We start from the raw sequence: 287,881 nt of genomic DNA, 5'->3' as shown, positions 1-287,881 counted from the left end.
TAACTATGTTGGTTGTTGTCCTTCATTCTTGAAGAGGCCCAAAATGACATCACCATTGCAAAGTGAAATTTCAGTGTGTCCGACTGTGGCTGATCAGACCAATACAAGCTCAGAAGGCTGTACCACAGGTTGGGCACAGATAGTCGGTATGAATATTTGGGGAGAATATCCCAAATTTGCACATCCTGTGTTTACTTTGTGCTGTCTCAATTCTGCCTTGCTCAAAGAGCACAGCACCTTTTCTTATGTGGGCACACCATGCTGAGCAGTCCTGTGCGATACCTCCTATGCCGCACAGTCAAATCCAAAGTTCTTGAGAGTGTCCTTGTATCCTTTCTTCTGGCCACCATGTGATCGCCTACCCCATGCAAGTTCTCCATAAAATAGTCTTTTTGGGAAAGCATACATTTTGCATTCCATCAACGTGGCCAGCCCATCAGAGTTGTGCTCCCTGAAGCATAGTTTCAATACTTGGCAGTTCAGCTCGAGCAAGGACTTCAGTGTCTGGTACCTTATCCTGCCAGGTGATCTTCAGAATCTTCCTAAGACAGTTCAAATGGAAGTGATTCAGTTTCCTGACATGGTGCTGGTAGACTGTCCATGTTTCACAAGCATATAACAATGAGGTCAGCACAACAGCTCTGTAGACCTTCAGTTTGGTAGTCAGTCTAATACCTTTTCTCTCCCAAACCTTTCTTCAGAGCCTCCCAAACACTGAGCTAACTCTGGCAATGCGTGCATCAACCTCATTGTCAATGTGTACATCCCTGGAAAGTACACTACCAAGGTAAGTGAACTTATCCACAGCATTCAAAACTTCTCCATTTGTTGTAACTGATGGTTCTACATATGGATGGTGTGGTGGTGGCTGATGGAGCACCTGTGTTTTTTTGGTGTTAATTATTAGGCCAGCATTAGCACAGGCAGCAGAGAATTGATCCATACTTTGTTGTATCTCAACTTCAGAGGCTACGCTGAGTGCACAATCATCTGCAAACAGAAAATCGTGCACCAATATTCCCTCCACTTTGGTCTTGGCTTGTAACCTTTTCAAATTGAAGAACTTACCATCAGTATGGTAGTTGACCTTGATATTGTGTTCGTCTTCATTGAAAGCATTTGACAACATTGCTGAAAACATCATGCTTAAAAGCATGGGATTAAGCACACAGCCCTGTTTCGCTCCATTGGTGAGTGGGAAGGCATGAGAGTTTTGTCCATTATTCAGAACCTGGGCAAACATGCCATCATGAAATTGACAAATAATATTGATGAACTTCTCCGTGCAACCAAATTTTGAGGGGGATCTCTCTCTTAGTCATTGCTGGCAAAATTCTTGCTAGAGTCATCCTTAATAGGCTGATCCTTCACCTGGAAGATAGGCATATACCTGAGAGCCAGTGTAGCTTCAGAAAGGGCCAAGGAGCAGTAGATATGGTGTTTGCTGCCTGACAGCTCCAAGAGAAATGCCAGGAGCTGAACAGAAGTCTGTATGCAACATTTGTGGATCTGACCAAGGCCTTTGACACTGTTAGTCTTGAGGGCTTATGAAAAATTATGTCAAAATTTGGTAACTATTTATGTATGTAATGGTCAGACAGTTGGATCTGCCTATTGATCTCTGATATATATGTGTTGCTTATGGTCAGACAATTAGAAGGTGTCTGTTGGTCTTTATTTTTCTGTTGGTGAATATAATTAAAGAAGATTGTTTTCCTTTAGAAAAGCAGAACCTGTGCTAGCAAACTATCTGAATGTGTGAGGGTACTTGTTGAAACACAGAAAGGAGAGATAATCCAGAAGGGTGAGGTGATAAACTGGGTCAAAACTGGTAAAGAGATTAAGAAGGATTAAGGAGTGAGAGAAGATCATTACATCTGGCAATTCATACGTCACTGGTAACTTTGGATAGGTTTGTTTCAGTCATGTGATGAGATTGGAAGTCAGACTGAAAAAGGTTTAGAAGAGAATAAAGGAGAAGAAATGGAGACCCTGAATGAAGACAGCTTTCTCAAGTTTAGCTGAGAATGAGAAGAACATAGAAAGATGACTAGTAGATAGAGTTGTATAAAGGTATGAGTTTTTAAGCCAATAGCTAGGGAGAGATTGAAGATTAAGAATTGAGTGGAGATGATAGTGGGGACCATCTGCTGGAGGAGAAGGGGAAATGGGACAATTTTTTGCCTTGGCAAGGAAAAAGACTGCCTCTTCATGTGAGGGGAGTAATGGTGAAGGAGATAGTGGGGGACAATGTTTGAGTGATGTGAGATGAGGAAGGTGGAAAAGAAGAAGCTCTCAGGAGATGGCCTTAAATTTTTACTGAATTGTGAGATCAAGTCCTTAACTGAGAGGGGGAGAAAATCAATCCCAAAATCAGATTTTAAATAAATCCAAACATTCTTTTTCTAGAATGAAAGATGATGTTCTCAACTTCTTACTTTTTAAAAAATCATCAAGAAAAAAATACCCCAGGAAAATCTTTAGAAATGAGCTTTAAAAAACACTGGGGAGAATGTAATTAGGAAGTTATATCAGCTGCTACAATTCCGAATCTAGGGTTTTTGTTGAGGGTAGTAGGAGTGAAGAAAAGTTTTGAAACGGTTTCTGGCAGCACGTACGTAGACAGCAAGTGTAGAGAAGAACAATTGTCAAGTATTAATGGGAGACTAGCTCACAATATGTACATTTGTTGTAGGTGAAATCAGCATGATTTTGTTATTTTTCTAGTAAGAAAATAGACTTAGGAAAATTAGTTGCTGATAGTTGTTTGGAGATAAGGATTAGGATGGTTGGAAGAGTGAAAGGTCTCCAGAGGATGCTTCTAGGATAAGAGGCAGTACATGGAGTTAAGAAATAGATGAAGGCAAGGGAAGACAGAGAGGAAGACAACTTGGAGAAGTGTAACCTGGGGCTCAAACCTAAGCATTTGCATAAGACTGTTCTCATCAGTGAAAGAAAGATTGCTCAATGCCCTTCACTTACGTGGAGTAGATTTGGTGAGATCCTGGGAGTTTTCGTGCTTCTGGTTTCCAACTTTTAAGAAGTGTCACATGCAATTCCAGGTTCTGTTCCAGAAAGACTCCAGGAAGAAACTGAGCTTTCTCACTTCTAGTGGAAGAGTTTATTTACTTTGTATTTCTCTAGTATATTTTCATCTCTGATTTCTGTGTGCAATTTGCTCAGATAAATGACTTGTTATTTAATATTTGTGATGGTCTTTGTGTAACTGACCTTTGGTGGATAGAGCGTCAAGTGCTTGGATAGAGCTTGGGGTATTTCCTTCTGATTAAGAGAGAGTGACCAGGAAAAGTGGCTTCAGCTTAAAAATTATTTCACCAAGACTAACAGTGTTTAGGGGACCAGACAGATAACATTCTAGTCTGGCATCTCTTCTATGAAAAGAGCAATGCAAATCAGACTTGCTGTTCCAACTTTGTGTCCTTCTTTTGACTGAAATCAAAATCTCTCTTGGAAGAGGGGTAGATGAGATTCCAGTGATATTGATAGATTCCTCCCTGCAAGCTATATTTGGACAGATCTATATGGATATATATATATATATATATATATATATATATATATATATATATATATATATATATAACCTAGATGGAAAGCATATACCTTACACTAAGTATGGGTCAAAGGGACTAGAAGTCATGATAAGGGTGAAAGTCAGAGTAAAGGTGAAGAGTAGGTTTAGAATAAGTTAGTAGGTTAGAAGTTTATGGTCAGAGACTGTAAAATCAAACGTACACATTTTAGGAGGTGTACAATTCCATGAGTAACTTCATTATTCTGCTGGCGTGTAGTTAAGTGGAATGAAGAAGGGTGAGGAGATGAGGAGTCATTTTCAGAGAGGTTGTCAACATGAATGCTGAGGTCCCTGATGATGACTTGGAGAGGAAGCTTGTGAAACTGATACTAACGTCATTGAAAAAGACAAAATACTTGAGGAAGTCAAGGATGACAGCTGCAAGGTTGAGAAGATTGCATGATCCTTGAAAGAATATGGTTTGCTGCAGGATACTGGTAGAGAAACAAGCTAAGAGAGGCAGTGAAGGTCAAGAAATGTACTGGTTTTGTCTTTACCTGGCCAATGATTAATCACCCCAGGCAGGGATTTGGCGGCTGTGTAATTTTTTTCTCTTAGAAGGGGGGCGCCGTGTTATAACTTAATAATAATAAGCCTCATATAAACCAAAATATTTCTAGCAGGACATTTTCTGATCACAAAGAATTAGAAACAAAGTAGATGCCCATTGATTGAATGGCTAAAGAAATTGTAGCACAGGAATGTAATAGAATATTACTGTGCTGTAAGAAATGACAAATATGAACACAGAGAAGCATGGAAAGATCTAAATGAACTGACAGAAAGTGCAATAAGCAGAGTTTAGAAAAACAATATTCACAGTGATTACAATAATGTAAGTAAAAAGAGCAAGCCGAAACAATCAGGATGGTATGTTGCAAAATTAGAATGAATAAGTGTGGCTCCAAAATAAGGAAGAGATAGCATAAAGCACTCTCCTCCTGTTCCTTTGCAGAGCTGGGAGGTGTACAAGTGCAGTACCTTGCACATGCTTTCAGACTTTTGACGTATTGCTCAGTTTGCTAATTTTTTTGCCCTTAAAATTATTTGTTATCTTAGCTGGTTCTCTAGGAACAAGGAGGAGGAGAGGTATTGGGAGAAATTCTGGTGATATAAAAAAACCAAAAGAAAGCCATGAAAAATATTATTGAAAACAATAGTAGTAAGCAGTTAAGGAACAATCCATCTGTAAGCAAACGTCTTTCTGAGCTGCCTTGGACAGAAAATAGCATTAGCTTCTTTCCCTGAGCTCTACCTTTTCCTGTGGAAAGGAGTGATCAAGGGGGAAAAAACACCCATAAGGTCATGAGGTTAATGGAGAAACAAGGTGTGAGTTAGTTCCCCTTTAAAAGGAAGAAGTGGGGGGGTGAGGAAAAGCCCTCTCCATTTGCCCTCACCGAATGCCCTCTCGGTTGTGAGGGGTGCAAGCGAGTAGAGTTGTTGCTCAGTTTTCAATGCCCATGGTCTGTAACAGGAGCAAAATCATCACAGAGGAAAGGATTAGGGAACCAGTGGCAACCAGAAACCCCTCAATCCTCCCCTGCTTATGCCCTTTCTCTCCTCTTCACCTTGAACAAGTAAGATGTATGATCAAACTCCTCCAAGAAACTTCCAAAAATCAGTCCCCAAAATTCAAATTCAGAAATGTTGTGAAGCTGGTAAGCTCTGATAGCTTTTATTTTGCGACTCTCATCTCCCCATTGGCGATCTCAAGGCAGGTCCTATATTAACAATGAAAACTATCCAAACACTGTAATTGGTTGCTTCTGGAGGGAGGTTCCACCTTGCCCAAAGTCTTTTTCTGTCTGCTTTTGAGATTTATGCCCATCTTCTTCCTTACCAGTTTTTGAGTTTGGGGCCACATAGAGCACAGCTTGGCCATGTGGCTGCTGCTGCCTTGGTACTTGTTAAACCTTCGACCCCCTTCTCACAAAAAGCCTGGACTACGGAAACAGAAAGCTGAGCAATGGGTACAGCAAAGGAAATTGCCTAAATTAAATTCCTAACGCCCCCGTAGTATGTCAGCGTAAGTATAAGGTATGTGCTGCCCCCTTCACCTTTAACAAAATAACTCTTTTTAAAATCCAAAAAGAAACATTTAAGTTAACATACTCATAATTACCCCCACTGGTTACTCCTTCTAGGCATGTTTCATCTAGATAAGCTTAAAAGGTCCTGAGGCACTATCTGAGCTATGTCCACCTGAAATAAAGCTCCAACCCCTCCCTTTACCAATAACTATACCCTTCTCGAAATTGTATACAAATCCATGGTTTTGTTCACTGGTCAGCCAGCTTTAGTCAGACTGACTTGCTAGTGGGATGGGGGAGCCCACCTGACTGCCCAAGAGGAGCCATGATCTGGTAGCCATAAAGGGGTGATGGACAGCTCCTGGGGGACAGTTTCTGGCAGGCAACTCCATCAGTCTTGCACAACACTGGCTCTAGGCATTTATACCAGCCTGTACAACAAATACCATGTATTGTGCATCACTCCTAACTGGACCCAGGTTATTCCTGGTACTTCACAGCAAGTTTTGACATATTCTAGGTGGCATTGTCTGTGACCCAAACCAGTGATCAAAGGAGTTGATGCCAGAGATCCCAGCATCAATGGAGGACAGAATGGGAGCTCAATTGGACAAGTGGTTGCTGTGAAACCTTTGCAGTTGGTGAGAAGCCAGGATGACCATCTACCTTCTAGCACTTTGACTCCTTTTCTTTCTGACTTAGAGAGATGACCCAGGTGGTTCCTGGAAGCTCTTTTCTTGATTTTCCCCTTAGCCTTCTCAGTATACCATGGCAAATCTGGTCATCATAGTGGGACTCAATGCCCCACTATTTATCTAGGCTTGTCTTGCTCATTCCAACCTGTTTTCACACCAGCAGGTCTAAGTTCTCAGGGGGAGCTCTCTACCATACATTTCATTTCTACTCTCTTAGGGTTCTGGTAACCGTGTTGAGGAGAAATTCAGTTCTTCCCCTACCCCCCATCCAATGCACTTTCTATCTACAAAACAAGGTATTCACAAATATATTATCACATCCACCAAGTGAGTAATATTTATACAAACAATAATGACATTTTTATATCTCAAATATGTATTTAACAATAAAGCAAAAGAAATATTATAAATACTAATATATTAAAACAAATGCACAAATAATATAAAACATCACAATTCACATGTAAACTTGGATGACCCCCTACCACTAACGCACTTAAAAGGGTGAAGAGTGGGCATTCAGCTATGGCACCATCATGGGGAAGCAGAGGAGGGCAGGAAACTCAAGTGCTTGGAGTAACTCACAAGTCTGGCCTGCAGACTGATGTCGTGCTCCATTCAAGAACACCTGCTCTCCATGAAATGGCTTCTCTGTTCACTTCTTGACTGTGGATCCTCACTATTCTTCAGTTAAAGAAATTCTTTTCTCCTTCCTGCAGTATTTGTAAGCTCTTTCAAGTAACTGTCATCCATAAGCGGACATTTGGAAAGTTAGCTGTAAACAGAAATAGCAAATCTAAGCTATAGAACTGCAATGCTCATCAAACTGACTATTTCCATGGAACCAGTTGATTCACCTGGATGCTGTTGTGTCCAATCAGAATTGAGCTCAGATGACACTGAAATGAAATACCTATCAAGAGCTCTTAGACAACACAATAAATTCTCTCTTTTTGACCAATTAGGAATCACTTAGCTGAAGCTATCAGTTGATTGCTTTCTATAGCCACAGCTCTAGAACAATAGCTTTTTCAATTCCCATGCCCTGCCTCATGTGTTTCTAATTCTTTCTATGATTAAGATTTTACTTAAAGTAACAACACCCCAAATTTCCCCTTTCAAATTTATAGTCCTTTTAAAAACATACCTCAATCTCCAAATGTTTATGTGATTTCTCATTTTTTTGTATATACTCTTTAGTCATAGAACACACTTATGCAAATTAAATGACATGTTTTGTAGGTCCGAAGTTTTTAACATGGTCATCCATCTCTTTGGGGCCTATGAAGTTGTTTCTTTACATTCATGTTTCTCTGTATTAAAGAAAAAGATCTTTCTTTGTCTTCATTAAATCGTTCACCACACACGTAAAGCATCATTCTACATTTTTCACAAAGAAATTTGTAGAAAGTTATGTTTCTTCATATTAGCAGTGTATATTTTATCTTTAGGTTTTTAAATTAAAATGTATTAATTTATCCTTTCTCCCTTCTCCCATCTTCCCCCCCCCTCTTCCTCTCTTTACCTGTCTTTCCCTCTCTCGCTTCCTCCTCCTTTCCCCTCTTCTACTCCTCCTCCCCCAGCATTGAAAAAGAAAGAAAAACAAAACACCTGTTACAAACATGTAAAGTTAAGCAAAACAAATCAAAATAATAGCTAGCATTTGTATCACACCTATGATGCCCCAGGCACTGTGCTAGGCACTTTGCAAATATCTAATTTGATCCTTACCACAACCCTGGCAATTGGGGTATCTCACTCAAAATGAGAATGCTATAAGACCTTAGCCTGAAAGAGCCAGGTCTCACCTTGCACTCTGGGCCATCTCCAGACATCCTGATGAATATCAGGCCACTGTATCCAGATGGCTCAGGAGAAGAAAGTGAGGTTGGTGACCTTGCACAGCCCTCCCTCACTCACATCAAAGTCAACTGCAAGTCATGTCATCATCTTGATGTCATGGTCCTCTTCAATAGTGAAAGACAAACAGAACAATCTTCTATTTACAATTGAGGAAATTTAGGCAAACAGATCAAATGACTTGCCCAGGGTTGCAAAGCTAGTAAGCTATCTAAGGCTGTATTTAAATTCAGGTTTTCCTGACTCCAGGAGTCATTGCCTTGGTCATAGTTCCTAAGTCTTTCAATATTGTTCATTTGTTTTTGTGTTGTTGTTTGAACTCCTCTTGTGATTCTGTCCGGTTTACTTTGCATCAGTTCATGCAGGTCTTCCCGAATTGTTCTGAAACCATTCCTGTAAGACAGATAATGCTGACACACAGGAAAGCTGCTAGCACAGGTTCTCTGTTGAACAGCTTCAGAGGGGTTAATAATCTTACTTTATTCTAGTCTAGTCTTCTCACAAGAAGGTTGCTGATAATGGGAGCACCAACTCCTACAGCATTCCCTAATCACCCTTCTGGCAGGGACCACTGAGATGGAGGGGACCTACACCTACATCTCATTGGGGTCAATCGAGACAAGCACAACTTGGGTGGTCCCCTAAGTTCCCCCAAGCCTCATTGGGGGTCAGTTGAGGCAAATGCCTCAAGCCTTGATGGGGGCCAATCAAGGCACACACAGCATTCCAGCTTGTACACTCAAACCTAAGCATTCCCCACTCTCTGACCATGCCCAACTGCTTTATAGGGCAACAAAGAAGACATCTTGCCAACAACAGCCTTACAAGTTTATATTACCTCATCCCTGTATCTCACTACGCAGTCACATTGGATATTTACAATTTAAGCACAAATGTTTATGTTATTTATAATTATATAACATTGAGCAAGTGTGGTGGAGATGTTTTGAACCACAACCATGAGAACTCATATCTAATACCTGAGAATAAGAGATTGTTATGACTGTGAATCCTGGGAACTAAACTAAAACAAATAACAAAAATTCATCTTACTTACAATCCCCTTCATCATTTCTTAAAGCATAATAATGTTCCACCACATTCATGCGCCATAACTTGTTTAGACATTTCCCTCTTGATGGAAGGTATTGATGTTTCCGATTATATGCCACTGCAAGAACAGCTATGAATATTGTTATACATCTTCAGTTAGAGTTTGTTTTGCTTCCCTCCCTAAATTACTCTTTCTTTTTCCCTTCTCTCCCTTCTTCCCTTTCCCTCTTGTTACCCTGTTCATTGAAATGCTTTTCTGTGTCAGCTGAGAAATTCAGCAACTTTACCCCCAGCTAGCATCCACAGTCAATACAAAACTTCCCTTTCAGGGAAAAAAGCAAAGGCTTCTTTGAAAACAGTTTCTTTGGCACACTTTCTAAAATATTCCTTCATGAAATACAAATATTATATCCACAAACAATTGCTATTTATCTTGGATAACTTTTTCAAAAACTACCAGCAAAACCCACATAAGAATGTCTTCCTATGTTGTAGTAAAATAAATAAAAGATTCTTGCTCTTTGAAGGGCCCTTAATGGAGGGTGATGCCATATGCGTGCCAGGAACTGATTTTGCCTTTGACTACTAGGTGTGTGGAAGATGATATTATTGAGCTAGCTCCATTAAGTACCTTTTGATTGGTAAAACTACATACTCTGAGTTGTTACTTTTCTGCTTAAGTTACTGTTACCCAGCTTTTCTTAATTCCCACAGCCCACTATCAAAGATATCATGCTCCTCTCAGTCTCTGCTGTTTTTTCTTTGCCTCTTTCTTTCTGTCTCTTTCCTGTCTTTCTTTTTTCTGTCTCTGTCTGTCTATCTGTCTTTCTCTCTCTCTCTCTCTCTCTCTCTCTCTCTCTCTCTCTCTCTCTCACACACACACACACACACACACACACACACACACACACACAAACACACACACGCACACATACACACATGATAGAATGCTGGACCTGAAGCCAGGAAGACCTGAATTCAAATCCTGCCACAGATACTTTCTAGCTTTGTGACCCTAGGAAAGTCATTTAACTTATCTCAGCCTTAGTTTCTTCAACTGTAAAATGGGGATAATAGCACCTACCTCACCTGGGTAATAAACGTAATGCACTTTGCAAACCTTAAAGTGTTATAGTAATACTAGTTGTCATGAATCCTTCAATACCTGACCTGTTCCTATCTTCCCAGTCTCCTTATTTCTTATTCCCTATCATATACTGTATGATCCAGTGGTTCCATCCTCCTAGTTGTTAACACTTCCATCTCCCACTCTGCATTTTCCTTAACTGTCCCCCCCCCCCCCTTCTCTGCCTCCTGACTTCCCTGGCTTTCTTCAAGTCTCACTCCACCTTCCACAAGAAGCCTTCTCCAGTCCTCCCTAACCTTGGTGCCTTCCCTCTGAGACTACCTCTGATTTATCCTTTAGATATCCTGTCTGTACAAAGTCTTTTTTACAGGTTGTCTCCCCCATTAAACTCTGAGTTCCTTGAGAGATGGAACTGTTTTTGCCTTTCTTTGTATTTCTGCTACTTAAACACTGTGTCCGGCAGAATACATGTTTAATAAATGATTGCTGACTTGGCTTGTCTATCATTATTATTATTACTACCTATCTTCCAAGCTAGCAGTAATAGGGCAGCTTAGGCCTTGAGTGCTGCAGGGATGATTGGGCTGCTGAATCCGGCTCTACTGTGGCTACCTGCACTAGCATAAAAGGTCTTCTCAGTGACACCTAGACTTATATAGCCTTAGAATAAGCTTCACTTCATTTTCCAACTAAAAATCTCTTATGTAGTCATTTCCTACACCTCTTATTTGGTGCGTCTGTTCATTGATTGGCTTCTATATCAAGCTAAAACACTGGGATGTTCCAGCCTTTCTTTTAATACCATCCTTTCCATAATCTGACAAAACTTGACAAATAACAAGACTGTAGTTCTAGTCTTGATCTTCCAGCCCACGTCTCCTGAAGATCAATCTTCCTAAGGAACAGTTCTGACCATGTCAGTTCCCCTGCTCTTGAAGTTTTATTTGGATGCCACAGGAAGACCAAACATCTTATCCTGAAATTTAAGGCCCTCCACAAACAACCTTTCCATTTCATCTCATGCTATTCTCTTTTGTGTTCTCCAAACATGTCAGGGGCTTTTGACCATATTATTCTCTTAATCTTAAAATGTTCTCCCCCACCATCTTAGTTCATTGAAACCACACTCATATCAGTCAAGGTTGTTTCAATGTCAGTTAGTTAATAAGCATGTATTTTGTGCTTAAAATGTGTCCCAAACTGTGCTGTATACTGGGGAAATTTTATTGTTGTTCATTCATTTCCAACTCTTTGTGACCCTATTTGGGGTGTTCTTGGCAAAGATACTGGAGTGGTTCACCTTTCCTTCTCTAGCTCATCTTATAGATAAGGTAACTGTGGCCAAACAGGGTTAAATGACCTGCCCAGGGTCACACATCTAGGAGTGCCTGAGGTCATCTTCCTGACTCCAGGTCCAGCTCTCTATCTACTTTTACCTCCTAGCTGGCCCTGGGAAAACAAAGAAAGGCAAAAGACAGTCCCTGACCTCAAGGTGCTTACAGTTTAATACAATGGCTTCTCCTTGATTTTACCTTTCCTATTCTTCCCAGTGATTTCTTCATCCCTAGAATTCTAACAGTACTTTTTTTCATTTCTTTGATGCATTTTTCTCATTCTATTTTGAACTATATATACATTTTGTTTCAGTGTCTTATCTTTTATATTAAAGAGTTCCAGTTTCTTCATGAAACATATAAATACTAATATTCAATACTCATACTACCTACCTCAAAGGGTATTGCCAGGAAGTGCTATATAAACCCTAAAGTACTATACACACGGTGTTCCAAAAATCCTGTTGAAGTTTTAAGTTATTTAAACTTTTGGAGCCCTCTGTATAGACGTCACTAATGATCACAGCTGTTGTAGGAAATTCCTCATGGATCTCCAATTCATCCTTTCTTTAGAGGTCGCTCAGAGTGTAATATACAGAGGGCTAGACCACTTTCTGGCTATGTGATCCTGAGCAAGTCACTTAACTTCCGTCAACCTCAACTGTAATATATCCCCATATATAAATCGAGGATAATAATAGCACCTACCTCCCAAGACTGTTGTGAGGACCAAATGAAGACGTATTTAAGGTGTTTGCAAACCTTAACATACTTCATAATTGCTAGTTATTATTATATATCTTTATGCCACCCCCAGCACCTAGCACATAGTAGGCACTCAAAGATTTGTTGAATGAATGAATAACTGACGAAGGAGTCAACTGAATGATAAGAATGAAGGTGATTTATAAGTATGTGAAATAGATAATAATTGTTAATATCCCACTTATATAGGGTGTTTTTTGCTTTCCAAAGTTCTTTAATATTCAATAGAAAGCCTCCTTTTTTTCATGACTCATATACATACAAGAACATATTTTTAGCATTTTAAAAGATATTTGCAGTTTGCTAAATGGCCTTTACTATCATTTCTTACTCTTCTTCTCCAAGACTCTTTAGTGCCACCCATGACTAGGAAGCTATCTCATTACAGTAATTGTTACCATATGATCATAGAGTTAGAGCTAGAAAGGACTTTAGAGGACCTCCAGTGCAATCTCCTAATTTTACAGAGAGGTTGAATGACTTACCTAAAGACACATAGCTAGCTAGCAACAGAATTGGGGATTGAACCTAGGCCCTAGGACTCCTGGGCAGCTAGAGTTCTCTGGACCCAGAGTCAGAGAGACCCAAGTTCAAATCTGGCCTCAGACACTTACTAGCTGTGTGTGTTTGCCTCAGTTTCCTTATCTGTAAAATGAGCTGGAAAGGGAAATGGCAAACCACTGCAAATCTTTGTCAAGAAAACTTCAAAATGGGTCATAAAAAGTAGGACATGACTGAACCACATCAATAAATGTTGTTTTCAGTTGTGTTTGACTCTTTGTGACCTCATTAGGAGTTTTCTTGGCAAAAATACTGGAGTGGTTTGCCATTTCCTTCTCCAGCTCATTTTACAGATGAGGAACTGGGTCAAGCATGGTTAAGTGACTTGCCCGGGGTCACACATCTAGTAAGTGTCTGAGGCTGGATTCGAATTGGAAAGATGAGTCTTCCTGATCCCAGGCTTGGTCTCTATGAGCTTTAGCACCATGCAACTTGCCATAAAAATGACTAAGAAACAACCTCCTTAGACTCTTAATTTGGTGTTTCCCACACTGCACCATGCTTAGTCTTTTAGTTGCTTCCTTATGTTTTCAAATATTTTTCTTTTGCTCTGTACATTATGTCACTCACTCTCTTATAAAATGATGTCTGGCCAAGACTAGCAAGGTAGCTCATTTCCCTATTGCAATTGTGATCCTCTCTAAATTCTCAATACTCTTTTCTTAGTTGCTGCTTATATTACTACCTATACCCTGGGGGTCATGTCCAGTGAATAGTGCAACTGGAGGGTCTTGATTTCTGCTGGGTTGCCTGTAAAAATCTGTCCATGAATGTTAATCATTCTATTTCCATGGCCCATTTGCTCAGGCAGATGGGGTTTTTACACACTCAGATTTTAAATTTGCATCTTTGGGAGCAAGCAGCCTTTTCATCTACGACATTTTCACATCTCATTCGACTCCTCAACATACTGGTAAAATGTGGTCTAGACCCTGGATTTCGACTCTGTGGGTTACTCAGAGTGGTTTGCAATCTTCCACCGTGTATTATGGGCAGCTAGGTGATGCTGCGGATAGAGTGCTGGACCTGGGAGTCAGGAAGACTCATCTTCCCAAATTCAAATCTGGCCTCAGACAACAGCTTTTGTCTCTTTATTCATATGAATATGCAGCTAAGTTAACGAGTCTTTCTGAAGAGGAACAAATATTAAACAGATAATAGACAGAGGGATAGAAAGATATAGAGACAAGGCATCTATTAAGTGCTTACTAGCAATAAAAATAACTTACATTTACATAGTTCCCTGTAACAATTCAGTGAGACATGGAGTGAAAAAACTATTATCCTCTTTTTATAGACTAGGATATTTCAGTTCAGAGAGATTAAGCGATTTGCCCCCAGTCACATAGGTAGTATCAAAGCAGGGACTCTGCCTTCAAATTTATTGTTCTTTCCTATTTGCTATTAATAATGGTAATTTATATTTAAATTACGTTTATATTTAAATTACAAAGCACTTTTCCTTACAGCCTTGCATGGTAAATAGGGATAGTGCTAGCAGTGCAACTAGAGATAATTTTTTAAAATATGCTTTTAAGATTTGAGACCACTATACTAGGCCATATGATAAGTGAACATGTTAGAGAGAGCCCATATTTTTATACTAGAATTTAAATTTTGCCATTTTAGAAGCAATCAGCAACAATGATGATTTCTTCATACTCCAGCACTGTTTCTGAAGGACACTATTGAACAATTATCACTCTGTGACTTTTTTCCATAATGACCTAACTTCTTGTAAATTTTTCTGGCTTCTCCATGAAGACCCTGGCTCTTCCGTTCCAGCTTTCCTTTTTAATCTGTCATCTTTGGCTTGGTCTATTTCCCTCAGTCAGAGCTGAAACTAACGCAGAACAAATGAGGCTTTGTCACAGGGTCACATATGGTGGGAAGAGAGAATATGGGCTGCACACATGACAGTTACCACTTTGAAGGCAACTGACATCTCTATATCTTGTCTTTCTTTCTTCTTTCCTTCCTTCCTTCCTGGCAATTAGGGTTAAGTGACTTGCCCAGGATCATATAGCTAGTAAATGTCAAGTGTCTGAGGCTGAATTTGAACTAAGGTCCTCCTGATTCCAGGGCCAGTGTACTATGTACTGTGCCTCCTAGCTGCCCCTATTCTCTTTTCTTTAAAAAAAGAGTTTTATTGTGCATTGTTTTTACATTATAGGCATTTATATATTATTCCCATTTTGTGAGAGGTCTCATAACAAAATAAAATAGTTAAATAAAATTAATATTACAGCGACCTTATCTGAAAATGCATGCATCATGATTCCACATGTAGAACGCTGCCCCATCCCCCTCATTAAAATAAAAACAAAAATCTATTTTCCTCTCACAGCAACTCCACTGAGGAAAAAATGAATTTCTTGTCACTGCCCTGTGGAACTCTGAGTAGCCTACAGTATATGTAGGGTGCCCCACATATACCTGCAACAAGACTGTGTTCTGTGATACCACATCCCCATCCTGTTGAATTCTTTTCTGTGCTATCATGTTTACCCCATCACCTGTTGGATGCTCCTTAGATTACCATCCCCCCATCCTCTGCACCACCAAGCTGTCCCACCCCCAAAAAATGTTTGCCCCAAGAAAAATTTGGATTCTACCCTGAGTATTCCTTTCTGAACAATTTGGTTTGTATCAGATTTCCATTTTTACTCATTCTTTCAAATTTAATGTTTCCCTATGAATAATTTCACCTGATCTCTCATTGATACCTTCAGTCTATACAACCTTCATAGAGTAATTCCTTACGTGGCCTTGGCTTTGGTCACAGCGACTGGCCACTAACTCTGTATTATTATTATTTTTTAGTTTGTTTCATTGGTGTCTTTTGTCTTGGCACCACAGTCATTTCTGCAAAAAACAAAAAAAGCACCTTTTTTTCCTCCAGACTGAACCTTCCCTTGTAATAATAAAGAATAATCATGGTTAACCTTACGGAGTTTATTCTAAGAAAGACAAAATTAGACTGCATGCACATGTTTGTTTCTCTCAAAGCCTGTGAACACACATATAGAGATATGCATAGGAGTTCACTGGGAAAATGAGCTCAAAGAAAGGATAGCTGAAGAGAACTTTATATCCTCAGAGCAATTCCCCACTCCCCTCCTGACTCAGCATGCCTGTGTCAGCCAAAATTATAGTCTCCATATATGTCAGCCATAAACATGTGCATAAAACATGAATGTCATAACAGGACATAACAGTCTCCATAAAATAACAGGATAAGAGGAATACCATTATTCAAGATAGTGTCTGGTTCAAGGTGCCTGGTCCTTATCAGTTATAAACAGAAGAGTAAGCCTCATTAGCTTCATCTGGCCTTGTAGCTGCTGACACAGAAAGGGGCAATTTCGGGGTGACTCAGAGAGCACGCAAAACATTATGTTAAGTTAAGCTCAGAGTGGGCCAAAAATGTGTTTCTCCTGATCGGCCAATCCAGATTTTAGGCCTTTCTTAGGTGAGGGGGGGATCAAGATGGTTTAGGGGGAAGGAGGCCCCAAGTTGGTTTACATCATTATGCAAAGACAGCTGATAATGTGTCCAGCATTCTGCATTGTTACCCACTTCTCTCCCATATTATCTTTTCCAAGACTTTCATTGCTTTTTTCCAGTATTCAAATTTCAAATTCCTTTTAGTGAGCTTTCAGTTTACATTTATAGAAAGGATTGTACCCAGTGGAGTATATGCAGAGCTGCCCCGACTTCTTTTGGCTATCTACTTGTGCAGACTCAACCCTGAAGGACTCAGGAACTTTTGAATGATGAAACCATCCTTTTACTGGTTCCTTAAAATTATAATAATGGCAGGAAAGGAGAAGCATCAGTTTAAAAGGAAAGATATCTTCTGGCTTGATCTCTCCCCTTCCAACTCTGGAACATGTGTTAAAGAGTACTCTGTCCCTGGGTGGTCAATCATTCAATCAATAAACATTTATCAAGTGCCTAATACGTGCCAGAAACTGTACTAATTTCTGAGATTACAAAAAAAAAAAGCAAAAGATGAGTCCCTGTGCATGATGGGTTGGTTACCTGCTAGCTTGTTGATTGCTGATGGCAGCTAGAGCTAGACCCGCTGAAAGTCTCAACCCTGAGATCTTTAGCTACCTTTTCTGCTTTGTGCTTCTTTTCTGGAGTATAGATAACCAAATAGAGAGCCTGAGGGACTATTTCAGCCCTGAAGGCAACTTTGTGAGTTTGAAAAGTCCAGAAATCCTGGGTACTTTGGCTGGACCTAACTGGTGGCAAAGGGACCTCCTTCATCTAAAATGATGTCCACTTCTAGAGGGAAGGAACTGAACTCTATCTTTGGTTTTCTAGAAGTCATGAACCTGGAAAGAAATGTTTGGTCGGTGCAGAACTGAGGTGAGATGTAAAATGTCTAGCAATCCATCAGCTTTGTTCTGATAATTTTAAATCTCAAATGCTTGGGAAAGTATAACAGTAGTTGTAAATTACCGTATCCTGTTTTAGTCTCTTTCAATGAATTCTTGTAAGAGCCTTTTGTGTTTAGCATTTCTTTTGTGAGAGGAAATAAATAGCTGTCCTATATCATTTCATATTGAACATTGAGGGCCCTTCTACTCTCTACCTTGGGAAAATTCTAGATCTGAGCTAAAACTAACTAATTTTCTCCAGGGCTTTAAGTGAGACCAGTGGAAGTATAAATAAAGAACCTAATTATTAGACCTGCTGATGAGGGTAGGGTCAAGAAGGGACTCAGAATGTTTGTCCTCTCCTCTCCTAAGGTGCTCTGTACCCACCTATGTGATGAGTAGTTTCTTTCTTAGACCTTTACTGAAAAGCTCTTTACATATAATTCCTTTGTGCTATAGACTAGAGTATTGTAGTGGAAAGTACACTAGTTTTGGAGTCAGAAGTCCTAGGTTTGAATCCCACCTCTTATATTTACTACCTGTATGACACTGGACAAATCCCTTAACCTCCCTGGACCTCAGTGTTCTTATCTGTAAAATGAGAGGTTTGGATTAGACAGTCTTTGAGGTTGCTTCCAGTTCTACATCTTTGATCCTATAATTTTGTGATGCCTTGACCATCCAGGCTTTTTAAAATCTTGCACAATGTCACCCAAGACTTTGATGATAGTCTCATGATTGACCATTATATGAGTATACGTGTGAGGTCTACGTTCAGTCCAAGGATGCCATGGGAGAAGAAAGAAGGAAAAAGCATTTATAGAGCACCTACTATTGCGAGGTACTCTGCTAAGCACTTTTTACACAAATTGTCTCATCTGATCCTCACGAAGTAGATGTTGTCATCATTCCTATTTTATAATTGAGGAAAGTGAGGCAGAAAGAATTTAAGTGATTTGTTCACATAGCCAGTAAATATCTGAGGCTAGATTTGAACTCAGGTCTTCCCTACTCTGGTCTCAGTGTTTTGTTTACTGTGTCAGCAGTTATGCTGGAATAATCTGTGGGCCTGTTGCTACCTCTACTGATACCCTGGTGACCATGGACATCGGTTTCCTCTAGACTGTAAGCTCTTCAAGAACCGAGATTATTTCATTCTTCTGTATTTGCATCCCTAGCACTTAACAGAGTGCCTGGCATGCAGCAGGCACTTAATAAATCTTTGTTGATTGACTGGTTTTCTTAGGGACTTGTCCTTTCCTAAAGACATCATAGTATCCTGCTCATCGTGGACAGTGTCATGAAGATATTGTACTTCATATATGCTTCAGTCTCCACTATTGCCAAATTATACACTTAATTCTTACAGATGGCTTCTAACTACATGTCTTGTTATCAGCTTATCTCTAACCATGAATACTAGTTCATCCAGTATTTTTAATATACTATTTTATTCCCATACAAGTCAGGACCCTAGTTCATTTCATATTGTTGAATATACTTTTTTACTATTCCATAAATCAGGTTTGATTTATTTCTTCATTGTTCATCATCAGATGAGCAGACTGGATGCATTGTCCAAACCTTGAGCTATATCTTCATTATTATACTTTTTGCCACTATGATAATTGGGTCATTTTATTATCCACCGCTGAATTTACTATAATATTACTGACTGCTACTATCAGAACACCCTTTTACATACCTGAATAATAGTTTCACATGAAATCCTACTTCTCTCCTCTAATACATTAGGTTGTGGTTTTGATTATAGATATATATATCTCAGGAAACTAGAAATTACCCAGATTAATCTCTAGGTCATCCTGCAAGAAGCTAAGATTTATAAAAACAAGTTGTTGATTGGCACCAAATCTTCTGGAAACATCTATAGGTAGGGAACCATGTATAGTTCTCTACCTATAATCTTTACTCTGATTAAAACTCCTAGAATCAAAAAGAACCCTATTATAAGGCTCTCCTTAGTAACCTAGCTGATGAACTTCATGATCCTCCATCTGTATATATCCACTGTTCTATGAGGCAAAACTGTACTTCATTCATGGCCCAAACTCAATTCCTTTTTCTATTCCAGTCCTGATCTCAAAAGGAAAGAGGGGTTCATGGGTTATTTTTAAACCTTGGGTGCAAGTTGGGGAATCCACTAAGGACAAAGCAACAGGAAACACTGCTAGTCAAAAGACTAAGTTAGGTACCAGCAGACACCTGCCATGTTGCTGGTTTGATAAAAGTGATTAGTTGTTGGTTACTTTCTAGAAAACTTGGGTCTTAAAAGTGTATCCTAAGACAAAGAGATTGAAGGGATTTGCCTGGCACTATACTTTATTTCCTGTGTGACATTTTGCAAGTAATTTTACCTCTTGGGGCCTCAGTTTCGTCATATATAAAATGATGGGATTAGACTTCACTAGATGATTTCTAAGGCTCATTTCAGATCTATTATTCTTTAATCGTATGATTGTTTTAACCTGTTGAAAAGCTTCTGTTCAAGGACAGTAGTGCCTTGCCCTGTACTATGCAGAAGAGATTCCAAATTGAACCAAATCCTCTGCCTTGCTATTTTATTTAATGCACTCTGGATACTAGTTTGAAGAGTTGTTTAAAAGACTTTTTATGGAATTTATCTAACTTGTCAGGCCCAATGACTCATCTATAGAGTAATACCCATAAAACTTCAATTAAAGTTCACAGGAAATGATTGAAAAATTTTTGTGGTTAAGCCATTTTTAAGTTGTGACTCTCTGTGACCCCATTTGGGGTTTTCTTGGCAAAGATATGGGAGTGGTTTGCTATTTTCTTCTCCAGTTCATTTTACCGATGAGGAACTGAGGCAAACAGGGATAAGTGACTTGTTCAGAGTCACGCAACTAGTAAGTACCTGAGACCAGATCTGAACTCAGGAAGAGTCATCTAGACTCTAGGCCTGGCAGTTTATCCACTGCGCCACTTAGCTGTTCCACAACTGAGAAATACTCTTTCATGAAACCTTAAATAAATTAGATTGAAGGTCTGGCAGAAGGGAATGAATAAGCTTCCGATCATTGACAATACAGAAGCTTTAATGCATGTGCCAATTATGTGAAACATAAACTTAATGCTTTTGGCCTAAAGATAAGATTCTAGCCTATTGAATGACTGCTCTAGTGATGAATGAATCGGTAGCCAAGAGCTACATGTACCTACATCTGAAACTGAATCAACCTGCGTTGTATCAAATTACAAAGAAATGGTCATTTCCAAGAATGAAAGCCTCCCACTAACTGAGCATTTGACATGACCACGGAAAAAAGAAATGGCGTTGGCTTGGGTCATAAATGTTTTAGGGGAAAAGCTAAGATAGTCCCCAAAGAACAGGGAAGTTTACGAGCTGAAAAGTCAACATTTTAAAATTGATTGTGCAAAGGTCAGTTAACACAATCTATAAAGGTCAGGTAGCAAATCCTATGATTTTACTCTGCAAATTTGGTCTTCTTTTGTCAAACCAGAAAAAGTGCAATATTTTTTCTACATACTATGTCATCTGATTTTGATTGTATAGCTTTGGGCCAGCCCGTGAGCAAGGAAGCTGGGTAAATATATGTCATTATCTACCACTTTAATAGTGATATTTTTGGAGGAGTTTTGGATCAAAGGTAAAAGAGGGGAAGTAGGGGAGGGAGAGAGATAGAAAGACAGACAGAGGGAAATACCATTCTCCTACTCCATTCTTTCCACCTTATGTAGAACTAATCAAACATAAATATCCTACCAAAGCTAAATATTCCTATGTCCTATAAGTAAATATACTATACCATGTGTAGAAAAAATAACAACAAAATTTACCAACTCAGAAAGCCTTGAGAGCTAATTAGGATCAAGATTATTGACTTAGAATTGGGAGAGGTTATCTAATCCAAATCTCAAATTTTAAAGAAAAGAAACTAAGGCCTATAGAGACTGTGACTTGCCTACCGGTAATGAATGCAAGAACAGGTTTTGAACCCATGGCCTCTGCCTCCAAATCCATTAATTTTTCCACTCTACAATACTGCCTCTTAAGAGCTTAGGAGACTCAAAGGAATTGCCATGCTTACTTTGGAAACACATACAGAAAATATTCTCTCATCTGGGGAAAAGAACCCAAAATGACATAGCAGGATCATTCCTGTAGAGAGTGGACTGCCTGCCTTTCTACTGACAATGGACACTTCTATCTTAGGTTTTTTTGTTTTGCTCTAATGAAAAAACAAACAAACAAAACATTTTCATGTAGAGTTATTTGAGATATCTGTTAGTGTACATTACTAGTAAGTATATTACCCAAATGAACAAACATGACCAACCTTTTGATAAATTTCTACCTACTCTTCATTTGGGATATGAAGACAAAGAAGAAAAAAATGAAGGAATTAGAAAATAAAGTGAGGCTATTTAACTAGGGTAGTAGCAGGACAAGGCATCTAGGTGGTACAGTGGATAGAATACCAGGCTTAGAGTCAAGAATACTCTTCTTTGTGAGTTCAAATCTGGCCTCAGACATTTTCTAGCGTGGTGACCCTGGGCAAGTCACTTAACCCAGTTTGCCTCAGTTTCATCATATGTTAAATGAGCTGGGGAAAGAAATGGTCAACCACTCTGCCAAGAAAACCCCAAATGGGGCCATGAAGAGTCAGCTATGACTGAGCAGCAACAATTGCAAGGACAAAACTTTCAAGCTCTGGCTCTTGTTAAGTACTATTTTTTCCACCGACTATAGGCTAGTAAAGAATGAATTATTGAAGGAATGATCATATTTCAAAATTCGATTCAACAAATACTTCAGGTGTTACCTGAGTTGAGCATTGAAGGAGGATAAAAGATTCTGAAAAGTGAAAGTGAGGAGAGAGTCCTTTCCAGCTATGGGAGATGGATCATTTGTATGAGTGCAAACAGAAGATAGAATGTTGCTTTGGGGGAACTGCTAGCAGGTCAGTTTGGCTGAAACACAGAATATATGAACGTGAATAATGTAAAATAAGCCCTAAGGGTATATTGGACAGAGGTTGTGAAGGTCTTAAACACTGGCCCAAGGAATTTTTATTTTTATCTAGTGCAGGACTAGGACTCATAGATAGATTTCAGGGGGTCCATGGACTTAGAAATTCAAAATTTTGGCAATTATATCTCAATATATTTGATTTCCTTCATAATGCTATGCTTTTTATTTTCTGCATTTAAAGACATTCTGAGAAGGAATTAGTTCAGGGACTTGACCAGAATGCCAAAGGGGTCTAGAATGCAATAAATCTTAAGAATCTCTGGCCTACAGACAATAGGAGCCATTGAATATTTTTGAGGAGGGAAGTAACATAATCAAAACTGTACATTGGGGATGTTATTTGGCAACCAGGTAAAAGAAGGATGGATTGGATTGGGGAAAAACTGGAACTAGGTGACCAATTAATCTAGGCAAGAAATGTAAGAGCCTGAATAAGGGGGAGATTAGCTGTACGAAAGATGCTGAATGCAAGAAGCAGAAGCAGACTCAGTACTTGGCAAGCGATTGGATGTGGGAAATGAGAAAGAAGGAAGATTCAAGGTAAATAATAGTTAGCATTTATATAGCACTTGGATTTAATTCTCACGACAACCCCAGGAGATAGGTACTATTATCTTTATTTTACAGATGGGGAAACTGAGACTTAGCAGATTAAGTGACTCGTCCAGGGTCACATAGCTAGGAAGTGTCTGAGGCAGCATCTGAAATCAGGTCTTCCTGATTCCACGTTAGGGTGACTGGGAAAATGGAGAAGCTTTCAACAAATATAGAGAAGTCTGGAAAAGAGGGAAGTTTAAGAGTAAAGATGAGTTCAGTTTGAGACATGTTGAACTTCTGGTGCCAACAGGACATCCAAGGTGTCTAATAGGCAACTGAAGATATGAGGATGGAATTCTGGGGTGATATTTGGGCTGTATATACAGATTTGGTCATCTGAGTAAAGATAAAATTTGAACCAATGGGAGCTAATGGGATCAAAGCAAGTGTAGAAGGAGAAGAGGCCCCAGGACAGAACCTTGGGACCGTGATAGATGATTTATTGGGCCCCTCTTTTATCCCAATCAGTATCAATCAACTTGATATGATTCCATAGGAGAGGTGTTTATAATTTCTGTATATTATAAATTCTGTATATTAGGCCCCAGAGCTATAAACTGCAGATTATAAGTAAATCAAAGGAAGCTAACTAGAGGGCCTACATCCTTGTTTTTCCTTGTTACACTGACCAAGTCCATAATAGTAGAGGTGACTCAATGACACTGAAAGTTCCCTAGATATTTTTGTTGCCCCTTTATCTCTTATTGTCCCTCTATCACCCAATATGTGGAGATGGCCATGAACATTTGGCCAATAAGTGACCCTATTTGCTGGCCTGTGGCCTGCCTTTCTACTAGCCCATTGACCCATGGAGATGTTTTCACATCGGTTTATCAGCCCAGCCCAAGGCATGGTAGGACCTCCTAAAATGTTAAGATAGGTCTGTCAAGGTCTGCTTATCAGTTCATTTTTCAAACAATGGGATTCTGTATTTTGTGTAGACGCCCCTGGAGGATCAAGGCCAAGATCTATCAACCAAGAAGACGGTATTTTTGGTGCTTCTTCTGTATCATCAGGGTATCAAACACTCTAAAAGTAAGGCACTAGGGGAAGAGGGCATCTCAGATGGTGAGGGAGATCTGAGGACCACTTCATTAGAGGGGACCATGGACCCTTTAATAAACTGCTAGTGACTTGGAGCTCTGTTTCAGTTTCTTTTATTGTAGGTTGGACAATTTTGGACTCCACAGGAGACACCCACATTTCAAGCTCAAGAGATGTATTATGATCCAGCAGAGGTGACTGAAAAGGTGTGGTCAAATAGGTTGAAAGGACATGAGAAAAGGCTGGTGTCATGAAGTCAAGGTAAGAGAAAATGTCCTCTAGGAGGAAGTGCCTGACAATATAAAAAACAACTGAAAGGTGAAAGCAGCTAAGGCTTGAGAAAAGTCCAGAAGATTTTATTACTGGTGACCTTTAAAACAGTTTCAATAAGGTGGTAGGGATACAAACCAGATTTTAAGAGATTAAGATGTTAAAGGTGATGAGGAAGTAGAAGCAACAAATGTAGAAGATTTTCTAAGAGTTTAGAGAGGGAAAGGGTTTAGTTTTTTAAGAGTTTAGCAGGGAAAGGAAAGAGGGAGGCAGGGTGATCACTTGAAAGGATTGCAGGATCAAGCAAAGACTTTTCAGGATAGGGGAGCGGTGAATATGTTTGTAGGGATCAAGGAAAGAGCCAATCCTTAGGGAAAGATTAGAGATGAGAGAGGGGGAGAGCAATCCTGGAGTAAGTTTACAGAAGAAATGGGAGAGTGTGGGACCAATGTCACAAGTAGGGGAGTTGGCCTTGGCAAGGAGGAGGACCACCTCACCCTGAAATCAAACCTCACCTCTTTCCATTTCTCCTTGACTCATCTTTGTATGTACTGACACCATTTTGCTTGGTTAGACTTGCTTCCCTTCAGTTCCTTTGTCTCCCCTCCCCCCAATATAAGAACCACAGTGTTGCCATGCCACCATGATGCTGCTGTACCCTCTAAAGGCCATGCCTTGGGGGAGCTAACTCATTTGCTGTGGAATTTCTATCCTGTAGTAGTGATGCTCTAATATATGAGAACTCATCATATTTGGTCCTGGGCCTAAGATGATACTTCTCCCAGGCATCTTCCTGCCCCACTGAGAGTCTCACACCTTCTACCCCAACCCTTCATCTCCACCTCTTACACTGGAAACAGAATTCAAATTCACACTTCTACTGTTTCTGGAAAATGCATGTTTATCGAACTGCCCAAAGGCTCCATTCACACTTTGTGATTTCCCAGATGAAAATATTCTTTCCTAGTCACGATTTTCCTATATGTGCTATCTTCCCTTACTAGAATGGAAGCTCCTTAGAGAAAGAAAATGTCTGACTCTTGTACTTTTATCCTCAGCACTTAGCAGGGTGTCTGCCTAGAATAGGGCAAGTACTTAATTAAGTGCTCATTTGTTCCTTCATTATAAAGTGATCATCATTTCTCTAGGGATAGTCCAAAGCTTCAGAACTCTTGGTAAATTTAGGTGTGAAAGCACTCTTCCTTCCATAAAGATGCAATGGGAAGAGAGCTGATTAGGGAGTCATAGAACTTAGGTTCACATTACAACTCTGACATTCATAACCTATGTGACCTCGGGTAAGACACTTAATACCTCTGGGCTTTGGTTTTCTTGTCTGTGCAGATGAGTCCTAGATCTCCGAACCTTTCCTGGGGCATTTACTGTAGTTTCTAGAGCAGGGGCATTGGGGTTGGCAACCTGCAAGATGCTACACTTATATTTTAAGGAACTAGGGTACACTTAGAATAGAAAGGCCATTCCAATATAGTGACTTTTTCAATGGCTTCTGCTTTTCTCATTTGTTCCCAAGAGAACCTTTCCTACAAGGTCACTTTCAGGAGGAAAAAAAAGCATGAGGTACTCAAGATCCAGAAACCAGTCTTTATTTGGTAATCTTTTTTTTTATAGGTGTTATTTTTCCCTAAAAGAACAGCAGTTCTATATACACTAAATGTGAATATTTCCCAAAACAGGAATTTAGATTTTAAACCAGCCACACAAAATTTTAGAAGTCCATTAACTGAGACTAACAAATAAATTTTGCCTCCCATTTCAATAACTTTTTATGCACTTTTAAGAGGGAAAAGTATCTGTTGGAAGTCTCAATCTATTACAACAGGCAAGCCTTGGGTTCTTTTAGACAAATAAGTAAGTTTTGCTCAGGGCGTCTTAAAGGTGAAAGCTATTATTCAATATTACGTGGGCAAGACCAGGACAGATTGATCATACAGTCTTCTGAATTAAAGGGCTCAAGGGTCCTTTTTGGATTCAATTCAGTAAACATTTATTACTCAGAAACATTATTTATTCTGTGCAAAGCTCTGTACTAGACTCTAGAGATACAAAGGAAAAAAAAAATATTTCCTGCCTTGAAGGAACTTGCTGGGTTTTTTTGGAGGGATACAGCATATACAGATCAGTTAAATATAAGATAATTTGAGGATGAAGAGAGCACACACTGAGGAGATCAATACAAGCTTTGATTAGGAGAAGGCACTTTATCTGTGCCTTGAAAAAAACTAAGGTTTTTAAGAGGTAGATTTGATGAAGGAGTGTATTCCAGGCATGGATGGCAGACATCCTCTACAAAGCTGCTGAGATGATGAATGGAATATTTTTTTCAAGGGGTAGTTAATAAGCCAGGGTGATGAGAACACAGTTTATGAAACAGAATAATGTGCAATAAGGCTGAAGAGGTAGGTTGGAGGGGGAGGGGGAGCAGGGTCAAGGTCAAGGAGGTAAAGGAGGCTGGTTAAGGAGCTTGCATTTTATCTTTGAAGACATCAGAAACTAGTGGAAGTTTTGAGTAAGGCTAATAAGGTTAAACCTGTGCATTAAGAGACATACATATTCCAGTGATTAGGCTTCTGCAATAGATTGGATATGGAGGTAAGAGATAATATGCAAAAAATGGCATTGAGTCTGGGAGTCTAAGGGGCTGGCAGGATGCTGTTGCCCTCTATGAAGAGGTTCCCAAACTTATTTGGCCTACCCCTTTGGCCTCTTTAAAAAAAAGTTACTCAATCGACCCTGCCCAAATCTACTTTCTTTAACCTTTTAATGTCTTTTTTTTCAAATTTGTGTCATTTCAAAAATATATAAAAAATATTTTTAATGATGCACTTTAAATTTAATAATTTATTGTAAATTTGTGGTTTTCTTCCTGCATTCAAATTTTGATGATGCAGGAACTACTATGGAAATACGCAGGAAATACTATGTAACTACGTACTATCATATTATAAAGAGGTCATTCAACATACATACTCCTGCCAGTACATGCTGCACTTCCAGACAATGCGTGACAGGTTTGTCTACCAACACTTGCTTGTTAAGACCTGTTGGCAGACTTGACCACTGATAGGCCATAACTTGCCTTGTGTTTATTTGGAAAATAATGTAATCACTCTAACGTTAACTCTATTACATAACAGATGAAACATGTATGCATGTTTTTTCAAAATTTTATTATCTTCTCTTCTGTCCTTATGCTTCCACCACCCCCTTACTTTTGTTCAATGCCCCCAGTTGCACCCAAGGTGACTACTGCCTGCCCCATCATTCCATCGCGCTCCCCCCCCCCCACCCCAGAGTGATATTGCCCACGTTCAGAACCTGTGCCAGTAACAGGCAAGGTGGGGGGGGGGGCGGCGGGGAATGGTTTAGGGGGAAAGATAATGAGTTCAATTTTGAACTTAGTGAGTTTAAGATGTCTATTGGATATCCAGTGTAAGATGTCAAAAGGCAATTGGAGATGTGAGATTGGAGGTCAGCAAGGAGGTGGAGGCAGGATAGGTACGTTTGAGAATCATTAGCATACAGAAAATAATTAAGTCCATGGGAGCTGATGACTATCATCAAGTGAAGTATTATAGATGAGGAAGAGGCCCCCAGATAGAACCTGGTTCTACCCCATGGTTAGAAGGAAAAGATAATACAGAAAAAGGAGGTAGGGGGTGGGTGAGAGGTTTTACAGTCCAGAGAGTCAGGAACAGGGTCCAGAGGAGAATGAAGGCAGGCTGGCCTTTCTCAAAATGGAGAACTCCAGGAAGAATTCACCAATGGGAGAAGATCAAACCACTGGGATGGTAGATTCTTCCAGGGTGAGGAGGCCCCAGGCACTGTTGATGTTCTAAGATGAGTCAGCACTTAAGAATGCATGGTTTGGAAGTCCAAAAAATCAGGAACAGGGCTAGGAAGAGAATGAAGGCAGGTGAGCCTCCCACAAAATGTGAGGGAAAATTCAAAAACAACTCTGAAGTTGTAAACCTGAAGAACTGAAAGGATTGGTACCATTTTCAGAAACAGGGCTGTTTAGATGAAAGGTCAGTTTCAGGGAAAGAAATGAGATGCCCATGGGTCATCTAAGAGTAGACTTCTTTAACTGGAGCAACGTTTGTTTCTTGAAGCCTGGGCTAGTTCTTCCTTAAAGGAGTACTCAGACAGATAGGAAGAGGACGAAAAAAAAGCCTTATTATTGTGGCTGACAGAAAGACAGTATACAGGAAGAAGGGGCAGACAAGAGGATCAAAGCTTAGAGAGACCCAGTAGGATTAACGGTAAGAAAAGACTATCAAATCCAGTAGTTAAGGGATTGGAGAGAGCAGTCTGATAGGGCAGTTTCACCTCAGTAGTCAAGTTTGAAGCCAAATTGCAAGGACTGGTAAATGATGCTAAGTAAGAAATAGAAACAAGTATAAATTATTTTTTCATAGGAGATTGTCTGTGAAAAGAAGATGAAGTATAGGATGATAGATTAAGGAAATGCTAGGGTCAAATGATGAGGTATTTTTGTTTGTTTTGTAAGATGTAGGGAGACCTAAATATGTTTGTAGGGAAAGGGAGTAAGCCAGTAGATAAGGAGAAACTAGAGAAGAGACAAAGAAAATAAATGGAAAGACCAAGCTTTCAAAGAGGATGGCAAAGAAGGAGGTCAAGGGCACAAAAAGAGGGGTTAGCCTTGGCAAGGGAAAAAGACACTTCTTCCTGAGAGGCCATAGCAAAGGACTTGAAAATAGGGGACTTTATTTTGATGCTCCAAACACAGACCAACCTTGAAGGCTGCTATTGTTGTTTAGTTGTTTCAGTCATGTGCAACCCTCATGACCCCATTGGGGTTTTGTTGGCAAAGACACTGGATTGGTTTATAATTACCATCTGCATTTCATTGTCCAGATAAGAAACTGAGGCAAACAGGTTAAGTGACTTGCTCAAGGTCACACAGCTAGTGTCTGTCTTGAAGGGTAGAATAGTATGAAATAGGGAGTTCATGGCAGATGTCTTCAGTGTTCTCTATATGTAGCTCTTTTATCATGATATGAGCGGTGAATAAAAAAAAAACTTTTCCTAGTCTGTTACCCTTTATCTGGCCTCCTCCTCCTTTCATAGTCCTGACCTTACAGTCAACTATGCTGTGTCCTCTACCCTTAAATTCCTTGCCCACTTGTTCCATTCACCAGTTCCTTTCCACTCTCCCTCCCAGAGCTGCCACACACCTCTATTTTTACAGCATGTATCACACCCTGGACAGGGTGATTTTCTCCTGAGGGAAATAGAGAAAGTAGTAGTATAGGGGTCCAGGAGAGGGTTAGCAACTGTGAGGAGTATGGTAGAGAGTGACTCAATAATGAATAAAACAATTGTCATGAAGCATCAAGGGTCCACTGGAGATGAAACAACATCAATTGACAGTGAATCCAGTTGGCCTATATCCATTTTTTAGTAGCACATGTCCTTGGACAGAAAGTTAGCCTGAGGGCCCCAACCACAAAACTTTGGAACCAGGTGAGGAAGGATAAAGCTGAAGGGGGTAATGAGTTAAAAGAGGTGCCCAACTGGACATGAGAGAGTTTGTGGAATGGTGCTTGGCTACTGTGAACTTGTACATTCTTCCCTTCTTCTTGGCAAGCAAGAGAACAGATGTGCACTTAAGTGAGGTTGAGGATGTGAGAAAACAACTGTGTGATTGAGGAATGAAGGCAGGTCATCTGGACAATGTTTTATCCAAATTGTTGAGCCCAACCCAATTAACAAGAAAGAGAACAGAAAAGCCCTTAGTTCCTAAGTATTGGGTGGATAATAACATTTCTGGATGTTTTATTGTGAATGGGAAAACCTCAGGGTGTAAACCTTACAACCTCCTTGTGGGAGTGCCTTGGGAGGGACTAAAGTCCTGAGTTTTTAGGTTAGTTGCTAAAAGTGAGTTTTAGCCTCATCTCAGGGAGGACTGAACAGCCTAGGTGCATCAATGCATTTCTCAAAATTCACTTTTAATATTACTGTTAAAGATACATGTGTGTAGTCTCTCAACTAAAATGTTTCAGGGGCAGGATGGGGCAGGGGAGTTTAGACAAGATGGAGACTGAGCTGTGATAAATGAATAAATCCATGCTGAAGGCTTGCCACCCACAAAAGCCATACAGTTAAGAAGAGAGAGGCAGCCAAATCTCAGAGTCCAAGAGAGTTGGTAGCTAACCAGAGTGTGATCTCTGATGTTTCTGGTGTTTGGGAGTGATTGTCAACTAGATAATTGATAGATTCAGGCATGACTCCACAGTGTCATGAGGACGGTGACACATACTTAAGACTAGAGAAGGTATATGGCAACTTGGAGATGGAGTATGTAAAGGTATGCATGGTGATGGAAGAAATGGGCAGAGGGATTCAAAGACAGAATCTAGAAGCATGGCTGGTGATGAAACACTATGCTGACCTTTTCCAATCAACCAACAAGCATTTATTAAGGCCCTACTATGTGCTCAGCACTGTACTAACCAATGGGATACAAAAAAATGGTCCTGACCTTGAGAGAGGGCATAGGGGAGACACATGTAAATAAACAGTAAAAAGCAAAATACCAGGAGTTAGATGTGTCAGCTTAAGAGAGGAAAGTTCTAACTGCTAGAGGAACCAGGAAAGACCTCTTACAGATGGTGGAATTTGAGTCAAATCTTGAAGTAAGCCAGGGAATTGAAGAAGCAGAGATGAGGAGGGAGCACTGTCAGTGCTCTGCATGGAGGACAGTCAATGACAAAGTCAGAAGACTTTGTCAGAGCACAAAGTCTTAGAGACAGGAGATGGAGCATCATATTCAAGGAATAATGGGTAGGCCAGTATATATCAGAGCCATAGAATTTGTTGAGGGAAATAAAGAATAACATTGAAAAGGTAAGAAGTTCAGTGAGATAAAAATTCAGCACAATTTAGGAAAGGACCATCTCACTGAATTAGTCCACACTTAGCATTCTGTAGGGATGCAAGCATCAGGAAACAAAGGAAATGTTGTGGTGCTAGCCAGGGTGTCTTCCATTCAAAGCCTGAACTTCTACTCTTCCCTGTGTGATTGAGGAATGACCTCTGAATCTGTGTTTCCCTTTCCCTCCTTCATCTGTAAAGGGAGTGAGGCAGTTGGGCTAAATGACCCCTAAATTCTCTTCAAGTCTCCCCTCCTACAAACTACTGTCTCCCCTTTTCTTGTAAACTCAAGAAAAGTCGATATCACCCCTTCACCTCTTCACTCTGCAAAAAATAAGGGCAGGGGGGAATCTATCCCAAAGCTCCCACATTTCCTTAATTTTCCTATTAAATATTTCATTTTCCTCCCTCACAGCTGATTGACATTTTCTCTCCGTGCAGTAAGGTTTTAAAACCCTGGCTTTGAAATCTTGGAGTTGATCAACTCTTGGGGCCCAAAAAAGTGTAGTTCTGAGATAATGACTATCGTGCCATACTCAGGTTTATTTTCTACCTACAACTGATATAGTGATGAGACCTGGATCCCCAAAAGGAAAAGATGTCCTTGAAAGCAACCTAGTCCCTGAATTTTCCCATACATTTCAGCAGCCCAGATTGGTCGTGCTTCCCCCCCACGCAATGCACTTGGCCCACCCCAGTCCACCTAGCTCACCTGATTAACTGACTTGACATTCCTTTCACTGTGGTACTAGGTGCCACCCCAAATTACTTGTATATACTACCATTCCTTAATCCCACCTAGATCATGCCTAATTGATACAGTTGTTGCACTTGGCACATCTTTGACAATTTACCACTCCTTAATCCCCCATTTCCTTTCACTGTCCCTTTTTTATATAAGCATTAGTCTCACCCCGGTTAAGTTACTGGTTCACTAGGAATGCCAGTTGCTTCTATTGGCCTTCGGAAAAACTTTGCCACTTGACTGGAAGTTGGATTGAGTGTTTGAACTCATTCCAGGTGGGTGCCGCCCTGTAGCCTGACATTTCAGGGTTCCCAGCAATCCCAAAGCTCATCACTACCTCAGTGTGAGATCCCTGAGATGCTGCTAGCTGCTAGGTGGTAAAAAGCTTTGACAGATGGAGAATCTGATAAAGGGAGATAACCCCCAGACTCACAGCCTTAGGTACCTTCGCATGGCACCATACCCAGAATTGCAGTTTGCCTGAACAAGCCTCCTCTCCTAGGTCTGTGTTTGTTTAGAAAACAACTTAAGACAATAGGAACATCTTATCTTCTCCATCAGTGCCTATGGGTTTGACTCTTTCTGATTGAACTATAAACTTGTTTTTATCTGTAAGTCTAGGATTTTACTAGTCTTTCAAACAAAGAGGGTGGAGGAGGATGGGGAGGAAAATGCCACCCCCAGGCTTGGTAGGCAAAAAGCACTGGAGTTAGAAAAATAAGGTAGAAACTTCACCTACAGGCTCCATTATTGGCACCCAGTGCAGTTGTGTGACACATTCAAGTTCAATCCATAACTCTTAAGTCTCCAGTCTGTGAGAGGCAGATGAACACATGGAATGACCTCTAGACTTGATTGCTGTCTCTGATTCTTATTAATTGTGTGGTAATTGCTACTTAAACTCTGAATCTCAAGTTTCTCATCTGTAAAATGGGAGTCATCATACCTATATCCTTGCCTCACAGAATGTTAGTAATGTTCAAATGAAATAAGGTATGGAAAATATTATATATAAAGGCATCAGTTATTCAGTACTGGTCAATGAAGGCTCAGTCTTGCTCAGAGCCTGCTTCCAGAAGCCTGATGACCTGGAATTGGTGGGCAATTGTGCGTGCGTGTGTGTGTGTGTGTGTGTGTGATCTACTTCAGAGTATGTTCAGGTATGCTAGCACCTTCCCTCTCAAATTGCCTTCAATAAATAAATACATGGATATTATGTGTGTGTAGATGTGTAGAATATGTATATACACATATATGTATATATGTGCATATATATGTAGGCACATAGTTTTTTTTTTCTTATGATGTCAAACCTCCCCCCCATTAGAAGGTGAACATTTTGAAGGATTGTTGTCTCCTTTCTGTGCATCCCCAGTGCTAAGCCATTATCTGGTACTCAGAAGGTATTTAATAAATGCTTGTTGACTTGACTTTGATTGTTTTTAGTTGGAGAATCATATGTTGAAGAAATAGCCTTTTGATTGGCTTCTGAGTCAGAGCCTAACATGCCTGCAAAAGACCCAAACTACTAAGCCTTGTTCTTTTTCCTGCCTGACTGTGTTCATGGGAGGAGGCAGGGAAGGCCATAATCTTCTAATATGGGAGAGAGAGCCAGTGCCAGTGACCTACTCTCCCCACTTGGATGGACATGAAGCCATGAGCTTTTCCTGGTTTCATCTGTCCCTGTTGTGTTTCTTTTTTTCCAGCCTTATGTGAAGGTGTATTAGAGATGGCATAGATGAAGCTTTGCCCTTGTGAACCTGGAAAGGTGAGGAGAGCATCAGAGGTCCAGGGATCTGAGAAAGTTGATTCATTAAGGACCCCTGTTCCAATCAGCATCAATTAATTTGATATGATTCTATAGGTGATTATAAGTTCTGTATATTTGGCCTTAGAGCTGTGAGCTACAGATTGAAAGTTCACTTGCTTAATTATAGAAAGTTAACTAGAGGCTCTCCAGCCTTGTTTTTCCATGTCATGGTGAGCAATCCTAGTGTGACAGAGGTGACAACTGCATGGAAAATCCCCCAATTTATTTTTGTGCCTCCAGACAATTCTCTCTTGTCCAACATGAGGAGGTGACCATCTTATGACGACTTAGTCAGTGGAGATACCCCATACTTCACCCAGTCTGTGACCCCTGTGCTAATATGTCATTTTTGGCCCTCAAGAGCAAGGTCTATCAACCAGTGAGATTCTGTATTTTGTTATGCCTCTTTTGCGTATTTGGGCAAGAATAAGCAATGTATTTTAGAAGTCACATAAGAATATAGTTTGTTATAGAAGGACCCTGTAATAGGCCTCAGACTTTAATGTAATGTTCGTTACTTGTTTGCCAGCTGTGGAGCTCCCTTGCACAACCATAGAAATGCTGACAAAGATGTCTCCATCTTGTTTGGTTCAAATCCCATGACCAAACCAAACATGAGTGGTGGCAGGGTATGGAAAATCACCCCAATATCCTCTTGGAACATATAGGCTCCTGCCTAACCTAAGGAGAAGCCCATCTGTCTTGTTACCACCTAGTCAGTAGAGATATTTCCTGCTTTGCCCAAGCTGTAACCCTGCTGATATATTGTTTTGCTTATTTTAGCCTATGCATCATATGTCAACCAGTGGAATTATTCTGTATATGGTATAGCTGTTTTTGGATATTTAGATTTCTAACCCTATAAAAATAGGGCCCTGGAAGGAGGGGTTATTTCAGATCATGAGGAAGATCTGAGGTCCACTTCATTAGAGGAGACCACAGAGCCTTTAATAAAGTGCCATTGGCTCAGAGCTTTGCCTCAGTCTCTTTTATTATAGGTTGGACAATTTTTATCCCCACAAACTGGACAATGCCTAGGTTTGGGGGCAGTTGAGTCCAATAAAAATCAAAGTCCCTAGCAACCTGTTTGACGGAACCTAGTAGTGGCTTGAAGGCAGCCAAGAGGGAGCTACTCATTCATTCACTGGGAAGTGAACTTGGTTGGTGAATGCTTTGCAGCAACTTCTTTAAGATTGAACCCACTTTCTAGGGACTGAGGTGGTCCAGGGCAGAGTAGCAGTTTTCAAAGGGTGACCCAAGAGATCAGAATGATTTTTATAAGAATACAAAGATGTTATTTCTTTTCCAGTATCATTCTCTCACAAGTGTACAGTGGTTTTCTAGAAGCTACATGACCTAAGAATGAAAGATTTAGCCAAAAGCATGACAACTAAGTCAATACCTCATCTGCAGAATTTTCCTTTTATCTTAAAAATGGATGAATCTACAGACATGGCTGGACTGTTTCTGCTTATATTTGGCTGGAATCAGTACCAACTCATCATTAAAAAGATCTTTTGTGTGAATGTTTGGCAACAAACACATATGGTGTTGAAATATCCAAAATGTTGAATAACAATTTTTAATCTCATGGTTTATCCTGGAGCAACTGTGTTGACATTTGTGCTGCTGATGCAAAAGCAATGATGGGTAAAACTGCTGGCACCTTAGCATGAATCAAGACCCCAAGGCACCAATGATAGTAGAAGTAATTGTGTTCTTCCCTGCGATGTGCTTGCAGTGAAAGAAAAAAGCAGGTTTTACAGAAGAATGTCCTTGATGTAGCAAGAAAAGTTATTAATTTTTAAAAAGCTTGACCCTTGTATATATACATGTATACTTATAAATATACATATGTATATATATATGTATATATATCTTTAAAAAATCTGTACAACAAAATGGGAAATACACATAAAGCATTTCTGCCTACCAAAGTATAATCTGCATGCTGAAGTATAATGTGTTGAAAAAGCACTTACTTGTTCGAGCTGTGAGCTAAACTAGCTACTTTTTTCATGTAATCTAAGTTTTGCCTGAAAGAAACACTGACAGATAAACTAGAATAATTCAGACTTGGATATTTGGCAGACCTTTTCTTGAAAATGAATAAAATGAGTCTGTCATAGGTTAAAATTTGAGCTTTCAAGCAGAAATTAGAATTTTGGAAAACTTGTTATCCGCCACTGTGAACCTGACAGCTTCCCAATATTTAATGACTTTTCTGATGAGATCAGTAGTGATATTAATGAATGTGATTTTTTTATATTGTATGATGAAATGTGACAACATTTGGAAGAATTGCCTAACTCAGTGAACCAGTATTTTCCAAATGACTAAAGACATGACATTACAAAATCATGCATGTGTAAAAGATCCATTCAAAATACAAGGTAGAGATTTTAATTTAACAGAGTACAAAAAGTTCATTGATATGGTTTCAGATTCCTCATTGCAACTAACAATTTTAAGAGTACCGTCTATCTAGTTTTGGTGTAAATCAAAGAAGATCTACAGTTATCTAAAAAGACTATTAAAATGCACCTCCCTTATCCAAATACATATCTCTTTGAGGCTGGATTTTCTTTATATACTTCAACCAGAGCAACATATTTTAACAGAGAGTGAGAGTCAGGATAAGGACACCTGGAATATATAAAGATTACAAATTAGTATGTGCAATGCACTGTGCTAGTCACTAGCACTAGAAAATATATCCATTCTCATGCCTTCTCTACCATAGTATAGGACTCACTGGGGGCAGCTAGGTGGTGCAGTGGATAGAGCACCAGTCAGGAGGACCTGAGTTCAAATCTCACCTCAGACACTTGACACTCACTAGCTGTGTGACCTTGGGCAAATCACTTAACCCCAATTGCCTCATCCTGGGTCATTTCCAGTCATCCTGATGACTATCTGGTCACCGGGTTCAGATGGCTCTGGAGGAGAAGTGAGGCTGGTGACCTGCACAGCCCTCCCTCACTCCAAACAAAGTCAAGTGCAAGTCATATCATCATTTCTCTGATGGCATGGTCTTCTTCAGCAACAAAGGACGAATACACACATAGGGCTCACTACCACCTGCTTGTATTATTACAGTAGCCTCTTGATAAGTCTTTCCCACCTATTCTCTGGACTCTATCTGTGCTCTTGCAGTTTCTGGGGCTATAATCCATTCTTTGAGGATTCTTAGATTTGTCTAACTCTTACATAGATCTTGTTATATAAGTTCTCTGTTCCAAAACCTCCTATTGCACCAAATAAAGTTAAGACTCTTCAGTTTGACATTTAAGGCCTAGAACCCTAGAACGTAGAGTCACCTTGCCTTTACAGAACTGTCTCATAATACTCTCCCTCCCCAGGCTTACTACTCAAATCAAACTGGTCTATTTGCCATCTCCCCCACATGTCCCTTACTTTGTTACATCCGTGACTTTAAATACATTCTTCCCTAACCCTAGAAGGTCTTCTTCTATTTTTATCTTTTTTTGTTGTTGAAATCCTGGCCATTTTTTCCATCCTAACACAAAAGCTACCTTTAGGAAGCTTTTTCTTTCCAAATAGTAATAATTCCCTTCCCCCCCGCAAAAGAAAGACTCACTATTTTGCTTCTTTATTGTGTATTTTCGATTATTTTGGATTATTTGTAGTTGTTTGTACATCATGTTAATCTGTAGACCTTCTCAGAGCAGAGATTGATTCTTTTCTATACTTGTTGTCTTTTCCCTTGCCTAGCAGAGTTCTCTTCACATTATAAGTGCTGAATAAATGAGTGCTGGATTGCTTAAATTAATTATTCAGTATGCATTTTCTGAATCTGAACCATGCTTGTAATTTTCTAGCAAAAATACTCAGTCTCTGAAGACCAAAGGATGAAACATCCTTCTACCTCTCAGCAAAGTAGTGGAGGCCCATGAGGGCCGAATGTTGTCTACATCATTTAGTAGGCACTGTATTGGGCATTTTTGCTTAACTCTTTTTCTTTGTTATAACAAGAGAGGAAGACAAAGGAGCACTCAACCACTTGGTAATGCAATGACTCGTGGCTTTGACATCATTTTCTTGGTGTCTCAGACTGTCCCAATTGGCCACTGAATGCAGGGAGTGTCTACAGTACACAGAGCCCGGGCTAGTGGGCCCCGACCAGCTGGGCAGCCTCAATACCTGCAACTTCTCTTTTCCTTCAGACTCTTCATTTGAATGGTAACTTCCCCCAAGGTCACAGTGGGTTGAGGTGAAGAAAGTAAAATTGTTGTTGTACGGTGAAGGGAAGTATTTCCAGAAACAAAAGACATCGATAAAATTTATTTCAAAAAACAAAACAAAACAAAATGTTTGCCCTCCTCCCATACCCCTGCCAACTATACTACAGCTATGAATAATACTTCAGTGTGGGGCTCCAACTCAAGGACTTTGCTGCCAGGCCTTTGATCAATGATTTACTACAGCAGTGTGTCTCCTGTAGATCAGGTTCCTATTGGAGAGTTCTGCTAATTTACATGAGATCTCTTCTAGGGGCATTCTTGTGTGAGCAGAGTCATTGGGAAGGCAATGTTAATGATCAAACAGTCTTGTCTCAGACGGAACAATCTGAGATCTACCTTTATCTTTAAAGAGACTGAAGTAGATCCAGACTGGGCAGCTTGGTGGCACAGTGAGTCAGGAAGTCAGGAAGTGACCTGGAGTCAGGAAGACTCATCTTCCTGAGTTCAAATCTGGCCTCAGATATTTCTTTGCTGTATAACCCTCTGCAAGTCACTTAACTCTGCTTGCCTTAGTTTCCTCATCTGCAAATTGAGCTGCAGAAGGAAATGGCAGACTACTCCAGCATCTTTGCAGGAAAACTCCAAAGGGAGTAACAAAGAAAAAAAATGATCATAGGCTAAAAAAGGTAAACTCAAGGCAAGGCCAACACAGATCAAAGTTCCTCAGGAATATGGGAATCAAGGGGACAGTTTGGTGGTGCAATGGGTAGAGCACCGGCCCTGGAGTCAGGAGGATCTGAGATCAAATGTGACCTTAAACTTTTGACATTTACTAGCTTTGTGACTGAGCAAGAAGGTTAATCCTCCATTGTCTAGCCAAAAAAAAAAAAAAAAAGAAGAAGGAATATAGAATTCAGTAACAAGAGATGGGACGTATAATTGGAGTCTAAAAATAGAAGAATTAGTATAGAGTCAAGGAGAACTTGATACAAAAGAATAGATAGATGTGTGGAAAAGAGGAATCCTTTTTTCCTCCATACAAATCAGAGTAGCTGTAATCAATCAAATCCTCATCTAAGCCATTATTGCTTATAAAACAGAAATGGAAACAAGTTGAAAGGACAGGAAAACTTTGGATTTAAGATATGTTCTCTCTGCAACAAGAGAGGAAGAGAAAGGAGCACTCAACCACTTGGTAATGCAATGACTTGTGGCTTTAACATCATTTTCTTGGTGTCTCAGACTGTCCCAATTGGCCACTGAATGCAGGGAGTGTCTATAGTACACAGAGCCCGGGCTAGTGGGCCCCCACCAGCTGGGCAGCCTCAACACCTGCAACTTCTCCTTTCCTTCAGACTCTTCATTTGAATGGTAACTTCCCCCAAGGTCACAGTGGGTTGAGGTGAAGAAAGTAAAATTGTTATTGTAGTTCAGTTGTATCTGGATCTTGTGACCCGATTTGGGATCTTCATGGCAAAGATCCCCCATGAAGCTTTCTGATTCCCTTAGATGTCAGTGCCTTTTGCTTAAGAAATACCTTGTATCTCTTTTGTATCTATGTTGCATACGGCTATATACATTTGTATTTGTTGTTGTTCATTCGTTCAAACTCTTTGTGACCTCATTTGGGCTTTCTTTGGCAAGGATCCTGAAGGGGTTTGCCATTTCCTCCTCCAGCTCATTTTACAGATGAGGAAACTGAGACAAACAGGGATTAAGTGACTTGCCTGAGGTCACACAGCTAGGGTATCTGAGGCTGGATTTGGACTGGGGTCTTCCTGACTCCAGGCCTGGAACCATCCACTTCACCATTAACTGCTCTTAGTAGAATTAATAGTCAAGACCTGACTACATCTTCTGAAACTACTTGCCTTCCATCTGCATTCACATTCGTACTTTTTTCTCTTCCTTGAATGGCACATCCAGAGCCTTTTTTCTTCATCTTTGTGTTCTGGTAAACATTTAGCCACCTCTAGGCAAGGGGAAACAGCTCCGAGTCTCTAAGCTTCAGTCCATTCCTTTGTTCTCCTGGAATGCATGGTCAGGTGCTAGGGACTGTGCCACAAGAAATTTTCCCCCCATTGCTATATAGCAAGCAGGGAAATACATTTGTCTCTATTGTCTCATTGTATCCTATAAATGTTGGTATTTTGTATTATTATTGTAACTGTCCTTGATAATTTTTTTATACTATTTTTGTAATTTCATCTTGGACTTGGTCGTATAAAGCATGTCATTTTTTTTTAGGGCTGCATCTTTTGATTTCCCTTTTTTGATTGTTATTTTAACTGTATGATGGTCAAAAAATCATATTCTAAATTTTGGGTTTTTTCATTTATAAGATTTTTATACTATGGAATGAGAATAAATTTTATAAATATTCCATCCATATTTAAATAAAAAACAAAACTGTTCTTGTAAACCCTTTCAATAGTCATCAAATGTCTCAAGTCTAATTTTTCTAGGCTTCTGTTGAATTAATGATAATAATGACTATAGCTAGCATTTATATAATGTTTTAAGGTTTGCAGAGGACTTTAGAAACATTACCTCATTTTGTCCTCACAGCAATCCTGGAACATAGATGCTATTATTGTCCTCATTTTACTCATGAAACAGTCTGAGACAAGTCAAGTGACTTGCCCATAAGTATCTGAGGCAAATCTGAACTCAGAACTTCTGACTCCTAGTCTAACATTTTATCCACTGCACCACCTGGCTGCAGTAGTGTAGCATATCTCTTTGACTTACTATGTGCTGAAAGTGAAGATTTTATATGATATCATGAAAGTAATAAGAAGCCACCAATGTTTATTGAGTTGGGGGAAGGGGGGAAAGATGTGGTGGCATAACTGGACCTGCATTTTAGGAAAATCTCTTTAATAACCAAATGGAGGAAGGACTGGAGTGAGGAGAGACTTGTGGCAGGCAGATTCACTTGCAGGCTATTACAGTAGTCTAGGTATGAGCAGATAAGGGTCTGTACTAGAGTGGTTGAAGTATCTGAGGAGAGGAGAAAGATTATATGAGAGATGTTACTAAGTGAGAAATGATAGAACTTGACAACTGATTGGATATGGGAGGTGAGAGCTAGTGAGGAATCAAGGATTATACCAAGGTTGTGAACCTGGGTGTCTGGAGAATGTTGGCACCCTCCACAGTAACAGCAAATTTAGAAATAAAGGAAAGTTTGAGGGGAAAGACAATGAATTCAGTTTTAGACTTGTTGAGTTTGTAATGCCTGTAGGATATCTGGTTCAAGATGTCTAATAGGCAGTTAGAGATGTGAAACTGGAGGTTGAGAGTGAGGTTAGGGCTAGACAAGTGTATCTAAGAGTCATTTGCAAAGAAATGACAGTTGAAAATAGGGGAACTGATGTGGTCACTAAGTGAAATAGAGAGGGAGAAGAGAAGAGGGTCTAGTAAAGCATCTTGGAACACAACCACAGTTAGCAGGTGTTATGTGGATGAAGATCCAGCAAAGGAGACGAAAAACTGTCAAACAAGTAGGAAGCAGTAGGAAGAGGAAACAGTGTCACAAAAACCTGGAGAGAAGAGAGTGTCAAGGAGAAGAGGGTGATGGACAGTGTCAAAGACTACAGAGAAATCAAGGATGAGAATTGGTTGTTCATTAAACTTGGCAATTAAGACATTACCAGTAACTTTGGAGGGAACATGCAGTTCCATGATGAAGTCAGAAGGCGGATTGCTGAGAGTTAAGAAGAGAATGAAAAACAAACAAAGTGGAGACAGCATTTATAAGAAGGCTTTCTCTGGGAGTTTAGCCACAGGAGGGAGGAGAGATATAAGGCATTAGCCAGTGAGTATAGATGGATCCAGGAAGGATGTTTTGAAGATGGAGGCCTCAGAGACATGTTTGTAGGTAGCAGGGAGGATGTCAATAGACATGGAGTGAATGCAAATTAATGAGATACTGAGGATGGTTGAGGCTGTTACTGCTGGGGTTTTTATGATGGAATGAGATCACTTTCAACTCTGCTAAGATTAACCCATTCCTCTCTCTATCGATTCCATTTTTGTCACCCGTTTACCTAGCTTATTTTGCAGTGCTATTTGGCACCTCTGTGCTCTGAACATAGTTCACTTTTTTAAAAAATGTGAACAGTATTTTATTTTTTCCAATTACATGTAAAGATAGTTTTAATAATTTAGTTTTCTATTTGATTTTAAGTTCCAAATTTTCTTCCTTCCTCCCACCCCTCCCCAAGATGGCAAACAATCTGATATGTTATACACAAGCAATCATGTTAAACATATTTCCACATGACTTACTTATTTTTTAAATTCTCCTTTTCCTTTACTTTAATTGAAAGTTCTCCTTCAAGGATAATAGCTCTTAAAATACTTTTTAATGCAGGTCACTTGTTCTTTCCTTCCCTGCAATTCACAGGGTCAAGAGGAGAGCTTGGTATATTCCAAGCTTCCCAGATGATTCTGTGACTTGTCTCCTTCAAAGTTCATGAAATTGAATTGTCCTATGTCATTCATGTCATGTTATCTCCCCACCCCCAATTTATTCTCTACTTTCTTCATAGACTTCAGTACCTAACTGACTGTGTTTGCATAATAGGCTGTCTCAGAAGTAGTAAGTTTCCCATCACTAAGGGTTGTCAAGTGGAGCCTACTCACTTTCCAAAGAGGCTATAGAAAGAATTTCTCTTAAGTTATAGACTGGAGTTGATGACCCATGATTTTCCTTCCAGTTCTGAAATTATGTGATTCATTTTCCACCCCACCCTCTGGAATCATCTTTGGGGATTACTTATTCACATTGAAGTTTTCTCTGTTTTACTGTTACTTCTCATCTCAGCAAATGAAACTGTACCAATTTTAAGGCACTGACCTCTGAAATTTTACTTTCTGACCACAATCTCCAGTCTTTCTACTTCTCTCACTCTCATGAACAAACCTCAATTATTTTACCATGTGTTCCCTCTTATTTCTCATTCTCCCTGTCTATGTCTATCATTTTATCTTTACTTACTTTTCTATCCAGTCTTGAACCCAAGGTGAGTCACTTTAATGATTTGCTAGCAGCTATCTCAGATCCCATCACCTTGTCATCCTCCACTCACCCAATCTCTCTGACTTTCCACAATTTCCACTCACCTAATCCTCAATCCATATGTAACTTCCACTATCAGATTTTTCAGTATTCTTTATCTCTGTAAAGTCACAAGTCACTAGTTTTATCCTCTAGAAATATATAGTGTTTAACACCAGAAAAGTCGTTATTGCTTTAATCTGTCTTTTCCTGTCACTAAGGACAGCATCTCTTGTAGGAATCTCTGCCTGACTTTGGATCAGAACTTACTATTTAATTTCACTTACTAAACTCAATACCTATTTAGAGGCAAACTTTCAAAAATTTTTGGGTTTGGAATCACCTCATTTCCAGTTCAAAAGCTACTTTTTGTTGTTGTTGTTGTTCAGTTGTTTCCAACTCTTCATGACTCCATTTGGGATTTTCTTGGCAAAGATACTGGAATGGTTTTGCCATTTTCTTTTCCAGTTCATTTTTACAGATGAGGAAATTGAGGCATACCGGATTAAGTGACTTGTTCAAGGGTCACACAACTAGTAAGTTTCTGAGGTGGGATTTGAACTCAGATCTTTCTGACTCCAGGCCCTGAACTTTACCACCTAGCTCCAATGAAGATGAGTAGAAGAGGGTAGAAGAAGTGAGAAGAGTATGAGAAGTAGAAGAGACTTGGCAACAAAACTAAACTGAGAGTAAGTTTTGAGGTTCTTTCCCCGTCTGGCTACATTCCTGGTCTTTCATATACATATTTTAGTGGTTGGCAAATTTTTCTAGGCTTTCAGCCCATCTAGCCCCATCCTTTTCTTGCCTCATCCTCTTTGTCCTACTTCATCATGACCAGCTCTAGTTTCTTCACAGGGTCAAATTCCCTTGGCAAAAATTCAGTTTCCCACAAATCACTGAGAACTAAAGATCTTAGTGATCCTTATGATTAAGCTCCACTAAAGTGTTCTCAGATAATTGGTATCTACTTGCTCTCTTATCTTTGTTCTACTGATTTCAGGTATGAAGACTTCTCCCCTTGTACTCAATAATCCCATCATGATTTTCACCCTATCCTAATACTAACACCTTATGTATCTCTAAGAGAGCTAGTCCTAATATTTCCCAACATTTTAATCTATTCATTTAATAAAATAGACCCTTACCTATTTCCCTCACTCTCTGGATCCTAACACCTCCCAGCAGTCTGTCATGGTGGTTTCTGTGGTGTCTTTTATCCCACTAATGATGATACCCAGGATTACAGTTGTTTTTCCCAACATATAGGCCAGGCACAGCAATGCAATTCCCAGCTTGAAACTTGGGTCCAAAGAGTCAAAATCCCAATAGTACAGATTCCACTTTGCCCCTCATATCATAGCCCCATTCCTTACTGTGTGTCTTGGCACCTGAACTGCAGAAACTAGGCTGAAAGAAAAGTTAATCTCATGATAGTCAGGCATAAGAAAATAAGTTAGCTGAAACTCCTTAATCTCCCCAATTTTCCAGAGATCAAATTCAGAGAACAAATGAGTTCTCAGTTTTCCTCATTTTAAACCAACCATGTTGGAATTTCCTGAAAGTTGTTTGCTTTCTCCAGTGGTTTTTAAAATTTTTTTATTTTTAATTTATGGAAATGCTTACTTTAAGCATTTCCATAACATAGTATAATAAAAAAAGATGATTACACATGAAACTGCAAATCTATTGTGTACAACTTGCTATTCCTTTTAAGTATTTGATAATTATATAATTTATCCTTCCCTTCCCCTCCCCTCCCAAGGAGGGCTATCGTTAGACACAAGTATGTATGTATATACATACATATATGTGTGTACGTATATATATATATATATATGTACATATATATATGAAATCATTCTCTGCATACATACATTTATTTTTTCAGTTCTTTCTCAGGATACAGATAGCATCTTTCTTTATATGTCCTTTATTGTTAATTTGGGTATTTATAATAGACAAAATAACTCATTCACTCAAAGTCTTAAAACAATATTGCTCTTACTGTGTACCATGTTCTCTTGATCTCTTGCTCCTACTCATTTCACTCTTCATTATTCCGTCCAAGTTTTTTCACATTTTTCCTGAAATCAACAAGCTCTTCATTTCTTGTAGCATGGCAGTATTCCATCACAATCATATAGAGCATCTTGTTCAGTCATTCCTCAGTGGAGGGTTTACTTATTCCCTCATATAGAGTCAGAAGCAGATGTGTGATCAGCTGTTACAAGGGGATCCCAGACATGACAGGAAGACTGTAGGACCTTCAGAGCGGGAGAGGAGCAGGATAGCAGTCTTCAAGTATTTAAAGAGCTTTCATGTTGAAGAGAGAGCAGATTTATTCTGCTTGGCCCAAAAAGAACAGGACTAGGAGTAATGAGGAGAAGTTACCTAAAAGAAAATTTAGGTTTGCTAGCAGGAAAAACTTGCTAACACTCTGAGGTATACAGAAGTGGAATGGGTAACCTTCAGAGGCAACCAGCTCTTTATCCTTAGAGGTCTTCAGGCTAGATCAGCGGTGGAAAACCTGCAGCCCCACATGTGGCCCTCTAGGTCCTTAAGTGTGGCCTTTTGACTGAATCCAGACAAAGGGCAGCACTTGAGGGCCTAGAGGGCCACATATGGCCTCGAGGCCGCAGGTTCCTCACCCCTGGACTAGATGATGCTTGTTTGGGAGGTATGTGAGAATTTTTGTTCAGGTACAGGCTGGGGCCTAGCTGGCTTCCGATTCTTCTCACCTCTGAAATTCTGTGCCCTTTGTGCCTTCCCACTGTAATTATTTTCTGCATACATAGCTGTTAGCATGCTGTCTCCACCATTATCCTTGACAGCAAAGACTGTTATTATTTTGCTTTTCTTTGTAGCCCCAGCCCTCAGCACAGTACCAGGCACATTGAAGGCATTTAACAAATGCCAGTTGACCTAACTGACCAATTCATTGTGGTCTGACAGCTAATTAGTTTCAGAGCCAGGAATAGGCCTGAGTCACTTGACTCCAAAGCTCACTACCTTCACTGATGGCTAAAGATAAAACCCAGGTCAGGTTGGGGGAGAGTAAAAGTTTAACCAGGATACTACTATTATCTTAATTTTACAGATGAAAAAACTGAGACTGAGGGAAGTTGAGAGACTCCCAGGTCACATTGCTATTAAGCTACTGAGGAGGGATTTGTACTCCTAATTCCAAAACCCAGCACTCTCTCCATTATATGCCATACTGCTTCTTCATGATAGTTTCTCAAAGGTTTTACATTTAGACATACCAATATGTACATAATTAAACAAGGTACATAGCACATTTATCTCAACACACACATACAAACACAAAGACACACATATAAATTTAACAGTGACCATAACATCCAGCTCTTACACTCGAACTAACCTCCTACTATCTTCAAAAGAGAACTCGCATATCCTTAGGAAGTCATGCTTCTCCCTCTTGGAGGGAGTTCAACACTTTGGAAAATGTCTCCTCTGATGGGATATGGTATCCAGAATGCTCCTGCCTGCCACAAAGATGTGAAGCCTTGTAATCAGGGCATATCCAGTCTCCAGGTTGTAACTGAGGACAATTCCTTTCTCTAAGGACTCATCCTTCACTTTCTCTTTTAGGTTTCTTTTGTGGCCCACTTAACTCCTGCCTACCTGAGTAGCCGGGGATTTGACTGAAGGATGCAGTTCCTTCACTCTCTTGCAGATGAGGTGCACCATACTTACACGGTATAAAAGTTAGTCTTGTATTTCTAGGAGGACCAATCCCTTGCTCTTCTTTTCATGTCTCTCCAATTTGAGAGGTTCCCAAGGCCTTCTTAACTCAATACTCCACTTGGTTTTGCCATATCTAATCTGATTTTTTTTAAGCCCAAATCACTCAAATTGTCATTGATTGGCCAATCTGTCCAGCCCCAAACCTACTTGGTCATTGTTTGGACCCAATTGGCTCTGAATCAATATAAATACCAATTGTTTCAGTTTTGGCCAGAAACCATGAGTATTTTTCCCTCCCAGATCAATTTTTTAAAAAATTAGGTAAAGTGGCCATTCTCAGCCTTATTTCTTACTAAGCCTTAATTACTGAATGGACATTGCCTCAGTCGAAGTGAGACCTGTTAAAAACCTTAGCTTGAAAAAGCCAAGGTCCCTCATTGTATCCTGCGCCATCTCCAGTTGTCCTGATCTATATCTGGCTACTAGGCCTAGATGACTGCAAAGGAGAAAGTGAGGCTGGTGACTCTGCACAGACCTTCCTCACTTAAATCCAATTGACTTGCATGTCATGATGTTACTTCCCTGATGTCATGGTCTTCTTAGAGAATGAAGAATTAGACAAACAGAAACAATAGGCTATCTTCTCAGGCTAGGGGTTGGGCTTCATTTCTCAGGGGAAATCTAGCACTTATTTCCTTTCCTATTCCTTTGCTAAGACCTGCGCTCTGCAAATCTGAAAGTGCTATGCATAGCTATGATAGCATAGCTACCATTATCATCATCAGATATTCTCTAGGAGCTCCCTCAGGAAGAACTTAATAACTTAAGTCATCAAAGACCCAGAATGTTCCACGTTGTCTCTGAAAGTACTCTCCTGTGAGTTGCAGAATGGGAATAAAAAATCTTTGCTTCTTCTGTATCTATTAAAAGTATGATTTCCAGGATCTGTAGTGAATTGACACAAATATAAGACCAAGAGTTATTCTCCAGTAGATAAATGGGCAAAGAATATCTTATCTTGGCAAAAGCTGATTATCCTTGATTGTTTTTCTGTATTATAAGGTAGAACATGGAGGATAGTGACAGTGGTAGGGCAGGAAGGGCATATAAGGACATAATTATAATAATTAATTTATTAAATAATTTATATTTTATTTTAATATTATTAAATAACTTATTAAATTATAATAATGAACACAAATTAGAGTTTATTTGTTTTTAAGGCTCCTTCACGTCTAACTTTTCTTAGTGCCCTAGGCTTTCCTCCTTGATCAGCTAGGTTTCACAGAGACTTTGAATAAGCAACAGAACTTATAAACTGCCATAACTATGATATTAGCCTGTCAAAACAAACAAACAGGCTTGTGTCTCATGCTTCTTTTGGAAGTTTCTTCCTCTCATGACTGGTAGTCAGATTGTAATGGCTGATATTCCCCTGTGGATGCTGGTTCTGTGGAAAATGCTTAAAGGAATTCTATCAAGCTCTAGATGAGAATAGGCCTTTGGATGTTGACATTTACTGATATCCATCTCAGTCTACCTCATTCACAGGTTCTAGCAAGGTGACTGAACTGTGTATGTGTGATTCATGTGTGTATACCCTTATCAAAATCTTATATATGTAAATTTTACAGATAGAGCCACACCTCCCTTCTAGTTCACTCTCCTACTAAATTTTTTTTCAGATTTTGGGGTTTGTTTTTGTGAACAGCTTATTTATGTAACACAAATAGAACAGTAAAATAAACCTTAATATGGTATAATTACAATGACCAGTCTCATTTCTAGAGGAAAGATAGAGAAATGCACCCTCTCTTCCTTTCCTTAGAGGTGTGTGTGTATGTGGGGAATTATGGCTGCAGAATATGACATTGATTGTTGGATTTGGTTGCTTTGAAGAGTTGTTTTTGTTTAACAGTTTTTCTTTGTTAAAAGGCAAGACTCACTGGGTTAGGTAGGGTACATTTCTGGAAAACAAAACAAAACTGTGATATAAAAACCAAAGATGTTTGCTATTCAGTTGTGTCTTACTCTTCATGACCCCATTTGGGGTTTTCTTAGCAAAGATACTGGAATGACTTACTTTTTTCCATCTGCAAATCATTTTCTAGTTGAGAAACTGAGGCAAACAGGGTGAAATGACTTGCCCAGGGTCACACAGCTAGTAAGTGTTTGAGGCCAGATTTGAACTCATGGAGATGAATCTTCCTGCCTCCACTATACATTGCCACCTGTCCTCAGAGAACCATTAGCTCCTGCAATACACTTTTCTATTTCCTTCTGCAATTTCACAGTATATGAAATAATCTTGCACCAAATTTCTTTTTCTTCATATACGAGTCTTCCTCCTAGCTGTTTGCAATTTTTTCCACTGAAATTGTTCTTTGACAATCATGTGCCTTGGGGTTTGAAATGTTTTTGTTGTTTTGTCTTTGTAGCAATGTTCTTATGGATTCTCTCCACTAACGTTAGTCTATATTCAAAAGCCCTTAGTAATTTTATTTTATTATTACCTACATTATTGTATTCAGGCTTTGTTTTTTTTAAGTTTGTAATCTTTTGGCAAACATCATCCTGAAGTTATCTCTGTGCATCCTATCTTCAAGGTCAGATACTTTGGCTTATGTAGAATTCATGCATTTAAAAAAAAATGTCCTTTGTTTGTCTTCTTCCAGGTCAGTATTTTTGCTTTCTAAGCTATTAATCTCCCTTTTACTTTTTAAAAGATATTCTCCATCGTGGATTCATTTTTTTCCTAATCTCTTGATTGAATTATAAAATTATGCATTCAGAGCTCCAAGTCCTGACAAATTCATTCCTCATTTTTTCCTTTATGAACTTCACGTCTCTTTGGAATCATCCTGTAGTTTCTTGTTGTTCATGCCATCTTGGGCGTCCCTAAGATCCTGTATTCTATCAGGCATTGGTTCACTTTCTTCTGTATTAGTTTCATTTGCTGCTTCCTTCTTTCTGGTTTTACGATTCTCTGTTGATTTATCAACTTTGGCCATCAAGCTTTTCAGTGTTTTACTTTGGAATTATTGATGTTTCAGTTTTGGTTTTACTTCTACTCAATTTCTGGCCCTTTCCCCTTTGCTGGTGGGCAGACTTTCAAGGTTGACCTGCAAGGCTATCTCAGCATACTCATGTTGGGGAAATATAGGATGGCCTTGGTCCTCACCCTGAGTACTTCCTGATGGGACAGGCTTGACCCCAACTGGGTCAAGGTTTTGTACTTAGCCTTCAGACTTTGTGCTATCTCCTTAGCGGCTTCCCAGAATCCTCAGCTGGCCAAACACTCTTACAAAAACTAAGCCCCAAAGTAAAACCTCACCCTCAGAGTATTTATACCATTTTTTAGAGCCAGTGCCTCGTTAACAAAAGCTGTGACTGCTCCTACAAATCTTCCCTAATCAGACTCCCCTCAATGGGCAGGTCCATTAATGGATGGAGAAGATCTTTAATCACATTAAAATAATTACCAATACAAATACATATACTATTTCTAGTTAAAGAAATTCTTGTTTTGGTACTTTACTCCTTGAATGACTCTTGATTGATAAGGGCAAGATTCAATCAGAGGCACTTGATTATATTAAAACAAAAGCAGCAAAGGATCCTATTTTGATTGCCATTACATGGGGTCACAAAGAGTCTGGTACAACTGAAATAACTAAAAAGTCATTTATTTCTTTTAAATTTTGAAGACTCTACTACAATCATGCTCCAATGTTTCCAAGGTAGATTCTCAAAGGCTATTTTACCTCACTGAAAATTTAAAATTGTTTAGAGGCAGCTCCAGCATACCACAGGTTAAAAACTGAAATGCACTTTACAAATATTATCTCATTTTGTTATCACAACAACCTTGGGAAACAGGTGGCCCACTATACTTAAGGGACTCCAATAGATTTCATTTATTCATCCTGATCTTTCCACCACTCCATTTTGTAATTCTAGAACCATAATCCAATCAACACTATCATTGCTACTGAAAGAATAGGCGGCAACCTTCTCCCTCAATGCCTCTACTCACCATCTCCATATCTTTTAAAACTAAAACACCTATTCCTTGCCACCACTCTCCAATGTGTCATCTCACTTATTAGAATATAAGCTTCTGGAGGCCAAGGTTTATCTCTACTTTTGTATTTGGATCCCTAGTGTTTAGCATATAATAAATGCTTAATGCTTTTAAATTTGTTTATTCAAAGGCTAGAGCAGCAGAACACATGCTGTAAAAGGTTCTCTGAAGGTAGAAAGGTTTCAAATAAAGACATGGTAATATCTGGTATCTGCAATCAGGGGATCATTCTAGATAAGTTTGGAATGCTAATATTAGAGGGTTAGTCACTGGATAAATTTTTCAGCTACAATTCTTGATCAACAAAAACAAAAAAAAACCCAACCCAATATCTAATGATACATAGATTGCTTGGAAGATCCTTAAGGTAGTTTTGAAATAGTTGGAACTCCAATGGATCTGTAATAATAACTGCCAGAGCATTTACAAAGCACTTTAAACAGAGGTATGCTGGTAAATGCTTAACAACCAGAAGAAAAAAATGTAAACAGGGCACACTTCTAGGTTTAATCTGCATTATTAGCATTTTATCCATCACTTAAAAATCTAGACAATCAACAAAACAACAAATCAGTCCTCTGTTTTATTAGCATTCATTGATTTCTAAGATGTAAATGCTCACAATGGAATTTCAAAATTGGTTGGAGTGAACTACACTACACTACAGGTTAAGGTTTGAAAAGCACTTTCCTAATATTATCTCATTTTATTGTCATAACTACTTTGGGAGACAGATGCTATTATAATCCCCATTTTACATACGAGAAACTGAGGTTGAGGTTAAGTGACTTGCCCAGGGTCACACTGTTAACTCAGACTGGATTTGAATATAGGTCTTCCTGATTTGAGGTCCATTGTGTTCTATCCACTTTGCCACCTAACTTGCCTAAATTCTATGAACTCATCAATTTGGTTAATTCCCTCTAATGATAAAGACTGAAATTCATCATCTCACTCCTTTTCCCCATTCAATCCTTTATGTCCACCCTTAAAACTGCCATGCGATCCAATCAATGTGCTAGGAACCATCCTTATGTTCTCTTGATATTGCATGAATTCTAATGAACCATATAGGCTTTCCCATGGTTACCCCTTGCTCTTGCCATATGATTGGTCCATCCCTTTTTCCAATTATATTATTTTGTTGATGACATCTTTTAGATCAGAGGTGTCAAAAAGAGTGGCACCTTTGCACCCTTAACTAGATTAAAATGTAATTGGGAACTATTTAACAAAATAAATATACAATAAAACATAGATGTTAATATGTGGTTTTCTAAATCAATATGCAACCTTTAGGGACCCTTATCTAGGGTCCCACCTCTTTCTATATAAGTTTGACATCACTGCTTTGCATTGAAGTATTCTCAGCAAATTGAAGAAGGTTCTCATTTCCTTTTACCTCCTTCAAATTAAAGAATGCTTATGTGAGAACTGCCTTTTATAATGGCCTTTCCCAACCATACAATTAACAACACCAGCAACTTCTACGCATTGTCCTCTGAAAGTGGATAGCAATATATTAATTTATTTTAATGAAAACATAACACAAAAGTCATTCAAAACAAAGACATAATCAGTAGTTTAAAGGCATACCAAGAAGGCCAGTGATCATCTATCAGCTTGCAGCTCCCCTCCAACCTGTTCCCCCTGAAAATGGTGTAGGAGAGCAACAGCTGAAGTGTAAACTCTATTCCTGAAAGATTTCCCCTGGCAAAGTCCAGTGTATAAAGCAGTCTTTTGCTTCCAGCTTATTCATTTAGATCTTCAGAATCTTTTTTCTGACATCACTGGTTACAACTTGGATGGTCTCTCTCCGTTTGGTCACAGTTTTTTCTTTAACAGGAAAAATAATATTTTTCCCTTTGGCAAAGTTGGTCCCCTTAAATGTGACACAGGTATAACTTCGAACAAGCACAAATTACAGAAGAAAAAATACCATTTTCTTATCTAAATATATACTATTATTTCTGTAGTAAGAATTTTAATTTAAAAAAAAAAGTAGCAATCCAAAGTACCCATGGGATGCCAACACAGACTTCAATCAAATGTTACTGAGGAGGCTGGCTTTTGTCATAGTGGGAACACATTCTCCTGATCACAGTAAAATGGCCTAAAATGACATAATGGAATACAAAATGATCTGACTTCCTCTAAAGAAAAATAACTGTGGCTTCTGTTCTCCTTCTGAGTAGGTTCCAGCTTCAGAAATGATGCAACATTCTAACAGGGGGAACCAGTTACCAAAGAACCTGTAATATTTCCTCTCAAGGTGGTTGGTCAAGTTCCTTTTCCTTCAACTTGGTCTCAAGCTAGTTCCCTGACGTGAAACCTCCATGGTCTGACAACAATTCTGGAAAACTCAGGTGTGGGTATCTGAAATCCTAATTGCATCACACTAAAAGAATGAGGTTCTACAATTCTCTAGAATCCCTACAACTCCTAGTACTTTGGTAACTTCCTTGATCAGTTTTCAGGGCCTTAGAATCTTTTCCTTGTGGATGAATGCCCAGTTACTTGTTTTGTTTTATTAAAAAGGTGAATGGAAACAAAATCTGTACTGTTTTATATTCCTATATCTAGCACCACCTGACAAAGCTATTTTATCCTGGCTCAAGGTAAAGCTCTGCTAGACAGAGTACAATCTACTCTCTGGGATGCTCTTATTAAAAAGGCATAGAAGGAATCAGAGAAAGGTGTAGTGATTAGGTCTGATACCACAGAGAGTTCAAGCAGCACTTAAAGAATTCATTCCTTTTCAAACCCCACAGACATATAAAAGTGCATTGTCTTCCCCATACACACAGAGAAGAAATCCATGCTTCAGTAAAGTTGAGATTTTCTTCATTTCACATCTGCTCTCCAGCAAATACCCAGGCTAGCATCACAACTCCTTGCTTAGTGGGTAAATATAAAAGAACCAAGGACATAGAAAACCTAGAATTTGTAATGGAGAAAGCACAATTTCACAGACTTTTTTTTTCAATGAAGCAGACACCATTCAGTATCTCAAGCCTTGCTCTATCTTTTGCTGAAGACATTATAAAATATCCGTAATCTATAGACTACAGAAAACCAAAGATACCACTACTGCAGAACCAATATCTGCCCTCAATTCTGTCAGCCTGGGTTTGGTGAAAAGAGAGCCAGATACCTAGTTATTGTTAAGTGTGTATATGCTATAAAGAACATGGAATTTGTCTATGTCTCACTGTGGCACTGTTATAAATCAGAAATAATTACTTCTTGGGGGTGTGTGCTTTGTCACAAACACAGGAACAAGAGCATTAGGTTTTTTTCTTTATATTTCAGCATGCTTTGGATATCTGTGTAGCCATAACAAGTCTTAGATAAAATCACGGCCCAATTATTATTCTATAATATATCAATAGTTGAAATTTGTAGAATGAAAAAAGTCACAGGTGCCCAACTCACAGGTACTCAACCAGTTCATGCTCATTACTTGGAAACCAGCTTCTTCTGTGGCCAATATTTCATCTTGGGTGGTCAATATGTTCATCGTCATCTTAGAGCTAATCCTTGATAACTGTGACTTGATAAAGACCAGATCTTTAAGTAATAAAAAGCTTCCTTTCCAAACTAAAAGTCATTAATTAAACCTTCGTTCTTGTCGTGACTCTCTTGAATCCCGAGTCATGGAGGGTCAAAGATACCAGCTTGATTGTATTGGAATTTCACTTTGGTTTAAGGTTCTTTCTCTAAGCCTCAGCTCTAGGCATTCTAAAGTAAGTGGATATGTTTTAAGCTCAAACTTGTTAGCAAACATATTTGGGGAGTCATATAGCCATTTTAAGTCACCGTTTCCATAGATACAAATGTCACGTACGTAGTGACCTGCAAATGAAGAGAAAACAAGAAAAAAAGAGTTAAAAAACCGAAACATTTGTTTTCAAAGTATGGAGGGTGTGCTTTTGATCTGTAGAAGCATATTTTTTTTGTTCCTTGACACTTTGTGCCTAGCATTGGCTAAGGTATTATGCAAATACAAGATAAGTATGACATAATTTATCTCGATGGGGATCTTGCAATAATTCAATAAGCCAGAATATGTCTAATGGCATTTGAATGATGCTCATTTTAAGTACCTAAGAATATAGAGAGGATAGAAATCACTAGACTAAGATGTCCAGCAAAACTGAATGAAGTGATGATCTTAAAGTATAGGTAGCGTCTGGCTACATGGAAAGGGCAATGGGGAATGACATTACCAAAAACCAGAGAGAATAATATATATGGTGTTATAGGGCAAAAAATTAGGATTTAATAACTGGAAGGAACTTGAAATAATGCATAATTTAATGTTATATAAATGTCAGCTACTACTGTTGTTCTTATAGGTCATCCGGTCTAATTTGCAGGGAAAAAAAATTAAGCTCAGAGTGAGTGATTTATCCAAGGTTACATAACTAGTGCATATTAGAATTTCTGGAGGATTGTAGTTGTGTAGAATAGTACTGGGAAAAGCAAGCTGAGTTTAACTTGTAAAAGACCTTAAATGCCACACTAAGAAACCTAGATTTTATTCTGTAGGTAATAGAGAGCCATTGAAGGTTTTTGAGCAAGAGAATTTTGGGAAAGTGATATTTTCAGAAGGTGAGTTTATCAGGGCTATGCAGCTGGGAAAGACTGAGAATTTCATTACAATAATCAAGGCTGGAAATAATAAGGGCAAAGTTGGATGTATCAAGAATGGAAAGCGAAGAATAGATTTAAGAACAATTATGAAGGAAAAGACGTGGTGATCAATTTGATATCTTGGGGATAAGGGAATGCTATAATCATAAGGTTTCATGTCTTGATGCCCAGGAAAATGGTAGCAGATGAATGGTTAAATCAAGAAGGAAGGTTATTTTGGAAAGACAATGAGTTTAATTTTAGACTTTTGAGTTTGAGGTAACAGGTATATGCAAAGAGAAATGTTCCATAAGGCAGAGTTCAGGAGAGAAAGGGCTGGGTAAATGGATATGGAAGTTATATAGACCAAAGCCATAGTTAAAGGCATAAATTCTGCAAAGGGTAGCATATAAGGAGAAAAGAACATAGACCAAAAGTAGTCCTAGAGATTACTCACAATAAGGATGAAAAATGAGGAACTAGCAAAAGGGACAAGGAAGGCACAGCTGGAGAGAAACCAACAGAGAAGAAAATCTCAATGAGGGAATGATCAGAGGTGTCAAATGCTACAGAGGGGTTAAGGAGAAGGAATACTGAGAAAAAGATATTCGATTTGGGCAACTGAGAAGTAAATGGGAATGTATATTCAGTAGAGTAATGGGTACTGAAGTTAGATTTCAGAGGAATTAAGTTAGCTGTGGACAAAGGAAGCAGTAAGAACATGTTTTAGGAGTGTGGTGGTAAATGAGAAGAAAAAAAAGATGACAGCTTGAAGAGTGGTTGAGTAATTAGGTTGTTAATAATTAGGACACCTGAGCAGACTTGAAGGCAGAGGGGAGGGGGCCTTCAGAGGGGAGAAACTAGATGCTAGAAATAGAAGGGTCAAGATTCCAGAGTGGATGAGGGGAGATGTGATTGGGATAATGGATCCTTGCTAGCCTTAGGAAGGAAGAGGGTACATCTGTAAAACCTGAGAGGGTGAAGCTCTCCCCACACCAGTGCATGCTCCACACTTGCCAAAGTGATTTTCCTCAAACACCAGTCTGAATTACTCACCTACTCAGTAGCTCCCTATGCTTACAGGATTATATATAAATTCTCTTGTTTTTCTTTTAAAGCTCAGTCACAACCTGGACCCCAACCAAGCCTCACTGGACATCATACCACTTCCTGCAGTTGAGGCAAACTGGCCTTTTCTGTGTTTTGCATACAAGATGCTCTGTGTGCTTCCTTGGGCCTTTGCACCAGTAGCTGTCCCCCAGGTCTTGAAGGCAATGGCTTCTCAAACCTCTTGCTTCAGAGAATCCCTTCTGCTTCCTTTGAGCAAAAGGAAACCCAAAGCGTGATCTACCACCTTAAGCCTTTTCTGGTCGCTTCAACTGCTAGAGCTGTCCCTCCCCAACTACCCTGCACATAACTAATTTTTATTTTGTCATGTCTTCATATTTTTTTCTGTAAACATTTATATATATTCACTGGTTGTGTCTTCCATTAGAATGTATGCTCCTTTCAAGTGGAGACTGTTTCATTCATTGAGGCAGCTGGTGACACCGTGGATAGAGTGCCAGGCTTAGAGACAGGATAGACCTGAGTTCGAATGCAGCCTCCGACATGTATTAACTGTGTGACTCTGGGCAAGGCACTTTCTTCGATTTGCTTCAGTTTCTCCAACTGTAAAATAGGAATTCTAATAGTAGCTACTTGCCAGGGTGGTTGTAAGGATCAAGTGAGCTAATATTTGTAAAGTACGATGCCCGAAGCCTGACACATAGTAAGTGCTGTATAAGTGTCAGCTATGATTATCCTTACTAATTGTGCTTGTAGCCCTAGCACCTAGCATAATACTGTCATTTTTCTGTTGCATCCTACATTTTGTGACCCCTTTTGGGGATATGCTTGGCAAAGATATGGAGGTGGTCTGCCATTTTCTTTTCTAGATTATTTTACAGAAGATAGCTATATAATAAATACTTGTTTATTGCCTGGAGAAATACACCGAGGAAACAAGAAAAAGTATGAAAGGAGCTGCTGAGCAGGGATGAGATCTCATTTGAAGGTAATAGCCCAGCTCTGAATGGGTTTGTTGATTTTTATCCAGAAACACATTGTGGTCAGGAAGCTGCCTTGGCCAAAAGTCGCGGCAACCTAGAGGGTGGATAAGAGCAATAATAAAGAGGCTGACCACTGTGCTCCAGGCTATGTAGAGAGTCAAACAGATTTAAAAGTGAGTTATGACAAAATTGAGTTATTATATGACTCAATATAAAAGTGAGTTATATATTCTTTGCCTCAGTTTCTTCATCTGTAAAATGAGCTGGCAAAAGAAATGGCAAACCACTCTAGTACCTCTGCCAAGAAAATCCCAAAAGGAGTCATGAAAAGTAAGACACAACTGAAATGATTAAACAACAGCAGGCAGCCCTAGGAAGCAAGGAGCAGGCAGTGTTTTCTGTTTTCTCTTTGAGTTCAAGGTTGAAAGAGAAGATAAGACTTCTATGACAGAGAGTAGAGAGTTACTCTGTGTCTATAGGGGACGGTCAGTTCTTGTGAGAAAAAAGTGAGGGTCAAGCTGTGGTTTTCCACAATCTAGGAGAGTTCCTCAGGGTTCAAGGGAAATGGCAGTTAGGGGGCTGCTAGCAGATGAGACTGAGTGGAGATATGGCTGGTTTGGAATGCGTAAGAATGTGGTGGAGAGGAGAGAGAAGAAAAGGGAGAGGATAGGGCAGGGAGAGGGAATTAGCAGGTATGAATAACAAGAATAAGGAAACTAAATTGGGAGGCAAAATAGAGGCCATCTTTCTACTTGAGGAAATTAAAGAGTAAATATGGAGAATATTAGAAAGAACATACACACACACACGCGCGCACACACACACACACACACACACACACACACACACACACACACACACCAGTCCAAGATTAATATTCTGAACAGAATAGCAACGATACTCCCTCTCAGGTTGGTTATGTAACTAACTTCATTTGGGTTGGTTATGTAACTTCATTAGGGCTGGTTATGTAACTTCTTCATTATTCCTAATTCCCAAACTTCCCCTTTCCCAAGGCCATAAACAAAGTTAGTTCCACGGAAACCGGTGTCACAGGCATCATATCATCCTGTGCCAAGAGGCTTACACAGGCATCTTTCAAAGCACATATTCTATTCTAAAGGTCCACAAAGGAAGTGACTGAAGGGAGGTGAGTTCCTGTTGCTTAAGAGGAACAAAGAAAAGTCGTTAATAAGTATGGAGAAGGGCTTTTTGATTGGCTAAATCAAGGAGTGTGGTGGAAAAAAAAGGAACTGGATCTCTTATTCTGCCCTCCACCCACACCCAATCCTAACCACTATCTATAACCTACAGAGGACAAGAGAGGAAGAAAAAGAACGGCAAAATGAATTATGTATCTAAGAAGCAAGCAACTCATTAATTGTAGTCATCAGTAGCCTTACACATCCAAGGAGAAGAATGACCTAAAGCAGTATCTTGCTAGGACTTCAAGACCTTTAGAGACTGTCTTTTCAAAGTATGAGTTAGAGTGATGAATGGTTTGGTCCAAAGGCATTGACTGGTAACTCAGTTCTCCTCCTGTGCTTTATGCTGCAAATTCCATCTGTGCAAATATATCAAAAGACGTACTTTGCGCACGTATAAAATGTCTCTATAATAATCAATTATGTCTCTTTTATATTTATATATTTCATTATATACATATACAACATAAATATAATTACACAAATATATAACATATATGTATTCTATCTTACATGTTAGATACTACCTACATACTGTATTATTAAATGTCTCTATTATAACCAATCAACCCATCAAGGAATCAATATGCATTTATTGAATGCCAACAGTGTGAGGCAATGGGCCCCGTTACAGGGTCACAAAGACAAGAGTGAAACAGTACTTGTCCTTAATGAGTCACACTCTAGTGGAGAAGACAACATGCACATAGATGGGTATATACTAAATAGAGACAAAGGCCTTTAGAGGAGAAGACATTAGGCATCAGAGGTTTTGTGTAGAGTGTGGTGTTTGAGATGAGTCTTCCAGTAAACTGAAGGCTCCAAAAGGCAGGACTGAGTTATTCTAAGCATGAGGCAGTGAGATAGAAGATGCAATGTTGTACATGAGGAACAGTGGGAAGACTACTTTTGCTGGACCATAGGGTGTGTGAAGGCAATAATGTGTAGTAATTGGAAAAATAGGGTAGTGCTATTTTGTGAAGGGTTTTAATGCCAAATAAAGAAACTTCTATTTGAATTTCTTAAGTAATAGATAGCTACTGTAGTTTGCTAAGTAGGAGAACCAGACCTGCGTCTTATGAAAATCACTTTGGTAGTTAGCTAGGTGGAGGATGGAATGGAGAGGGGAGAGATTTGAGGGAGGGAAACAATTAAGGAGACTGTTGCAGTAATCTAGATGAGAGGTGATGAGGGCCTAAATTAAGATGGTAGCCTTGTGAGTAGAAAGGGTTGGATGAAAGAAGTGTTGAAGAGGTAGAAATGATAAGATCTGAATTAAATGTCTATGTGGGGTGGATGAGGAATATGAGGGTGAGGTTGACTGAGATGGGGAACTTGGGGAACTGGATGTGTTCATCCTTTGTTGCTGAAGAAGACTATGCCATCAGAGAAATGATGATATGACTTGCACTTGACTTTGTTTTGAGTGAGGGAGGGCTGTGCAGGTCACCAGCCTCACTTCTCCTCCAGAGCCATTTGAATCCAGTCACCAGATATTCATCAGGATGACTGGAGATGACCCAGAATGAGGCAATTGGGGTTAAGTGACTTGCCCAAGGTCACACAGCTAATGAGTGTCAAGTGTCTGAGGTAAGATTTGAACTCAGGTCCTCCTGACTCCTGCACTGGTGCTCTATCCACTGCACCACCTAGCTGCCCCAGGTAACTGTAAGGATTGTGGTGAAGAAGGAGCCCTCAAAAGAAATAAGAAAGTTTAGGAGAGAGATGGAATTGAGGATGAGGATAATGAGTTCTACTGGAAACATTCTGAGTTTGAGACATCTAATGAGAAAATGCAGTAAAGATGAAACAAAGGGCATTACCATGACAACCTCCATGTTCACTTTCCATGTCGCGCCACTTTATAGCTCTGAGGTTTCCTTCCCAGGATGCATTTGGCATGGATCCAGGAACACCTATAATGTGAATAAAGGAGAAAAATCAGAAATAAGAGACATAGAAAAAAAGAGAGTTGAAGATTAGCATCAGGCTACAAAAAAATTGAACCTGCTTCTTTACATTCATCATTAACCAAAATATTAATGTTTCACTGAGGACCAGAAGAAAAAATAAACTATAGTACAAGGTTCCAAACTTTCATTTTTGCCATCTGTGAAATTAGGGATGATACTTGGAATATTTAGGTCAAAGGGATATGAGGAAGAAAATATTTTTCAAACCTTAAAAATTTCATTATTTTAAAGCTATAGATCCTGCCCTCAAGGTATTTACCACCTGGAAGATATAATACATGCACAAAAGGAAAAATGATACAAGGCAGAACGTGGTAAGTGAAAAGAAAAGGTACAGATACTGCTATGAGAAATCTGAAGAGGGTACAATAACTGAGGCACAGAAGTTAAATGTCACGACTAGAACCCATATCTTCTAAGACTCAAAGCCTTTCCTCTGTCACTGTTTCTATGGTGCTGTTATTTGTGTGTTAGCCTTAACCAAATATATACCACAATATAATCAAAACCATTCCCCAATAGCTAAGTGGTTAAAGAATGTAAACAAATAGTTCTCAAAAGAACAGCCAGCTATTAACAACAAGAAGAAAGAATACTCCAAATGACTAATAATAAGAGAAATGTAAATCCGAACAACCTTGAAGTTTCCCTCCACACCTTGCAAACTGGCAAAGATGACAAAAGATGGGAATAGTCAATGTTGATGGAGTTATGGGAAGAAAAATAGACACGGGGGTGCAATGTTGGTAGAGCTACAGACCAGTACAACTGCTTTGGAGGTCAATTTGAAAAAAAAAATTAAAGTGCCCATGCCCTTTGACCCACAGATTCCGTTACGAGACTTATACCCCAAGGAAGCCATTTATAAGAAGAAAGTCTCCAGATTCCCTGAAATATTTATAATAGCACTTTCTGCGAGAGCAAAGAATTGAAAACAAAAGTAGATGCCCACTGACTGGGGGAATGGCTGAATAAACTGCAGTATGTAAATGTAGTGGAATATTATTGTTCTGTGAGAAATGATAGATATGATTAATATGGAGGCACGTAAAATTCTACTGAAGTAGGATGAAATAAGCAAAGCTAAGAAAGCAATATACACAGCTACAAAGTAAAGAACCACACGCACACACATCAAGATTGAATGTTGCAGAATTAATGCTCCTAACCCACCCTTTTGCAGGAGAGAGGTAGAAGGTGCACAAATGTGGCACACTGCACCTATTTTCAGACTTTTTCAATGTATTGGTCAACTGATCCTGATTTTTCCCCTTTTTTGTTTTAAAAAACATACCACTTTCAGAGTACACTTGCTAAAAACAAACTCAAGAACTATATAATCAAAATTACAAAAAAACCTTTTTATACCAATAAAATGATTCAAATAATTGGAGAAATATTGATTGTTCATGGGTGGGCAGGGTCAATATAATAAAAATGTCAATATTGTCTAAACCAAAATTTTTTTTACTGAATTAGATATCAAAGGAACTAATGAAAAAATGTAAAGGAAGGAGTTTTAACAGTACCAGATCTTAAACTATATTATAAACAGTAGTTATCAAAAGTATCTGGTACTTGCTAAGAAACAGAAAGATAGATCAGTGGAATTGAGTAGACACACAATTCACAGCAGTAAATAAACACTATAACCTTTGTATTTGACAAGTGTAAAGACTGAAGATTTTGGGATAAGAATTCATTATTTGGTAAAAAAAAAATTGTTGGAAAAACTGGAAAGCAGTATGGCAGAAACTGAACACAGACCAATATCTTACACCATTTACCAAGATAAGGTCAAAATGGATACATAACCTAGATATAAAGAGATTTTACAAGAAGATTAGAAGAACATAGAACTGATTACTTATCAGACTTCTGGATAGGCAAAGAATTTATGACTAGAAACAGACAGAGAGCAAAGTCAGGTGTAAATGGATAATTTCAATTACATTAAAAAGTTTTTGTATAAGTATAACAAATGCAGCTAAGATCAGAAGGAAAGCAGAAAATTGGGGAATTTTTTTATAGAAAGTTTCTCAGATAAAGATCTCACATCTCAAATATGTAAAGAACTTTGTCATATCTGTAAGAATAGAAGTCATTCCCCAATTAATAAATAGTTAAAGGATATGAACAGGCAGTTTTCTGATGAAAAAACTAAAACAATTCATAGTCATATAAAAATGCTCTAAATAATTATTGATTAGAGAAATACAAATTAAAACAACCTTGAGATATCATTTTATACCTGTCAGATTGGCTAGGAAATGATTGAAGAGGAAAGCAACAATGTTGAAGGGGATATAGAAAAGTAGGATGCTAATTCATCATTGGTGGAAATGATCCAATCATTTTGGAGAACAATCTGGAATTAGTCCCAAAGAGTTATTAAGCTACCTGTATCTTTAGACTCAGCAATATCACTATTTGGTCTATTTCCATAGATGTTTAGACAAAAAGGAAAAGAACCTGTGTGTTCTAAAACGTTCATAGCAGCTCTTTTTGTGGTGGCAAAGAACTGGAAATTGCAAGGATGCCCTTCAGTTGGGGAATGGCTGAACAAGTCACGGTATATGATTGTGATGGAAGTCGACTGTACTATGAGAAATGATGAGCTCAATTATTTTAGAAAAGCGTTGAAAGACTTGCAAGAATGAGCAGAACCCAGAGAACTTTGTATACAGTAACAGCAATATTATTTTAAGAATGACTGAGTGAATAAGCTATCTTGACTATTATCACTATACAAAATAACTATAAAAGACGTAGCAAGAAAGACATCCGCATCCAGAGAAAGAGTGATAAGTGCAAGTATGTATAGAAAAGTTTTATGCGTGCTGTGCTTCAGTCTATCGGTTGTGTCGTGACCCCATTTGGGGTTTTCTTGGTAAAGGTACTGAAGTGGTTTGCTATTCCTTCTCCAGCTCATTTTACAGATGAGGAAACTGAGGCAAACTGGGTTAAGTGACTTGCCCAGGGTCACACAGTTAGTGTCTGAGGCCATCCTTGAGACTCTTGACCTAGCACTCTAGCCACTGTGATGCTAGTTGTATCAATTTTGTATTTACCTTGTATAAATTTTGTACCTACTTACAGGGACTGTTTCTTTTTTATCTTTTAATTCCTAATGCCTACCACATTGCTTAATACATGCTTAACTGACTGATCAAAGACCAAGAGGATATTGGGGAGACATTACTTTGTGAAACCGGCCCTTTCCAACAAACTGTCCTTACAAACTGTTCGTGTAACAGATCATTCCCCCCCACTGATTCTAGGGACTCATTGTAGTATAACAAAGAGAGACTGCTTACAAAGAAAATAGCGTTCAGGTTTTGTACAGGACACCACATATACATATGGGTGGCTAGGTGACATAATATGGAGTGCTCGACTTGGAGACAGGAAGATTCGTCTTTGTGAATTCAAATCTGGCCTCACACACTTACTAGCTAAGTTATCCTGGGCGAGTCGCTTAACACTCTTTGCCTTAGTTTCTCAACTGTAAAGTGAAGCTGGAGAAGGAAGTAGCAAATTCCCTTAGTATATTTGCCAAGAAAATCCCAAACAGGGTCATGAAAGAGCCCGGTACAACTTAAATAACTGAACAACCACAAAAACAGAAACTTCCTTCACAGGACTCTGATGAGGAAGGCATTTTGAAATCCTTAAATTCTTTCAAAATGGAAGGTATTACTGTGACTGACAAAGAGGAGGCCAGTTGAAGTAATCTTTCAAGGAAATTGTGTTTCTTGGAGATAGTCCAAGCTCAGCCTATTGCAGTGGAAAGAAATCTGCGTGCTTGAGAAAGTCACCAGATATACAAGCATTTCCCATATTACACATACTATGTGAGGTGATAAAAAAATGAAAGTCTCTCCTCTTGAAGAATTGCACATGTTCTGTTGGGTGTGTACAGTGAGCCTGCATGTGTCTCTGTGTGTGTGGGTATGTGCCATGATTATCTGGGGCATTGATAAGTTAATAACAAGTCACCTGGAGGAAAGAAAGAAGGAGCGCTAACAACAGAGGGGATTAGGAAAGGCTTCACGGAGAACTGTAATGGGTGGAATCTAAGATGAACCTTGAAGGGAGTGTCAAAGAAATAATCAAATGATCCTCATCAGCAAGTTGGTTGATGGGAGGAAGAAGTCTTCCAAGATGGAGACAAAAAGACGGGCTGCCTTAATAACGTGAAAACATGGAACTCTCTGATCTCTGCCAGAGGAAACTCAGGGATTAAGAGAATATAGAAACAGATTAGGACCTTAGAAGCCATCAAGTCTGATCTCCTCCTTTCATAAATGAGAAAACTGAGGCACAAGGAGGTTAAGGTTGAACACAGCTAGTAAATTTGTGAGGCAGAATTTGAATACAAGTCATCCTGGCTTCCTCCAAGATTCTGGCCTTCTAGGTTCCAGTTAGACCACTATCAATGCTGATGGGATATAAAATAAATGCATAGCTTTAAATGTATATAAATAAACTCATGCCCTGTCACAGACCTAATGAAGTAATGGGCACTAAAATGCCAGCTAATCGAAGCAGCCCCTGTAGGCAAGGCTGTACTTTTGAAAGATCTAGCTAGGAATGGCAGAGAAGATCCAAGGAGAAACCAACATTTCCCAAGCAGTAGTGCTATAAACAATCTGTCAGAATGTTTAACTACTGTGTTTCTCAGTAAACCAAGATAGGCTTTTCCCCTGGGCCTTCTTTTCTCTATATAGACATACTCTTTTGGTGACCTCATTAGTTCCCATGCTTCATAGCTTAGTTCACTGAGAATTTTCTTTGCAGATCACCTGTGGATCTATATATCCAACCTTAGTATCTCTTCTGGGTTCAAGTCACCAACAGACTACTGGGCATTTAATCATTTCAAACTCTACAGGCATTTCAAACTCAATGTGTCAAAAACACAACATGCTCTCTTCCCTACAGCCAATCCTTGTTAACTCTTCTGGTTCTGTCAGGGGGTTCCATCATCTTTTTAGTCACTGAGATTTACAACCCCCAGAATCTTCTTCTACTATCACTCTTCCCCAATTTCACACTGAATCGGTTTTGCCACATCTTATTGATTCTACTGTCACACCTCCTACATTCATACCCTTCTCTCTATTCATGTGGACACTCCTTTAGTTCAGAGTTTCATCACCTCTTGCCTGGAGTATTTTAACAGTCTCTCCCTTCTCCAAATCCATCCTCCACGCAGCTGGCAAATTAAAATTCCTAAAAGCTCCAATCTTGCCCATGTTACTCACTACCCTGCTCAATAAGCTCTCCTTTTGCTCGATCAACTCCTTCATTCTCCATATAAAGCCCTTCACACCTGGGTTCCAGACTACCTTCCCAGGATTCTTGAACTTTGCTATGCTCCACACATTCTACATTCCAGATAAGCTGCCTTACTTCTTTTCTCACTTATCCACAACATTCCATCTATTGTCCCTATCCATGCTTTTGCATAATAAGGTATCTTCCATGTGTGGAATATACTTTTTCCTACATGCGAGATAAGGATCAAGATTCTAGATCTTCTGGATGCTAAGCCTACTAGTTTATTGTTCTATATCTAGAAGCTTGGCATTACTCCAAAGGGTGATGGGTAGGTCGGATGATGTCCTGAAAGGGTATGAGAGAACTTTCAGTTTTCAGGCTAAATGAAATGCTTGCCTGCAGCCAAGAAAAATGTATGAATAACTTACATGCTTACGTAAATTGCAATAATCAATTTATTCATTAATATTCTACCTTTCTCTTCAAACATCCTGAAGGCTTAGTGAGAAACCTTTGAACAGCATTTAAACCATGAAACTGTACTGAGTTTTCTTCCTTATGACCATAAAGCAGTAAAGAACAATGATTAATCAAGCAATTAAAGATGTGCATCTCCAGAAAAATAAAGAGAGAGAACTTCAATCAATATAGATCTGGGACTAAATTTGAGGCTTTTGGTCCAGGAGTTCCCCTTTATTTTTCCTGATACTATGACAGTTGTTCATAACGCAATAAAAATCAGATTATCTTTATCTGCAGACAAAACCTATTATAAAAAATCTCATCAAACAGCAAGATTTAAAGGGAGCAGGAAACTCTCTAGGATACATAATGCTGGTTTACCAGGCTGCGATGAGGTCAGAGGAAGAGGAGAAAGCAGAGAAAGGTTAAATTCCCCAGATCCCAAAGCAGCAGTAAATTTTTGTCCACACCCTTTGTTGATCCAGATAACTGATTGTAACTCAGGACTCCAAAGTTTTCTCCTAACTTAAATCCCTTTCCTCTTCTTGAGTAAATTTTTTAACCTTGTGGACGGAAGGCACTGTCCATAAAACAATGGATCTAGTCACTGCAAGGTTTTCTTAGTAACCCCAGGAAAATGCAAGCTCTTTGAGGTGTGGACTTTGTCCTTTTGTCTTTGTGAACATAGGGCCCAGCAAAGTACCTGGTATGTCGTTGAGTTTTTGTTTGTTTGTTTTTTTAAAAGCTGAACTGAATTAAATATTTGGCAACACAAATGACTACAAAAAACATTTTTCCCCCTTAGAAGAACAATATTATTATTAGTTACTTGGCATCAAAAAAATTACAGGATGTCATAGAAGTAAAACAGCTACAAACTCCTATAATAATTTCAAATAGCAGTTCTGTTCCAAGTCCTAAAAATGTGGCAGAAATTCATTCATTTCGATTATACAAAGAGGCTCAAAGTGCTATCACAAATACACACACTTACTTTTTTTCAAATAACATATTAATTATTTTAAACTTTAACTATTTTTTTTTTGTTTTTGAATTTTAAAAACATTTTGATGATAGTTTGAATGGCCCTGATCCCTCGGAAAAAGTAGTCAGATCAGTTTAAAATGAAGGCTTCCTTTTTCTCTTAATAAATTTCACTATAACAAACAGGGCATTCAAAATCCTTAACTGATTTAGAGCCAGACACAAATTCGGGATCATTCTTTTGAAAGCGGATAGAACGGCATCTAAGCATGTGCACACCCATCATTCTTTGGATTCTGGTCCCCCTGCTCCTTTTCTTTGTTCCCCACATCAAAAACAGGCTTTGCCTAGGACCTGGAGCCATCCTATCTAAGGACGTGGATCCCTATTGAGACTAGACCAAGGTTCTTAATCTGGTTTCTGAATTTTGTTCTTTTTTGTTTGTATATTGGAATAACTGGTTTTCTCTGTTATCCTATGTATTTTATTTTGGACATTTAAAACCATTTTTCTGAAAAGGGGTCCATAGGCATTACCAGGCTGCCCCAGTGGTCCAGGATACGGAGAATAAGAATCTCTTGGGTTAGACTATATACCCTGAACCTTTCCTTCAGTCTCTTCTTTCTCTATCCCGGGATGGACAAGTGCTCTCCTCCAGTTCTTTCTGAAGTCCCAACACTGCCAGAAATCATCCTCAAAAGCTTTCTTTTTTATTGCTATGCCACAATTAGAGGAAGTGCTTGGGACTTTTTCACTCTACTTCTAAAGCAAAGGGAGAATGCTGTCCTTTCCTAGGTAGATTACCCAAACTTAGTAGAATTTCCATTGTTTTGGACCTCGGATAAACAAAAAAAAATAAAGCTAACTGATGACTTTTAAAGTCCCTCTAGGCTCTAAATATATGATTCTAAAATTATTATCAAATAGGGAAAGAAAGGAAGTCATTTAGAGGAAAAAATGGTCCTAGGATGTGAGAGAGAAATGGGAACAAAGGCATGGAACCCTAAATGTTGGGGAGCCAGATACAGAATTTTTGCTTTTTATCATGTATGTGAGTATATATATGTATGTATGTGATAATGATTAAACTATACATGATATCAGGGAAATTGGAAATAAGAAAGAAAAGAAACAAGAAAAAATTGGATATTACACATATATAAAAAGTAATACTTATTGCAGTACGGATTGATTACTGTTTATATAATATCAGTACCAAAATCACCACAAGGCAGTACAGCGGGACTTGGGTCCAAAGCCTCCCAACAGCGTGACCCTTGGGCAAGTCACTCAGCTTCTTAGAGCTTATCTCAGTGTCCTCACCTGTAAAATGACAGGATTGGGCTTCATGGCCCCAGAGGTTCCTTCTGTTTCTACATCCACGATCCTGAGTCAGATTAATTTTTGTGTTTTTCAGGGTTGAGACTGGTAGAATCTAAACTCCCTCAAAGTAGAATTGCTTTCATCTTTGTCTCTCCAGTGCCTAGCCCAAGGGAGGTCCCTAATAAATGGTTGTTGAAATATAGTGGAAGTCAGATAGACCTTCAGAGTGATGTATTTCTTGAGCACTGTCATAAGGTCAGAACTTTAAATGATTAGAGGGAGGTAGGATCACATCTCTCCATTCCAGCTTTTGTGGCTGGAAAAATCTGGTGAGACTGAAGGATGTTTTATTTCTAATGTGAATTTATTCTGAACTCAAATGATCAGAACCCCTAAAGGAGCAGATGATGTCTGGCCTGGCTCAACAAGACCATGAGCCAGCACTGACCCTCATTACCTAGGAAGCTTGGCCAATGCCAACAATGTTCCTTGTCAAATATGCCTTATGACTCACTGCCAAGATTATATCACTGGCATCCAGTGCCATCTACCAAAATGTCAAGTCTAATTTTTTTTTTTCTGAGGAGTGAATCTGGTTTTTCAGGAAGACAGCTCTGCAGAATGAGGGTTTTTAAGAAACAAGTCAGTGTCACAGAAAGGAGAAACTAAAGAGCAGATGTTTCTTGGGTAATGCTGAGTGACCTCCATGGGTCTGACAAATTCAGCTTTTTTGAAACCAAATTCCTCTCATAACATCAGGTTTTGTGCCTCCTGGCCTCACTGGCTGCTCTTCTTGCCCCTTTCCCAAGTGAAAATCAGATATAAATCCTGGGGCATGTCTCTGGATAGGCTATATTTTCAGGGGCCAAGAAATTTCTTCCTGCTCATGCCTGTTTTCAGAAAGGGAGTCAGTTTCAAAAAGTCCAAGTGTCTTTGTGATACTAAGTCCCAACATCCAAGAACTTGTTTTTAAAATTATGGCAGCTGTCTGCTAGTGTGTGTGTGTGTGTGTGTGTGTGTGTTACAATTCCAAATACAAAGACACATATATGCGCTAGGGAAGTATATGAAATGGCATGAAGTCATCAGGAATGGGAGGTAGGGGGTGGGAAGAGAAAGACAGTTTGCCTATAGCTTCAGATAAGAAGTTGTGACTTTCCACTGCATACTTGGGAAATAGACCTGGAATCTGGAGATCTAGGTTTGAATCCTGCCTCTTGACATTTGCCAGTTGTGTGACCCTGGGTAAGTAACCTCAGAGTTGCTGGTGCTCTTGAATTCATAAATAAACATTTAGTTGTTAAATGCAAAAAAAAGGGGGGACAATTAGCATTAAAAAATAAAAGGAATTTAAGTCTGATTTTTTGTTTTGGTTTTTTTTTCAGTCTGCAAGTGCCTGGAATAACTCAGGCCTGTGTCCAAATCAATGATAAACAATTGAGAAGTCCATACTATATAAGGCCAAAGACCTGCAAAACAGAATGAAAGGGGAGAGAGGAAAGACCGGCTCTCACGAAAGCTAGAGTGGAGACATGTGATTTGCTATGTTATCAAGAATGGAGCCCCAAAGTAAATACCACATGTTTTTATCCAGGGTTTCTTGCATCTGATCTCACATGAAGAAAGTGGTTGTGTTCTGAGACTAAATTCAATCTAGGATCTCGTGCAAAGAAGAAGGATCATATGAGTACAGAGTCAGGGCTGGGAGGGACCTCAGAATTCATTTAATCCATTTTCCTAATTTTATAGATGAGGAAACGTTAAGTGTAAGGAGAGACATGCCCAAGGTAGTGTCAAAGGTGGGATTTGGCCCCAGTGCTCTTGGCCCTGTTAATATGTTTTGTCCTTGACAGGTCTGACATGAAGTGGTCCTTCCCCACTTAAGTCTCTTTGGAGTGACCTATATGTACACCCTCCCTATCAAGGTCAGCTACACAAGTCTCCCATAGATTCCTAATCCTGCTTGGCAACAATAAAAGAAGATGTAACATTGGAGGAGACCTAGAAATAGAAGCAGAAAAGGCAGATTTGCGAGCTCCTGATCAGAAGTCTAGAATGCACCAAAGGTTCCCTATTTTTTGGTGACTATCTTTGTAATATGGTGAATAGGGATGGAGAAAGTGGAACAATATTCAAATGCTCAACTATATATAGGATGTGTTCTTAACTTGAGGAATGTGAACTTGTTTATTATCTTTAAAATATATTTAAAAATTAAAAAAAACTATTTCAATATACTTGGTTTCTCTTGTAATCCTATGAGGCAGCTAGGTGGTGCAATTGAAAGAGTACCAGGCCTGGAGTCAGGAAGACCTGAGTTCAAATCCAACCTCAGACTGTGAGGCCTTAGGAAAGTCACTTAGCCTCTTTAGCATTAGTTTCCTCTTCTGTAAAAGGTATATGATAATATCCCTGACCTGAAACAGGTTTTGTGAGGATCAAATGAGATAATAATTGCCAAGTGTGTGGTACATGGTAAGTACCATATAAATGTAGGCTATTATCAGTATTGATTTTATTTTATGCATCTAAAAACATTATTCTGAGGAGTCCACAACCTTCATCATCCTGCCAAAGGGGACTTCCACATAAAGAAGGCTAAGAACTCCTCCTCTTCAATGTAAAATTTAGCCAGCCAACAAAGAGACCAAGGAGACAGGTGAGTCACACCAATATCTTCACTTTACTGGTCATCATCCTCTGAACATGTTTTAGTTTGTCACTATCCTCAGTTCTGAAAACAATACTTCAGATGTGGTCTCACCATTGTTAGTGTTTAGTCACTTTTAATCTGACTCTTCATGACCCAATTTGGGACTTTTTTTGGCAAATATGCTGGAGAGTCATTTCCTTCTGCAGCTCATTTTACGGGTGAGGAAACTGAGGCCAACCAGGGTTAAGTGACTTGCCCAGGATCACACAGAAAAGTAAGAATCTGAGAGTTACATTTGAACTGAGGAAGTTGTTGACTGTCCTTCCTTCTTGAAGATCATGACATCAGGAAGGTGATGCCATGACTTGCAAGTGAATTGGATTTAAATGAGGCAGGTCTGTTCAAAGTCAGCCTCACTCTCTCCTCTGGAGTCGACTGGGTCCAGAGACAATATATAGATTAGGATGACTAGAGATGGCCCTGCTGATCTGAGGAAGAGTAGTCTCCTGATCCCAGGCCCTATACTTTATCCACTGAGCCACCTAGCTGCCCTAGCAGAGTCTGACCATAGCAGAGTACAACGGGGCTATAACCTTGGTCAAGTCAATAAACCTCCATGAACAGAAGGAAGTGGACAAGATGTGTTACTAAGTTTCTGTCAAGCTCTAAGCAGACTAATGCACAAAACACTGGACTTGGAGTTAGGGTAGACCTGAGTTCAGATCTTTATTAGCTGTGTGACCCTGGGCAAGTCACTTAATTTCCCTTAGCCCTCAGTTTCCTCATCCATAAAATGGGAATAATCATAATGGCACCCACCTCCCAGGGATGTAGTAAGAATCAAATGTCATTAATGGGTGTAAAACACTTAGAACAGTACTTGGCATATAGTGGGTACGCTTTTCTTCCTAGCAGTACAAGCCAAGATGGTTTTACCTTGTACCCTTGAGAATAGGAATTTTTCTTTCTATGGGCCTAGTGGAGTCTCTAGCACATAGTAGGCACTAAATAAAAGCTTGCTGATTGATCTGAACTGCTCTGTCACACAGCTGGCTCACATCAATACAGTACAATAGTTTTCCAATCATTTTCCCATGATCAGTCGCCTTATTACACCTCCCCCTTCCCTACTCATATAGCTGATTTTTTGGGAGCTTGACTGAACCTGAGCCAGCAAATCTTGAAAGTGGCCTTTGTGCTACAAAAAGGATCTCTGCACTTAATGATTACACAAATCTGGTTAGTAAGGAGAACATTGAGGATGCCTCCTCTTTGTTCACACTGACACTCTCCTTATTAAAAGAGGGAGCCTGACTTGCAGCTGATTGTTCTGGAAAAGGAGTTGAGTAAGGGGCAGGAAGCCTGAGGGGTTTTTTTTGAGGAAAAAGGAGAGGGTAGGGAGATTAGAGGAACCCATCAAACAATGCCAAACTTTCTAAACACTAAAGCCCATCCATACTCTCACTCTGATCAAAAATAAAGTGATCTAAGAATTAACACAATACTCTTCAACCCCATTGTGGGTTGAGGCCACAAGTGACAAAGTTTGGGGTTTTCATTTTATACTTCTAGGCTAACTTCATTATAACGGGTTTTACTATACAGGATCCATTAGAGGCACAATATTGCTTAGAGAATTATTTTATATAGATAAATGATACTGATTAGAAAACTGACTGATCAAAATTACAAATACAAAATTATTGCTGATCAACAATGGTGATTAAAACTAAAATATACTGCTAAAAAGTTATAATATTTCATTTAAGGTAAATTATTTATACTGGTTATTACATGGTTGTAGGGATTCCTATTACACCCAACAGCTGTATATTTCACAGACACATACTTTACTGAGATCTGGTAGTATTTTCATAGACCAAAGAGTTTGGTTTAGTTTGATCTATCAAATCATATTCCAGTTTTCCCTTAGCCATTTTTTCTACTGGCTTTGTTATGCCAAGAGACAGAAATCAATCTGGTGTATATACACACGATAAAGACAAATATGCTGGAAATCTAACTAAGTGTCATCCAGAAGTGCTTATCAGGGCTATAGGTATTCTTTGATCACTGGAATAAATCTGTGGCCCAATTACCTTGGAAAATAAACAACTTATTCCCTTGTGAGAGAGCAACATAAACAGAGCCAAATTACTACTTACTGAGGGAGGTCCGGATTTTAAAGCATGGATCTTTTGCATATACCAGGCTCACATGCACATGTATACTTTAAAGACATATTTTTTGTTGTTGTTGTTTCGTTGTTTCACTTGTGTCTGACTTTTTGTAACCCCATTTGGCAAAGATACTGGAGTGGTTTGCCATTTCCTCTTCCAGTTCATTTTACAGATGAGGAAACTAAGGCAAACTGGCTAACATGACTTGCCCAGGGTCACCCAGATAGTAAGTGTCTGAGGCCAGATTTTAATTTGGGAAGATGAGTTTCCCTGACTTCAGGCCTGGCCCTCTATCCACTGTGTACCAAGCTACCCCCAAAATCCTTTCAGTGGTATGTACAGGAAGTAGCACCCCCAGGGATGACATTTTTACCTTTAAATCCTTTCAAATGCTAGATTATTTCCTTGTGGTTTTCAACCTTCAAGTGTTGATGAGGACTGAAGTTCAGAGTTTACAAAATCTTACTATGAAAATGGCAAAAAAAAAAAGTCTCCCAAACTTCATTATTTTAATTCCTTGAGGAAGAAAGAAAAACTCAATCCCTTTTCAAGGAAAACATACTATTCACTCAACTTCTAATTTAATTCATTTGAAAAATTTTGATTCTATTTTAATTTTTTTGTCATTATCCAAAACCTAAATTAGATAAGTTTTTAAAACACTTATGTTTTGTTTTAGCATCTTGTTCATTCCATACCTAACCATCAAATTAAGTAATGATTGTCTTTCCTTACAATGTGTTTTCTGGACAAGATGTTTGGTATAAGCCCAACCCAGACCAGTTGACCCCTGACTCAGTAAAGGTGCTCCATGTGGTCAGTTGCCTCTGTACCAAGTGCAGACTAGCAGACAACCTGGCCCTGTCAAGTCATTTATTAGATCTTTTACTCCTCCTCCCTTCTGCCTCTTGGGATCTTGGGATCCCTGGCTTCCTTCAAGTTTTGGCTCAAACACAACATTAAGTATGAGGCTGTTCCTCGTCCTCCTAGATGATAACACCTTCCAACACTACCCATTGCTAAAATGTTACCTGGTATTTACTTCGCATATGTTTATATGTAACTATCTACATGCAGGTTGCCTGCTACTGAACACAACTTCTTAAAGCATTACTTTGCTTTTGTCCTTGTGACTCCCATGCCTAGAACTATGCATGGCACATAGTAGGCACTTAACAAACACTTGTTGATTTGACTGGTGAAATCACAAGATTTGGTTGGTCCTATTCTATCGTTAAAAGTTAGAGGAATCCCAGACAAGAGTTAGAAGGGACCTCAGAGGACATATTCTCCTACCCATATTACAGCATGTATCCCCCCTTTACATTTTCCCCAACAAGTGATCATCCAGTCTTTGCTTGAAGACCTCCAGCAAGGTGGAACCTACTATGTCAAAGTGATCCATTCCAATTTTGTACAGTTCTCACTGAGAAGTTTTCCTTTATACCAAACTTGAATCTGCCACTGTGACCCACTGACTGAGTTTGACTTACTGTGGCAAACGTCTGTAACTATGGGGGCGCAAAGTGGGGTAGCAGGGGTGGGATGGGGGGACTGCAACGAGGAGACAATCAAGTGGGGGGAGGTCCTAGGAGTGGGGCATTTTGGTTAAAAAATTCACTAAAATAAATAAGGTATACAACTCATGTGTCATGTTACCCAGCACCCAACATAACAGGTAAAGAATTTAATGTCAGTGACACACATTTTATGGTTAATGAAGATGGAAAAATGACAAACCACAATTTGTCTCTAAAGCCAAGCAAAACAAGTCTCTTCCACAAACAAAACTATTTCACAAGCACTTTATTTCCTCCTTTACTTATTGACACCTTTTGCTCATTTCCAGGTAAACTCCTCTTGCCCCACCTTCTCCAAAACCTTTTATTATAAATGAACCTTCATTTGTAAAAAGAAAAAAAGTTAAGCAAAATCTATGAAGCACCCTTCCACATTAATAGTGCTTACAGCATCCCACAACCAGAGACACCGCTTCAAAGAAAGATATGCTTCCTCGTTTCCAGAAGGAAGGCTGGCCAGTAGGAGTTCACAGTTAGCATTTTCACTTTGTTGTCCTTTCCATTTACCTTGCTGTGCATAGCTGATAAAGCACTGGACCTGGAGTCAAGAAACCCCAAATTCAAATCTAGCCTTACTCTTACTAATTATTGGGTGACCTGGGCAAGTCATTTAACCTGTTTGACTCCATAAAATGGGAGTAATAATAGCACCTATCTCCTGGGTTGTTTTGAGATAAAAGAGATAATACTTAAAAAGAGAGAGAAGGGGAAGGAAGAAAAAAGGGAGGGAGGGAGGGAGGAGAGAGAAAGAGAGAGATGATATTTATGAAGAGCTTTGTAAACCTTAAAATGCTATATAAATGCTATCTAGGTATTATGCTTTTTTCTGATTCTGACTATTTCATTGTGCATCATTTCATATGTTTTTCAATATATTTTTCCTGAATTCTTCACATTTGTACTTCTTACACAGCACAATAATATTCCATTACATTCATCTATCACAATTTCACAAATCACACAATTTAGATATGAAGGGATCTCAGTAATAATCTACCCCATACCCCAAAGAAATCCTCACTATAACTTATTTAGCAGGGGACCAACTAGTCTCTGTTTGAAGATGGATGTCTGAAGCCAAGGTTTCCTCCCCCTTCATCACTTCCAAGTTAGGCTGGTTCTTTTATTAAAAAAAAAATGAAAGAAGCTGCTTCAAGACTTGACTGGCCCCAGGGAAGAAGGTTTAAGCCTCTTCTCTTTTCTTTTTTAAAATTTTTATTTATTTATTTTTTAGGCTTAAGCCCCTTAACCAATTTACACAGCTTCATGGTGGTTTCAGGACATAGACTTCTAGCTCCCCAAATCCAATGGCTTCTTCTCAGCCTTCTTGATCTCTCTGCAGGCTCTGGCACTTTCAATCATTCTCTTTTCCTTGATACTCTTCTGTCCACATTTTCGTGACATGACTCTCTCCTAATTCTTCCTCCTGGGTCCACTCCTTCTCAGTCTTCTTTCCTGGATCTTCATCCATGCCCATTAACCGTGGGTATTATATGCATGCTATCTCCCCCAATTAGACTATGAACTATCAGAGAGCAGTGGCTGTTGCTACCTTTTTTAGTATCCCCCAGAGCTTAGCAGTCTGCTGGGTGCCTAATAAATGCTTGTTAACTTGACTTTATCCACTCTTCAGGATTTGCAGAGGTCACTGTGTGGAAGAGGTTGCAATAAGCCATTCTGTTTCCTCCTGCACCTTTTGCTTGTGATTTGATCCTAGGAGATTATGACTCAGAACCAGCTGCCATCACTTAAGGCAGGGATTCCGAAGCTTTTTTATGTTAGGACTTCTTGGCAGTCTCATGAGGCCTATGGATCCCTTCTCAGAAAAACATCCTTAAATATGTAAAAGTAAACATACAGGATTAAAAAGGGAACCAAAGATACTGACACCAGGTTACTACCCCCTGGTTTAAAAGCCACTGACTATTACTGCCTTCTGCTTCCCCAAGTTTATCTCACATGACTCCTCCCTGCATAAAAAATGCGCCTGCCAAACTGGATTATCTGTTTATCATCCCTTGTGCACGTCCTACTCATGTTATTCTCAGTGCCTAAAATATCCTCCCCTTCTCTTTACCATCCTTTTGAAATCATAGCTATCTTTCAGGGTCTATCTTAAATTCCATTTCCTAATTCATCACTGATTTTGTGCTAGAGGTGTGCTTGAGTTTTCTAGTTTAACTTCTTCTCATTTTACAGATGGGGAACCTGAGAGACTCTGAGAAATTAAGATCCCACAAGATCCCAGAAGCGGCAAACATAAGAACCAAGACTTGAATAAAGATCTCTAACTCAAAACTGGTGTTTTTTTTCCTTCTATACTATGAGACAATAACTACTCTGATCTTCCATATAAGAATTAGTCTTTTGCTTCCTGGAAAGAGCAAAGTTCTTGGTGCCTAGTTTATGTTCATATCACTCAATTCTCTTTTGCATTATGATTACTGTATACATCTTGAATAATACTGGGTGTCAGTGTATTAGTACATTCCTTCTGACTAAAAGCTCCATCAAGTCAGCGTGTATGTCTTAATTATCATCTTATATCCAAACAACAGGAGGTCTTTTGCATATAGTAGGCAGTTAAATGGGAAGCTAGGTGCTGCAGTGCATAGAGTGCCAGGCCTGGAGTCAGGAAGATGCATATTTCTGAGTTCAAATCTGGTCTCAGACACTAGCTGGGTGACCCTGAACAAGTCCCTTAACACTGTTTGCCTCAGTCCCTCATCTGTAAAATGAGCTGGAGAAGGAAACGTTAAACCACTCTGGTATCTTTGCCAAGAAAACCTCAAATGGGGTCACAAAGAACTGAAAAAATTACTGAACATAAGCAATTGAATGAATTATAAACTGTTCAGCAAATTTTTGGAGAAATTGTAGAGAAAAAAATTAATTTAATTCCATTGGATAGTTCTGACCCACGATAATTAAATTCAGGGACAAAATACTTCAATATATAAAGTATATTGAATAGAATAACATCTTGGAACCCAATTCAAATACTACTAAAGTTGCTATTAAAGAATTACTATTTTGTTCATTCACTCACTCAAGAACCATTTACTAAGCATTTTCTATATGTAAAGCATTGTAAGGCAAAGACCAATTTTAAAAGAAATACTTTGGTGAGCAAGTACATAAATAATAGCTCACATTTATATAACATTTAAGGTTTGTCAAGTGCGTTATACATATTTCCTTTGATCTTTACCAAAACCCTCTGAAGTAGGTACTTCAATAATTCCATTTTGAAGATGCAGAAACTGAGGCTAAGAGAAATTAAAATAACTTGTCCAATGTCACTTAGTTGCTAATTGTCTGAGATTGGATTAAATTCAGGCCTTTGTCACCCAAAGTTCAGCTCTTTATCCTGTGCACTCATTACTGCATATATGAATAAGATGTGACTAACAATGAATACAAAAGATTCAGAGAAGAATAGGAAGAGAGTCTTACAGAAGCAATTTGGGGAAACATTTGTCCCTTGTGTCTAGCACGGGAAATAGATTCTTTGTCAGCTTCCTGGTGACAATTTTAAAGAATAAACCCAGATTGATCAATATTGCTGCCACCAACTGAGGGAATTTATATATATTCCCTCAATATAATATATATGTATATATATACATATATACATATATATTATATTGAGGGAATTTTTGCTACTAAAATGACCAATCAGTATTTTGAAAGCAACCAAACGAAGTGATGCACTCACTCCTCTTTCTGCGTTGATTGATGACTATCCCATCAGGAGACATCCACAGCCATGGCCCCAATTCTCTGTCATCCACCAAAAATACTATTCCTTTACTTTCCCCATGTGATACACTATCATCTTTGCTCTGATCTGCTTGCCTGGGTCTCCCACTAAAGTGTAGACCAGAAATGGGTGAATAAAAATAGCCCAAATTTAGCTGACAATTTAGTCACTTTATACAACTTTGTGAGATGTACAATACAGTAGTAGTATCTTTGCCTCTGTTTCACAGATGTGAAAGTGAGATTGAGTAACTTCCCTAGTCACCAAGTATGTGACTAGAGAGGAGAGGGCAGGGAATAGAGAGTTGGGGAAAAGATGGGCAGCCTCTGACTTAAGCTCATCTGACTCTAAATCTAGTGTTCTCTCCAAAGCAATTTCATAAACGCTGGACAGGGAGGGAGGATATCAGAAAGGTGAAGACTGTACTCCAAGCCATGGACCCTTAGCCACCAATATTCCAGTGACCCCAAAAAACTGGAAGTCCATCCCTTCTCCTTGATGAAGGAGAAAAGGATTCAAACAATTGCCCAGGAAATGAATTGTACTTGTAAAATCCAAATCTCTTGTTGTTCCATCACGTTTGTTCTTCATAGATTTATTTAAACCAGGAGTTGTGGAAAAACTTTTTTTTTTGGTAAAGGTCCCCTTCCTGCCTTTGCAGTCTGGTGAAATGTATGGATCCCTTATCAGAAGAATCTTTTTAAATATTACAAATAAAATATGTAGTATTACAAAGCAAACCATTTATATTGAAATATAGCTACCAAAATGCTAAAACAAACAAGTTAATGAACTAGGTTAAGAATTTTTATTAATAAAAAAGAACAGTTACATGCTTTTGAAAAAACAATTCCCCAAAGAAAAGGGTTGTATTTTCATTGGTCATTGTATAGCTGGGTTTTCTTGAAGACTCTGTGGGTTACATGTACTTTCAGAGGTAGGCTACCCTTGGGCATGTTCTTGCATTAGCATAGCCACCTGCAGGTTAGCTGACTGGGATGAGGAATGGCTCACAGACACATCCTTGGGGGAAAGCAATCTAAGGCCCCTGGTCACAGATACTGAAAGAAAGGGAGAGCCAACTAATCATGACCCGGAGAGGCAGAATGAAAAGAAATGCAGAGGGTCCCACAGAGTTCCTTTCTGCATTACTCTTGTGAACAGCAGAACATGTATCTCATTTTCCCTCATCTAGGAAGAGAAACTCTAGGTAGGAAATAAAAAAAAAATACTTCTATACTCCCAAAAAATATGAATCATTGAGTATAAAGGGATACAACTGTTGGTACTTACTTTATCAAAATAATAAGTAGCTCATTCTGAATGTATTAAAGTCTCTCTAAAAAGGAAAACTATTGCCCTATTTGAAGTACAGAGAAGACACTATTTATTATACATAAAGAAAATATTAGGTGTAGAATATGTATTGTTTCCTGGAAAACAAAGTCCTATAAGTAAGACTGAAAATTTATAGTAGGTCTTTCAAGATCTCCATGTACAGGCTGCCATAGCCCCCTTCTTAACAAATGAGTATGTCTTGCACCATAGCTTGCCAGCGCCAAAATAATTTATATCCTTTTAGTTCTAACACATTTTAATGCAATTAAAGGTACATATACTATTTTATCAAATTTAGCATGTATGACATGAAGGTCAACATGGTATAGTGGAAAGAGCATGTGACTTAGCAGAGAAAGATGGTGGCGTAGTGGGTAGAGCATTGGGCCCAGAGCTCACTCTGGCGGTCAGACATTTATGAGTTGAGTGACCCCAAATCACTTGGGCAATTAGGTGGTGGAATGGATGGAGTGCTGGGCTTGGAGTCAGGAGGATACCAGCTGTGAGACCCTGGGCGTGTCAATTTACCCTCTTTGGCTCAATTTTGTCTGTAAAATGAGCTGAAGAAGGAAGGAAATAGCAAACCACTCCAGTTTTTCTCTTTTTTTTTTTAACCAAAAATCCCCTAATAAATAGGGTCACAAAGAGTCGGACATGACTAATAGACCAAAAAACAAAAAAGACAAGTCACTTAGCCTCAATTTCCTTAATTGTAAAATAGGGACAATAATAAAACCTACCTCTCAGGGTTATTTTGAGGATCAAATCAGATAATAACCGTAAAAAACACTTAGCATAGCTCTTGATACCTAGTAGTAGGAGCTATATAAATGCTTATTCCCTTCCTTTTCCCCTCCTTCTTTCAGGATGTCTGGATTCCAATACTGTCTTTAATACTTACGGCATTAGCTGTGGGGGCAAGTCATTTAAATTTTCTATGCCTCAGTTTCTTCTTCTATAAAATAAGGATAATAATACTGGTATTTCCTATCTCACAGGACTATTGTGATCAGAGGCAAAAATATATGTAAAAAAGGTTTTTAAGCTTTAAAATATTCTATGTATGTCAGTATAATGCTTTATGATTCATAAAGGTAAAAAGGTCTTACTAAGTTTGTCCTAATAATAAACTTGGAACAATAAGCACCCTGAAAAGGATGGCCATTAGGAGAAATACCTTTGGCACTACTTAGTTAACACAACATACTCTTTGAAAAAGAATGTACTAGATCCAGCCATAGCCAGGTTGGATTGGGCCAAGCCCCCATTACCATTCTGCTGTGTACTCATACCTTTTTCCTTACATAATGTTTCCATTCAATGGGTATTATATCTTGTGAAACGTTTCTGATTTTGCTCATTTCTTAACCATTCCTTTTTTTTCATCTATCCAGTACTGTGCTGCTTCCAACACGCCATGCTGCAGTCTCTTCCCCTCCCCCCTCCCCAAAACTCTCTTTCATGCTGGACTATGGAGTATGTCATAAATTTCTGCCACATGAAGCTACCAACTATATCGGTGAAGTCATTACAGAGAAATGCAACGTAGGCCCAGAATCCAGAGTCAGCAGTGGGAAACTCAGCCTTCTAGGTACTTGGGTGTGGCCCTCTAAGTCCAAGTTTTACAGAACAAATCTTTTATTATGGAGATTTGTTCTGTGAAGTTAGGATTCAAGAAATTTTTTTTCTATTTTACCTCTCCCCCAAGTGACTCCCCATGACCTTTAAGGTAAAACACCAACTTCACAGCCTGGTCACCTACAATCTGGCTCATAAGGGCAGCTAGGTGGCACAGTGGAGAGCACCAGGCATAGAGACTAGAAGATTATCTTCCTGAGTTCAAATCTAGCCTTAGACATTTACTAGCTGTGTGACCCTGGTCAAGCCACTCAACCCTGTTTGCCTCAGTTTCTTCATCTGTAAAATGAGCTGGAAAAGGAAGACACAAACCACTCCTGTATCTTTGCCAAGAAAACCCTAAATGGCATCACCAAGAGTCAGACACAGCAGAAGAACAACAATCTGGTTCTTACCTTAAACGAAACTTATGTCATATTACCTCCCTGCCTTCATAGATTCCATGTTCCCTGAACTCAATATTCCCTCTCCCACAGGTTTGTGCCTTTCACATCTAGAATGAACTTTCTCATCTCTGCCTCTCAATCTTCCCTCCCGGCTCAGCTCAGGAAGTATTCTCCTTCTCTAATGCCCCCAGCTATGTTTTTTCCTTCCTCATAACATTTTCTATTTTTTATCTGTGTATGTTCTAGTTCTCTTGCTTGACTGCAAGCAGAACAAGGCCTTCTTCGTTTTATCCCTAGCACCATACATCACATAGAATACGTGCTTAATAACATTTTGCTGAATCAAATCAAATCCAAGCTAGAAACCAAAGAAAGTCTTGAACCAAACCCATGGAAGAAGGTGCTCAATAAGTGAGCTAAATAAACTAAAACAATTAGATCATTTGGTTATGTTACATAGGGCATGGCTGACTAGGTATTGTGCATTAAGAAATACTCGAGAATTATCACAAAAACCACAAAATGTTAGAATGGGGGAAAAACCCCATAGGAATTCAAACTACTCGTTTTACAGATGAGAAAAATGAGATGCAGGGGGAAGCTGACTCACTCAAGGTTACATGGCAAGTACAGTACAAAGCCAACCATCACATCCTGATCTTCTGCAAGTCCAATTGGCTTTTTGAATACCTTACACTGCCTCCTAATGGATTAGGAGGATTAGGGATCAGGGATTTTTTTCCTTTAATATAAATTTGGGTGCCTTAGATTTGCTAACGCAAGCAAGGTTAAGGCAGCTAGGAGGTGCAGTGGATAAGGGCTAGAGCTGGAGTCAGGACAGACCAGAGTTCAAACATGACCTCAAACACTTTGCTAGCTGTGTGATCCTTGGCCAATTACTTACCTCTCTCAATCTCAGTTTCCTTATCTCTGAGGAGATAATAGTACCTACTTCTAGAGTTGTGAGGATCAAGTGAGATAATATTTATAAAGTACACTATAAACTTTAAAGAGCTCTATAAATGCTTGTCTTATTGTTCTCAGTTAAGAGACTAGGAACTTGTAAGGAATTTGTGGTCTCGTTCATTCCTAATAAGGAAAAATAAAGAATACATTACAAACCCTCTAGACATGGAACAAAATGCTCTTAGCGCATCACATAGGCACATGCTACAGACTAGACTGGGACAGAGTCCAAGCACAGACACCACATTGTATTGATCCTTAACAGAGTACTTTGCTCTTAAGAAAGAAAAAAAAATCTCCCCAAAATCCAAAACAAAATGAAACAAAAAGCCTTGGCTGATTGAAATCTTACACAGAATTAAATTTTCTCTTGTAGAGATTTGCTTCCCAACCTCTTTTATTGTGATTGTAAATGTGTTTGAGAGAAGAGACTAAGGAAAGGGGGAAGAGGTATGGGGGAGATACAAAGAGGAAGGGAAACGGTAAAGGAGAGTAAGGAGGGAAAGGAGAAGAATGAAAGAGGAAAAGGGATAACGAAAGGTAAATGTGTCCAGATTATCCATGCAAAACAAAACCACACAAATAATACAAGTTAATGAGTACCTGGCTAGAGCTACAACTTTTAAAAAATGATATATAATTTCCCATTGGAGCAAGAGGTTCCAATTCTACTTCAGACACAATGGCTGTGTGACCACGGAAAAGTCTTCAGCCTATCTGAGACTTTCCTCATTTGTAAAATGAAGGGATTGGACTAGATGACCTAGGAGGTTCCTTCAAGCTCTAAATCTATTCTCTTATAATCCAATTAAGTACTTATTATATGCCAAATACAGTGCTAAATGCTAGGGACACAAAGTGAAACAGTCCCTACCCTCAAGGAGCTTACATTTTAACTAGAGACAAGACATACACATATTGACACACAAGATAGATAAGGGGAAAGGAACAAGCATTTGTTAAGAACCTACTATGTGCTGTGCATTGTACTAAGTGCTTTACAAATATTTAATTTGATCCTTTCCACATCCCTGTGAAGTGGGTGTTATTATCACTCCCATTTGTTCGGTTGAGGAAACTGAAGCAAGCAGAGGTTAAATGACTTGTTCAGGGTCACAGTTAAGTGTCTGAGACTGGATTTGAACTTAGGTCTTCCTGACTCCAAACCTAGCACTCCTTTCATTCCATCACCTCACTGCTATTTAAAGTGGAAACAAGGTAATAATGATGGAGGGGGACAGAAAAAGTATCCTGTAGGAGGTGGAACTTGAATTAAATCTTGAAAGAAACCACAGATTACAAGAGTAAGAGATAAGAGAGGGCATTCCAGGCAAGAGAGAACAAGAAATGCAAAGGCAGAGAGATGAGAAATTGAACATCATGTGTTGTTGCATATATATATGTATGTATACACACACATATGTAGTATGACTGAACTGTATAGTGTATGGAGGGGAATAATAAAAGAAAACTAGAAGGGGTCAGGTTGCAAAGAGCTTTAAATGCCATATATTAAATGTCTGTTTGGTCCTAGAAGCAACTGGAAACCTCTGAATTCAATGAATAGGAGTGGTAGTGGTGGTGATGTGTTCAGACCTCTGCAATAGGGAAATCACTTTGGCAACTTGTATAAAGAATGGAAAAGAGCAGAGATTTCCAGTCAGAGATGCCAATTAGAATGTTATTTCTATCATCTATGCAATGACTGTTTTGTAGATTGAAATGATAAAGATCTGGCATCTGACTCACCGGCAGTGAGTGAGCATCAGGAGTCAAAGATGACATCAAGGTTGTGAACCTGAGTGACTAGAAAATGTTGACATCTTCAACAACAAGGAAGTTCTAAAGAAGACTGTGTTGAGGTGAGGGAAGATAATGAATTCTGTTCGGGCATATTGAATTTGAGAGATCTAAAGGCCATCCAGTTCAAAATGTTCACTAGACAGCAGGTGATGAGGGATCAGAGCTGAATATAATATAGATCTGGATATCATTTAATAATTAAATGCATGGGAGCCTATTAAGTCACCAAGTAAAAGAGTGGAAAGAGATCTTATATTCAGGGACACCGACACTTAGGGGAAGTTGCATGATTGGTCATCTGCCTCCTTCCTTTTCAGTCTTCTTACAGTCCACATACACTCAAGATCCAATACTGACTTCTGTGTCTAGCTCTGTTCCCCTCTCCCCATTCTCAGCTGTCTGAGTCGCATGCCTGGAGCACTCTCTCTTCCTTCTCACCTAGCTTTCCTTCAAGTCTTATCTCAAATAGACTTGTCTCAAATCCCATGTTCTGCAAGAAGTCTTTCCTAGTTCCTTCCCCATGCCCCATCTACCTTTCCTTAAAATTCAATTTTACTATTTGTGTACACACACACACACACACACACACGAGTGGTCTGGCAACACCACTAACACTAACCTGAGTAATAGGATCAAGGTGAAAGGGTAATTAAAAAGTCTACCTTTTCTATTTCCCAGACATTCACCAAGTACCAATCTGTTGTTACACTCAGCAATATCAACTGTAGGTGTAGACATGGCCTTTGTGTCTAGATAAGTGTTTTGCTTCTGGAAATCAATGGAGGTAAGGATTACCTTTCATTTATACTGAATATCTTGTACGTACATAGTTATTTGCATGTGTTCTTCTCTTCTGAAATGTCAGTTCCTGAAGGTAGGGGACTGGGTTTTTCCAGTTCTGTTCTATTCCCAGGGCTTGTGTACTTCACACATAGTAAGCTATAATAAATGTTTGTTGACTGACATTTTGGCGAGGTACAGAAATGGCGGGGCCTGATGGATGTGAAATCAAGAGACCCCGGTTTTGAGTGGCAACTCTGTTACTTAATAATAAATGTGGGCCCTTCACCAAATCGTTGGAATATATCATTTTTCCTTCCCTAAATTTAGCTTTCTCAAGTCTGAATAATTTTGAAGGTCTTTATCAGCCATACTTCACTCACTCTTCCAACCTTTCCACCACACATCAACTGACTCCCTCTGACCTCTGTGCCCCGCTCCTTCTCCTATTGGGGAATTTCTCTCAAAAGGCCCATTTTTAGGAAGGGCCCAAGACCATTCATCCTTCATCTTCTTTAACCACTGACAACCTCCACTTTTCAGCTCCATATAATGAACTATCTTTCCCCATTAGAAAGCAAGTTCCATGAAAGAAGGGGCTGTCTTTCTTTCTTACCTGTATTTGTATCCTGTTTTCTTCGTACAGTTTCTGACACATAGCAAGCTTTTCCTCAGTGTTTATTTTGGATTGGATAATCTTTTAAAATTTCTTCCAATTCTAAAAATCCCATTTCCAAATTTGTGGTGCAGAAGTGTTTAAATGCTTATAAATCATCAATGATCCACAGATTCTGATGATCCCCAGAGGGGATCTTTCCCCATCCCTTTACCCCAAGAGTTGGACTTGGAAGGCTGTATACCAGGATAGGAAACCTACCTGACACTTCCAGCATTGTAACTACTGGCTACACTGCTGGGGCTTCACCTTATTGACAAGATGTTGACAACAATGCCTCCTGCGTTATTTTAAGGTTCGTTAGTTAGCTCTTTAGATAACACACAATGTACTTTGTAAGCCTACATAAGTGTCAATTATTATAACCGAGAGGTGTTCCTTGCTTCCCAGGAGCTTGCCTACTGACATACTTTAGGAGTGTTTGTTGAAATGAACAGAATCATTTGGTCCTGAATTCATATGTCCTTGAAAATATGAATAATTGGCTTCATTATAACTAAGTTTAGGAGTTTCTTAGCCTTCTTCATGTTGTTTATTTTAAAAAAAATGAAAGTACTCCTGGTAGAATGCTATTTTTCTCACATGAGACTCAAATAGACATAGGCTAGCCATCCAGTTCAATTCCTTAATTTTACAAATGAGAAAAATAAAACCCAAGGAGGTTAAATGGCTTGCTCTTGGTCACAGATATAAACAAAGGCATGATTTGAACTCTTTGCCTTCAGAATCAGGACTTTCCCTCTACAACACGTCATCTGAAAGCAAATGTATTAATGTTCATAAACAATGAAATGCTCTATTTATCTATTTATCAACGAGCAAGCATTGATTAAGTACCTACTGTGTGCCAGACACTCTACTAAGCACCAAGGCTACAAAGAAAGCTAACCCCCAAATATCAAACAAGTTGCTGTCTTCAGGGGGCATTTTAATGGTGGAGATGACATGTAAACAGACAGCTGTGTACTTACGGGTTACATATATCGTTAAAAAGGGAGGTGATCTCAGAAGGAAGGAATAAGCAATGGGGGAGGAGGTGGGAAATAAACCGAGAAAGGTCTGCAGCTGGGCTTTGGAGCTGAATTCTGAAAGGAAGCCAGAGGAGCCAAGGAGGTGGAGGTGGGAGAGAGAGTAAGTAATATTTAAATGCCTATTTTTATGTCTCCTTTTATAAGAAAGTTAGATTTAAATTTACTGATTTTAGCTAAGGGCAATGTTTAACCGGTTTCATTGCATACAAAAGAAAAGTTATGTTTTTAACAGTAAAGTTTGCTTAAGGAGTACTCTTAATATATCTCTTAAGTAAATAATGCTTAATAATGTGGTTTAAAACTGAAACCAAATACAGTCAGCAGTAAAGCTGTTGCTGGGAGTGATAGGGTTTGTTTTTTTTTTAAAGAAAAAATCACCAACAACAATTCTATCCTTGTGTAAGAGAAACAACCTCCTCCGGGCACTTCGTTGTATTTCCTTTTACCATAACTACAGCCTTATTTTTCTGTACTGGGAACCAGCTTAGTGTTTCCTCCCCTGCCCCTCCCCCGCTGGGAATCACTCATTTCCCTTGGCAACACAAATCCATTTACAAGAAAAGAGGATAGATCCACTGAAGGGAGCACACAGCAACAAGGGCTTCCCCTGTATTATCTTATAAAACCTCTCCAAGAAGCCCCTCGCCTGACAACCACAGGCCACACGTTTGGCACAGTGGCCGTGATCCCTGAGGATACGTACTCCATAGTCCTGCAGTTTCTTTCACAAGCTGTTCAATACAATTAGTCAACCAACAAGCAATTCAGTGCTTACAAGGTGATAGGCACAGAAAGGCAAAAACTGGCCATCACCTTCAGAAAGTTAACCTGTCTTTCTCAATAAGGAGGCTTAAGCCCTCCTCACCCTTACCCCACTTTCACTTCTTCTCCCAGGGAGGTCTAGAGATTGCTTTGGATATTCGATACATAAAAATAATTTATGGATCAGTCCCTACCTAGGAGCCTTGGTGGGAGCAACAGCTGACAGTGATGTCTTATGAAGCCGAATTCCCTACAATACTGTGAATTTCACTGCCCCTGGCCTCTTAGACCCATCTCTGTCAGCTCCTTTCCTAAGTGTAATTCAGATACAGGCTATAAAATACACAGACATGGTGCTACTTTGTGTCTGTTTTAAGGAAGGAACAAAGTTTCGAGTAACCATCAAGTGCCCCTGTGATACTACACCCAAAACAGGAAGACCTGTGGTTAAAACGTGTGTGAGAGACAGAGAGAGAGAGAGAGAGAGAGAGAGACAGACAGACAGACAGACAGACAGACAGAGACAGAGACAGACAGACACATGGGGGAGGGGAAAGAGAGGGGGAAGGAGAGGGAGAGAGGAGAGACAAAGGGAGAGAGGGAATCACATGGAGGCACAGACATCTGCACTGGGATAACATGGGTCAATCTACCAATCAATCAATCAAGAAACATTTATTAAATGCTTACTATGTGGAAGCCAGCAGTTTTATTCCTATAACTTACTAAGACTTTTCAATGCATACATGGGAGTTGGAGAGTTTTGGAAAGATATTCAGTGCTTAGAAGAAAGACTAAGTCTATTTTCTACCTTCAAAAACCTGGGATTATTTGGGACTTTGGCCCAATCAGTTATAAGCAAAGCTGATTAGGCTCAAGACTATAGAAAGAGAGGAGGAGTCTGCCAAAAAAAAAAAATTCTTTGTCATTTTGAACCAGCCCAGAAGTAAATGTTTCCAAACTATTATTCTTATCCTGTCCAGTACATTTTTGTCTTTAAATCCAAATATTTAGCACCCTTCGATCACCTGCTTAATGTATTTGAACAAATTATTGGAGTAAATTTTCCCCATCTTAACTGCAACGGAAGGTTGTAGACATTAGACAAGGCCTTAGATTAGTCATTGGAGTCAGACTCCTAACGGAGGAAAAGGAAGTGTTGAAATAAAGTCAGCTGTTGCTCTTACTGTCTGGGAACTTCTTGTGATGCAGTGGGTGAGGGGATAAAGGGCTGGTTCTGGAGCCAGAAGAAATGGGTTCAAATTTTTAGATGCAAAGGAACCAATCACATGACTTTGGCTGTCCCTCAAACTCTGCAGTACAGCAGGGGAAAATTTAATACTAAGTAACCATGGCATGGCTTATAACAAGAGCCTTTATATGGGACTTTAAGGTTTACAAAGCACATACGTATCGGTTCATTTGATTCCTAAGACAATTCAGAAAATTCAGTAGGTGCCATTATTGTGTCTGTTTTTCAGTAGAGAAATTGAGGTTAAGAAAGAAAAAAAACATCAGATGTGCATCTAGCAGTGAGACCACAGGCAGTTTACCTCTACGCATCTATAAAGTAGGGCAAGGCAAGGGTTGGATCAGAGGTGAGGAACACATGACCTCCAGGCCATGTGTGGCCTTCTAGGTCCTTGGTGCGGCCTTTTGACTGAGTCTAAGTTTTATAGAATGAATTCTTTCATTAAGGGGGTTTGTTTTGTGATTCAAAGGGGGCTTGAGGACCTACCAGGCCATAGGTGGCCTTGAGGCTGATGTTTCCCCACCTCTGGACTAGATGGCTGACTCCCAAGATTCCTTCCAATCCTAAATCTATGATTTGATGATCAGTGGAGGGAGTCTGCTTACCTTGCTGCCTATAAATTCATGAATTCATAGGTCCTGACAGAAACAGTCATTTTGGAGATATGTGAAAGAAATATCAGTCTCTGAAGACAGCTCCAAAAGAAGAATTTCCAAAAGGCCTTAGTAATTGGCAGTATTAATAATAGAAGACTGAATTAGTGAGGCCTTCCCAATAATGATCAAGGCACAAGCCCTGCTGTTCCTTAAAAACAACAAACGTTATGATTATCAAGTAATGAGGAAGGTTTTCTTATGTGACAGGTAACCTAGTTTATAAAAGCTACTGTAAAGAGTTAAAAACTTTTTTTTTTCTGGGCAATAGAAACATGTTGGAGGAAGTACAGAGCTTCCCAATTTGACTGACTCCTTTGGACCAAACACACTGGTGGAATTTTAAGTTCACATTTACTGAAAACCTTAATCTTATTACTTTAAAATCGCCATATATAAGCCTCCAGATCTGATACCTACGCAGTCATATAACATATACACATATGAACACAGAAAATCATGCTTAAGATGTCTTGGGAACTGAAAGACTTTTCCTCCTTATGCTTTTTTTTTTTTAAAGGCTCATTCATAAATTATTCTGACGCCTAAAGCACCAGAAAAATGGTTCTGGTCTGCCTGCAAAATTAAGAAATCACACCTACCAGAGATCCTATTGAGTGTCACCCAGAAATGCTCATCAGGGCTGTAGGTGTCCTTAGACCACAGGAGTAAATCAATGGCTCGATGGTCTTGGAAAACAAAGTTGACAAACTCCCTAGTGAGGGCAACATAAGCCGAGCCGAAATAAATGACTAGTTGATGGGGCGGTAAGAATTTTAAAGTTTTGGTTTTTTGCATAAATGAGGTTTGAGGGGTCCTATATTCTTTGAAGACGTATTTAGTTCTTTCAATAGCGTGGCCAGGAGGAAGCACCCCTGGGGTGATATTTCTCCCTTTGAATCCTTTCAAATGCTGGATTATTTCCTTGTTAGTTTTCAGGGGAAAATCTTGGCCACAAGTGTTGATGAGGTACTTCCACCGAACCTTAGAGGCTACAAGGTCTTTCATGCAGTTCAGGTCAGCCTGGAGCCTGGATATTCCACCATAGACAACCGGCTCCAACTTGGAGGCAAGGAAAGCATTGGGGAAGCAGCCCACCAGTCTCCCCACAGCATCTTTAAACTCAGCCGTGGTCTTCTTATCCACGTGAACACAGTAAACATTCTGGGGCATGTAAACCGCCCGGAAGAGTCTCTCAAAGGTCTCAAAATCTTTATGAATGACCATTACGTAGGCCAAAGGAAACCCGGCTTCTTCTTCCGACAGGGGAGCTGTTATATAGTGACTCTGGAGCAAATATTCCTTACAAGGCACTGCTCCAAAGGAAGGCATTAATACTTTGTCCCACACAAATGCTGACCTCCCTTCTACGACGGCATTACAGGATTGGGATAGAGAATAACGCTCACTAGATACATTTAACCGCTGATAACTCTTTGGCAGATAGAGTTGATGGTTGTACAACAAGACGAAGAGGGCCACGCTCAGCACGGGAATGGCAAAAAGATAGTATCTCCCAAAGTTCATTCTTTTGATTCCTCAGGGGGGAAAAGGAATCCCTCTTCAGGGACTGGGAAATGATCGGTTCCCAAAAGCCTAAGTCACCCAGCCTCCAACTTACTTTTTCTGGAAGATCTTGCATGGGGACAGCTTCTCAGCTGTTTCGGCTCGTCCAGCCTCCAACGAAGACATGTGGTTTAATGAAAACTGGCTGTCTAGTTCTCTGTCCAGTCCATCCCCGCAGTTTCGGCACCGGAGAGCAAAGATCTTGCCTCTTTACGTGCGGTGTGTGCTCAGTGCGTTCAGTGTGGTAACTCGGCAGCCAGAAGCGAGCTGAGCTCCCGGAGCCCAGCCCAGCCCTCTCTCGGCTCTTGATTTGCATATGAAAGCGTGGGGGTAGATCTTAGCAAATCACGTTGGGGTCGGGTAGGAGACCTTGGTCGGGTGGAAGCTTTGGTTTCGGAGGCTTTCCTGTCACCACCTACTTCCATTCACCAAGCTATTTATTCTGCTTTCCTGGATCCTCCCACTCTTGTCCCACCCACTTAGTTCTTCCAGCTTAACACCTCTTTCTTTCAGCACCTGCAAAAGTGCAGAAGTCGTGGCAACTGTTCCCGTAAATTCGGTCAGCAATCTGGTTCCTCTTTCTCTTTCTGACTCCTAGCCACTTGTTACTCATTAAAATGGTATCTGTGCCTTCTGGGTACTATCGTAGGTGGGCAGGGAAAATGCACCTGCGCTCTGGATAGTCACAGTAATCTCAGGCAAAAAATCTTTTTCGGGGAGGTGTTTGTTCACCGATTTCCATCGAGCAGAAGCTCAGGGGGCCAAGGGGTCGCTGACTTTTAGGGAAAGACAGGGGAAGGTAGGTTTTCCAAATGCGTTCTCTGCCGGCATGGGGAAAATCCAGTGGTCAGAGGGACTTTTGTTTTTTGTTTCACAACCTAGTGTTTTTATTGGGAATTTCTAACAACAAACACTAAGAAAGGTGATTCATGGGGCGCGGATTAGCTCCTCTTACATATGGTCAGCCAGTTTATAAACGTTTATTAAGCACCATTATATGCCAGGTACAATGCTAGGCACAGGAATATAAAGTGTGGAGATGATTACTTGAGAAGCTACCACTTTATTATGGACAGGTCATGAGGGATGGACTCTTTAAATATCAGAGATTTTGTGATTTCTGACATTTCTATGCTTTTAAAATTTCTCATAAAATTTGCTATAAGAACCTTATACTTCATGTCTTAGAATTCACATACTCCTCTTTCTCTTTACTCTCTCTTCCTCCTTCCTTCAAAGAAGTACAAAAGGCCCATAGTAACTTCGAATTATCAGTAATTTTAGGAGGAAAGAAGACCTAGCAGATGTGCTGGTAGCACAGGGATCTAAAGCTTTCTTTTTGCTGGATAAAACCCTTTTATTTTGTCCTAAAAACATGTCCATTGTTAAGTGCCATAGTAAATGGACCTGAAGTCAGGATGATCTGAGTTTGAAGTCTGCCTCAGATTTCAGTCTTAGCTGTGTGACCCTAGGGAAGTTACGACCTGCCTCCTCATCTGTAAACTTTGCTGGGTTGTTGTGAGATAACATGAGATGGGTTAACATATGTAAAAGTACTTTGCAAACCTGAATGTATTATATGAATGTCAGCCATTATTATTAGATGAGCAGAACTATCCTTATCTGTGATCCTGTAATCTTGTATGGTGGCGGCTAGGTGGCTTAGTGGATGGACTAGCCTGGCCTCAAGTCAGGAAGATCCACCATCCTGAGTTCAAATCTGTCCTCAGACACTTACTAGCTGTGTGACCTTGAGCAAGTCACTTAAGCCTGTTTGCCTCAATTTCTTCCTCTGTAAAATGAGCTGGAAAAGGAAATGGCAAATGACTACAGTATCTTTACCAAGAAAACCCCAAATGGGGTCATGAAGAGTCAGACATGACTGAAAAAAATGACTGAACAACAGAAAAAATTCTTGTATCCCTTCTGCACCTGAGTTCTTCTTTACAATGGCACATTGAGTAAATGCCTATAATATCTGGGCAGTCCTTACTGTAGGCAGGCTTTCTCAATCTTTTTTATGTTCTGTACCCCTTTGGCAGATCTGGTGAAGCCTGTGCATATTCTCAGAAGAATATTTTTAAATACAGGAAAAGCATAGATATGACTAGGGTTACAAAGAAAATCAATTATATTGGTTTTATATTTTCAATTATATTGAAATTCATTTATCAAAATATTTAGTACTGAGTATCAAATTAAATATCAAAATAGTTTTAAAAACAAGTTGAAGGAGCCCAGGTTAAGAACCTTTGAAAGGGGACCTTCAACCTTCTCTTCTTATTACTGTGGCTCCATCCTTCACTTTCATTGGGTTTTTAGAGTTTCAAAGCTTTTGGCTTATTTGACTTCATTTGATCCTCTCAGCATTTCTGTGATGTAGGTGGGGCAGGTATTATTATCTCTGTTTCACAGCAGAAGAAACTGAAATATCATTAGTGAAATAATAGCCTGAATGGACTTTAAGAGATCATTTAACCCATCCTTTTTTTAGCGAAAAAGTTGAGGCCTAGAAAGGTGAGGCTAGGAAAATGAACTAGACCCCCTGAAAGTGATGCTAAAAGTTCATCAGTTCCAAACCCCATGTTATTGGAAGAAATTCAAGCCCTTGAAGGTGAGTGATTTGCCAAAGGTTCTACAACCAGCTTGTGTCAAAATTGTGACGACAGTAAAAGTCTTTTGCTTCCTTATGCAGCTGGTATTTTGAATGTAAGGACAGACTTTTACACAGAGAGGGACTGGAGGAAGGCAGTTACTGGTAGGACCTGCAGCTTCATCTCAGGATGTGGAATTCCCCTCTAATCAAGCTCAAAGCAGCTGCTCCAAGCAGTTGCTCCAATCCACTTCCCTACCCACCCTGGCTTCTTCCTGTCCTTTTCCCATTCACTTTGTTCCTCCTAAAGAGCAGTTAGATGGTAAAGTGGTTTGACGGCTAAGCCTAGAGTTAGTAAAGACTCATTTTCTCAGTTCAAATCTGACCTCAGACATTTACTATCTATGTGACCCTGGGCAAGTCACTTAACCATGTTTGCCTCAGTTTCCTCATCTGTAAAATGAGCTGAAGAAAGAAGTAGTAAAACTGAACTGGAGAAAAAAATGGCAAACCACTCCAGTATCTTTGCCAAGAAAATCCTAAATGGGGTCAGGAAAAGTCGGACACTACTGAAAATGGTCAAACAACAAAACAAACAACAACCGAAGGATCACCCTAACCTTAGAAAGTTGCTTGGGGCAACGAGAGTATCAGACTTGAACCCAGGTCTTTCTGATCCTGAGGCCAGCTCACTAACCCTTAACACCATGCGGCTCTCTTTCTTATTACTGATAAAAGATGGAGAAGAGAAGAAAATACAGACCTAGCTGCCAGTCCACAGGACACTGTCATTCTAGTATCTTCTCTGGTTCCCAGGCAACAGAACACACAACAAAATCTAATCAGTATTGATTTGGCAGACAAAGACTCAAGTTCTGTTTGAAAAGTGCTCTGGTCTAAGTGCTTTCTCTTGTTGTACCAGGGGAGTCTGGTCACCAGAAGAGCTGTTCTACAAAATCTTTTTCTGCCCCAATCCTGAAGGAAAAGCAAATTCTTTCCTTTTCTGAAGGCTTTAAAGTGGATTGGTTTGCTCCCTTTTCTATCTTCTTCTCCTCCTGGCTCCTCAGAATCAGCTCAGAGTTGGAAACTGGGCTTTTGGTGCAGAAAGAGCTGAGCAGTCTGCCTGCCCTCCTGCTTTCACTTCCCATTTCCTGCCTTCATTTGCTGCCATTTTAGGGAAAATGTACCATGGGCGAAAGAAATATGGGAAGGAGGAAAGAGAAAGGAAGAAGGGAGGCACTTTCAGTGCAGGCCCAGTCTGCATTTTTCTCTTGTTTGCTTTAAACCGTGCTTCTACAGTAGGGAAGCTTGGTGATTTGCCAATGAGAACATGCCCAACAGTTCATCTAAATGTGAATCGATTCAGTCGAAGTAGATTGTAAATAGGATATTTTACAGCATTTTTTGTAGACTTTCAAATTTATAACAGCAGTCCAGGGAAAAAATACATATACGTGTGTGTGTGTGTGTGTGTGTGTGTGTGTGTGTGTGTGTGTGTGTATGATTTTGATGAGCCATAGGACCAGAACATTTTCGCTGTTAGAATCATGATGATGTGATGCCTTTTTAGCAGATGGCTGAACCCTGGAATGTTTGGCCAGTATCCATGGTAACCAGGGTTGAATGGGCATTTTTTTTCCATCAAATGAAAGAGGAGGTTAAGTTTTGAATTTCCTAGTAGATTCTGAGTTGATGATAGTGGCTCAGTTGTGTTTTGAGGACCAAGATACTGAATAATGGACATCGTGTGGCCATTTTTTCCCACCCCACCCTGACCATCCCTGTTCCATTACAAATTTAAAAGTAGCTTATCACTCAAAGGACCAGGAGTGAGGTTAGAAAAAAATCTCAGAATGCCTAATGTTAAAAATTAATTGTTGGTGCAGCTAAAGAGAATTTCACATATATGTTGTTTCCTGTCTTCTTTTCACAATGACTTGGTATTCAATTGTGGGAAAATCATCATAATTCCACTCTATGTGTTGGGATGCAAATGTAGCTAAAGCAGCTTGTTATTAAGAAGACTGTTATAGGCAGTGCTTTTTACTCATTTTGCCACCACCCTATTATTGTGAGAACCTCTTGAAAGATAGGTTTTTCTGCTTCCATTCTCTCTCCCTCCAATCCATCCTTTACACCATTACTACATTCATGTTATTTATATGTAGATCTGGGTATGTCCCTGTAAAAGTCAAAAACCTTTGAAAGACTCCATAATGCCTATAAAATTAAGTTCACATTTATTTACCCTCTATAAGGGATCAAGGCCCTCTATAATCTGATGCCCTTTTGGTTTTCCTGCCTTAGCTCACACTATTCTCCCTGATCCCCATACATTTGTTGCATAGGGTTGTAGTTCTAGAGCTGAAAGGACCTCAGATGCCATCTAATTCAACCCTTCATTATACAGAAAACAAAAGTGAGGTTCAGGAAGTTTAAGAGACCTGATCAGGGTCAGCATTAGGATTTGAACTCAAGTCCTCATATTCCAGAGTCAAGGATCTTTCTATTTTCTTACACTGGGAGTTTCTACTATCCACTTTCTACATTTTGAATCCTTACCTAGCTTTTAAGTTTCAACCCGAATTCCATCAGGAAGTCTTCCTTGATTCTCTCAGACAGTAACAGGATTTTGGGCTATCTTTTGTCTCAACTATTACCTAGCCCTTGGTCACTAAGTAGGTGTGGCCTCAGACGTTAATTTAGAAAGGCCAAGGTCGCCCACTGCATCCTGGGCCATCACCAGTCATCTTGACCTTCTTGCTGCTAGACTTTGATAACTCTGGAGGAGAGAGTGAAGTTGAGGATTTTTCTAAGCTCTGCCTGACTTAAAACCAATTCCTGAGCAAGGCAAGATATCCCCCTCGTGATGCCACTGGTCTTCTTCCAGAAATGAAAGATGAACAACAAAAACCACAGTTGGTAATAACTTCATCACTCTTTCACATCACACTTATCACATGCTGTATACAAGATAAGGCAAAACTTCCAATTAGAGACGTCCAAAACATTTAGAGTGAAGCTGCCTCAGGAAGTGATCATATTTTCTATTCTATTTTGGCTCTAACTCCTAAGCAAATTGTTATGCAGATGGAGACAGATTTGGGGATCTTTCAAGGTGGCAAAAAGGAGAACCAAGGAGCACATGACCTAGTACCTTTATGGAGGTACTTCATTACAGCCCCCCCCCCCGAAATTTGTACCTCTCATATTATACTGCCATATTCTGCCTTGCATTTATAGCTATTTGCTATTACAATACATCTAATCCCTCTTCCACATGACAACCTTGTAAATATTTGAAGAATACTCTTATTTCCTAGTATTTTCTTTTCTCTAGGCTAAACATTCCAAGTTCCTTCAACCAATTCTCTTATAAATTTATCATGGTGATGCCATTTTGGTCCTCTTCGAAAACAAAGGACATTAAATAACCAGCATGATTTCCAGAACCATAACTATCCTTATATCCTCTGTACTTTCCAGAATATGGTAAGGCAAAATAATTGAGGAATCACTCTTTTGTCCTCTGTTATCTGTTAAGTAGACCTTGGACAAAGGAGGTATTATCATATTGTTTTAGGACTGCTTCTCTATTCCCATTCTGACACCTCTAGGGAGGGTCTTGTTAGCGGAAATTGTCACTCCTGGACTTTTCTGAGTGGAGGAAAAGGATAGATAAGAGCCTGGATCCAAAGACCTGGTTTTTGAGGGGGGTAGTTTATCTCTGTTAGAAGATTAGTACCCCAGGTGGTAACAGATGCTATGACATCAATAATAATTTAATAATTTAATTCTTTCTGGATAATTATTCCATAGCAGACATCCTCAAGTGCTCATCAGAGTAGGTTCAGGACAGAATATAATAACCTGAAATGAGTTATGGTGGGACCAACATTCTTCTCTTAGCAACTGTTGGCCGCTATAACCATAATGGCTGAGATCTCAAGGAAGTAAGATTGAAGGTGAACAGAAATATAGAAGCAGCCTTTTAAAAATTCCAGTTCACTGCATGCTCTCTATCAGCCACTACCCTGTGAATAGAAAACAATTAGATCATAGCAATTTAAATCAGCATCAGGAAAAAGTCTGATGGTAGAAAGGGTGACTCTGGTTGATTCTATAACGGGGTCCTATTTATTGGACCTTTCATTCCTAAGAGTTCTACCATGACATCCAGGATCTCATCCTTACTTGATCCCATGTGTGAATTGGTGCCCTTCCTCTGGCACAAAATCTGTAGGATAGGAGAGAGCACTGTGTCTTTTTGTTCCTGGGAGAGCAGGAACCCAAAGAGGACAGTTCTGCTGGTCTTTGCTGTCAGACAAATAGATAGGCCAGGAGACAGGACGCTGGCCCCCTTAGTCTTTTTCTAGTCTAGTCCAGCTCTGGATCTCTCCTTATCTCTCTTTTCACCTGTTGAAGAAGATATCACCCTCTCAACATGAGGATAATCCACCTCCAGGTTTTCTTGTGTACTGCAGGGGCAGAATATATGTCCCTGGGCCAACTTTGCATGTTCAAGGATGACAGGATCACTATATTTTCTGTTTATCCCCTCAGTGTTATTAGAAATCAAAGGGCTACACATATGTAACTATCCAACTCATAAGGTACCAAAAGCAAAAATTACTGACTATCTACAGGAACTCCTCACAGACAGCTCCCACCTCATAGAACTTGTTATAATTGTTTAAGATCCTTTTCTTTGCTGGCAGCAGTTGTCTGCATCTATGGCTGAGACAACTCATCTTCATAATCATCCCCAGCTGTGTCTTCTCCCCAGCAAGAAACAGCTTCCTAGAGTGGTCTGGCCCTGTTTCAGAAGCATAATAGATCTAGTGTTAAGGATCTGTGAGAGCTTTTCCTTTCTCCCTGTTATGTTACTATGATAAGATTCCCTTTCACCCCAAAATGTGTGTGGGTTAGGGAAGTGAAGTCAGAGAGACAGGCGGCACAGATGATTAAGTTCAAATATGGTCTTTGGTGACTATTAATTCTCTAAGGAAGTGAACATGCAGGTATGGAATGCAGGTGGTGATGGAGATTTGAAAAATTCTAATGTGTAGCCAAACCTGTATCTCTGTACTTTCAAATGAAGTGGAGTAGAAGGGATATGGAAATTGGAGGTTATTGGTAAATAGGAGCCAAGATAGGAAGCAAAACATGGGGAATTACCACTCAAAGAATGGATCAGGTTATTGGTTCTCCATTTTGTTGTTGCTGAGTCATTTCAATCACATCTGACTCTCATGGCCCCATTTGGGGTTTTCTTGGCAAAGGTACTGGAGTGGTTTGCCATTTCCTTCTCCAGCTCATTTTGCAAAGGAAGAAACTGAGGCAAATGGACATAAGTGAATTGCCTAGGTTCACACAGCTAATAAATGTCTGTCTGAGGATGAATTGGAACTCAGGGACTCCAAGCCTGGCACTCTGTCTACTGTGCCACCTAGCTGCCGTACATTTTGCAAAAGAAGAATTGTAAATGAATAACAACGACACAAAAGAATGCTTCAAATCATTAATAATAAGAAAACTGTCAACCAAAGCAACCCTGGGTTTCACCTTCTACCCAACAAATTGGCAAAGATGAGTAAAGGCAGGAACAGATATTGTTGGCAGGGTTATAGAAATGCAGAAACAAAAATACCTAGTCGATAGAGCTGTGAACTAGTACAACTATTCTGGAATGAAGTTTGGAATTAGGCAAATAAAGTGACTAAAATGTCAATACTCTCTGACCCAGAGATTACACTGCTAGGTACATATCTCCAGAATTTCATTAACTAAGATGAAGACTGCATAAACAACAGATGTTTTAGTGGCACTTTTCACGGAAGCAAAGAAATGGAAACAAAGTAGATGTTTGAGGGAATGGATAAACAAATTGTGGTACGTGGATGCAGGGAAATATTTCTGTACATTATAAAAGGATGTAAGTATGAAAAGACATATCAGCTGATGCAAACTGAAGTGAACAGAATGAAGAAAACCATATACACATTGACTACAATACAGGGAAAAATCTAGGTGACATAAAAAACCAATAAAATCTACATTTTGCACGTACACACACGATATTGGGTACTCAGAAAAGAAGAAAGGCTCATTTGGGGAAGTTCAATGAACATAGTCCAAAGTTGTTACTGAGTCAGGGCTTGGATGACTATGAGTATAGCAATTTTCATCTGAAAGTGGGAAGGAACTTTCTGTTCAGGTAAAAGAGGAATTTGCTTCCCCAGTAACCAAAGAAAGTAAGAAAAATGACTAAGTACAACTTTAATTTGAAGGAAGTAAGGATAAAGTAACAAGGATTAACAAAGTGACTCCCAACATCCTGGAAGCAAGGAACTGGAAGACAAGGGCTGAACTACAGAGTAGCAGGAATAAACTAAATAATGACAATTCAAGATAATTTTGTAACATATGCCTGTCATTTTCAGTCAAGGTTGATGTATGAATTTGTTTGGTTTGGGGGAAGGTTTTTAGTTTGGAGGAAGAGTTGATAGTGTGAGGGAATAATGCTAGTGATGTATTTAAAAAAGGAAATAAGAGTGTCAATGAAACATTTTAAAAATACAAACAAAAGAAGTCATAAGAAAGTTCAGAAGGGGACACAGGCAAGAAGGACAATGTTGGTACTGTGATGTTAAGTTAACAGGGACTGGGACTGGATGGATTTCAATAACATGGAGAACTCCCAGATGACAAAACTCTCTGTCAAAGCAGATTGGCACCTTGCCTGAAATGCAGTCTTAGAAATTTGTTTAGAGCACTTAGAGTTGGAATGACTTGCTCAAGGTCATACAGCCAGATGCCTAGGAGGTAGGATATGAATTTACTTCTTCCTAACTTGGAAGCTAGCTCCCTATCTACCATGTCATGCTGTCTCTCATAATTTGAATATTCATATTTTAAAAAGCAAGTGTACATAATGGACATTTACAGTTTCTTATACAATTCTTATCTTCTATTCTTTGTATCTCAAAATATTCATGCTTGTTGCTTTATGTAAAGTTCACAATAAATTTTTAAAAGGTAGCTCTAAGGGGCAGCTAGGCGGTGCAGGATAAAGGACTGGCCCTGGAATGAGGAGGACCTGACCTCAAACTTGAACTCAATTACCTCAAAAAAAAGAGGAACAATTTGGAACTATGCCCAAAGGGCTATAAAAGTGTGCATGCCCTTTGATCCAACAATAACACTAAGTCTATATTGAAAGAGATCATAAAAAAGGGAAAAGGACCCACATGTGCAAAAATATTTATAACAGTTCTTTTTGTGGTGGCCAAGAATTGGAAATCGAGGAGATGTCCATCAATCAGAGAATGACTGAAGAAGTTGTGGTATATGAATGTGATGGAATACTATTGTGCTATAAGAAATGAAGAGCAGGAGGACTGCAGAAAACCTGGAAAGACTTGCATGAACTGATTCTGAGTGAAGTGAGCAGAACCAGGAGAACACTGTACTCAGTAACAGCCACATTGTGCAAGGACCAACTCTGATAGACTTAGCTCTTCTCAGCAATGCAGTGATCTAAGACAATTCCAAAAGAGTCATGATGGAAAATGCTATCCACATTCAGAAAAAGAACTATGGAGTCTGAATACCGATGGAAACATATTATTTTCTTTCCTTTTTTTCCTTTCTCATGGTTTTTCCCTTTTCTTCTGATTCTTCTTTCACATGACTAATGTGGAAATGTTTAATATGATTGTACATTTATTGCCTATATCAGATTGCATGCTATCTTGATGACTGGGGAGAGGATGGAGTGAGAAAATTTTGGAACTCAAAATCTTATAAAAGTGAATGCTGAAAACTAAAAATATAAAAAAAAAAATGTAGCTCATCTATTTTGTGTAATGTTTGACCCTCTCAGTCCCTCAGTGTAATAATTTGTCCACTTTGGCTAACTATGCATGTGTTATAGTGAGTGCTATGGGAAAAGTTTTGAGAGGAGAATATTTCCCCTTTCCCCTAGGGCTAGTCAGTAGAAAGTTATTCTAGCTAGTGGCAACAGAACTGGCCAGGGAGTTTCCAGTGTGGAGAATGCCTGCCCTTAGGGCCACATTTTGTCCCAGCTCACTATACCCTTCCCAAGTCATGGAATCTTCAAACATAAATTTTTAATGAGTCGAAAAAGATAATCACCTATCAAGTGACACTGATGCATTTCTCAGGCACATACGGTTTTTCCTAGGACTTGGCCATCACTTTGAGTTTGATAAGGGAAAGGGAATAGGCACTTACAGAGTATCTACTATATTCCAGATGCTATTTTATGATATTATCTCATTTGATCTTCAGCACAAGCCTTCGAGATGGATGCTGTTTTACAGATAAGGAAACAGAAGCAAACTGTGACTTGCCCAGAGTCACACTGCCAGTGTCTGAAGTCAGGTCTTCCTGACTCCAAGCCCTTATGTCATTTGCCTGCCTCTGAAAGGTAGCTCCTTTGGGGAGGGTTAGTCTTTTGTTGTTTTTCTTTTTTCCCCACAAGTGCCACACCTACACTTTGGCCACCTTCCACCAGTGAATGCTGGTGTTGGATAGATACAGCTTTTATGAAAGAATCAATAAGCACTTACTAAGTGCTAACTATGTGCCTATATGCCAGGTACTAGGCTAGGCAGATGGAGATACAAAGACAATAGAATCAGTCCTTGATCTGAAGGAGTATTCATGCTAATGGAGGAAACAGCATGTAGCTATTTAAATAAATACAAAATGTAGGGACAGGTGTAGAGACTGGACTTGTAATTCTGGTGGTAATAGGAAATTCCAGAGTACATATTCCCTCTACCAATGCAAGTCAGCATGTTCTCTGCAATTTAGTCTTCAAGATTTTTTTCACAGTACTGAGGTGAAGTAAACATGCCCAGGACATAAAGTCTATATATGTCAAAGGTAGACTATGAACTCTAGTCTCTTGAGTTCCAGGGCCAGTTCTCTATCCACTCTGCCATACTATCTCTCCAAAACACAGTAAATATGTATGGTACAAGGTAATTTCATGGCATGAAGTCAGGAAAGGACTCTGATAAGAAGTTGCATTTGAGTTGAGCTTTGAAGGAAGCAAGGGATTCTGAGATGAAGGTGAGCCTGTGCAAAGGCAGAGGAAGGAAATGAACTGTTGTGTGCGAGGGATAGCAAGGAGGTCAACTGGATTGGATTTATAGACAGTGTGTGTGTGAAGTTAGGTGCATACTGTCTACAAAAGTAGCTTGAACCCAGAATGTAAAGGCTTTTAAATGCCAAACAAATTTGTATTTCTTGCAAGAGGGAGTTAGAACTTTCTGAATAAGGGAGTGCAAGAGTCAGAACTCTGTTTTAGCAATATTATTTTGTTAACTGTGGATCAGAGAGGGGAAAAACATGAGGCAGGAACAGTCCAAATGAGAAGTGATGACTGACTGAATTGTGGTCCTGTGAGCGGAGAGAAGCAGATGGGTTTGACAGAAATGGTGAGGTAGAATAAACTGATTTGGCAACTCACCCACTGACTGGCTATGAGAGTGACGGAAAGTGAGGAGTGTAAGATGACCTGAGGCTACAAAACTGAATGGCGGGACCATGCTGGTGCCCTCAACAGAAGGAGGAACTTTGGGAAGAAGGCTAAATTTGGGGGCAAAGACAATGAGTCCTGTTTTGTACATATTGAATGAGATGTGTATGAGATATGCAGTTGGAAATGTCCAATTAGCAATTAGCAACCATGGACTGAAGCTAAGAAATGATACTATAGATGGATATATGGATCTGGGGGTCTTCTCTATAGGGATGAGATTAGGCTGCTGATGAGATTACCAAAAGAGAAAGCATAGATAGAGAAGAGAGACCAGAACAGAGTTTTGGAGTATACCCTTAGAGGATGATACATGAATGATGAATAAACAAACAGACAAACAAACAAAAATAAGGAAGGCCCATACAAAGGTAAAGAAGAGAAGAAAGGAGAGGAGAGACAGAGAGAGGCAGGGAGAAGGAAGTGTAACAAAAACCTAGCAAGGAGAGAGTAACCTGGAGGAGGGTAGGCAGCAAGTTTAAATGCTATGGTTTTGGTTGGTTGGTTGTTGTGTGTCATTGCCAAAGAAGACCATGCCATCAGAGAATTGATGACATGATTTGCACTTGACTTTGTTTTGAGTGTGGAGGGGCTGTGCAGGTCACCAGCCTCACTTCTCCTCTAGAGCCATCTGAGTTTGGTGACCAGATATTCATCAGGATGACTGGAGATGACCCAAGATGCACTGGGAGATCTTGGCCACTTTAGGCCAAGGTCTATGCAAGTACTCACTTAGGGTGAGGTAATGCCCATATGGTTTTGGTAATGATGAGATCACTGGTAACTTCAGTTTCATTTTTAAAAAAATAAACTTTTACACATTATGCGATGTTTGACTTTGATAGACTTAGCTCTTCTCAGCAATGCAAGAACCTAAAACAACTAAAATTCCATCCACATCCAGAGAAAGAAATATGGAATCTGAATGCAGATCGAAGCATACTATTTGCTTTCTTTTTTTGTTTTGTTTTTTCTTTTTCATGGTTTCTCCCTTTCGTTCTAATTCTTCTATACAACACGGATAATGTGAAAATATGTTTAATAAGGGTGTATATGTAGAGCCTATATCAGATTGTATGCCACCTTGGGGTGGGGGGAAGGGGAGAGAGGCAGAGAAAATTTAAAATTTATGGAAGTGAATATTGAAAACTAACAATAAAATGATTAATTTTAAAAAGTAAATTTTTATTATCTTTTTGTTTTCACACCACTTCTATAATTTTTTCTTTCCCTTTGCAGAGTGCTCTCATATTTTGTGTGTATGAATTGTTTTAAAGAAAAAGAGAAAAAAAGTAAAACTGATCAACATATCAAAAAAATCTGACAGTTTTCTATATCCCTGGATCCCCTAACTCTGCAAAGGAGTGGGGGGAGGTATCTTCTTCTATCAGTTCTTTAGGACAGTTTTTTTCGTGTAATTTTGGAACAGTTACTTAATGATTGTTTTGTGGTTTGCTGTTCTTTCCATTTGCATTGTTGTTGTCATTGTCTATATTAGTTTTTTTTTTTTACTATTTACTTCTCTTTGCATCTGTTCATGTTAAGTCTTTTCACACTTTGCTTACTTTAATCGTATTCATTGTTACAGCACAATAATATTCCATCACATTCATGTATTGCAATTTGTTTAGTCATTCCTCAATCAATGGGCATCTGTTTTGTTTCCAGTTTTTTCGTATCACAAAAAACATTCCTGTAAACATTTTGGTAGATACTGCACCTTTCTTTTGTCAAGTCATCCCTTTGGGGTATATATGAAATAGGATCCTAGAAAGATTCCCTGGATCAAAGGGTAAGAGCTTTTTAGCCACTTTATTCGCATAATTCCAAAATGCTTCCCAGAGTGAACATACCATTTCATAATTCCACTAACAATGCAGTAATGCATCTATTTTTCTACCATCACCTCCAACATTGCTGATCACCAACTTTTGTCATTTTTGCCATTTTGTTGAATGTATGGTGGAAGCTCAAGGTTATTTTGAATTTCACTTCTTTTATTATTAGTGACTTTAAGTATTCTTTCATATGGTTGTTAATAGTGAACAATTCTTTAGAAAATTGTTTTTATCCTTTCACCACTTATCTTTTGAAGAATGGCTTTTAGTGTCATGTATTTTTGTTACTTGTCTTTATTTCTTGGATATCAAACTCTCATTGAAGAAATTTGATGCAGATTTTTTTTTGGCCATTTGAACAAGATCATAGGCAAGCAAGGATAAGATGGTCATTTAAAAGTGTTTTTTTATTTTAATGATGGACAAAGATAAGGAGATAGAAGATGAGAAAATGAGGAAGTGAAGTGAGAACAATAATTTATCCTAAAACAATTATTTATAATATAACCTCAACATTGTAAAAAAAAAAAAAAGATCAGTTTTGGAACACTCAAAAACTGTGAACAACTCAATGATTTTAGAGGACCAGCGATGAAGAATACTACTTTCCTCCTGACAAAGAGGAGATGGACTGATATGCAGAATGAGACACACATTTTTGGGTATGGCCAAAATGGAAATTTTGCTTCTCTCCACTTATTTGGTATAAAGGTTATGTTTTTTCTTTCTTTCCTTTTTTCCCCAAGGAGACCAGTAGTCAGAAGAGAGAAAAAAATAAGTGCCTAATAAAAATAATAAAACATTTAAAAGAAAGGGGATTATTGGGATGGAGGAAGAAGGGTGGTGATTGCCAGAGGAAATGACAGGGTATGGAACCAAGGTAAAGGGTAGACCTTGACAAGGAGAAGGGATACCTTGTCATCAAAGACTTGAGTAAAGGAGATAGTTGGGGATGTTTTCAAAGGGTTTTGAGACATACATTAAGGGGGGGGAAGAGGAAGTGCACAGTGGCAAATGACCTCTATTATTTCAGACAAATTATGAATTCAAGTGCTTGGCTGAACAGGGAAGGGGGACAGGATGATGTGGGAAACTTGAGAAAAAAAAGAGACAATTTGGAAGAGTTGTGGTAGCAGTGCTGTGATGGTAGTGACAATCAATTAGGGAAGAGGAAAAGGATTACAATACAGCAGTGAGGAAGTAGTTTAGGTTAGATAAAATTAATCTGTAGTAGGCACAGAATAAGCATAATTAGACCATTTTCAACATTCACATTAATTAGATCACTCAACAGAACATTCACTACCCAGTCAGCTAGTCTTCCCTAAATATAGCCCACATTTTTCATCTCCATCTGTCTGTCTGTCTCTAACTATCTATCTACCTGTCTATCTGTTTATCTATCTATATACCTATCTATCTATCTATCCTTCTATCATCCCTTTCTATCTCTTTCTCTCCATATATGTGTAAGCATATATATGTATGTACATATATAACATGCACATATATTTTAGCAAGTTAAATGGTTAACTCATTTTTTGCTTGTGGGTCATTATAGTAGCTAGCTAGCTCCTCTTTAACTATTCCATAGAAAAACCAATTATTTCCTAGAGTCTGGATAATTTGTTAGATAAAAGTTACACCGAACCAAAAAAAAAGGTAGAAAGTCATGGTCATACCTGGTTGGTCCACACAAACCTGTGTTTTTCCGCTTAAGTTATTCATGTAACTGTGACTTTGTCTGCTATTTTTGAACTTAATTCTTGCAAAATCTCCCATTGCTCAGTCATTTTAAATTCTAATTCTGCCTTCTGAGAAGTCCCCCCAGATTAAGGATCTACCACAGAATACAATAACAATCAAAGTTTTAAGTAGCACCACCCAGACCAAGATTACTCAATGAGTCTAGTGAAAGATCTAGTGCAAGATCACCTTCCCCAGTTTGCTGATAATAGGTTGCCTGTGGGAGAAAACTGGTACAAGAAAATCCTAACTGCCCAAGCCTACACATTTATGCCTTCATGTGATACAAATTCTGCGCCTTTCTCAGCACATACCCTTAAGCAGGTGAAGCATGGGAACGAAAAGAAAATGATTAACATCCATGGTTGGCTTTAACAGGGTACAGATCTCTTCCTTCTTTGCAGAGGTGGGAGACTGCACATACTTTCAGACTTGATTGACGTGTAGGTTAGTTTTGCTGAACTGCATTTCTGTTCTTTTTTTATGGATCGTTCTCCATGGTGGATGGAGGAGGGATATACTGGGAAATCAAGTCATCAAAAAACAAAAGCTATTGATAAAAAATTAAAGACCTGGCATTGGGGATCTTTAGTTTGAAGAAGAGATCTTAGGATAATAGGCTTAGAGCCAGATGGGACATTATAAATCACTTACACCCACCAAATCACTTTACATAGAAGGCAATAGGGGCAGATCCACCTTCCTCTCCACTACCCACTAATGGCAATAGTATCTCCTCTGGGGAATCACACACTTTTGGTCTCAGTCTCCAACAGTACTTCTTACGTAGCAGCCCAGGGAATATAAGCTGGAGATGTGATATGCAGAGATAAAAAAAATCAAGCTAAAGTTAATTTAATCATAACCCTAGACCAAGTAAAAGCTCAGTCTCTTGGGGCCACTGTGGGCCAGTCTAAGATGTGGGAGAAATGGGTGTGCCTCCTCTGAGCACAAGACAGAGCTTCTTCTCTAGAATCTTTAAGTGTACCTATATATAATTTGTATCTTTTCCCTCCCTCCCAGCAGGGACTCTCCTCAGCCCCCTCCTTTGCCACCTACATACATATACACATACACATATATACATGGATGTATACATACATGCACATATACACACCACCCCAGCCAGATTTAAAACAGTTCAGGCAAAAGAAAATAGAATATAGTTTAGAATTATGAGGAATATAGAATCTAAATGGTTCCATTTGCCACCCCGTGACTAGAATATTCTCTCTTTATTTTACCCTTGATCTAATGCATAAGACCTAGACAATATATTTTTTCATGGCCATGTGAATGTATCTATATAAATATATATACACATGTGTATATTTATTTAGTATATATGTGTATATAAATATCTTTCACCCAGAGACTAAATCTTCACAAAGATCATTTCCTTATGCATAGTTTGTGATTACCTTGCATGTACAATCAGGAGGCTAAAAGTTATTAAAATGTTCCATCTGACTCTAAATCTATGATCCTATTTATCTCTTTTCCAGGATAAGTATCCCCAATTCCTTTGACCAATGCAAACATCTGATGATTCGATTTTCCTTTAGTATATTTTCAGATCCTCTCCTCCTCCTCCTGGTGATCTTCTTCTGTACCTGCTGTTCTAGAATCTCAGTGTACTGTCTAAAGTGTGGTACCTCAAACCAGACATGATTGTCCATATATAATTGGATCGGTTCCTGGTCCAGTGGAATTATTGACTCTCTTGCCCGGAATATTATATATTCACCCGTATACTGAAATAGTATCCTAATTAGTCTTCATACATCCAGTTTCTCTCCACTCCAATCCACAGCTGGCATGTTTGCACATGCCAAATATACATGTTCAATAACATTACTCCTCTGTTCAAAATCTCCAGTGGTCCCCTATTGCCAGAACAAAATATATCCACTCCCCAGCCTGGCTCCAACCTAACCTCACCAGGCTTATGGAACATCACATTCACTTATGTACTGTACTTCCTGGCACATTGCCCTGCTGGTTGTTCCCAATACAAGACATTCCCTTGCCTGTCTCTTTTCTTTTGCTCAGATCACCTCCTCCCTTGCCTTCCACTCCACCCAGGGTTGTTCTATATACATATATACTCCTTCACCTCAGAAACCCTAATTTCCTTCAAGACTCTGCTCAAATTTTTCCTCTTACATAAGACCTATCTTGATCTTCCCAGCTACAAGTACTTTCATACCCTAGAAGTTTTTTTATATGTATATGTATATATATTCACACATATACATATATAGAGATGTATAGATAATATAGATAGAGTATGGTTTTTTGGGCAGGTAGGTGATACAATGGATAGAGTGCTAGGTGACTTGGAGTCAGGAAGACTCTTCTTCCTGAGTTCAAATCTGGCTTCAGACACCAGCTGTGTGACCCTAGGCAAGTCACTTAGCCCTGTTTATCTCAGTTTCCTCATCTGTAAAAAGAGTTGAAGAGAGAAATGGCAAACCACTGCCGTACTTTTGTCAAGAAAACCCCAGATGGGGTCCCAAACAGTCAGATACTACTGAAAAACAGCTAAACAACAAAATAGTAGTGATATGTGTGTATATGTATATATATATGTGTGTGCATGCATATAAAATTTATATTTATACTTATGTACATATGTATTATTTGCTTATCTGCATGAATATTGTAATACCCCAATAAAATCTAAACTCCTTGAGGGCAAGGGCTTTTTCATTTTTATTTTTGTGTCCCCAGTGTCTAGATAGTGCCTGCCATGTAATAGGTACTTAATCAATGGTGTTTAAGTATCAATAACGCCTCAGTGATTATCAGTGAATATCAATGAACCCCATCAATCAAGCTGCCCCATTAAGCTAGCACTACACTAAAATTCTGGGGCCTTTTTTTGTGACTTGCTTTTTAGGTGTATTTACATAGATATCTTTTTAAAACCTAAGGACTGGATTTTGCACTTATCACCATTAAATTTCATCAGGTTAGGATCAGCCCAGTGATATGACTCCTGCAAGTATGTATCGGAGCTGGAGAGCTTTCTTGCCAGTAGTTGGAACTGAGGAGGAATTTTTTTTGAAAGGAGTACAGAGAATTGGGAACAAGCCCCTTGAGAAAATGTTCCTACTAAGCCTTCCTAGGGCTGTTTGCAAAGTCAGTGCTTTGGGATTGTAAAGTATGACGTAAATGTAAGATATTATTATTGTAGTGGTGGTTAGGACTGAATTTTGCACCAATATATGTAACAAACCCTGGAACATTTCAAGGCTTCCTAAATGCAAAAGATAATCTACACTGGAAGAACAAAGTAGATAAAGACTGCTTATTGTCCAAATAATGACAGACAGATGGATGGATGGTCCATGGGCTGTTATATCAAGAAGAAACACTGCAAGTGAATTCCGAGAATTAAATTGGGCCTAGAATTAAATTGGAAAAAAGATCGTAGGATAGATTGCAGTTCACTGCAATTAGGCAATTCAAGTGCTTTCTAGTCAAAGTCAACAAGTATTTATTAAGTACTTTCTGTTTACTAGATCCTGTGTTAAGTGCTGAGAATAGAAATACAAACGAAAAGATAGTCCCAGACCTCAAGGAGCTTACATTAAAGGAAGCTCAAAAGGGATGGAGAGTAAGAGATGAACATATAGTACAAGTGGTGTTGAGGTTAAGGGAAAAGAATAGCAGCAATTGTTGGAAAAGTTAGTGCACCCTGGAGAGGAATGAAAAATACAAGCCCAAGCTTCTCCCAGAAACAAATAAAAACCCCTGTACATTTTTAACACCAACATTCTTCCAGTAATATGATAGGACTGGGAGTCACCAAATACCCAAATATTTTTTAAAAAGTGAGAGCCATATAGTCGTTGTAAGTTACAGTACATTCTCAATTACAAATTGTATGCAAGAAGTGGTATAAAAGATACCATCAGAGAGCTGCATGATCTGAAAAGGAAGGCTGCTGGCAAAGTTACAAAAATGAGATTCAGGTGGACAAAACTCATGCTGCAGTGGTACCTACATAATGTGAAGTGAACTCAAGGAAGTCTCCCCGGACATGAAAGAGAGCCTCTACAAGAGGATTTAAGGGACGATGTGGACTAGGTTATTACAGGATGGGTGGTGATCACGCGCCCACATCCAAGAGATTAGAGATCCATTTAAGTGTTTGGAGGTAAAATATTACTAGTATATTCAATTCAATAAATGTTTATATAGGCATCTGCTATGTGCCAGGGTTTGTGCTAAGCATTAGGGATTCCAAAGTCTTGAAGGACCTAATTTTCTACTGGGTAGAATGGGTATACTGTGCAAACATAGGCACAAATACAGAATTTCATCTGAGAAGGGGAAGGCAGTGTGAATGTAGTGCTCCAGTGGCCCACTGTTTCTCAAACTGAGAGGCTGGGGGGAACAAAAGGGTCCTTTCGGTATTAATAGGACTCCTGTTTCCATAGCTCTTAGTTTCAGTTGAGAACAGTGGCTTATGTAATACAGAAGCTATCTGAGGCCCAATTCAGGAGTCAGAAACTACCACTTTTGAAACTATATAATCCATTGAGAAACAAAATTCTGTAAGAGGGATTATAAAAACAATGAACTTCTACATAGCTGGCAGTCGAACAGCATTTTTTTATTTTAAGTTGAAGTTGAAGGCCCTTCCTAGTGCTAAATTCAAGCTTTAAAAATTGGCTTATGTAAAGTACTGTAACCCCATCTGGGATTCTCATTGAAGGGGATGCTGGAATGTCCTATTTCTTTACATGGCATTCCCCTATGATGTATATACATTTCCTCATTGAACATATACTTCACCCCAGGGTCAGACTAAGGGTGTGGACTGTTGAATGCTCAATTGAAAATGCCTACAGCCCCGGGAATTAGGCCTAAGTAGTAGGGTTGAATGGAAGAAGAAAGGGGAAATTTTTGGCAAGCTCAGGAATACAATTTTGCCTTTAGGGCAAGAATATTTACACACAGCCCAGCTACATCCTCAAAGTACAAGGGATATTTTGATAATGTGATGTGTGAGTAAAGAATGACAGTAATTTAATACAAATGTATCCATGAGAACCCAGTTTCAGGAAGAAAGACTCATAGAATTTTAGAGTCATAAGGAATCGAACAAGACATATAATGCAGTGCCCTCATTTTCCATAACAATATACTTTATATTTTTACATATTTTTCTACCTAGATGGGCCAGCCAGTGACTCTGTGATACTGTAAAGGTCTAGTAGAAATGAAACTGAATTCACACATTCCACTTAAAATGAAAATCACTGGGCTCCTCATAAACTTAAACTATTCAAAATGGTCAAAGGATATGAACCAGCTGTTTTCAGAGAAAGAAATTAAAGATATCTATAGTCATATGAAAAAATGCTCTAAATCACTTTTGATTAGAGAGATGCAAATCAAAACAACTCTGAGGTACCACATCACACCTATCAGATTGGCAAACATGACAGAACAGGAAGATGATAAATGTTGAAGAGGATGTGGGAGAGTTGGAACACTAATTCATTGTTGGTGGAGCTGTGAGCTGATTTAACTATTCTGGAGAGCAATTTGGAACTATGCCCCAAGGGCTACAGAAATGTACATACTCTTTGACCCAGCAATACTGCTTCTAGGACTGTATCCCCAAAAGATCATAAAAATGGGAAAGAGTCCCACATGTACAAAAATATTTGTAGCAGCACTCTTTGTGGTGGCTAAAAACTGGAAATCAAGGGGATGCCCATCAATTAGGGAATGGCTGAATAAATTGTGGTATATGAATGTAATGGAGTACTATTGTGCTATAAGAAATGATGAACAAGAAGACTTCAGAGAGGCCTGGAAAGACTTATATGATCTGATGCTGAGTGAAAGGAGCAGAACCAGGAGACCTTTGTGCATGGCAATGACCACAGTGTATGAGAGTTTTTTTCTGGTAGACTTGGAACTTCATTGCAATACAGGAATTAAAAAAAATTCCCAATGGTCTTTTAAGGCAAAATGCCTTCTACAACCAGAGAGAAAACCATGGAATTCAATCGCAGGTTGTAGCAGATCATTTTTTGTGTGTGTATTACATTTTGGTTTGTTATATGACTTCTCCCATTCATTTTAATTCTTCTATACAGCATGACTATAGTGAAAATGTATTTAATAGGAATGTATGTGTAGAACCTATATAAAATTGTATGCTGTGTTGGGGAAGGAGGAAGGATGGAGGGAGGAGGAAGGGGAAAAAATCTAAGTTATATAGTAGTGATTGTAGAACACTGAAAATAAATAAAATTAATTTTAAAAAAGCTATTCAAACAAATCTCATTAGGAAAAAGATCCACATTCCCAACTTGGAATTTTGTTACTTCATTTCTGCTTTAAGGTGCTATAAAGCTAATTTCTAAATCAGATCTCAAAAAGGCAAACTAAATAATGTTAGGTAGTCAAAACATTTGTAAGCTTGAAAGAAGAGGAAGAAGTGGTCATTTTGGAGATCAAGGTAATTTCTATGACAAAAGAAGGAAACTAAAAATAATTAGGCAAACATAAAAGTATGCTGGGAACACAAAATTCAGGTCAAAGTACTGATCTGAAAAGGAACTAAGTACTCACAGGGGCAATTATTGAGCTGCTGCTGCTGACTTCTGGAAAATTATGGAGCACAGAAGAGATGCCAGATGACTAGAAATGAGCAGATATGGTACTAATTTTCAAAAAGGTAAAGGTGAATCCCCCTATGTGTTTCTATTAAATTGCTGTCATTCATCACTATTATACATTGCATTATCAAAATACCCTTTGTTCTTTGAGGAGGCAGCTGAGCTGTATGCAAATATTCTCGCCCTAAAGGCAACATTGTATTACTGAACTTACCAAAAATTTGCCCTTTCTTCTTCAGTTTAACCCTACTTCTTGTTATTCAGTCACATCTTTATGACCCCATTTGGGGTTTTCTTGGCCAAGATACTGGAGTGGTTTGCCATTTCCTTCTTCAGCTCATTTTAAAGTTGAGGAAACTGAGGTAAGGAAGGGTTAAGTGACTTGCCCAGAGTCACACAGCTCCTAAGTATCCAAGGCCAGATTTGAACTCATGAAGATGAGTTGTCCTGACTCACACTTTATCCACTACATCCCTAGCTGTCCTACTATTTAGGGCATTTCTAACAAAATTCTAGAACATATTATTCAAGGGACGCTTGTGAAGAGTTAGAAAGGAAAATTGATCATGAAGAGCCAATATGAATTCATCAAAAGTACGTCACGTCAAATTGCCATCACTTTCTGTTTTAATAGGGTGAGTGGATTAAAAGGACTGCCACAGATGCAATATTTGGATGTCAGAAAGGCATTTCACAAACTTTCATGATATCCTAGTGGAAAAGATGGAGAGATTTAGGGTGGATAAAAGTACAGTGAGATAAATGAGTGGATCCAAAGGGTAGTAAATAGTGCAGCTACAGTAAATTCAGTGGAGAGTCTGTAGGAGGTTGTCTATACTGGGGATCTGTCCTTGGTCCTAAGCAGTCAATGTTTTTTATCCATGTCTTGGATAAAGGCATAGATGGCATGCTTATAAAATGACATCTGGGAATCTTAACAAGGCTAAAATGACAGACAATCTATTAAGAACAAAACTTTTAAGAAGCAGGTAGTTTTAATGGATTTTAAGCTTCATTTACTTTCACTATTGAAAATGCTTAATTGAATCTTCATTGCAATCCAGTAAAATACCTACTATGCTAGGTACTCAGGATAGAAAGCTGAAATGACATATTCTCTCCCTTCAAGGGGATTATAGTCTATTAGTGGGGTTATAGTATGCCTTCAAACAAGTACAACATAAGGAAAATGTGATAGGGACAAAGGAGAGAGCTAAAAAAATGTCTATTAGAAAATTTAAGGACAGAAAGAGTATTTTTACCTGGAGAGATCAAGGAAGGCTTCCTGGAGGAAGTGATTCCTGAACTAGACCTTGAAGAAAAAGGAGGGATTTCAGTAGCCAGAATTGTAGATGAAGTGAGGAACAGACATGAAGAATGAATTGTTCAAATACCTAAAGGTTGAAGAAGGTAGGATGAAATTCAATTTTTACTGGAACTTGGAAACATTATAGGGAGTAGTATAAAAAAGTTGGAAGGGTACTATATAGATGGAGAGATAATTGAGTCAATCATTTATGGCCCACCCCACTTAAAGTCACCCAAAAATATTCTAACCTTGATTCCTTTAATTTGTTTGGGAGAGGGAAACATTTCTTAATTGAATTATAAGAGGTATGAACTAGGCCTTGACTTCAGTCAAAGGTTTTTGGACTAGGTGGGAAAAAGAAAAAGGCTTTGATCAATTTAGAAGCCTTTGAAAGCTACTGGAAGAAATGGAATGATATTGCACAGGAGGTATATTTGGATTGTAGTCATGGACCATTTTGGGGGGTTGTATAAAACTGTCAACCTAGTTTACAATCAAACATTCAAATACCTGGCAGCCCAATGATGGAAAATAGTTCAGCCAACCCCCTAATAAGGAATCATTATTAGGGGGGAGGAAGGGGATGAGAATAGACTTGGAAGTGACATTTTGAAGCAACTGTTCTTACTAGATAGACTACTTTAGTAAACATTAGCTTTTACAAAAAAAGCTAATTGTCTATAGGTCTAATTGATATCAATAATAATCAAGGAGGACAGTATACTAGCTATTGCATTAGAAAAAGATTTCCCTCCCTGCCCTACTGCAGCCCTTCAGGGTTTACCATATACTCCTGTGGGCTTTAGCAGCCTCATTCTGCTGGCTCAATTTGCCCTGTATAAACAGGGATTGGGAGGGTATCCCCACAGCAGGTGCCATTGTAGGATACAAATAGATTCTGCAGGGCTCCAAGTGTCAGGCCAAACAGTTTGTATTTTATTAAATACAATGCAGGGCATCTAGGAGCCTGCCTGAAGTCAGGAAGACTCATCTTCCTGAGTTCAAATCCTAGCTGGGTGACCCTGGGCAAGTCACTTAACCTTATTTTCCTCAGTTTCTCATCTGTAAAATGAGATGGAGAAGAAAATGGCAAACCACTTCAGTATCTTTCCAAGAAAATCCCAATGAGGTCATAAAGAGTAGGGCATGACTGAAAACTGAAAAATAACAACATTTTATTCCATAATTGATAGGGAAGCACTGAAGGTTTTGAGCGAGGAGATGACATAGTCAGACCTATATCTTGGGATGGATTATTTTGGCAGCTATGTGAAAGGCAGAATGAAGAGGGTGGAGGTTAGAAGTGATGAGATTAATGAGAAAGTTGTTACAATAGTCCTGATAAAAGATGATGAGGGCCTAAGTTGGGCAAGTGGCCAATCAACGAAATGGAAGATCTCCTCCAGTATCTTTGCCAAGAAAACCCCAAAAGGAGTCATGAAGAGTTGGACACTACTAAAATTACAGAACAACGAACTTTCAAGAATGTTTAATTGCCAGGGTTTGGTAATAGATCTTTCATCTTTTGGAGGTTTGTATATAGAAAAACCACCTGTCTAGTTGATATGGAGGGAACAGAAATCTTTCAGACAATACGTAATAAAGTATTAGAATAGTTGAAACCACAGCAGTGAATAAGATCACTGAAGGGAAGTGTGTAGAGAGAAGAGACTTGAGGACAAAGCCTCCTACAACATCCACATTAACATGGCAGGATGAAGATAATGAACCAATAAAGAAAACCAAAATGGAGCAGGTTGGTGGAGAAGGCCTTGTCACTAAAATCATAGAAGAAGGGATTTGTGGGGAAAAAGAATTTATTATTTTATAATTTCTTAACATTATTTGAACCTAGCTTTATGTGGTTAGATATTATTTAACCCAGAATGTGAGGTGGAGGTTATTCAGACCCCAGAGGCATTCCAGGGAAGCCAGAGTAAAGAATGCTTAGAATCCACGGAAGGCTTATCTTGGGTTCACTCAGGTCTTGGGTTCACCCAAAACATTACCCACTTAAGTCCCTGGTCCAACCAAAACATTTATATTTGGTGTCTGCTCAATAGCTTGTGTTTTAGCTTAGTTTAAATTTTATTGAATGTTTATAATTACATGCTGTTATACATATCAAACAACCTACATATGAGTAGGTCAGTTAGCTTGTACCCTAGTTTTAACTCACCATAATACAAACCTTACAGAGACTTGAGAGGAAGCCATACCATTTCCCCCCCAACTCTCTCCTCCCCAAATGACTTAATAAAATTCTTTCTTGAACTTTTTTTTTTAGGTTTTGGATTTTGTTCTTCACCAATATGATCTGGCAAAATGTTCCCAAAAGGTTAAAGATAAGGACTAAGAAAAGGTCACTAAATTTAGCAATTAAGACAGTCACTGATGCCCTTAAGAAGAGCTGTTTTAGTAGAAGGGTGGGCAGATGACAAGGTGTAATGAAGTGAAGATAAGTAAAGCAAGGCAGGGAGTGCAGACCACTCTTAATCTTATTAACAGTATAAACTTTAGGTTGAATTAATAGAAGCATAACATTCATAGTGAAGAAGATGATGGTCATGGCGTACTTGGACCTGGATGGACCACATATGAAATATTATTTTAAGTTTGGGGTACTCATTTTAAAAAGGAGATTCATATGGTTATAGGTAGTATAAGTTTATTTCCCTGAGAACTGTTTATTTTCTTCAACAATTTATCAATTAGAAGCTAAAATATGTCCAAAGAACATTGTACAGAATGGTAAGGGGACTGAAAGCTATGCTGTATGACCTAAGCAGTTAAATGGTATGGTAGATGGAGCACTGGACTCAGAATTGGGAAGATTTGAGCTCAAATCTGACTTGGGATACTTATTAGGTATGTGACCCTGGGCAAGTCACCTAACTTCTGTCTGCCTCAATTTCCTTAATTGTGAAATGAGGAAAATAGCACCTACTTTCCAGAGTTATTGTAAGGATCATTAGGGTTCAAGATCACCTCTCTTTTTGTACTATTAAGAGACATCCTGTTTTCCAGAGCTAAGGCCCGGCAAGCAAGCTGTGCCCTGAACTTGGCATAACAACAATTCTTTACCCTCATCTTCTGGACAAACACTGCTGTAACTAAGTCACAGAACTCATGGTCCCTGAACTTGGGCAAACAGTTCTGCTATGAATGCCCTGCTATGAATGGACTTTTTGTCACTAGACAACCTTACCTCACCGTTGCTACACTACAATGTTTTATTCTTTATCTAGCCACAAATATATAAATCAAGATGCCGTCCTACTTTTCAGGTCTCCTACTAGAGGAGGTCCCGACACATGTGTCTAATTTCTCTCCCACAATGGGATAAAGAAAGCTTTTTGCTTTTAAACTGTGAGCTCTTTGGTATTTTTGGAGTTAACAGTGAACAGGGGTTGTAAAACCTCTGTGAGTCTCTGGTTATTTGTTACCAGAGTTGATAGGATAAAATTACATAATATTTGGAAAAGACTGAGTGTCTGTAACATAGCAAGCGTTTAATAAATGCTTCCTTCTTTCTAGTTCGACCCGTAAATCACTTTACTCTTCTCAAGCTCAGTTTCCTCATCTGTTAAAATAAAAATAATAATAGCATCTACTTTACAGAGTGGTTTTAAGGAGATAACATATATAAAGTGCTTTGCAAGTTTAAAAGTACTACACATATGTTAACTATTATTATATTATGATCATTTTAAGGAAATGAGATTCTTTGACTTGTAAAACAAAAGATTTGGGAGGGCGGCGCGTAGAAGACAAAGACTTAATTGTCATCAAAGACTACCATTTGAAAGGGAGCTTAGAACCCAGAACCCAAATCTACAAGCAATGGGCGGAAGTTGTAGAAAGGGAGATCTCAGTCTCAATGAAAGGAAAACCAGTTAAAGCTGTCCAAAATACAGCCGGCTGTCTGGGAAGTGATGGGTTCCGTCTGCCTCAGGGGAGGTGTTCAAGCAGAGATCAGATGAACATCCCTAGGAAGCTTATCGAAGGGATTCAGTTTCAGGGTTAGGTTCCATTAGATGACCCCGCAGTACCTTCTCACTCTGAGATTCCACCCTTCTTTTAAAGTCCGAATCTCTGACCTGTGAACCAGAAAACAGCTCCACGTAACTCCCCATGAAATTCTTTAGGGGTTTGCTGTTCTATTTGCTCCCGTCTTCATAAACATGCCAAGTAAGATGGCACATGGTTGCTCTGCTTAAGCTTCTCTTGTTGTGCGTGGGTGTGTTGCCATGGTACCCACCATTAGCTCCTCCCCACCTCTAACAAGTCCCTGCATCTTTCTAGAACTGTAACAAGCCAAAGCATAAGAAACTCTTGCAGAGGAGTGATTCTTGATCATTAAGCACAATCCTTGGCACACAGTAGGCATTTAATAAATGCTTGTTGGTTTATCTAAGCATAAGCCAGGTGGGCAACGGACAAGAAGAGAAAAGACCATTTTTCTGCCCACTCCAGATGCTGGAGACGACAGTCTAGTCCTTAAGGACACAAACTAATAAAAGCGGCTTAAACTGTACACAAATACAACGAGAGAACAAAATGTACGCAATCAAAGAGTTTTGTTGTATAGCAACCATATCCATTTGCTTGTTTTTTTAAAAATAGATTTCAAAATATGATTAATAAGAATGTATGTGTAGAACCCATATAAGACTGCATGCCGTCTCAGGGAGGAAGGGGGAAGGGAGGGGGAAGGAAGGGAGAGAAAATCTAGGACTTATGGAAGTGATTGTAGAAAACTGAAAACATAAATTAATTTAAAAATTAAATTTCAATTTCTTGGGGATTCACCTTCTTACACCATTTTAAAAAATGAACACTAAACTTTTCTCTTATTGTAGTAAGGGTGTGGGGGGGCATGTCAAATTCATGTGATGGTTGTTTTGGAAGAACTATCTGATGTTAACCGAGTTTTTTGGCCTCTGAGGGAGGAAAGAAAGGGAGAACACTGGTAATAACAGGCTTACAGGATAGACATTTAGCAGACAGTGAGTGAGTAGTTTTGCAGAAACACTTATTCTCTATGAAGCCTGACATTTAAAATAAAAGAACTGATACGATTAAAGATATTCTGTTAATGAAGGGCAGACTTGGAACTGTGCCTGAGCTGGCTTGAATCCTGCAGAATGATACTGTCACCTGTCTACTGGCCAAGTGTAAGACAGAGCAGGGGCACTAGTGGTTGGAGATCTGTTTGTATGTAACTTGATACAGAATTTGAGGAGGGACATACATAAAGCTAGGGGTGCTGCCTGTGGTTATTTTTTCATTTGTTTTTTCTATAGCATCTTGCATAATTCAGATGCATAATGAATGTTTATCTTTTTGAATTGAATTGAATTTCTATTAGCTGGATGAACTCTATCCTCTTTTGGCCAAAGTACAAAGAAATATTTAACATATGCAAAATAAGCTGAAAAGTCAAGTTAACAAGCATTTATTAAGCACCTATTATATACTAGGAACTATTCTGTGTCAGCATAAAAAAAAACAAAACCAAAAACCAAATAAATGAAAGTTCCAGTTTTCTAGCAGCTTAAAATCTAATGGAGGAGACCATAAGCAAACAACTATGTGCAAATAAACATACAGGATAAAGTGGAGATAATAACCAGGAAAAGGGTGATGAGAAAGGGAGGGGGTAGGATTAGGAGCAACAGCTTATAAAGCAAGTCCTGGACCATATGTTGTAGATAAGACAACTATATGCAGTCAAAAAGTCTACTGGATTCAGATTGGATATGATAACAAAGTTGGTCCCAGATAAATGATGCTAAATCATACTTTCTTTCCATAAATGAGGGACAGCTAGGCAATGGTTTGGAATGTTACATACATACATACATACACTGTTAGCTATGGCCACTGGATGGGATGGTTTTGCTTAACATCTGTTGTTATTATAAGAGAAGCTGAGTGTGTTTGAGAAGTGGTGCATTACTATGTTAAAAAAAAAAAAAAAGGATTTAAAAAAGCCAAATAAGTACAGAACACCTGGTGAACTAACTTGGAATTTGGAATACAACATCTTATTTTCTAGGGAGAGCAGTCAAACAGAACATTTAAGACCCTGTATCACACCTTAAGGACAATCATGAACTCTTTCAGTTGGTGCAGTGGATAAACTGATGGGCCTGGAATCAAGAAGTCTTGAGTTCTAATCTATCCTCAGACACTTATAAGCTGTGTGATCTTGACTAAGTCACTTAACCTCTATTTCTTCAACCATAAAATGAGGATAATAATAGCACCTACCTCACAGTGTTCTTGTGAGAACCCAATGAGATAATATTTGTAAAAGCATCTAGTACAATGCCTTAGCACATGTTAGATGTTCTATACACACTTATTCTTTTCCTCCTCCCCTTGCTCCTTTTCAATATTATAACCTCCTAAAACTCTGAGTAAAGGTCAGTTGTCCCTTATTTTACTGAAGTTGTCTAGTTCAGTTGGATCTTTCCTGATTTTCTTATCAACTGAGTTTTAAATAAGCTTCCTTCAAAGAATAAATCTCTTGCTTCAGAGAAGGGGAAAGGGATTTGTGGGAAACTCCCAGAAGCCTCTTATCTATCTCAAATGAAAAGTGTTATTACCTTGATTCAAGGAGCCCCTCTGAGGATATATGTGCAATTCAGGCCAGAATGGTTTCTTTGAACATCACTTTCCCATACTGGGTAGAATATTGGAAGTTTTACAGTCTTCTAGCACAAAGCCCTTCATTTCAAATTATGCTCATAAAATATTAGTTAGAAATCTGAATGGAATGAAATTTATGTTCTATTTCTGACAGGAGGGGGAAAAATCAGTTCTTCCCAAGATCTTTTTTAGCATACTCTATCTTGTTAGCAGAAGTGAAATAGATACACATACCTGGAATCCTATTGAGTGTCACCCAGAAATGCTCATCAGGACTGTAGGTGTCCTTAGACCATTGCAGTAAATCAATGGCTCTTTGATCTTGGAGAACAAAACTGATAAACTCCCTTGTAAGGGCAACATAGGCAGATCCAAAGTAAATGGTCAGATTATGGGGAGGTGGGGTTTTTAATGCTTGGGTGTTTATTACATAAGATGCTTCTGGACTCAGATGCTCCTTATGGATGTACTTAGTTCTTTCAATAGCATGTGCAGGAGGAAGCACTCCTGGGGTGATATTTCTCCCTTTGAATCCTTTCAAATGCTGGATTATTTCCTTGTTAGTTTTCAGGGGAAAATCTTGGCCACAAGTGTTGATGAGGTACTTCCACCGAACCTTAGAGGCTACAAGGTCTTTCATGCAGTTCAGGTCAGCCTGGAGCCTGGATATTCCACCATAGACAACCGGCTCCAACTTGGAGGCAAGGAAAGCATTGGGGAAGCAGCCCACCAGTCTCCCCACAGCATCTTTAAACTCAGCCGTTGCCTTCTCATCCACGTGAACACAGTAAACATTTTGGGGCATGTAAACCGCCCGGAAGAGTCTCTCAAAGGTCTCAAAATCTTTATGTATGACCATTGCATAGGCCAAAGGAAACTCAGCCTCCTCTTCCGAAAGAGCAGTTTTTATGTAGTGACTTTGGAACAAGTATCCCTTGCAAGATTTCCCAGGCACTGTTAGCGTGTTTTCCCATAGGAAAGATGTTTTCCCTTGGATAAATGAATTGCAGACTTTGGCTAAAACCAAAGTGCTGGTTATATTTAGTCTCTGAAGGCTTTGGTCGCTATATAAATTAACCATGTGGAACAGAATAAAAATAACTACAGTAAAGATAGGAACTATAAAGAGATAATGCATCAACGAAGGCATTTTTCAAAGACAGTCAAAATCCTGAAGTGCTTGCTCCAAACTTACTTTTGCACCTGAGCTGGTGTTTTGGTCGCAACAGCTGCCTCTTCTGCCCAGGACGCGGCGGGATCACTTTCCATCTCGTTCACCGAGCCTGGCGGCTGTTTCCCTCCCCGAGCTGACATTAGGAGCCGTCCCCTCCTCTTTCCTCTGCCTCTCTCAATACTTCTTTGTCTAAATCCCGGTAGCAGGTTGCTTAAGCCCAGCCTATTTTTCCCTGGCTCCCCGTTTGCATCGACTAGCCGTTTTCCCGTAGGTCGGAGCCACTCTGAACTCCCAAGAGCCGCTTTTCCTTTCCAGATTCCGCTTCTCAGGTATTTTTCTTTGGATATTGTCCTTTTGGGGGGAAAGGGGAGTGGGGGAGGCTACCCTTTAGGGAATTCGCATAGTGAAAGCCAAAATCTCAATGCTGAGTTCTGGCAAGCAAGCCCATTTCCTGCTGATCATTGAACAGGCTGAAGCATCCCCCCCACCACACACACAGCGCTGCCGTAACACATAACTTATCTCTCATGTCGTCGCACAGGCAAGCTGACAGTTGCACAGACAAGCAGCTCACTCTACAGACTGGGCCAGTTCTCATTTGCGGCTGCTACAAACTTCCCCTAAGGAAAACAGAACCATCACCGAGATGAAACAAGGACAATTTCATTTCATTGTTTTCTTTTCCTCTCCTCGATCGGAAGAAGAACTACACCGATTAAGGGTCTATGGAAATAGACCTGTGGATTGACTTGTTTATTGGCTAAATAATTCATGGTTCAGTTATCCTCATGATAAAACTCCCTTGATTTTAAATGGATACTGGAATAATGTTTGGAACAGAAGTTACCACATAACTGGTGCATATTAACTTCAGCGTCTAGGCTGAGTACCTCATTTGCCTGAATATTGGTTGTTTTTTTCCAAAGGCACTCACCACCAACTTTTTGTGCTTCTAAAGAGGAAATTTCCTTTAAGAGACGAGAGCCAGCTGGTCTCTGAGGAAAATGTGGGCCCAAATTATGGCAGTTAGGTGGCATAGTGAGTCGTGCTGGGTGTAGAGTCAAGAAGATTGGAGTTCAAATACATCCTCAAACACTTACCAGCTATATGGGCCCTAGCCAAGGCTGGTAACCTCTGTTAGCCTCAGTTTCCTCATCTGTAAGGTGGGGATAATAACAATCCTTTCAGGATTGTTGTGAGGATCAAATGATTTTTTGTAATATTTGTAATTATTTGTAATAACAACAATATTTGTAAAGTGCTTAGTTCAGAACCTGGGTACTATTATATGAATGGTTACTTCTTTCCCCACCTTCAAAATCATGCCTGTGACACTTAATGGCTGTGTATCCTGGAGAAAGTCATGTATTCTCTCACTGTACCAGTCAACTTTCTAAGAGGATATGTAAGTTTCAGAGCAGGTGGTGACTTGCATTGATGGAGGAATGTTCTTCACTGAACATCCTTTATGTTAATGAAATCTCAGGTTTGGTTAAAAAAAAATCCTTGAAACAAAGCTAATGTTACTTTCAACTCCTGAACTTCTCCTTCATGCTGTTTCCTTCTTTCTTACCCAAGATAATCCAGTCATATCTTCACCCAATTCAACCTCTGACCTTCCAGCTGTGTAGTATTATCCTGCCCCAATTGGAAACCTTTCCACATAGGAAATATCCCCAATACTCTTCTCTCCACCTTTTTCACCCTGTCACTTTCTATATTCTCCCTTAGTAACAAATGATGCATGGATTCTTTATCATCTCTGTGTTTTTTAAGATTAAGAAAGGAAATAAAATAGATGTCAATTTGCATAGTGTAGTAGAACATGAATAAGAACAATATGTAATCCTGGTCATAGAGGGGACATCAATATCAATGGCTTCCGTTTAAATATGTATAGGTGATATCTTCCACCCTAAAGAAATGTAAACCTTGATGGAAACGAATTTATCAGAGACAGTTCAATATTGCATTGTTTTATATCTACTTGGTTTAAAGTGGAGATGTTACTTATTGATGTTACTTTTGTAATTAAAATCAAGGTATCTCTTTGGATCTTAGAATAGAGAGCTAGAAAAACCCTCAAAGATCATCTCCCAATCACTCCCTTTTACATATGAGGGAACTGAGGCCCAAAATTGGGAAGGGACTTTTCCAAGGAGTGAATAGCGAAGCTAGGAAAAAGCGTTGTATTTTTTTGAAAGTTTGAATTTTCCAAACTATCAGTCTGCACAGAGTAGACTCATTGAAGAGAGGTGGGGTGTAGCTAACAAAGCCATGGATTGGGGGCAGGAAGATCTCAGTTCAAATCCGGTGGAGACATTTCTTAGCCCTTAGTTTCTCAGGTTCACTTTTCTTTCTTTGTAAAATGGAGATAATAATGACCTCCTAAAGTGGCTGTTATGCACATCTTCAAGGGCTATGTAAATGTAAACTATTGTTGTTATTAATGCTGGATGGTGGTTGGATCTCCATTTCACTTTTTGTGCTAAATCTCTCCTCACCCTAGGTTAGATTAAATTTTAGCAAAACATTTCCCTTGAAACCACATGGACAATTTGGAATTTAAATTCAAAATGTACCAAGGTGAAAAATAACCAAGAAAAATCCTTTCTTCCATTATTTTTCACTTTGTTTTCCATCCTTCCATTGTAGTATTTTTTTCTCTATGTACTCACACCAAAAGATGTAAGATCTGATGATCTGTTGACTCTACCTGCCTCCATGACATCTCTTGAGATTATGCCTGTCTATTCTGGTTCAATGGATAGAGTTCTGGGTCTGGAGTCAGGTGAGTTCAAATTTGACCTCAGATACTCACTAACTGAGTGACCCTGGTCAAGTCACTTAGCCTCAGTTTGCTTTAATCCACAGGAGAAGGAAATGACAAATCATCATCACCCCGGTATTTTTGTCAAGAAAACTGTATACCAGGTCATGAAGAGTTCAGTGCAGGTCATCACTTCTCATCCAGATTATCAATATATCCTCCCTCGCTTCTAGTGTTTCTCCTCTCCAAACTATTTACCACACAGCTTCCAAAATAATCTTTCAACACGTACAGGAATTATATGAACACAACTACAAAATATTCATTGCAGAAATACACACACACACACACAAATAATTGGAGATGCTCATTGCTCATAATTGAGGCTGTGATAATAGAACCAAAATGACAGATAAAATTATCCAGATTAATTTTCAGTTTTCAAAAGGTTATTTTGTAGAATTAGGGAAAAAAACCCAACAAACTTCCCATGGAGAAACAAAAAATAAATCATTTAAAAGTAAATAACAATTTTTAAAAAGGTGGAAAGATAGGAGCTCATTTTAAAGATGAGAAAACTGAGGCAAATAAGACTAAGTAACTTGCCCAGGGTTACACATAGCTAGTAAGTGTCTGAGATCAGATTTGATTCCATGAAGAGATGTCTTTCTGACTTTAGGCCTGGCATACTATACAACCATTTATTAAGTGACTCTTATGGTCAAAGTATTTATTATGCCAGATCCTAGTCTACAAAGACAAAGTGAGATAGCATAGAGTATGGGAAAGGGAGGAGTGAGAAATGAGGCTTTGGAACCCTACTGTAGAGAAACTTAAAGCCAGGCCAAAGAGTTTGTATTTTATTCAGAAAAACTTGGGAAGACTTGCATGAACAGATGCAGAATAAAGTATACAGACCTAGGACAATTTATATGATCCCAACCATACTATAAAGACAAATAGCTTTGACAGACTAACCCTCCATGATTCCAGAAGACAAATGATGCTACCTTTCTTCTGACAGAGACATGACTGGATGTGAGATACAGAATGAGACATACATTTTTGGTGGTGAACCATGTGGGAATTTCTTTTGTTTCACTATATATAGTTGTTATGAGGGTTTTGCTTTTATTTTTAAAGGGGAAGTGGGTGGGAGGGAAAATTAAAATGGGATCAAAAACCAGAAAATCAAAGTCTATCTTTATTCCTTATTAGCTCTGAGTCTCTCAGAGACTCAGTTTCTTCTTTTTTTTCTAAAGTGGGGTTTTAATACCTGCACTACGGTACCTACCTTCACATAAGATCATTATGATAATCAAATAAAATCATGCACACACATAACAACATATATATATACATATGTGTATATATATGTTAACTCCATAAGTTATAGAATGCTAGACAAATATTAGCTGTTATTATTGTACCCATTTGTATATCTCCATTCCCACTTCCTCTTACCACTCACATGCACACACACTTGATTGGCTTATTCTAATGGCTTTGACTGTTAAAAACTCTTTATAAATTAGCTTTCCTTGGGCTGCTTCCCTTAACATAGGGAAGGTGACTTGTCATCTCTTGGACTCCTGAAGCTCTATATCTTGTAGGAGAACCAGGCAGTCCAGACTTGGCTGAACTTGGCTCTTCCTAGGAGTTCATACTATAATAAAATTCTTCATTAAGAGAGAAAAACTGAGGTAATGGATAAAAGTTGATTTCCCTGAGCTTCTCCTGGTTGTTTTGTTTGTTATTTTTAAGACTCCTTGTTAGTATAAAGTTATCTTTCATAGATCTATCTATTAAATGAAAATTTCCTTCCAAGTTTTATCTTAAAAGCTTTTGCCTTTATTCCTTCAGAAGTCATTATTGTAATTACATTAATCATGGGCAATACCTACTTTCTTCATGAAAAATCAGGGTAGCCTGTATTATGGTTATAAGAGCCTGGACAGCTAAAACCAACATAGATATAGTTTAAGAACACCTTCCCAGGATCATAAATCTAGAGGTGGAAGGGATCTTAGAGGCCATTAAATCCAATTTCCACATTTTTACAGATGAGGAAACTGAGGCCCAGAGAGGTTAAGTAATCTGCCCAGGGAAACACAACTTGTAAGTATCTGAGGTAGGATCTGAGCTCATATCTTGATTCCAACATTCCAGTACCTACTGGTTTGCCTGATAACTTCAACATTTCCAGATCCGGCTCTGTGAGCCATATAAAGCTTGGTTTAATGTGTTCTCCTTAATAAATAAGCTCTTATAGAATCATAGTTTTAGAACTAGAAGATATCTTAAACGTCATTGGATTACATTTTGTATCAATATATCCTCCCCAGCTTTTGGTATTTGAGGAACCTGAGCCCCAAAGGTATTAAGGGATATGTCTAAGGTCACAAAGGGAGCAAAGAGAAGAACCAAATTTGAATCTAGATTCTTTTAGTCTAGAGCCAATATTCTTCTTATTACACCCCAACATTTCCTTACTCTCATTGTTTAAGACTTGAAGCATAACCAAAGCATTCATAGCCATCTGCCCTTTGAAGAGGGCAGTACCTGTCATCTTTAAGCCATAAGGTTCAGAACCAGGTAGAACCAATCCTCTTTGGTATATTTTTAGGAACAGGAATAGGAAAGTTCTACTAACTTACTGCACAATCATGGAAAACTCAATTTTTTTAGGTATCACTTATGTCATCTGTAAATTGGGGGCACTGGACTAAATATTTTCCAAGGTCTCTTCTATTTCCAACATTCTATGGTTCTGAGGTTCCAATATATATGTTGGGCACTTAGGGGATGCAGGAAAGTGTAAGACAGGATGACCCCTATTCTCAAGGAGCTTGGGAGAATAGTCTATTTGAATGAAAGAAGGAAACAAGCATTTTTTAAGCACCTAGTGTTTGCCAGCTACTATGCTAAACACTTTCCAAATATTATCCCATTTGATCCTCAAAGTAACCCTGGAATGCAAATTCTATTATTATTTTCATGTTACTGATGAGGAAACTGAACCAGACAGAGGTTAAATGACTTGCCTAGATCACACAACTAGTAAGTGTCTGAGAATGGACTGAGTCAAGACCCAGTACTCTATCTACTATGCCACCTAGCATAAGTGATTTGGGGAGATGAGCTACTCATGACATGATGACATAAACAGTAATACAAAGCAATAGTTTAATTGCAAAATGAGTTATATAGAGCTGAGAGTTGAGAGGAGAAGAGGTCAGATTAGTTGGGATCTGAGCTGGGTAGGATTTGGCTTCATAGACATAAGTGAGAAGGGCATTCTTTGGAGTGGGTGTTGAAAAAATGGTAACAAAGGCACAAAAGCAAGAAAGCTCAGTGCCTCCCCTGGGGGATGAATTGAGTTTTTAATTTTCTTCAGTGTGACAGCTTTCAAACGAATGAGCCACAGCAACTGTCTGATAGTGTTGGTTTGCTTGGTTGTTGTCCTTCATTCTTGAAGAGGACCAAAATGACATCACTTTGTTGGGGTCAAGGACAGTGTGTTCAGCTGTGATTGGTCAGACTAAAACAAGTTTGGAAGGCTCTACCACAGGTCAGGCACAAATAGTCTGCATGAACATTTAGAGTGGAGATGGCTCTACATTTGTACATTTCACATTTCTTTTGAGCACAGTGCCTTTTTCGAAGTAGTCATGCCATGCTGAGCACTCCTGTGCCCAGTGTCTCCCATGTTTGAGAATCAGTTTCAAAGTTTCTCAGAAAGACCTTGAGCGTTTCTTTGTATCACTTCTTCTGACCTCCATGTGAATGCTTGCCTTGTGTGAGTTCTCTGTAAAAGTCTTTTAGGCAAATGTATATTTGGCATTTGAACAAAGTGGTCAGCCCACTGAAGTTGTGCTTTCTGCAATAGATAGTCACTCAAAGTGTCCAAAGCCATCTGGGCATTTGTAAAGTGCTTACACCAGTGGACGTTAGGCATGATAAGTTGATCATTTGGTCGGAGCAACTCCCTGGTTCCATCAGCTCACCTGGGTAGGTACTTCTTGCAATTATGTAGACCCAAACCCCTTTATACCTTAGTTCATAGGATTTAGAAGTAGGAGAGACCTTATTTAGATCATGAGGTCTAATCTGAGTGACTTGTCCAAGACTGAAGCATTCAATTAAAAGTGGGAATGTTTGTTAAAGTTTACATTTACACTACTTAAGTGGCTATGCAAGATGCCTTACAATTAATTGACCAAAGAAATTGTCATTGACTGGGAGTAGCACTCTAGGTTTCTTGCCCCACTGGAAACTTTTCAGCTGCTTAAAAGTTCTAACTGTTGTGATCTTCAGCAAATTATGTTTTTTTATGCTTTCTGTTAGACTCAGAATATGATAGATCCGGTTTGTTGGTTGTTGTCATTGGTCTTCGAAGAGGACCAAAATGACATCACCATTGTAAAGTGAAATTTGTGTGTCCAATTGCAACTGATCAGACCAATATGAGCTTAGAATGCTCTACCACAGGTTGGGCACAGAGAGTCGGTATGAATATTTGGGGTAGATACCCCAAATTTGCACATCCTGCGTTTACTTTGTGCTGTCTCAATTCTGCTTTGCTCAAAGAGCACAGCACCTTTTCTTATGTAGGCACACCATGCTGAGTGGTCCTGTGCAAGTGTCTCCCATGTTGCACAGTCAAATCCAAAGTTCTTGAGAGAGACCTTGAGAGTGTCCTTGTATTGTTTCTTCAGGCCACCATGTGATCGCCTGCCCCATGCAAGTTCTCCATAAAATAGTCTTTTTAGAGAGTGTACATTTTGCATTTGAACAACTTGGCCAGCCCATCAGAGTTGCTCTCTCTGAAGCACAATTTGAATACATGACATAGAGCTAGAGTTCAAAGGGACTTCAAATGTCAACTGGTCAAACCCCCTCATTTTACAGATGAGGGAATTGAATCTTAGGAAGCTTCTATAACTTGCCTAAGGGTATCCACAGAGTAAATGTCAGAGTTTGAACCTCTGTCTATAAAGCTAATGTTCCTTCCATTGTACCAACTTCTGTATTCTAAATTCAGTTAGATGTAATGAAGTATAATTACAGTAACATTTATTTTTCTGTCTTCCTTCATTCCTATTTCTTTTGTTTAATTGTCTATGCCAGTGTGAAATATGATGTGTTTCTGCGGCATATTCTAGACTTTGTAGTGCAATGGGAAGAATACTGGTTAAGGAGTCCAAAGAGCTGGATTCAAATTCTGCTTTTGATATCAACAACATGTAGGATCTAGGATGAGACAACTTTCCTCAATCACAAAATGAAGGGGCTGAACAGAATAGCTTTTGCGGTCCATTTTATCTCTAGATGTAGATCCCAATGATATACCAGTCTCCACCACCATTCTCATGTGTAAGGGAAGGTAGAATAATTGATTTTCATAAATTGGAAGGGAAAATCTTTTAAATTCATAAAGTCAAAGAATGAGAAAATGCATTTGGTAGGGCTGGCATGCTTCAGGTAAAAACAAATAATTTGTCAGAGCAGCACTAAAATCCAGGGTTATTTAGCCAAATGAGATTAAGATCAGACTCATTCTTATGATGTATGATTTTTCTGTAATAGTTCTATGTTGGAAGACAATTTTAATGGAACTCTTGTCAGAGTTGCCGAAGCAGGTCACATGACTCAGGGTTGGTTGATTTGTTTCTCCCCATCCCTCAATTGCATATTATAAGGAACTTTTGAGGTAATAAGAGCTGTTACACATATGATTCAGGGAAAGGCTGTCAATGGTGGCGATCACACCCCCATTTTAACAGCTAAATGATTCTGTTCTCTTTGTCTAGATAACTTTAAGTGAAAACCTATGAACCTGATTATGATGATGATAACTCCAAGTAACATCTTTCCTTAAACAACAACTAATGTATATCAGTAGAATCCTTTCCAGGAGATCATTGGGGAGAGCCCACTCCTCCTGGGCCCAATCACCTGACTTTCCATAGTAGTTCAGCTAATTGTCAAAGGAGCAGGTATGAGTCAATGCATCTCCTAAGCTGACTCCAAAACAGCTTTTTTTCGACTCTCACCTAAAGGCTTAAAAACTCTCACACACAAAATTTGCAAGGAATTTTTGAGGCAAATCCTGATATTTTGAATTTTCAAGGTAAATCCCTTCTCCCAGCTGAAAGTGATTTCTTTCTTCTCAAATCTCTCATAACACTATGTCTAGACTTCTCTTTTACCATTATCAGAGTCTGCTTTAGAGAGAGCAGCAATTCTTTTCAAGCATGTCTTAATCCCCTTCTATTAGATTATAAATTCTAATAGGGTTGGGACTAGGCTGTTATTTATCCTTTTGTCCCTAGCCTTTTAACACAGTGTCTTGCACATAACAGGTAGTGAATAAATGTAAAGAGCAAGGCATGACTTGTCAAAGAGGCTTGGGATTGACTGAATGGCATGGAATTGAATTACCTGCCTCAGTGAAAAGTAAGGCTAAGTTTATGAAAAGCATGCTTAGTTTTGATGGAAGAAAGCTGACATGCAAAGTCTCTCTGAATGACGAATGATGTTAGGCAAATATTTGCAAAGAACTATGTACCAGGCAAAGCAAATAATCAAAATCAGTGAGGCAAAAGCAAGTCACGATGGTGAATGCTCTAGAAACACGAGCAGTCATAGGAGTTCTGGAACCGAGCATCAATTTTCAATGCTTCTAATATAAAGTTCTAAAAAAGAGTAGAGGGTGTAACTTAAGGAAATGGTGAACAATAACCAAGATTCTACTGCTACTTGACCATGCCTCCATCACAGTTGACAAATATTTGGGAAAGGCATTTACCAAGGCATATGTATTTTCACATGAAAAATTAGTTCTGACATAAGTTGTTTTTACCAAAATGTTTCTTTCCACTAAGTTCAGCCAATAATGTCCATGTATAGTATATATGGCTCAAGAGATGGCATTACAAATAGGAGCTTTTTGTTTCCATCATTGGCCTATACCTAGTCAATCTTAAGTAAACATATATTAGAGAATAAGAAAAAAAATGCTTTGAGCAAGGCAGTGTGGTGTGGGGGAAAGTCCCCTGGATTTGGCATCTGAAAGTCTGGCATCTGAAAGATTTGAATCCCAATTCCAACATTAACCATGGCAGAAGTCAATGGGCAAGGCAATTAGGTGGCAAAATAGAGTGCCCTGCTTGGAGTTAGTTCAAATCTTGCCTCAGACGTCGAGTAGCTGTGTGACTGTCGGAAAGTTACCTAACCTCTCTCAGTCTCAGTTTGTTCATGCATACAAGGGAGTTAATAATGGCATATACCACAACGCTGCTTTGTAAATCTTAAGCTATATAAATATTAGCTATTGTTACTATTATTAACTTCCCTGAACCTCAGTTTCTCATCTGTAAAATTGGAATAATAGCTACATTACTCTACCTCCCAGGGTGGTTATGATGAAAGTACTTCACAAGTCATAAAATACTATGTAAGTGGGAACTGTTATTATTACTTTGGGAATCTTAGACTCAAGTTCCTTAACTGTGACTCTGATGTGCTTTGCAACTCGTAATTAAGGGCCTGATTTTACCCCTGGGAAGAGACGAGGAGAGTGGCTTTAGAAAGTGATCAAACCTACTGACATTATTAGTGGACATAGAGAAAATTCTTTTCCCATTTTCTCCTCAATCTGCTTCTCAGAATCATGCTTTTAAAATGTGAAGAACAAAATACATATGATTTATAAAGAAAACCAATTAGATCAAAATACAGTTATCAAAATTTTTATAAGAACAAGTTTATGTGGACTCTGAAATCTATGTGGACTCCAGGTTAAGAACCTCTACTCTATTCCAAGGAGGGAAAGGAAAGCAAAAATATGAGCATTTACACCTTGGAAAAAGGCAAAGGCTACATGTCAGGGCTTGATTAGTTATTTTGTTGATTGTCTATAGTAGATAAGAAATTATTCCAATTAAGTGTAAAAGTGTGTCTTGCATACATTTCTTTTCCTAGAAAGCTGGTTGTTAAATATCTGCTTGCATATTGCTGGATATATATAAACACAGGCAACTAGCGCGGGGGAGGAGGGGCAGCTAGGTGATGCAATGGATAGAGGGTCAGCCTGGAGTCAGGAAGACCTCAGTGGCCTCAGACATTTACTAGTTGTGTGATCCTGGGCAGGTCATTTAACCCTGTTTGCCTTAATTTCCTCATCTGTAAAATGAGCTGGAGAAGGAAATGGCAAACTGCTTTAGTATCTTTGTCACGGAAATCCCAGTGGCATCATGAAGAATTAGAAATGACTGAAACAACTGTATAACAACAACAAAGAACATGGTCATGTTCTTTGGGTCATGAGAGAAAGAGAGACCTGCCCATGATGGAGACTTCCCCTATTGTGCCATTTCCCTCAAATGCCCAAATGTGATGATTATGGCTATGGTCACCACTTACTAGAAGTAGAATAAATTTTCTTTCTTCCTACTAACTTTCCTTCATTGTCCATTAGTGGAGTAAAAACAGGGCCACGTTGGAGGTCAAGAGACTCTGACATTTTTTCGATGTATGACCACAGGTAAGACATTTAACCTTTGTGAAGCTCAGTGAACTCCTCTGTCTTGCCTGGACCTGTTATTTCATCAATTTCTCATTGACAAAATGGAAGCAAGTGATACTTTCATTTCCTTTCTCACAGGATTGCAAGAGAAACACTCTGTAAAATCTTTAAAAATTACAGAAGTGAGAGGTGTTGCTGGTACTACCCAATGCAATTCTCCTCCTTAAGAATTCAATTCCCTGGATGGCTTCATGGCTTCTATCTCTCTACACCCAACCCCCAAATCTAAAGTAGCCCCATTTCTCAACAGCCTTTTGTAATGGTAATTTAAATGGAAAGATCTTTCCCATCCATTAATAGGCCCATGTGACCTGCCTGAGTCACATGGAAGCCTGAGTCACATGAGTCTAAGTCACATGGAAGAGGAAGGGGTAGAGCAGGAAAGATGGAACAGGAAGAGGTGGGGCTAGAGCAAAGCTGAGAGGAAATTTGGTCAGAGTAGTAAGAACTGAGGGAGAGAGAGAAAACAGGCAGCTGGCTGTGCGTGGAAGAGCTGGTTTGTGATTTTGTTTAATGGAGCTGGTTTCTGGGAAGCCTAGCAGGGTGAAGGCTTGGAGATGGTATTGACCTCTGCATGGTTATTGTGCAGATTTCTTTGTTACTATGATGGGTTTGGCTTTCTGGTGTCTGAATAAATGTTTTGGTTCTGTCTTCCATGTGGAGAGTTTGTTGTATTTCGCAATTCAGAATTGTGTTGGTATATTCATGGCTGCTGTAGGTGCTGTGAATATTGCATTGGTGCTATACCTTTGTCAAAAGAATGAGCTAAGAGCCAATCAACCTTCTTTCTCTTTACTCTTTACTTCTTGTTGAGTTCAGTGTCTACCACGGAGGGACATGGGAGAACCTAGAACTAAAGTGTTTCCTTAGCCTGGAATATTGATTGCTGGGATACTGAAACAGAAGGTTCTGACCAGCTTCAGGCATCAAGAAAAGGATCCAGGATATAGTTAAACTGTACTAAATGAAATCCCCTGAAAACCATTCTGAATGACTGTATTCATAAATGCCCTGTCACACTGGTACTGGTTTAAGCTGCACATGCCAATACAGCAAACCACCTCTTTTACATATGGCTGCCTTCTTTGTACCATCTGGGAGCCCATGCACCATCTGCTTAGCACCCCTTTCTCCTGTTTAAAATGTTTTTTGTTTTTTTAAAACAGCACAGTCACTTCTAGACTAATTCTTGGAACCTCCAATGAGACTTGCCTTATAATAAAAGAAAGCAATTAAACAAAACAAATCAGTACAAATCATGTATCATAGTATATGCAACATTTTTCATCTGTAGTACTTTTTTTTTTAACAAAATACTGGAAGTGCTTCCTAATCTCATCTCTTAGATCAAGATTAGTCATTACAAGTTATTTTTTCCTTTACATTAATATAATCTTTGTATGTATAACTCTACCTCTATTTCTTGATTCTACATCAGTTCCCTACTTCTAGTTTCTCATTTCTCTAATCTACCTTCCATATAGCTGCCAAAATGATTTTCCTCAAGTTCTAATTGGACCCCGTCAGGCTCCTTACTTATTAAACTCAAATGGCTCTCTATTAACTCTAGACTCAAATATGAACTTCTCCATTTCACATTTCAAAGCCCAACCACAACCAGGCCCAATCTACCTTTACAGACTTATTAAGTATTACTCCTCTTTGTGCATTCTATAGTTTAGCCAAGTTGGCTTTCTTGCTGTAGCTCACATGTGATTCTTGACATTTCTCTCCATACCTTTCTTCCCTTTGGTTCCTTCCATATCTGGAATGTACTCTCTTCTCACCTAGTTTCCCTCAAGACTCATCTAAAGGACAATCTTCTACATGAAACCTCATCTCACCAACCACTCCCCCCATCTTAGCGATCTTCCTTTCAATTTTTTTTGTTGTTGTTCAGTTGTTTCATTCATGTCCAACTCTTCATGACCCCATTTGGGATTTTCTTATTCAAGACCCTGCAGTGGTTTGCCATTTCCTTCTCTAGTTCATTTTACAGATGAAGAAACTGAGGCAAATACTTGCCCAGGGTCAAACAACTAAGAGTCTGAGGCTGAATTTGAACTCAGGAAGATGAGTCTTCCTGACTCCAGGCCTGGCACCACATCCACTGTACCACCTAGTGGCCCCCTACAGTTCCTAGCAAGCTACTTGCCCTACCTCCCAAATTACCTCGTATTTATTTTGCATATAGCCTACATATTCTTATTTATGTGCATATTGTCTTACAAGAGATAATATAAGCTCTCTAAGGGCCAGGACTTTTATTTTTTTGTCTTCATAATGTCTAGCACATAGCAGACTAAATGTTTATTGATTGAGTTCATGCAAATCTTCCCTTGTTTCTTTAAATTTCTTATTTTTTTGTTTCTTACAGTGAAATAATATAATAACATGAGATAATATTATATTATTAATAATATTTATATACCACAATTTGTTTAGCTATTCCCCCAATTGATGGGTATACATTGTTTTCTTTTTTTCTTCTTTCTTTCAGATATGTTCCCAAATAAGATAATATTTGTAAAATGCTTAGCACAGTGCCTGGAACTAACATAGAAGGCACTATGTAAATGCTAGCTATTATGATTATTCCTTCCAGATTCTGAAAACACTTGTGCACCTGAGAACTACTGAGAATTCATGTCATTAAAATGAAAGGGACCTAGTCCTTTTCTGGGGTCTGGTTCAATTAGTAGGATGAGGCCTCAGAATAGGAATTCTATCAAAGAAACAGTTCTCCAATTTCTACTTTTTAAAAAATGGCATTATTTTACTGAGATTATAAGATTGAGAGGTAAGACACTTGAGAAAATGAGCCCAATACGTCCATCGTACACACGAGGACACTCAGGCCTACAGAGTGTCAGCAGAACTGAAATTTGAATTTGGTTCATGCAATTGTAGATTTAAGACTGGTAGGGACCTTAGAGGTCATTTAGTTTAATTCCTTATCTTACAGATGTAGAAACTGAAGCTCAGAGATCTTAAGTGATTTGCCCAAGGTCACAAAGATGGTAAGTAACCAAGCCTGGATTTGAACCCAGGTATTTTAACTTCCAATCCCATGGTTTTTTTCCTTTCCCCTGCACTACAGCTGCCTCCTTGCACATCTCAAACTCATGTCCCATAGATATCTTAAATTCAACTTCTACAAAACTGAATTCATTATCTATCCCCCCTCCAGCCCCTCCCCTATTCCTAACTGTTTTTTATTACTGTGGAGGGTACCACCATCCTCCCAGTCACCCAGGCTCAAAAGTTAGCTGTCATCTTTGCCTCCTCACTCTTTCATCCTTTATATGGAATCTATTGCCTAATTCTGTTAATTTTATCTCACATCCCTCAAATATGGTCCCTTCTCTCCTCTAATGCTGCCACCACCCTAATGCAGGCTCTCATCAGCTCACTCCTGAATTAGTGTAATAACCTGTTGGTGCATCTGCCTAGCTCAAGTTCTCCTCATTCCATTCCATCCTAATCTCAACTGTCAAAGTGATCTTCCTAAAGCACAGGTCTGACTATGTCACTCCCCTATTCAATAAACTCCAGCTGCTCCCTGTCACCTGCAGGATCAAATATAAAATCTATTTTGCATTCAAAGCTCTTCCTAACCAGTCCCCTCCTACCTTTCCCGTCTTCTTACACCTTACTCCCTGACTTGTACTCTGTAATCCAGCGTCATTGACCTTTTTGCTGTTCCTTGAATAAGACACATTCCACCTCCTGAGTGTGAGCATTACTTTGGCTCTCCCCCATACCAGGAATGCTCTCCCTCCTGACTTCCTTGACTTCCTTCAAGTCCTGACTGTGGACAAATGACAACCTCTCTGAAACTCTGGTTTCCTTTTCTACAAAAGAACCAGGTTGGACTTAATGGCCTCTATAATCTCTCCCAGGTCTAAATCTTTGACCCTATGACCCTTGGAGTCAAGAACCACATCTTAGTCTCTGTTACAATGCTTTCCAATAGGAAAGTTCAATAAATGGTTATGGAATGGATGTGGAGCGAAACTCTGGAACCCAGAATTCCATCACAGATTTCTGGTTAAGGGTTTCTTTATTATTTTTGTGGTTGTTGGTGTTTACTTCTTTGCTGTCTCAATCAGAGTTCATTGTAAACGTGCTGAACTCAGGAGACAGGAAACCTAGATGAAGGTTGGGCTTTGTTACTGGATCATTAGTTGAGGTTAGGTAATTATATATCTGCAAAGTAGATGTCTCATGTTTATGTCTGCCTTGAGGCAAAGATGCCCCAGTTTGGTGTGTGTGGAGAAGTTTTATACTCTCAGGCCATTAAGGGACCCCTCTGGCTCACTGAGTGACTGGGGGCATCTGGGCTTGGGAAGGATGAATATTTCTGATAACTGAGCAATTACAGTAGGAATTCAAGCCAGGACTATAGGAAACACTTCTTGCCTCAATTATTTGAATATTTCAAGTGAAAGCTTTTGCTTTGGTCTGAGCTATCTAGACTCTTCATGGAGTTTTCTATTTTGCTAGCCTTGGCTGGAGTTTTCCAATTTCAGTACAAAGGGGCACAGAGATACATTTACATTAGAATTGGGAAAAAAAAGACATTCCAGCTGCCGAGGGCCTTTCATTAATGCATGGGGAGCTAAAAATATAATAATAACTAACATTTAAATAGTGTTTTTTTAGGATTTGCAAAGCACATTTACATAAGTATTCAGTCAACAGCATTTATTAAGCACCTGTTTACTCTGCTAGGTACAGTGCTAAGCCTAGAGATACAAAGGCAGTCATGCTCTGAAAGAGTTCATAGCCTAATGGGGAGAAAACAGGCAAAAAACTATATACATGCAAGATATATAAAGAATAAATTGGATATGATGGCAGAGGAAATATATCAGAATAAGGGGGACCGGAAAGGGTTTTTTGGCAGATATAACAAGTCATTTGACTTGATTTTCACAATAGCCCTGATGAGGTAGGTGCGATGATGATGTCCATTTTAGGGATGAGGCAGACAGAGGTTAAGTTACTTGCCTAGGGTCACACAGCAAGTGTTACAGGCTGGATTTGAGCACAGCTTCTCTTGATTTCACATTCATTGCTTTTCTACTGTTCCACACTGTCTCTCTACAAGAGAAGGCCTATTTCCCCCTCTTTCTTGAAGATGTGGGGCTGGAGAGGGCAGGAGAAGGTGGTAATAATATATTTTTAAAAGGAAGAAGAGTTAATGAATCATTTTTAAAGGTCATTTTTGAGTTTATTTTTTAATGCTCGAAACAACATGTAAACAACTAGGTACATACAAGGGACCTTCAACCGCTCTAAGATTGTTTAATGTCTTATGTTGTTTGATATTTGGCATTAAAAAATAATTTTAGAGAATTCAGAAAAAATAAAAGTCTCTTTAACTGTAATAAGATATTACAGAATCTTGGATCTGGGAGGTAATTCACGAACCATCTTGGCTAATTTTGAATAGTAATCTTCTCTAAAAATTCCTAAACAAGTGGTTATCCAACTTCAACTTAGTGTCTTCCTAGGATGGGAAATCTTCTGCTTCTGAAGATATCTCATCATACTTTTTAGATCAATAATTTTAGGAAGGTTTTCCATCTATCCAGCTGAAATCTGCCTCTGTAACATATGCGTTACTCTAAATTATTCTCTCTGGGGCCAAGAAGAAGACATATAATCCATCTTCCATATATGGCAGCCATTCAAATACTTGAAGAATGCAATATATCTGTGTCTCCTCCTTGCCAGGCCTAGAGGCCTGAGGGCTACCCGAGTCTTCTTACCTCTATCCCGAGGTCTTCGGTTGGCCAAACCGGTTGCTTGTATGAGAGAAAGGACGTTCCAGAGTTGAACAAGGGTTGAGCTTTATTTCAGGGTCTAGTTACAAGTGCAGGGGAATTCTTCCTTAGGAGGGAGCGAAGAATCTCCCAAGGAGGCAAAGATCTTACAATAAGAGATTGGAAGTAGAAGTATAAGTGGGGAGAGAGGGGGAGGGGAGAGAAGAGAGAGGAAAAGCAGAGCCTTGTTGTCCTCACTGCTCCGCGCCCCTCCGCCCAAGAGAGCTTTCAGGCTTTCCTGATCCTACTTAAACCCTCCAGCAGCATAGTTTGCATCTGAATACCGTGCTGTTAGATAACAATAGTGTGCCCAGATCCGGGACAATCTCGAGGGCGGGGAGAGCTCTCTCCCATCACATTTCTCACGGGAAGAGGCGGGAATACACGAGATAGCTCGGTTCACCTTGATTCCCAGTCGTTTCCTGGGGGGTCTCGTGAGAACTCTAAGATTTAGAAGTTCCCACCTTTACCCGCCCGAGACTGTCCACCTGGAATTGAGCTTCCATCCCCAACATCTCCTCTACCCCCACTTTATTCCCTCCTCCCCCTTCTATTTTCCAGGCTAAATGATCCTAGTTCTTTCTACGGAACATCATACAGCATGGTAGCTATTCTTCATCATCCAGGAGTTCATCAATGTTCTTACTCAAATATGGTGCTCAGGACAAAACACAAGACATGGGATGAGGTCCAACAAGAACAGACTATAGGGTATATATTCAGCTTACAAAATTAAAAAAAAAAAACCATGCCTCCCTCCATTCCATGGTTCCTTTTATAGCAGGATTGTTTTTGAACCTGGGCCAGAATTTAGTTCTCATAAAGTGAACTTCTTTGCCTCTCTGAAAGTGGGAGCCAAAGGGAATATTGTCCTTATCTCTAGAAAAATGTTTTTCTGTACATGTGGTACTTTCTTCTCCCTTTTTGCCCTTAGACTCAGTGTAAGTGAAAGAAACTTGGCCAGGCTCAAGGCTTTTAGAGGTAAAGGAATGTGGTGTTCCACACCTAAGAATGTACAACTGGGAAAGTGTGACTAACACGGTATGGTAGAGTTTCTAGTTTCTAGTTTCATCTCTAGAGTTTCTAGCTGCTGAACATTTGTAAAAAGCCAGATATAGTTCCACTCTATGAATAGGAGCTGGACCTACCTTTCCTACTTATTTTGTATTCATAGATCACTATTATGCAGGTTTCTGACATCTAAATCTAAAAGCTTATATACTATCCCATTGAACAGTCAGGCAGTAAACACTTATTAAGCATCTACTATGAGCTAGACAAGGTACTAAGCACTAGGGATTCAAAGAAAGTAAAAAAATAGTCCCTAACTTTGAGGAGCTCATCATGTATTAGACACTAGTGTAAAGTTCCAATAAGACCTTAAATTTTGGTAACTACTTCCTTTGGATAGATTAGAATCACTTTAGAGAGCTAAAGTTGTCCTTGAAATAGCCTAGGGGAAGAGGCTGGGGAGTTGGTAATATGATGACTTATTCTTATTTATAAACTGGGAAGTTAAGGTGACTAATGGTAGACTCAAGATCACAGAGCAAATCAGTGATACACTAAAATCCCAGGTCTTTGGGTTCTTATAGTAGTTTTTATAGTCTGGTGGACCCAAAAAGTCAGAAGAAATCAGACAAAATGCCAATATAAATTTTAGTAAAAATTTATCTCTAACGTCTACAGCAATGTATGTCTTCAAGTTATGCTCAAAGGTGTCTATTCTACCACAATAAAAGGTGATGAAAATGCCATGGAAAGGTGTAAATTTGGGGGAATTGGATGAATAATGGATGTGAATAGGGCAGCATTTATTAAGTATGGACCATGCACTAGGCACTGTGCTAAGGGCTGGAGATAGAGAAGGCAAAAACCAGTTCCTGCCTTCAGGAAGACACATTTTAATGGGGGAGACAATGTACAAATAACTATATCCACGTATTAGATATATACAGGATACACTGGAGACATCTCCAAGAGCAACACATAAGCATCAAACACTTGTACCTCAACAGATCCAAAGGATGTCACCAGAGAAATGTTCAGTCAGTGAAAGAGGTGTCCAATAATGTTTTTAGAGTGAGGGATAACAAGCAGACAGTCCATATCTGGTGTCCACGGACCCCAATAACAGGTGAATAACAAGTAGACAGTCCATGTGCTCCACTGGGACATCAAGAGCTCTAGAGGAAAGGCCCCTAGAATATTAGAGAGATTCCCTAAAGACGTGGACAAAAGTCATAGAGGTTGAAACAATGTGGGCAGTTTTCAAATTGTCACTGCAGGAGGGAATGTTAATATTGGTGACTGAATAAATGCATTTGAGTATAGAAGTATCAAAGTAGGAACAAACAAACATTTATTAAGTGACTACTATGTACCATATACTGTGCTATGCTTTACAAATTTTATTTCATTTTGTCCTCACAACAACCCTGGGACATAATTTCTATTATAATCTCCGTTTTTACAAATGAGGAAACTTAGACAGAGGTTAAGTGACTTGCCCTAGGTCTCACAGCCAGTAAGTGTTTGATGCAGGATTTGAACTCAGGTCTCCATGACTCCAGGTCCAGCATTCTAATCCATTGTGCCAACTAGCTGCCTCTAAAGAACTGATTATAAGCTATCTCCTAGAAGAACCAAAAATTGAAGAACTACTCCCTTAGATTGGAAATGGTACATGATACCTGATTTTGAATGGGCCAAGTGAGTGAGTAGGATATTTGTCTAATATAATATATATAATAGGAAAATAATATATATAATAATAATATAACAGAATATAATATCATATAATATAATAATATATAATATATGTAATATTGTATGTATAAAAATATAATAAGAAATTGTCCTTTATCATATTTATTGGACATCCTCAATTGTGGGCCTACCTCTTTTACACATCCTTAGCTGTGGGTCTTCCCCTTAAAAACACTCTCCCCAAACACAAACATTTGTAATTTGTAGTTTGGGCCAGGAAGGAAATTCCTCTAAAAATGGGTACAGGACCTGCTTAACTAAGTGAGTGCATTCAGGGGAGATTTTTGTGTTCACTGAACCTTTGTAAAAATACACCATGAGAAGCACAGATGTGCTTCATCTCCCTTCCCTCAATTGTGAATGTCGTCCAACTTCTGTCCTTTCAAGACAAATGACTAGACTTGGGAAACATTTTCTAACACTCTTAACCCTGGGAAGAATACCTACAAAACATCTCATCTGAACTTGACGAAGACTAATTTTAGTTTCAGTTGGGTAAAACTTTCATTTTTTCCCCCCTGAACTTTTCTCATTATGAATTTTACTTGATCTACTTCTTTAGCAAATAATTCTTATATAACGTTATATATCCTTATATAATATTATATATAATTCTTATATATTATATATAATGCCATATATAATTCCTCATATAAGATTATATACTATGTATAATTCTTATATGGTATTACATATTATATATAAGTTTTGACTCTTCTTTGAAAATATGTGATGAGATTAATGAGTCAATATAGTAGAAGTGGGGGTGGGGAAGGGGAAGTGAGACTGCTTTGGTGAAAGAAAACAGATAGGCCAGGACACTGGATAATGAGTATATCACCTCTTCTGTACTGCTTGCTTGCCAAGGTAATTAAAGGGAGGAAGCAGAGCAAATGGGGGTTGGATCTTTTTGGAAAGCTAAATAATAAAATGGTCCAGTTTGCATGGAAATTGCATATGAGGGGAAATGGAGGTGGGGAAGGAGGGAAGAGAGAAAGAAGAGTGAGGGGGAGAGATAGAGACAGAGGAGCAAGAGAGGAGGGAGAGAGAAAAAGAGAGAGGTGGGAGAGGGACAGGGAGGGAGAGGAGGAGAAGCGAAAAGGAACAGAGAGATAGATATTGAGTTGAACCGGAGGCAAGTGAGACTTTTATGTGGCTGGTAATAGTTACAGAGGTTGATTTAGGGTCTCAGTGTGTGTCTGCTCTGCTGGTCTTCCATCTGGAAATGGCAGTCAGAGAGATAAAGATGTCTGTTAACAATGTTAATTGTCTCTGTCTATTGTCTCAGTCCATTTCCCTACTCCAGGGCTAGATAGTTTACAGTTGGGGCATATGATTGTGATAAAAGATGTACTGAATCCTTATGGAGAACTCTTCCTTCCTAATGCTTTCTGAGCCATTATCACTTTCTAGATGCATTTCAGAGCCAGGATCCCTAGCTAACAATTCTTCCTTATTTCCTGGAAGTGTACACATCAGTACAATTGATACACTTATGGTACAAATTATTTATACAAATAATATATATAGAAAGGGAGCCAGGTACAACGGATAGCTCTGAGTCAGGATATCTAGATTTACCTCCTACCAGGGCAAGACACCTTAACCTGTCAGTGCCCCAGGATACTACCTAAATCTGGAAATTACAGGGCAAGTAATGAACAGCAGTGATAGAAGAAGTGCTTTACTATACCAATGAAATCGCAGGTCCAGTAAATAAAAAAAAAGATCTCAGAATCATGGATCCTGGGAAGATAGTAGAGTAAGAAAGTAATATAGATCACAGTGCCCCCTCCACTGCCAATAACAATAATTAAAAATAATCATAGTAGAATTTATACATCACTTAAAGGTTTGCAAAGTTTACATATATTCTTTCATCTGAACCTCATAACGACTGTGTGAGATAGATGCTATTACTGTTCCCCATTTAACAAATGAGAAAACTGAGGCTGAGACAGTTTAAGTGACTTGCCCAGGATCATAGAACCAGTAAGTGTCTGAAGAAGGATCAAACTGAGGTCTTCCCTATCCATTGTCCTACCAAGCTACCCCCACCCCTGCCCAGCCTGGCTCCACCCCATCAATGGGAGTAAATATAACCATGACAAGAAGAGGAAAATTAGAGAGAAAAACACTACAGGTAATTCTTATGAAAAAGAATGTCTTTGAGGCCCAACATCCTTCTGTGGTATACAGGGATCTAGATCCCTGAGTGGTTAGAAGCCCATGATTCAGACCAATCCTGAGGCATGAGAACAAGGAAAAGGGATGACCATAGAGGATCAAGGAGCATGATGGGAGAAGCCTGTGGAGGAGAGGCCAGAAATGCTGGCTACAGAGGAAGTAGGCAACCACCACAAGGAGGAATGAGAGAAAGACAGAAGAGAGACCTATTTGTCTAAGACAGCTCCAAAAGATTCATGAGGGAAAATGCCATCCACATCCAGAAAAAAGAACTATGAAGTCTAAATGCAGATCAAAACATGCCATTTAATCACTCACTCTTTATTTTGGTTTTGTTTCTTCTTTCTTGCGGTTCCTCCCATTGGTTCTAATTATTTTTTAGAACATGACTAAGGTGAAAATATGTTTAATATGAATATATATGTAGACCTATATCAGATTCCATGCCCTCTTGGGGAGGGAGGAGAGTAGGGAGTGGGGCAAAATTTAGAAATCAAAATCTTATGGAAGTGAATTTTATTGAAAACTAAAATTAGATTAATTAACTTAAAAAATAAAGAAAAGAGACTTCATTGCAAATGTGTCTCAGAATTTTCCTCAGGGATCTTCCCTGTCACTTCTGTTACCTAGGGTCAGCCTAGGGATTGAAGGAAATTAGCTTCAAAAAAGAGAGGGGAACTCACAAGAGTGGGACTAAGAAAGGTGGAGATGAGGTCCAACTACTGCGGCCTCTCAGAGCCTTCCTGCAGCAACGTCCCAAGGAGATGCCCTCACCCCTTGTAGGCCACAGAGCTTTTCCCTGAGAGAACAAATCCCAGGACAGAGCTGAGGGAGAGGCACAACAACTCTGGGCTTACAGAAGGGAAATGATTCACTGTAAGAAGCACTTTTAGAGTGAGGATACCATAGAAAAACCAGTGACTGATATAGACAGAAGATATTAAAGAAATTAAAATTTTGAAGTTGATTTTATGCCCAGAAAATAGACATATATGACAACAGCAACAAAAAGAGATAGGAATGGTCAGTATGGGATGGGCTAAGCAGACTAATCAGCTCTTGGAAGAGCCGCCAACTTGGACCAGCCATTCTTGAAAGCCATTTGGAATTATGCATAAAGGACTAAAATGTTCAAAGAACAAATCAGAGAAACAATCTTTTAAAGGGAAAGGGGACAATATGTTCACAGACAAATATAAACAAGAATATATACCCCAAGAAACCCCACAGCAAAGGGAAAGGAGCACAGAGAGGGAGGGAATAAACATTTATTAAGTGGCTATTATTTGCCAGGTGCTGGACTTTGTGATTTACAAAATAAGACACTAAAAAAGGATGTGATAGTTGAACTGAGCCTTGAAGGTAGTTGGGACTTCCAAGATATGGAGGTATAGAGAGAGAGCATTCCCAGGCATGGGGGCCAATCTGATGGGACTGAGAAGGGCAGGAGGGAGAATGTCAAGCTATGGGAAACGTGAAGCAGGCTGGTTTGGATGCAATGTTCAGAATAGCTAGCATTCATATGACTCTTTAAAGTTTGCAAAGTGCTTTACAAACATTATTCTAACAACATTTGATACTCAGAACAACCCTGGGAGGTAGGTATTATGATAATGTTATCCCATTCTACAGATGAGGAAACTGGAAATGAGTAAAAAATACCATTAATTGTTTGATCAATAGAGTCTAATAAATTTCTTGCAAAAGGAGTAGGGAAATTAAGCTGACCTAATTCTCCTTTTTTAAAGGATGTCAAAATTCAGTTTTGAAGTATTTAGTTGTGGGGGAAGTTGAGGACAGAGGAGAGGAAGGATTTGGCTTAAAAAAATAACCTTCCAAATCATCAATCAGTAAGTATTTGCTAAATACTTACTATATGCTAATAATAGCAAACATTTCTATTACCACTTACTATGTGCCAGGTTCTGTGTTAAGCACTTTACCATTATTATTTCATTTGATCCTCACAACAACCCTGGGGAATAGGTGCTACTATTACCCCCATTTTACAGATGAAAAAACTGAGGCAAAGAGAGGTTAAGTGACTTGCCCAGGGTCACAGAGTTGATATAGATCTGAGGTCAGATTTGAACTCAGGTCTTCATGTCTCCAGGCTGGTGCTCTGTCTACTGAATCATCTAGCTGTCTGGCACTGTTAGGTGCTATGGGTAGAAATACAAAGAATGAAACAATCCCTTCTTCCAAAGAGCTTACATTCCATTGTGGAGGAGACAAGAAGTGTATATGTATATACAGAATAAATACGAAGAAAATAAATACAAATTGCTACCAAATGGGGGAGGCAGAAATCAGGAAAGGCTTCTCATAGAAGGTGGTACATGAGTTACATGTTCAAAGAGAATGTTTCTATAACATTGGAGGTAGGGCAGATTGCTGGTGCCAAAGCATGGAGACTGGAGATAGACTGTCATGTATGAAGAAGATGGAGGTCAGTCTGCTAGATCTGGGAGTAGATCTACAGGAAGCTGTAAAGCGAGGCTATGAAGGGCTTTAAAAACCAAACAGAGGGGTTCATATTTTATTCTAAAGGTAATAGTAGAGCCATTGGAATTTACCAAGTAGAAGTTTGAGAAATCTTATGAAAATCGCTATGGTAGCAATGAGGACGATAGAATAGAGAGGTGAAGTCATGAGGGTCTGAATCCCTGTTTCTAAATTTCAGTTGCCATTCAGTCCTGTTTGACTCTTCATGACTGCATTTGGGATTTTCATGGTAAAGATACTGGAGTGGTTTGCCATTTCCTTCTGTAACTCGCTTTACAGATGAGGAAACTGGTCAAATAGGTTGAAGTGACTTGCCCAGGGTCACACAGCTAGTAACCCTCCAAGGCCAGATTTGAACTCATGAAGATGAGTCTTCCTGACTCTGGGCCCAGATGCACCACCTAGCTGCCCCAAATTCTAATATCTAATTTTAAATGCCTTCATGATACAGAGAGAATTAGGTCTACAGCTACATACCAACGGTTCCTAAATTGCTTGAAATAAGTGTATGTTAAGACAGAATCAAACTTCGAAAATAGGTATTATAATCTATGGAGACATCTGCTCATTTTCCTATGCCAAGAAGTTTCTCTTCCATAAGAAATTGTGTTTCATTGTATAAGGACATGTTTTCTGTATATTGCTTTGTGTAGTTTAGTGTTAGGGGAAGTTTCAGCAAGTGTTCCTACAATATAAAGATTTCAACATTTTGGTTCATGTTTCTTTGTTCAAAGGAACAGCACACAGGAGACACACATACCTGGATTTCTATTGAGAGTTGCCCAGAAATGCTCATCAGGACTGTAGGTGTCCTTAGACCACACGAATAAATCAATGGCCAGTTGGTCTTGGAGAACAAAGTTGACGAACTCCCTGGTGAGGGCAACATAAGCTGAGCCAAAGTAAATGGTCATATTGTGAGGAGGTGGGCTTTTTAATGTCCCTGTTTTGTTCATAAAAAATATAATTGGACCTGGATTCTCTTCATAGCTATATGTATTTCTCCAACTCAAATACTCAGGAAACAGTTCCCCTGGGGTGATATTTTTCCCTTTAAGTCTTTTCAAATGCTGGATTATTTCCTTATTGGTTTTCAGAGGGAAATCTTGCCCACAAGTGTTAATGATATACTTCCACTGAACTTCAGAAGCTACAAGGTCTTTCATGCAGTTCAGGTCAGCCTGGATCCTGGATATTCCAGCATAGACTATATATTCCATCTTGGAGGCAAGGAAAGCATTGGGAAAACATTTCAGAAATCCTCTCACTGCTACATAAAACTCAAGGGTTGCCTTCTTATCCACATGAATACAGTAAATGTTCTGGGGCATGTAAATTGCCCTGAAGAGTCTCTCAAAGGTCTCGAAGTCTTTGTGTATAACTATTATGTAGGCCAAAGGAAACATGAATTCTTCTTTCGACAGGGTTTTTGTTATATAGTGATTCTGAATCAGTTGTTGGCTACAGGTAATCACACTGTCTGAAGTCCTTAGCACACTTTGGTTAAAAAGAACAGTCTCCCCTTCTATAATTTGATTACAGACCTCTGCTAATTCAGCAGCATTCGAGATAGTTATTCTTTGCATCCTTTTTTGTACCAGTAATTTACGATTATAAAAGAACACCAAAAGCAGAGCTATAAGGAGAACCTGCGCAAAAAGACATCGTTTCCAAAGTCCCATCCTTCACAATAAGGAAATGAAAAATGATGCAGGGCTTCCCTCTGATAGGATCCCAGCTATCTGTTTAACTTACTTTCAGAGGACCATAATCTAGATCTTCTTGGCAGAAGGATTGGGGGAGACTTTTCTACTGATGTACTTTCTATCTCCTCGACCTATTTTTCCACTTTGCAGTTTCCTCCTGTGTCTCTCCACCTCTCTGACGAACATGAGGAGAAAGCCTGCTTGTTTATCGGGATTCCACTTAGCCTTTTGCTAATCTGTTACATCATCAAAGCAACCTGCCTCGGGTGGATGTGTGGATGCACCAATGCTTCTCCACATTCCTGTGCTGAGAGAAAATCACTTGTGTGAGACGTGATTATTTTTAAAGTCATATACTGTACACTCCAGCTAGCTAACTTTCTCTCCCTGCCAGAGACTGGTAACTGTTAGCAATGCTGCTTCCCTTTAACAGTGCTCAGTTGTCCTTGGGGTTTGTTTGCTTAAATAGCAGCCCTGCCGAGTTAGTAACGCTGGTCCTAAACAAGGGAACATTGCCTAGACAGTCATTTCATGAATACACATTTACTCTTCAAAGAGAAATCGTTTAACCCTGTATTTCCTCCAAAATCCTCATTTGTTGGGGCAACTAGCTGATGCAGTGAATGGAGTGCCAGGCCTCAAGTCAGAAAGACTCATCTTCCTGAGTTCAAATCTGGCCCCAAACACTTACTAGCTGTGTGACCCTGGGCAAGTCACTTCACCTTGTTTGCCTCAGTTTCCTCATCTGTCCAATGAGCTGGAGAAGGAAATGGCAAACCACTCCAGCATCTTTGCCAAGGAAACCTCAAATGGGGCCACAAAGAGTCAGACATGACCAGACACAACTGCACAACAACAGTAACAATCTCCTTTGTCATATTAGATCAATATGTGACAAGGCACTGGGCATTACCATCAAGTCCCATTTTTCCTAGGGCTTACTTCACTCCTTGGCAATGTAGGAATTGTGGGAAATGGGTGAACCACACTGACTGCACCTTGTAACTCGATTCTGGAACTAGCTCAGTTCCCTTTCTATTCAATTATAGGTCTACTCTGGTCCAATTTCTCTCCTGTGAGAAAATTTTATTGCATTATTTGAACTGAGATCTGTGTGACTGGGAAGCTTGACTACCCCTACCTGTTGCTTAGATAAACTTAACTAAGGTACTAAGGCAGAGGTGGAGAACCAGTGGCCTCAAGGTCACATGTGGCCCTCTAGGTCCTCAAGTGTGACCCTTTGACTAAATCCAAACTTCACGGAACAAATTCTCTTAATATAAGGATTTGTTCTATAAAAGGCCACACCCAAAGAGCTAGAAAGCCACATGTGACCTCGAGGCTACAAATTCCCTACCCCTGAACTAGGTTACACAGACCAGAAACCCAGTCAGATCCAAAGATGAATGCAAAGAGTTTTCTCACAATTATATATCTCAAGCAACCCTTATGTCTTAATTTAAAACTGACTCTGTAGTGGTCAGTTAATTACTATTTCCTTCTTCCTTTGACTGCAGGCAGATACTTGGAGGGGTGGTGAGGGGGGGAGAGTGAGGTATTTTTTTTTTTTGATTCAGAGAATTGCACCTCTTATCACTCATCTCCCTCCCAATTCAGAAAGCTCCTAATCTTCCCTTCAATTAGACATCAGATTACCTAATCTTATATCCTGTTTATATCACGCTAATTGTTTTCCTTTTAATGCATAAAAATCTGTCTCCCTCTGATTTCAGGGTCCAGTGCCAAACTCAGGAGACCTGATCCTGATTTGTTATATAATTGGCATACGTTACTCAGAAGCCTGAACCTTTGTTTTCTTAGTTATTTCAGATTTCACCCGTCACAGTTTTCGGAGAAGCCAGCCAGATTGAGAAAGGTCTCTGACCCCCAGGACAGCCTCCTTATTTTAGATTTCACCCATCACAGCAATAAATTAGTGGTTTAAAGAAGTTATTATATTTCTCTCACACCTAATTTATGACACCATAACAATATCAACACTGAAGAACATGTTTATCTTGTTTTACAGATAAACTTTATACGAAGTTTATCTTATCTTACAGATAACTCCCCCAAATTTGCTAGCCAAGCTTGTGCAACAAAATATGTATGGGTAGGTGTCTTACAGAAGGAAAAGGAAAGAATTCAGAATTACAATGCTCAGAGACCTCAAGGAAAAGTGGGGGACTCTGATGCCTAGTGAGGGCATTTCTGGGATCCCCTTTGTGAAGTGTGCTAAGGAGCTAGAATTTAAATCAGTGCCTTGAGACAATGGTACCAGCTTTGGTGGAGTCCATAACTGAAAATGCCAGTCTGAGCAAAGCAGCCCAGTGCTCCCTGCGGTTGACAGGGCATGTCAGCCCTTCCTCTATGTGTCTCTCTACTTGTATGCCTTTGCACCTTGAAACTTGGGGAAGAAAGTCTTTTGAAGAGTAAAGGGTGTAGAAATTCTGGAATGTTCAGTGTCTGTATGACCATATATATACACTTTCCCTTTCTTCCCATGATTCCTCACCAATCTTCTTCCCTATCAGCACCCTTTAAGAGGGCATGAGAAATGGTTGTGACATGATTTATAGCATAGTTGCAAAATAGCCCAGTTTAAGTAGGTATCTGGGGTATGCCAGGGCTTTAATCCATGAAACTTCAATAATATCTCAAGTCTAATGCCATTAAGACCTCGTCAGCAACAAAATGATATTCTTTTGTGCTGTTCATTGAAATAAAACTCAGAGAAAGGGAGAAGAAAAGTCAAGTAACTTTGAATCTGCCTTTCAGTGAGGAAAACAACGTAATAGGCCCTATTTTAGGAGCTCCAAGAAATAATCTAATCTGGCCCTTTTTTTTAGGAGGCAAAGTAGCTTAGTGGATAGGGCTGAATCTGCAGTAATAGCAGCAGCAGCAGCTAACATCTACATAACACTTAATATGCGCCAGTTTTTTGGTTTATGAGAATGAAGGACAACAACCACCCGTGTGTGAGGTGCTTTGCTAAGTGCTTTACAATTATTACCTCATTTGGTATTCACAATAACCCAGGGAGGCAGATGCTATTATTATTCCCATTTTATAGATGAAGAAACTGAGGCAAACAGAGGATAAACGACTTGGCAAGGGTCATCCAGCTACCAAGTGTCTGAGGCTGGACTTGAACTCAGGACTTCCTGACTCTAGGTTTGACATTCTAGCTACTGCTTTACCTAGGCTTTGAATCCTACCTCTGACCCTGAATAACTATTTAACTGTAAGAGCTTTCTAAGCCTCAGTTTCCTTCTGTAAAATGAGGATACTAATAGCACTTATGTCATGGAAATACTGTGAAGATCAGATAAGATAATGTAAGTAGAAGGGGCAGCACAGTACAATATATGTTATGGTTTATCCTTGGTTTCTAAAGAGGACCAGTGGCTTCATGGAGTGGTCTTGACTTGTGCATGAATTGGATTTAAGTGAGGCAGAGTTACACAAAGTCGCCAGCCTCATTCTCTCTTCCAGAGTCATTGGAGTGGCCAGGGAAAAGTCAAGATGATTGGTGATGGCTGGGATGTAGCGGATGACATTGGATGCTTCCATACCTGACCAAGCTCTGAGCACTCCACAGTGTCTGCTTCAGGAGCATTCATGGCCTTTGGAACAGATTGTTCTCATCCATCCATTCCACCTGAGGAAGTCTTCACATGTTTGGGGTAGTCATCCCCCTAACTCATGATAGCTTTGAAACTTGTCAGATAAACCAGTCTATCTGGTTTTATCCTGCCTACAGAGAAGGCTGCTGGTTGGTTATTGTCCTTTATTCTCGAAGAGGACCAAAATGACTATGTTAGAGTCAAGTTACAATGTCTGACTGTGGCTGATCAAACCAATACAAACTTGGAATGCTCTACTACAGGTCAGGCATAAGTAGTCCATGTGAAATTTGGGATAGATTCTCCAAATTTGTGCATCTTGAGTTTCTCTTGAGTGACTTCAATTCTGCTTTGCTTATACAGCACAGCACCTTCTTTGATGAGGGTATGCCATGCTGTGCAGTCCAGTGTCAGTGTCTCCCATGTCATGCAATCAGTTCCATATGCTACTGTTTCTTGGAGTCACAAGTGAGAGCTGGGTGAAGGTGGACACCAATGGTATACGAACAGCCCTGGAAAGGGCTTGACAAGCTCTCACGCTAGAGGTACTAGATCTCCCTGAACACCCCATATACCCCAATATAGTATATATACTAGATAGAAGTCTGAACTTGGAATCAGGAAGACGCAGATTTGAATTTTGTTTCAGGTTAGTATCCGTGTGACCCTGGGTGAATCTGAACTCATTTTGTCCTCAATAAAGTAGGGGAGTTGGACTTAATCTTCTAGGTCTAAATCTATTCTCCTCAGACTTTATGAAAAACACCTTAAAGCTATAAAAATGCAAGCTCTCATAAATGAAGAAATCATCCCCTGAGGCATTGAGGAGGGGCTAGGAGACTGCATCTTTGCATCACACATATTGTAAATAACTTTGCCAGGATCAGAGGATCCACAGATTAGACCTAGAAGAGAGTTCACACATTGTCTAGTTCAATTTTCTCATTTTACAGATGAGAAAACAGTTCCAGAAAGGTTATGACTTGCTTAAGGTCACTTGGGGAGCCAATAGCAGAGCCAGGATTTGAACAAAGGCTCTCTAATCCCAGATCTAGGGATTTTTTAAATCTGAACCCAGATTTCTGGTTCCAAATTTTATAATCTTTCCACACTCAGGCCTCAACTTGCTAAGATGGAGAGCTGATGTAATTATCTGCATGTCATGGGAAGGAGTGATTTAGTCCCAGTTTTTTATATTTTGATCCATCAAAGTATGTATATATTTTAGGTGAGAATGTTTGGAGACTGAGCTATCCAAATAATTTGCCTCAATTCTCCACCTCTCTTGGCATATGCTGACAAAGGCCAAAGCTGGGGTTTTAAACCTTTTTTGTGACATAGGCCCCTTTGGCAGCCTGGTAAAACCTATGGACCTCTTCTCCAAATTTCAAAAAATATGTAAATTGAAATAAAACACAACATAGCATTACAAAGGAAATCAATTATATTTAAATATAGCTATAGAGATGTATATATATGTGTGTGTGTGTGTAGGGTTATACACACACACTTACATACATACATATGTATGTACATATGTACATGCATACATACTATGCACCTGATTAAGAAACTCAAGGTTATGAGGTCACTAAAAATGAGGAAAACCTTTTGGAGGAATTATGTGCATTATTGTAGCAGAAAGGAATACTCTAGATCAGAAGCTCCCAAATTTATTTGGCCTACTGCCCCCTTTTCATACAAAAAAATTACTCAGCCCGCCCCTGAAAAATCTACTTTTTTTAACCCTTGAGGGGTTTTTTTTAAAAAAAATTTTGTATCATTTCAAAAATTATATGAAGTGTATGTTTTTAAATGACACATCTTAAATTTAATGATTTATTGTAAACTTGTGAGTTTTTTCCTGCACTGAAATTTTGATGACATGTCAGGTAACTGTATAGTATTGTATTATAGGCAAGTCATTACACGCATATATTCCTACTGATGCATGCTGGACTTCTGGACAATGCATGGCAGGCTCACCTGTCAACACTTGTTGTTAAGATCTGTTGGCAGACGACCACTGATTGGTTATAACTTTCATTTTGTGTGTTTATTTGGAAAATAATGCAATCACTATGACTTTAACTCTGTTACACAGCAGATGAAACATGTATGAATGGCTTTTCAAATTTTCTTCTCTTCTTTCCTTATGCCTCCACCGCCCCCTTATTTTATTCAGTGCCCCCAATTGTACCTGAGACTACTATCTCCCCCCTGGATCATTCTAGCACCTCCCAAGGGATAATATCACCCACTTTGGGAACCTCCGCTCCAGATGAAGGGCAAAGATATGACGTCTTCAAAGTGATTATAGCCATACACATATGTTCTGTATGACTGCACATATATAACATATCAAATTACTTACTATCTCAAGGAGGGAGGAAAAGGGAAAATTTAGAACTCAAATTTTAAAAATAAAGGAATGTTAAAAATTCTTTACATGCAGTTGGGGGAAAATATCAGTTAACCTTATTCCACAAAAATATGTATAGCAGCTCCTTTTGTGGTGGCAAAGAATTGGAAATTGAGAAGGTATCCAACAATTGGGGAATGGCTGAATAAATTGTGGTATACGATTGCAATAGAACACGACTGTGCTGTAAGAAATGATGAGCAGGATAATTTCAGAAAAATTGTGAAAGATTTTCTTGAACTGATGAAAAATGAAGTGAGCAGAGCCAGGAGAACATTGTACATAGTAACGTCAATATCATGTGATGATCAATTGTTAATGATTTAGCTTTCTGATTGATACGACCCAAGACAGTTCCAAAGGGCTCATAGTGAAATGTGCTATCCACTTCCAGGAAAGAACTGATGGAGTCTGCATGCAAACAGAAGCATACTAGCTTCACTCTTTTAATTTGAATGTGTGTGTGTGTGTGTGTGTGTGTGTGTTTGATCTGTACTTTCTTTCACAACATGACTACTACAGAAATATTTTACATGATGGCACATGTATAACCTATATCAAATTACTGTCTCAGGGAGGGAGATGAAGAAAGAGAGAGGAAGAAAATTTGGAGCTCAATATTTTAAAAAATGAATATTAAAATTTGTTTTTACATGTAATTGGGAAAAATAAAATATTATTAAAAATTATATTATTAAAAATAATAGCATCACAGGATAGCTATGAGGATCAAATGAGTTAACATGTAAACTGCATTGTAAACCTTAATTGTTCCTTGCAGATTCACTGGACTAGATAGACATATGTTTCTTTCAACAAGTCATCTATCTCAGGGAAGGGAGTTTTCCAGTTGATTTCTTGTGTTTGCTCTAGAACCTGGAGTTCCCCAAAACCTGTTTTTAAAAATATTGTGATAACTCTCTATCAGTATAATTGATTTCATTTGTAACACTTGCATATTTTATTTTATGCATTTAAAAAGGGTCCATGACATAAAAAGGATTAAGAAGACCTGAATTCTGTGTTTAGACTAGACCCAGCATAGTAATGATGCGGGTGACATAATGAATGGAGCCCTAGAAATTGGAATCAGGAGGACCTGAATTTGAAACCTAAGCAGACACTTATTACCTATGTGACCTTGGGCAAGAACAAAACCGCTCTCTGGTTGTTGGATGGATATATCAGTAGCATCTACCTCACAGGGCTATAGTGGAGACCAGATGTGATGAGGTGTGCAAACGTAAATGTTAGTATCATCCTCTTAACAATGAACCACGCTAAGGCAGGAGAATAACTGTGTGCTGGCAAGGGTTAACTGGTGTCAGCTCTTTTCAAAGCTTCAAAGAAATGGAGAGGAAGGAAAAGATTTGGGGTGGTTCATAACATGAACAAAACTAGGAAAGAGTCTGGGCAGCTGGGAAAAGGGGGGGGGGGTAGTATTAACCTCGATGGCTTGTTTTCAAATACTAACTGAATCTGTCCTCTGTTCCAGGACCTGTAGCTAGGCATGATGGGAGAATACAAGGAAGTATAAATCAGGGACCCTCTCCCTAGGATGTTAGATTTAGCTGAGAAGATATATCTACTTCTAAAAAGGGTAACTAATGATATTAGACAGTTTAACACTAGTTTCAAAAGAATAGTACAGACTTAAAAAAGAAATACAATAGAAGTTCAGACAAAGGAAAATCCACTTCCACTTGGGGCTATCGTGGATGGTTTCATGGGGAAGGAGATATTTTGTTGTTGTTCAGTTGTGTTAACTCTTCACGACCTCATCTGAGGGTTTTCTGGCAAAGATACTGAAATGGTTTGCCATCTCCTCCTTTAGTTCATTTTACAGATGAGAAAACTGAGGCAAACTGGGTTAAGTTTTGTACCCAGGGTGTGTGTTCATCCTTTGTTGTCGAAGAAGACCATGGCATCAGAGAAATGATGACATGACTTGTACTTGACTTTGTTTTGAGTGAGGGAGAGCTGTGCAGGTCACCAGCCTCACTTCTCCTCCAGGGCTATCTGAATCCAATGATCAGATATTCATCAAGATGACTGGAGATGAGCCAGCGTGAGGCAGTTGGGGTTAAGTGACTTGCTCAAGGTTACACACCTAGTGAATGTCAAGTGTCTGAGGTGAGATTTGAACTCAGGTCCTCTCTGACTTCTGCTCTATCCACTGCACCATTTAGCTGCCCCTGTACCTAGGGTAACACATTTGTTAAGTATCTGAGATCGGATTCGAACTCAGGTCTTCCTGACTCCAGGGCAAGTATTCTATCCACTGAGTCACTTAGTTGCCCCAAATGTTTGTATTTTGCCTGGACTTTAAAGGACGAATAGGATTTGGATAGGTAGAGTCCATCAAAGACATAATCTCAATGATAAGGCTCTCCACTGGAATGGTAGAGCAGGAAGGGACCTTAGAAATCATTTAGTTCAAATCTCTTATTGGACAGATAAGGAAACTTGCTCCTTGAGAATTTCAATGACTTGCCCTAGACCACACATGTGCTGGCAGAGTGATGACTAGCAGCCAGGTCCCAGAGTACCCATTCCATAACATTATGTGATACTACTTCAACCACCAGAAAGTTTCCCTTCACTCACAGAAGTGCTAATTCTGTTTCACAATAAAAATAACTCACATTGACATAGCATTCACAGAAATCCCGTTAGGTAGGAAGGGTGAATAATAATAGGCCTATTTTACAGATGGGAAAATTGAAGCTCAGCCATTAAGGGACTTTCCCCTTTGTAAGTGGATGATAGCAAGGCAATTTCTGCAAACAGAGCTAACTTGAATTTTTAATGACATTTAAAACAACTCACTTAGATAATGGAAAACCACGATAACCAAGACCAGTGGTATTGGTGGTGTTCAGTAGCGTCCATCTCTATGTGATCCACTGGACTTTTGTCTTTGGGGTTTTCTTGGCAAAGAAACTGGAATGGTTTGCTGTTTCCTCTCCATTGCGCCCCCATTTTACAGATGAGGAACTGAGAAAAGGAGGGATTAAGAGACTTGCCCAAGGTCACACCACTGATAAGTGTCTGTGGTTGGATTTGAACTAGATCTTCCTGAATTTACCCTTTATGTTCTAGCTACTCCCCCACCTGCTACATGGTGATGCTAACATGATACTTAACACTGTGTCTATTTACTTACTATTGCATTGTGGACCAAGTGGGCAAAGAATGGGTAGAAAGTAATGCCCTTAATAGTAGGGTTGGTACACCCTGGAATCATGTTCTCCCCTTTTCTACAATTTCCACCACCATTTTGCACCTCTGAAAAAGAAATGTCGGAGGTCCAAAAAGTCAAGATATGAAGAAAAAGAAAAGTGGGTTTTCGGTCAGATGAGACTTCATATGGGGTATTACCCACAAAAGACTTAATTTCCTGAGAACTCAGAGGCTCTTAAATTGTGCCATGGCCTCAGGTTTTATTTTGGTTCCACCCTCTCTGCTTCACAGGATTAACTAATTAATTATTAGAAAGTGCTTTGAAAACATTAAGTACTATACATTTATTAGATTAGTTGAAACATTTCCCCTGCCTGAAGGCTTCTAGAGAAGACAGGCTGACTACAGGTGTGGTTAATCTGTAATGGGAAGCAGACCATTTAAAAAAAATTAATTTTTAAAATATTCTTTTCAATTACATGTAAAAACAACTTTGACATTCATTTTTTAAAATGTTGAGTTCCAAATTTTCTTTCTCCCTCTCTGCCCTCCCCCTTACCTGAGAAGGCACATAATTTAATAGAGGTTATAAACGAATAGTCCATTTTCTAGGCAGTCTGTTTCAGGAGTGGGGGGAGGAGGCTGAGGAGATAGGCCACTCGAGGTGGGCTTAATTCTTAGTGCAAGAATTTAAGCCTGGGAAACTAGCAAACTAAAAAAAATCAGAGCATTATCGACTGATTGTATAGACCTAAGAAAGTGATAGAGAAAATCTTAAAAATGCAGGTTAAACTTAAAAGTGTGTTGCCTGTACATTTTTTCTTTGGAGACCCTGTTGTTAAAACTTTTACCACCATACCCTTGACTGCTCCACTCTACTAGTAAAAGGGTTCCAAAGTGACAGGACTGGAGGGAGGGAGAGGGGGAATAATCACCATCTCATCCTCTCTCCAGCAAAACTCTGGTTAATCCATGTTAGTTATGAATATACATTCGGCTAAAATTTGCAACAATAGCTTCGTGATATTGAAAAGAGAATTAGGACTATGCAGGTTAAAAACCAAGGTAGAAGCAGTTAGGTAGCACAGTGGATAGGACCCTGGCTCTGGAGTCTAAAGGACCTGAGTTCAAATCTAGCCTCAGATGCTTACTTATGTCATTCCATGCAAGTCACCTAACCCTGACTGCCTCAAAAAAAAGAAAAGGTAAAATGGGTGATAAATAAAATAAAGATAATTTGATGAAAAAGATGCCTATGTCGCATAATGATATAACGGTATGCAATAACCACTGGAGCAAATGATTAGAGAATGGATTTTGAGGTAACCAGGTGAGATGGGATAGAAAGGGAAGGGAATAAGCATTTATTATGTGCTAGGCACTGGTGCTAAATGCTTTTCACAAATATTCTCATTTGAGAGAATAGAACACTGGATCAGAGTGGGTAAGACCTCCATTCAAATCCAGCCTCAGATGGTTATACTAGTGTGACTCATGGTGTCATTTAACCTGTATCTGCCTCCATTTCTTCATCTGTAAAAAGGCATTTTTAAAATTTATTTTAGTTTTCAACATTCACTTCCATAAGATTTTGAGTTCCAAATTTTCCCTCCATCATTCTCCTCTCCCCGCATTTTAGCATGCATTGTAAGTGGAAATATTAATAGCTTCAGGGATTGTGTGAGGAGAAAATGACATAATGTAAAAAGTACTTTGCAAACCTGAAATCGCTATATAAATGCTTCTCATTCAGTCATTTCCAAAACTTTGTGACCCATTTGAGGTTTTCTTGGCAAAGATACTGGAGTGGTTTGCCATTTCCTTCTCTAGCTCATTTTATAGATGAGGAAACTGAGGCAAACAGAGTTAACTGACTTGCCCAGTGTCTGAGTCCAGATTGAACTCATATTACTATATGGAGTAATCATACTTTTATGTTTGAATGACCTGATGAAGAAGAACAATGATCTTGAATTCAGATGAGCTGGTTTTAAATTTTGATCTTTCTACTTATTACTTGTGTAACTTGTGTAAGGCATTTAATTCTTTTGTGTCTGTTTTCTCATCTATGTTGTGATTTCCAAACTTTTTTTGATCACTCATAGCTATCAATAAAAATGTTTTGAGCCTACTTCTCAATTTATGTACATTTATTGATAAATTATATACATATATAACTGTTCTAATATTCTGTATATTATGGAAATAAATAATTTAAAAATAAATTTCACTTTATTAATAGCTCAAAAAATCTTCTTGCCTAATATTCATTAGAATATTATGTATAATAATATAATTTAGTGAGAGCAATGTGCTCCATTCTTTTTGAAAATCTTGGCTCACTGTTTTGCGATTTAACAATACATTGTGTTTTTTAGAAACAAACAGTCAACAGTGCCTTGCTGTAGAATTCCCCTTCTTCCTTCAGGATACTCTGTGTAGCACCTGAGATAGGTCTGATAGACATACGATGTAATATATGGTTGTCTTTCATACAGACAGAGGGAGAGAACCAGTATCAATATGTTTATTGAATACCATTAAAGCAGAATTATTTTCTCATTTAAAAAAAATGGCCAGCATTTATCATTTCTTTTTCTCCAGATACACATAGGTACCATTCATACCTTTTTTGTTGTTGTTTTCTCATTCTGGTCATTACCAGCACCTGCTTTGCTGTAAACAAACACTGAGAATGAGGTGATACCTGCATCTCACTGTTGGCAGTTGGGGGAGAACAGAACATTTTGGGGTGGGGAGGGAATAGCATTTTGTTTGCTAAAGGAATTCAAGGAGAACTTTAGTCCAGAATATTATTCTTTTATTATTTCATCTGTTGTCAGAAATGTGTGTGTATTTGTCCTTCATTGCCAAAGAAGACCATGCCATCAGGGAAATAATGACATGACTTGCACTTGACTTTATTTTGAGTGAGGGAGGGGTGTGCAGGTCACCAGCCTCACTTCTCCTCCAGAGTCATCTGAATCCAGTGACCAGATATTCATCAGGATGACTGGCTATGACCCAGGAGGAGGCAATTGAGGTTAAGTGACTTGCCCAAGGTCACACAGCTAGTAAGTGTCAAGTGTCTGAGTTGAGATTTGAACTCAGGTCCTCCTGACTCCTGCACTGGTGCTCTATCCACTACACCACCTAGCTGCCCCTAATGCAGATGAAATGCAGAAGTCAGGAGATAGCAGTAACTGGTCTGGAACATAGATTTTGTCTGGAAAAGTTCTTCCTGGCATTGCCTTGTTCTATAACTCCCTCTAACCATTTAGACAGTAAGTTCCTTGAGGGCAGGGACTGTCTTGACTCTTTTTGTATCCCCAGTGCTTCTTAAACAGCCCTAATCATGGAATGGGTGTTGACTCAAAGTGACAGCTTGGAGAGACCTCAGCATGAAAAGGCCAAGGTCTGCCACTGCATCCTGGGTCATCTCCAGTTGTCCCAATCAGAAGGCTCTGGAGGACAAAGTGAGGCTGGTCACTTTGCACAACCCTTCCTCACTCAAATTCAATTCACTTGCAAATCATGGCCTCATCTTCCCAATGTCATGGTCCTCTTTGAGAACGAAGGACAAACCACACAATTCCCAGCACTTAGCACAGTGTTTATGGCGTACAGTACATCCTCCACATTTATTGACTGATCAACCATCCCCATGAATAATAGTCTTTATCATTATTTTTTCTTTAAGAAATTATGCCACCAAGTCAGTTTTTAGACCCCTTCCTTTGTTGAATTTTTGAGATGTGCTTGGTAGTTTCTCAGTTTCAGCTAGGTGACATGGAAAATGAAGCACTAGCCTGGAGATGGGAAGACCTGAGTTTGAATCCTGCCTCAGACACTCACTAGTTGTGTGTCCCTGGGCAAGGCATTAACCTCTCTAAGACTCAGTTTCTTCTACAACATGGGGATAATTAAAGCACCTAACTTGCAGGGTTGTTGTGAGGATCAAATGAGATAATACTGGGTGTTCCACAAGTCTTATTCTAAGGTATTAAAGTTTAAAGCTGCATTAAGACTTTTGGGACAGCTAGTACATGCAAAATGTTTTATAAACCTTCAGGTGGTATATATAAGTAGTAGCTTCTTCTCTTCCTATTCCAAACTACTTTCAGTGACAGTCTTTCAGGAACATTCTCCTCTTGGCTACCTTCCTGTTTCTCTTGGATTTGGGGTCCTGAGATGTCTGAGCATCAGTGATGGAATTTTCTTATTTGAAAGGAGCATCTAAATATAGCAGCAGACCTAATTTGTCATCTGAATGGCCCAAAACTGGTTCCCAGAGTCACTGCTGGACAGACTTCCAAAGAACATGGCATGAGTCCATCCTTACGTGTGGGTATTAAAGAGCTGGCAGCATCTAAGACCACATCAGAGATGGGTCAATGTCTACATGCCCGGTCCCTTGATACGTTGTATTTTCTTTAGTTTATCTGTGGAGGTCTGGAGGGACTGCAGCCTAAACTAACTCTACAGCCGCATCAAGTTGACCATGAAGAACCTGGATCAATGACTCACGGTCTACCTACCAGAGGACTGAAATCTGCTTAGGGTATAAAACTTCAGCAGCCAATACTTTCTTCTCCACAAAATACAACCAGGGAAAGAGTTTTTCCTCCACAAAATACAGCTGTGAGAAGAAATGTCCTGTAGAAGTTGGCAGGACACTGAAACCTGACCCCTTTGTGTTTTCTACCTTCATTTTCAGATTTTCTAATGCCTTGATATCTGTCCCAACTAGAGACATTTTTCCTTTATGGAATAATTTCCTCATTCTCTGCTCTCTTCTTCAAAGTTTTCTACATCCTGGTACTCTGGTATTTCAAGTTCTTCCTAACCTGGCCCCAATCTAGCATTCTTTCACGCCAGTTCATCCCAGCTGGTTTTCTTGCTTTTCCTTATAATGATAGGTTACCTTCTGCTTCCAGACCTTTGCACTGGCTCTCTCTCGTGCCTGGAATGCACTCCCTCCTCACTCCTAGCTCTTGAAATATCTAATTTCCTTCAAGATTCAGCTCAGGCATCACCTTCTACATGAAACCTTTTCTGATTCTTCTAGCATTCCCGCCTCCCACGTATTCGATCTGTCACCAAGTGCTGTTACTTTTGCAACCTCTCTTGAATATCCCTCCTTCTCTCCTCCGACACTACTGTTCCCTTACCACCATGAGGTGCAGGGCTTCATCACCTCACATGTGGATCATTCTAATAACCCCCTGGTTGGTTTCTCTGCCTCAAGGATCTCCCCTCTTCACTCCATCTTTCACTCAGTTGCTACTGGGCCATCACTAGTCATTCTGACCTATGTCTTGCCACTGAACTCATTCCTCCCTTTCTCCCTTCCTCCCTTCTTTCCTTCCTTCCACTGTCTCCAGTTTCCCCTCATTGGTTGAGCTAAGGTAATAGACACATCTGAGGGAAACTGTTGTTTTTATTCAGTAGTGTCTCACTCTTTGTGACCCTATTTGGGATTGTTGTTGTTCTTTGGCAGAGATACTGAAGTAGTTTGCCATTTCCTTCTCCAGTTCATTTTACAGATGAGGAAACTGAGGCAAACAGGGTTAAATGACTTACCTAGGGTCACACAGCTAGCAAATATCTGAGGCCAGATTTGAACTTAGGGAGATGAGTCTTCTTGCCTTCAAGCCTGGCACTCTACCCATTGTACCACCTAGCTGCCCCATCACATTACTCTTAGAATCCTTATTAATTGTATCATTATTATTCCTTATTAAAAGATTGCTTATTAAGCTACATTATTGTTCCTTATTAATCTGCCTTATAGTCAATCTCAGCTTCCTCGTGTGCCTCTGAGACTACTACATAATAAGAAAAGAATATAAAAATACTGCTAGTTCACAATTTTCCCAGAAAAAAACAACGAAAATATCTGATCTAACTCAATAGCAATGGAAAAGTGTTGTGTCCCTCTGTGGTTGGAGGATCTAGGTTCTCAGGTGATCCTGACTCTTCCACTTAACACCTGTGGGTAAGAGCCTAACCTTTCTGGTTCTCAGGAATTTCATTTGTAAATGAATTGATTGGCCTAAATGACTCACAAGGCTCCTTCCAGTAATGAACCTAGAATTCTCTCATCTAACCTTTTTCAGACAATAAAACAGCGATCCACTCTGCATTTCAACAATAACACTAGCATATATATACATACATATATATATACATATATATATATATATATATATATATATATATATATATATAAAATGTTCTATAATTATGCTGCACCATATAGATGTTGCAGGTTACATGTGTTTTTCAAACTCCTATTTTTACCTTTGGTATTGTCCATATAAACAGGATACACAAGCACAAAGTGCTAGAACCTAGTCAAGAATTTTTTTTCTGATAAGTTGTATCAGAATTCCATCAAAGCACTCTGTTGGATATCCCATTAAATGATGTAAAGACTCCTTGAATTAAGCTTAAGGTGCAGGGAGCATCTATTTTCAGTCAAGGAAATCAGCAGCCATAATATAATCCTCCTGGCATACAATGTTTCTGGTTCTTTGTGGAACCTGTCCTGATGAAACCAGCAACCAAGACAAAAGAATGAAGAATAACACACAGAGACTGCCATGACTGTGTCCCTCATTGCAAGTTTTACTTAAGTCATCGACTTTCCGTCCAGTTTTCCTGAGTTTCTCAGGTATATACCATCACATTTATTCATAAGCTCACTACAGTTATATCCCTTCCACATCACAAGGGTTGGGACGGAGTTAGGGGAGCAGTACCCCCAGGATCTGGAAAATACATATTAAAGTTTTTGGACCTCCCTTTGTACCAGAGAAGAAATCTGAATTATTATACTATTAAAAGAAATCAATGTATTCTATGCATTTCTGAATTTCTAAGCCTTTTCTACGTTGTCTGCTGGCCTTCATGTGTTGTCTTTGGCTTCCACAAAACTCCCCCAAAATTCCTATTTAGTTTCTTAGACTGACCTGCAATATATCAAAACTGCGATGGGGAAAATCACAATGGGGAAGTGATAATTGTACTTGGATCTTCTATAACCAAATTAATATAATTGACTACATATCTGCTTAATCCTTCTCCCTTCCTTTTGGCTTTGCTTCCCTATTTTTTTTCAAATAATCTTATTGGGTGATCAACTGTGATTCCAGAGGACTTACAGTGAAACATGCCGCCTACCTCCTGATAAAGGATAGATTCAAAGTGTAGATTGAGACATAATTTGCTGGGATGTGAGCAATTCAGAAATTTGTTTTTACTTGATTGTATATGTTCATAATAGGGGATTTGGTATTTTTTCTTGCTCTTTCAATTGGGGAGTTGGTACTAAAAAGGCAAAACTACATTTGAAAAAAAAAATTAATGAAAAAAACCTTTTTGCATCTTCTACTTTACCTATTCCTAACTCACTTCTGCTCCTTTTATAAAGTAGGCTCCTTGTGAGTAGGGATTATTTCCTTCCTATGTATTTGTATGCCCAGTGACCAGCACAGTGTATAACACTTAATAAATGCTTAACCAATGCTTGTTGATTGATTTCCTGATCTAACAATAATTTACTTCTATCTCAACTGACTCATTCTAACTCTAAATACATCATCCACAAAGCTGTAAACAAATTCTCTGTCTCCCATATGACCAGTATATGACAGTGGTATTGGACCTCTATGCAACATTTAACTTGCTTTCCAAAATGATTGCACACGCCATCAGGGACTTGTGACTAAAATTTCATAGGCACATTTTATGAGCATTCAGTGTACCTTAGTATAATAGTTACAGTTATGTAACTTTATTTTCTGCAATGACCACTGAAACTAATAATATGCTAAAATAAAAATCAGAGTCAACCATACCTGGAATCCTATTAAGAGTCACCCAGAAATGCTCATCAGGACTATAGGTATCTTTAGACCACTCCAGTAAATCAATGGCCCATGGGTCTTGGAGAACAAAATTGGCAAATTCCCTCGTGAGCGCAACATAAGCCGAGCCAAAGTAAATGGTCAGATCGTGGGGAGGAAGAGTTTTCTTTATGAAAGTCCACAGCATGAAGGAAAATAAAATATATTTCTGCTCCTTGTAGACATATTTCGTCCTTCGAATAACATGAGGGGGAGGCAGCACCCCTGGGGTGATATTTGTCCCTTTAAATCCTTTCAAATGCTGGATTATTTCCTTATTGGTTTTCAGAGGGAAATCTTGCCCACAAGTGTTAATAACGTATTTCCATTGAATCTCGGAGGCTATGAGGTCTTTCATGCAGTTCAGGTCAGCCTGGAGCCTAGATATTCCAGCATAGACAACTGACTCCATCTTAGAGGCAAGAAAAACATTGGGGAAGCAGCCCACCAATCTTCTCACAGCATCTTTAAACTCAGCTGTTGTCTTCTCATCCACGTGAACACAGTAAACATTTTGGGGCATGTAAACTGCCCTGAAGAGCCTCTCAAAGGTTTCAAAATCCTTATGTATGACCATCACATAGGCCAAAGGAAACTGGGCTTCTTCTTCTGACAGAGGAACTGTTATGAAGTGATTTTGGAGCAAATAGTCTTGGCAAGAAAGATTTTCAACTGTCGGGTTCAGAACAGTTTCTTGAATAGAAATCATCTGTCCTCTGATAACTGAATCACAAACTTCAGCAAGAGCTGAAGAGTTTGAGACTTTTAACATCCTCTGATTTGTTTGTATGAACACATTGTTGATATAGAAGAAGTACACTGTCACTGTGAACATAAGCACCACTAAGAAATGAAATTTCTTTGATTTCATTTTTTAAAAAAAATTTCCTTCTAAATGTCCTGTGGCTGTGATCTATTTTCAAAATCAGTCTTCAAGTTCTTCCCCTGGGCTTGTGAGTCTTGTAGCTACAATTTCTTGTTCTGAAAAATAATAGAAGAGTTTCCACTCACTCAACTATGTCCTCACAATCCAAAATAAGGTTCTCCCTGAAGGTATAGTGACACTGCTCATCTGTGGTCTTTAGATCTTTGGCAAGGAAGCTGTCTGGTCGGCTGAATGCTAGCCACACACCAGCAGCTCAGTTATAGCAAAACAGGATGGATAACTCTTCAGATGAGAAAAGTTCCATGGCTGCAAAACTGTGGTATGACCTTTCCCAGCTCACTGGAAAGTGGGGAGGAGCTACCCATCCCACATCGATCTTTTCAGGGTCCAGTGTGGACCACAAGCAAAATCAGTAGAGAGGGTCTTGAGTTATTGTCTTCAAGCTGTCTGTGCTGTTCATTTCTCTGTAGCAGCTAAACAAGATCTAGCTGGTGAAGATAACTGCTTCTGCTGTCCAGCCACAAGCTTTTTTTTCACCTAAAGATATCAAGAATTCATTTTATTGAATCTAGACTTGGCAAAATGTTTCTAATTTTGTTTTATGATACCAATGATCTTGCTCTAGGCAATGTAATCCCCTCCCTTTCAATTCCCCCAAGGCTCTGAAACCACTTCCAAACAGGAAGTGCCTGTACTAATTTTATTGACACATCATAATAATTCACATGCTTTGCGTTCCTGCACAAAGGCAAGCTGATTACTTATCTTATGTTACAGTCTGTGAGGATATCAGTTTGGAGGGGTAGAGGTGTCATTATATGTCATTATGACCTCCTATTTCCCTCCCCACCCTCCCCAAGAAAGAGGATGGAATAGATTAGATTCAATCAAGGGTAGCAGCTTTGATAGGCAACTAGTTGGTGCAGTGGATAGAGTAACATGCTTGAAGTCAGGAAGACTCAATTTCCTGAGTTCATATTGGGCCTCAAACTCTTACCAGCTGTGTGACTCTGGACAAGTCACTTAATCTTGTTTGCCTCAGTTTCCTCATCTCTAAAATGAGCTAGAGAAGGAAATGGCAAACCACTCCAGTATCTTTGCCAAGAAAACCCCAAATATGGTCAGAAAGAGTTGGACATGACTAAAAAATGACTGAACAACTACAAAAGCTTTGTAATGAGTCCCAGGGATGGCCCTGTACATAGACAAAGTTGGCAGCTACCTATATAGGGTGTAATTTGAGGGTTGTAGGGAAGTCTGTCCGTTGCCTAGTCCAGAAGTTCTCAAACTTATTTGGTCTACCTCCCCTTTAAAAAAAAATTACTCAGCACATCTCTGGAAAGCTATTTTCTTTAACCCTTTAATGGTTTCTTTTCTGAAATTTGTATCATTTCAAAAAATATTAATTTTTAAAAAATAATGCATCTTAAGTTAATTTATTATAAATTTGTGAAGTTTTTCCTGCATTGAAATTTTGATGACACAATATTATGTCATGTAACAATATAATATTATATTGTAAACAAGTCATTACATGCACATATTCCTGCCGATGCATACTGGGCTTCCTGACCATGGGGTCATAAAGAGTCAGATATGACTAAAATAACTGAAATGATTGGTTATTGTCCTTCGTTCTCTAAGAGGACCAAAATAACATCACCATGATAAAGTGAAATTTCAGTGTGACTGACTGTGGCTGATCAGATCAATATGAGCTCAGAATGCTCTACCACAGGTTGGGCACAAATAGTCTGTGTGAATATTTGGGGTGGACATTCCAAATTTGCTCATCCTATGCTTACTTTGTGCCGTCTCAATTCTGCTTTGCTCATAGAGCACAGCACCCTTTCTGATGCGGGCACACCATGCTGAGCGGTCCTGTGCCAGTGTCTCCCATGTCACACAGTCAAATCCATAGCTCTTGAGAGAGATTTTGAGAGTGTCCTTGTATCACTTCTTCTGCCCACCATGTGATCACCTGCCCCATGCAAGTTCTTTTTTGGCAAGCATATATTTTGCATTTGAACAATGTGGCCAGCGCATCAGAGTTGTGCTCTCTGAAGCATACTTTGAATGCTTGACAGTTCAGCTTGGGCAAGGACTTCAGTGCCTGGTACCTTGTCTTTCCGGGTGATCCTCAGACTCTTTCTAAGACAGTTCAAATGGAAGTGATTCAGTTTCCTGACATGGTGCTGGTAGACTGTTCATGTTTCACAGGCATACAACAATGAAGTTAGCACAATGGCTCTGTAGACCTTCAGTTTGGTAGTCAGTCTAATACCTCTTCTCTCTCAAACTTTTCTTCGGAGCCTCCCAAACACTGAGCTAGCTCTGGCAATGCATACATTGTCATTGTCAATGTGTACATCCCTGAAAAGTTCACTGCCAAGGTAAATGAACTTATCCACAGCATTCAAAACTTCTCCATTTGTTGTAACTGATGGTTCTGCGTATGAATGGTGTGGTAGTGGCTGATGGAGCACCTGTGTTTTCTTGGTGTTAATTATTAGGCCAAAATTAACACAGGCAGCAGAGAATTGATCCATACTTTGTTGCATCTCAACTTCAGAGGCAGCACTGAGTGCACAATCATGTGCAAACAGAAAATCATGTACCAACACTCCCTCCACTTTGGTTCTGACTTGTAGCCTTTTCAAATTGAAGGACCTATCATCAGTATGGTAGTTGACCTTGATGTCATGTTCATCCTCATTGAAAGCATTTGACAACATGGCTGAAAACATCATGCTAAAAGGCATGGGAGCAAGCACACAGCCCAACCCATGCATTTTTTCCTGTGTGATTTTTGTCTGTGTTCTTTACTTAGATCCTCCACAAAGGCCTAATTGCATTGTGGGCCTTTGGCAAGGTTTTCTTTCATTTCATGGTTATCAGTATTGCTTCCTAGCTGTTTTTACCCCTTGGATGGTCTATTTCCTTTCCTTATTACATATTTCTTCAGTGATCATACTTAAGCCATTTCTTGAGCAAAGGTAATCACCAGACACATATCTTAGCCTATCTGTCTCTGCCATTTATCACTTCATTGATTTTAAGTCATTCTACTACTTGGATTCCTCAGACAATGTGATTTTCCAAGAATCCCAGCCACATAGCATTGATGCTACCAATCGCCTCTTACCTGCCAGATTTGGTTGCCTTTCATCAGTCTTCATCTTTCCTTTTTCCTAAATCTGCAACATTTGACACGGTTGACCATTCTCTGTTCCTCAATACTGTCTACTCCTTGAGGTGCCATGACCTTGCTTTCTCTTGGCTCTCATCCTATCTGACTGACCTTTTCTCAGGCTCCTTTGCTGAAATATCTTCTGTCTTCCACCCCGATGCATGAGTATAGGCTCTACCCTGGACTGTCTTCTTTTCCTTCTCTAGACTCTATCTCTTACTGATTTCATCAGTTTGCATGAGTTCAACCATATGGACAGTTCCACGAATTATATATTCAGTGCCAGACTCTCTCTTCAACTCTATCCCCAAATCACCAATGGCCTATTCAACACATTCAGCGAAATATTCCATGAGTGTCTCAAGTTCAGCAGGTCCAGAAAACTCATTGTCTTGCCGTACAGTTCTTACTTTTTCCTTTTTTCTCCCTACATTTGTTGAGAGCACCAGCATTCTTCCAGTTACCTAGTTCACAACTGCATAATTTCACTCAACTTTTCCATCTCCATCGTATCTAATTTGTTGTCAAGTCTTATTGGTGCTACCTTCATGGTACATTCTGAGTCATCCACTTTCCATTCACACAAATAGCACTATTGCAAAAGACTCTTAATTGCAGATACTGGGCTAATACAGTTGAATTTTAATCTCATCTTGCCTGGAGTTAGGCCTTCACACCACTTTTTGGTCATCTCCACACCCTCATATCATGCTGCTTGTAATTCAGCCATTATCCTTAAGCCCTCCCCACAGGAAACTTGAACTGTACCCCTCCAATGCTGAGCTTTTTCTGAGTTAGCTTTTGCCTCATCTTGCTCAGAATTTGACCTCCATGTCTCTTCCCAACTACCCCCACAACAGTTCATATAACCTCTTACTCTTCCTCCTTATCAGCTTCCCTCTAAGTGTTTTTTTTTTTTCCTTCATTAGAATCTAAGTTCCTGGAAGACAAGAACTATCTTGTTTGCTTGAATTTGTATCCTCAGCACTTACCACAGTGCCTGGCATAAAATAAATGTATAATAAATTCTCTGTTTATCTGTCTATCTATCTATCTCTCTGTCTATCTATCATCTTCCCTTTATAATCTATCCACATGAATACAAAGTTGATATGTTTAAAACATAGGCCTGATCCTATTTTGTTACTTCTCCGTTCAAGAAGCTCCATTGACACCTTGCCTCTAGGAGCAAACATAGACTTCTGTTTGGCATGTATCTCTTTCACAATCTGGTTTCAGCCTACTTTTCCAGTCTTATGGCACATGATTCCCCCTTCACACATTCTATGATCAAGATATTGCTCTTCTTTACATATGACAATCCATAAGTGATCTCCTATTCTTTGTATAAGCCATCTTTCATGACAGGAATACCCTCCATTCTGACTTCCATCTAATGGAATCCCTTGCTTCCTTCAAGGATTAGCTCAGGTCCTACTTCTAATAGGGGCCTATGTTGATTCCTTCAATCTACCTCCAAAGTTATTTTCTATGTGCAGTATGGCTTTTGGCCTCCTCAATCAACTGAACTTATTCTTTCCCAAGTTAATAATGATCTCTCTTAATTGTCAACTTTAAAGGGTTTTTCTTAAGGATGGGTCATCCTTCATGACCTCTCTGTAGTCTTTGGCACTGTTGATCAACCTCTTTTCCTCAATACTGTCTTCTCTCTAGGCTTTCACAACACTGCTCCCTTCTGGTTCTCATTCCACCCATCTGATCACTCCTTTTCAGCTTCCTTTGAAACTGATGGCTCTTCCATAAGTTCATGCCTGTTAACTATGGGTATCCTCCAGGGCTCTGTCCTGGGCCTTCTTTCCTTATTCATTTATTTTATTTCATTTGGTGATCTCATCCATTTCCATGGATTCAATTATCATTTTTATGCAGCCCAAACCTCTCTTATGATCTCCATTCTTGCATCTCCAACTACTTGCTGGATATCTCAAACTACTATTGGTAGTGGTAGCCAGTCAGTCAGTAAGCATTTATTGAGTACCTCTTATTTGTCAGACACTATGCTAAGCATTAGGGATACAAAAAAAGACAAAGGCAGCGGCTACTCTCAAGGAGCTCACAGTCTAATAAGGGATATAACTTGAAAAATAACTATGCACAAATGAGATACATATATAAAATGAAGAGGAGAAATCCAAAAGAAGGAAGGTATTAGATTTAGAGGGATCAGAAAAAACTTTTTGTTGAAGATGAAATTTTAGCTTGGACTTGACGAAAGCCAAGGGAGCTTTTTTCTCTTCTTTTTTATGTTACTTCACTTGAGATTGTTGACCTTTTGTTCCTCTAGATTATTATTTTCATGTCATACTAAATCTCTAAATTAATCTGAATAGCACTGCATATTGGCATGTCCCGATAACAAATAATTTATATCTTTCCACTTATTTTTCTTCCTTTATTTCTATTAAAAGTGATTTACAGTTGTATATATCTAATTACTGTATGTGTCATTATAGATAGAGTCACAGATAGTTTATGAATTCAGTAGTTATTTTTAATGGAATTTCTTTTTATATCACTTCCTGCTAGATTTTGTTGGTAATATACATCATATCTTAAGACTTTTGTGGGTTTAACTTGTATACTGATACTTCACTGATGTTAATGTTCAATTAAATTTTTAGTTGAATATCTAGGGTGCTCTAAGTAAAGCATCAAATCATCTTTAAAAATAATAAGTGTGTTTCTTTTTTTCCTATGCTTATTTCTTTGATTTATTTTTCTTGTCTTATAGCTACAGGTAGTGTGTGTGTGTGTGTGTGTGTGTGTGTGTGTGTGTGTGTGTGTGTGTGTAGTGAGAATGGACATCCTTACTTTATTACTATTATAATAAGAAGGCCTCTATCACTTCTCCATCCCAGATAATGCTAGCTTTTGTTCCTCTAGAGAGAGATACTTTCATATTGGAAATAAGAAAAGGCCCATTTATTCTTATGCCTTTTGTATTTTTAATAGAAATAATTGTTACATTTTGTTAAAAGAATTTTCTATACCTACTTATAGAATAGTATTAAAATTGTTTCTACTAATAGAGTCTATTATGCTTATATTTTCTTAATATTGAAACTGCCTTTCATTTCTGTTAAAAAATTTTTAGCCTGCTGACGGGGCATAATTTTGTTAGTTTCTGTAACCTCTTTGCTAAAGATTTATTCAATTAACTTTTCTTTCTCTGCCTTATCTCTCCCATGTTTAAAAATCAGGATCATATTTGCTACATAGAAGGAGTCTGTTAGTATTATTTCTTTCTCATATTTTTTCAAAGAATTTATATAATATTGGAGTTGATTGGTTTTTGAATGTTTGACAGAATTTACATGTAAATCCATCTACTTTCTTCCTCCCCTTAAAAAGAAATTAATTTATGGCTGGCTTTAAAAATTTTGTTTTCTATACTTGGGTCACGGAAATTCTGCATTTCTTGTTCGGTTAGTCTTGCTAATTTCTATTTTTATAAATATCCATTCATTTCACTGAAAAGTTATAAAGTGGAGTTTTTTGCATATGATTGGGCTAAGTTTCTAATTATTTCCTTAATTTCTTTTCTAACTGTTATAACTTCTTCATTTTTTCATTTGTGTGATCATGGTTTTCAGAGACTCTAATGGTTCTTAAAGTTTCCTCTTTCGATCTTCTTTTTCAGCCTAGTTTATTTTGTTTTTAGCTTTTATAAAAGGATATTTGCTTTAAAAATATAGCAAGAACAGAAGCACAAAAATTTTCTCCCAAATGGAGCATATTCTATCTTATACCACCTTGGCCCCAGAAGACTAAACTATGAGCAATGGGTGGAAGCTAGAAACAATTAGGTTTTGTCTCCACATGTGGAAAAAATTTCAAATAATTAAAGTATTTAAAAGTTCAATGGGGGCTCCTCAGGAGGTAATTGATTCCTTCTCACTGGAGGTTTTTAAGTGGAAACTGGATGACTATTGGTTAGAAATGATGAAATGGTGAAAGAGATTTGTGCTCAGTTATGAGTAAGACTAGATGACCTCAGTGACCCCTTCTAAGTATCCTAGTCAAGGCCATATGACCAACTTGTAGCCTCCTGGTGCAAGAATTTAGGTCTAGATGAGGATCCACATATCTAGACTCTCAGGCACCTTTTATTATACTACCTTGTCTCCTTCCTTCTTTTATTCTGTCATAAACAGCTGGAAAAAGTGTCTTAAGTGATTTCGTAGATCTGGCTCACTTCACACTTGAAAGTCAAATTAAATAAACTTTGAGATTCACTTAGTTGTACAGGGCTTGTTCTCACATTCAACTTGTACACTTGCACACCTTCAAGTTAAATATAATATTTGTTCTTTTAAAAGAGGCTGATCAAATATTTACACTTTGAAAACAAGAGGCTGATAGCATTTATTCAGGCTAAGCTTATCAGGACTGTGTAAATACATGTAAAGGAATATGTATTTCTGAGAGTTTCTTACAAAAGCCATAAAGTCATCAGAAATGCCCATTAAGGACCTTAAGTTCAAATAAAATTTCATGCCTATTCTCTAAAAACTTAATCATCTCCTAGAAATATAACAACCTGGCCAGTTGAATTCACCAATTGCATCTAAGAACTTACAATATTGCCTCCTTTCATATAGGAAGCCAAATGAAATGATTGACCCTGTTGCCTTTCCTTATTTTTCTAAAGCATCCCTCTCTTCTTTAGTTTGCCTGGATTTCTTTAGACAAATTCTTGAATTTCTTTCAAAAGTAAATGGAAACAGAAGAATAATGCTTTTTTTAAGGTTTGAGTAGCGCTTTGGAAGGATTTGAGCCTTTATCTTACTCCTAGAGTCTTTATCTGACTCCTATAAGTATGTGATTGTTGTCCTTCATACTTGAAAAGCACCAAAATGACATCACTATGTTGGGGTTAAGGTACAGTGTGTCTGACTGTGATTGATCAGACTGATAAGAGCTCAGAAGGCTCTACCACAGGTTTGGCACAAATAACCTATATGACCATTTAAGTGTGAGATGTCTGTAAATTTGCACATCTCATATTTCTTTCGACTACTGAAATATTGCTTTGCTCACATAGCATGGTGCCATCTTTGATATGGGCACACCATGCTGGACTGTACTTTGCCCAGGTCTCCAATGTCTCATAATCAATGCCAAATTTCTTTTTTTTTTTTCTTTTTTTTTTTAAATTTATTTTTTATTTCACTTTTAACATTCATTTTCACAAAATTTTGGGTTCCAAATTTTCTCCCCTTTTGTCCCCTCCCCCCACACCAAAACACCAAGCATTCTAATTGCCGCTATCACCAATCTGCCCTCTCTTCTATCATCCCTCTCTGCCCTTGTCTCCATCTTCTCTTTTGTCCTGTAGGGCCAAATAAGTTTCTATACCCCTTTACCTGTATTTCTTGTTTCCTAGTAGCAAGAACAATGCTCGACAGTTGTTCCTAAAACTTTGAGTTCCAACTTCTCTTCCTCCCTCCCTCCCCACCCCTTCCCTTTGGAAGGCAAGCAATTCAATATAGGCCATGTCTGTGTAGTTTTGCAAATGACTTCCATAATAGTCGTGTTGTATAAGACTAACTGTATTTCCCTCCATCCTATCCTGTCCCCCATTACTTCTATTCTCTCTTTTGATCCTGTCCCTCCCCATAAGTGTTGACCTCCAATTGCTCCCTCCTCCCCATGCCCTCCCTTCCATCATTCCCCCCACCCTGCTTATCCCCTTATCCCCCACTTTCCTGTATTGTAAGATAGGTTTTCATACCAAAATGAGTGTGCATTTTATTCCTTCCTTTAGTGGAATGTGATGAGAGTAAACTTCATGTTTTTCTCTCACCTCCCCTCTTTTTCCTTCCACTAAAAAGTCTTTTGCTTGCCTCGTTTATGAGAGATAATTTGCCCCATTCCATTTCTCCCTCTCTCCTCCCAATATATTTCTCTCTCACTGCTTGATTTCATTTTTTTAAGATATGATCCCATCCTCTTCAATTCACTGTGTCTCTATGTGTGTGTGCATGTGCATGTGCATGTGCACGTGCGCGCGTGTGTGTATGTAATCCCACCAACTACCCAGATACTGAAAAGTTTCAAGAGTTACAAATATTGTCCTTCCATGTGGGAATATAAACAGTTCAACTTTTGTAAGTCCCTTATGACTTCTCTTTGCTGTTTACCTTTTCATGCTTCTCTTCATTCTTGTGTTTGAAAGTCAAATTTTCTTTTCAGCTCCAGTATTTTCATCAAGAATGCTTGAAAGTCCTCTATTTCGTTGAAAGACCAATTTTTCCCCTGAAGTATTATACTCAGTTTTGTTGGGTAGGTGATTCTTGGTTTTAGTCCTAGTTCCTTTGACTTCTGGAATATCCTATTCCATGCCCTTCGATCCCTTAATGTAGAAGCTGCTAGATCTTGTGTTATCCTGATTGTATTTCCACAATACTTGAATTGTTTCTTTCTAGCTGCTTGCAATATTTTCTCCTTGACCAGGGAACTCTGGAATTTGGCCACAATGTTCCTAGGAGTTTCTCTTTTTGGATCTCTTTCAGGAGGTGATCTGTGGATTCCTTGAATACTTATTTTGCCCTTTGGTTCTAGAATCTCAGGGAAGTTTTCCTTGCTAGTTTCATGAAAGATGATGTCTAGGCTCTTTTTTTGATCATGACTTTCGGGTAGGCCCATAATTTTTAAATTGTCTCTCCTGGATATATTTTTCAGGTCAGTTGTTTTTCCAATGAGATATTTCACAGTATCTTCCATTTTTTCATTCTTTTGGTTTTGTTTTGTGATTTCTTGGTTTCTCATAAAGTCATTAGCCTTCATCTTTTGCCAGTTGAGTTAGCCTATTTTTCAAGGTGTTATTTTCTTCAGCATTTTTTTGGGTCTCTTTTAGCAGGGTGTGGACCTGCTTTTCATGCTTTAGTTGCATCTCTCTCATTTCTCTTCCCAGCTTTTCCTCCACCTCTCTAACTTGATTTTCAAAATCCTTTTTGAGCTCTTCTATGGCCTGAGCCCATTGGGTGGGCTGGGATACAGAAGCCTTGACTTCTGTGTCTTTCCCTGATGGTAAGCATTGTTCTTCCTCATCAGAAAGGAAGGGAGGAAATACCTGTTCACCAGGAAAGTAACCTTCTATAGTCTTATTTTTTTCCCTTTTCTGGGCATTTTCCCAGCCAGTGACTTGACTTCTGAGTATTCTCTTCACACCCACTTTGCCTCCAGATCCTCCCAGCCAGCGCTTGGGGTCTGAGATTCAAATGCTGCTTCCCGGCCTCAGGGCTTTGGGCGGGGGTGGGGCTGCTATTCAGCATGAGATTAAGTTTAGGTGCTCAGGTGGGGGCAGGGCTGCCGCATGGGACTCGGTTCCCTCAGTGGGTTTATGCAGAGACCTTCAATAATGGATCCTGGCTTCTGCCTGGCTGGGGAGCCCTGGTCTGCTCCCACCTCCGCTGCTGCCTCCTGAGGGGGCCTGAGTTATGGGGGCACCCCACTCCCTTCTCAGCAAGCTGAGAAGACCCTCTCACCAACCTTTGGGGCCTGTGGGTGGAGGGACCTGTGTGGCCGCTGGAGATTTTGTCCCTGAAGCCCACTGGGATCTGCTCCTCTCAGTGCCGCGTGGCCAAGGCAGGGCTGGGCTCGGCTCCGGGTCTGGGGCGCGACGGACCTTTTGTGAGAGGTTTTCAGGGCTCTCTGGAACAGAAATCTCCTCCACTTGGTTGTTCTGTGGCTTCTGCTGCTCCAGAATTTGTTGGGAGTTCTTTTTTACAGATGTTTTATGGGCTGTAGATTTGGAGCTAGCGTATGTGTGTCTTTCTACTCCAACATCTTGGCTCTGCCCCCCCAGCCAAATTTCTTCAGGGAGACCTTTAAAGTGTCCGTGTATTCCTTCTTCTGATCTCTGTGTGAGAGCTTGCCTTGTGTGAGTTCTCCATAAAATAGTCTTCTAGGCAAATGTGTGTTTGGTATTCAAATAATGTGGCAAGTCCATCACAGTTGCTCTCTCTGCAGTAGAATTTGAATGCTTAGCACTTAAGTTCGAGAAAGGTGATCTTCAGAAACTTTCTAAGAAAATTTAAATGGAAGCAATTCAATTTCCTGGCATGGTGCTGATATACTGTTCAGGTTTCACAGGCATACAACAATGAGGTCAACACAATGTCTCTGTAGACCTTGAGCTTGGTAGGGTTATAAGTATGTAACAGTATGTAGTTGGTACTGAAACTGTGAAGGACTGAACTCAGAATCTGCAACTGACAAGAATCAGCTAAAGCAGCTGGGGCCAGAATGGTGAAGGATATTGGCACAAGCAAAAAATTGACATGACTCAAGGGAAACTAGCTCAGTGACGAAATAGAAAAATAATAAAATGTGAGGATTATACTTCACAGGATTACATTGTATTTACATTATTTCACTTGAGCCTAGTCCTATGTGGTGCACGATAATTTTTTAATAGATGAGAAAACTAAGAACTTGGAATAATTTATTTACCCATGGTCCCACTGATACTTAGTGGTAGAACCAAGTCTACAATGCCATTTTGTTTTTTAAAATAATCACTGGTCCAGTTCTCTTTCCATCACATTGCACTACCTCATTGACTTATTTAAACACAAGCCTACAAAGATGTTGATGAATAACAGGTAGCTTACATTATTCTAAGTATGAAAGAAAAGGCCAGTTCATCATTTTTTGTATGACTTTACTCTTCTGATCCCCTGAACTTTTCTGTATGAAGTCTAAAACATGTTTCCTTTATGTTATTTTGTCTCATCAGGGTCAACATTTAATTTTTCATAAGCTAGCTGCATGTAGATTTGTCATATTTTTGCAGCTCCCCCTGGTGGGGGATCCATTGGGTATCACTGGGCCAGAAAAGTATCATGTGCCAAGTTATTAGTCAACTTCTTGTGCCCTCAGCCATTCTGAGGGGACAGAGATCTGACCAAGACACAGTCTAAGCACAGAAGTACAGAGAAACTTAGTCAGGGTCCTTTAGGTCTCTATTTGAGTCAATTAGAGCCCCGAAGAGAGGTCCTGGAACAGACTCCAAATTTATGGAGCTATCTGAGGTGTTTTAGAAATTCCACACTTGATCTGGGCTCTGTGGGTACGCTTTTTTCCCCCTTGCCATAAATGGTACTGCCGAGGTATGAGACCAAGTTGAACTAAACACCTTGGCTGAAACAGCCTGAGGAAAAAGAAAGATCTATGCTATTATGCCACCTTCAGGTCAGAAAATGATGGTGCCCAAACAAGAAAACTTGTTGAAACTAGACAATTGAATGTTAACATTATTCAGTTATGTAAAACTAGATGAGGACCAGGATTCAGGAAACATGGATTTTAACCCCGGCTCTCTCTGACAAACCTTCTTTAGGGAAAATCCTATCATTTCCTTGGACTTTGATTACTCCACCTAGTACTTTCCTTCTTTTGATTATCTCCAGTTTATACTGTATATAATTTTTTGTACACAGTTGTTGCCTGCTGTCTCCCCCACTGGACACTGAACTCCTTGAGAGTAGAATGTCTTCAGCCTTTCTTTGTATTGTGAGTGTTTTGTACAGTGCTTCACATGTAGAAGGTGCCTAATGCTTATTGACTATCTGCTAAAAGAATTAAAGACTTTTCCTATTCAAGAGAGCTCTGTGAAATAAAATGAGATAATAAAAAGTAAAGGACTTTGAAAGTAAAAGCTTAATACAAATAGAAAGTATTAGTCTTATTACATTTTTATTTTAATAGCTCTTCTCTGATATTAACTGACAACTACCTTATAATAATCCTTTGTTGCTATAGCAATCTCCTAATGATATGGCACATGCTCTATAATGATTGTCTTCAGAACTGATGACAAAGCAGAATAGATCTCTACTCACAGTTCTCTAAGAGACCTTGCCTACTGGCTGTTCCTAAAATTGCCCCCCAGTGCGAAAATAACTTTTTTCTTTTAGAATTCTGAATTTTTGTAACTACTTTACATGATCTATTGAATTAATTTGATTGGATGCAAGGTAAAGAAAAAATATACACACAAACACATGCATGTATGTATAAACATGTATGTATGTATATACACACAAACATATGTATATACACACATATACATTTATTAACCAAAATCTGAAAAACAAATGTCAAATCTGCTTCTTATGAGACAGAGGTCTTATTCCCTCTAAATAAGATGCCATCTCCCATCTCTGTACTGTGCATAGACTGGCACTTCTGCCTCACAGAATGCCAACTTTATTTAAGATTCAGTTTAAGGACCAACCTACTAAATGAGGTGAGATATTTTCTTGTAATTTCTATTCTCAGCCCATCCCTGTACTATTTTGTATTGACTTTATACATTCGCTTTATATTTACAAAATCTCTGTTCATTTTCCCCTCCAAGAGAATGTAAGCTCATTGAGGATAGGCAGTCCTTTTCATTTTTACTTTTGCCTATGCGTGGTCAGTACCTAGGACATACTGCCTGGATCATATGGGGACTTAATAAATATTGATGGAATGAATAAAAAGTTACATTTGAATTGCCATGATCGTAGACATAGACTATATCAATAAATACCTGCTGGCATTTAACTACACAAAATAGCAAACTTGCAGGTCAAGATGATTAAGAGTGATCATATTGGAAATCCAAATGATGTTAAGAGTGAAAGTTTTCTTAAAAAGAAAGAAAATTACAGACCCATTTCATGCATGAATATGGATGCAAAAATCCTAAATAAAATACTAGCTAACGGATTATAACAATCTATTACAAAAAGGCTACATTATGACCAGGTGGGATTTATGCCAGGAATGCAGGGATAGTTTGACATAAGGAAATCTATTAGCATAATTGATTACATCAATAATAAAGGGGAAAAAATCATGATTATAGCAATAGATGCAGAAAAAGTTTCTGACAAAGTACAATACTAAATTCTATTAAAAAACACTTGAAAATATAGTTATGAATGGATTTTTCTTTAAGTTGATAAAAAATATTTATTTAAACCATCAAAAAACATTATTTGAAATGGGAATAAGCTAGAGGCCTTCTCAGTAAGACCTGGTATGAAACAAGGATGCCCACTGTCACCAATATTATTCAGTATTTTATTGAAAATGCTAGCAATAACAATAAGAGAAAAAAAAAGAAATGGAAGAAATCAGAATAGGAAATGAGTAATAACACTATTTCTATTTGCAAATGACATGGTGATATACTTCTAAAACCCCAAAGATTCAGCTAAAAATTTAGTTGAAATGATTAATAATTTTAGCAAAGTAGCAGGATACAAAGTAAATCTACATGCATCATTCGCAATCCTATGAATCACAAATGAAACCCCACAAGAAAACATAGTAAGAGACACCCCATTTAAAATAACTCTAGACAGTATAAAATACCTGGGAGTATATCTGTCAAAATGAACCCAGGAACTATATAAACAAAAAGATTTTAAAAATTATACAAATAAAATCAGATTTAAATAATTAGTGAAATATTAAGTTTTCATGGGTAGACAGGGTCAGTAAAATAAAAATGATAATTTTACATAAACTAATTTATATATTAAATACCATCCTAATTAAATTATCGAAAAATTATTTTACTGAATTAAAAAAATAATAACAAAATTCATTAGGAAGAACAAAATGTCAAGAATATCAAAGGAATTAATGAAAAAATATAAAGGAATGAGGTTTGGCATTATTAGACCTTAAACTGTATTACAAGGCAAAAATTATCAAAACTATGTGGTACTGGCTAAGAAAATAGGAATGTAGATCAATGGAATAGAGTAGACATACAATTTACAGCAGGAAACAAATATAGTAATCTTGTATTTGACAAGTGTTAATATTAGATTTTGGGATAAGAATTCATCATTTGGTTTTAAAATGTTGGAAAAACAGTATAGCAGACATTGGACATAGATTAGTATCTTACACCATTTACCAAGATAAGGTCAAAATGGATATATCACCTAGAAATAGAGATATTACAAGACAACTTGAAGAACATGGAACATATTTTCTATCAGGCTTATGGATAGGCAAACAATTTAGGAGTAAACAAGAGATAGAGAGCAGAGTGAGGTATAAAATGGATGATTTCAATTGCATTATATTTTAAAAGATTTTGTACAAATAAAACAAATAAGGTAAGATCAGAAGAGAAGCAGAAAATTGGGGGGGATTTTATAGACTGTTTCTCAGATGATTTTCTCATATCTCAAATATATAAAGAACTTTATCAAATGGATAAGAATATAAGTCATTCTCCAATTAGTAAATGATCAAAAGATATGGACAGTTTTCCAAAGAAGAAATCAAAATAGTTTATAGTCATATAAAAATGCCCTAAGTAATTATTGAGTAGAGAAATGCAAACTAAAACAACATTGAAAAATCATTTTACACCTATCAGATTGGCTAAAATGATAGAAGGGGAAAGCAACAACTGTTGAAGGGGATAAGGAATATTTGGGCCACCAATTCATTGTTGGTGAAACTGTGAACTGATTCAACCATTTTGGAGAGAATTATGCTCAAAGAATTATCAAACTGTCTATACCCTGTAACGTATCAATACCACTACTAGATCTATTCCCAAAGATGATTAGGGAAAAGGGAAAAGAACCTAAAATATTTATAGCAGCTTCCCTTGTGGTGGCAAAAAACTGGACATTCCAGGGATGCCCTTAAATTGGGGAATGGCTGAACATGTGTTGATATATGATTGTGATCATATACCACAATGCTGTGATATATGTGCTGTATCACATTGTGCTATAAGAATGTTCTTCCAGATGAATTTTGATATTATTTTATCCAGCTCCAGAAAATAATTATCTGATAGTGTAATTGGTATGGCACTAAATTAAATTAATTTAGGTAGAATTGTTATTTTTATTATATTAGCTCAGCCTACCCATGAGCAACACATGTTTTTCCACTTATTTAGATCTGACTTTATTTGTGCAAAAAGTGTCTTGTAGTTGTGTTCATATAGTTCCTGGGTTTGTTTTGGCAGGTAAACTCCCAAGTATTTTATAGTGTCCACCCTAGCTTTAAATGGGATTTCTCTTTCTATCTCTTGCTGTTGGACTTTGTTGCTAATATATAGGAATGCAGAAGATTTGTGTGGGTTTATTTTGTAACCTGCAACTTTACCAAAGTTGTTTATTACTTCAAGTAGTTTTTTACTTGAATCTCTGGGATTCTCTAAGTATATCATCATATTATCTGCAAAGAGTGATAACTTAGTTTCTTCTTTGCCTTTTCTTATTCCTTCAATTTCTTTATCTTGTCTAATTGCTACAACTAACATTTCTAGTACCATATTGAATAACAGTGGTGATAATGGACATCCTTGTTTCACCCCTGATCTTATTGGAAATGCATCTAGCTTATCCCCATTGCATATAATGTTTGCTGAAGGTTTTAGGTAGATACTGCTTATTATTTTATGGAAAGTTCCCTTTGTTCCTATGTTCTCTAGTGTTTTTAATAGAAATGGGTGTTGTATTTTGTCGAAAGCTTTTTCTGCATCTATAAGAATGTGCTATAAGAAATGATGAGCTTGATGATCTTAGAAAAACCTAGATAGATTTGCATGAAATAATGAAAAGTGAAATTAGCAGAACCAAGAGAACATTGTATACAATAACAGTAATATTATTTTAAGAGCAACTTTGAGGAAATAAATCATTTTGACTATTATAAATACTCAAATTAACTACAAAGGATACATAAAGGAAGACACTATCTGCATCCAGAGAAAGAACTGACAAATAGAAGTATATATAGAATGATTATATATATATATATATACATATACATCTATAACTATAATAGCTATATGTTACATAACTATTTGTATCGAATGGTAGCCATCTCTAAGTCTGGACTGAGGGATGGAAGAACAAAAAAAGAAAAAAAAGAAATTTACATGATAAACTTTTTACATATTTACAAGGAATAGCAAGTTGTACATAATAGATTTGTTGTTTCATGTGCAATTATCTCTTTATTATACTTTTATGAAAATGCTTGTGTAGTGCTGTAAGTTCTCAGTTCCTCCAAGGTGACACAATCAAGGGAGGTGGGGTTACTTCTCTCCTGGCCTGTACTCTGGACTGGGAGCAACCACAAGCTTTTCTGCCCAGGATCTGTGAGAAGAATTCCCTCTCCAGAGCCTCTACCAGCTCCACCAGCCAGTGCTCTTCCTCACCACAGGATCACCACTCAGGTCTGAGATCCAGATCAATGGCTCTATTTCCCCAGGGTCTTTAGGCTGAGGGCTCCAAAAATGGACACTGCCACCACCTGGGGCCTCTTGGGGCTGGGGCTAGGGCAGGACCCTGCTCCCTTCTCACCCAGGTGAGAGAGCTTTCTCACTGACCTTTGTAGCTGTTTTTGGCATTTGTGGATTGAGTAATCTGGGAACTGCAACTGCCACCCAGGATTCTGCACCCTGAAGACTGCTCCAGTCCTGTCTGTGCTGTGTGGCCAAGGCTGGGCTGCACAGTGTGATAAACATTTCCTGTTAGCCTTCCAGGCTGTCTTGTGATAGAAATTTCTTTCATTCTGTCATTTTGTGGTTTCTGCTCCTCTAGATGTAGTTTAGAGTCATTTCTTACAGGTATTTTATGGGCTGTCAGGGGAGAACTTGGCTCTGCCCCCTGTCGGACCAACTGCTATTATTTTTATTGGAATGAAATAATCTATTTTTGGGGGGAAAACCTTCTGTACTTAATACTCTTTCATGAGATTGCAAAAAAAAAAAAAAAACCCAAACAAACCTGTGCTTAGTTTAATCCTTGATCTCTTCTACCACACATCAGTCTTGAGCCAGCAAAAGTTGATCTATGGAGAATCTCTAACCTTACCATTTGCATTTACATAGAACTAAAATTTCTAGTTCCTTTTCTCTGCTACCTATGGGGCATGTGTCCTCTGGAAGTTTTGGAGAAATTCATAGCCCAAAGGAATCTCTGAGGTCATCTAGTTCAATCTCTACTCAAGCCAAGAAATTCCTTTTCAACCTCCCTGACAGGGGTTGTCCAATCTCAATCAAAAGACTCTCAGAAGAGCTGGGTGGCACAGTGGATAGACTACCATCACTGGAGTCAGGAAGACCTGAGTTCAAAGCTGGCCTCTGACACTTACTATGGCTTTATGACTTGGGGCAAGTCACTTAACTTCTGTTTGCCTCAATTTCCTTAACCGTAAAGTGGGGATAATAACAGCACCTATCTCACAACTGTGAAGATCAAATGAGATAGATATAGAGTACTTGGCACATGGTAAGCAGTGTTTAAATCCTTATTTCCTTTTCCTTCCCTTCCCACCCACCCCTTCCATAAGAAAAGTGGGTTTCCTAGGCCTTCAGGTTTCTGTTTTAGAAGGAAATCTTTGAGATGGGAGGGCACTAAGTGACCTAGAGTACTAGAATCATGGTGATGATGGCCTTTATTTGTGCAATTGATCTTTGGACCTTAAGTAAAGGAACCCTACCTGAATAGACAGAGGGAACTCTTCAAATTGGTACTCAGTGACTAAGAAAAACTGGTTTATTGAGGCTCAGGAGAATGACTTTTTTGTTGGAGTCTCTCTCTTTATAGTCTGTAAAAGCGAACTGTAAAATGACTCACCATTTCCCCCCTTTTGTTTTCCTGAAATTTTCTATTCTTTGGACTTCTAGACTGGAGTACAATAGCGAGGAATGGAGGGGATTTATGCCTTTCTCTATTTCAGGAGCAAAAAATAATGGCTTGCAGAGAAGCACATGACAAGTGTCTAAAGCTTTCCCAGAGAGCCTAAGAGGGGAATTTTTGGATTTTTAGTTCCTGGTTCCTTCCTGCTTCCTTTCATGAACTTAGATCTAGGATTAGACTTTGGGGGCAGCTAGGTAGCTCAGTGGCTAGAGCACTAGCCCTAGAGTCAGGAGGACCTGAGCTCAAATCTAACCTCAGATACTTACTAGCAGTGTGATCATGGGCTAAGTCACTTAATCCTGATGGTCTCCCCCAGCCAAAAAAAAAAAGATTGAATTCTGAGATTCTGCTTCCAGTTTTGGAGACTGCCTCATGGATTATCCTGAGTTCTAGTTATTTGTTTCAGAGTCAGATATGAAAACCTGTAGGGACATTTCTTTAGTAGCATGCTTTTCGGAGTAAAGGTTCACTAATTGGGGAATAGCTATGCAAATTGGAGTAAATAAATATAATGGGATATTAATGTTCCATAAGAAACAACAAATATGAAGAAGTCAGAGAAGCATGGAAAGACTCATGTAAACTAATGCAGAATGAACCGAGTAAAACTGGGAAAACAATATGCAGTTACTAAACAATGCAAGGGAAAGAATAATGAAACAAAACTATGCACTATGCAATTGTGATGATCTACCTTGAGAAATGTTGAAAAAATGCCCATGTGTTGGTGTAATAATGCATGCTTGTAATTATTCCAAGAACAGAGATGCTGAGGTTAGAATTGTGAGCTGTGGTGGGCTAACTAATCAGGTAGCCCTCAATCAGGTGTCTGCAATAAGCCTGGCATTACGATGAGTCCCCAGGAGCAGGGACGCAGTAGGTTGCCTAAGAAGGATTGAACCTTCCTGGGGCAGAAAAAGAAGTCAGAATTCCTCTGCTGATGAGTAGTAGAATTGAACCTTTGGGTAGTCTCTGCATAACTTGGGAGCAATTGGAAAGATGGAGTCTTAAAAACAAAACAAAACCACCTGTGTCTTCCTACTTTAGACATAGAGGAGAATACGAATATGAAACATTGCATATTCTATAAGGCACAATTGTATGTTCTTGGTTTTCTTTATCTGCTTTTTTCTTTCTTTTTTTATTGACAAGTGTAGGTTATATACTCGGGGAGTGGAAAGGAATGGGATCCTATATATTGAAAAATGCAGGTGATATCAAAATAAATTGTATCAACAAAAATAAGATTTTGAAAAACAAGGCTCTTCTCAGAGCAGAGGCTTCTCCATAGATGCTCAGCTTTCAGTTGGAAGAGAAAAGTCACATCATGAAAAGCCAGGAGATGTTGATCCTCTATGACATTGCTATGAGTTACTCAGAGAAAGAAGGTCCAAGGTGAAAATATTTGTTCAGCAGACCCTCAAAGTGACTATCTTCTAGGGAGAGTATAGTGGGCAACTTTGGTGTTTTACAGTTATCCCTTCCACATTTGACTTTCCCTATCCTGGTTTCGACATATGAAGGATTGGCATAAGAAATTAAATCATAATTTTGGGGGAGTTTTGTGGAAACCACAGATGACATGTGAAGGCCAGTAGATAACACATGAAAAGCCTAGAAACTTTAAAATGCATAAAATATATGTATAGTGTTGTATAATATCAACCCAAATTTTAAAATAAGGTACTATGTGTGTTCATCTTTCATTGCCAAAGAAGACCATGCCATCAGAGAAATGATGACATGACTTGCACTTGACTTTGTTTTGAGCAAGGGAGGACTGTGCACGTCATCAGCCTCATTTCTCCTCCAGAGCCATCTGAATCCAGTGACCAGATTGTTCATTAGAATGACTGGAAATGACCCAGGATGAGGCAGTTGGGGTTAAGTGACTTGCCCAAGGTCACACAGCTAGTGAGTGTCAAGTGTCTGAGGTGAGATTTGAACTCAGGTCCTCCTGACTCCTGCACTGGTGCTCTATCCACTGCACCACCTAGCTGCCCCTGGGCTGTATTTAACAATATTGAGAATGTTGATTTTAAAGATATTCACATTATGCTGGACCAAATTAAGACGACTTTCTCCCTCCTGTAGACATGTCCCAACCAAAAAATGACCAGTTTTGAGTTAGCGGTCACATTGCAGTCTTTGCCAGAAACAATCTTAGATGTTTTGAGGAAAAGGCTGACATTTTAGAGATCCATCATTTCTTCCTTTATTTTGTCTTCTATTGCATCAACTAGGGAAAGATCATCAGCCAAATCCTTTGTTAATATACTAATGGCGCATTCCATGCCAACTGTACCAACCCCAACAACAATGATCTTTTTGCAGGATGCCAGGTCTTCCTTTAGGACATTCAAAATCAGCTGATCTTTGACAGTAGATGCAATAGCAGGGAATATCAGGGGGGATATCGAGGGTATTGGTCAGGCTCAGAACATTCTGAGGTAGATGTAAGACTGCTGCTCCCAACTGAAAAAAGTTTTAAAATAGGTACTTCCAAAACAGCTCCACACACATTGTTTTACCTCCTATCTACTCTACATACATCAGTAATATAGGTATGAAAACTAATTTCAATGTAAATGTTTTTACTCATCCAACTTGCCTAAAAAAGTCCATTAATTATCATCTTCTCGTATAGAGAGTATAGACAGATTGCCTAATATGACTCTAACATTAGCACTCTTTTTTTTTCTTTCAGGCACTGAGCAAGAAAACCCTTCAATTGCTACTGATAACTGGAACAGTTGTTTAGTTTCTAGGAGAAAGAGAGAGCCTATGCTGCTAGAAATGAGCAATGTTTATTCTTATGACTGTATTTTGTGTGGTCATCATTCAAAGTTTGACAATAAATTAATGGGGTTTGTCTTTTGTTTTTGAGTTTTTTTCCTCAAAAAATGAATGAAGAAGACTGTATATAATTTAGACAAGGTGGGCAGGGGAAATTGGGCTTAATTTCAGAACATCTAGACTAGAGTCGCAACCAATGAACTCATGGATACTTGGGGTAACTGAATATTTACCATTTAATTCATTTTGTTTCTATTTAACATTTATTCTATGGTTCTCTTTTTGAAAAGTTCAGAAAGCAATGGCTGTTGGGTCTAATTTTAGTAAACCATGGGATGGATTACATTTTCATATACGTAGTAGTAGGTGCTCTGTAACATTAGTCGATAATCTTTATAATAAGTATACCTTTAATCTTTTTTAACAGAACAACAAATCAATATAATGGGAAATAATTAGTCAGCAAGTCTAGTAAAATGCAGGAAAGCTTCCTGAAGTTTACATCTCAGAAAGTTTCTGAGGGAAGAGAGAGATTTCCGCAGAAATGTGGAAATGATAATATGCCCTGAAGGGGCACATAGAGGTAATGCAGGACAGGAGAATATGCAGACTAACTGATAGAACAGTTTGGCTTGAAAATGAAAGTGAAAATGAGCTGGAAGAATTAAGGCTGATTAGAACCCAACTGTCAAGGTCCTTAGTAGCCAGCACTCCTTCATCTCCCAAACATTGGCTGGAATGTGACTTACTTTGCTGAACTATTGGAAATTTTTTTTAACTTTGTACTTTATCCTATGGCCACCTGGTTTTAACATCTTTAGACTATGTAACTGGATGCCAACATGCAGGAAAGTAAGCCAAAAATTGCCCAGAATGAAGAAAAAAACCACATAATCTATTCTAGAATAAATGAATTTAGGGAGGGGAAATGTCTATCTGGGTAATAGTAAGTAACAAAAACTCCCAGAATAGACTGAGGCCCTCATACCCACCCTCACAATTTGTGAAAGCAAAGGAGTCTTTGTTTTCTCTTCTTGGTTCCAATGAAGCCATATACTACTATCTATATTTCTGAATTCCTGTTGCCTACTATTTTGTCTTTTGTCACGATTTATTGTCATCAGCCTATGGAATCTCTTGTCCCGAGGTAAAAGTGTCTGAATATTAACAGCCTTTAATAAGCAGATCCCTAAGTATTGGGTTGTTTTTTTTTTTTATAAAGGTTATAGCACATTTTTTTTTCAGTTTGCATTTTATCTGATAGACACAGGGAATCAAAAACCAAAGGTTTCAGAGGCAGGAAATCAGAGAGAGACCAATGAAGTTTGAGAAGCAGTGTGGATGGAAAGCTGGCACCAGAATGAGGAAAGCCTGAGCTAGAGTCCCATCCCTGATTTTGATATCGCCTTTGTGACTCTTAAGAAATCACTTACCCTTTCAGTGGTCTATCAGTTCTCTGAGAGAGAACCTTAATGTCAAAGAAGGTACTAACCAGCACTGCTCAAGAGAGTTAATTTTCCCAATGGAATTACAAGTCTCCTCTCTATCATCAAAAAGAATTGTGTGACAAAGACTTGTATCATTGGGAAGATATCTGTATAACAAACTCATTAAACCGAAATTGAGCTTGTGTTTCCTGAAACTAACTACCAGACTAAAAAAGTGACTAACAAGAGAACTGTATTTCTAAATTCTACTCATTACAGGAGAGGTGAATTTCTGAACTGAGTTCAGAGACAAAGAATCATGAGTTAGGGAACGAGAGGACAAAATAAATTTCAAAAAAGCCAAAATCAAACTGATTATCTCAAAAGACAGAGAGAACACAACTTAACTCTTTGTTTGCCAAACCACTGCCAGGACTGTCTCAGAAGTAGGAAAAGATCCTCTTCCTTGATGCCATATTGCATAGGGAAGTCAAAGTAAATGAGATCTGCGTCATGCAACTCAATAAGCTACTACTCTGCTTAAACCAAGAAACATCAGAGCAAGGTGCATAGATAATACTCCAGCAGTTAATTGGACATTCACTGTAAAACTTTCAGTTACCTCAGAGGTTGACAGAATATGATCACATGGAAAGAAATGCACAGAAATGAAAAGATTAACTGAACTTCCAGAGAGTAGGAAGAGATAACTGTATACACCACAGGTCAAACAAATCTAATGAAACAAAATTGGCATAGATATTTAAACGTGAATATGAGACAATTATCTTAATTTGTGGAGCTTCAAATAGCAATATTAAAAAAGTAATCCCTGGCAGGGCAATTATATCCCATCCTAAATAATTTCATGGAAACAATTACTGGGAATCTCCAACTAACTATGTCATTTAATATTTGAGAAAAGTTAAATCGAATACATTAACTTTGGGAATGATAGCTCTAAATAATCCAAAATGAGAGAGAAAAAAAGAAAAACCCATTCATACGTGTATTTTATATGTGAATGTAAAACTATTTAAGCTTAATGGTTTTAGTATTTGAAACACTAAAAAAAAAATGAAGTATGAAATCACAGTTAATTAGACAGGAGAAGACTAATTTATCAAAAAGGTCTAAACTACCCCCTTTCAGTGTTTGTGGAACATGTTACACTGATTAGAGGAGAAAAAAAATACCTGTTAAAAAGATACCTGCTGGATTCTAAGCTGCATGAGAGGAGGAAAAACTTGCATTTTGTCATTGCATCATTTACTTTGCTTACCTCTACTGATAAAGATTGGAATGTAACAAAGCAACTAGTCTACCTATGGAAAATTCAGAATGTGAACTCTACATGCTTCTTCATTACCTTTCTCATCTTATTCTTTTATTATATGGAGCTGTGCTTCAAACTGCTCCTGGGGGACTGGTTTTTCTCCTGGAATCACAATACTAAACCCAGTCTCACGACCATTTTCAGCTCCAAATGCTTCATCATCTTTGAAAGGAAATGTTCCAAATACTCTGGCTGATTTGTGGTCACTGGCAGTGATTGGCAAGGATAATTCACATTAAAATTCAAATGCTTAGAACTTCTGTAACTTTTATTTTTCAGAGAAGTACTGGCAGAATGCCAATCATATACACATGAAAAGGAAATAGAGGACTTAAATAATACATCAGTAAATCTATCTGACATATTATTTAATTTTCTCATGGGATGTCACTCAAATTGCTACCTAGTTTTATGACTTTATTTTGTTTTCTTATGCATCCTGTATTTTATCTCTTACGTCATATGTGACATGAGAAAAAATCTCAACAACTGTTTTCTTTCTTTTTTTCCAGCATATCCTCTTTTTCTTGGATTACTAGCTTTTACTGCCTCATCAAAATCTATCTCAATGTGTAGTCCAAAAAATTTTAACAGTAAGATCTTTGGGGAAAGGATTTTTTTTGTAATAACTTTTTAAAAACCATGTGAACATTTGACTTTTCAAATAACTTAGAATTAGGAAGTAGACTCTGAACCTGTGATTTTTAACTGAAATTTATTTATTGAGAGCTCTCAGGTGAGGAAACTCCCCTTCGAATAATGGAGGCTGAAAATAAAGTACTGTAAATACCCCATGAAAGAAAAATAACCTATTCCACTGATCTACCCTTCTATTTCTTAGCCAGTACCAAGGGGTTTTGATGACTGCTACTTTATAATACAATTTGAGATCTGGTAGAGCTAGTTTCTGATAGACTTAACCCTTCACAGCAATGCAAAGGACCTAAAACATTCTCAAAAGACTCTTGAGGCAAAATGCCATCCACATCCAGAGAAAGAACTATGGAATCAGAATGCAGAATGAAGCAGACCCTTTTTCTCTTCTGTTATGTTGAGTTTTGGTTTGATTTCTCTTGTGGTTTCTCCCATTTGTTTTAATTCTTCTATGCAACATGATGAATATGAACATGTGTTTAATAAGAATGTTTGTGTAGAACCCATATAAGACTGCATACCGTCTTGGGGAGGGAAGGGGGAGAAAGGGAGAGAAAATTTAAGACTTAAGTGATTGTTGAAAACCAAAACCAAATAAATTAATTTATTTTTTTGAAAAATCAAACTTCTCTGGCACAAAGGGACAGTCAAAAAAATTTACATGGGTTTTCCGGATTACAGGGGCACTGTGCCCTAAACCCCCATGATGTGGCAGGGATAACTGTATATCTCTGTTTGTCTTCAAATTATAGAGGGTGGCATAGTTTAAGTACTTCTCTTTTTAAAGATTACCCATTGTTGAAGTCTGATTATTTTAAGTGACCCTCTCGGGGTTGGCTGGCCTCAGCAACTGCCTTGATTGTGGACAAGTAGGAGTCTGTGTATTGAGCTACAATGAGGAATACAGACTTCTAATTAGCAGCACCTGGGCCATCAAATATAAACATCAATCCTCCATCTAGAGTTAGAATAACCCTACAGGCACATCTGTATAGAGAAACTGTAAGGCTTCCCACGAATATAGTGAACATTGTAAGAGATTTCAGTGAGAAATTGTGCCTGTATTTAAAAATTTTAACAACCTTCATTGAACTCCTGAAAGAGACACAAATTATTTTATTCCATGTTGTGCTGTTTGGCCATTGTAGAGTATAACTGCATTGAGACCTGATGGAATATATCTGAGCATACATCTATATCTCTGAGCAACATACATCATCATCTCACAGTGTATTCAGGAAAATAAGGAAAATCATCTTCATGGAAATATTGAAAGAAATGTTTAGATATTTTGATTTTAATGTCATTTAGTTTTATTTGGGATCTTTGATTTCTTATTGTACATAGAATATTTATTTCGATTGTGCTCCTTGAAATTTGTATGGTAATGACAGTTGGGCAGCGCATTTCTTGAGGTTTCAATCAGGCTATTATTATTTTAGCACTTCATTGCTTATGACATTCGTTGCATCAAAATGCCAATTTAGAGATTCTCAGGCTTGCGAAATGAAACGACTCTCATGTGGCAGGAGAAATATTTACCAAGGTCCCCTGCCATGTTGTCTAGAATTATTCTTTTCCTTTTTAGGCCATTGTTGAGATTTAATTGGCTCATGTACATTGTTGAACTAAGCTTCATTCAAATGAGGAGCAGCAAACATTAATCTTTAGGTTTTTTTTTTCTTCTTATGAAATACAGAAAAGTCCCTCATTTGCCTCATCCATTAGGCATGTCCTGTTGAGCAACAAGGCCAAATAATGTAGTAACAGATTACCCTTTAACCTTTGCGTATGAAATTTTTAGCTATTTTAAAAAGAAAAAAATCTGTTGTTAGCTATAAGCTTCTAAAATTTTCTGAGCTAGTTTTGTAAGATACACAAAGCTTTTGACCATCTCTTCTTTGGGTTATGTATTGTGTGCATCATGTAGGATTAGGATTAGGGTTAGGAAGGTGACTTAAAAATAGGGGAAACAATCACCCCACTTGTTCCCTATGTAAGTGGTTATCCTGCTTGGGCAAATGCATTATACAATTTCATCTCAAAAACAGTTCCTACCATATGATCACAGAAATGTCTTAATTTTCAAAATGGAGAACAATCTGCAAACTATATAGACCAGAATTTACTTTGATTCTGGGGAAAAAATTACAATAGATCACGTTCTGCAAAAGCCTGAAAGATGAGGCCATCAACCCCAAACATACTGTGTTCTGGGGACACAAATATAAAAAGAGAGATAGTCCTTTCCTTTGATGAATATAAGTTCTGTTAGGGAACCATAAGATATATTTAGTTCTTGTTTAGCCATTTCAGTTCTAACTGACTGTGATCCCATTTAGGATTTTCTTGGCAAAGATACAGGAGTGGTTTGTCATTTCCTTCTCCAGCTTATTTTACAGATGAGAAAACTGAAGCAAACAGGATTAAGTGATGTGCCCAAGGTCACACAGCTGATAAACTGGCCTCAGCCAGATTTGAACACAAGGTTTTTTGATTCCAGACCCGGTGTTGTATCCACTGAACTACCTAGCTGCCCCTGATAACATATATGGGGAAACATAATATGGTATTCAGGGAAGGGAATTTTGCTCTAGGAAGTCACAGGAATACTAAGCTGAGCATTTAGTTGACACTTCCTTTTCAGAATAGTATTTACCAATTATATTATTGTGTCCAGAGTCAGAGATGGAAAGGGGAACAGAAGAGTCTGTCACAGAAAAGGTTCAAGCAAGCTGGAGGGGGTGGAGCCAAGATGGCAATGGGAATCAGGGACCTGCTAGAGATCTCACCTCAAACCCCTCAAAAACCTGTAAAAAGAAATTACTCTAAAGGTTCAAGCAAACCAACATCAGGTGTTATGATCTGTCTGGGATAAACTAGTACAGTACTAACCAAGAGAACATCGTATACGGTAACAGAAATATTGTTTTAAGACTGAGTGAATAAGTTATTTTGTCTATTATAAATACCCAAATTAACTATAAAGGACATGTGAAGAAAGACGCTATCTGCATCCAGAGAAACAACTGATAAATAGAAGCATGTATAGAATAAATTTGTGTGTGTGTGTGTGTGTGTGTGTGTGTGTGTGTACACATGCACACATTACACCTATTTGTGCTGAATAGTAGCCATCTCTAAAACAGAGGAGGGCAGAGAGGGAAGGAAAAAAGGGGAAAAAGAAGGAATTTACATGATAATCTTGTATATTTGAAAAGAATACCAAGTTGTGCTTAGTAGATTTGCAGTTTCCTATACAACTGTCATTTCTTGTACTATGTTATGGAAATTCTTGCTTTATTAGACAAATTAAAAATAAAATTTCAAAAAATAAGCTAGTACACTGGTTGTCACTGTACTTTCAGTATCCCTGGGGCTCCCCAAGACCATTTCATTGTTTTTAATAATAATACTGAGACATTAATTTCTAAAATGGTCAATAACTATACATGTATATATATATATATTTAACATGAGCTCTTTGGGGATGGGATCCTCTGTAAATTGCAAGAGGTCCTGAAATCAAGAGGTGTGAGACCCTCTGGGCTGGGGCCTGGTTTAGGAACTCCAAGGATTAACTTTGGAAGTAGAGTAGAAATAGGAAACTGGGGGCATGAATTTGGAAGTCCAGGTAGGAGTTAACTAGGCTTCACAGAGTCAGTGCTCAAAGTTTATTGAATGCAATTGAATTACCAAGTCCGAAAGGTAGTCATTAAGGTTTCAATGTCAGCTTGCAATGTTTTTAGTAGAACATCTCAAGAACATGTGCTTTTTAACATTTTAAAAATTATTTGATTGATAGTATGGATGTAATGCTTATCAGATTTGTAGATAAACACAAAAATTGGAGCGATATCTAACACATTGGGTGATGACTTCAATGTCTGATGAGTTCTTGACAGGATAGAAGGTTGTACTAAATCAAATATGATGAATTGAATAGTGATAAAGATAAAATTTTATGCTTAATATAAAAAATCAGTTACATGAGTACAATATGAACGAGATATGGCTAGAAAGCAGATTTTGTGATTATAATGGACTTTAAGCTGAATATGAGTCAATAGTTTGATACATACATACATACATGTAGATATGTGTGTGTGTATGTATCTCAAATACAATCTTAGGTCATATTATTCTCCCCTAGTCAGACCACATCCGAAGTACTGACCTCAGTTTTAGACATACCATTTTCAAGAGATCCAAGTGGTTGAAAACAAAGAATCTGATATGCCAAGTTAATGTCAACTCTGAAGGATTATGGGAAATTATCTGACCCATATGAAATTTTGCTTTCTCTAGACAGAAAAAACAACTGCTCAGTTTGGTTGTACTCATGTCAATTTGGCCACTCTTTCCCACTGACCCAAAGCTCACTGCTCTCTCATTTTGATTTTAGTTTTTTTTTTCCAGTTCACTGAAAAAAAAAAAAGATTAGCTCTTATCATTTTGGTAAATCATTTCTTTGTGGCAGCAAAACTGCTCTTCCACTGATGTTGCTTGCAATACATAAAAATATCTTGGCTATGCAGAGTGAAATTTATTTCTTCCACAAGAATGAACAGAACTGGGAAAGGACTTACTGAGAACATGGTTATGAATTTAGGGGACTAATCAACTTGATCAATCAACAAACATCTCTTAAGTGCCTACTATGTTGTAGATCCTGCAAGAGGTTCTTTGATGAGGTAAAAGGGATTGTTGAGTAAATAAATTGAATTATTGTCTTGGGATTTTGATTACATACAAAGGAGTCTGATTATGCCTCTTTGACAAGTAGAGTATCTCCATGGAGTGATTATGGATTAATTGAATAGGTATATGAGCTTTTTTTTTTCAACTCTATATGGAAGGCATAGATATACCTATTGACAGTTACTGAGATGACTGAGGATGTCTCTTTGATGGCATAGCAATATCCTAGGCCTAGGCACCCTTTACATCATTCATGAAGATTAGTGATTAAGTCTCAGTCTTGTATATGGCTTAACTACTCATGCTACTGCTGTGCGTTACAGTCATCCCCTTGATATTAGGTTTATAAATGGGAGCAGACAGCGATGCTAAAGGTGTGAGGAGAGAAATCCAGAGAGGCCTGAGAATAGATCAAAGGAGCCTTCCTGGGTTTGGAGAGACTTACCCTTCATGTAATATGCCTGGGGACATTACCCACTCCCTCAGTCCTAGAGAGTTGGCAATTGAGGAAAAGCAATGGTAGAGGTTCTTGACTTGAGTTAGCAACTGTGAAGAAGGGAGCCATATGGTCAAGTAGTAAGTTACTGAAAACTCAGCCTTCTGGGGAAATGGCAAGAGTTTTTGAACCCCAGTCTTCTGAAGGACTTGTGAGAGTTCCTCAGTTGAGTTCTCCATATGATCCCTTAGCTCAAGGAAGGAACTGAACCACAGAGGACCAAAATCTGAACTTTTCTTTTTCATTTTTGGATGGTGCATGCTAGTCTGATGGGAAGGAGTTTGCCTCTAGGAAAACTCCAAGTACATTTCCCTTCTGAAGAGGAGTCCAAACCTTTAGACTAGCTGTACTGTAAGGTCTCTGAGTTAGAAAGCAGTACTCTACCAAGGGAAAGATGCTGACTTCACTGCAGTGGTTTCCTATCACCTCTAGGATAAAACATAAAATCCTATGTTTGGAATTCAAAGCCATTCCAGTCTTATTTCATCTTATATTGCACCACATACTCTGGCATCCAGTGACACTGACCTCTTTGCTATTCCTTGGAAAAGACACATTCCATTGCCAGACTTTGGGCATTTTCACTACTTGTCCCCCATACCTGAACTGCTCTTCCTTGTCATCTCTGCCTCATTACTTCTCTTTCTTCAAGTCACAGCTAAAATCTCCTCTTCTTTGGAAGCCTTTCACAAATATTTTTAATTCTGATGCCTTCTCTCCATTGATTATTTTCAATTTATCCTATGAATAGCTTGCTTGTTTATAATTGTTTGCATGGTATCTTCCTCAGTAGATTCCCTGAGATCATGGACTGCCTTTTAATTTTCATTGTATCCCTAGCACTTAGCAAAATGCCTGGTGTATAGTAGATGCTTAATAAATATGTATTGACTAAGTCTTTTGTGGACTCTGCCTTCTTTCCATAGGTAAAACAAAGACTGTCCTATATTTATCTAATATGCTTTATTACCTTCATTGTTAGTATAGGAACCCTTTTATCCAAATCTGTGCAGCCTTAGATGGAACTATATTTTGCCCTCCATAGGGCAATCTGGGTGAGGGTAAAATAAACCAAAAGAAGTGATTTTTTGAGAAATCTCTGTGGGTGAACATATAATAATCACAATTATTTTGAAATATCTTGATGGACTAATCCCCCAACCACATAGTAGTCTAACAATAGAAAGTCTCAAACCTCTATTCAGTGAAACAATAAAACAAACTATGCAAGGCTACAGTAAAGTAGATGGTTTCCTCCACTTTTGTAACTACTTGCTTTTTCGGGATAAGAGAGCTTGCAGTTTTGTTTTAAAAGACTTCTTTCGCAATTGTAAATATATTTAATCACTTTCCTTTGTCTCATGCCCTTGAATAGGGAATATTTTCTTAAAGTAAGCCCATTCCAAATATTCCTTTTTTTCTCCTTTAACTGATTCTCCTCTTTCTCTATCCCTCTGTCTCCTACAAAATGTTTTATTTACCTATGTAAGATGCCACAGAATGCTACCGATTAGCTGTATACTCTAAACAATCCTGAAACATTATATAAACTGTGAGAAATGAGTATTTCTCTCTTATATTTCTCAAGTAATTATTGAATCCGGACCAAAATTTTCCTCTTTTCTAATTCCTCCTCCAGAGATCAACTAGTGTAGGAAATCTCTCTTACAGATCTACCTGTCCAAGATCTAATTAGAAAGCAAAAGAAATTTTAAGTTTGGGCTAATGGGCATATTTCTGCTCATTGTGTTTGCTTAGACAGGTCTGAGAAAATGATGATTCTCGCTTTTGTCAAGACAGGTGATATGGAAATAAATGTCTCTTTGATCAAATATCGTCACATTTCATCCTCACAACAACCCTGCCAGATAGGGACTATTATTATCACCATTTTATAGTTGAGAAAACTGAGGCAAATATGGCTTAAGTGATTTGCCCAGGATCAGACAGCTAGTAAGTGTCTGAGGTTAGATTTGGACTCAGATTTTTCTAACTCCAGACTTAGTGCTCTATCCACTGCTCCACCATTCATTACCTGCAGTCAAACTGGGGTGAGTCTCTCCAGACTTGCCTAGTGTGGTTCTAGGGCAACAGACAGATATATATATATATATATATACAGGGATCCAGTGCTGCCTTCTCCTTTTCCACCAGGCACACTGCTTTTGAACTTTAGACTTCTCCATCCTGCTACCACTGCTCTGAGTACCTTCTCCCTATTTTCAGCTTCCTTTTGTGTGATGTATTCCTCTTATATCTTGAGGGAAGGACTTTCCTTTCCTTTATATTTACATCCCCAGCTCCTAACACGGTGACTGGCACATAGTAGGTGCTTAATAAACATTTATTGACTCACTCGTTGAGTTAGCCACCAGGCCTATAGGAAGTGTGCTAGCTTGGTAGGACTACCTGTTAGATCTTGTGGTCCATAGGCCCAGCTTTATTACCTCCATATGAAATAAAATTTTAGTGAAATAGTGATAATTAATTATAATTATATAACTAATAATAATATTAATGATAGCCCAACGACTTTAGTAGTTAATTATTTACAAAGCGCTTTACAAAAAACAACACTGTGAAGCTGAGGTGAAATTATTATTGTTCCCATTTTACAGATGAGGAAACATGTATATTCTTATTGGTTCCAGAGACAAAACCAATTCCAGCATCAAGAAGAATTTCCTAATACTTAGAACTCAAAATCTTATAAAAGTGAATATTGAAAACTGTCTGTAGGGGTAATTGGAAAAAATAAAATATGATTAAGTGGAAAAGAAAACTTAGTACTGAAAAAAAAAATATTTAGAACTAACCAATAATGGAATTTACTACCACAGGAAGCTGTTAGTTATTCAGGAAGTGTGTTCAGACAGAGGCATTCAATAAAATATTAATACTTGAGAGAGCTCCCTTCCTCTTAACCACCCCCAAATAAATAACTAGTCGGTGTTAATCATGTTTCAATTCACTCCTGGGCCATCTATTCACAAGTTGTCCAGTCATAGTACATGTCCGACCCGCTGCTGATTCTACAACCATAATTAAATTAATTTTTTCATTGTTCCTGAAAAGACTGTGTCAATCTACTCTCCACTCATCTCTCCTATAATTTCCAAAACTTTCTGGCCACCACTCTCCTATATATTCTGTCTCCCCTTATTAGAAAAAAGTTCCTTCCCAAAGGGCTATAAAAACTGTACCTACCCTTTGATCTAGCATTAGCACTACTAAGTCTGTATCCCAAAGAGATCATAAGAAAAGGAAAAGGACCCACATGTACAAAAATCTTTATAGCAGCTCTTTTTTTGTGGTGGTAATGAATTGGAAATTCAGGGGATGCCCATCAATGGGGGAATGACTGAACAAGTTATGGTATACGGCTGTAATAGAATACTATTGTTCCATAAGAAATGAGGAGGAGGTAAATTTCAGAAAAACCTAGAGCGACTTACATAAACTGATGGTGAATGAAGTGAGCAGAACCAGAACACTGTACCCAGTAATAGCAACATTGTGTGATGACCAACTTTGAGAGACTTAGCTCTTCTCAGCAATGCAAAGATCGATGACAATTCCAAAAGAATCAAGAACTGTGGAGTAGGAATGCAGATTGAAGCATGCTATTTTCTCTTTTTTGTTTTTTTCTTTCTCATGGCTTTTCTCTTTTGTTTTGATTCTTCTTTTACAACATGACTAATGTGGAAATGTGTTTAATATGATTACGTATGTATAACCTATATCAGACTGCATGCCATTTTGGAAAGAAGGGAAGAGAGGAAAGGAGAAAATTTAGAACTCAAAATCTTATAAAAGTAAATGTTGAAAACTAAAAATAAATTGATCAATTAATCTAAGAAAAAGAACATAAGTTCCTTAAGGGTAGGAACTTTTCATTTGTATTTGTATTCCTAGGGTTTAGCACAATAGTTGGCAAATAGTAATCTTTTAATAAACAGCATCTAGGTAGCACAGTGGATAGAGCTCTAGGCCTGGAGTTAGGAAGGTTTGGGTTCAAAATCAAGCCTCAGACACTTACCAGTTGTATGACCTTGGACGAGTCACCGAAACCCTAGCGATTCAATTTCTCATTTGTAAAAGGAGGTGAAGAAGGAAATGGTATCTCCATTATATAGGTATATATACATATGTATACATTTATATTATATATGTGTATGTGTGTGTGTGTGTGTGTGTGTGTGTGTGTGTGTGCTACATTCCAGTATCTTTGCAAAGAAAAACCCAAATGGGGTCATGAAGAGTCAGACACAACTGAAACAACTCAACAAAAACAACATCAAATACTTCTTCATCATTCCTCCATTCAAGAACTGGAAAAGATCTTGGAAGCCATTTAGTTCACCCCTCCTTTTACAGATAAGGATCTCAGGCTTAGGGGTCAAGTAGCTAGCTGATGAGATCAGAAGCAAGATTTGAATCCAATTCTCTAACTCCAGAGCTGGTACTCTTTGTTTGATGCATCTGGGAGGGAAATTGAATAGATCATTTCCATCAGGAAGGAAAGAAGGAAGGAAATAAATCACCCTGCAAGGTGTTGCCATGTAGCCCCTCACCTGGCCCACAGCCAAAGCCTTTCTTCCGTCTTGGGAGGATCTGCCAAAGCCTGCACTGTCAGGACATGGCCTTCAAGAAACCAAAGTAATCTCCACACAAGGAAGAGGAATTGGAGGAGGACAGGAGAGAGGTTTGATGAGTTTGTAAACAAAACAATGAGGTATGGATTTGCAAATGACAATCCTCTGAAGACACCCCTTATATATCTGCTTGTCCCAGGGCTAGACATTTCTAAGTACAGAGCTCCCTCTGTTTCCTTATCCCCCACAGTTATAGCATTTCACAACATGAAAAAAGCTGCAGAGTGGGGCAGTTCATGGGCTGTTGCAGACTTTTATTAGTTACGTGTGAACACGAAAACTAACTTTAAAAAATAAACAACTAAATATTTCACATTTATGATTAGGTAACGTTACATTAAGCAAGGAAATCCATTTGTGATCAAAGTAAGCAAATTGGCTAGCGAGGCTGACAGGAATAAGAGACACTTCCTAAGCCATCTCCCACACCTCCAAGAAATGTCTCTTGAGTGTGTCACATTAGTTCTTCAAGGGTTGCTGGTAAGGAGTTCTTTTTTTTATTAAACCACCCTTCACTGTAACAAAATGGAGTGAGATTACAAAATGGAGTTGGTTTGGTATGGAAATCTAGAGAACTAGTTAGTTTCTATCTCATGGACATTGACTTCATCTTGTGCTGCCACATGTATTACCCTCCATCTTGTTTTTCTACAAATCGTCTGTGGGAAACGAGGGTATAAGCCAAGCATTGTTTCATACATGCAGGAGGATGCAATTAATCAACATCTCTCAATTCTGGGAAAAGAAAGATCCCAAAACCTATTTGCCCCTCTTTCAACTTGACCAAAACTCACTTCTTTCCCTCTCTCTACTTGGAAAATCCCTAATCTTTCCTTCAATTAGAAATCAGATTATCTAATTTTGTATCCTGGTTTATATCCTATTAGTTGTTTTCTTTTAATTAACTGGTCTTATTTCATTAATTGGTTTTAATGCATAAAAATTTGCCTCTCTTTGTATTCAGAGTCTTTGAACTGACTGGGGAGTCCATTGACCCATTTATTATGCCTGTTTTGCTAATAAATTGTATAGCTTGGATTGCTTTCTGTTATTATAAATTATCTACCACAACTGACAATAGAAAACTGTCAGTTCATCAACCTAATCTTTTCCTCCCTCAGTTCATTTCCTTAAAATAATACAGTGCCTAGTTGTGTAATATATCCATTCCTGTTCTTTCACTCCTATTCTTTTGCTTCCCCTTTATATGCTCCATTCCTTCCTCCCCTAACAATAAGGGAATGAAATCTTCACTTTTCTACCACCGGGGAACCAAAAGTGAGAACCAGTCCCTCCAGTGTTTTCCCTACCTTGATTTTGTGGGAAATAATAGGGTCTATCACCTGTATTGTTTAAAAGGGAGTTGGGGAATTTTCTTAGGCTGTTTTCAAGCCATTGTTTATAGTGCAGTTTCTCAGAGGATAGAAGGACAAGGGTTGAAAACACAAAAAGAACAGTCTGCATTAGTAACATCACTGGTATGAGGAGAGTAAGAGACCCTCCTTTCACTCCAAAGTGACCAAATAATTTAAGGGAGTTTAGGAGGAAAGTATCCAGGCTAGAAAAATCAGCAAAACATTTTTGCAAACATCATCTCATTTGATCCTCACAACAGACCTGTCAGGTTATATGTCCTAATTATTCCTATTTTTTATAGATGAGGAAACTGAAGCTGAGAGAGGTTTAGTGACTTGCCCAGTCATTTAAAATGCCAAGTGTGTACTAGGAAGCCTAGAAGGGAGAAACCGGGGGAGTGGTTTGCGTGTGTGGTTTGGTTTTTTTTTTTTTGGTTTGTCTTAGTTTCACAAGCCTACGCCTAGGAACACAATGAAGTAAGTATTGAAATATTTTCTCAAATAACTGTTATTAGATAATGGGGCATTCTGGTAGAGTTGAGAGATGTGGGGACAGGAAGACCTAAATCCCCCTGAGCATCTCTGGTTCAAGTTGACTCTAGAGAGTCCACAATAATTTAGGGAACTTACTATGTCCATGTTCTATTCTAAGCACTTTGCACCAGGGAGATACAAGTCACATGCAGGGAAAACAGAAGGTAACTTCAGAAAGAAGGCAGTGGGAAAGTAGGGAGGTGGAAACAGGAGCCTAAATGTCTCAATAATCTCTTTGAATCTCAGGTTCATTATCTATAAAATGGGGATTATAATACCACCAATCTCACAGCATTGTGAGGATCAAATGAGATAAGGTGTAAAGGATGCCATCCTTGAAACCATAGGACCTCACAAAGAAGGTTGGGGGAGGGGCAATAAATGGAAGTGTTTAACTGGGAAAATCTGGCCAGGCCTCAAGATTCTTTAATGAGATACAAACACATTTCTCAGTAAATGATCAGGGAAGCATAGGACAAACAAGTCAGCCTTCCCCTGGTCCCCTAGGTGACCTTTGAAAGTCAATTCAGGGGTGGAGTCAGCAACCCAGCTGGACTCTCAATATCCCCCTCCAAACAACTTTAAAATGATGCCCCACATCAAATTCTGGAGGGGGAGAGTCAACAGGAGGTTGGGGTGAGACATTTTTCCAGCCCAAGACAACTTAGGAGAACAGGAGGAGAGGTCTGTGACCATGGGGTTGGAGACTGACCCAAAGCAGGAGGCAGCTGCAGGAGCTCTGTCTGGAGACAGTAAGACAACTGGTCAGAAGGAGATTACAGGGGATCCTTTGTTGGCACTGGGGGCAGCTGATGTTGATTGGCAACTCCATTGATCATAAACAGTTCTGGGTCTCAGTTCCAGGGCAGAGAAGAGCACTTCTGATGCATCATAAGGAAGCAGGGACTCTGGTCACAGTTCCAAGAAGAGGGGAGCCCTGGTGCTTATGGTTGTAGGAGAATAGGGGCCCTTTCTGGGTAAAGACCAGAGTGCAGACCAGGAGAGCAATGACCATACTTCTCCCTGTATCACACCACTTTGGAAGCACCAAAAGTTTACAGATCCCTAGAAGTAGCTCCAGAAAAAAAAACAAAACAAAACAGCACACACACAAAAAAACCTGAAGCTTGGAACAGTACCTCACCACCCCGATGAGCAGAGCCCAACTTTAACGTAAAGCTCAAAGTCAAAAAATAGGCTGGAAAAATTAGCAAATAACAACAACAAAAAAACCCCCAGTTGATCATAAAAAGGTACTGTGGTGGCAGGGAAGACCAAGATATGAACTTTAAAAAATCAAAGACAATAATGTGAAAATAGCTACAAACAAAACCTTCCCCCACTCCCAAGAAGAATGCTAATTGGACCTAAGCTCAACAAGAATTCCTAGAAGACTTAAAAAACTAAGAGGAAAAATGGGAGGAAATGAGAGTAACGCAAGAAAATTATGAAAAGGTAATTAAAGCTTGATAAAAGATGCACAAAAAATACTGAAGAAAATAATCTCTTAAAAAACAGAGCTTAACTAATGGTGTAAGTGACATAAAAATTCACTTTATTTCTTAAAAAGCAGAATTGGCCAAATGGAAAAAGAGGTATAGAAGTTCAATGAAGAAAATAATTTCTTAAAAATTAGAATTGGGCAAGTGGAAGCTAATGACTCCATAAGACACTAAGAAATAATGAGACAAAATCTAAAGAATGGAAAATAGACAAAAATGTTAAAAATCTCATTGGAAAACCAACTGACCTAGAAAATAGATGAAGGAGAGATAATGTTAAGAATTATTGACCTGAAATCTATGATTAAAAAAAAAGAACTTTTCCCAGAAGAATTATACTCAGCTTTTGCTAGGTAGTTAATTCTTGGTTGTTATCCTGCCCCTTTGCTTTCTGGAATGTCATATTCCAAGCCCGTCAATCATTTAACATGGAAACTGCTAAAGCTTGTGTGATCTTGACTATGGCGCCATGATTTTGAATCTTTTTTTTCTGGCTGCTTGCAATATTTACTCCTTGACCTGGAAGCTCTGGAATTTGGCTATGATATTCCTGGGAGTTTCCATTTTGGGATCTCTTTCAGGAGGTGATTGGTAGATTCTTTCAATTTTTATTTTACCCTCTGATTCTAGAATATCAGGGCAGTTTTCCCTGATAATTTCTTGAAATATGATGCCTAGGTTCTTTTTTTTTTATCATGGATTTCATGTAATCCAATAACTTAAGTTATCTCTCCTTCATCTAAGTCAGTAGTAGAGTGTGTATTAGAGATCACTAGGTATACTTGAATAATCTTGCTCATCACCTCACAGCTACATTCATAAAGCAATTTGCAAACTTTGAATCTCTGCGTTTCATCTATCCTTAATATCTCTCTGAGCCCCCCTTTTCTATCTATAAAGTGAGAACAATAACACCTATAGTACCTACTTTGTTATTAAGATCAAGGGAAATAATCTGTTCAGAGTTCTTGGTAAACTTCTAGTAATATCAATTATGTAAATAATTATGATTACGATTATGATGGGTAGGTGTGAGCTGTTGATCTACAGATTTTTAGAGATCATAGGAGAAATATCAGGTTGCTGTAGTTCAGTTAAATTCAACAAGCTTTTTAAAATACCTCCTATATTCTAGGAGCTATGCTAGACATAGAGAAAAATTCGCAAACAGTCCTGTGCCATCAGAAAGATTTTGTTCTTCCAGGGAAAATATATACATAGATAAATAAGTGCAAAACATACACAAAGGAAGTACAAAATAATTGGAGGGAGGAAGGAACACTAGCAACAACTTGGGGGGGAGGCAAGAAAAAAGTCAGAAGTGGCACTTACATTGAGCCATAAATGGAGTTAGGGAGGGCATTCAGATGGGGTTGGGGGAGAAACAGCATATGCAAAGATGGAACATGGCATATCACATACAACAACATATAGAAACTAATGAACATAGTATCATAGTAAAAACCTCAGCTACTTGGGTAAGGGCTAACTATTGTACCAAAAACTGATGGGAAAATTTAGAAAGTAGACTGTCAAAAATTAAGTATGGGCTAACATATCATGCACACCAAGGTAAGCTCCAGATGGTTAAATGGCATAAACAAATGAGCAAAAAAGAAAGTGCTTTCCACAATTGTAGATAGGGAAAGAGTTCATGAGCAAAAAAGGGATAGAAAGCATCATACAAGAGAAAATGGACAATCTGGATTATATAAAATTAAAGTTTCTGCATGGAGAAAACCAATGCAGTTAAAATTAGAAAGGGAACAGTTAACTGGGGGAAAGTATCTTTGCAGCAAATTTTTCTGATAAAGGTTTAATTTCCAAGATATAAATCAGCTAGTCAATATACATTTGTTATGCACTTACTATGTTCCAGGCATTGTGCTAAGCACTATACAAAAAGAAGCAAAGATAGTCTCTGCCCTCAAGGAGTTCACAATTTCACTGAGAAGTCAACAAATAAATAAATATGTACAGGATAAATAAGAAGGGGGCGGGAATTAAAGGAAGGAAGGCGTTAGAATTAAAAGGGCCTTAGAAAGGTTTCCTATAGAAGATGAGGGTTGATCTAGGATTTGAAGGAAAGCAGGGAAGCCAGTAGACAGAGATGAATAAGGAGAGCACTCCAGGAAAGGGAAACTGAGAAAATGTCCAGAGCATTTAAATTGATTCAGATTTATAAGAATGAGAAGCGTTTCCAATACCCAGTAGATAACCAAGTCAAGATTACAAACTCACAGGGTAAGTGTGCCAGTGTAACTGAAGCAACAAGGTACGCTGAAGGAAAAATGGGAGGCTGAATGTTCCAGGAAGGCCAAACCACCATCAATAACAACTCCCTGACCATTTCTTTCTTCAGACCCTGGTGGAGACAGCCGAGGACTCTGAACCCAATAGCCCTAGGAAAGGCGATGAGGTCCCAGAGTCATCTTTGTGGGAAGCAACCTTATGGAGATGCAGCCTGGCAGGTGCTCCAGCAGGTGCCATGGCCAAATCTATTGAAGACCTGAAAAAAAAGTCCTTATTATATCATATTCCTTACCATAAAGCCCTTAACACTGTCAAATGGTTCAACATCAGAAACTGATGATTTTGTTGGTGGAAATAACATGAAAGAAGAAGCATCACCACCTATTTTGCTGCTGTGTCCTAAGAACCCCGGGTACTTTTCATTTGACTCATAGCTGAAACCTTCTATACTTGTGATCTCCCCCATTATCATGTGAGACCTTGATGACAGGAATTGTCTTACTTTTGTATTTATAATCTCACTGTTTAGCAGCTTTTTGCACACAGTAAGCACTTCATAAATGCTTTATTCATTCATTCAAAGAAATAATGAGCAGTTTTCAAAGGAAGATAGCCAAAGGCATCGGCAACTATATTGAAAAAAATAGTCCAAATAAAAAGCACGAATGAAAACAACTCCAAGATTCTACCCAAACTGTCTACGATACAAATATAGTCTTTCTTCATGCTTGAACTCAGGATAGTTTAGCTTTCTTATGCCCGTACACTACTCAGCTCTTATCCCCCAGAAAATGCTATCTTCCTTCCTATAATAACCATAAACACCTATGTGTTTATCCTTTGGGGATGCAGGATTTTGCTTTTTTGTCAATTCTGCAAGCTCACTCTGTCAATCAGAAAACTCTCTGATGGCCTATGTGCTTTTAGAGGCTTTGGCCACATTCCTGCATGATCATTTAGCTAATAGAGTGGAAAAAACTATATTACATACAATTAAAATTTATAACGTTATCACTTCTAAAGTGCCCAAGCCTGAGTACTTACATCACACTTAAACATTGGCATAAGTTACAAAATACAAATATACCTGTTTCCTGTTTTTCAAGGACCGTTTAACCATCAGAACAGGTTGGACAAATCAACCTAACAGAGAGGTTAACGTAAGGAGAGAGTTCAGACAAAATAGTGATCTCTTCCTGATGGGGAAATCATGGTAGCCTTTACTACAAACAGCATTTGAGTTGGGCTTTGAAGGATGGGTAGAATTTCAATAGTCAGGTCTGACATAACAAGAGCATTCTAACCTTAAGGAATGGTGTGAGCAAAGGCAAGGAGGTAGGAAATCTTTAGACCAGTTCAGTTTCACTGGAAAGCAGGTTATGTGAATGAGTAGTGTAAGTGTGGAAGAACAAGTAGTAACCAGATTGTAGAGAGCCTTAGATTTCGGATTAAAGAGTTCAGACTTTCTTGTAAGAGGCTAGGCCCAGGGGTTGCAGCTAATATAATAATAATAGCTAGCATTTATATGGTGTTTTACAAAGTACATTACAAATATTATCTCATTTGATCTATTAAAATAAACCCTGGTTTGTGTTGTTATTATCCTCATTTTACCAGTGAGGAATCTGAGGTAGACAGAGATTAAGTGACTTGGCCAGGGTCACACAGCTGGCAAGCATCTAAGGTGATTTGAACTCAGGTTGTCTTGGCTTCAGGTCCAGGGCTGTACCTGTTATGTCAGCCAGCTCCCAGTAGTTATACTTCACTGCTGGACACTGAAGGCAAGGTGAAAGACTGTACTAGCTTAAGGAAGAAGTAGGGAAAAGAGAAGATTTTTCTAAGGAAAAGTAAGAACTGCTCAGTTTTAACTTGGAGAGAATAGGAGACCAAGAATGAGCAGAGTCTGCAATGGAGTATAGAGATGACTGATTTGACAATCTGAGGGAAGCCAGAAAAACTGAATCAAGGGCAAAGATGGAGGAGTTAAGGCTGGTCAAGGGAAAGTCCACCATTTGCCCAATTCAATACTAATTCCTCTGAAATGAAAGAAAGGATATGCCTGAAGAACCAGAAAAGGTCTGAGGCATAGAATAATGGACTTAAGGGGTGCACATCCCACTAACATTTTTTTCTTAGTGAAGCCAAGGCATCTTCTATGAGTAAGGGTCCAGGATTGGGATCAGGGCCTAGTTGAGGCTGCAGGTAGCTTTGTGGAGGCCACAGGACAGGGGCTATATCCTATTCCTAATGATTTCACATCACCTTGAGCTTCCACAAAAACATCTCTTGTACTAGACAGAAGTTCCACAAATAATTCAAGTATTAGTCAAGGTCAAGGTTTCATCACCCCAATCTATGTTAACAAGAAACCCAGGATTTAGCTAGTTAGTTTGAATATTATCAGATTAGCTAGTCAGAGGTGGGGATCCTGTGGCCCAGGGTCACATGTGGCCCTCTAGGTCTTCAATTGAGGACCTAGAGGGCCACATGTGGCCTTAAGGTCCCAGGGTTCCCACTCTTTATAGTTTGTCCCGTGCCCAGCCTTCTGTTCAGAAGGAAAAAAAGAGATTTGAAAAAGGCAAACAGAGATTAAATGAATTGGCCACAGTCACATCAGCTAGTGTATGAGGCCAGATTTGAATTTAGCTCTTCCTGACTCTAGGTCCAATATTCCATCTGCCACCTAGCTGCTATAGGTGTGGTGTCTCTTGTTTGTTTGTTTGTTTGTTTTTTGGTGGAGGAAGGGGTAGGTATAACATAGGCTGGATAGACAGATCTCACCCACCACATCCCCCCACCCCTGCCATTTAGAAGCAGAATTGGGGGAATTTCGTCTTCAGGAAAACACCCAAATTCCATCTTCTCTTGCCTGTGACTCCTTTCTCATCCTTTGTCCTATCCACAAACATAGAGGACCTCTTCCATGCTGACTTGACAGCTCAGGACACCTAATTGACCTGGACAGCTGTCTCAGCCCAGGTTTTTCCAGAACTCCTCTCTCTTCCCAATTGAAATCTGTACTGCCTTCTTCTATAACTAGGGTTTGGACAGGGGTGCCAAGAGTTGATCAAATCCTTGTTAATTCAATTCAATAAGCATTTATTAAGCAACTGTTAGTAGGAGCAGCTAGGTGGTACAGTGGGTAGAGCACTGTGTCTGAAGTCAAGAAGACCTGAGTTCAAATCTGCTTCAGACACTTACTCTGTGACCCTGGGCAAGTAAATTAACTTGTTTCCCCATCTGTTGTGAGGACTATAAGAGATAATAATTACAAAGTACTTAGCACAGTGCCTGGCACATAGTAAATTCTATAAAAATGTTAGTTAGTAGTACCAGTTCCGGATCACAGTACTAGGTCATGGCATATGAAAAAACAAAACAAAAAAACTATTCATTCTCTTCCAGCAGCTAACATTATAGAGTACAATGTGCTGAATACTTAAGGCATTAGTCTTCCGAGGTAAATTATATGCATTTTAATCGCAGGAGGGGAAATATGAGACAGGAGACTAAAAGAACTTTGTAAAAATATATATTTATTTTGTTAGGTATTTATAGTTACATATAATTTTTTTTAACAATCCTTTGAAAAAATTTTTGAGTTCTAAATTCTTTCCCTCCCTCTTGCTCCTCTCTCTCCCTTGAGAGGGCAAGCAATTTGATATCAACTATATATGTGAAGTCATGTAAAACATATTTCCGTATTAGTCATGTTGCAAAAAAAAAAAATCATGGGCAAAAATAAAGAAAAAAAATGTTTTAATAATCTTCACTCAGAATCTATCAGTTCTCTTTCTGGAAATGGTAGCATTTTTCACCATGGGTCCTTTGGAATGTCTTGGATCACTGAGCAGGGTAGCTAAGTTGTTTACAATTGATCATCCTCACAACTTTGCTATTGTTGTACACAGTGTTCTCTTTGTTCTGTTCACTTTACTGTACATGAGTTTATATGTCTTCCCAAGTTTTTCTGACGCCATCCTGCTTATCATTTCTTCCATCACAAACATAATAACCATGTGTTTAACCATTCTCTTATTGATGGCAATTCCTTCATTTTCTAATTCTTTGCTGCCACAAAAGTATTTTTGCAGGAATAGATCTTTTTCCTTTTCTTTGATCTCTTTGGGTTACAGGCTTAGTGATGATATTGCTGGGTTAGAGTGTATACATGGTTTTAAAGCTCTTTGGACCTAGCTCCAAATTGTTGTGGCTGGATTAGTTCATAACTCCACCAACAGTGCATTAGTGTTCCAGTTTTTCCACAACTCCTCCAGCATTTGTCATTTTCCTTTTCTGTTATGTTAGACAAGCTAATAGGTATAAAGTGGTACCTCAGACTTGTGTTCTTTTTCATTTCTCTAATCATTAGTGATGTAAAGCATTTTTTTATGTCTTTTGATAGCTTTGATTTCTTCTGATAACTGCCTCTTCATATTCTTTGACCATTTATTGGCCAGGAATGGATCTTACTTTTCTAAGTTTGGTTCAGTTCCCTGTATATTTGAGAAATGAGACCTTTATCACAGAAACTTGCTTTAAAAAAAATTTCCCCCAGTTTCCTGTTATCCTTCTAAATTTGGCTGTATTCATTTTGTTTTGTTCGAACAAAAGATTTTTAACTTCATACAATCAAGATTATTTATTTTCCTTCTTGTTGATCCTTTCTGTCTCTTGTTTGGTCATTAAACTATTCCCTTATCCAGAGGTCTGACAGGTGCATTTTTTCCATGCAGTAAGAGAAAACTTTTGAGAGCAAGGAGAATTTTTGTTGTTTTCCAACTCATACCGTGAGCTGTGTGTGAGGGGCTATTTTAGGTATCCATAAGCCAAGCCCTATTCAAATTCTTTTTCTTCTGCTTGGTTCACAAAGGGAAAGATTTTAGGATAATGGGCTCTAGGGAACCCAGGAATCTGTGAGATTCCAGACATATTAAAATGGAAATCATGAAAATCAGAGTTGGAAGGAAAAAAAAACAAAAGAGAGACAGTGGGAGGGAGTGACAGGCATGCAAAAAAAAAAAGAGACAGAGACGGGGGTGGGGGGGGTGTCAATAAATCATTAAAAAAATATGCAAAAGGAACAGAAGAAAATTCAAAAGGGGACACCAACTATTGCAGACTTAGTGCTACCATGTTAAATTTAACAAACACTTTAAAGTTCATAGTTAATATATAGTACTTCTTATTTTCTTTGTATTTGTAACAAAAAATTTGTAACAAATAGAAAACATTCTATTTGTTAATATTTGTTACGTTAATAGTAAAATAAAACCAAAAGAAAAGAAGAAAAGTAATACAGGGTATTGCTCCATTTTCAAAATTAAAAATAGAAAAAATTAATTAAAAATCCTTAATTTGAAATTCTGAGGATCCAGAGCTGATCATTTAGTTCGACTCCAATATTTTTTAAAGATAAGATGAGGCCCAGGGACATTAAACAGCTTATCTAAGTTCTCACAGGCAGTTAAATAGCAAGGAGGGAATTTGAATGCGTATCTCCCGATTCTAGAGGATCCTGCTTGCTTTCTGTTTCCATTGCAATCCCACGCACTCCAGCTACAAGAAAGAAAAAAACCCTCCAGGACCCAGGGAATCAGTAAGGAAAGCTTAAACTCACAGAACGGTTGGCACACTAAAGGTCATCTCAGCCAATATGTTTTAAATGTTCACTCACCTTCTTGTAGGAGGGGAAATGAAAACCTGATTGCTTCTCTCTATTTCCAAATATATTCTGCAGATGAAGAGGATGTGGGTAACATATATAGACTATCTGCTAACATGAGCAATGCCTTTTAAGGGTACCGCCTCAACGGACGTTACAAAAACGCTGCCAACCGAAGAATTCTGGAGCCTAGAGGCTAGCCAAGCCACTCTCCTCTCTCTCTGCTCCTTTTTTTTCACACTAGCCATCTCTGTCCATACGTAAACCTGTCTGAGCTGAACAGAGAACTCTGCTTGGCTAACAAACACACTTCCATTGTAGATCTAAACCCAATCAAGTTTCCTTTTCCACCACTGATTTCATGTATGAATAGCCAAAGAATTTCTCCCCTCGTTTTGTTGTTGTTGGGTTTTTTTTTTTAATCTGGTAAACAGTAAAAACAATGAAAAACTGGAGACCAGTAGGTAAGAAAAAGATTAGTTAGTTACCAGGTTGGTTTGGCACGGGAAGCTGAGGCTGAGCTGTCCCAACTTCCTTCCTTTTCCCGTCAGTCTGTAGAGGTAAATAGGTTCAGGAAAGGCTGACTCCTTCTGTCCCTCTTCCAGCTAGGAGCAGGCTCTGCCTCTGGCTACTACTTTTTCCTACGATGAGATCACAGCAGCCCTGGGAAGGATTAGTGGTGCATAAGAAATACAACTTTAACCAGCAGAGGCAGCAGTTGCAAAAAGGCTAAACACAGACTCCTGTCCAGCTATCTTGCTTTACAGATGTGCTTCCTGGAGCAGGGTTCCACAGGATAAAGATATTTACCTGGCATTCTTAGAGAGTACCTTGCTTCCCTTCTGACCTAGGATCATATAATATTAGAGCTGCAAGGGACTTTAGAAAATAATCTTTTAAACCAATGGCCTAATTCTGTAGAAAGGAAATATGACAGGGTGTGGAGAGGCGAGGTGGGACATTAGATTCAGAATCAGGAAAATCTGTTTTCAAAGTCTTGCCTCTGCTTGTACACTGGCTATATGATCCTGGGCAATTCCCCTTAACTCTTCAACTGCTTGCTCTCTTCAGACTGATCTCTAGCAGAGCAGGCCCTGAAGTTCATTCTGTGCATCTTTCTTAGTTAGTTCCATTTCCTATACTGAGGAAGTTATGAGCCAAATTTAAAACAGCTTGCATGCATAAAGAAAAAGAAAAAATTTCTTCCAGTTTGAACCTTAATTACCTAAAAACCCATTCTAGGAATGCCTTCCACCTACCTAGTTAAGAATACTCTGGATTGGGAAATGACCTAAAAAAAAAAATCACTCATTACTTTTATTTCTCAACTCAGTAGTTTATGCTCAATAGTTTATAAGTGGGACAGCTAGGTGTCACAATGGGTAGAGTGCTGGGTGTAAAGTCAGAAGACCCATCTTTCCTGAGTTCAAATCTGATCTTGGACACTTACTAGCTGTGTGACCCTGAGCAGGTCACTTAATCCTGTTTGCCTCAATTTCCTCATCTATAAAATGAGCTGCAAGAGGAAACAGAAAATTATTCCAGTATCTTTGCCAGGAAAACCCCAAATGGGGAAACAAAGATTAGGACACAACTGAAAGAACTCAGCAACAACAATGACGACAAGAAATTTATAAAAGAGTCAGCTAAACCTTCCGTCAACATCTAACAAAGATAATTAGAAGAGATTAGATTTGTTAGACTGGGAGGGGAAGAAATGTAAAGAACTATTTTTCTAGTCATTGACCAAAAATGTTTCACAGCACATTCCAGTCTATTCAGGTTAATTAAGGGCCAGTCTGCAGTTAGGTGGGGTGAGCCAAATCCAGAGAACTGAGTATGTCTGGGAGTGTACAGTGTACCCTTGGGTAACTAGCATTTCTCAATAAAGGCTGAATTTGACTACACAAGGGAACTACACTAAAGTAGACTTCTTAATAAAGTAGCTGGGTATTGGTTCTGATCTGTGCTTTCTTTGCTGTGAACAATGCCCAGATGAGCCTTTCAGAACTGAATTTGCCCTCATCTCAAAATCTAGAATTAAGCCTTCGTCCATCCCTTTCCAGTTAGTTGTCTAATCTGTAAAATAAGAGTGGACTAAATGATCTATGTAGTTTTTTTCAGCTCTGGAGTGATGATCTTATTTTGTATGTATGTATGTACATATGTATGTCTACCCAATGTTTATACATATTCTATATGTTTATATCTAGCCTATCTGTCTCTATCTATCTCTCTATTTAAATCTATATAGATACTGGAGTGCTCAGGGAGAGCTAGCATGTCAGGTGTGAAGGCTTGCTAAGTTCTTTTCAGGGCTGCTCATTCACCTTTGGTGTTTACCTTTCTGTCACCCAACCTGTAGCTCCAAGAAGCTGTAGCATACACAGTGGTTCCACCCCAGTAGACCATCTTGTCAGACTGGCTAGGTCAGGTTGAGGTTAACGGGTAGGCTTCAAACTTCAGGTCAGGTTGAGGTTAACTGGTGGGCTTCAAACTTATCAGTGAGTTAGGGGAATATCTACCCTAACTACTTGAAGACTTCCTTACAGAATGGGCAGATGAGAACCATTTGGTCCAACAGCCATGAAGGCAGAGGAAGCGGGTGCTATGGAGTGCTAGGAGATCAATTAGGCATCACTGTACCCTGGGCCATTGCCAGTCATCTTAACTTTTATCTTGCACTGAACTCTGATGACTCTGGAAGGGAGAATGAGGCTGATAACATTGTGCAACTCTGCCTTAATTAAGCCTAATTCGCACACAAGTGAAGACATCACCCTGTCATATCATTGGTCTTCTTAGAAAATGAAGGGCAAACAAAACAGTATTGACTCCTCAGCATAGCCTTTGAGAATACATCTAGCATGCACACTTTGAGGAGATATCACAGAAAGACTCCAGTTGATCATTAAAATGACCCAAACGATTTATGCCATGATCTCCTGAATGGTTACCCATTGTATACCAAAAAGTCTCTAAATTTAAAGTGATGACTCCAGGGAAATCATATTCTTATGTTAAGGAAAGGATGAATTTTTCTCTAACCTCCCTGGCTTCCTTTAAGTCCCAACTAAAATCTCATCTTCTACAGGAAGCCTTCCCTGACCCCTCTTAATTTCAATGCCTTCTCTCTGTTCATTTTTTTTCTATTTATCCTGTTGTTGAGATAAAAATCAATGATAAAGAGAAAGTGAGGCATAGAGTTCTGAGCATTATTAATTTTTTAGCAAGGCTAGCAATTGCCAATAAAAGGGATGCAAGGCTACAAGGCACCACGGACAATCTGAGAGCATTTTTATAGTCCATAAAGAGGAATCAAAAGTTACAGAATCTTGACTTACATATATTGATTAATATCTGACTGGCTAGGGGCTAGCTAAGGATGGAATGAAGAATATCGGTGATTTGCAATATCCAGCCTGTGGACATGACAATTATGAAAGTGCAAATACTCCTTCTATTGGATTGGTTATAACATTACAAAAGTTATTACAAGCAGGATAATTGACATCATAGAGTTCTGTCATATAAGGGCACTGGATAGGAACAGTCAAAAAGACGAGTTTAGCTTATCAGCTTATTTCTGCAGGAGCTCAGCTCTGTACAAATAAGGATGGTAGCTAGAGCCAATGCCTTGCTATATCCTATTATAATTTATAATAGTGAACCTACAAAAGAAATTGATTAAAAGAAGTAACTGATTATAATTTCACATATATACATGTGGCTTGCTTTGTATATATTTGCTCATGTGTTAGTTCCCCCGTTAGACTGTAAGCTCCTTGAAGCCAGGGACTGACATTTGCTTCTTTTTGTATCTCCAGCACTTATCACAGTGTCTGGAACGTAGTAGGCATTTAATAAATGTTTATTGGTTGATTGAGTGATTCTCAGCAGTTCCTCACTGCTTGACGAACACCCCTAGAGATGAAGGATCCATGTCAAAATTTTTCATTGAAGGATGTTGGGAGAAGGGGATATTAAACATCTTTTTTCTTTTCTTTCTTAAAATTATCTTCTGTGGCTTTGAAGATAGAGATTTAAATTAGTCCCTTTCTGAAACTGATTGAAGCACTCAGATGGAAAGACATTGAACAGAAAGTCAGGATGGTGTAGATCCTCAGGAAGTCCTGGGTTCAAGTTCTTTTGCTGATAATCACTGGCTATGATCCTGGGCAAATTACTTAATTTCTCAGTAAAACTCTCTAAGAAGAAAATTCTTGCTCTGGGGTCTGGAATAGATTTCATAACTTAGATAGGGAAAAAAATCTTTATTTTCTAACTAAAATTTAGCATTTTCCTTCAGTTATGGTTGTAGGCAACAAATATTCTGAGGAATCTATAGACTTTACCAGACTGCCAAAGGATCCATGACCCCCAAAAGGTTAACAATCCCTGCTTTAAGACTATAATTTGCAGGAAAGGTGCAAAAAACATTTTTTTTTTTAAAGAAAAATCATTGAATCCCTTTTGCTCATCTAAAAGGAGTATTTGGAAGAGGAATTCTTTAGTACTGATGGGAGGTACTTTTTCATTGGGTCATATTTTGAAAGTGTCCTAGCTTCATTCATGAAATACACAACAGAGAAGGGAAGAAATGCATGACAGAGAAGGGGCTTCCTTGAATGTATACCATAGTGATTCTCTTCTGATGGCCCACATTTCCTTGTGTTGCTTTGTAGTTTATTATCTTTGACTTTGAAAAACCTTATAAGCTTTAATCACTCCCTTAAAAATGTTGCTAGAATCAGCTGTGAATGACAGTTATTCTCAGCAATGCAACAATCCAAAATACCTCTGAAGAACTTATGATGAAAACTACTATCCACTCCCAAGAAAGAACAGATGGTGTCTGAATACAGATTGAAGCATATTTTTAAAACTTTATTTTTCTTGAGTTTTTTCCTCTTTGTTTTCTTTCTTAATGTGACTATTGTGGATATGTTTTGCATGACTACACATGTATAACCTATATTGAACTGCTTACATTCTCAGTGAGGGTGGGTGGAAGGAGGAAGGAAGAGAATTTTGAACTCAGTTATGAAAATGAATGTTAAAAGTTGTTTTTACGTATTACTGGGGAAAAATAAAAATAATATACTTTAAAAAATTTTGCTATCCATCTCTAGACAGAACTGATGGAATCTGAATGCAGATTGAAACATACTATTTTCACTTTTGTGTGTGTGTGTGTGTTTTCGTTTTGGTATGTTTCTTTTTTCACAACATGACTAATATCGAAATATGTTTTACATGATTGCACATATATAACCTATATCAAATTGCTTACTGTTTTAGGGAGAGGAGAAGGAAGAGGGGGAAGAAGAAAAATTTAGAACTCAAAATTTAAAACAATGAATGTTAAAAATTATCTTTATATGTAATTGGAAAAAATAAAATATTATTTAAAAAATTTTTTTAAAAATGTTGCTAGAGAGCAGGTTTTATAGTCAGGAAGTCCTTGGCTCAAGTCCTTACTCTGACAAATACTGACCGAGGGATCCTGAGCACATCATTTAACTTTTCATCATCCCAGTCTCCAAGACTATATATGGCAAAACATCTGCCAATCTACCTTTATAGAGTTCTCTCTACCAATGAAATCACAGGTCCTCTCTGATGCCTTACCCTCAAAGGTCGGAGATTGTTAAGACTACCAAAATCAGTTGAATTTGAGAAAGAGAAAAGAGGGAGAGGGAGAGGAAGAGGGAGAAGAGAGAGAGAGAGCCACAACCACCTGAGGCAAATAGTGATGAGCTATTGTTGCATATATATATATATATATATATATATATATTATATATACATACGCATACATATATTTTATATATATGTATAATATGAATATCTGTATTATCACGCTTTTGCTTGCCTTTTGGATTTCTGTATTCCCAGGCAATTCTCTAAGACTATGATATTCTTTCTGTACAGGTGCTGGTTTGCATTGGTAAATGCATTCTCTATAGGCATTCTGTACATGGGAAAAAAACATAGGACCACTTCAAAAGAAAAATGAAAGAGATCTTTGGTGGTATTGCAACACAGTTTGAGTAGTGGGGATTGAAGTCAGATTTCAAAGGTTTGGAGAAGTGAGTGGAAGGTGAGGTAGTAGAGGTAAATAATAGTTACTTTTTCTATGTGCTTGGCTTGCTAAAGGAAGGAAAGATATAGGACTATAATTTAAAGGGATGGCAAAGTCAAACAATGGAAGGATTAGGTAAAGGAAATATAAGAATATTTGAAGGCACCAGTGTAAAAGGAAAGGTTAAAAATTAGGGAGAGAAAAGGAATAACTAAAGTGGCAAGCTTCTACTTTAGGAGGAAATGGGAGAAGATAGAATTGAGGGGTCGCTGTTATTTGTCCTTTGTTTTCAGAGGACCATGACATGAGGAAAGTGACATCTTGACTTGCAAGCTCTTTCCCAGGTCTCTGTCTGAGTCAGTGGTCATTCAGTGATTAAGACTAGGTAAGAAATGAGGCAAAAAAAAAAAATGACCTCTTTTACCCAATCAAAAAAAAAAATCAATATGTTAGAGGAAGATCCTCAGTGTTTCTGGTCAAAACAGAAACAATTGCTATTTACACCCACTCTGAGCCATCAAAAATCCAAACAATGACCAAGTGAGCCTTGATCTGGGACCTATTGTTGGCCAATCAGTGAAAGCCACAGTGATTTGGGTTTCAGGCATAGTCCTTAAAAAAGAAGTCTAGCTTGTAAACTCCTACATATCTTACTAGGTTTCAGTGATCAAAATTTATATTGCTTTGGGCAGAGGACTCACAGGTTAAGGGTATGATTCCCAATATGGACAGAGGGAGTGGAAGGAGAGACGGGAGAGGAGGGAGGATGGGAGAGAAGGAAGGAAGGAAGGAAGGAAGGAAGGAAGGAAGGAAGGAAGGAAGGAAGGAAGAAAAATAAGAACAAAAGGAAGGAAAGAAGGAAGAAAAAGGAAAGATGGACAAAAGATAGGGAAGAAGGAAGGAAGGAAAGAAAGTGCCTCATTGCCCAACTGGAACTGGCCATTGGGTCCTCAATGTGACAGCTACTCCTCCTCACAGATTGTTCTTTATCCTTACTTCTCAAAGAGGACAAACATCAGGAAGGTGAGGTCTTGACTTTCAAGGGAATTGTATTTAAGTGAGGCAGGACTGTGCAAAGTCACCAGCCTCACTTCTCTCTTCTGGAGCCATCTGGCTCCAGGGGCAAGATAAAGAGTAGGACTGGAGATGACCCCAGATGCAGTGGGAGACCTTGGGCTTTTTAAGCTAAGGTCTTTCTCTGGGGTCTCAGTTTGTCTGAGGCAACACCCATTCAGTGATTAAGATTAGGTAAGAAATGAGGAAAAGGAAAATGACCATTTTTTATCTAGCCAAAAAAAAATCAGTCTGAGAAGGGAAGATCCTCAGGGTATCTGATCAAAACAGAAACAACTGATATTTCCACTCACTCTGAACCATCAAAACCCAAACAATCAGAAGGGTCATTGTCATCTAGAAGAGTTATCTCATCTTTAAAGAGTGGAGCAAAGGAAGAGGATGAGAGATGACTCCAAGGTCATTAGAAATGTAGAATTAGGGAGGAGAGGAAGCTGAAGAAAGAACCAATCAATTTCTTTCAATAATCAATGAGGTGAGATTTTCTGCTGACAAGGAAGGGAGATTGCATGCTGTAGGCAATTTGAGAAGAGAAAAGAAAAGCATGTGGTGGAACACGATAGAGTGCTGATTAGGGAACAGTAAAGATGGGGGCAAAGAAGAGTCAGTCAAGACTGGATAAATTTGCAGTAGGCCCTGTTAGTACCATGATGTTATTTCCTTTTGCAGCTTTAGCCGAGAAGGCCAGTGGTGAGAGCAAGTTAGGGACAGGAGAGGTGGAGTGACCTGAAGTTATGGTGAACATAAGAGAAAACAGATTTAGGGGGGTGAGGCACAGAGAGAGCTGGAAGAATAGGAATTTAGGCCTCCTCTTTCCCTTGCCCATGAAGCAAAGTTTCTTGTCATATCAAATTTACCTTAGAAAAGAAAAAATAATAATACCTGTAACTGAATAACATCTATAAATATAGCAACTCTGACGAAGCAAAAGATTCATCCTAATTCCAGAGGTCACTTGATAACATTGGTATAGTTAGTAATTTCCTCAACTCTAGGAGCTAGGTAGCACAAGTATTATCCCTAGTTTACAGATAGTGAAACTGAGTCTTTGATAGATTATTGCTTGCTCATGATCACCCAAGTGTAAGTGTCTAAGGCAGGATTCAGAGCCAGGTTGTTCATCATTTTATCTATGTATCTATCTATACCAGAGGTAGGGACCCTTCAGTCTCGAGGCCACATGGGGCACTCTAGGTCATGAAGGGCAGCTCTTTGAATCCAAGATGTGAAGTTTGGATTCAGTCAAAGGGTTACCCTTGAGGACTTAGAGGACCCCATGTGACCTAGAGGTCACAGGTTCCCCACCCCTGATCTATATCATGCAGCTCATAACCCTCACCCCCATATAGCTGAGAGGGAAGAATCGCAGAAAGACAAGTCAATATATTTTGAGGATCCTAACACCATCCCTTCTTACACAGCCCCAAAGGCTAGATTACTGCGAAATCTTGCTAAATAGCTTTGCTTATTCCAGCCTCATTCTTGGTCTAATCAGCTTATTTGTCAGTTGATAAGCATTTACCACTTGGTCCATCCCACTGATTATGTCAGAGTGATCTTCCTAAAACATGGCTTCTGTCATCTCATTTACTTACTCAAGAACGAGGAAGACTTTCTATTTCCCAGCACATCTAATTATCACTTTTCTGTCTAACATTCAAGGTCTTTTATAATCTGCACCCTATTCTAATAAATTTGATTTCCCAACACTCCTCAGGCTTTTATGCTAGAGATATAATGGTTCAATGAAATGTATTGTGATTTCTTGTAGTTTTCATGCTTTCAGGTGAGGTTAGCTAAGGGAAGCTTTTGGAACTGTCCTACTGATGGCCTGATCAAATAATGCTATGTAACTTGGGGAAAAAAATAGAAAAGAAACTATAGTGGTTTCCATTTAACTCCAGATCAAATATATAAACTGTCCTTTTTTGGCTCTCAAAGCTCTTTGCAATCTGGCCTCATCTTTCCAGTCTTCTTATATCTTACTCCCCCCTAGGTACTCTACAATCCAGAAGTATTGGAATATTTGTTGTTCCTTGTACACCATATTTCTTCTTCCAGCTCTGTGTCTTTTCACCGTATGTCCCTGATATCAAGAACGCTCTTCCTCCTCTCTGCTATATCCTGGATTTCTTGTAGATTCAGCTCTACATTCCACCTCTTATAGGAAGCCATTCTCCTGGTACCTCCAGTTGCTAGTGTCTTTCCTTTGAAATTACCTCCAGTTTATCCTGTATTTATCTTGTATCTACACAGTTGTTTACATATTATCTCCACCATTAGGAGAGTTCTTTGAGGGTAGGGACTGAGTTTTTGCCTTTCTTTTTGTCTCTAGCACAGTGACTGGCCCAGAGTAAGTATGATGTCTTCCTAGACCATCTTCCTAGACCTATATGAACTGATGCTGAGTGAAATGAGAAAAACCAGGAGAACATTATACACAGTAGCATTCACAGTGTGTGAGGACTCTTTCTGATGGACTTAGCCCTTCATAGCAATGCAAAGACTTAAAACATTCCCAAAGGACTCTTGAGGCAAAATGCCATCCAATCCAGTGAAACAACTGTGGAATCAGAATGCAGAATGAAGCAGACTATTTTCTCTTATGTTTGGTTTTGTTTTTTTCCCATGCTTTCTCCTATTTGTTTTAATTTTTCTATGCAATGTGACTAATGTGAAAATGTTTAATATGTGTAGAACCCAGATAAGATTGCATGCTGTCTCAGGAAGGGTGGGGAGAGGGAGGGGGAGAAAGTGTAAAATTTAAGGAAGTGATTGTTGAAAACTGAAAACAAATAAATTAATTAAATTAAAAAACTAAATCATCTTCCTAATTTTGCTCACTTCACCTTGCATCAGTTCATAAAAGTCTCCCCAGTTTCCTCTGAAACAGTACAAAGGAGGTTTATTTTACTCTAACATAGCAAGGATATGTAACCAGGATACAGTGACACTTCATTTCTCCTAATTCTATCCCCTTGGTTTCTATAACGAAATTCATCTGCTCATCAAGGCAGGATATTATGAAAAATATGGCAATTTGAGTGCTTATTCAAATATACCAAGTCTGAGGAGCTGTGGCTAGGACAGAGTGGGGAACCTGTGGCCTTGAGGCTACATGTGGCTCTCTAGGTCTTTAAGTACAGTCCTTTGATGGAATCCAAACTAGAAATTCAAAGGGCCACCCTTGAGGACCTAGAGGACTACAAGTGGCCTCAAGGTCGCAGGTTCTCCACCCCTGGGCTAGGACTTTTTATTCTTTTTAGGTGACCAGTAAGCTTCCATAGCAAAGATGGGGCCAGTGGTGTCAATGGCATAACTCTGCAGAGCTATTTCCTAAGGATTAGGAAATGAGCAGGGGCCTGAGCCTCCCCATGTTGTAGGTGGACACTGCTTCAGAGAAATGGTAGTAAGCATTTGTTGTATCACAGCATACTTAGGATGATAATCACAGAATGATCAAGGAGCAGAATTTCCAGTAAAAATGAAAGGAAGATAAGAACTGAAGAAGGCCAGTGGCTCCAGATTGCCAGAGCAGGGCATCCCCAGAGGATAGAGGAAGAGTTGAGCTGACACTTCTGAACTGTCACCATCAAAACCTTTGAGACTATATTTTCTTGACTTTTACTCTGCGTATACTTATGTCCTCATTGCGAGCCCTCTTAGGATGTAACCTCCTTGCAAGTATTCCTAGCTCTTAGCACAGTGCCCATCACATAATAATGAATACTTGCCAAATGATTGCTATATTTCTTGAATGTAAGTAAAATATCAAAAAAACCAGATGCTGGTCAGTGCAACCTATATGGCTTAGTTGACTAAGAATGGTTTAGGAAATATATGATAACTACTGGTGGTAATTGAGTCAGCGTATTAGCACAAACACCTTTCAGATTGATTAGATGTGATTACACAATTATCCCTTTGGATAAAATAACCTATAAAACAAAGTCACACTAGACTTAGGTCACCACCCTGATACCTGATAACACCTTCCTTGCTCTGGGCCTGATAAGTAGATATGAAAGTATACAATGTAGACCTGAAAACTTGGTTGGAGAAAAGGCAACAGGCTAAATGCATACATTTTATGCTTTAATTAATTAATTAATCAATTCCCTATTAAAGAAAACGGTAACATAATGTATTATGGAGCCAGAAATGTTCTGGCTACTGATACAAAGAATTGGGCAGCCTTAAATATGTTTTAGGACAAAGAAGTGTTCTGTGTCCTTCAGATTTATGATCTCCATAAGTGACTAACTAGACCATTGGTAAAGGAATTTCTCAATTGCATAGGTTGTAAATACAATAAGATAACAGAGTTTGACAAAGTTTCACATAGAAATTACAACCCAAGATGTCTGTGTTTTCTTTACCATTAACATGCCATAACGTAGTATATGTCTACAAATATTAAGATATGGAAAACGTCCCATTATTCAAGATAGTGTCTTAGGTTAAAGGTCTCTTAAGGAATGTAGAGTCAGCCTTGGCTGGCTTTGTTGACATAGGAAGAGGCATTCTCTAAGTTTGCTTCAGAGAGAACAAAGAGATTATTCCAAAATTTTATATTAAACATTATCAACAATTAGCTTTTGGCTTCCACCAAAACAAGAGAGATTTTTCACAACCTCATAGCCCTCTGGCAGTGATATTAACTGGATCTGTTTGGCCCAGCTCCAAGCTACTTCCCCCACCCCTCCAAATCTGACTGCCTAGAACCATTCCAACCCTCCACAATTCCAGACCATAATTCTCCCTCCAATCATTTCTCTGAGGGCCTGGGAATGTTAAGATAGTTTCTTGGATAGTGTAGTAGATACTAGTTGGAGGAATTATATAATTTTCACTGTGCAATGTGGAAATTTGGGAAGGAGTTTTTACCTTCCTGCAGATTAATTCAGTAACTTAGCACTGAATATTTTGGTTATAACTCTGTAACACAGAGACAGTAAAGCATGTCTAACTTTGAAAGCTTGCAATATATCTAAGACCTTAGGTATTCATCCTCAGGCAGTAAATTAGAGAAGTTGGGATATTATGTTAATGGTTGGGAGGAATAAAAGGAAGAAAAATAATTTCTCAATATACAAACAAAATACAAGTTTTCTTGGCAGGTAGTTTCTAGGGTAATGGATTCCAGAATAGATCATAGCCTGGGAAGCATGATGTAGTAAAAAGAGCAGTGGATTAGGATTCAGACAACTTGGGATATAATTTCAATGAAAAGATCTGGGTTCCAATTCTATCACTGATACACCCTATGTGAACTTGTCCATTCAACTTTGTGGGCCTCAGTTTCCTCATCTGTAACATAAGAAAGTTAGACTAGATAGCGCTGCAAATGTGTTTTGGTAAAGATGAGGCTCAGAAGTTGTAATCAGGTGGCACAATTTCCAAGAGAAAGGAAGGCTAAAGAGCTGGAGTAGAGCCAATGATACCAGACTACCAGTTCCAAGAGAGACTACTGTGTTCCAAAGGGAAAGGTGAAGAGTTAGTGACATCTAGGTTACTAACTTGGGTTTGACAAGAGTATGTAGACACATACATATTTGCACGTGAACACATGTATAGGTACCTACAGACCAATAACACTTTCTGCATTTTCTAGAGGAGACAGTCTTTGAGTCAGAAGGATTTTCTTTGGAAATGAGCAAATTGATTCCTCCAAACCAAAATCATAAAAGATTACAGCCAAAGCCCTAAAAAGCAAATTAAAATCCCACCTAGAAGCTGAGCCAGTCCTCCAACCAGTTTCAATAGAGTTGTGCCTCCCTTTATGCTAATGATCTGTTTCTTTGAAATTGTTTATAAGCAGATTCTAAATACATAACATAAGCCTTTGAGAAGGGATCCTGGGGGTGAACATATTTCGAAAAAGACAAAATCCTTCTGAATGGTGATTTCCCATCCTAATTTGCTTATTCTGTGGGTTGGAATTTTCATGGACCCCACATTCTCTTGTCGCTGCTGAAGTTTCTGTAAGCACAGTGGCACTCCCAGGTTAGTAACCTAGGAGTCACTCTTAACTCTTCACTTTTTCTCTGCAACCCCACCAGTCTGGCAATCTTGTGGCACTGGCTCTTCTCTAACTCTCATTTCCACTCCCTTTGTCTGGAAAATTCTACCCTCCTATGGTAGCATCTTAGCCTTTCATCTTTTCCAGTATACAGTTACACGTTAATGACAACGCTCAACTCCTCAGGTTAGTAACTTGATCTTCTACTCCAAATTTGAAAGGCCTTAGGATTTCATATTTACATATTCATGCATAAAACTTGGGTCCATTGTCCATGGCAATGCCTTTAAGGGATTTAAGGGCAATATTTAAAGACCAAGAAAAATATCCCTTAAATCCCTCAAACACATTTGGGAAAGAGGAGTAAATCAGTACCCAGGCCCTCCTTTGTAAGTTGTGAGCAGTTTACAGTGAGAAGGAATTTCAAGAAGATTAAGGGAAGGAAGAAGAAAAAAAAAAAGAAATAGGGAATCCCAGCACTGATGACAGAGCACTAGACGTTTTGAAGTATCTCGGTTCACAGATTGAGGTATCAAAGAATCCTCAGATGCTCTATCTTCCTTTCCAAGGTTATCTGATATCTGCTTTCTATGTGTTTTGAAATATCTGTATGTATTTTATACATAACTAAATAAGTACCTCTTGTCTCCTCTGATAGAATATAAGCTCCTGGAAGGCAGGGACCTTTTAGCTATCGTTTCTGCATCCCTTGTTGTTTGCCCTTGATTCTCAAAGAGGACCGTGACATCCTGGAGGTGATACCATGATATGCAAATGAGTTGAATTTAAGTGAGGGAGGGCTGTATAAAATTATCAGCCTTACTTTAACCTCTAGAGCCATCTGAGTCCAATGGCCAGATATAGGTCAGGAAGACTGAAGATGACCCAGGATGCAGTGGGGAACCTTGGTCTTTTCAAGCTCAGGTCTCAGTTTGACTGAGTCAAAGCATATTCAATGATTAAGTCCTTCTAAGAAATGAGGCAAGTAATGGCCTCTTTTAGAAAAAAAAAAGATCTGAGAGGGGAGGACTCTCAGGGTGTCTGATCAAAACAGTAACAATTGCTATTTGCATTCATTCTGAGCCAAGCTGGGCCCAAACAAGGCCGAACAGGGCTTGACCGCTCTGCAGGTGTGAAAGTGAGCCTGGTGACTTCCTCAGCTCTCCCTCAGTTTGTTTCCCTAGCACCTAGCACAAAGCCTAGCTCCTACTAGGGGCTTAATAAATGCATATTTGGTTGATTGCAGGTCATTTAAGCCAAACTCCTGATTTTATAAATAATAAAACTAAGGCTGAGAGAGTTTACCTGTGATCACACAGGCAGTAATGAGCAGTAAGGATTGCTATCACCAAGTATTTATTAAATCATGTCCTTTGATTTTAAATCCAGTGCTTTTCTGATAATACCTAAAGCAGCAAGGTTGAAAAAGTGACGAGAAAAGGAAAGGAGTGGAGGGAATATTCATCAGTGTGGCTTAAGGGATAAGGTTCAACTAAATATAAACTGAGATTGGGTTCTGAAAACTTTGAAAATGTTAAGAAACAGGGGAACCAGACAGGCAAAACTATCTGAAATTCTGAAAATGTTAGAGCAGGTCAGAGCAGGTTAGTCCAGTTCTATCATTTTACAGACGATAAAACAGAAGTCCAGAGAGGAAAAGTGCCTTGCCCTTAATCCCTACCTAGCAATGGATTGAAAAGACATTTGCCATCATATCTATTTTACATCTTGGGCTCTTTTGCTGCACCAAGTTATATCTACCGATGTCATTATTTTTCTCTGGGGTTTCCCTTGGATGACTTCCTCCACTTCTTTAGAGAACTCTATTTCTTAACTCCTGATTATTTTTGTATCAGTTAATTTGTTTAAGGCAGAAGTAAGGATCAATAGATACACTAATATTTCAGTTATCTGTAACTGTAATTTCACTGATGTGGGCACCTTTTTAACCCAGACAAATGGTAGTCACTCTAGCCTCAGCATGCTGCCCTTAGCTGCTGTTGCTCAGAGATATTTATCACAAGGCAGCCAATTCTTTGGTGATGAGTACCTCTGGATTTAGTTAGGTTGCTTCTTCATGTGCAGATGCAGTGGGTCCTTCTTTGGAAGCCATGACAAAAACTGCAGAGCTCTAATTCAAAAGCTCTAACTCTGAGTCACCTCCCAATAGTCACTAGGATCAAAAACCACACACCCCCTCCCCCCATGGAAATCAATAAATGTATTGCAAAGATAATTAGGAAACTCAATAAAGAAGCTAAAGGTAGATGCTAAAAATGAGTTTTAAGCCTGCTCCTTTTATTTTTTCCTCATTCTGTAGTCCTGTGTACACAATACAGCTGTCTAGCTAATAATCCAGATGACAATTGACAACAGACTGGCTGACACTCGTACTCTGGAAAGAACGATATATTTTCAGTGTTGCTACTTTCTACTGCCATGACTTCTCTATTTAAAATGCGGGGATTGGATGTGGTGACCTCTGAAATCACTTTCAGGTCTAGGTCTACCATCCTCTGATCCTGGTCACTTGTTCAACAAAACTCATTTCCCACCAACTTCTCTGCTTGGTTTTGACTCTCTGGAGAATCACACTCTCAGATAAACTGATCACTTGAAATCTCATCATCTTGGAGACTGATTCAGTTTTGATACTCAACACCTCCTCAGCACCCTCAGTTGTCCCTCACCTCTTATTGTAGAACTAAAGGACAGAACAACGAACCCCTCTCCAAGGTCTCCCTTTATAGAGGGTTCACCCTACTTCAGATAACTTCATTTACCATTGACTGGTTTGATGAGGTATAAGCCCAAGCCAAGACCTTTTTCCCTTGGATCGGGAGGGCTTTTGTCCCATTAGTCTGAAGGGCCCCTGAAAACCTGGCCTTTGGGGGGGCTCTTTGGATTCCCCTTCCATTCTCCCAGGCCAGATACTCCTTATCTTCTATTTAGCATTCTTTTGATATTCCTCCCTTTGATCCTATCACCAGCCACTCCCATCAGGATCCTCCCTGGGTTTGATCTGTGGAGACCATCCTTGGGACCCCAGACTACCTGGTGACACCTGCTTCTGGCACACATCCTTCATTATCTGATGTCTCCTGATTGCCTTCAGCTGTTTCTAACACTTGACCAGTCACCCCCTCCTTGGACTTTTCCTCAAGACCCTCCCTAAACCCCTCCTCCCATCACCCTAGACTACCAGACTACCCCCAGGTCCCTCACAGTCTCTTTCTGTATTTAAGTTCCACCTTGCCTGCATGAAGATGCTCAGATTCAATCCAGCTCAGACTCTGTCTAGTTGGGATTCTATCTGGCCTGTTTGTGAATACAAGTATCACAAATGCTTAGGCCCCTTAAGAGCCAACCCAAGGTGGTGAATCTTTAATAAACTTTGTTTTCTTTGGCTTTAAGAAGGCTTGTGTCGAATTCATACGAGCAGAACCCGGTGTGTCGGTATTTTGGGGTCCCCAACACCCCAGAACTTCAACAGTTTGATTGGTTTCCATTAGAAAAACATCATGTCCCATCCCCACCCCCAGTCAGGTAACCTTTAGTGCCCCACCCCCTAATAATTTTCAGCTTCTTTTTATGTATTGTCTTCCCTTTAGATTGCAATCTCTCCTTGACAGCAGAGACTTTCTTTTTTTGTTCTGTATCCCCTGCCTTAGCAAAGTGCCTGACACTTAGAGGTGCTTAATAAATGTTTATTGACTATTAACTCTAAGAATCCAGCCTATTATCATTCTCGAACAGTCCTACGAACATGTGAACCCTGGAACTTCAGTGAGCAGAGAACATGTGAAAATGGAAAGAAAAGTTTTTGTGTTGATTGGCCCTAGTAGTTCTAAGTAAATGACCTCTAGGTAAATGAGGACTTGCTCTATAAAAAGTTACACCAGTGTGATGTTAAATCCAATTTGAAGGCGGTTTTAAAGAGTTTTCCTTTACCTCCACAACAATGTATGAAGATAGATATCCTCACAGCAATCTTATGAGATAGTTGCTATAATTATTCCCATTTTACAGATGAGGAAACCAAGACAGGGAGAACTTAAATAACTTGTCCAGGGTCACAGAGTTAGTAAGCATCTGAGGTGAAATGTTTTATCACTAGTATTTTTACTTTACTCTCTCAGTAAATCTCACTGCAGTGATCTAATTGTGTCAGCTAGGCAATGTAGTGGAGCATTGGAGTAAAACCAAAAATCAAAAACCCTGAGTTGAAAGCCTGTCTCAGATACTAACTCTGTGACCCTGACCAAATCTCTTAATCTGTCATCCTCAGTTTCGTCTGTAAAATGGGGAGAATAGTACTACTAGTAGCTATCTCTTAGTTTCCCTATATTCCTTTAAGACTCAGTGCCAAGTTTACCTTCTGCAGGACACCTCTCTCCTGGTCTCTCCATTCTTCTCACTACTAGACTCTCCTCTCTGAGGCTGTCTTCTATTTCCACTGTCTTGGATGTACATTGTTATTTGGATGTTATCTCCCCTAGTAGAATGTGTGCTTCTTGGGAGCAAGGACTGTGTTTTCTTCTTTTTTTTTTCTCATACACTTAGCACCACATAAGTGCTTGTTATAGAATTGTGAGGATCCAGTGAGGCCATATATAAAGTGCTTTGTGAACCTTAAATGTTACTGCTTATAGCTGATGTTGTTCCTGGCTGACTGTTAATGGAAAACACACTTGTAGGGGCCTTCTGGAGCAATTGTGTGAGAGGTATAGATCCAAATGGTTACCACTATAACTTGTGAGAGTAGCAGGCCCCTTCTAAGATGGTATACTAGAGGTTACATCTCTTTCCTCCAAAATCACAGAATCTCAGAATTAGAAGGTTCTTCAAAGACTTTGTAGTCTAAGTTCCTGAACAACAAGATCATTTAACCTCTACCTGAAAACCTGGAAGGACCCTCAGAGATCATCTAATCAACTCCTTCATTTTACAGATGAAGAAACTGAGGCCCCAAAAGGTTAAGTGACTTACTGAAGATCACACAGGAAAAAGGTATCAGAAGTGGGATTTGAACCCAGGTTCTCTGACTCCAGAACCACTATCTTTTCCATTGTACCATACTATCATATACTGGGGTACATGAGGTATTCAGGGAGGACCAGTACCTCTGGTGTGAAGGCTTGCCAAGAGCTTTTTCAGAGCTGCATATCTACCTTTGACATCTACCTTTCATCTAACTTTCACCTGTGGCTCCAAGAAGCTGCAGCAAGTGTAGCAGCCATACCACATCTTGGTAGATAGGCTAACTCAGGCTGAGGATAACCAACAGACCTCAAACCCATCAGTGAGATAGAGGGATGTCTACCCCAAGCATATAAAGTCTTCCCCTAGCAGAATGGGTAGGTGAGAAAGATTTGATCTACTGGTCATGAAGGTGGCAGAAGTAGGTGTTTGATCAGATGTCAAAGATGCTAAGATTATCCACTGCATCCTGAGCCATCACCAGCAATCTTAGCTTTTGTCTTGCCACTGGACTTTGATAACTCTGGAAGAGAGAGTGAGGCTGATGACTTTGTGTAACTACCTCACTTAAATCCAATTCATGCACAAGTCAAGACATCATTCAAAGTCTTCTTTGAAAATAAAGAAGAAACAACAATAATCTGAAAACCTTCACTCAGGGGTTTCTACTTTGGGGTACCTCACACTTCCAGAGTAATGGCCCAGCCCCTCCAGGATTGGATCTTTCCCTCTACCTTAGACTTGCTTAATTAGAATATCAGGCCCCAAACCCTATGCTCCCTTCTCATCAACTAACATAATCCTGCCACCTCTGCCTCAGTGGGGCTGATTTGATATCAGGCCCTTTGACATTCCTAATCCTCTTGTTTAAGGCTTAGGGAGAGAGGGAACCATCTCTTTCACTGTTCTAGCCTAAATTTATCTCCTTCATTATCTACCACAGTTCAATTACTTCTCATGGCCACAGAAGAAATCTATACTCCCTTCCTTTCCATGATAGCCCTTCATGCTTGATGATGACTAACCCACCTGCCTAAGTCTACTCTTTTCCAAACTAAACGATCCCATTTCTTTCAAACAATCCTCATATGCCAAGGTCTTTAGTTCCTTTACTATTCTGGTTGGTCTCTTCTGAATGTTCTAATTATCAGTATCTTTCCTAAAGTGTGTTTCTTAGAATTGACCACAATACTGTAGATATAATCTGACTACGATAGAATACATCAGAAACCTAGAGGATAATATCTCTTTTGTGGAAACATAATGCATCTTAAGATCCTATTAGTCTTTAAAAACATGTCCATTATTTTCAGTAGCAATCTCCTAAGTGTTTTAAGAGATACTGTAAATTATTTAAGATTAAGGAAGTAGAAAGAGAAACACAATGTTGGCCTTATCCTGGGATGGAAATTGTGATCGATAAAATAGGAATTCTTTATTGTTACGAAACAAATATTAGCTAACCTCACTTTAAAAGCATTGCTACATACAATTACAGGAATTCAGATATAATAAAGAAGATAATTGCCCATAGTATAAAATATAACAGCTAACTATGAGAACCAGTTTCAGAGATCCTAAGAACAATTGGTTGCACCACTCCAAATTTCTCACTCCCTACTAGTTTATATTTGAAATTCTGTCTTTAAGAGAGTCAATCTTTTGACTTTAGGCTTACCTTCATTAAAATTCAGTGATAGCACTGTAATCTGTTATCAATAATTTACACTTTAGTGTGAATGAGTTAATCAGACTCTTTCCTGAAAACAGGATTTAATAGGCAAAAAAGGATAGGGTACCTAGACCCTAGGCATCTCAGTGCGGAAAGATGTCATCTAAGTGATGAAAACACAGAGCTCCCACCAAAGCCAAAAGTTGTTTTACTTTTTCATCCACACAGATACTGATCTTAGAAAAATCAGGCTTTAGGAAGAAATAGTATCAGAAAGAACATAAAACGATTTTTTTTAGAAGCTGTTGCATATATGTATTAGATGAGGTAAATTAGACCTTCTGCCCAAAATGAATTCTAAAAATCCATACAACTCTTAAAGTTTAGCTTTGGCTCATATATATTATTGGCAGGCATACTGTGTCTCTCTGGAGTAACATTGTACCTTTTGCTATAGTATATTATAGTCTTTAAAGTGCCTTCACAGATTTATGGGAGCATAGAGCATAGAATTGTAAATTTAGAGCTGGAAGGGACCTCAAAGACTATTTTTCCAACCTCCTCATTTTATAGATGTGGAAACTTAGGCCCACATAAAGTCAAGTGACTTGATCAAAGTGACATAGTTATTCGCTCGCTGAGATAGAACTTGAAATCACGTCCTTAGACTCCAGAGTCAACATCCTTTCCATTGTTCTCCTACATTCTGAGCTATCAGATGAATGAGACATTACTTAGAGATGGAAATTTGAGCTGACAGCATTTATGAATCAAGGAGCAAAACTAATATACAGTACAGATTTCTGATAAGCCAATGGAGAAATGAGCTACACAGTCTGCTCTGGTTCTTCTCCCTTCCTTTTTCCTCCCTCCCCTCTAACTCATCCTTTCTGCCTTAAGTATACAGACATCCTTCATTCCTAGTTTTCTATCTCACGGAAAAGATACAAGCTCCTTACTTGTGCCTCAATATCAGTTTTTGGCCAAGAATGCGCTTAACTCTGACTGCATTAGCTAAGACTTCAGAATACTCTGGTCAAAAGAACAATTAGGAGAAGGAAGCAAAAAATTTCAGATGATTTTCCTATTTCAGACAATGAGTGTCAAGAAGGGCCATCCTGTACCAAAAACATTTTCTTTTCTTTAATGTATAATAATAGCTAACATTTAGATAGCACCTGTTATGTACCAAACTTTACAGTAAATGCTTTACAACCATCCTTTGCTTTTATCCTCAGAACAACAATGATGTGGATGCTATTATTATACTAATTTTATAGATTAGTCAACTGAGACAAACAGTGGTTAAGTAACTTGCCCAGGGTCACACAGCTAGTATCGAGGCAGGATGTCAGATCTTCTTAACTCCAGGACTACAGTTCTATCCACTGATCCACCTAGCTACCCCTGTTGATGGTCTTTTCTGTTTTACGTCACTGTCACTTCTCAAAGACTCCTCTCTGTAATCGAACCTTTCCTTATAACAAAGCAAAGTACAGTCAAGCTAAACAAATCATCACTTCTGCTCTGCCTGGAAATGCATGCCTTATTCCATACTTATAGTTCACCACCTCTCTTGTTCATGGGGGATAGGCAGATCAAAGCCATCACTGGGCTGTTAAAAAGTGATTTTACTAGCCCACGTAAGTTAATTAAAGATACAGAATTTTCAGATTCCTCCTCCCATATTTTTGAGCAAATATTGAGTCTTCACTTTCCCCCTTTTTTTAAATTGTCCAACTCATTATGAAATATTGCCACTCTGATAGAGCTGTATTTCTTCTCTTTAGGCTAGAGTAAGCATTCTCAAGCTTTGTTATATCATGGACTCCTCTGCCAATCTGGTAGAGTCCGTGGACCCTTTCCAGAAAAATGTTCAATTGTCTAAATTCATAATCCAATGAAATGCTAAAGTTAGAGCTTAGTGAAAACAAAGGTGTAGATATTTTTCCAACCAAGTTCAGATCCTCCCCTCTGAAACTGATTCATAAGGGGTGAGGCACCCCAGGTTAAGCCTCTCGTCTGGATCAAACTGTTCATTTTAAAAGGTTAGCACATTATATCAGGCACACACACAAAAGATTAGTGGCATTATACACCTGCTATATTTTATGTCAGTTATATTTATTTTCCTGTCACAATTTTAGTAAGAAATGTAAGATTCTTCCCTCTCTTCCTCCCCCCCCCCCATACAATTTCTCCTAGTGGGTGCTGTTTTATCTGTAAAGGAGAGCTGACAGAGGGCAGAGATTAGAGCAGGGACTGTCTTTGGATATTTTCTGTGCTCCACACATAGCAAATACTTAAAAATGATTTTTTGTTATTTCTTTCATTCATTTTCCCAAAGGAGGAAGACCCATTGTTATCTAGGACAGAGGAGCTGACTGAAAAGCAAAAGGAAATATGGCCTTAGAGGGTCTGTGGAGCACCAAAATCCAAATGGTTGAAAACAAAAAGATTGGCTTCCAGAGATTTCAGATTAGGACATAAACACTTAATCAATAAATTAAGATATAGGAAATGCCATGGAGTTTACCTGACTCAAGCTGATTCCTCCGAATTCTTTTGAGTTTCCTGCCCCTGTGTGGTGCTGCTATATTGGGTAGAGTCTAGATATAAGGAATTACAGAATATAGAAAAGTACTTCAACCATCACACTTTCATAGAATTCAAACTCTATGAAGGAAGACTCCCAAAAGAACAGTAAGGAAGGTTCAAATCAGGACAGCAAACATTTGGACCCCAGTTTCACACTGGTTTCAACTTTCTGAAAATGCTTTGCTGTGGTTTCAATAAGCCTTGGAAAGCAGAAAGCTACATATTTATTTTTATCACATAAACAGCTACCCTCTGGATAATACACATGAGCAAACACTACCTGAATTTAGATATTTGCAGAATCTTGGAGTCAGAAAGGACCTTAGGAGCCAACTAGTCCAAATTTATTATCTCAAATGCAAAAAATTCTAGTCTATTACCACTAGTCTTACTGAGCCTTCAGAGATTCCCCAAAGCTGCTGATCATAGCAGTGTGAGTGTACTAGGCACAGCTCAGTTTATTGAGCTTAGTTAAGTACTTTAATAAATGCTCATTGAATTGAATAAGAAACCATGATATTAATGAGGACACTATGAATCTCTGTCACTAGCCTTTCACATTCCAAAAAAAGGATTAGAGTTTATTAATCAAAATATCGACAAGATAACCAAGAAGATGCTAGTTTAGGTTCTGATAAAGTCCCATCATTACTAAGCAACCCAAGAAGAGAAAATGGTAAAAAAGACCATCAATCATTGACAAGAAAGTAGAAGAAAGAAGGACCCAAAAAGACACAAGCATATTTACATGTATAAGGCCTTAGTATTACCTGGGAGGTGGTCTAGAGTTTGTTATAAAGTCCATATAAAGACAAGAGGTGGCCAAGAGCTAGCCATGTTCTCTCAATTTAAACTCCCAACAGCATGACTGTCCCTTGAGCTTAGCTTTATAAAATACACAGAAGGAAGTAAAAACTATGTCATGTGCCTTTATGAAAGAAGCTGAGCTTTGTTACTAACAGGAATCAAATGCTCCTCCTATTTGTCTAAAAGGAACTCTGTGTTGCTGGGATACTCACAACAGATATTAAACAAAGCTGGACTGGTTTATTGGTAGCATGCATTTAAGACTGGAAATCTAGCTTATCCTTATTTTATTTTATAAAGTTAGTATTTATAGAACTGAAACTGAAACAAAAAAAACCTTTCTCCAAAGTTACCTGGTATTTTTACAGCATGTCATTTATCACTATGCTTATAACAGAAACAAGTGACAATTTCTGCATTTCATATGTGGGGGAAAATGGTCACTTGCCTTGGGTTTTGTTGAGAGTCTGGACTACTTACTATATCCGTCTGTTGCTTTGTCCTCTGAGTGTTTTGTCTCAAATCATGTCTTTTTGACACCAGCTAAAGATGTGTGTATATATAATGTGTGTGTGCATGTACACATGTGAGTACATGTACATACATGTGCACATACATTATCCATATATAACCTATAGCATGATGAGATATGATTTAAGTGTGAGAATTGCCTTTAGAATAAGGACCCCCAGGACACCTCCCCCCCAATCTGGCTCCAGCCTGCTTTCCCAGTCTTATTCCATATTATTCCCCTTAATGTACTCTAGGTTCCAGTCAGGCTGGACTACTAGTTGTTCTCTGAAGTAGATATTCCATCTCCCACCTACGCATATTTGCATGAGCTATCTCTCTTGATCCCCTCCTTTAACTTATCTTTTAGAATCCTTATCTTCCTGTATGGTTCAGCTCACTCGCTACTCCTCCCCAAGTCTTCCCAGGTCCCCCAAGTTGTTAGTGCCTCCTCCTTTCTAAAATTATCTTTTATTTACTTATTTGAGTACCTATTGTATATACCCTTCTTATACTTACCTACTTCAGTCTCTAGAGGAGAGTGGGCTTATATTTGGTACAGTTTCAACATAGTCTTGATCCCACCAAGTTCAAGTCCAGTTTTAGCAAAGCTGCAGGATGGATCTTTGTCTCAACTATTCCAGACTGGGCCAAGAAAATTGTTCCTTGGAGCATAGATACTTGGCTGCAAAATCCAACACTGACCTCACTTTCTAGACTCTTGGACCTAGAATGGTTTGCTTCTAAATCTTTGGAAACTCATAAGCTTATAACCTCCAATCCCTTATCCTAAAAGGAAGCAACCTCAAGACAATAGAATAATGTCAGTCTAAGATGGGGAGAAGGCCCATAGCCTCTCTTCTCACATCACTGCTCTCTGGTAGAACAGAGGTTCCCAAACTTATTTGACCTACAGCCCACTTTTCAAAAAATATATTACTCAGTGCCCCCCTGCCCCGAAATCTACTTTCTTTAACCCTTTAACAAGTTTTTAAAAAAATTTGCATCATTTCAAAAGAAGGTAATTTTTTAAAAATGATGCATCTTAAATTTAATAATTTATTATAAATTTGTGGATTTTTTCCTGCATTGAAATTTTGATGACACAATATTGCATCACATAACTGTAGAGTATGATATTGCACCTCTCTGAAGTCTTCCTGTTCATCATGTCTTATAGCGCAATAGTATTCCATTACATTCATATACCACAACTTGTTCAGCCATTCCCCAACTGATGGACATCCCCTTGATTTTCAGTTTTTGTCCACCACAAAGAGAGCTGCTATAAATATTTTTGTGCATGTGGGACCTTTTTCCATTTTTATGATCTCATTGGGATACAGTTCTAGAAGCAATATTGATGGGTCAAAGAGAACGTATATTTTTGTAGCCCTTTGGGCATAGTTCCAAATTGTTCTGCAGAATGGTTGGATCAGCTCACAATTCCACCAACAATGAATTAGTGTTCCAACTCTCCTATATCTTCTCCAACATTTATCATCTTCCTGTTTTGTTATGTTAGCCAATCTGATAGGTGTGATGTGGTACCTCAGAGTTGTTTTGATTTGCATCTCTCTAATCAATAGTGATTTAGAGCATTTTTTTATATGACTATAAATATCTTTAATTTCTTCCTCTAAAAACTGCCTGTTCATATCCTTTGACCATTTATCAGTTGGGGAATGACTTGTATTCTTGTACATTTGACTCAGTTCTCTATATATTTTAGAAAGGAGGCCTTTATCACAGATATTAGTTGCAAAAATTCTTTCCCAGTTTTCTGATTCCCTCCTAACCTTGGTTGCATTGGGTTTGTTTGTGCAAAGACTTTTCAATTTAATGTAATCAAAATTGTACATCTTGCACTTCATAATGTTTTCTATCTCTTGTTTAGTCAAAAATTTCTCCATTTTCCATAAATCTGACAAATACACTATTGCTTGCTCCACTAATTTGTTTAGAGTATCAATCTTTATACCTAGATCATGTACCCACTTGAACTTTATTCTTGTGTACTATGTCAGGCATTGGTCTATGCCCAATTTCCACCACACTGTTATCCAGTTTTCCCAACAATTTTTGTCAAACAGTGAGTTTTTATCCCAGAAGCTGGGGTCCTGGGGTTTATCAAACAGTAGATTGCTATATTCATTGACTATTGTGTTTTGAGTACTCAACATATTCCACTGGTCTACCCCTCTGTTTCTTAGCCAGTACCATGTGGTTTTGATAATTGCTGCTTTATAATACAATTTGAGATCTGGTAAGGGTAGGCCACCTTCCCTAGCATTTCTTTTCATTAGTTCCCTTGATATTCTGGACTTTTTGTTCTTCCAGATGAATTTTGACATTATTTTTTCTAGCTCTAGAAAATAATTATCTGATAGTTTGATTGGTATGGCACTGAATAAGTAAATTAATTTAGGTAGAATTGTCATTTTTATTATATTGGCTCAGGCTACACACGAGCAACTGATGTTTTTCCACTTACTTAGATATGATATTATTTGTGCAAAAAGTATTTTGTAATCGTGCTCATATAGTCCCTGGGTTTGTTTTGGCAGGTAGACTCCCAGATATTTTATAGTGTCTACCATAGCTTTAAATGGGATGTCTCTTTCTATCTCTTGCTGTTGGGCTTTGTTAGTAATATGTAGAAATGCAGATGGTTTATGTGGGTTTTATTTTGTAACCTGCAACTTTGCCAAAGTTGCAAATACTTGAAATAATTTTCAAGTAGTTTTTTATTTGATTCTTTGGGATTGTCTAAGTATATCATCATATCATCTGCAAAGAGTGATAACTTATTTTCCTCTTTGCTATAGTATCATACTATAAAAAGTCATTACACACATATATTCCTGTTGATGCATGGTAGACTTTCCAATAATACAGAATATGCTTGCCTGCCAACACTTGCTTGTTAAGACCTGTCAGTGGGCTTGACCACTGATATGTTATAACTTGCATTTTGTGTGTTTATTTAGAAAATTAATGTAATCGCTGTGACTTTAACTCTGTTACACAACAGATTAGACATGTATGAATGGTTTTTCGGAATTTTCTTCTTTTCTCTTCTTTCCTTATGCTTCCACCACCCCTTTATTTTTATTCAATACCACCAATTGCACCCAAGGCTACTACCACCCTCCTGAACAATTCCAATAACCTAGGGGGCAGTATCACCCACTTTGGGAGCCTATGTTAGAAGATATCAACAAAGAGAAGAAGTTCAAACAAGAGAAAGACTGAGGCTGAGCCAAGACTTTTGAATGCCCCTCTCCTCTCCAGTTCTAGCTTCTTGACTCCAATCAAGACACTCCTGTTTACTACTTGGTTTGCAAACTGAAACCAATTACAGAATGACCTTGCATTCTCTGAAGTCTCTCTAAGGCATTTTCATTACATGTCATCATGACACCCCTAGAGATTGACTGCACCCTGAGGTTAATGCAATAATTGATGAGAAGGGCCAGCCATAATATTTATCTCCAATTTCAGGCTCTGTGGCTACACCCTGGCCTTGTGCCCTCCCCTTCTAATATATAACTTCTTTCTAGTCTAGCCTCTTTCTAGATTGCAATTCTGTTTTTATCCTTCATATTAGCATGTAAGCTCCATGATGGGATGGTCCACTTTCTGTGATGGCAGAGAATTAGAAACTGAGGGAATAACCATTAAATGGAAAATAGTTGAATAAATTGTTATATGAATATGACAGAATACTATTGTGCTATAAAGATGAAGGGAATGGTTTCAGAAAAACCTAGGAAGACTTGAAGGAACTGATGAAAAGTGAACTGAGCAGGATCAGAACAATTTATAGGATAATAACAATATTGTAAAGACAACAACAGAAGGCTAAGGAATTCTGATCAACGCAATAACTAACTGTAGTTCCAAAGAATTTATGATGAAGCATCCTACCTACCTCCTGATAGAAAGGTGATGGACTTATGGTACAGATTGGGAACGTTCTCTCTCTCTCTCTCTCTCTTCTTTTCTTTCTTTCTTTTTATTTAAACCTAGATAATATGAGAATTTGCTTTGCTTGACCATACATATTAGTAATGGTTTTATTTTTTTAATGAGTTGGAGAGGCAGAAGTAAGATGGAGAGAATTAAAAACTACAAAAATGAATTTTAAAAAGATAATAGGGACCATATGATTTTCTTGTTTTGTATCCCCAGAACAAAGCACAGTGTCTGGAACTTAGTAAGCATTTAATAAGTGCTCTATACACTTCTCCATCCATCCATCCCAGAAATGGGTCCCCAGCTTCTTCCACATAGGAAATTGCATCAGCAGCATTTTGGGCATGTCCATAAAGCTCAGATCAGCCCTCATTACGATAACAAAGAAATGGAAGCTAAGGGAATGCACTTTAGTTGGAAAATGACTGAATAAGTTATGGCATATAAATGCAACTAAATATCAATATCAAAAATGGAATAACAATGACATTGTACAAGTAAAGTTAAAGAGCTTTAAAAGATTTAAGATCTGATCAATGCCATGAGCCATTATGGAGGTCCAAAGATGAAGAAGCATGCTGCCCACCTCCCGAAAGACAGGGGATAGACTCGGGCTGCAAAATGTGATCGATCTTCAGACACAGACAAAGCAGGAATTTGGATTATCTGGCTATGCTTATTTTTAGAAAGGTTTTTCTTTTTTCTCAAAAAAGAGAAGGATGAGCACTAGAGAGGAAAAGCGAACCTAGGGATAAGGTTGCATCATCCTCCTTCAAAGAAGGAAAAGAATGAAAAGAAGGTTATTAAAACATGTTTTTGAAATACACTAAAGAGAACAGAAGAAAGACCAGAAGGAATCACAGACAAGCAGGTGTATCAGTAAGCACTCCAACATATACAGGGGGACCTGCTATCACAGGTTCTTAGATCTGCTTTCATAAAAGGAAAGGCAACTTTTGAGGGGTTAACAATCACTTTAATCACACACATGTATCATTCCTTTAACTAAACATATATGTCATTCACCTATTTCAGGGGAGTCAGTATCCTGAACTTCAAAGAAAATACAGAAAAATTAAAAGTCAACAGACAAGGCTTCCTCTGCCTGACCATAATTCAATAGACAGGTACAGCTGTCTGATCATAGTTACCAGAGAGGGAGACACAACATCTGGGTTCTCAAAGTGGGGGGGGGGGGGGCCTTAGCAGCTTCCCAGAGTCAACTGGCCAAACAATCGCTCCTACAGAAACTAAGCCCCAAAATAAAACCCCCACCTCAGAGTCTTTATACACTTTTTAGAGCCAGAGGGCATCACATCCCGGGAGAACCAGTGTCTCATTAACAAAAGGCAGGGACTTTCTTACAAATCTCCCTAGGCCTGATAATGGGTGGGAAAGATCCTCCTCAGTCACATTCAAATAGAGGCATTATACTTCTAGATTATACTAAAACATAAATAGCAAAAGATCTTATTTTACTTGCCATTACAGCAGGACAACTTTGAAAGATTTTTTTTTTTGCATTTATTATACTTAAAAGAGACAAGCAAGTTGTAGATAATAGAGTTTCACAATTTCATGTACAATCTTATCTTTCCACTTTACTGTGTATATATAGAAGTGCTCATTTTAATTGACATTTGTTAAAGTCAGAATTTTTAAAGGGAAAAAAAGAATAAATGTGTCAAATTGAATTGTACAGTACATGATGGTTGCCTTATGTGCCCTTAATTTCCCTGTTCTGAGGTTCTAAGTCCTTTCTCTTTTTTGGTGAGATCAACTTCATTTAATGAAGTCATTCTTTTGGGGGGTGTAATGGCAATCAAATTAGAATCTTTTTCTGTTTTCATTTTACTAAAAGTGCCTCTGATTGAATAATGTGATTGAGGAAGATCTTTCCCACACATTGATGGGCCTGCCCATTGTGGGAAGCTTGATTAGGGGAGCTATTTTGTAAGAGGAGTCCCAAATACCTCTTGTTTTTTTCTTTTGAGGCACTGGGCCAGAGGGTCATACCCTCTGACTCTAAAAAGTATATAAATATTCTCAGGGTGAGGTTTTACTTTTGGGGCTTAATTTTTGTTAAGAAGGTCCCTGTGCCAGATGAGACTCTGGGAAGTGGCTAATCAGCTCCCCCCAGCTTTTTAAAAAAACCCAGATGTTGGTGCTTCCCCCTCTGGTAAAGATGTATGTATGTTAGTGGTCAGGCAATTTGGAAGCACTGTCTGTTGACTTTAAATTTCCCTGAAATTTTGATTTTGATTTTCTCTGATACTTGTGCTTGATTAAAGTGATTGTTAACCCCTCAAAAGTTGCCTTTCCTTTTATGAATGCGGATCTAAGAACAGCAGGTTCCTGTTGCCGTGCTTACTGTTACAGGGGGAGGAGAAGAGAGCTCTGTACCTATAACTTAATATGTCTATGGAATTTCCTGTGTGGAAGTTCCTTCCACTGCTGTAAATTTGAGAGCCTTTCTGATGGGGTACAAGCCTAAGCCAAGATATTTTCCCTTTTGATGGGGAGGGCTTTTGTCCCATTAGTCTGAAGGGCCCTAGAAAGTCTGGCCTTGGGGGGAGGGGCTCCTTGAATTTCCCTTCCATCTCTCTTAGCCCAGATACTCCCTATCTGATCATCATTTAGCATTCTCTTCCTTTGATCCTAGCATCCTTTTGATATTCCCGTCTACTTAGCATTCCCTTGAAGTCCAAGCTGCCCAGCCTGGTTTGTGGATTGTCTGGACTACCAGCCACTCCCATCAGGATTCTCCTGGGGTTGATCTATGGAGACCATCCCTGGGACCCCAGACTACCTGGTGGCACCTGTTTCTGGCCCAGGCCCTCTGTTTGTTGTCTGATATCTCCTGATTGCCTCCAGCTGTTTCCAACACTTGACCAGTCACCCTGTCCTTGGACTTCTCCTCAAGACCCTCCCTAAACCCCTCCCTCCATCACCCTAGACTACCAGACTACCCCCAGATCCCTCCTACAGTCTTTTTCTGTATTTAAGTTCCATCTTGTCTGCATGAAGACGCTCAGATTCAATATAGCTCAGACTCTGTCTAGCTGGGATTCTATCTGACCTGCTTGTGAATACAAGCATTACAAATGCTTAGGTCCTTTAGGAGCCAACCCAAGGTGGTGAATCTTTAATAAACTTTGTCTTTCTTTGGCTTTAAGAAGGGTTGAGTCCAATTAATTCGAACAGGACCTGGCCTGTTGGTATTTTGGGGTCCCCAGCACCTCTAAATCTCATCATTTCCAATTTATATTCCTAGAGAGTTACCTGAAGGCACCAAGAGATTAAGCTACTTGTCCATGGTCACTCAGTGTTAGAATACTTCACCCTAAATCTTCATGACTTCTATCTGTTAAAACCTCTCAGAAATCATTCTTGCTAAGGTATAAATGACTGATAGAAATCTAAAGTGCTATATTCCTTAAAAGATTTGCACTTTAACTAGAAATGAAAGCTCTCAGCTAATAAAATAGAACTTGGGAACAGAAGTAGAGTCTTTTTAGAGGACAGAAAGATCTTCCCAATGTCTTTAAAATCTCTTCTACACATTCTATGCCCTATACTTCCCATGGATGAGGCTCATCTGCTTTTCTACAAATATTACTTTCAGTTTTACCTTCCAGATTTATAGACTAATCATCACCATCATCATCTTCATCACCACCAACCTTTAAATGATGATGTTTGGTTTATGAAGCATTATTCCCTCTCCTTTGTTCCTCACAATAATCCTGCAATACCCTAATTCCTATTTTTCAGATGAGAAAACTGAGGCGCCGGGAAGTGATTTGCCCATGCAAGGGCACACAAATAGTGTATACACTCACACACATATACATATATACACACATATGAACACATATACATACATATACAGACATGTGTGTAGATATACATACATGTATGTACACATACATATACAAAATTTAAACCTGCCTCTAAGCCCCCACTGCTATGTCTCAAGCTTAGCCCTCAGTATGACCAGCCTGAATCACAAAAATTCCCTGGATCCCTGAGATTCTATCTGTTGACTTCTCCAGAGATCCCCTCACTCAAAATCTGCTGTGCCTACCACACTTCTAGTCAAAAGACCAAATAGATGGTTTGTATTCATTGCAAGTAATCCTTTGTGCCAACCTCCTAACTTTGGTTTGTTACAACCTTAGGGTGTCTCCATGAGTTGAAGGGGTATTATCAAATAGTTTCAAAAAGAGACATGTTTTCATTTAAGAAATTAATATGCAGATGTTTTTTTTCCTGACTTGGGGGTAAGGAGGGTTGTAATGTTAAACTATTTCATTCAAAATACTTACTCTGGGGAGAACTTCATAAGAGTGGTAATCACTACCTTACTTGGCTGGTTTTACTGAAAGACCCTTGATACTCTCTAAATTGAGTAGGTAGAGCCTAGAAAGTCTAGTTGGCATACGAAAATGGAAGTATGGTGGCGCCATCTGTAGGTCAAGTTATGAGAGTACAACTGCTTCATTTTAACCAGGAATGAAAACTGTCATTTTTCAACCCTTCTACGTCTCTAAGCAACAGAAATTCATTTCTGGTGTCATACTAGGCCTAAGTAAGTTAAACTAGTAAGTTGTAATTACCAGAGTCTTTGCTTCTGAAAATGTGGCACTGCTTATCACTTTCATTCTTGATAACTTCTGTTTTGGTCACAGTACCCAGGCACTTAATCAATAAACACTGATTAAGCACCTAGAGCAGGGCTGGGGAACCTGAGGCCTCCAGGTCACATGTTGCCTTCTAGTTTCTCAGATGTGACCTTTTGACAGAGTCCAAGTTTTACAGAACAAATCCTTTCATTAAAGGGATTTGTTCTGTGATGTTTTGACACAGTCAAATGGCCACACTTGAGGACCTAGAGGGCCCCATGTGGCCTCAAGACCCCTGAAGAGTGTGCCAGGCACCGTGCTAAGTGCTGGGAATACAAAAAGGAACAAAAGATAATTCCTGCCCTCAAGCAGGGGGAGACTCTAAAGGGGGAGACAACACCAAAGCAAATAATACAAAGCAAGTTGTGTACAGGATAAATAGGGAATAATCCACAGGGGGAAGGCACTGGAAATAAGGGGGATTAGGGAAAAGCTTCTTGTGGAAGGTGGAATTTTTGTAGAGACTTAGAGGAAGCCAAGGAGGTCAGTAGTCAGAGTAGAGAAGGAAGACTGTTACAGGCATGAGGCATGTCTAGGGAGAAAGCACTTACATGGTAAATATTTCACAAATGCTTGTTTACTAACTGAATGTTTGATGCACTGCACTTTCATGAGAATCCCATGTGCATCTTCTCACATGGTAAGTGAGCATTCCTCTGTCTATCTTTCTCTATATTTTTTTCCTTGGTGATCTCATCCACTCTCTTGGCTTCAAAACAACCACAGTACAGATGGATATATTCATTTCCTATCCCATCTTTTTCCTAGCTTCAGTTGCAGCTGGATATTGCTACCTGACTGTTGTGTCCTATTGGCACATCCAATTCATATATTCAAAACAAAATTAGTCATTTCTCCCTAATTCTTGTCTCCCTGCACTAACACTTTCCCAAACATTCTTACAGTCACTTGGCCTAGAAACTTTATATTCTTTACATTGGGATAGATCATAAACTATACATCATTTTAATTTCTGTACAATTCTTGCTCATGTTCTAATGATGCCCATGCAAAGGAGACCTGTCTCACTCACTGGAGGCCAGCTTTTAAGCCTTTTTAACAATCATGTTCCAATCAAGTTGAATTTTACCTCACAGGTTTTTTGTGAAAATCAAAGGAGATAATATTTGTAAAGCAGTTATTAGCACAGTAACTGCCACGTAATGGACACAATATAAACACTGCTTTTTCTTCTTGATTATTATTAAAAATTACAGTTTCTAGACTATCACCAAACTTTAATTTGTCTGTCCGTACCCTGAATGGGAGATTCTTATCCAGTGATCAACAAGTGGACATGTTGCTGTGGGACTTAAATCATATCAATCTTGACATTCTTTCTAAAAATAAAACCAAATAGAAAGCTAGAAATTGCTCCTAATTAGAAGGATGGTTCACAGGTCTTTCTTTGCCTCTTTAAAGAGGCAAAGAAAGGAATTGATGGAGTAGATCTTATCCTGTACTCCAACAGCTCCAGTAAATGTCATTTTATGGTACATATAGTCATCACATATGATGGACTAACGATACTAAAGATAAATGCTAATGATAAATATTTACAAGAATGCCACCATAGAGGGGAGGAGCCAAGATGGCAGAGTAGAAAGACACACATATGCTAGCTCCGAACCCACAGCCCATAAAATACCTGTAAAGACGAATTCCCAACAAATTCTGGAGCAGCAGAAGCTACAGAACAATGGAGTGGAGGAGATTTCTCTTCCAGAGAGACCTGAAAAACCAACACCAAAGATCCGTCGCACACCTGACCCAGAGCATAGCCCAGCTCTGCCTCGGCCACGCAGCACGGAGGGGAACAGATCCCAGCAGGCTTCAGGGATGGAATCTCCAATGGCTGCACAGGTCCCTCCACCCACAGGTGCTAAAAGTTGGTGAGAGAGTCTTTTTGGCTCCCTGAGAGGGGAGCAGGATGTCCCCATAACTCAGGGCCCCTTGGGAGGCAGCAGTGGACAAGGGCTCCCCAAGCAGGCAGGAGCTCGGATCCATTGTTGAAGGTCTCCACATAAACCCCCTGAGGGAACTGAGCCCCATGTGGCAGCCCTGCCCCACCTGAGCACCTGAACTTAATCTCACACTGAATAGCAGCCCTGCCCTCCGCTGAAAGCCCTGAGGCTGGGGAGCAGCATTTGAATCTCAGACCCCAAGCGCTGGCTGGGCAGATCTGGAGGCGAGGTGGGTGTGGAGAGGACACTCAGAAGTCAAGTCACTGGCTGGGAAAATGCCCAGAAAAGGGAAAAAAAATAAGACCATAAGAGGTTACTTTCTTGGTGAACAGATATCTCCTCTCATCCTTTAGGTTGAGGAAGAACAAGGCTTACGATCAGGGAAAGACACAGAAGTCAAGGCTTCTGTAACCCAAACATCCAGAATAAATAGTCAATGGGCTCAGGCCATGGAAGAGCTCAAAAAGGATTTTGAAAATTAAGTTAGAGAGGTGGAGGGAGAGCTGGGAAGAGAAATGAGAGAGATGCAACAAAAGCATGAAAAGCGGGTGAACACCTTGCTAAAGGAGACCCCAAAAAATGCTGAAGAAAATAACACCTTGAAAAATAGGCTAACTCAATTGGCAAAAGAGGTTCAAAAAGCCAATGAGGAGAAGAATGCTTCCAAAAGCACAATTAGCCAAATGGAAAAGGAAGCTCAAAAGCTCACTGAAGAAAATAGTTCTTTCAAAATTAGAATGGCACAGATGGAGGCTAAGGACTTTATGAGAAAGCAAGAAATCACAGAACAAAACCAAAAGAACGAAAAATGGAAGATAATGTGAAATATCTCACTGGAAAAACAACTGACCTGGAAAATAGATCCAGGAGAGACAATTTAAAAATTATGGGACAACCTGAAAGCCATGATCAAAAAAAGAACCTAGACATCATCTTTCATGAAATTATCAAGGGAAACTGCCCTGAGATTCTAGAACCAGAGGGCAAAATAAATATTCAAGGAATCCACAGAACACCACCTGAAAGAGATCCAAAAAGAGAAACTCCTAGGAACATTGTGGCCAAATTCCAGAGTTCCCAGGTCAAGGAGAAAACATTGCAAGCAACTGGAAAGAAACAATTCAAGTACTGTGGAAATACAATCAGGATAACACAAGATCTAGCAGCTTCTACGTTAAGGGATTGAAGGGAGTGGAATAGGATATTCCAGAAGTCAAAGGAACTAGGACTAAAACCAAGAATCACCTACCCAGCAAAAGTGAGCATAATACTTCAGGGGAAAAAAAACGGTCTTTCAATGAAATAGAGGACTTTCAAGCATTCTTGATGAAAAGACCAGAGCTGAAAAGAAAATTTGACTTTCAAACACAAGAATGAAGAGAAGCATGAAAAAGTAAATAGCAAAGAGAAGTCATAAGGGACTTTACTAAAGTAGAACTGTTTACATTCCTACATGGAAAGACAATATTTGTAACTCTTGAAACTTTTCAGTATCTGGGTAGTTGGTGGGATTACATACACACACACACACACACACACAGACAGAGAGCACAGAGTGAATAGAATAGGATGGGATCATATCTTTTTTTTTTAATTTAACTTTTAACATTTATTTTCACACAATTTTGGGTTACAAATTTTCTCCCCTTTTATCCCCTCCCCCCCCCCAAACCCGAGCTTTCTGATTGCCCCTGTGACCTATCTGCTCTCTCCTCTATCCTCCCTCCCTGCCCTTGTCTCCGTCTTCTCTTTTGTCCTGTAGGGCCAGATAGCTTTCTTGACCCCTTAACCTGTATTTCTTGTTACCCAGTGGTAAGAACATTACATTTGGTCCTAACACTTTGAGTTCCAACTTCTTTAGCTCCCTCCCTCTCCACCCCTTTCCCTTGGAAGACAGGCAATTCAATATAGGCCATATCTGTTTAGTTTTGCAAATGATTTCCATACTAGTTGAGTTGTATAGGACTAACTATATTTCCCTCCATCCTATCCTGTCCCCCTTTACTTCTTTTTTCTTATGGTCCTTTACCTCCCCATGAGTGTCGACCTCGTATTGCATTTTCCTCCCCATGCCCTCCCCTCCATCCTCCTCCCCACAATGGGATCATATCTTAAAAGAAATGAAATTAAGTGGTGAGAAAGAAATATATTGGGAGGAGAAAGGGAGAAATGGAATGGGGCAAATCATCTCTCATAAAAGAGGCAAGCAAAAGACTTTTCAGTGGAGGGAAAAAGAGGGGAGGTGAGAGAAAAATATGAAGTTTACTCTCATCACATTCCACTAAAGGAAGGAATAAAATGCACACTCATTTTGGTGTGAAAACCTATCTTACAATACAGGAAAGTGGGGGAGAAAGGGATAAGCAGGGTGGGGGGGATGATGGAAGAGAGGACAATGGGAGGAGGGAGCAATTTGAAGTCAACACTCTTGGGGAGGGACAGGATCAAAAGAGAGAATAGAAGCAATGGGGGGCAGGATAGGATAGAGGGAAATATAGTTAGTCTTACACAACACAACTATTATGGAAGTCATTTTCAAAACTACACAGATTTGGCCTATGTTGAATTGCTTGCTTTCCAAATGGAAGGGGTGGGGAGGGAGAGATGAAGAGAAGTTGGAACTCAAAGTTTTAGGAACAACTGTTGAGTACTGTTCTTGCTACTAGGAAATAAGAAATACAGGTAATGGGGTATAGAAAATTATCTGGCCCTACAGGACAAAAGAGAAGATAAGGACAGGGGAAGGGAGGGATGATAGAAGAGAGGGCAGATTGGTGATAGGGGCAATTAGAATGCTCGGTGTTTTGGGGTGAGGGGAGGGGACAAAAGGGGAGAAAATTTGGAACCCAAAATTTTGTGAAAATGAATGTTAAAAGTTAAATAAATTAATTAAAAAAAAAAGAATACCACCATCAAAATAATTGCAGCTTATGAATCCACAACAGTTGCTGAGGAGGAGGAGGTAAAGAAATTCTATGAAAAACTTAATAAGACCCTCCAAATCAAATAAACACATACTCAGGTACTTGGTGACTTCAATGCAAAGGTGGGAAAAGGTGAGGATGGGGAGAAATATTTGAGAAAATAGCTGTCAGGAAAAAGAAATGAGAGAGTGCAAAAACTGATGGAGTATACTTATACTGAAGCCTCATGCCATGAAACCTCATGGCATGAATCCTTTCTCATAAATACTCAAATCCTGAATACTTTCTTTTAGAAAATACTTGGTAAGGGACAGCCAGGTAGTACGGTGAGTAGAGCACTGGCCCTGGAGTTAGGAGACCCTAATTTTGGCCTCAGATATTTACTAGCTATGTAACCCTGAGCAAGTCACTTAACCCTGATTCTTCCAATGAAAAAAAAAGTAACTGGTTGTTGAGTACCAAATGACATCACAAGGAATGAAACTGACTTCATTTTAACAAATCAAAAAGACTTATGATGGACATAGATGTTATTGCTAGGTCAAATTATCTACATATAATCAGACTATGAGTTAAGGTCAGAATTTATATCAAATAATAATAGCAATAAGGAAAAGATATAATTAAGAATATTTAACCCTGAATTACTTAGACAAGTACTTGAAATAGAAAAATGTAGAACAGAAATCATACTGCAAGTAAGTCATTGTAATTAAACTAGAATTAAACCAATGTAAATTAATTGCTATAGCAAGGAGACCAAAAGAACCCAGAAAAAGACTGAAACAGCAAACATTTATTGGCCAGAGAGATGGCTGCCAAAGGCAAACATCATTTTAGAATATAAACTTATCTGCAAAATCTTGCAGAGAAAGATGATGGACTGTTATGAGTGGTATCATCTTATACTGTAGAGAGAAGCAATGGAGGGCAATATCAGTTTAAATAAAGCTTGGCAAGATATCCAGCTAAATAAAGTCATCCCAAGGATATTGAATTCAAGGACAAAAACAAAAAGTAGATGACAAACAAGAAAATTGGAAGAGATCTGCAAAAATTATAACAATATTGTTTTCTACATCAAGCATAGAGGAAGTACAACACTTTGTAAAGCCCCAACATCGCTGTTCTTGAGTTGCTTTTAGAGAAAATCAGAATAGCACTAAAGAGAACAAAGATAGAAAAAACAGGTGGAGTAGATGAATTATATAGAGAAGAAATCCATGCTGGAGGCTATGGAGTTGTGGTAGCAGCTGAGAGACTAATTTGCAAGTTTTCTAAGAGAGAGAAGATACTGAAGAAGTGGGAAAAATCTCTGGTCTTATTGATCCTCCAAAAGGTGACAGAGAAAATCAACAATGACCAACTATATTCTTCCGTTTCTATCTATCTGAGAGTCATGTGTGTGTTTGTCCTTCATTGCTGAAGAAGACCATGCCATCAGAGAAACAATGACATGACTTGCACTTGACTTTGTTTTGAGTGAGGGATGGCTGTGCAGATCATCAGCCTCACTTCTCTTCCAGAGCCATCTGAATTCAGTGACCAGATGTTCATCAGGATGACTGGAGATGACCCAGGATAAGGCAATTGGAGTTAAGTGACTTGCCCAAGGTCACACAGCTAGTGAGAGTCAAGTATCTGAGGTGAGATTTGAACTCAAGTCCTCCTGACTCCTGCACTGGTGCTCTATCCACTGTACCACCTAGCTGCCCCTGAGGGTCATTTACCCATGAATTGAAAGTATTCTTGATGAGAGTATTAGTAGGGAACAAGAAGGCTTTTAAAAACAATGTTCAACAATGGAAGGGTATACAGATGTTCAGGGAAGACTAGTACCTCTAGTGTGAGTGCTGCCAAGTCATTTTCAGGTCTGCTTTCTACCTTGGGTGTTCACCTGCCATTCAACTGTCACTTGTGGCTGGCTCCAAGACACTGTAGCATGCACAGCCATCACACCTTGGTAAGTCCTTTTGGTAGATGTGCTAAACCAGGTTGAGGGTAACCAACAGGCCTCAAACCCATCGGTGAGTTAGGGTTTGTCTATCCCAAGCATGTAAAGACTTCCCCTGGCAGAAAAGGCAGATGTGAACAATTTGTTCCAGTGGTCCATAAAGGAGGCTATGGAGCTCTTAGAGTTTAGTTAGACAATGAAGATACCAAAGTCATTTACTGTATCCCAAACCTTTGCCAGTCATCTTGACTTCTGTCTTATCACTGGTCTCTAGTGACTGGAAGAGAGAGTAAGGCTCACAACTTCATGCAACTCTGCCTCACTTGAATCCAATTTATGCACAAATTGAAAGAAATCACCCATACCCTTTTATCATTTTTAACTACCTCAAAGTCCTATGGTGACAGGTGAGTGAAGAAGCAGCAAGTGCAGATACACTGGGAACTATAATTACAACACTGCACACAGGTGGCCCAAGCCATAGGATCATATTCTCACTGGACTGAAGCAGCAGTGAGATTTAACAGATCCCTGAGGGTCTGAGTGGTTTTTTTTTTTAAAGGAATAGAGTGTTTACTTTCTGGAGTGAGGACAACTTTAGAAAAGGTGCCTTAAAGTTTTTCTATTTCACCTAACCTAATTCTGGTCTTCTTAATGCATCAGGCAGGGAGCTTACCTTGTGGTCAAAACACACACACACACACACACACACACACAAAATGTATGAAAACTTTTGCAAATACAATTCTACTCACCATTGGTTCATGAAATATATGCACACTTATGAACAACAAGAAATCCAGTAGACCTGAAAGACAAAGAGCTCTTGTGAAGAGAGAACTTAGCATGTATCACATCCAAATAGCAGCCCAGAGTGAAACAAGACTGGCAAATGACAGTTAACTTACTGAATTTGAAGCTAAATACACATTTTTCTGGAGTGGCCACAGTGATGGAGAGCACCATAAAGTTGGCATAGGTTTCACAATCAAACTAATCTGGTCAACAAGCTTTTATATCTCTCAAAAGAAGTAAATGACAAGCTCCTAACAATGTGATTTCCACATGCAGGAAAGTTCCATGCCACAATTGTCAGTGCATATGCTCTCACCATGACAAGCCCTGATGAGGTCAAAGAAAAATTTTATGGCGACCTGGAGACCCTCATCATCACAGTGCCAAAAGAAGACAAGCTTATAATTCTGAGTGACTTTAATGCCAGAGTAGGCACAGATTATCAGACGTGTCATGGAGTTCTTGGGAGGAATGGAGTCAGAAATAGCCATAATAAGTCACTTATTCTGAAGATTTACTTGTGTGTCTCATGACCTCATCACCAATTCTGTCTTCCATTTACTTAATGCAAAAATAAATAAATAAATAAACTTTGTGGATGCACCCTCACAGCAAACATTGACATTTATAGATCATGTCATTGCAAATTGAAGAGCCAGACAAGATGTGAGAATAATGAAAATGATGCTGGACCAACCATAGACCTATCCTCTCCAAACTAAACATTCTTGGTGGCCCCAAGGCAAGACAACTACTAGAAGACTTAATGTCAACAGATTATTTCACTTCTCTGATTGTGAACAGTTGGTTACTAACATGAAGGGAAAGCTGAGCCAACACAACAGTTGGTGACAGTGGAGCAGAAAAGGAGAGAGCAGCTTTCAAAGATTTGATATACAGCACTGCTTTTACTCATCTGGACCATCATAAGCATCAAGATTGATTTGATTGAAAATGATGGGGAAATTTAGAAGCTACTAAATGAAAAATGAGAATTCCACAGGATTTACCATCAGGATAATTTATCTGTCTCTAAGAAGGTATGCATTTAATTCCATAGAAAGTAAAGTGCAAGTAAAGCTTAGAGAGGTGCAAGATTCTTGACTCAGCAAGAAGGCAGACGGAATCCAGTTTTACACTGATAGTTACAACCCAAAGTGCTTTTTTGATGCCCTGACAGCTATCTGTGGGTCAAAGGTCTAAAATGCATCTTAACTACTCAGTGCTGATGGAGCCATATTGATTAGTGATAAGGACATGGTTCTGGAGAAATGGGCTAAACACTTCTCAACCAACCATCATCAACCAATGCTGAAGTCACTGACCAAATACCTCAGATTGAAATCAATCCCTCTTTAGCTGAACTTCCAACTGAAGAAAAGGTTTTGAATGCCAATCAACTCCTCTTGTGTTATTAGGTGTCTGGTGCTGCTTCTATTCCAACTGGGATTTACAGAGCAGGAGTCCACTACTCTATATACAGCTCTCGTTTTTCCAGTTACCAGTGGAGGGAAGCAGGGTTGTGTGCTTGCTCTCATGGTTTTTAGCATGATATTTTCAGCAATGCTGCTGGATGCCTAAAACTGCATTAAGGTCAGCTATTACACTGATGGTAAATTATTTAACTTGAAATAGCTACAAGCTAAAATAATGAAGAAGGTAATGAGAAGGAACAAAAGAAAAGTTGTATACAGTAACAGCACAATAACAGTAGTGTTGTTTTACGAACAACCTTGAGTGACCGAGTCATTCTATTATAAATACACAAATTAATTGCAAAGACCCTATGAAGGAAGGTGCTATTTACATTGAGAAAGAACTCACATGATTATGCAAATACATACACATATTTGTGTCTAATGGTAGCCATCTTTGGAAAGAGGGGTAGGGAAGAGGGAAAAAAAATTACATTATAACTGTTATGTATTTGGAAGGAAGAACAAATAGAACCCAATGGATCTGAAGTTTCAGGTACAATCCTCTCTCTATTCCATTTAGTTATGGAAATGCTTGTTTTATTTCTTAAGTTCAGAATCAAAAAATGTTATTGGGGGGTAAAAGAAGAAAAAACTACAAACCATATCTAAAGTGGAGGGAGAGCTGGGACATGACTTTTTGTTCACAGGTGATTCTGCACTCAATGCAGCTTCTGTGGCTAAGATGCAACAGAATACGAATGGATTTTCTGCCACTTGTGCTAATTTTGACCCGAAGGCTAACATCAAGAAAGCAGAGGTTTTCCACCAGCCAGCACCATGCCATCCATATATGAAACCATCACTTAAAGCAAACAGAGAAATAGTGGACTCTGTGGATAAGTTCACTTTCCAGGGATATAGCAAGTTACCTAACTTCTGATACTTATGACGAACATTTGGAAAAATCTGTTGAGCCTTGAATCATTACTTTGTGGTGAAACTCTGGGTTCTATAGTCATAAACTTAAGAAATATAGGGCACACCATAGGTCTTTGAAAACCTTAACATTTTACTCAGTATTCATTTTCAAAGGACTCCAGAACCAAATATAAATCCTTAATATAACTCGATATATATCTATTAAAACACAAAGCATATTACTCAGTAGCTTCAGAGTTTTAATACATCAACATGCTCTCTTGATCCCATCCCCTACTATCATCTCCAGCAAATTGCCCTCACTATCATCACTTTCATCTTTGATGTTTCCCTATCTACTGGCTCCTTTCCTGATGACAACAAATAAATTAATATCTCACTTGATCTGACCATCACTACCAGTAATCATCCTATTCCTCTCCTTCCCTCCTCAACTAAACATGAGAAAAAATCTCTCCTCCCTTAATTCTAAGCCTCCTGGAATCTGGTTTTCAACCTCATCATTCAGCTGAAATTGTTCTCTCCAAAGTTTTCAATGATGTCTTAAATGCCTTTTCTCAGTCCTCATCCTTTTCGATCTCTCTGCAAGTTTTGATTCTATCACTCTCCTTTCTCCTGAATACTCTCTTTTCGAGATTTTTTTCAAGTTATGATTCCCATCCTCCTCTGCGATAAACATAGTATTATGTTCCTTCAGTTATTTTACTTTAACTTTTTTTTAAGGTGACCCTGTTCCCACCAGCTCTCTTCCCTTCACTCTGGATCCTGTCTTTTTGTTAATTATCTCATTTCCCTTTAGAGTTTTATTAATTCCTCTCTCCTGCTTTTATCTGGTTACATATTTCTTCCCTCTCTTTTTTCCCCACAGTTAGTTAAATAAATCCCCTCTTTTCCACTCCTTCAGCTAGTCCTGTTTCTTAGTTTCTAAATTTCATTTTTGCTCACCTTTTCAAAAAAGATCTGTTAATCTATTATTCATTTTCTCTTTGTTTTTACTAGACCCCTATTCTCTGATTCATAGCCGTATAATCATCTAGTCTCTCTCTTCCCTTTGTATTCTTCATACAATTAAAGCTTCCAAGGTTTTCATTCTAGACTACCATCTACGAGTTTTTGGCCACTGCCTTCTGGAATGGATTCCCTTTTCTATTATACCTCACTCCCAGAACAATCTTAACTGTTGCAGCTTTGAGAGAAGACTACTGCCCCATGGTAGTGTACCCTCCATTTTCCCATGGTTCTATCCCCTCTCTTGTGGACCTTTTCCCCTCTGCATTTGCCTGGAAATCTCCCTGTCTCCATCCTCTCCCACTCCTCCAGATGCCAGCTGCCCCCAGTTCTCCCTCTCTCAAGTACACTTTTCAGGTACCAAATCCCCTAGATCTCATCCTGTGTAAGGTCCTCATCTCCCTTTACCCATAGGAACAATCATCAGCAGAACCCACTCCCACCTCCAAAATGAGGCGTCATTCCTTTTCCCCCTTTTCATGGCATTATTCAAAGGTGTTCAAAGGAGTTTGGGGGAGAACTCAGGTGAGTCACTGCCTTTTCTCCACCATCATGGCTTCATCTCCTCTTTCCCCCCTTTACAATCTTTCCCTCCTTTTCTTTACACACTCCTCTGTAGACTCTTTGCTTTCTGAGACCACAGAGGGCCCCTCCCCCTCACTGTTAGTTTGCCCTCATTCCTGGATTAGAATGTAGTCCCACAAGAGAAGCATTCACCTGCAGGCAGTGTCTCCAGGTTCTGTCCATCATGCCCCCTATTCATCTCTTCCCTATTACCTCTACCAGTTTTCCTCCTTCACCCCATCTGCTTGTGTACATCTAGAAAGAAATCTCTTACTTGTCTTTCTGTTGATGCTGTTGTCTGCATTTATGCAATCCTCTTGTATTTCTGTTGTTTGAGTCATTTGAAAAACAATCTCTTCAGTTCTGGTTTTCTTTCTAAAAATGTTTCAAACTCTTCTTTTTTATTGAATGCCCATCTTTTGTACTCTGTGGCTCAGCTCAGATTTGCAAAATAGGCCATACTGGGCTGTATCCTAAGTTCTGAAGCTCTTTGGAACACTTTATTCCATTCCGTCCCCCTTTTTCAGTGGGTGTGGAATAGTCTTACATTATTTGAATGTCTGTTGCTTTTATTTGAAGGTCTTTTCCCTGAGGACTTGCAGAACTTGTTTCTGAATTGAATTGATAAATTTAACTACTATGCATCTTGAAGTTTGCCACGGTAGTTGTGTGGTTTTTTTTTTCTGGAGGTAATTTGTGAATTCTTTCCATTGGAATTTGATTTGCTATGTTCAGAAGTTTAAGGTAGTAGTCTTTTAATATTTTTTTCATTGTGGGGGTTAAGGTTTTTTGTCCTATTATGTTCTTCTGGAAGACCAATGATCCTTAGGTTGTCTCTGTGCATACTGTCTTTGAGAGTGGTGTGTGTGACAGGTGTAAGATGAAATGACTGAGGAAAGAAAGGATTGATCTTCTGAGTATATTAATTTATTAATCAATGCATGACAATTGCCTCACAAGGTGGGACCAGACTTCCTCAGCTTAGTCCTGGACCCTAAATACAGGGGAAGACAAGCTTTTATACATTAAAAAATAATCAAATAAGGTCATTTAATTAAAAGGAAACAGTACAACACAAGGTAATCTGATTTCTAAGTGGAGGAAAGATTAGGGACTTTCCAATTTGGAAGGAGGAGAGTGAAGAGGTGCAATTTCCTAAATTCAGAAAAAGAGGTGGCCCATGCTCCCCAAGTATCTGTAAACAATCAAATGAGAATGGGAAAAATAACTGATTGATCAATATGGAGCCAGTTTTCGGATAAGGCTTATGACTTGCTTGAGATGTACAACTGTGAGAAAATCCCTTGCATCAGTCTTTGGATCAGACTGAGTTTCTGGTCTGCATAATCTAGATCCTTGGCTAAGGGTCTCTAAGCAGTGGGAAGGGGTGATCCAATTTCCTAGATATTCAGAGCTAGATTCAAACAATGCAACAAGGTTTTCTCCAAGTTCCCACAATTGAATAAAATTTTCTTACAAGACAGGAATTAGACTAGACCCATAATTGAACAGAAACTAAACTAGCTCCAGAATTGTCATAAGATGGAGTCAGTATGGCTCACTCAAGTCCCACAATTAACCACTTGCCATCCTAATCCCTTCAATTTCTTCATATTTATTGTTTGCACAGTGAGCAATTTTTTTTCAATATTCTTCGGTTTTGTTTCCCTTCTTTTACAGTGTTCTTCACTTCTGTGTAATTGCATTTCTAATCTATTGTTCTCTTTTGTTTCTTTGGTGAGGTTTTGCCTTTATTCTGCCCATTATTTCTGCTGTGTTGGCCATAAATTCTGCTCTTGTAATTGTCATTTCTCTTTTAAACAACTCAAGAACAGACTAACATATAACATGGTTCCATGTTACCCTCAAATTCCATAGGGTCTTCATTTGGTAGTATTTATTCATAGACACCCGAACTCATTAACAAGATCTAGAGACCACATTTCCTTTTGTTGCTATTTTTTTCTGTTGATTTATCTGTTTATGTTCAAAGTATTTGAGATTTCTCCTTTCTGAAATCTTTGGTACTTTCGGTCTTTTTCTCCCTCCCTATTTTACTTATTTCCTTCCTTCCTGACTCCCTTTTAAGTATGATTTCTTCGGGAGCTGGATCTCAAATTGTCTCAGCCTCCTTCCACACTGGGCAATTCAGGGTTCACCAGTCTAGGTCTCTGCCCCAACTGACTTTTGGGCAGTCAGAATTGGCCTTAACTGGATGCTGAGCTTTTCTGCTCAGATTTGACTGAATGCTGCTGGACATATCCCCCATATGGTGTGATGTCTTGTCCTGATGACCTGTCCCACTTCTGTTACTCAGTTCTCTGCCTCAGGATCAGCAGTTCAGAGTCTGTTTCCCTTCATACCAGCAGTTCTGTTTTGGGGAAGTTTGAGAGGTCTGGGGATAAGAGAAAATGTCTAGTCTACTATCTTGTTGCTCCTACAACCTGAAAGTATTCTTTCTAGGTTTTTGTGATCTTTCCTGGTTCTCCTCCTACCTGTCTGATTTCTCCTTTCCACAGTTCTTTGCTGGGTCTTTATCCATGCCTTGTTCACTTAGCTTGTGTATTCCCTAAGAATTCATCCTTGGCCTTTTCCCTCTACATTATCTAAATTTGTAATACCTTCAGCTTTCATAGGTTCAATTATTATCTCTGTGCAGTTGATCCCCAGATAAATAACCAACCCTAATTTTTCTCCTAAGCTGCAATTCCATTTCACCATCTATCTTTTAGACATCATGAATGGTATGTACTATAGATATCTCAAATGTCCCAAACTAAACTCTTGTCCTTCCTCCCAAACTCTTCCATCTTTCCAACTTCTTTTTTTAATTTATTTTTATTTTTTTATTTATTTAACTTTTAACATTCATTTTCACAAAATTTTGGGTTCCAAATTTTCTCCCCTTTTGTCCCCTCCCCCCACACCAAAACACCGAGCATTCTAATTACCCTTATCACCAATCTGCTCTCTCTTCTATCATCCCTCTCTGCCCTTGTCTCCATCTTCTCTTTTGTTCTATAAGGCCAAATAACTTTCTATACCCCTTTACCTGTATTTTTTATTTCCTAGTGGCAAGAGCAGTACTCAACAGTTGTTCCTAAAACTTTGAGTTCCAACTTCTCTTCATCCCTCCCTCCCCACCCCTTCCCTTTGGAAGGCAAACAATTCAACATAGGCCAAATCTGTGTAGTTTTGCAAATGACTTCCATAATAGTCGTGTTGTATAAGACTAACTATATTTCCCTCCATCCTATCCTGTCCCCCATTACTTCTATTCTCTTTTGATCCTGTCCCTCCCCATGAGTGTCGACCTCAAATTGCTCCCTCCTCCCCATGCCCTCCCTTCCATCATCCCCCCCACCCTGCTTATCCCCTTATCCCCCACTTTCCTGTATTGTAAGATAGGTTTTCATACCAAAATGAGTGTGTATTTTATTCCTTCCTTTAGTGGAATGTGATGAGAGTAAACTTCATGTTTTTCTCTCACCTCTCCTCTTTATCCCTCCACGAATAAGTCTTTTGCTTGCCTCTTTTATGAGAGATAATTTGCCCCATTCCATTTCTCCCTTTCTCCTCCCAATATATTTCTCTCTCACCGCTTGATTTCATTTTTTTAAGATATGATCCCATCCTCTTCAATTCACTCTGTGCATTCTGTCTCTATGTGTGTGTGCATGTGCGTGTGCATGTGCGTGTGTGTAATCCCACCTAGTACCCAGATACTGAATAGTTTCAAGAGTTACAAATATTGTCTATCCATGTAGGAATGTAAACAGTTCAACTTCAGCAAGTCCCTTAAGACTTCTCTTTGCTGTTTACCTTTTCAGGCTTCTCTTCATTCCTGTGTTTGAAAGTCAAATTTTCTTCTCAGCTCTGGTCTTTTCATCAAGAATGCTTGAAAGTCCTCTATTTCATTGAAAGACCAATTTTTCCCCTGAAGTATTATACTCAGTTTTGCTGGGTAGGTAATTCTTGGTTTCAGTCCTAGTTCCTTTGACTTCTGGAATATCCTATTCCACGCCCTTCAATCCCTTAATGTAGAAGCTGCTAGATCTTGTGTTATCCTGATTGTATTTTCACAATACTTGAATTGTTTCTTTCTAGCTGCTTGCAATATTTTCTCCTTGACCTGGGAACTCTGAAATTTGGCCACAATGTTCCTAGGAGTTTCTCTTTTTGGATCTCTTTCAGATGGTGTTCTGTGGATTCCTTGAATATTTATTTTGCCCTCTGGTTCTAGAATATCAGGGCAGTTTTCCTTGATAATCTCATGAAAGATGATGTCTAGGCTCTTTTTTTGATCATGGCTTTCAGGTAGTCCCATAATTTTTAAATTGTCTCTCCTGGATCTATTTTCCAGGTCAGTTGTTTTTCCAATGAGATATTTCACATTATCTTCCATTTTTTCATTCTTTTGGTTTTGTTTTGTGATTTCTTGGTTTCTCATAAAATCATTAGCCTCCATCTGTTCCATTCTAATCTTGAAAGAACTATTTTCTTCAGTGAGCTTTTGAACCTCCTTTTCCATTTGGCTAATTCTGCTTTTGAAAGCATTCTTGTCCTCATTGGCTTTTTGAACCACTTTTGCCAATTGGGTTAGCCTATTTTTCAAGGTGTTATTTTCTTCAGCATTTTTTTGGGTCTCCTTTAGCAGGGTGCTGACCTGCTGTTCATGCTTTGCTTGCATGTCTCTCATTTCTCTTCCCAGCTTTTCGTCCACCTCTCTAACTTGATTTTCAAAATCCTTTTTGAGTTCTTCCATGGCCTGAGCCCATTGAGTGGGCTGGGATACAGAAGCCTTGACTTCTGTGTCTTTCCCTGATGGTAAGCATTGTTCTTCCTCATCAGAAAGGAAGGGAGGAAATGCCTGTTCACCAAGAAAGTAACCTTCTATAGTCTTATTTTTTTTTCCCTTTTCTGGGCATTTTCCCAGCCAGTGACTTGACTTCTGAATATTCTCTTCACACCCACTTTGCCTCCAGATCTGCCCAGCCAGCACTTGGGATCTGAGATTCAAATGCTGCTTCCCAGCCTCAGGGCTTTGGCAGGGGCGGGGCTGCTATTCAGTGTGAGATTAAGTTCAGGTGTTCAGGTGGGGGCAGGGCCACCTCACGGGCTCAGTTCCCTCAGGGGGTTTATGCAGAGACCTTCAGCAGTGGATCCGGGCTCCTGCCTGCTTGGGGAGCCCTGGTCTGCTCCTGCCTCCGCTGCTGCCTCCCGAGGGGGCCCGAGCCACGGGGACACCCCACTCCCCTGTTGGCCACCCAAAAAGACTCTCTCACTCACCCCTGGTGCCTGTGGGTGGAAGGACCCGTGCGGCCGCTGGAGATTCCGTCCCTGAAACCTGCTTGGATCTTTTCCTCTTGGTGCCGCGCCACAGCTGAGGCAGGGCTGGGCTCGGCTCCCAGTCTAGGGCGCGACGGACCTTTCGTGTCAGGTTTCTCTGGAACAGAAATCTTGTCTGCTCTGTTGTTCTGTGGCTTCTGCTGCTCCAGAATTTGTTGCTCCAGAATCTTTTTTACAGATGTTTTATGGACTGTGGGTTCAGAGATAGCATATATGCGTCTTGTATTCCACCATCTTGGCTCTGCCTATCTTTCCAACTTCTTTACTCCTTTTGAGAGCAGTGTCAACCTCCTACTCACTCAGACTCAATCTCATGTCATCCTCAATTCTTCATTGAAACTTGCCCCACATATCTGTTGTCAAATCTTGTTATTTTAACTTTCACAACATCTCTCATACGCTTCTTTTTTTCCCACTTACATAACCAGTCCCCATGTGCAGTCATTTATCAGTTCTCAAGTAGACTCTCACATAACTTTCTAATTGATCTCTTTGCTTTATGTCTCTCCCCACTTCAATCCGTCCTCCACTCAGCTGCCAAAATGAAGAAACTAAGATTCTGAGAGATAAAATGACTTGCCCAACCTTACACCATTAACAGGTGTTGGGAACTCATCCTTAAATGTATTACTTTCTCTTGATCGAAGTCCAAATTGAGATCCAAATCTTACCTGAAGCATTTTTGTATAACCCTCAGGTCAGAATAGATTTTACATTTTAAAATATAATAAAATTTTATTTTAGAATCTAAAAAACTATTTTTCTCTTAGAGGCTATACAAAACCAAGCCATGATCTGGGCCCCCCTGCTTTACTCTGTACTCTCTGTCCAGTTGCAAATTGCCTGAGAGGATGGAGCCAAAATGTCAGAGAAAAAGCAGAGACTTGCCTGAGCTCTCCAAAATTCCTCTCCAAGTAACTTTGAAATAACACCTCAAAATGAATTTTGGGGTGGTAGAACCCACAAAAGGACAGAGTGAATCCAGACCAAGATAACTTAGAAGATTGGCAAGAAAGGTCTGTCATACCAGGGTGGGAGGGACCACAATCCAGGTCAGACAATCCCCTGGTAAGCCAGTGGCAGACCTTGGGGCCAATTGAATTTACAGCGGTGCCTTTTGGAGCTCTCAGTGCATATATGGTAAGGGGATCATACAAATGCTCAGAAGGAGATTATAGGGATTTCTTTGTTGCCACTGGGCATAAGAATCTGTTGCATTGCACCAATGGGGATCTGGGTTATAGTCCTACACCATAATCTCAGAGTGAGAAGGAATACTAGCACACAAGAGCTTGTGGCTGCAGGGAAGCAGGGATCCTAGTCACATTTCCAGGGCCAAAATAAGTGCTTGTGATCTCATAGGCCAGAGATCAGGCCAGGAGAGTAGTAAACACATCTTTTCTTAGATCATATCATTTTGGAAGCACTGAGAACCTACAGACTCCCAGAACTAGCTCTGAAAATAGCTACACACACAAAAAAAAAACACCCTGAAGCTTGAAACAATTCCCTCTCCACCCCAGGAGCACAGCCCAACTTTAGCATAAAGTTAAAAGTTGAGAAATAGGTTAGAAAAATGAGCAAAAATAAAAAGGACCTGACCATTAAAAATTATTATGGTGCCAGGGAAAATAAAAACAGAAACTCAGAAGAAGACAACCAAGTCAAAACTGCTATATCCAAGGCCTCAAAGAAAATTGTGATTTGGTCTTGGACCCAAAAAGAATTCCTGGAAGAGCTCAAAATGACTTTTCAGAATCAAATAAGAAAGGTAGCAGAAAAGCTGGGGAAAAAAATGAGAGTGATGCATGGAAATCATGAAAAAAGAGTCAACCATTTGATAAGGAAGGGACAAAAAAATACTGAAGAAAATAACACCTTAAAAAACAGAATAGGTCAAGTGGTAAAAGAAACATAAAAATTCACTGAATATAAAAACTCCTTAAAAAGAATTGACCAAATGGAAAAGGAGGTACAAAAGTTCATGAAGAAGATATTTTCTTAAAAATTAGAGTTGGGCAAATGGGACACTAATCACTTCATGAGAAACCTAGAAACAATAAAACAAAATCAAAAGCATGAAAAAATAGAAAAAAATGTGAAATATCTCATCAGAAAAAAAATGACTTGGAAAACAGATCAAGAAGAAATAATTTAAGAATTATTGAACTGCCTGAAAGCCATGATTTTTTTTTAAAAAAAGAGCCTAGACATCATATTTCAAGAAATTGCCAAAGAAAACTGTTCTGATATCTTAGAATCAGAGGGTAAAATAGAAATGAAAAGAATCCACCAATCACTTCCTGAAAGAGACACCAAAATAAAAACCCCTAGGAATATTATAGTCAAATTCCAGAGCTCCCAGATCAAGGGAGAAAATATTTACAGTAGCCAGAAAGAAACAGTTCAAATATTATAGAGCCACAGTCAGGATAACACAAGATTTGGCAGCTGCTACATTAAAAAATCAGAGGACTTGGAATATGATATTCTGGATGGCAAAAGAGCTAGAATTACATCCAAGAATTACAGACCCAGAAAAACTAAATATAATTTTTCAGGGGAAAAACCGATATTTAAACAGAGAATTTTTAAGCTTTCCTGATGAAAAGTCAAGAACTGACTAAAAGAATTTGATTTCCAAATACAAGAATCAAAAGAAGAATAAAAAAGTGATCAGGAAGAAGAAATCATAAGGGATTCAAGGGGTTAAATTGTTTATATTCCTACATGAGAAGATGATATGTATAACTCCTCAAAACTTTGTCATTGTTAAGGCAGAAGGAGTGTCCATAGACAAAGGGCAGGGTACGAGTTGAATATGATGGGATGGTATCTAAAAAAAATAAAACAAAAGGGTGAGAAAGAGGGTTGAACTCAGGGAAGGGAGAAGGGAAAGGTAGAATGAATTAAATTATTTCATGTTTAAGAAAGTACAAAAGTGCTTTTACAAGTAGAGGAAGATGGGGGAGGTGGAACGAGAGTGCTTGAACATTACTCTCATCAGAATTGACTCAAAGAGGGAATAATATTTACACTCAGTTGGATATAGAAATCTATCTTACCCTGCAGGAAAGTAGGAAGAGAAGGAGGCAAGAGAATTGGAGAGGAGTGGGGAGAGAAGAGTGAAGAAGATGGCTGTCAGAAGAAAAAAAACTTTTTTGAGGATGGACAGGTTAAAGGAAACAGAAAAAGTAGGATAAATGGGAAAAATAGTATGAAGGGAAACACAGTAGTCATAAATGTGAAAAAATTTACAGCAAGTATCTCTAATGAAGGTCTTATTTCTCAAATATATAGAGAATTGAGTTAAGTTTATAAGAATATAAGTTGCTCCCCAATTGATAAATGGTCAAAGGGTATGAAGAAGCAGTATTCAAAGCTATCTATAGTCATATAAAAGTGCTTTAAATCACTGTTGATTAGAGAAATGAAAATTAAAACAACTCAGAAGTGCCGCCCAATACCTACCAGACTGGCTAATATGATAGAAAAGGAAACAACAAATGTTGCAGGAAATGTGGGAAAATTGAGACACTAATACATTGTTGATGAAGCTGTGAACTGATTCAACCATTCTGAAGAGCAATTTGGGTCTATGTCCAACCAGAGGGCTATAAAATTGTGCATATCCTTTTGATCCAGCAAGACCACTACAGGAGTGGGGGGAATGGTTCTCTAGTCATCCTAACTTATATCTTGCCATTGGACCTAGATGACTCTGGAGGAGAAAGTGAGGTTAGTGACCTTGCACAGCCTTCCTCACCTAAATTCACATTCCTGATGTCATGGTCCTCTTTGAGAACAAAGGACAAACAACAACAGTCACAACAAGGTCTGTATCCCAAAGAGATTTTAAAAAGGGAAAGGACCTATAAATTCAAAAATATTTGTAGCCACTCTTTTTGTGGCATCAAAGAATTGGAAATTGAAGGAATGCCTATCAATTGGTGATTGTCTGAATATGATTGTGATGGAATACCATTGTGTTAAAAGAAATGAAGAGCAAGATGCTCTCAGGAACACCTGGAAAGTGAACTGATGCAAAGTGAAGTGAGCAGAACCAGGAAAACACTGTACATGGTTAATAATATTGTATAAGGATCAACTGTGAATGACTGAATTATTCTGATAAACACAATCATCCAAGATAACTCTGAAAGACACGATGAAAAAGGCAATTCACCTCAAGAGAAAGAGCTGATGGAGTCTGAATACAGGTCAAAGCATATTTTTCAAGACCTTATTTTTCTTGTTTGCTCTTTTTTTTTTGTCTGTGTTTCACAACATGACTAATAACAGAAATGTTTTGCATATGTACATACATTTTTGAATATATATTGTTATGTGAAGATATTCTAAAATATTGCTAGAGAGATCACTTCCCTACTGAGTTATTGATGTTCTTCTTGTAATTCTATTAATTAAAATCAAAACCATAAAGCTTGAGCTAGAAGATTGTATTTAATTGAACTGAGTTTATATTATTTTCTTACATGCTCTTGGAACATACGGAGCAAATCTTGAAAGAAGAACCCCTTCAGAATTGTCCTGAGAATGTGGCTTGTTCCAGAAATCTATATTTGCTGTTTTGTACATCTGAGAATTAACAAGCAAGCTGAAAGAATTCTACAGCATGAGTACTGCAATACAAACTGGACCTTTGAACTTTTTCATCTTTATCAAGCATTTCCAGAGAATCAATGGAATTCAACAAAGGACTTTGCTTTCTTTCCCCCCATGTACTGCTGCTTCTATCTCCCCCAAAACTTTTGTCAGCATGCTGGCCATATTGTGCTGCAATTAAAATACTGTCATTACTCCTACTATTAATATCCATAGCTCTGTCTTATGATGACTGGCTAATGCTGTCCTCAGACTTCATAGTTGGGTGGGGCATGAACTACACCAAGTCAGAATCACTAAGTCCCATGGGTCAGTTACCAGCTTCATCAAACCACCAAATCATGGGTGCCTGTTCATGTCCAGCTACCACAACATGAAAGCATGAGGAACGTAATCCCCTTTTATCCAGGGTCATTTGTACCTTTTGTGCATGGGATCCCCTCACCATTTATTATGCACTGTTAATTTCTAGTGGGACCCTTATTCTTGGGTTTCTTTGATATTTTTCTGACAGGGACAGGGCATACCAACTCCTGGACTCATATTCTTCTTATGGCTTTCTGTAAAATATTGTGTTTTATATTTTTGTAGTGTATTCTCACAGGGTGGCTTTAAAGACAAAATTAAACCAGCAGAGAGGGAATCCCAGTCCAGACAGGTGCCTGGGTGGGAAAAGACAGAAAGAGAGGTTTCTTGACTGAGCTTCCTCTTTCCCAACATCATATTTCACTTTACCCTGGTTTCACCAAGATGAATTGAGGCAAAGGTGGTCCTGACAGTTGCCTGGTGCCCTATATCCATGGTGTCCTTTATTCAACTTTGGTCACTTTGAATGTCCCCTAAGATACTGCTAGCTAACAGGCAGTGACTCAGGAAGGAGCAGGGGAAAGGACAGAAGTTAAAGCCTTTGTCATTTGGAGGTTTCGAAGACCTAAAACTTTTATGTATGTGTTCAGCCAATAACCTATTTACCAGATGGTTGCCCCTATGCAAAAATTGGACTCCTACAAAGATACACATACTCACACAGGCAGGAATGCACACAACCCCTCAGGCTGTCATTCTCTAAGGCCTTTTACTCTGGAGGTTGCCTTTGTTGGTATTTTGACCTGAAATTCTAGATAAGAGAGTACACAGTGACTAACCCTAGATAATATACCAGCCCCCACAGTCCTTCCCATTCTAGTCAATTTGATCCAGCTTCACAAACATAGGCTAAATACCATCACTTATTCTATATGAGGGCACCAGCAGCTGTCCCAGTATCACAGGATCTTTGAGGTCACCTAGTCCAATCAATACCTCTAAGGTATCGGAGTTAATAATTAGAGGCAGCTACATGGGTCAGTAAAAAGAGTGCTGGGACTGAAGTCAGGAAGACCTGAATTCAATTCCAGCCTCAAACACTAGCTGTGTGACCTTGGGCATGTTATTTAGTTTGGTTGCCTCAATTTTCTCATCTGTAAAAGAGAGATAATAAAGCACATATCTCCTAGGGCTGTTATGAAGATCAAGTGAGATAATAATTGTAAAGTGCTTAGGACAGTGCCTGGCAGATGGCATGCACCACATTAACATTAGCTAGCTGTTAAAATCATTAGTATCTTAGTGTGGTCTAAAGGAAATAAGAAAAAGAATTTTAGGTCAAGGAACCTGAATTCAAATCATAACTCTGCTCTGTCATCTATGTGACTTTGGATGAATTACCTCACTTCTTTGACACTAGTTTTATTATCTGTGAAGTAAGTGAATTTAATTAAATTATTTCTAAGGTCCATTTTTAGCCCTAAAGCTATCATCTTGAAGTAGAAGACTGAGCATATGCCCTAGACCTTGCTAAAGGACAAGCACAACCTGGTTGCTCCTCAAGTGCCCCTATGATGGAAGGAAGAAGTGAAGAACAGAAGGAGAGGATGAGGAAAAAAAGAAGGAAGGAAGGAAGGAAAGGAAAAAGGAAGGAAGGAAGGAAGGAAGGAAGGAAGGAAGGAAGGAAGGAAGGAAGGAAGGAAGGAAGGGAGATATTTATGTAGTGCCTACTATTTTCTGGATACTGCCTTATGGACTTTACAAATATTGTCATTTGATCCTAATAAGAGCCCTGGGAGGTAGGTGTTATTATTATCCTCATTTTATAGTTGAGGAACATGAGACAAAAGTTAAATGACTTGCCCAGAGTCACACAGATATAATAAGTATCTGATACTGAATTTGAATTCAGTTGTTCATGATTCCAGGGCCAGAGGGAACCCACTACTTCAGAGACAGCCGTTCCGTATCTGGTCAGCTCTAATTTCCAGGAAGTCTCTCTCTACATCTAGCCAAAACCCACTTCTTTGCAGCTTCCACTGATTCTGCCCTCTGGGGTCAAGCAGAACATGCCTAAAGGAACTTTTTCCATATGACACACCCTAAAATGTTTGAAGTCACTGTTCATGTCTCCTCAAACTTTCTTTTCTCCATCTTCCACATCCACACTTCTTTCCTCAAATGCATGTGTGGCATTTAAAGCTCTTCATAACCTGACTCCAGCCTACCTTTAGGTTCCCTTCCATTTAAAGTGATCCATCTGCCACTCTGTTCCCTTTGCTCACATTCCCCATGCCTGGAATTCAGTCCCTCCTCATCCCGCCTCTAGAAAGGAGCCCCAAGCTCACTTCAAGGCTCTATTACAGCTCCATTTATATTGCAGTGAGAACACTTTCTTCCCCAGGTGAGCCTGAGACTGAATCTCAAATCTGTCTTCCTCTTTTTGACTTTTCTTTTCTTTCCATAAGCAAAGGTAATGAAGTGGTATTCCTGAAAGATGGATACTACTGGCATTGTCAGTCACCTTGTGAAGTTGAGAGTCGCTAAACTGGAGACTGACTATCCAACAAGAAGTGATTCCCAAAACAGCTTCTCAGAGGAGAAGACATTGCAGCTAAAGGGACTAAGTAAATCTCAACCATTCCCTGGCTTGCCAGGAGATCCAGACTTGTAAACTGTGCAGATATTAAAGATTAGAGGTTAAAATGACTCTGTCAGATATTACAAAGTTGTCTTTGTATCTGGAGAGCATAATAGGTGAATGGGCAACTGTTTCGTGTTTAAGTATTTGTTTTTGCACATTTATGAGTCTTTTTTTTTGTTTTACGTATTTCTTTTGTGGTAGAGGAAATAAATATCTGTTCTGTACCTGTTATCTACTTTACCAGTGCAGAAGTCAGGAGGACCTGAGTTCAAATCTCACCTCAGATACTTGACACTCACTAGCAGAGTGACCTTGGGCAAGTCACTTAACCCCAATTGCCTCATCCTGGGTCATCTCCAGTCATCCTGATGAATATCTGGTCACTGGATTCAAATGGCTTTGGAGGAGAAACAAGGCTGGTGACCTGCACAACCTTCCCTCACTCAAAAAACAAAACAAAACAAAGTCAAGTGCAAGTCATGTCATTATTTCTCTGATGGCATGGTCTTCTTCGGCAACGAAGGACAAACACACACTTTGTACACTGGATACCCTTTCTAGAAAGGGCACTATTAAATCCTTTGGTTAGAAACTCTAGACATGAGTCATACCTAACCAACCATTGTCTAAGAGATTTTCCCTGGAATTCCAGAGTGGGGTCAATGTATCAAAGTTTGAGAAAACTCTCTCTGGAATCAGACTTCTTTCAAAACTGAACCTGGTTTGTGTGAATCCAGAGTAAAAGAGTCTCTTGAAGCAGCTCCAGTCCTGGGCCTCAAGGTGACAATCCTGTGATTCACAAGTGATCATCCAACATTTGTTTATAGATCTACCTCTAGGGAGGGAAGTCTTTCTCCTTTTTATCAGCTTGCTTGTTCCCACTGGCAGCAGAGGACAATTCTGTCCTAGGTCTGACTCGGGATTCAGTGACATCATTTGGAGGCAACAATGTGTAATGGAAAAGAGCATCAGTTTTGGAACTGGAGGTGCTGGGTTCAAATCTAGTCCCCGCCACTTACTACATGTGTGACTGTGACCTTAGGCAAGTGATTTTACCCTTTTTGCCTTTCACTTCTTTTTGTATAATGGGGAAGTTGGACTAACTTAACTCTAGAGTCCTTTCTGTGGCAGCACAGTGGTGCAGTGGGTAGAGTACCAGGCTTGGAGTCAGGAAGACCTGAACTCAAATCTGACCTCAGACACTTATTAGCTGTGTAACCCTGGGTAAGTCATTTAACCCTGTTTGCCTCAGTTTCCTTATCTGTAAAATTCAATGAAGAAGGAAATGGCAAACCACTCCAGATACTCCAGTATCTTTGCTAAGAATACCCCAAATGTCGTCACAAAGAGTAAGAAAGATTGAAAATGATTTAACAACTGCAAGGTCCTTTCTAGAGGTGGAGCTATATTTCTGTGACTTTGGTATTGCATTTCCACCCTGAAGTTCTGACAGGAAATTAGGGAGCATAGGAAGAATCCAGGAAAACAGAGAAGAAGGGTGTGTGTTTCCTGAAGGGTGTGGGTCTACGTGTCTGGTATATGGGTGTCTGGATAGAATGTGGGTGATTAACACTGGCAAAACTTAGGTGACTTGCATGAGCTAAATAACTTCCCCAAAGTACTTACAAGTCTAGGCTTTGTACTCTTACCACCCACCTACTGGCATTGACAGAAAACCTGGCTTTCTGTTCTCCCCAAACTTGTTACCTCTTATCTCTTAAATCCTACAAAGACCTAGCCAGCCCTGCTTCATGGTGTCGTCCTTGACATCTCACCTTCCCTCACCCTACATATTCCCTTTCAGGTGCCAAATCTTCATGTTTCTACCTCCACGACATCTCTTATTTCTTTTTCTCCGTTATGACAATCACCACCCTGGCTTAGGCTCTTATCACCTCTCTTCTAGACTATTGCAATACTGTTTTAATTGTTCTCCCTTTCTCAGGTCTTCTCTCACTCCAATCTACCCTACATACAGCTAACAAAGTGATTTTTTTAAAAGTGTAGGTCTGGTCATGCCACCCCACTACTCAATAAACTCCAGTAATTCATTATTTCTACGATCAAATATAAACTCCTCTATTTGTTATTTAAGGCAGCTACATGGTACAATAGAAAAGGTGCCAGGTCTGAAGTCAGGAAGACTCATCTTCCTGAGTTCGAATCTGGCCTCAGACACTTCCTAGCTATGTGACCCTGGGCAAGTCACTTAATGCTGGTTTCCTTATCTGCAAAATGAGTTGGAGAAAGAAATGGCAAACCACTGCAGTATCGTTGCCAAATGTGGTCATGAAAAGTCAGACACTACTAAAACAACTGAACAACAAGAAAAAATTGGTGTTTAAAGTTCTTCACATCATATCTTTCCAACCTTTCTATATATCACTCCCCTTCCTGTAGACTAAGGTCCAGTCAAAGTGACTTCTGCAATTACTCTCAAATGATCCTCTATCTCCTACCTCCATTCCTTTTCACTGGCTGTTTTTTGTCCCTAAAATGCAGACCCTTTTCACTTCTTGGAATTCCTGGCTTCCTTCAAGGTTCAGCTCAAATGCTAACTTCTGCATGAGACCATTCCTGGCCCCCCAACCCTCCCCCCCAGTTGTTAGTGCCTTCACCACTCTCCTTCCTTTATTTTATATCTGTAGTGAATGTGTAATTTTACCTACACACATATATGCACGCATATGTATATAATCATATATACACACATACACATGTACACACATACATGCACATACAGGTGTGCACATATATACACACCATATATACATAGATGCATACACACATGCACACTATATACACACATGTAGATATACGCATGTATGTATACACACATATGCATGTTGCTTCCCAGTCAGAATGTAAGCTTCTTGAGGGCAGGGGACTGTTTAGCTTTTGTCTTTGTAGTCCTCATGCCTGGCACAATGCCTAGCACGTGGCAGGAACCTACTAATACTTGTTGATGAATTGCAACGACTGTTTATGGCCACCACAAATCAGAGATCCTTAGCAGTAAATGTGAATATACAACAGAAATCACCATTTGTGAACATCATCCCTCTAACTTTGGGAATAGCAGACTCTGAGAACATTTGCCCCACTCTTTCCAGACATCCCAAAGGCTAATTCTACAGCCTAGAGAAGCACAGGAGGAAAGTTTGACTATGTAGTCAGCATGTTACTCAAGGTATATGGTATGATGTGCCAAGTCTCTCCTCTCTTTGACTGACTCACAGCTGGCACTTAGCAAGAAAAAAAATGCCCTGGGAGTTATAGCTTCCCTTGTCCTTGGTGACAGGCACCTAGGTTTGCCCGGAATGTAAGATCAGCAACTGCAGAAAAGATCTGTGTAGGTTGGACTTGCATGTCTGGACCTGGCATCATTACTGCTGTGAAGCGGTCAACAGGTGCTTTCTCAGTGTTTCCCATATCCCTCCACTTTGATCCCTGTTTACACAATGACTAGAACAGCCCTGGGAGTAGGGGTAAAGAGTAAGGAGTAAGGGGTGGAGGCTTCTGTCACCTGCTTATCATATTCCAACAATCTACTTCTGATTGAAAAAAAATTAAGACCTCCAGGTGGGGGGTGGGGAGATATATCTGGAAATGATTGTGGCATAAAAGCAAAAGGCATCAATTTTTTTTTTTATTTTGTAATGTTTAACAATCACTGCCATACAATTGCGATTTTATCCCTCCCTACCTACTCCCCACTACCCCCTCCCTCCCCACGACTGCATACACTTCTGTATAGATTCTACATATACTTTCCTATTGAGTATATTTTCACTATAGTCATGCTATGTAGTCAGACTAAGATAAATGAAAGAAATCGTATAACAGATCAGAACATGATACACAAACACATACACATACACAAACATGATCTGCTACAATATGTGAGTGACTTCCATATTTCTCTCTCTGAGTGTGGCAGGCATTTTGCCTTGAGATCCTCCATTGGGATTTTTTTTTTTTTTGGTAAGAAGTTCTTGTGTTATTACAAAAATCTAAGTCTACCAGAAAAAACTCTCACACACTGTGATTGTTGCTGTGCATAAAGTTCTCCTGGTTCTGCTCCTTTCACTCAGCATCAGGTCATATAAGTCCTTCCAGGCCTCTCTGAAGTCTTCTTGTTCATCATTTCTTATGGCACAATAGTACTCCATTACATTCATATACCATAATTTATTCAGCCATTCCCCAATTGATGGACATCCCCTTGACTTCCAGTTTTTGGCAACTACATAGAGTGCTGCTATAAATATTTTTGTACATGTGGGACCCTTTCCCATTTTTATGATCTCTTGGGGATATAGTCCTAGTAGCGATATTGCTGGGTCAAAGGGTATGCACATTTTTGTAGCCCTTTGGGCATAGTTCCAAATTGCTCTCCAGAATGGTTGGATGCGCTCGCAGCTCCACCAACAATGAATTAGTGTTCCAACTTTCCCACATCCTCTCCAGCATTTATCATTTTCTTGTTCTGTCATGTTTGCCAATCTTATAGGTGTGATGTGGTACCTCAGAGTTGTTTTGATTTGCATCTCTCTAACCAATAGTGATTTAGAGCATTTTTTCATATGATTATAGATAGCCTTAACCTCTTCCTCTGAAAATTGCCTGTTCATATCCTTTGACCATTTATCAATTGGGGAATGACTTGTATGATTATACATTTGGATCAGTTCTCTATATATTCTAGAAATGAGGCCTTTATCCTCGAGCTTAGCTGTAAAAATTCTTTCCCAATTTACTACATCCCTCCGGATTTTGGTTGCATTGGGTTTGGTTGTGCAAAAACTTCTCAGTTTAATGTAATCAAAGTTATCCATTTTGCATTTCATAATGCATTCTATCTCTCCTTTAGTAAAGAATTCTTCCCTTCTCCATAGATCTGATACATACACTATTCCTTGCTTCTCCAGTTTATTCATGGTATCAATCTTTATACCTAAATCATGTACCCATTTGGACTTTATTCTTGTGTACGGTGTCAGGTATGGGTCTATGCCTAATTTCTGCCACACTGTTATCCAGTTTTCCCAGCAATTTTTGTCAAACAATGAGTTCTTATCCCAGAAGCTGGGGTCCTTGGGTTTATCAAACAGAAGGTTGCTATATTCCTTGCCTACTGCATCTTGAGTGCCAAGTCTATTCCACTTGTCTACCTCTCTGTTTCTTAGCCAATACCAAGTGGTTTTGATAATTGCTGCTTTATAGTACAGTTTGAGGTCTGGTAGCGCTAGGCCACCTTCCCAAGCATTTCTTTTCATTAGTCCCTTTGATATTCTGGACCTTTTGTTTTTCCAAATGAATTTTGATATTATTTTGTCCAGCTCTAGAAAGTAATTGTCTGATAGTTTAATTGGTATGGCACTAAATAAGTATATTAATTTGGGTAGAATTGTCATTTTTATTATATTAGCACGGCCTACCCATGAGCAACTAATGTTTTTCCACTTACTTAAATCTGACTTTATTTGTGCAAAAAGTGTCTTGTAATTGTGTTCATATAATCCCTGGGTTTGTTTTGGCAGGTAGACTCCTAAGTATTTTATACTGTCTACCCTAACTTTAAATGGGATTTCTCTTTCTATCTCTTGCTGTTGGACTTTGTTGCTAATATATAGGAATGCAGAAGATTTGTGTGGGTTTATTTTGTAACCTGAAACTTTGCCAAAGTTGTTTATTAATTCTAGTAATTTTTTACTTGAATCTCTGGGATTCTCTAGGTAAATCATCATATCATCTGCAAAGAGTGATAACTTAGTTTCTTCTTTGGCTATTTTAATTCCTTGGATATCTTTATCAGGCATCAATTTTTTTAAGTGTGAAAAAGGGGAGGAAAGGAGCCTAATTTTGGATCTATACTCTTCAGAAACAACATAAGATGTACCAGGAGTGGGAATACCATCTGGGGGGTAAAAATGTGTTCTGAGGGAAATTTTTAGTGCCATTAGTGATCATCATTTGGAAAGGTTGCTGGCCTTTGAGTGGGAAGACCTGTAATTGAATGCCAGTTCTGGTACTCACTAGCTCTAAGGCCATGGAGGAATCATTTAACCCTGTGACTCTCAGTTTCCTCATTTTTAAAATGAGGGTAATAATACTTTTCTTTTGTACCTTAAAGGGCAGTTGTAAGGAAAGTGTTTTGTAAACCTTCATGCGTCATAGAAGTGGCACATGAGTTATTATTCTGACCTATTGTTGACTATGATCTTACAAATATAACCACCAAGCAGAAAATATTTTAATAAATTTTAATAAATAATTTTAATGAATGAATTTACATATATTAATTGAATATGAATAAATAAACATTTTAATAAGTAAATTTATTTAATAGATAAAATTTCATGTGAGGAATCCAAACATTTTTGTCAACAAGTTTTATTAATCCCACTTGGTAAAAACCAAATCTGTGATTTCTTTAGTAAAGGCTACAGGATTTGGTTAAAGGACTGCACTTGAGGATATGAAGGGCCATATATGGCCTGGAGACTGCAGGTTCCCTACACTGTACTAAGGGGAATTCCTATGAGGAAATTCATCCTGCAATGCAGATTGGCAACCATTTCCATTTAAAGTCTTAGAATTTAGACAATTTCCTGCAGGACTGATCATTTTATTGACTTGCACAGGATTCCATAGTCAGTATGTCTGAGGTAGGACCAATGCTGTCCTGACTCCAAGCCTGTGGTTTATTTTGACACTGGGAAAGTCCAGTGGCTTGCCTGAGGTTACACAGTATGCTCAAACCCGATGAGGAACATTTCTGTCAAAATTCTAGTCTACTGTTGATGGAATGAGTGAAAGTGGTCTACCAAGAACTGACACTTGCCAGCAAGGCAATTGGCTACATTCCCAGGTGTTTGTGGAGTAGCAGGAATTTTTGGTACTTGCCTGCATGGGAATTCCTACCTTATCCTACTGTCCCTGGAGGTAGGGGATCTGACACTTGTTTTATTTGTTTTGCTTTATAGAAGTCGCTCTTGCTTCCCTCCCTTACCCTGAAGCCCTTCACTCTTACCTCTCAGCTCTCACCTAGGGCCTGGTATGCAAAAAGGCATGTGTGGGTGAAGGTCTGATCAAGGCAGATGCAAATTTCATCAGCTAACCAGTTCTCCCACACTTCTTGCAAGTCTGGGCCTCATGCTATTATCATCCACCTGCTGTCACAGAGAGGGAACTTGACACCCCATGGCCCTGTCAATCCCTTATCACTAAATGTTTGTTGAAAGAATAGAAGAAATCCCCACAGGTACCTAAATAATCCTGCCTCTCCTTTGCAGAAAATGTGCCAGGTCCTGGGGATTCAAATACAAATACAAAATTCAAAAACAAAAAATACAAATACAAAAAAGAATGAAGCAATGCCCATTTCCAAGTTTTATGACCTGAAAACTATATCAGGAAACTTCTGAATATAAAATTTCAACAGAGAACTTAAGCAATCATGGGCCTCTGAGTAATCAGATTAGGAGAAACAGGAGACATAGTCTGCTTTGGGGTGGCAGTCTGGGCTTTCAACTCAGGAGAGCTGAACTGCAGGGAGCATCCAAACAGGTTTCAGAGAATGTTTGTGTATGGAGGTGGAGGGTTGTAGAGTGCCAGCAACTGGCGGATCAGAGGTACGGCAGTGATAGAAAAGAAAGAGACAACAGCAGCGGGGGCTAGGCAAGCCTGCACAATCTGTACATGACTTGTTTATTGATCTGAGGGTCAAGATTTATATACTCTCTTAAGCAAGCAAGCAAGCAGCGTTATTCCCGTGAGAACATTTTTAGCTTACATCTTTTACTTCCATATCTTAGTTCCTTCTGCATAACAACCTTGGGGTGCACAATCAGGGTCAGGACAATCTCATCCTTGCTTATCAGGAGTGGGATGGTGAGCCAATCCTGAAAACTGTACAAGTCTCAAGTAAAACCTGGAAAGTACCTCACATTCCAGACTCTATCAGTACTGGCCCTCTACAGTAGAGAACCTTTTTTTATCATCTTGTGCTTTGCATTTGTTATGTCTATGTTAGCCCTTTCTTCTACCAAACCCCAACACTCCTTCTTTTCATAGGGGTTTATTGACTTGACCAAGGTTATAGGCCCCATTGTACTCTGCTATGATCAGACTCTGCTAGGGCAGCTAGGTGGCTCAGTGGATAAAGTACAGGGCCTGGGATCAGGAGACTCCTCTTCCTCACTTCAATGGGGCCATCTCCAGTCATCTTGATTTATATCTTGCCCCTGGACCCAGATGGCTCCAGAAGAGAAAGTGAGGTTGGTGACTTTGCACTGCCCTGCCTCACTTAAATCCAATTCACTTGAAATTCATGGCATCATCTTCCTTATGTCTTGGCCCTTTTCAAGAACAAAGGACAAACAACAATACTATATGATGAGGAAGACAGACTAGAAGAATGAGTAGAGTTTAAGGAGAATCTGAAAGTTAGGGCAGATATACTGTCAGTGAGGAATGTTAGGCAGCTGGGTTGTTAAGGATTATTGTTGGCAAACAAGGCATCTACCCAATGGACTTCACGAAGAACACCTCTCTCTGTCTCTGTCTCTCTGTCTCTCTCTCTCTCTCTCTCTCTCTGTCTTTTTTTTCTCTCTCTCTTTCTCCCTTCTCTCCAGGCAACTGCTCAGTAGGTGTTACAGTTGTTAAACCATAACCTCCTCCTCCTTCCTCTTCTTCCTTCTTCTTTCTCTTCTTTTCCCTCTTCTTCTACTTCCTCCTCCTCCTCTTCCTCCCTTCCTCCATCCCACCCCATTTCTCCCTCCTCCAAGAATAACAAGAGCAATCATTGTGTCAAGCACTAAGATTACAAAGAAAGACAGAAAACAGTCCCTGCTCTCATTGGACTCACAGTCTCATGGGGAGACAACATACAAACATTGATGAAAAAACAAGCTTCAGTCAGAATCATTGGAGATAATAACTAGGGGGAAGGCACTAACATTTAGGGGAATTAGGGAAGGCTTTTTGCATAAGGTAAGATTTTAACTGGGACTTGAAGGAAGTCCTGAAAGCCAGCTCTGTAGGTAGCATGGCCACCCAGTCAACAAGTTTCTCAGGCTGTCCTGAAGTGGCCTACTGTAATCTCTTGAGGCCACCTTTCTGAAGGAGAGCAGAACTCTCTAAATTCTCTTTCTTCTACCCTGGTTGCTCCACTTACCTTCTGCAGGCTCCTCCTTTTTTTCTTTTTGCCTTCCTATTTATCAGCCTCTCCACCATCCCTCCTCAGTATCATATCTACCTTAGACCAGACAGACTTTTTTCTTTAGTTACTCAAAAGGAAAAACATAAAACAGAAACAAACATCCTCACAATTGCTTCACACAGAGGAGCTCATACCCTTGATCTTGCATTCATCTGCAATTATTCCATAGTCATGTCTATGAATTCCAAAAGTCCTTTATCTGATCATAAACGGTTGTGATTCAACCTCTCTCTCTGCCTTGCAACTCCAAACCTTGTTCTTCCTAAGACCTCCAATCCCTCTACCCAGGTTATCATCCCTTACACTGACTGCATTCTCTTCCATTCCCAGTCTTGACCCTTTGGTAAGCTCGTTGAACTGTACAATGTCCTCTTCTTTTGAAATCCTTGCCCCTTTTACCTGATCAAAGATCTTGCTCTTCCAAAACCTAGCTTTTGGATTACCTCCACTGTCCACTACCTTTGCTCCTCCTGACAGGCTACTGAATGAAGCTGAAAAAAAATCACAAAACAATACTGAGTCCACTGCAGATTTATATGACCCAGTCTCAACTAGGTTCTCACTGGGGCAAATCAATCCTTTTATTCCTCAGTAGTTGACTCGCTATCATCTCCCCACCCCTACCTTGTCCATGTGGCCCCTGGAAACCATTTTTTTATTTGTTCTTTTCTGTTCTAGGTGCAGACTATCATCTCCATCTGGTCTGGGACCTTGAGTCATTCGGATCCAGGAATCTAAGATTCTAGGCCAGTTGCAGCCAGCCCAGAGGGCCTGAAGAGCACAGGCAGGGTTTCTGGTCCAACATAACCTGACGCTGCTGGCTTCAGAATTGAATTTTGTGGACTAGTGTTATGTAGAAGCTGAGCAAAGCTGTGAGTCTAATTGGGAGTGGGGTAGGGAGACAGACCAATAAGGATTAGGAAAGATTAACCTCCAAGTTGTTGGGGAAAGTGTTTGCATGTTTTTAGTATGTCTGTAAAGGAAATATTGTTTTGTAAAGGTAAATCTAATGTTAATTGGTTCAATAGAATTGGGATACTAGTCACCGCCCTGCCCTTTAATGGGAAGGACACAGTCATTGGGAGCTTAAGCCCTATGGCCAAAGAAAAACATTCCCCAACCCTTTCCAGGCCCTGGAGAACCCTGAGTAGGGTAAAATTGAAAAATTCTTGCACTGGAAGAGTAAGATCAGAGTCATCCATGTTAAAATGATTTTCAGCCCAAGGAAAATAAGCATATATGTCATAGAAAGTTGATTGAGTTACATAAAATTGTATCGGTTAAGCCTACCAAAAATTGTCTATATCTGTAACCATATTTCAGTTCCAATGACTGCATGCAAGTTCAGGTAAAACATATTGCTTTAAATGAAAATTCCCTGGTTGGGAAACAAAAAAATGGCATTTCAGTGAAAAACACATTGCATTAAGTACTTTACATAATTCCCACAGACAGATGCTGAGAATAGATGCCTGGGCTTCTGTGACAGGTCATTGAATTCACCAACACATTATTTTGCTGAATATGTATGAGTTTGATGAAAATGTATTGCCAGAAGAATCAAACAGGCTCTTCCCATTTAGTGCAGTTATAATGTCCTTGATTATACATTGTCATACATTTGAAAGAATATTACTTTGTAGATTAGTGTAGCTATCTTTTGGCTTGTTTATGTATGAATAAATATGATTTCAAATTTACCTCATTGCCACCAGCTTACTGTGGCTATAATATACATAGCCCGTTTTATTTTATTTTTTTGTGCTGTGAGTTTCTAATGAAAGGGATATAAATTAAAGGTGGGAAAATGTAAATTTAATCAAAAAACAATTTTATGGTAACCAGACTACATCTTTTAAATTCCTAGAATAAATTAGAATTGACTTCAAGTGGGAACCAACCTCCATCTCTCTCCCTGCCAGCAGTCTGCTGCATACTCCATTAGGAAACCTAGAGGGCCCCAGCCAGTGGCCCCAAGTGGGACTACTCTCCTCTTGCCCTATCCTAGAGCCTAGCCCAACTTCCCTGGAATGCCTTCTTCTCATTTTCTTCTCCTGATCAAAGACTGATTCCTATCTCCATCTCTGCCAGATGGAGCTCAAAATTTCTTCTTCATTTTGACCTTTAGGCACAGCCCCATCCTCAGTGAGAAGGGTCTCCTCCTATAAAATAGTCATTTCAAAGCATAATTTCTTATAGCACAATAATATTTCATTACATTCATATGCTACAATTTGTTTAGTCATTTTCCCACTAAAAAATATCTCCTCAAAACCTCAAAATTACTTTACTTTGCATTTCTCTAGATGTTATTTATTTGGATAATTTTAAATGCTATTATTGATAGCCTGGATTTCTTTCTTAGAAGAGAGCCTACCTGTTTATACACTTTGATCATTTATGTTTTGGGAATGACTCAATCTTATAAATTTCAATCAGTTCCTTATATATCTTGGAAATACAATGTTTATTTGAAATGTGTTGACAAAGATTCTGCTACCTCTCCGCCTTCTAATTTTATTTTTTACTACATTAGATTTACTTGTGCAAAACCTTTTCAATTTTATACAGTCAAAATTGTTCGTTTTTATCTTCTGTGATTCTCTCTGTCATTTGTTTAGTCATGAACTCTTCCCTAATCATAGATCCAAAAGGTAGCTTGCTTTCTGCTCCTATAATTTGTTTATGATGTGACTTTCTACGTCTAATCCATGTAGCCATTTAGAACTGATCTTGGCATATGGTAAGAGTTGTTTATCTAAACCCAATTTCTGACAGAATTCTGTCTAGAATGAGTTTTTTTTCAAATATACATCCTTTCTCCATCCTTACCCCCAGAGATGGGATTTTTGGGTTCTGCTATGTTTACTTCTGTATGTTGTATGTGTAATCTGTTCCACTGATATACCTCTCTTTTTAACCATTAATTTTAAAACTATTATTGCTTTGTTGTACAGTTTGGGATCTGGTACTGACAGATCTCACCCCTATTTCCCACTTTTCTTTTTAACTCTTGAGGTTCTTAACTTTTTCTTTCTTTATATGATATTTTTAGCTTTATAAATTATTCTTTTGGGAGTTTGATTTTGGGAGAACTGAATAAGCAAATTTGGGTAAATAATTTAGGTAGAATAAGTAAATAAATTTGGTAATTCATTTTTATTATATTGGCTTCACCTATGCATGAACAGGTAATATTTCTCCAAATATTTAGGCTTTTTAAAATATCTGCAGAGTGTGTTCTATATAGTTTCATATAGTCCCTGAATGAATCTTGGAATATAGGCTTTAACTATTTCATAGCTTCTATAGTAACTTTGAATGAGTTTTCTCTTTTTAACTCTTCTTGTTGAGTTTTATTGGTTAAGGAATACTGATGATTTATAGTGGATTTATCTTATACTCTACAACTTTGCAGAAGTTATTAATCATTTTGATATTTTACTTGAATCTTTTCTTTTAAATTGAAGTCTGCTAAGTATACCATCATATCATCTGCAAAAAAGTGATTTTTTTTCTCTTTGACTGTTTTTATTCCCTCAATATCTTTTTCTTGTCTTATTGCTATAGCTAATTGTCTTAGGCTTAAGTTAAATAGTGATAATGGGCATCCTTGCTTTGCCCCTGATATTACTGGAAAGGTCTTTAACTTTTCTACATTTTATATATTTGCTCTTGAACTTAGGTAAATATTATTTACTCTATTAAAGAAAGGTGGATTAGTACATGTAATATACTCTCAGTTACCTTTTTAAAAATTAACAAAGTTCAAGTTTTTTTCCCCAAAACCTTCAGTATTTCCCCTTCCTTTGGGTACCTTGTAAATTGATTGCTCAGTGCCCCTTCACAATTGTGTTACTTCTAATATGGATCTCCTCTATGAACTTTTCATATAACATATCTGTAGTTCTTACATTTATTCTCTGCAGTGCATTTCTGTCCTCACTATTACCACAGCTATGGATATGGTAACTTTACTGTCCCTAATGGTTAAAAGTGTTTTGTTATAAATATCTTTGCAGATTTTTTTCTGTCATATTTTGGTTTGTTTTCCTCCTTCCAGTTTCATCTTCAACTTCCCTCAGGATGACCTTGCTTTGTTAGGTCTTTCACTAAGTTTAAAAAAAACAAACTGGTTTTTGTGGGGAGGAAGAAGGAGAAAATTTAAAACTTATGGAAGTGATTGTTGAAAACTGAAAACAAAAAGATTATTATTTTTTTTTAGAAAAAGGAGGCTATTCCCAAGAAGACGAATGTCAAGACAATGGCTCACTGGGTTTCTCTATGTCTGACAGGTTCAGAAGTACCATGTAGGTGGGAAATTAGACTTGATTCCTTGTTAATTGGCAGTCAGGTACATTCCCCTGCTGTTCATGTTAGATACATTAGAGTATTGTTGTGATTGTTTGGATTTTTCATTATTGTTATAATCTCTAAGAGAGTAATAAAGGTTCTTATCAACCAAAACCATACTTACTTGAATGCAATGTGCTACAAGGACTAGGAGATGGAAAAGGAGCTCATAGGTAAAGAAATGTGTTCTGGTCATGTTGGAGAGGGTCACTTAACTTATAATTTTCAAGACTTATGGTTGTGTACCGTATTGTGTCTAGAAATGTTCTTAGCTTTTGAGGACTCTTGGATAGCATTTGAGAAGCAATGAGTCAGCAAAACTTACAAAGAGAGACACTACCTCAAACCAAGAAAATAAGAGAATGAAAAAGGAGTAAAGCAAATGGACAGGTTAGCAGAAAGAGCCTGCTGAAGCAGCAAGACAGAATGAGATCTGAAATTATGAGAGGGAAAGAGCAACAAAGAAAAGATAAAAGAGAAGGTTTTCTTTTCCTTTTTGGAAGGAATCATCCCAATGTTAGTAGACCCTTTGGTGTGTGCTTGAAAGGGAAACTTTTTGGGAACAAATCCTAGGTCTCTTTAAAATCTAGAAAGAATTATATAAATATCTGAATTGGAAAGGATCTCAAAATTCATCTAGTGATCAGCAAATAGCTGGATAGGAATCTCCTTTATAAATTTTCTGACAAGTATTCATTTAGACTTTGCTCCAAGACCTCCAGTGATGAGAAGCTCACTGCCTCCCAAAGTAAGACATTCTAACTTTGGATAGCTCTAAGCATCACTCTGAGCATGGTACTTGACATGTTGTAGGTGCTTAATCAATGTCTATTGACTTCTAATTGACTGACTTAAAAAAAAACTGGTTTTCACCTTCCCCTGTGTTTCACTATTTTACGAAGCTTATAAATCTTTTACCACCTTTCTCTGTAAGATTTTACAAATGAGTTTGTATTTCCAAATTAGTGTTGTGCATGGATAACATATGTTTCTGTTTAGCAAATAAGTCTTGAATTTGCCAACAAAGGTGTTTGCTGTGGCTCTTTAGTTTTATTATGGAAATGGATTCACTTCAATTGACTTCTATAACTATTCTTCTGTTCACGAACCATTTTTCATAATCAATAACTTGTTTAAAGTAGTCTAGCTAAAGTACAAAGTTCATGGTAAAGAAGACAGAGAACTGATTCTGTAGTCAGATCCTAGGTTCAATCTCACCTCTGCTGCTTACTACCTGTGTGACCTTTGGCAAGTCACTTGAACTTTCTAAGCCTTAACTTCTTCTTTTATAAAATGAGGGTATAAGTTCTTATTTGAGTAAGAACTCACTATTCCACAAAAACTTCCAGAAAAACTAAAAATCAATCTGAAACAAGATATGCCGAGATAAACTATAAATCAATACCTTACCTAGATATAAAAGGTCACCCCATAAACAAATTAGGAAAACAGGAAAGAAATCTCCCTTTTAATTTTTGGATGGGGAATGAGTTCTTGACCAAACAGGAAATATACATGATCACATGATAAAATGAACAGCTTTCATTAAATTTTTAATTAAAATTTTATTAAAATTATTATTAATTACTATTTATTAAAATGAAAATTTAAAAATTTTACATGACAAAAATCCTGCTGCAAAATTAGAAAGGGGACTGGTAACCCTGGGGAACATTTTAAAGCAAGTTTCCTGAGAAAGGTCTTACTTTTCAGATACATTAGGAACTGATTCAAATTTATAAGAATAAGAACCATTTCCAGCTGATAAATGGTCAAAGGCTATGATCAGGCTATTTCCTAAGGAAGACATCCAAGCTATAAGCATCACTACAATATCTCTAAATAATTACAGAAATGCAAAACAAAGCAACTCTGAGATTCTGTCTTATATCCATCAGATTAGCAAAGTTTACAAAAACTTTGTGAAATGGTCAAGGAATTTTAGAAAGCCATTTAGAAAGTTGCTAAACTAAAAAAAAGAAAGAAAGAAAGAAAGAAAGAAAAGAAGGAAGGTTACTAAACTCTGTACTAAACTTTGACTCAATGATAACAGTACCGCAACTAGGTGGCACAGTGAATAAAGTATTGTATTTGGAGTCAGAAACACCTAAATTTAAATCCCATGTCAGACTCAACATTGGCGTGACCCTAGGTAAATCATTTAACTTCTGTTTGCTTCAGTTTCCTCAACTATAAAATCAGGATAATAAGAGCATGTACTTCTCAGAATAAATGGAGATAAAATTTGGAAAGTACTTAGCACAGTGTCTGTCACATAGTAGGCATTATATAAATGTTTATTCCTTTCCCTCTCTTTCCTATTAAGACTATGGCCCCCAAAAGATGGAAGAAAGAATAAGAGAGCCCATGTGTACAAAAATATTTGTAGCAGTTCTCTTTGTTGCAGCAAAGAACTGAAAGCTAAGGGGTGAGATGGGGTGCCTATGAGTTGGGTAATGACTGAAAACGTATATTATCTACATGTAATGGAAGGCTATTCTGCTGTAAGAAATTATGAAGGAGATAGTTTGAGGGAAATCTGGCAAGACTTGTATAAACTTATGTGAACACAACCAGTAGAATAACAACAGTGCTGTAAGGACAAAGAACTTTGAAAGGCTTGTGGACTCTGGTCAATGAAGTGATCAATCATTATTCTAGATAAATGAAACATAATACCACCTTTTTGAGAGAGAGGTGATTGATTCAGGGAGTCAAATTAGACATTTGGTTTTGGACATGACCAATGAGGAAATTTATTTTGTTTAATTAGATATACTTGTTGCAATGGTTTTGGTTTTCTTTTTCTTTCTCCATGGGGGAAAATGAAGAAAGAAAATAGATTTTTGTTCTTAGAAAAAAAAATAAGTTAAAAAATAGAATGAGTGTTGAAATAAATGGATTCTGAAATTCCTTCTAGCTCTAGATCCTAGAATATGTTCTCATTTTTATTCTTTCTTTTAACTTTCTTCTCATTTTAATCATTCCTCTAGCAAGTTAGTCATCTGACTATAGGCAAGTGATTCAGAAATGACTTCCACATGAATAACAACTATTGTCCTGTTTATTGAAATATAATCAGTTTCTTTTTGTGTGTGATGTTGTTTGATGTTTGCCACATCCATTGCCCTCTGATTCTTTTCTCTAAGAAAACATTCATAATTCATAGGCTTAAGTTTCTGTGCCATCTCTAAGTCTTTGTCCCTTTTCATTTTTTATTTCTCACCCATATTTTCCAACTTATTTATTGATCTCCTGACTTTTTCACTTTTATATTGAAGTCATCAAATGCCAAATGATATGCTGATTTTAGGGTCTTGTCTAGTTATTTATAGAAATTTTCTATCCCTCTATCTTCTACAACAGAGGCTGATGTGCAAGCTTATTTTCATGTTTGCCCTTTTGCAAATA

At 38.8% G+C, this 287,881-nt stretch overlaps 3 protein-coding genes and 1 long non-coding RNA gene across 5 annotated transcripts; 1 reads left to right on the top strand and 3 right to left on the bottom strand.

Moving 5' to 3' along the window:
• Nucleotides 1-50,438: 50,438 nt before the first annotated feature.
• On the bottom strand, nt 50,439-150,986 carry GCNT2 (glucosaminyl (N-acetyl) transferase 2 (I blood group)). 2 transcript variants are annotated; one of them, XM_072603796.1, is made up of 3 exons: nt 148,743-150,986; nt 60,567-60,659; nt 50,439-54,707 (listed from the first exon to the last, which is right to left on the bottom strand). In XM_072603796.1, exons 1-3 carry the CDS (start codon nt 149,662-149,664, stop codon nt 54,517-54,519), a joined length of 1,206 nt encoding a protein of 401 aa, XP_072459897.1. In that variant the 5' UTR covers nt 149,665-150,986; the 3' UTR covers nt 50,439-54,516. The 2 variants fall into 2 exon arrangements, with proteins under 2 accessions (XP_072459897.1, XP_072459896.1); XM_072603795.1 differs by lacking the exon at nt 148,743-150,986 and adding an exon at nt 90,832-93,595 and having other exon boundaries at nt 52,355-54,707.
• Nucleotides 98,164-123,306, bottom strand: LOC140500822 (N-acetyllactosaminide beta-1,6-N-acetylglucosaminyl-transferase-like). The gene is made up of 2 exons (XM_072603799.1): nt 122,391-123,306; nt 98,164-119,599 (listed from the first exon to the last, which is right to left on the bottom strand). Exons 1-2 carry the CDS (start codon nt 123,304-123,306, stop codon nt 119,580-119,582), a joined length of 936 nt encoding a protein of 311 aa, XP_072459900.1. The 3' UTR covers nt 98,164-119,579.
• LOC140500821 (N-acetyllactosaminide beta-1,6-N-acetylglucosaminyl-transferase-like) lies at nt 98,164-237,352 on the bottom strand. Its single transcript, XM_072603798.1, has 4 exons — nt 237,191-237,352; nt 214,478-214,652; nt 166,782-168,252; nt 98,164-119,599 (listed from the first exon to the last, which is right to left on the bottom strand). The coding sequence occupies exons 3-4, from the start codon at nt 167,698-167,700 to the stop codon at nt 119,580-119,582; spliced, it is 939 nt and encodes a 312-aa protein (XP_072459899.1). The 5' UTR covers nt 167,701-168,252; nt 214,478-214,652; nt 237,191-237,352; the 3' UTR covers nt 98,164-119,579.
• Nucleotides 123,572-189,654, top strand: LOC140500824 (uncharacterized). The gene is made up of 3 exons (XR_011965901.1): nt 123,572-123,659; nt 123,872-137,710; nt 189,323-189,654. It is a non-coding gene; the product is annotated as an uncharacterized lncRNA (long non-coding RNA).
• Nucleotides 237,353-287,881: the final 50,529 nt, after the last annotated feature.

Source organism: Notamacropus eugenii, chromosome 4, assembly GCF_028372415.1.
Source record: "Notamacropus eugenii isolate mMacEug1 chromosome 4, mMacEug1.pri_v2, whole genome shotgun sequence".
Taxonomy (NCBI): domain Eukaryota; kingdom Metazoa; phylum Chordata; class Mammalia; order Diprotodontia; family Macropodidae; genus Notamacropus; species Notamacropus eugenii.
This window is presented reverse-complemented; position numbering and strand designations above follow the sequence as displayed.

Bases quoted from the DNA above. Each gene is read 5' to 3' on its own strand.
- GCNT2 (XM_072603795.1), bottom strand. From the start codon at position 91,756: ATGAACTTTGGGAGATACTATCTTTTTGCCATTCCCGTGCTGAGCGTG. The intron at 60,660-90,831 runs GTAGGTGTGATT...TTCACATTATAG, and splicing joins GACACTCAATAGGATCTCTG to GTGTTCCTGGATCCATGCCA. The intron at 54,708-60,566 runs GTAATGCCCTTT...CTTCATTTGCAG, and splicing joins TGAACATGGAGGTTGTCATG to GTCACTACGTACGTGACATT.
- LOC140500821 (XM_072603798.1), bottom strand. From the start codon at position 167,700: ATGAAATCAAAGAAATTTCATTTCTTAGTGGTGCTTATGTTCACAGTG. The intron at 119,600-166,781 runs GTATGGTTGACT...TCTGGTTCACAG, and splicing joins GACTCTTAATAGGATTCCAG to GTCAGAGATTCGGACTTTAA.
- LOC140500822 (XM_072603799.1), bottom strand. From the start codon at position 123,306: ATGCCTTCGTTGATGCATTATCTCTTTATAGTTCCTATCTTTACTGTA. The intron at 119,600-122,390 runs GTATGTGTATCT...TCTGGTTCACAG, and splicing joins GACACTCAATAGGATTCCAG to GTCAGAGATTCGGACTTTAA.